The 288,358-nt window shown below is 51.8% G+C and overlaps 4 protein-coding genes across 11 annotated transcripts; 3 read left to right on the forward strand and 1 right to left on the reverse strand.

Moving 5' to 3' along the window:
* The first annotated feature begins 23,909 nt into the window (after positions 1–23,909).
* On the forward strand, positions 23,910–129,308 carry LOC119965424 (F-BAR and double SH3 domains protein 2-like). 4 transcript variants are annotated; one of them, XR_005460512.1, is made up of 20 exons: positions 23,910–24,261; positions 24,352–24,449; positions 40,877–40,922; positions 63,169–63,242; positions 72,332–72,476; positions 80,708–80,844; positions 82,687–82,750; positions 83,850–83,978; positions 91,349–91,471; positions 98,160–98,255; positions 100,686–100,805; positions 101,100–101,204; positions 103,527–103,688; positions 108,550–108,684; positions 112,451–112,534; positions 115,314–115,500; positions 121,898–121,990; positions 123,389–123,509; positions 125,598–125,671; positions 127,667–129,308. XR_005460512.1 is itself a non-coding variant. In XM_038796190.1 (20 exons), exons 1-20 carry the CDS (start codon positions 24,241–24,243, stop codon positions 127,733–127,735), a joined length of 2,208 nt encoding a protein of 735 aa, XP_038652118.1. In that variant the 5' UTR covers positions 23,910–24,240; the 3' UTR covers positions 127,736–129,308. The 4 variants fall into 4 exon arrangements, 2 of the variants coding, with proteins under 2 accessions (XP_038652118.1, XP_038652119.1); XM_038796190.1 differs by having other exon boundaries at positions 121,898–122,115; XR_005460513.1 differs by lacking the exon at positions 121,898–121,990.
* Positions 129,309–134,424: 5,116 nt separating this feature from the next.
* On the reverse strand, positions 134,425–201,060 carry LOC119965425 (RELT-like protein 2). Of its 4 annotated transcripts, XM_038796195.1 has the most exons (9): positions 200,543–201,059; positions 200,370–200,462; positions 177,015–177,223; positions 162,743–162,814; positions 159,700–159,763; positions 157,069–157,278; positions 138,478–138,643; positions 138,076–138,121; positions 134,425–135,954 (listed from the first exon to the last, which is right to left on the reverse strand). In XM_038796195.1, the coding sequence occupies exons 3-8, from the start codon at positions 177,208–177,210 to the stop codon at positions 138,098–138,100; spliced, it is 732 nt and encodes a 243-aa protein (XP_038652123.1). In that variant the 5' UTR covers positions 177,211–177,223; positions 200,370–200,462; positions 200,543–201,059; the 3' UTR covers positions 134,425–135,954; positions 138,076–138,097. The 4 variants fall into 4 exon arrangements, with proteins under 4 accessions (XP_038652123.1, XP_038652124.1, XP_038652121.1 ...); XM_038796196.1 differs by lacking the exon at positions 200,370–200,462 and having other exon boundaries at positions 200,543–201,060; XM_038796193.1 differs by lacking the exons at positions 200,370–200,462; positions 200,543–201,059 and adding an exon at positions 178,768–178,880 and having other exon boundaries at positions 138,490–138,643.
* Positions 201,061–205,838: 4,778 nt separating this feature from the next.
* Positions 205,839–241,124, forward strand: hdac3 (histone deacetylase 3). 2 transcript variants are annotated; one of them, XR_005460514.1, is made up of 15 exons: positions 205,839–205,951; positions 216,619–216,701; positions 217,913–218,055; positions 219,199–219,280; positions 219,889–219,945; positions 220,034–220,089; positions 221,915–222,048; positions 225,089–225,169; positions 228,068–228,141; positions 230,611–230,675; positions 233,337–233,426; positions 234,982–235,040; positions 236,104–236,183; positions 237,974–238,069; positions 239,422–241,124. XR_005460514.1 is itself a non-coding variant. In XM_038796197.1 (15 exons), exons 1-15 carry the CDS (start codon positions 205,897–205,899, stop codon positions 239,489–239,491), a joined length of 1,287 nt encoding a protein of 428 aa, XP_038652125.1. In that variant the 5' UTR covers positions 205,839–205,896; the 3' UTR covers positions 239,492–241,124. The 2 variants fall into 2 exon arrangements, 1 of the variants encoding a protein (XP_038652125.1); XM_038796197.1 differs by having other exon boundaries at positions 237,912–238,069.
* Positions 241,125–263,317: 22,193 nt separating this feature from the next.
* Positions 263,318–269,086, forward strand: znhit2 (zinc finger, HIT-type containing 2). Its single transcript, XM_038793557.1, has 2 exons — positions 263,318–263,805; positions 267,987–269,086. Exons 1-2 carry the CDS (start codon positions 263,352–263,354, stop codon positions 268,790–268,792), a joined length of 1,260 nt encoding a protein of 419 aa, XP_038649485.1. The 5' UTR covers positions 263,318–263,351; the 3' UTR covers positions 268,793–269,086.
* The last annotated feature ends 19,272 nt before the right edge of the window (positions 269,087–288,358 follow it).

Here is a 288,358-nt window from a genome sequence, read left to right on the forward strand (position 1 = left end):
GTGGGTCGTGCCCAAAAATCCCTGAAGGCAGCTGGAAATTTTGATAAGATGAAGATGAAGGCAGATGGGATACTTGCCTTTATTAGCCGAGACATATAATGAAAGAGCAGGGAGGTTATGATGGAGCTGTATAAAATCCTCATCAGGCCACAGCTGGAGTACTGTGTGCAGTTCAGGTCACCACAGGAATGAAGTGATTGCACCAGAAGGGGTGCAGAGGAGATTCACCAGGATGTTGCCTGAGTTGGAGCATTTCAGCTGTGAAGAGAAACTTGTTAGGCTGATGTTGTTTTCCTTAGACTATAAGACATAGGAGCAGAGTTAGGCCATTCAGCCCATCGAGTCTGCTCTGCTATTCAATCATGGCTGATATTTTCTCATCCCCATTCTCCTGCCTTCTCCCCATAACCCCCGATCCCCTTATTAATCAAGAACCTACCTATATTTGTCTTAAAGACATTCAGTGATTTTGGTCTCCACAGCCTTCTGCGGCAACGAGTTCCACAGATTCACCACCCTCTGGCTGAAGAAATTCCTCCTCATCTCTGTTTTAAAGGATCGTCACTTCACTCTAGGGCTGTGCCCTCGGGTTCTAGTTTCTCCTACCAGTGGAAACATCCTCTCCAGAGAAGGCCGACATGGGGCCTGATTGAGGTGTATCAAATCACGAGGGACATAGATGGGATAGGTAGGAAGAAACTTTTCCTCTTCGTCGAGGGGTCACTCAGCAGGGGGCATAGATTTAAGGTAAAAGGGCAGGAGATTTGGAGGGGATTTGAGGAAAACTTTATTTAAGCAGAGGGTGGTGGGAATCTGGAACTCACAGCTTGAAAGGACGGTAGAAGCGGGAACCCTCACAACATTTAAGAAGCATTTAAATAAGCACTTGGAACGCCGTAGCATACAAGGCCAAGTGCTGGTAAATGGGATTAGAATAGGTGCTTTATGGCCGGCACAGACATGATGGGCCGAAGGATCTCTTTCCATGCTGTAAAACTCAATGACTCTTATTTAATTCCCTGCGGCTGTCCATCAGCAGGGTGAAAGTGGAAGATAAAAGCTGGAAACTCCTTTTCCGGCTCACCTGACTGAATTTTCATTATCCGCTTTCTGTTGTACAAGTTTAACGAGCCACTCGGAGCCTCCAGCCGTTCCAGTTGAGTTTTAGGTAAGGTAAAGTCACCATTGATGGATGAGCGGAGGCAGCTTTCCCCTTTGAGGGGGAGAACTACTGGCTGGTGGTGATTTAACCCGAGGGGCAAGGTTGAGAAGGTTCACGAATAATATCCAGTGCAGGAATCAAACCCGCGGTGCTGGCATCACCCTGGCATTGTAAACCAGCTGGTCCAGCCAAGTGAGCTAAACCAGACCCCAACTGCCCACACTGGTCAGATACAGGCCCCCTGGCAATGGACACCAACCCCGGTTCAGAGTCAGTGCTCTGGTTACCATTGCAGTCTGGAGGAGGATCCCAAATCCAACCAACCTGACCCGGAGGCAGGAATTCTATCCCCGAGTCAAAGCAACTCCATCCAACTCCGGGTACTGCAAGAAGATATTACACTTGGCAAGATCCCTACAAAGGCCAGCAGACCTGTCAAATCCAACCCACAACGGCGGGTAGAATTTAAACAGCAATTAATAAATCTGGAGTTAAAAGTTAACCTCAGTAATAACAGCCATGAGAGTTCTGGCTGGTCGTTCTAAAAACCCACCTGTTTCGCTGATGTCCTTTAGGGAAGGAAATCTGCCGTCCTTACCCGGTCTGGCCTACATGTGACTCCCAGACCCACAGCAATGTGGTTGGCTCTTAAATGCCCTCTGAAATGGCCGAGCAAGCCACTCAATTCAAGGGCAATTCGGGATGGGCAACAAATGTGGGATTAATATGCACACATTCCATGAAAGTCCTTGAAATAAATAGGCAGAACCGCACTGGATTATACCTGGATTATCTCTGGTACAAGTCCTGTAACTGTACTGGTTCTAATTAGCTCAGAGACTGAGGGATAGAATGGCCTGAATCTATATAGCACCGTCAACACAGTAAAACATCCCAAGATGCTTTGCATGAGTATTTGACACAGTCACATTCGGAGATATGTTTGTTCCGATGACCTGGTCAAAGGTTTCAAGGAGCGGCTTGAAGGAGGGGAGAGATGTAGGGAATCGGATGAGGGGTTTAGGGAGGGGGGTTTCAGGCCTTAGGACCCAGGCAGCTGAAGGCATGGCCACAAAAGTGGAGCAGTTAAAAATCAGCGATGTTCGAAGTTCAAAACTGGAGGAGTGCAGAGATCTCGGAGGTTTGTGGGGCTGGAGGAGGTAGGGATGGGGCAATGGAGGGATTAAATTTATGTACAGATGGATTAGGAGCAGGGTCAGGCCACTCGGCCCCTCGAGCCTGCTCCACCATTCAATAGGCTGGTCCGATTGTAATCTCAACCCCACATTCCTGCCGACCCCCATTAACCTTTCACCCCCTTGTTAATCAAATTAGCTCTGCTGGAAAAATATTCCAGGAATCCGCTTCCACTGCCTTTTGAGGGAAGAGAGTTCCAGAGACTCACCCCCCTCTGAGAGAAAACATTTCTCCTCATCTCCGTCTCAAATGGGAGACACCAAGGGCGGAAGCTTAGCAAAAAATTTCGGAATACCCTTTATTGGTACAGTCTCAAATGGGGCTGTTCCTTCTGTGTTGCTGCTCCCTGTACAGCTATGGGCCCAGGCTCCCCCTCCTCTGCAAGGCGTCGGATCTGGCCACGCTCTATCACAAGTCGTATAAATGGCAATGCAACAGGCTGCGTGATTCTCCAGAACAATGCACTGAAAAGAGCAGGACATCAAAGAGAGGTGCGAGGATTCCTGAGGGGGCCTATCCTTCAGCCCTCGACTCCTCTTGGACCTCCACCCATGCACCTCCACCTCAGTGAGTGTCTCTCCATTAAGGCTCACACCCTCCCCACTCACACTGTCCCTCTCAACTCCACCAGGATTATGTGCCTGACCCTCACAGGGCCTCACGGGCACAGTTCTCCCCAACATTCCCCCTCCCTACCCTGCGCATCTTTGGCTTGTGTGGGTGAGACCCGCGCAGGCATGGGGAGAATGTGCAAGCTCCATATGCTTCGACCAACAGACCAAAAGGGCGTACTGAGAGTACTCGGCATGATTAGTTTTATTGGTAAATTTATTCCAAACCGCTCGGCAAGCACAGCATGTCTCAGAGAAGTTCCAGAAAAAGTGAATAACTCCACTTGGGCAGACAAGCACGAGCAAGCCTGGATCACACTAAAAACAGCTTGAACGACAACTCCAGTTCGAACATTCTTTGACCTGACCAAGATTTCGACAGGCGCATCGAAGGATGGTTAAGGTGCAGTTTTGCTGCTGAGGAAAATGGCAGTGAATGGAGACCAGTAGCATACACATCCAGATCAATGACAGATTCTGAATGTCGCAATGCTCAAATTGAAAAGGAATATCTAGGATTAGTCAATGGATTAGAGACATTCGACAGTTACATATATGGCCTACCTACTTTTAGTGTAGAGACAGATCACAGACCGTTGGCCATAGTCAAGAAAAACCTTAGTGAGATGTTAACTCACATCCAAAGGATGATGATGATGAAACTTCAGAGATATGACTTTGACTTGATCTATACACCGGGCAAGCACATTGTAGTACCCGATGCGCTATCCAGAGCTACAGCAGCACTGAATGACAATTCCATGGGAGAGGATGTGCAAGTTCATGTGGATATTATCACAGAGACACTACCAGTGTCAGACGCAAAGTCAAAACTGATTGTTGCAGAAACAGAGAAAGATGGAACATTGCAAATGGTGATACACAATCTCAACAATGGATGGCCGAAATGTTCATCTTCCAAGTATCATAATATACGATCAGAGCAAATGGTTTGTCACTAAGACAACAGAGCAATGAAATACTGCAAAAGATTCATGAGGGTCACCTTGGAATCGAGAAATGCAAAAGAAGTTACGCTATATTGGTCATGAATATAAAGATAAACAGTCAATGGTGGAAAGTGTAACACTTGTTAACAATACCAATATTGACAGGCAAAGGAACCGATGGAGATGGGCAGAATTGTGTCAGTTCCTCGGTAAGAGGTGGGGATTGACTGATTCTACCTTGAAGGTAAAGAATATTTGCTAATAGTCGACTACTATTCAAACTATCCTGAAGTAACACAGTTGTCAAGCTTGTCAGCCAATTGTGTTATTATGCACAAAAAAGCAATATTTGCACATCACGGCCTTCCTCAGGTCGTCATGAGTGGAAGGCACTTACACAGCATTATGACTTCAGACATGTCACATTGAGTCCATTTGTATTCTCAGTCTAATGGCAAAGCGGAAAAAGGTGTGCAGATAGTCAAACAGCCACTCAACAAAATCCATGGACAGTCAAGGTGATCCATATTTAGCATTGCTCAGCTATCGAGCATCACCTTTAAGTAGTGGTTTGTCGCCATCAGAACTGTTAATGAGTTGAAAGCTACGATTAACTCTGCCATGCCGTAACAAACAGCAAGTAAATCAAAAGATACGGAATTAGCTGCAATCTCACAAGAAGAATAAGAAGAGTTACTATGACAAAAAGATAAAATGCTGGAAAATATCAGCAGGTCTGGCAGCATCTATAGGGAGAGAAAAGAGCTAATGTTTCGACTCCAGATGACCCTTTGTCAAAGTTACTATGACAAGTCAACCAGGTCTCTGAAACCTTTAAATCCAAACGATGCAGTGAGGGTAGAGGATCCTGATGGTTGGTCAAAATGTGCAACAGTATTACAGAAAATAGGTCCGAGCTCTTACACTGTAATCACGAAGCAAGGACAGGTACGAAGGAGGAACAGACAGGCACTCCTGAAAGTTAAACAACCTGTTACTCAACTGCAAGCAGACGATGTCTATGAAAACTTGTATTCTTCAAAACTAACACAACCAGAGGAAGAATCAAATATCATTGTACAGTCTGAAGTTCCGAACAGTGATACGGTCATTCCAATTGCACCTACAGAAATCCAACACTGACAATCAAATTCTTCAGATCTACCAAAGCTAAGATCAACAAGGCATAGAAAGAAACTTGAAAAACTGAATCTGTAATTGGACAATATAGCTGTACATGATATAAATTATTGTGCTCTGCAAATCATATATAATATTTATTGAAATGGTGTACATATGTTTTTGTTCAAAATCTCAAGGAAAGGGGATGTAGTGATATGCATAAGCAGTTGTACATGGAAATATGTTTGACCTCCGACCACTAGGTGGTAGGCAAGTTAAAGCATGCGACACTGCAACCTAGGGGGAGTCTGTGAGAGAGGTCGTCGTGGTTACTTGTGTTTGTGATTGTTCCAGTTGTTAGTATTAGTTTCCAACCCACAGCTTGTTATGCAATAATACATTTGACTCGTCTGGAACAAGATGTTCTTTGATGTACTGAGTTAATCATTGTCCGTGCACTGGAACATAACAACTACGCGCCGGTTTCCCATACCTGCCTGACTCGCGGTCGCTGTACGAGTGACCAAATCTGAAGTTCTGCCGAATCTAAGGGGAACGTCTGCCTCCTGGGATAAAGTGTCTGTGTGACTCTCCCCCTCCCTGACGCCCCACCATGGTCTGCACAGCTCAGGCTCCAGGCTCAACAACACTTTCTGCAGCGGATATGGCGGTGCGGGATTGAAGTGTATTCCTCAGCTTCTCGCGCGCTGCACACCACCAGCCGTGCCATTTCTGTCCATCCTTCTTTATTTAATTAGTCAATTAGTTAATCAGTTTCGCAGATAAAGTAAGAGAAGGTTATGCTCCCCTTGCTTGGAGGCTGAGGAAAAACACAGGAAACCCCACGTCAGCAAGATCCTTGCGTTAAACCATCTCTCATCAGGCTGGGACGGGTCAGTTAAACCCACGTTGGGACAGAGAATTGTTGGCAGACCTGCGAGTGTGAATATGTTCCAGAATGAGAGGATTTTGCTGAAATGGGTGTGTTTTAACGGCTGGCTGTGTAACTGGGATGATTTACTTTCTCCTAAAAGGGTCTGACGAACTGCCTGTGATAGTTTCAGCGCTCTTAATAGGTTTAATATACACTAACGTGACCTGTGTGTGAGAAGAAGGGCACACAGTGTTTGACCGTGTGTGGCGAGAAGGAAAGCTCCTGCTGTCTTGTGGCATCAGTGATCATCCTCAATTGTGTTCCGTCTCGAAGGGGCAAGTTTGGGAGGCAGAGGGTTCAGCTCAACTCTGATCTACGACCGATCTTAGAATCGATCTTAGATCTTAGATGAGGACACTCGGTCAATATAGGTCAGTGAGCGTAAGGGCGATGGGTAAAGGGGGCTTGGTGTGAGTTAGGGCGTGGGCAGGAGAATTCACGGAGGGAGGATGGGCAGCAGGATGTGCGAATGGAGGATCAGACACTGGCTGCTCACTTAGTGCCCCCTGTAATTCAACAGAACCAGGGCAGACTAATTCAATAATAATAATAATCTTTATTATTGTCACAAGTAGGCCTACATTGACACTGCAATGAAGTTACTGTGGAAATCCCCTAGTCACCACACTGCTCGGGTACACAGAGGGAGAATTCAGAATGTCCAATTCACCAAACAAGCACATCTTTCGGGACTTGTGGGAGGAAACCGGAGCATCCGGAGGAAACCCACGCAGACACAGGGAGGACGTGCAAACTCCACGCAGACAGTGATCCAAGCTGGGAATCGAACCCGGGTCCTCGGCGCCGTGAGGCAGCAGTGCTAACCACCCTCTCAACACCCCCATCCCAACAACTACCCCCCAACAACCTCCTCCCACCCCCCCCCCCCCCCCCCGCATGCCCCACCGACCACCCCCCACTCCTCCCCCTCCCTTGTCTCACACCACCACCCCATCACCCCCACTGCCCCCCAGGTCGCCCCACTTGACCCAGGTGTCCTGACCAACACATATCCCTGAATCGTTCAGCTGGTCGGACACATCTCATTGCTGTTTGTGGGATCCTGTTGTGAATAAAATCGGGCTTCCGCACACCCCACACTATAACAGGCACTAGGTTTCATTGACTGGAAAGCACATTGGAACAGGCCTAGGTTTTTGTTATAACCTGCCTACTTACCACTGGCTGGGGACTAACGGCAATCCCACAATCCTGTGGGAGTACGAGCTTCCCCAATGAGTGGGGGGGGGGGGGGGGGAGGCGGATAAATCATTAGCAGAGTCCCTGGAACCAGCTAGACAGGAGTGTGCAGCAAGGGAGTTACTGCTGCTTATCTTATTGTAAATAAATGTTATTCCTTTCTATTCTACAACTCGTGTTGGATTCTTCGTGGCCCTCACTAAAGTTTTGAAAGGTGCTACTGAAATGCAGGTTCTCTGCTTTTCCAGAGAAATTTCAAATCAAGGACTGCAGTTTATCATTTAACAGGGAGAAGCTTCATTTCAGGGAGCCTGGATTGCACGGAATGAAACACTCCTTGGAAAGATAAATTACACAGGTTTCATTCCCAATGTGATCTGAGCTGTTGCTGCTCTCGAGCCAAACTGCCAGAATTGTTTGGTTTAAAACAATGTCCTCGTACATAATTGACTCTTTCTGAGATTCAGAAATAACCCCAGCCAACATTTAATGCAGCTCCTGGATCAGAACCAGCGGCATTTCCATCGTGGGAGAGAGAAACTCAGTCCCAATACATTGAAGTTCCTCACTATTAGATCATAAACTGCAGCACTCCCTCAGTACTGACCCTCTGACAGTGCGGCACTCCCTCAGTACAGCCCCTCTGACAGTGCAGCACTCCCTCAGTACTGACCCTCTGACAGTGCAGCACTCCCTCAGTACTGACCCTCTGACAGTGCAGCACTCCCTCAGTACTGACCCTCTGACAGTGCGGCACTCCCTCAGTACTGACCCTCTGACAGTGCAGCGCTCCCTCAGTACTGACCCTCTGACAGTGCAGCACTCCCTCAGTACTGACCCTCTGACAGTGCGGCACTCCCTCAGTACTGACCCTCTGACAGTGCAGCACTCCCTCAGTACTGACCCTCTGACAGTGCAGCACTCCCTCAGTACTGACCCTCTGACAGTGCAGCACTCCCTCAGTACTGACCCTCTGACAGTGCAGCGCTCCCTCAGTACTGACCCTCTGACAGTGCAGCGCTCCCTCAGTGCTGACCCTCTGACAATGCAGCACTCCCTCAGTACTGACCCTCTGACAGTGCAGCTCTCCCTCAGTACTGACCCTCTGACAATACAGCACTCCCTCAGTACTGACCCTCTGACAATGCAGCACTCCCTCAGTACTGACCCTCTGACAGTGCAGCACTCCCTCAGTACTGACCCTCTGACAGTGCAGCGCTCCCTCAGTACTGACCCTCTGACAGTGCAGCGCTCCCTCAGTGCTGACCCTATGACAATGCAGCACTCCCTCAGTACTGACCCTCTGACAGTGCAGCTCTCCCTCAGTATTGACCCTCTGACAATGCAGCACTCCCTCAGTACTGACCCTCTGACAGTGCAGCACTCCCTCAGTACTGACCCTCTGACAGTGCAGCGCTCCCTCAGTACTGACCCTCTGACAGTGCAGCGCTCCCTCCGTACTGACCCTCGGACAGTGCAGCACTCCCTCAGTACTGACCCTCTGACAGTGCAGCACTGCCTCAGTACTGACCCTCTGACAGTTCAGCACTCCCTCAGTACTGACCCTCTGACAGTGCAGCACTCCCTCAGTACTGACCCTCTGACAGTGCAGCACTCCCTCAGTACTGACCCTCTGACAGTGCAGCACTCCCTCAGTACTGTCCCTCTGACAGTGCAGCACTCCCTCAGTACTGTCCCTCTGACAGTTCAGCACTCCCTCAGTACTGACCCTCTGACAGTTCAGCACTCCCTCAGTACTGACCCTCTGACAGTGCAGCACTCCCTCAGTACTGACCCTCTGACAGTGCTGCACTCCCTCAGCACTGCCCCTCTGACAGTATGGCACTCCCTCAGTACTGACTCTCTGAGAGTGCAGCACTCCCTCAGTACTGACCCTCTGACAGTGCAGCACTCCCTCAACTGAGCTCTCTTGTAGGCTGCAGCTGACGGTAAAAGTCTGATAATGTGGGGGAAATTGTTCTATTTTTAATGACTTGGCACCGCACAGAGTTATTGAAAGAAAACCATCACTGCAATATTAATCCATGAAAGCAGACGTGACCCTGAACCATTAGAACTGTAATTTGTGGCAGTTTTACTTCCTCCTCTGGGTCAATATGTGGGAAGGTCATGGTGGGGGTGGGGGTGGTGGTTTCTGCAGCAACTGCAGTTCCCCACATAATGTGAATATTCTTTCTTTGTCAGCCATGACAGCAAACAACAGCAGGTTATTCGACTGCAGGGTGCATCACAGTGTGTTCTTAAATTGGTAGCTGGACAACTAACAGGAGGGGAGAACTGGGCCGGGATTTCCCCCTACCCGGCGGGGCAGGGGGTCCTGGCTTGTTGGAGTGGCGTGAACCACTCCGGCGTCGGGCCGCCCCAAAGGTGCTGACGTCTCCGCACCTTTAGGGGCCAAGCCCTCACATTGAATGGCCTTTGGCGCAACGCCAGCTGGGGCTGAAAGGACTTTGCCGGCCAGCGTAAGTCCCGTATGTGCCGGAGTGTCAGCGGCTGCTGACGTCATACCGGTGCATGAGCAGGGGAGGGGGGTCTCTTCCGCCTCCGACAAGGTGAAGACCATGACGAAGGCGGAAGAAAAAGTTTGCCCCCACGGCACAGGCCCACCCGCCGATCGGTGGGCCCTGAACGCGGGCCAAGCCACCGTGGGGGCACCCCCTGCGGTCAGATCGGCCCGCGCCCCCTCCCCCAGGACCCCGGAGGCCGCTCGCGCCGCCTGCTCCCGCTGGTAAGGTAGGCGGTTTAATCCACGCCGGTGGGAGTGGCTTGTCAGCGGTGGGACTTCAGCCCATCGCAGGCTGGAGAATCGCCGCGGGGGGGGGGGCCCGCCGACCGGCACGGCGAGATTCCCGCCCCGCCGAATCCCGGGTGGCGGAGAATTCGGGACACGGCGGGGGCGGGATTGACGCCGGTCCCGGACGATTCTCTTGACCTGGCGGGGGGAGTCGGAGAATCCCGCCCCTGGTCTGTGAGAAATGCGGAGAGTCCTCGGTGTGAAGTGGGAATGTTGGCAAAGAACGCAGAATGGAACTTTGTTGCTCTTCTCTCTGGACTACTGACACCACAGGGGCAAGGATCCCAATGGAGGAGATACTGGATTTAGCCATTACCATCCACATCTAACATCCATATCCTCCATGGTTCACTGGGTAGTGATCTGACGCAAAGCTTGGGTGGGAGGGTGAGCTGTGAGGAGGATGCAGAGATCCTTCAGTGTCATTTGGACAGGCTGAGTGAGTGGGCAAATGTATGGCAGATGCAGTTTAATGTGGATGAATGTGAGTTTATCCACTTTGGTAGCAAAAAGGGGAAGGCAGATTATTATCTGAATGGCCATAAATTAGGAGCGGGGAATGTGCAACGAGACATCATGCGCCAGTCGCTGAAGGTAAGCACGCAGGTGCAGCAGGCGGTGAAGAAGGCCTGTTGGCCTTCACAGCGAGAGGATTCGAGTGCAGGAGCACGGATGTCTTGCTACAATTGGTGAAACTGCACCTGGAATATTGTGTGCGGTTTTGCTCTCCTTAGCTGAGGACAAGTGTTGTTGCTCTCGAGGGAGTGCAGCGAAGGTTTACCAGACTGATTCCTGGATGGCGGGACTGACGTATGAGGAGAGATTGAATGGGTTAGGATTGTATTCACTGGAGTTTAGAAGAATGGAGGGGAATATCAAATATAAAATTCTAACAGGACTAGACAAGGTAGATGCAGGAAGATGTTCCAGAACCAGGGGTCACAGTCTCAGGGTATGGGTGAACTTTTTAGGACTGAGATGAGGAGAAATTTCTTCACCCAGAGAGCGGTGAGGCTGTGGAATTTGTTACCACAGGAGGTACTTGAGGCCAAAACATGTATTTTTTCAAGAGGCAGTTAGATATAGCACTTAGAGCTAAGGGGGCCAAAAGGATATGGGGGCAACGCAGGATCAGGCTATTGAGTTGGATGATCAGCCATGATCATAATGAATGGTGGAGCGGGCTTGAAGGGCTGAATGGCCTCCTCCTGCTCCTATTTTCTATGTTTCTACGTCTCTGTAACATTACATGTTGTAAGTTTTCTGCTTAGCCGAAGCACCGCTGATGCCAATTGCGTCCTTGGGTGCGTGTGTGAAATATTGGCATGGGAATATTTATCCCTCCTGCTAGTTGCCCAGAAGGCAGTGATGTAGGAGCGGTTTCAAGACCTGTGTATTGGGTCAGTTTCCACGTGGGGTTATTCCCTGTGGCTCAGCTCACTACAGTGAGGAACAACCATGACAACCTGGACAAGATGGCTATTTAATCAAGCTTGGTACGTGTACACAGGAGAACAGACTGGATATCTGCCAAGACCCGTTCTACCGAACAAAGACCAGAACACGGTACTTATACAACGTTCAAAAATCAATAGCCCACCCCAGTTGGACACGATCCAATCCCTGAAGCTGCTACTTTTAAACATATCCAATGAAATTGCAAGCATTGTTTAAACTTCAGCCAATAGAATCGCAAGCAGCGCATGATTGATCCTCATCCTGACAGCTGTGTACAATCCCAGCAGCCTGTGCTGACTGTTTTTGAGAAACAGAACAACAGAACCAGCACCCTGAATTGTTTCACAAAGACAAGGGGCGCGATTCTCCCGAGTTACGAAAAATCGGGAAGCTGGCGTCAAAAACGGGCGCGTTTGACGCCAGCCTCCGCCCCCCGACCGGGAACCGATTCTGCTCCCCGGTCGGGGCTAGCATCGCACGGCCGTGAACTCCGGCATCCGTGGGTTTAACGAATTTTGATAATCCCGCTAGCCAAAGTTAGCAACGGCTGACGCGTCAGATGACGTCAGCCGCGCATGCGCGGATTGGACGACTCCAACCCGCGTATGCGCGGATGACGTCATCACGCATATGCGTGAAAACCCGCGCATGCGCGGGCCGGTATGCCCCTCAGCCGCCCCGCGAATGGATCCAGCGGAGCGGCGGAGGGAGAAAGAGTGCGCGGGGTAAGTACCCGCTGCCCGCGATCGGTGCCAACCGACCGCGGGCCCATGGCACCCGTGGCACGGCCGTGCCAATCGGTGCCATGGTTCCCCAGATCGGGACTTTACGGCCGTTTTTACGAACGGTCGGACCAGGTGTGTTTTACGTTCATAAAAACGGCCGTCATGGCCTTGGAAATCGGCCCATCGGCCAGGGGAGAATCGCTGCTCGCCGTAAAAAAACGGCGAGCAGCGATCCGTGTCGGGCGGCGGGCGTGGGGGGGGAGAATAGCGAGAGGGCGTCGGACCAGCGTGTCCGTAAAAATATACGCCGCCCGCTATTCTCCGATTTTTCGTAAGTCCGGAGAATTGCGCCCAAGGGGCGCAATTCTCCGACCTCGCAGGGTCGGGAAATCGCCCGGGTCCGGCGTAAATCCCGCCTCTGCCACCCGGGAATCGGCGGGAGCGGGAATCACGCCCCATCGATCGGCGTGCCCCACGCGCCGATTGGCGTGCCCCCCCCGGCGATTTTCCGGCCCGCAATGGGCCGAAGTCCGCCGCTGACAGGCCTCTCCCGCCGACGTGGTTTAAACCACCTCTGTGCCGGCGGGATTGGCGGCGTGAGCGGGCCCCCAGAGTCCTGGGGGGGGCGTGGGGCGATCGGACCCCGGGTGGTGCCCCCACGGTGGCCTGGCCCGCGATCAGGGCCCACCGATCGGCGGGCGGGCCAGTGCCGTGGGGGCACTCTTTTTCTTCCGCCGCCGCCACGGCCTCCACCATGGTGGAGGCGGAAGAGACCCCCCCACCGCGCATGTGCCGGTGGTGACGTCAGCGGCTGCTGACGCTCCGGCGCATGCGCGGACCGTGAAGGCCTTTCGGCCAGCCCCGATGCCAGGCGGCATAGCGCCAAAGTCCGTTGGTGCCAGTTTTGCCGCCATCGGTGGAGTGGGAGCCACTCTGGCGAGGGCCTAGCCCCTAAAGGTGCGGAGAATTCCACACCTTTGGGGAGGCCTGATACCGGAGTGATTGGCGCCACTCCGTTACGCCGGGATCCCCCCCCCCCCCCCGGTAGGGGAGAATTTCGCCCAAGATGTCAGAAGTAACGTCTTTTTGGTCAAGTTCGCTATCCTAAATCCCATTTGATTACTTATTACTGCTATGTCCTAAAATACATGTTTAATGGTTAATAATGATTACTCAGTCCTATAATTCATATCAATCCTTAATAAAATAACTTATGTAAAACTACTCTAGTGGCATGCTAACTATTCAGTTTTAAGAGGTATCATCGCTGAACCCCCCCATTCAGGCAGTAAAACTGAACAATGTAGTGGAGTCATGGTTAATGTTGCCAACTGTGATTAAATGTGTTCCTGAAGGTATTATCTCAAATTGCCCCATGTGCCAGCCATAGAGTCAGAGAGTTTCACAACTCAGAAAGAGGCACTTCGGCCATTGTGGCTGCACCAGCCACCAAGCACCTATTTAGGCAGTGAGTTTCAGAGTCCTACCACCTTCTGGATGAAAAAACCTTTTCCTCAAACCTACTTTAAAACTCCTGCCCTGACCCTACCAGCCTCCCTGAACAGGCACCGGAATGTGGCGACGAGGGTTTTTTCACAGTAACTTCATTTGAAGCCTACTTGTGAGAATAAACGATTTTCAGTTCATTTTAAATCTATGACTGCTGGTCATTGACCCCCTTCTACTAAGGGGAAATGTTTCTTCCCATCTACCTTATTTTGCGACACGATAGTACAGTGGTTAGCACTGTGGCTTCACAGCTCCAGGGTCCCAGGTTCGATTACCGGCTTGGGTCACTGTCTGTGTGGAGTCTGCACGTTCTCCCCATGTCTGCGTGGGTTTCCTCCGGGTGCTCCAGTTTCCCCCACAAGTCCCGAAAGACGTGCTGTTAGGTGAATTGGACATTCTGAATTCTCCCTCTGTGTACCCGAACAGGTGCTGGAATGTGGCGACTAGGGGCTTTTCAGAGTAACTTCATTGCAGTGTTAATGTAAGCCTACTTGTGACAATAAAGATGATTATATTATCTTGTACACCTCAATCAGCCTTCTCTAAGGAAAATAACCTTAGCCTAACCAGTCTCTCTTCATAGCCATCTACTGGCCAACACATCCACCCATAGAATGGTGTTATTTATTGCAAGCGGAATGGAATATAAAAGTGGGGATATTTTGCTACAGTTGTGCAGGGCATTGGTGAGACCACGCCGAGAGTACTGTGTACGGTTTAGGTCACCTTATTTCAGAAAAGGGATATAAACGCATCAGAAGTAGTTCAGGAAAGGATCTCTATACTGAATCTGGGATGGGGGCGTTTACAAGGAAAGGTTGGACAGGCTGGGCCTGTATCGATTCGAGTTTAGAAGAATGAGAGGTGCTCTTATTGAAACATAATATCCTGAGGGGGGCTTGACAGGGTGGTTGCTGAATGGACATTTTCCCTTGTGGGAGAGACTGGAACTAGGGGTCACGGTTCAAAAATAGGAGGATTGCCATTTAAGACAGAGGTGAGAAGAATTCCTTTCCCTCAGAGGGATGTGAATCTTTGGAACTCGCTTGCCCAGTGATGGCGGAGGCAGGGCCATTGAATATAATTGAATTCTAGACTAGCAAGGGAAGCAAACGTTATCAGGAGCAGGCAGAATGTGGAGTTGAGGCTACAATCTGATCAGTTATGATCGTATTGACCCCGAGGGGCTGCCTTTCTACACCAATTGGAAAGCAGCAATACTCATTAGTGTCACGGGAGTGTCCCTTTAAGAAAGGCTTTTGTCTTATCACATGGCTTCAGTGATGTCATTGTGTAGGTGGAGCTGGGCTGTGGCTCAGTGAGCTAGTTTTGGTTTCGCTTTCACATTTGGCTGTTGTGGACTCAGACAGAGAACAGAAGTGTTTTGGCCTGTCTCTCTCTCTCTATTTTCATTTTAAATATCTGTTCCAGTAAAAAAAAACATTGATTATAGCTACCCTGCTGTTTTGGTAACTTAAAAGATATAGTTTGCTTTCCAGAAGGGTTTAAACCTGCTGGTGAGACGGGGTCAGAATCTCAGGAAAAGCCAGTCTTATTCAAGTGAGAATGCAGATTGCTGGGACACGCCCTTGAAAAGGGTTTTTTGATTTATGGGATTTTGTTTTTGAATTTGAACAGTTAAGAGGGAATTCATTAAGTGTTATACATAGATTAATGTAGCTGTGGGGTACCTTTATGTTTGTAATTGAAAGAAATTATTGCGTTTGTTCATAAATAAATGTTAACTAAGTTCTTAGAATGAAGCTTATTTTGATTAAAGTGTCTGGGAAGACTGTTGAATCACAGCTGAAGGGAAGGCTCTTGTGCACATCTTAGCCAAATTCAACAAAATGTTATATGTCAGGTGAACTCCATAATACACTTTGGAGTTTTTAAAACCTGGCCCGTAAAATTAGCAAATTGGATGATGCTCGACTTGTCAACCAAACAGCCTTTCTTCTGATTTTCTATTTTCTTATCTCTGGCAATGAGAAATGCTCAAAGAACATTCAAAGAAGAATAGATAGATGCTTGGTGGCCGGCACAGACAGAATGGGCCAAAGGGTCTCTTTCTGTGCTGTAAAACTCTGTGACTAACATGAAGGAAGAATCCTTTCTAATGCCCCGATGATTTGTCTCCAGGGTCGCCCACAGCAGAGTCCTGGAGAATGATCTTCAATTCCCGGAGACTCCAGGCCAATCCTGGAGGGTTGGCAACCCCTCAACATTCGAGTGTGTGTTTCGATGTCACAGTCGCCATCCTGATGTGGCTCGTTGGGAACACTTGGGAAAATTCCAGATGTGTTTAGTTCCATTCCTGATTTGTTTTGTTAGACACGTGATATCAATCCTTATATTCCCATGGCGTGTTTGTGTGATCTTTTCACCTATTTTGCCTTTGTTCATTTCAACGTCAAAATGAAAAGCAAAGTGTGCGAATGTTTTCTGATCGCTGCGAGATCTTTGCTTCGCTAGTAACTGAATGGGGAGAGATATTTGTTCAGCAAAGATACACATGGAAAGTAGATTTACCTGTATTGTGTGCAAGTGGTTTTCAACTAAAATTAATGCTTGTGGTTAAAACAGGATCACCATAGCAATGCTTGTGATGAGTCAACAATATCTGTTGGACAACACTGGTGTAGAGTAAGTGAAATGGAAGGTCATCTTTCTGGTCATTGGTGTGCACTGGTAGGGTTTCTTTGATGGTTCGGTCATCCTTCATAACATCATACAATGATGTGCCTGCCCTTTGAAAGAGCCAGCCAATTAGTCCCACTCCCATTATCATCTACCAGCCCGAATTCATTGAATTGGGGTTCACGACAACGGTTGTCGACTATAGTCAGACCATAAATAGATTTACGCTCCTGGACGCATATCCCCTCCCCAGGATTGCAGACATGGTAAATCAGATCGCCCAGTACCGGCTCTTTTCCACGGTGGATCTGAAGTCTGCATACCACCAGCTCCCAATCCGCCCGGAGGACCGCCACTACACGGCATTCGAGGCCGATGGCCGCTTCTTCCATTTCCTTCAGGTCCCCTTCGGCGTCACTAACGGAGTTTTGGTGTTCCAACGAGCAATGGACCGAATGGTGGACCAGTACGGGCTGCGGGCCACGTTCCGTACTTGGACAATGTCACCATCTGCGGCTATGACCAGCAGGACCACGACGCCAACCTCTACCGTTTTCTCCAGACGGCTCAGAAATTAAACGTCACTTATAATAAGGAGAAATGCGTTTTCCGCACAACCAGGCTAGCCATCCTCGTCTATGTCGTGGAAAACGGAGTCCTGGGCCCAGACCCGGACCGTATGCGCCCCCTCTTAGAACTCCCCCTCCCTCATTATCCCAAGGCCCTCAAACGGTGCTTGGGTTTCTTTTCCTACTACGCCCAGTGGGCCCCTCAATATGCGGACAAAGCCCGCCCACTCTTTAAGGCCACACTATTTCCCCTGTCAGCTGAGGCGCGCCAGGCCTTCAACTGCATCAAGGAGGACATCGCCAAGGCGGCCATGCGGGCGGTGGATGAATCCACTCCATTTCAGGTTGAGAGCGACGCCTCAGAGGTAGCTCTAGCAGCCACCTTAAATCAGGCAGGAAGGCCAATTGCATTTTTCTCCCGTACCCTCTCCGCTTCGGAACTCCGACACTCGGCAGTCGAAAAAGAAGCACAAGCCATTGTGTAGGCTATTCGTCACTGGAGGCACTACCTCGCAGGTAGGAGGTTCACCCTCATCACCGACCAAAGATCGGTTGCCTTTATGTTTGACAACTCGCAAAGGGGCAAAATTAAAAACGATAAAATCCTGCGGTGGAGGATTGAACTCTCCACCTATAGCTACGATATTAAATATCGACCGGGGAAGCTCAACGAGCCCCCAGATGCCCTATCCCGCGGGACATGCGCCAGCGCGCAGATCGACCGCCTGAAAGTCATCCACAACGACCTCTGCCACCTGGGGGTCACCCGGGTCGCCCACTACAACAGAGCCCAAAACCAGCCTTTCTCCAACGAGGAGGTAAAAGCAGTCACCAGGGACTGCCCGATCTGTGCGGAGTGCAAACCACACTTCTATAGACCAGACAGGGCCCACCTCATCAAGGCTTCTAGGCCCTTTGAACGCCTCACGATCGATTTCAAAGGGCCACTCCCCTCAACTAACAGGAACGTTTACTTCTTAAACGTCATAAATGAGTTCTCCCGCTTCCCATTTGCTATCCCGTGCCCCGATATGACCTCCCACACAGTCATTAGGGCCCTGCATAGTGTCTTCACCCTGTTCGGTTTTCCCAGCTACGTGCCCAGTGACCGGGGTTCGTCCTTTATGAGCGGCGAGCTGCATCAGTACCTGCTCGACAAGGGCATTGCCTCGAGCAGGACTACCAGCTACAACCCTGGGGGAACGGGCAGGTGGAGAGGGAGAATGCAACGGTCTGGAAGACCGTCCTACTGACCCTCCGGTCCAGGGATCTCCAAGTCTCCCATTGGCAGGAAGTCCTCCCAGACGCGCTCCACGCTATCTGGTCCCTCTTATGCACAGCGACCAATCAGACCCCTCACGAGAGGCTCTTCATTTTTTACAGGGGCACTACCACAGGGGTCTCACTTCCGGCATGGCTGAAGACACCGGGCCCTGTACTCCTGAGGAAGCACGTCAGGGGGCACAAAACCGACCCCCTTGTTGAGAAGGTGCGCCTGCTTCACTCCAACCCTCAGTACGCCTTCGTCGAGTTCCCTGACGGCCGTCAGGACACCGTATCCCTCCGGGACGTTGCACCCGCCGGGTCCAGCATCCCCTCTATCACTACAGATGCACCCCTCATCCTACACCCCATCCTGCCGCCCCCTCGGGCTCCCGAGCCCACTAGCTCGCTGCATCGGTTCCGCGCAACCCAGCCGCCCCCTCGCGCTCCCGAGCCCACTGAGCCCACTAGCTCGCTCCACCTGTTCCGCGCGCCCACACCGGCTAACCCCCAGCGCCCTCAGTCCCCAGTCGAACCAGACGGGTATGGAGCTCGGACCAGATCTTCCCTGGAGTCCGCCATCGTACCCCAACCCACAACACCCGCCCAGCCACCGCAAGAGGCTGCAACCCCGGTGCTCCGCAGATCGCAGCGGACAGTCCGACCACCGGACAGACTCAATTTATGAACCACCACCCCCGCCGGACTTGATTTTTTTTGTAGGGGGTGAATGTGGTGAACGTAACTCCATAATTCACACTGTATTGTATATACATGAGACCATGCATTTGTAAGCGCAGTTGCGTTGCCCGACCACTAGGGGGAGTAGTGCTGGGAATGCTTAGGCGTTTGTTGAGGGCTCCACCCTTGGCTCCGCCCATGACTCCTCCCCCTGGACTGCTGTATAAATACCAATGCTCAGAGCCAGTCGTTCAGTTCATCGAGAGTTCAACGCGGAACAGGCTGGCTCTGTTGTAAGTGGATTAAAACCACTGTTATTAATCTTGTAGTGTCTAGTGTCTAGTGAATTGATGGTCCCATCAAACGGTCTATTTGGCCAATGTAAACAGGCCACAGTCACAGTGCAGCACACACCACAGTGAGTGGTCAGACACATTGACAGGACCGTTCAGACAGGGTCAATGCTGTGCTTGGGGTCAGTAATTCCTCAAGTGATGTTCTCTGTTTTCATTCCCCCAGCCTGGGGACAATGATGGAGAAATTCAAGAGAAGAGAATAAATGAGAAAACAGGAGTAACAGAGAGACAAGTGGAGGCATTTTCTCCATCTCCCCCTCTCTCTCTTCATTCTTTCTGCCCTGTTTCTCAATCTCTCTTCCCTCCCTTCCTCTCACCCTCCGTCAGTATCTCCTTCCCTCTCTCTTTGACCCTCCATCCAACACCCTCTCCATCCACCTCACCCCCTCCCTCTCCCCACCCTCCCCTCCCTATCTCCCTCAACAACTCTCCCTCCCCACCCACTCGCCCCTCTGTCCACTTCCGTCTCCCCTTCCACCCGTCGCCCACCCACCCATTCCTCACCCCACCTCCCTCTATCACGACCCATCCTCGGCGTCCCTCTCCCCCACTCCCCTCTCCCTCCCTCTCCCCCATTCCCCTCCCCCCTCTCCCACACTCCCCTCCCCTCTCCCCACCACCCTCCCCTCCCTCAGCCCATCTCCCTCTCCCGATCACTCCCCCCTCTCTCCCCCAGTGTCTCTCCCCCCAGGTCTCTCCCACCCCACCCCAGTGTCTCTCCCCCCCAGTGTCTCTCCCCCAGAGTCTCTCTCCCCCCAGTGTCTCTCCCCCGGAGTCTCTCTCCCCCCCCCCCCCCCCCAGTGTCTCTCCCACCAGGTCTCTCCCTCCCCAGTGTCTCACTCACCCCCAGTGTCTCTCCCCCCAGGTCTCCCCTCTCCCCCAGGTCTCTCCCCCCAGTTTCTCTCTCCCCCCAGTGCCTCCCCCTGTGTCCCCCTGCACCCCAGTGTCTCCCCAGTTTCTCCCCCCAGTGTCTCTCCCCCAGTGTTCTCCCCCCTCCCCCAGTGTGCCCCGCGCCCCAGTGTGCCCCCTCCCCAGTGTGCCCCTCCCCAGTGTGACCCCTCCCCCAGTGTGCCCCTCCTCTCCAGTGCGCCACATCCCTCTCTCCCCCAGTGTGCCCCTCCCCCAGTGTGCCCCGCGCCCCAGTGTGCCCCCTCCCCAGTGTGCCCCCTCCCCAGTGCGACCCCTCCCCCAGTGTGCCCCTCCTCACCAGTGCGCCACATCCCTCGCTCCCCCAGTGTGCCCCTCCCCCAGTGCACCCCTCCGCAGTGCGCCCCCCCAGTGCGCCCCCCAGCGCGCCCCCTCTCCCCCAGTGTGCCCCCTCTCCCCCCGTGTGCCCCCCCTCCCCCAGTGTGCCCTCTCTCCCCCAGTGTGCCCCCTCTCCCCCAGTGTGCTCCCCTCCCCCAGTGTGCTCTCCTCCCCCAGTGTGCCCCCTCCCTCCCTCCGCCAGTGTGCTCCCCCTCAGTGTGCCCCCCTCTCCCCAGTGTGCCCCCCCCCCCAGTGTGCCCCCCTCTCCCCAATGTGCTCCCCCTCAGTGTGCCCCCCTCTCCCCCCAGTGTGCCCCCCTCTCCCCCCCCAGTGTGCCCCCCTCTCCTTCAGTGTGCCCCCCCCAGTGTGCCCCCCTCTCCCCCCCAGTGTGCCCCCCTCTCCTTCAGTGTGCCCCCACCCCCCCCAGTGTGCCCCCCTCTCCTTCAGTGTGCCCCCACCCCCCCCCCCAGTGTGCCCCCTCTCCCCAGTGTGCTCCCCCTCAGTGTGCTCCCCTCTCCTTCAGTGTGCCCCCCCCCCCCCCCCCCAGTGTGCTCCCCCTCAGTGTGCCCCCCTCCCCCCGTGTGCCCCTCCCCCCAGTGTGCCCCCTTCCCCCCCAGTGTGCTGACCCCCAGTGCCCCCCCAGTGTGCCCCCTCCCCCCAGTGTGCCCCCTCCCCCCGTGTGCCCCTCCCCCCAGTGTGCCCCCTTCCCCCCCAGTGTGCTGACCCCCAGTGTGCCCCCCTCAGTGTGCCCCCCCCGAGTGTGCCCCCCTCAGTGTGCCCCCCCAGTGTGCCCCCCTCCCAGTGTGCCCCCCCAGTGTGCCCCCCCAGTGTGCCCCCCTGTGTGCCCCCCCCAGTGTGCCCCCCTCTCCCCCAGTGTGTTCCCCCCCCAGTGTGCCCCCTCCCCCCCAGTGTGCCCCCCTCTACCCCAGTGTGCCCCCTCTACCCCAGTGTGCCCCCTCAGTGTGCTCCCCTCTCCCCCAGTGGCCCCCCTCTCCCTCAGTGTGCCCCCCTCCCCCAGTGTTCCCCCCTCCCCCAGTGTGCCCCCCTCCCATAGTGTGCTTCCCCTCAGTGTGCCCCCTTCCCCCCTGTGCCCCCTCCCCCCCGTGTACCCCCTTCTCCCCCTGTGTGAGCCCCTCCCCAGTGTGCCCCCCTCTCCCCCCCCAGTGTGCCCCCCTCTCCTTCAGTGTGCCCCCACCCCCCCCCCCCAGTGTGCCCCCCTCTCCTTCAGTGTGCCCCCACCCCCCCCCCCAGTGTGCCCCCTCTCCCCAGTGTGCCCCCCCCCAGTGTGCCCCCTCTCCCCAGTGTGCTCCCCCTCAGTGTGCCCCCTCCCCCCATGTGTCCCTCCCCCCAGTGTGCTGACCCCCAGTGTGCCCCCCTCAGTGTGCCCCCCTCAGTGTGCCCCCCTCTCCCCCAGTGTGTTCCCCCCAGTGTGCCCCCTCCCCCCCAGTGTGCCCCCTCTCCCCCAGTGTGTTCCCCCCCAGTGTGCCCCCTCTCCCTCAGTGTGCCCCCTCTACCCCAGTGAGCCCCCTCAGTGTGCTCCCCTCTCCCCCAGTGGCCCCCCTCTCCCTCAGTGTGCCCCCCTCCCCCAGTGTTCCCCCCTCCCCCAGTGTGCCCCCCTCCCCTAGTGTGCTCCCCCTCAGTGTGCCCCCTTCCCCCCCTGTGCCCCCTCCCCCCCGTGTACCCCCTTCTCCCCCTGTGTGAGCCCCCCTCCCCCAGTGTGGCCCCCCTCTCCCCCAGTGTGCCCCCCCTCTCCCCCAGTGTGGCCCCCCCTACCCCAGTGTGCCCCCCCTCTCCCCCAGTGTGTGCCCCCCCTCTCCCCCAGTGTGGGCCCCCCTCTCCCCCAGTGTGCCCCCCCTCTCCCCCAGTGTGCCCCCCCCCCCCCAGTGTGGCCCCCCTCTCCCCCAGTGTGTGCCCCCCTCTCCCCCAGTGTGGGCCCCGCCTCTCCTCCAGTGTGGCCCCCCTCTCCCCCAGTGTGCCCCCCCTCTCCCCCAGTGTGCCCCCCCAGTGTGCCCCCTCTCCCGCAGTGTGCCCCCCCTCTCCCCCAGTGTGGCCCCCCTCTCCCCCCAGTGGGCCCCCCTCTCCCCCCAGTGTGCCCTTTCCCCCTAGTGTGCCCCCCTCTCCCCCCAGTGTGCCCCCCTCTCCCCGCAGTGTGCCCCCTCACTCCCCAGTGTGCCCCCCTCTCCCCCCAGTGTGCCCCCTCCTCTCCCCCAGTGTGCCCCCCCTCTCCCCCCAGTGTGCCCCCCCTCTCCCCCCAGTGTGCCCCCCCTCCCCCCCAGTGTGCCCCCTCACTCCCCAGTGTGCCCCCCTCTCCCCCCAGTGTGCCCCTCCTCTCCCCCCAGTGTGCCCCCCTCACTCCCCAGTGTGCCCCCCTTTCCCCCCAGTGTGCCCCCCTCTCCCCCCAGTGTGCCGCCCTCTCCCCCAGTGTGCCCCCCTCACTCCCCAGTGGGCCCCCCTCTCCCCCCCAGTGTGCCTCCCTCTCCCCCCAGTGTGCCCGCCCTCTCACCCCAGTGTGCCCCCCTCTCCCCCCAGTGTGCCCCCCTCATCCCCCCAGTGTCCCCCCTCTCCCCCCAGTGAGCCCCCCTCTCCCCCAGTGTGCCCCTCTCCCCCCAGTGTGCCCCCCTCTCCCCCCAGTGTGCCCCCCTCTCCCCCCAGTGTGCCCCCCTCTCCCCCCAGTGTGCCCCCCTCCCCCCCAGTGTGCCCCCCCTCTCCCCCCAGTGTGCCCCCCTCCCCCCCAGTGTGCCCCCTCTCCCCCCCAGTGTGCCCCTCCCCCAGTGTGCCCCCCTCTCCCCCCAGTGTGCCCCCTCTCCCCCCAGTGTGCCCCCCTCCCCCCCAGTGTGCCTCCCTCCCCCCCCCAGTGTGCCCCCTCTCCCCCCAGTGTGCCCCCCTCCCCCCCAGTGTGCCTCCCTCCCCCCCCCCAGTGTGCCCCCCCCCCCCAGTGTGCCCCCCCCCCCCGTGTGCCCCCTCCCCCCCAGTGTGCTCCCCCCCCAGTGTGCCCCCCCTCGCCCCCCCCCAGTGTGCCCCCCTCTCCCCCCCCCCCAATGTGCCCCCCCTCCGGACTCTGTCTCTCTCCATAGCCAGTGAGCTGCTCCGTCTCTGGCTTGGCTGATGTTGTTCTCGGTCCCCGGTCCCTCCCTCCCTCCCGCTCCGGCGGCGGCGGCCCTTTAAAGGAATCGCTTCCGTGGTGGGAGGTTCCTGGTGAATGCGGAGCCCCAGGGACAGGGAAATACTCACAGAGAGAGATAGAGAGAGTGAGAAAGGGATAGAGAGAGTGAGAAAGGGATAGAGAGGGAGAAAACTGAGAGAGACAGAGTGAGAACGGGATAGAGAGAGAGGGGAGACAGTGAGAGACAGCGAGAAACAGAGAGTGAGAAAGAGGCAGACGGAGAGAGTCAGACAGACAGAGAGAAAACAGGGAGAGAGAGAGACAGAGTGAGAAAGAGACAGAGTGAGAAAGAGAGAGAGAGAGAGAGACAGATAGATAGAGAGTGAGAAAGGGATATAGAGGGACAAAACTGAGAGAGATCGAGTGAGAGAGAGACAGCGAGAAAGGGACAGAGAGAGAGAGTGAGAAAGAGGCAGACAGAGAGAGAGAGAAAACAGGGAGAGAGAGTCAGAGTGAGAAAGAGACAGAGAGTGAGAGAGACAGAGAGTGAGAGAGACAGAGAGAGATGGAATGAGCAAGGGACAGGGAGAGAGACAGGGGTAGAGAGAGCCCAGGTGACAGAGAGTCAGACACAGAGCGGAGTGCAGGGACAGACACACACTGACACACAGACCCACAGAGAGCGCAGAGGAGCCTCACCATGCAGCCTCCCCCCCGGAAGGTGAGCCAGGAGCAGAGCCCGGGGGTGTGGGGGGCAGGACAGTGGGAGCAGAGCTGGAATAATCGCCTCTCTTTCTCCCCCCACCCTCAGGGTCGAGTGAGCCAGGAGGTGAAGACCAGTTTCTCGGAGCAGTTGTGCAAAGTGCAGAATAAACAACAGCAGGAGGCTGAGCTGCTGGAGGACATCAGGTAATGTGACTGAGCGCTGAATCCCTCTATAGCGGCCATTCACTCCACAATGTGCTAGCCTCACACTCTACAATGATGCTGATACCTTTCCCCAGTACTCCCTTGTCACTCTATCCCTCCTCGTTCTTCCCCATCACTTTCTTTCTTTCTTTCTTTTCTCTTTCTTTCTCACTCTCTGTCTTACTCTCTGTCTCTTTTTCTTTCCCTCCTCCCCTTCCCTCACTCACTTTCACACCCTCCTTGCTCACATCACATGCCCCTTTCTATTCTTTATGATTTTCGTGTCAAACTTGGAGGGTGGGGGTGGTAATGACCTGTAAGAAGGTTTGAAGGCAAGGGGGCAAGTTATGGATGGGCCCAGAGTGATGGGGTGAGGTGGGAGAGACATAGTTACCACTGGTGGACTGGGCAGGGGTCCCTGCAGGAATTTGGGAAGGGGTTGGCAGGCATGATTGGGTGTGTCTGTGTGTGGAGAGCGAGAGAGTCCACTGGAGAGGTCTGAAGATCAGGGTTTTGAAATCAAAAGTGGTGAAGAATGAAGACCCGATGGAGAAGCATTGAAAGTAAATGTGAAGGCAGTTGAGGCCCTTTAAGGATTGCAGTAGTCAGTGAAATCCTTGCGGACAGGAATTGAATGAAAAGCAACATGTTGGTGAAGTATCGAGGGTATGCTAAATAAATATGGAGAACCCTTCTCTGAGCTCAGCTCTCTGAAGTTCAGGAGAATCGACACTGAGCGATTGTTTCCTGTGGCTGGAGAGTCCAGGATTCGAGGGCTGTCTCAGGGCTCAACTAGTCGATTGGCAGTATAGAACTTGAACGTTACTGAAAAGAGGACACATTTTTTTGTCAAAGTTTTTGGTCTGCAGGAAAATTTGCAGGAATAGAAAGCTTTGCCGAGTGCTGCCCAAGGATAAGGGGGTGAGCAGTTAGGACAGAGATAAGGAGAAATGTTTTCACTCAGGGTTGTGAATCTTAATGTTTCTACCCCAGGGGGCTGTGAATGCTAAATTGTCGAGTATGTTATAGACAGAAATGGATTGATTGCTGGACATTCAGGAAATCTAGGGAGATGGGATCAAACTGCAACGTGAAGATTTTTTTTAAAAACCTTGTTCATGGGATGTGGGCGTCGCTGGCTAGACCAGCATTTACTGCCAATCGCTAATTGCCCTTGAGAAGGTGATAGTGAGCTGCTTTCTTGAATGGCTGCAGTTCCTGTGGGGTAGGTACACCCACTGTGCTGTTAGGAAGAGCTGAGGGGAAAGATCAGGAACATAATATAATAATAATAATATAATAATCGCCTGTTGTCACAAGTAGGCTTCAGTGAAGTTACTGTGAAAAGCCCCTAGTTGCCACATTCCGGCACCTGTTCGGGGAGGCCGGTACAGGATTTGAACCCACGCTGCTGCCTTGTTCTGCATTACAAGCCAGCTGTTTAGCCCACTGTGCTAAACCAGCCCCTAAACATAGGAATTAGGAGCAGAAGCCGGCAATTCAGCCCCTCGAGCCTGCTCCGCCAGTCAGGTTATGGCAGATTTTTCTTGGCAAATCCACCTCCCCACCTGTTCCCCATGTCCCTTTCACCTGTTTTTTAAAATCAGAAATATATCTATCTCCTTCTTGAAACCAGTTAATGACTCAGATTCCATCGCACTATGGGGGCAGCGAGTTCCACAAATTCACCGCCCTCTGCGAGAAGTAGTTCCTCCTCATCTCAGTTCTAAATCTACCGCCTCTCAACCTCTATCTGTGACCTCTCGTTCTAGATTGCCCCACAAGGGGGAACATTTGGTCTACGTTTACTTAATCAATCCCTTTTAGTATCTTATCCACCTCGATCAGCTCCCCTCTCATCCTTCTAAACTCCAGCGAGTATAAACCCAAACTGTTTAATCTCTCCTCATACTTCAACCTTTTCATTTCCGGAATCAATCTGGTGAATCTGTTCTGAACAGCTTTCATTGCCACCACAGCCTTCCTCAAAATCAGGAGAGCAAAACTACACACACTACTCCAGATGTGGCCTCACCAACACCCTAGACAATTGCGACCAAACTTTAGCCATATTGATTGGCGGAGCAGGCTCGAGGCAGCCTACTTCTGCTGTCATTCCTTTTGCCGTTCAGAAACTCGGTGGTATCCTTCACATCGGGGAGGGAGTCCTGATCCTGTCTATGCCTCTGCTTATCTCTATTATCTCCTGTGGTGTTACTGTGAGTGGAACAACTTTCCTTGGATTTCCACCTTGCCATGGTGGAGAGGCTTGAAAGTTCCGTTGATCAATGCCACCAGGTGCCTTGAGCTCCTGGCATGATGGTACGGTCAGAGGGGACGTACCAGTCAAAGCGCAATCCAAAACAAGTCTTCAATGGCAGATCAGGCAGAAGATACCCATATGGTATCAACGGCTGCAATGACGGATGAAGGCTGTAGCAACTTCTAGGGGATCCCTAGTCTCCGAGATTGCCTTGCCACTGAAGCTGGATCGACCTACCCTCTATCAAGGACCATGTGTCTGCTGATGTGCAATGTCAAAGATATCCCGCACTAGGAGACTACCTGGATGAAACCAGCACACCCCCTGCATACAGACAAGCCCTGTGGCGATTGGCGGGAGGTGACAGGAACAGGACCGTGTGATCTAGAAGTCCCTTAGCTTCGGACCGGCATGTGGGCAGTAGAGTAAGATCCAGTCGTCTCGCTTTTGAAATAGGAAAAGGAGAACATTTCAGCCCCCCTTCGGATTACACCCCACATGGGGAAAGGGCTGGAAAAGGCCCCCTAAAAATAATCGGTTCCATCCCTAACCTGGCTGGGCAACTGCATCCAGCAGCTCACCCACCTGTGGTCAGAAAATCATGCGACCAGCAACACAGAGTTTCTTGGGTGGACAATCATACTCCTTAGCGAGGGATCGATGAAGAAGAAGGAAGAAGCGGAGCAGAATTTGGACATAATGCGGCAATGAAAGCTGAGAGATGGTGTCTGAACACACTGCCGCTTGACACTCAGCCACCCAGGAAGGGTCAAATCTCCTGGGTTGTTATGTGACCTGAGCTGTGAAAGTCACTAACTTCAGGAAAGTGGGAATAGGAGCTTGCGGTGCTGAACACCAACAAGTGTCAGCATTTTCAGGAGAAGCATCGGGGGGGGGGGGGGGGGGGGGGGGGGAGAGAAAGGAGAATGGAGGCACATATGGAAAAGCAACGGTTATCAGTAAAGTGATGGAAGGTGTTATCAACACCACTATAAAGCAACACTGACTCAGAAACACCCTGCTCGCTAATGCTCACTGACGTTTGAGTTCCAGAGCCACCCAGCTCCTGACCTCGCTACAGCCTTGGTCCAAATATGGATAAAAGAGTTGAACTCTGGTGGGGCGGTTGGGAGTGACTGCCCTTGACATTTAGGCAGCATTGGCCGAGTGTGACATCAAAGAGCCCGACCAAAATCAGGTCAATGGGACTCGGTGGGGGGGGGGGGGGGGGGGGGGGAGGGGGGACTTTCCACTCATTGGCACAAAGATTGTGGTTGTTGGAAGTCAATCATCTCCGTTCCTTATGGTAGTGTCCTAGGCACAACCCCCTTCAGCTGCTTCATTAATGAACGCCCCTCCTACATTCAAGGATGTTGATTTATGATTGCACAATGCGCAACTCTTCAGATATTGAAGCAGTCTGTGCCCAAATGCAACAAGGCCTGGACCACATTCAGTCTTGGGGTGATGAGTGGCAAGCAACATTCAACAACAAACAAGTGCTAGACAATCGCCTTCTCCAACTAGAGTGGATCTAACCATCGCCTCTTGATGTTCGATGGCATAACCATCACTGATTGTGTCCTCTGATTCTAGTTTTTCCTCCAAGTGGAAACATTCTCTCCACATCCACTCTATCCAGGCCTCGCAGTATCCTGTAAGTTTCAATAAGATCCCCCTTCATCCTTCAAAATTTCAATGAGTACAGACCCAGAGTCCTCAACCATTCCTCATACGACAAGCTCTTCATTCCAGGGATCATTCTTGTGAATCTCGTCTGGACCCTTGCCAAGGCCTTCCTTAGGTAAGGGGCCCAAAACTGCTCACAATACTCCAAACGGGGTCTGACCAGAGCCTTATACAGCCTCAGAAGTACATACCTGCTTTTGTATTCCAGCCCTCACGGCATGAATGCTAACATTGCATTTGCCTTCCTAACTGCCGACTGAACCTGCACGTTAACCTTTAAGAGAATCATGAACAAGGACTCCCAAGTCTCTTTGTGCTTCTGATTTCTTGAGCATTTCCCCTTTAGAAAATAGTCTATGCCTCCATTTCTCCTTCCAAAATACATAACCTCACACTTTTCCACATTGTATTCCATCTGTCACTTCATTGCCCACTCTCCTAGCCTGTCCAAGTCCTTCTGCAGCCCCCTAGCTTCCACAATACTACCTGTCCCTCTGTAGATCTTTGTATCATCTACAAATTTAGCAACCGTGCCTTCAGTTCCTTCTTCCAGGTCATTTATGTATATTGCGAAAAATTGTGGTCCCAGCACAGACCCCTGAGGCACACCACTCGTCACTGGCTGCTATCAACGCTTGCGTTGTTTTTGTAAAATTTAGATTACCCAATTATTTTTCCAATTAAGGGGCAATTTAGTGTGCACCTACTCTGCACATTTTTGGGTTGTGGGGGCGAAACCCACACAAACACGGGGAGAATGTGCAAACTCCACACGGACAATGACCCAGAGTTGGGATCGAACCTGGGACCTCAGCGCCGCGAGGCAGTAGTGCTAACCACTGCGCCACCGTGCTGCCGCTGTTTTTTTAAAGAGGAAGTCTGTCCTGTTCAAATTGAGACCTAATACCCTTTGTTAGTCTATTGCCTGAAAGCTACCACCTTGCCTCACTACCTTGGGCAACTCTTAAAGTGTTGTGGTTGGAAATAATAGTGGTTCAGCACGTCATAACCGGGGCAGGAAAGTCCCACTTGATAATCCTGAGAAAAAAGGTGTCAAAATTTGAAATGAATGTCTTGTCCTGTTTCTGAGTTGGAGCTTTCTGTTGTTCGCATGGGGACTAGTGAGGCTTCTCGCCCCAGATGTTTAGTTGTGCGAGCTGTGACAATGGAAGTTTCGGTTGTGATTGACTGTGAGATTCATTCGAAGCTGGAGGTTTCATTCAATTGAGCTGTAAGAAAGTGGGGGCAGGGAGGTGGAAACAGAACCCAGGGGCGGATCATTCTCGGAGTCAAGATGTGGATAGTTAAATGCAACATGGGGGGGGAAAAAAATTGCAGAAGACAAGTTTTAACGGGGGCAGCACGGTGGCGCAGTGGTTAGCCCTACTGCCTCACGGCGCCGAGGACCCGGGTTCGATCCTGGCCCTTGGGTCACTGTCCGTGTAGAGTTTGCACATTCTCCCCGTGTCTGCGTGGGACTCGCCCCCACAACACAAAAAGATGTGCAGGGTAGTTGGTTTGGCTTCGCTAAACTGCCCCAAATTGGAAAAAAGAATTGGGTACTCTAAATTTATTTTTCAAAAGACAGTTTTTAACACATTTAATGCATCATTAAGATCACCTTTTATTTTTGTATCGTCCAACGAGGATAGGCTCAATCTGCTTGACCCTTTCCCATAAGAGAAAGTACTTCACTGGTTGTTTTCAGACACCCTGAAACATGATATAAAATAAAATTATTTCTCTTTAAGCCAGCCCCCTGCCCATGGAAAGATTGCAAGTCAGCCTTTAACTTTGTCAGAACTCTCAGCTCAACTTTTGATCTGAGTCAGTTGTCTCTTTTTGACTCCAGTCAGAGGATCTCATCAAATCTCTGCTGGTGTTTCCTACTGGCGTCTCAATGTGGTGTTCACATCACTGAGGTAGGTGTAGGGAAGTCCCTGACCTCATAAAGGTTGATCAGGGAAGAATTAAGAGAGAGACAGGAATCTGCTGGCAGGATGAAATCCCGGAGCAGATCCATGGAGGAAGTAATGTACCTGACGTCAAGTGTGAGCATTAAGGAATGAAGGAGACGGACAGACTGCAGCTCAGCTGAACACATTGAATCTGTAGATCTCTTGACGACTCCGCACCAGATTTTAGCAACAGTTGATTTATTTTCAATCTTTTTGCGAAAAGTCAACACATGTAAAGAAGACAAGGGTTTGTGAACTCTTGGGGAGACTGTGCTGTGATGGTAATGTCATTGGACTAGTAATCCAGAGACCCACAGATAAATGTTCCGGGGACATGGGTTCAAATCCCACCACGGCTATTGGTGGGGTTTAAATTCAGTGAATAAAATCTGGAATTGAAAACTAGTCTCAGTGATGGTGACCGTGAAACTGTCAGCGATAGTCATTCAATGCCCACCTAGCCCCCAAATGGCCTGTCGGGAAGGAAATCCGCCATCTTTACCTGGTCTGGCCTACATGTGACTCCAGACCTGTAGTTGACTTGTAACTGCCCTCGAGGCAGTTAGGGATGTGCAATAAATTCTGACATTGCCGTTTTCCCTATCAATGAATGAAAAATAAGTTATCCCATATTTTGAGCTCTGGATTTCATTCCCAAAGAACAACCAAGGTTTCCTCTGTGTCTTAGGAATATGCGTCTAATGGAACCCATAGCCACCGCCGAGTGTCTCAAGTTGAATCTTTGAAGTTGGTCTCCCTCTCTCTGTTGCTGCTGCTGGGTGTTATGGGCAGCACGGTAGATCAGTGGTTAGCACTGTTGCTTCACAGCGCTAGGGTCCCAGGTTCGATTCCCGTGCTGGGTCACTGTCTGTGCGAAGTCTGCACATTCTCCCTGTGTTTGCGTGGGTTTCCTCCGGGTGCTCTGGTTTCCTCCCACAAGTCCCGAAAGACGTGCTTGTTAGGTGAATTGGACATTCTGAATTCTCCCTCAGTGTACCCAAACAGGCGCTGGAATGTGGCGACTAGGGGCTTTTCACAGTAACTTCGTTGCAGTGTTAATGTAAGCTGACTTGTGACAATAGAGATTATGAAATTAAACACTTTGATTCCTTCATCAATACAAACCTTCACTTTAGATGGAAGCACACTTCAATGAAGAGAGAGATCCCTGGAAGGGCATTCATGCAGTTAAATCAGATGATTACCAGTGGATTGGATTTGGATTTTGTTTATTGTCACATGTACCAGATACAGTGAAAAATATTTTTCTGCGATCAGCTCAACAGATCATTAAGCACATGAAAAGAAAATAGAAGAAAATACATAATAGGGCAACACAAGGTATACAGTGTAACTGCATAAACACCGGCATCGGGTGAAGCATACAGGGTGTAGTGTTAATGAGGTCAGTCCATAAGAGGGTCATTTAGGAGTCTGGTAACAGTGGTTTTTTGAGTCTTTTTGTGCGTGTTCTCAGAATTTTGCCTCTCCTGCCTGATGGAAGAAGTTGGAAGAGTGAGTAAGCCGGGTGGGAGGGGGCTTTGATTATGCTGCCCGCTTTCCCCAGGCAGCGGGAGGTGTAGATGGAGTCCATGGATGGGAGGCAGGTTCGTGTGATGGACTGGGCGGTATTCACAACTCTCTGAAGTTTCTTGCGGTCCTGGGCCGAGCAGTTGCCATACCAGGCTGTGATGCAGCCAGATAGGATGCTTTCTATGGTACATCTGTAAAGTTGGTAAGAGTTAATGTGGATATCCAGAATTTCCTTAGTTAGAGTTCCTTAGAGGAAGTATGGGTGCTGTTGTGCTTTCTTGGTGGTAGCGTCGACGTGGGTGGACCAGAACAGATTTTTGGAGATGTGCACCCCGAGGAATTTGAAACTGCTCACCATCTCTACCTCGGCTCCGTTGATGCTGACAGGGGTGTGTACAATACTTTGCTTCCTAATGTCAATGACCAGCTCTTTAGTTCTTCTGGCATTGAGGGAGAGATTATTGTCGCTGCACCACTCCACTAGGTTCTCTATCTCCCTCTTGTATTCTGACTCGTCGTTATTCGAGATCTGACCCACTATGGTCATGACATCAGCAAACTTGTAGATGGAATTGGAACCAAATTTTGCCACACAGTTGTGTGTGTACAGGGAGTAGAGTAGGGAGCTAAGTACGCAGCCTTGCAGGGCACCGGTATTGAGGACTATTGTGGAGGAGGTGTTGTTGTTTATTCTTATAGTGCACAAATACTTTATGAAATATTCAGATGCATTTAAACAGGAATGTTTATTTGTTCACTGGCTAGGCCAGCGTTTAATGCTTATCCCTAATTGCCCTTCAGAAGGTGGTGGTGAGCCGCCTTCCTGAACTGCTGCAGTCCATGTGGTGTAGGTACACCCACTGTGCTGTAAGGAAGGACGTTCCCGTGACAGTGAAGGAACGGCCAATATATTTTCACCTCAGGCTGTTGTAGGGCTTGGAGGGGAACCTGCAGGTGATGGGATGCTCCCTGCTGTCCTTGACCTTCTAGATGGTGGAGTGTGCAGGGCTGGAGCCTTGGTGCAGTGCATCTTGCAGGTGGTACACACTGGTGCCACCGTGTGTCGGTCGGTGGTGAATGGAGTGGATATTGAAGGTGGTGGATGGGCTGCCAATCAAGGGGCCACTTTGTGCTGGATGGTGTTGAGCTTCTTGAGAGTTGTCGGAGATGAACTCATCCAGGCAAGTGGAGACATATATTCCCAAGAGGTCTGCTCACCAATGCAGGAAGAGGATTTAAAAAATGGCCCCCCGATCCCTGACCCCCCCCCCCCCCCCCCCCCCCCCCCCCCCCCCCAACCGTGGCCTCTGGACGCCCCTCCCCCAAACTCACCAATAAGGGTGTCATCGAGCCATCCCCCACACCCCACCTCATATTGGCAGGGCACCCCCAGGCCCAATCCCTGAAACGGGCATGATGCCACCTTTGCACTGCCAGCTTGGCACACCAGCAGTGCCACCTGGCACTGCCAGGGTGGTACCTGAGTAGCACTGCCAGGTTGCCAGGTTGGGAGTGCCAGGGTACCTGGATGGCTTCAGGGTGCTGAGTACCACTCTTGAATCCCAGCTCAGTGAGAGACCAGCCCTGAATCCCAGCTCATAGAACATAGAACGATACAGCGCAGTACAGGCCCTTCGGCCCACGATGTTGCACCGACATGGGAAGTCAAAAGCTAAAGGCCATCTAACCTACACTATGCCATTATCATCCATATGCTTATCCAATAAACTTTTAAATGCCCTCAATGTTGGCGAGGTCACTACTGTTGCAGGTAGGGCATTCCACGGCCTCACCACTCTTTGCATAAAAAACCTACCTCTGACGTCTGTCCTATATCTATTACCCTTCAATTTAAGGCTATGTCCCCTCGTGCTAGCCACCTCCATCCGCGGGAGAAGGCTCTCACTGTCCACCCTATCTAACCCTCTGATCATTTTGTATGCCTCTATTAAGTCACCTCTTAACCTTCTTCTCTCTAACGAAAACAACCTCAAGTCCATCAGCCTTTCCTCATAAGATTTTCCCTCCATACCAGGCAACATCCTGGTAAATCTCCTCTGCACCCGTTCCAAAGCTTCCACATCCTTCCTATAATGAGGCGACCAGAACTGTACGCAATACTCCAAATGCGGCCGTACCAGAGTTTTGTACAGCTGCAACATGACCTCATGGCTCTGGAACTCAATCCCTCTACCAATAAAGGCCAACACACCATAGGCCTTCTTCACAACCCTATCAACCTGGGTGGCAACTTTCAGGGATCTATGCACATGGACACCAAGATCCCTCTGCTCATCCACACTGCCAAGCATTTTACCATTAGCCAAATATTCCGCATTCCTGTTATTCTTTCCAAAGTGAATCACCTCACACTTCTCCACATTAAACTCCATTTGCCACCCCTCAGCCCAGCTCTGCAGCTTATCTATGTCCATCTGTAACCTGCAACATCCTTCCACACTGTCTACAACTCCACCGACTTTAGTGTCGTCTGCAAATTTACTCACCCAACCTTCTGTGCCCTCCTTTAGGTCATTTATAAAAATGACAAACAGCAACGGCCCCAGAACAGATCCTTGTGGTATGCCACTCGTAACTGAACTCCATTCTGAACATTTGCCATCAACCACCACCCTCTATCTTCTTTCAACTAGCCAATTCCTGATCCACATCTCTAAATCACCCTCAATCCCCAGCCTCCGTATTTTCTGCAATAGCCGACCATGAGGGAACCTTATCAAACGTTTTACTGAAATCCATATACACCACATCAACTGCTCTACCCTCGTCTACCTATTCAGTCACCTTCTCAAAGAACTCGCTAAGGTTTGTGAGGCATGATCTACCCTTCACAAAGCCATGCTGACTATCCCTAATCATATTATTCCTATCCAGATGATTATAAATCGTATCTCTTATAATCCTCTCCAAGACTTTACCCACAATAGACGTGAGGCTCACCGGCCTATAGTTACCGGGGTTATCTCTACTCCCCTTCTTGAACAAAGGGACCACATTTGCTATCCTCTAGTCCTCTGGCACTATTCCTGTAGCCAATGATGACATAAAAATCAAAGCCAAAGGCTCAGCAATCTCTTCCCTGGCTTCCCAGAGAATCCTAGGATAAATCCCATCAGGCCCCGGGGACTTATCTATTTTCACCTTGTCCAGAATTGCCAACACTTCTTCCCTACGCACCTCAATGCCATCTATTCTAATAGCCTGGGTCTCAGCATTCTCCTCCACAATATTATCTTTTTCCTGAGTGAATACTGACGAAAAGTATTCATTTAGTATCTTGCTTATCTCCTCAGCCTCCACACACAACTTCCCACCACTGTCCTTGACTGGCCCTACTCTTACCCTAGTCATTCTTTTATTCCTGACATACCTATAGAAAGCTTTTGGGTTTTCCTTGATCCTACCTGCCAAAGACTTCTCATGTCCCCTCCTTGCTCGTCTTAGCTCTCTCTTTAGATCCTTCCTCGCTTCCTTGTAACTATCAAGCGCCCCAACTGAAACTTCACGCCTCATCTTCACATAGGCCTCCTTCTTCCTCTTAACAAGAGATTCCACTTCTTTGGTAAACCACGGTTCCCTCGCTCGACCCCTTCCTCCCTGCCTGACTGGTACGTACTTATCAAGAACACGCAATAGCTGTTCCTTGAACAAGCTCCACATATCCAATGTGCCCAACCCTTGCAGCCTACTTCTCCAACCTACACATCCTAAGTCATGTCTAATGGCATCATAATTGCCCTTCCCCCAGCTATAACTCTTGCCCTGCGGGGTATACTTATCCCTTTCCATCACTAACGTAAAGGTCACCGAATTGTGGTCACTGTCTCCAAAGTGCTCACCTACCTCCAGATCTAACACCTGGCCTGGTTCATTACCCAAAACCAAATCCAATGTGGCCACGCCTCTTGTTGGCCTGTTAACATATTGTGTCAGGAAACCCTCCTGCACACATTGTACAAAGAACGACCCATCTAATGTACTCGAACTATATCTTTTCCAGTCAATATTTGGAAAGTTAAAGTCTCCCATAACAACTACCCTGTTACTTTCGCTCTTTTCCAGAATCATCTTCGCCATCCTTTCCTCTACATCCCTAGAACTATTAGGTGGCCTATAGAAAACTCCCAACAGGGTGACCTCTCCTTTCCTGTTTCTAACCTCAGCCCATACTACCTCGGAAGAAGAGTCCCCATCTAGCATCCTTTCCGCCACCGTAATACTGTCCTTGACTAGCAGCGACACACCTCCCCCTCTTTTGCCCCCTTCTGTGAGCTTACTAAAACACCTAAACCCCGGAACCTGCAACAACCATTACTGTCCCTGCTCTATCCATGTCTCTGAAATGGCCACAACATCGAAGTCCCAGGTACCAACCCATGCTGCCAGTTCCCCTACCTTATTTCGTATACCCCTGGCATTGAAGTAGACACACTTCAAACCACCTACCTGAACACTGGCACCCTCCTGCGAAGTCAAATCTGTGCTCCTGACCTCTATACTCTCAATCTCCCGTACCCCAAAACTACAATCCAGGTTCCCATGCCCCTGCTGAATTAGTTTAAACCCCCCCCAAAGAGCACTAACAAACCCCCCCCCAGGATATTGGTGCCCCTCAGGTTCAGATGTAGACCATCCTGTCTATAGAGGTCCCACCTTCCCCAGAAAGAGCCCCAGTTATCCAGAAATCTGAATCCCTCCCGCCTGCACCATCCCTGTAGCCACGTGTTTAATTGCTCTCTCTCCCTATTCCTCGTCTCACTATCACGTGGCACGGGCAACAACCCAGAGATAACAACTCTACTTGTTCTCGCTCTGAGCTTCCATCCTAGCTCCCTAAAGGCCTGCCTGACATCCTTGTCCCCTTTCCTACCTATGCCGTTAGTGCCAATGTGGACAACGACTTGGGGCTGCTCCCCCTCCCCCTTAAGGACCCGGAAAACATGATCCGAGACATCATGTACCCTTGCACCTGGGAGGCAACAGTGAGTGACCAGCCCTGAATCCCAGCTCAGTGAGTGACCAGCCCTGAATCCCAGCTCAGTGAGTGAGGGACCAGCCCTGAATCCCAGCTCAGTGAGAGACCAGCCCTGAATCCCTGCTCAGTGAGAGACCAGCCCTGAATCACAGCTCAGTGAGTGACCAGCCCTGAATCCCAGCTCAGTGAGTGACCAGCCCTGAATCCCAGCTCAGTGAGTGACCAGCCCTGAATCCCAGCTCAGTGAGGGACCAGCCCTGAATCCCAGCTCAGTGAGTGAGTGAGCAGCCCTGAATCCCAGCTCAGTGAGGGAACAGCCCTGAATCCCAGCTCAGTGAGTGAGGGACCAGCCCTGAATCCCAGCTCAGTGAGGGACCAGCCCTGAATCGCAGCTCAGTGAGTGAGGGCGCAGCCCTGAATCCCAGCTCAGTGAGTGACCAGCCCTGAATCCCAGCTCAGTGAGGGACCAGCCCTGAATCCCAGCTCAGTGAGTGAGGGACCAGCCCTGAATCCCAGCTCAGTGAGTGACCAGCCCTGAATCCCAGCTCAGTGAGTGACCAGCCCTGAATCCCAGCTCAGTGAGTGACCAGCCCTGAATCCCAGCTCAGTGAGGGACCAGCCCTGAATCCCAGCTCAGTGAGAGACCAGCCCTGAATCCCAGCTCAGTGAGTGAGGGCCCAGCCCTGAATCCCAGCTCAGTGAGTGACCAGCCCTGAATCCCAGCTCAGTGAGGGACCAGCCCTGAATCCCAGCTCAGTGAGTGAGGGACCAGCCCTGAATCCCAGCTCAGTGAGAGACCAGCCCTGAATCCCAGCTCAGTGAGAGACCAGCCCTGAATCCCAGCTCAGTGAGTGACCAGCCCTGAATTCCAGCTCAGTGAGTGACCAGCCCTGAATCCCAGCTCAGTGAGGGACCAGCCCTGAATTCCAGCTCAGTGAGTGAGGGACCAGACCTGAATCCCAGCTCAGTGAGTGAGGGCCCAGCCCTGACTCCCAGCTCAGTGAGGGACCAGCCCTGAATCCCAGCTCAGTGAGTGAGGGCCCAGCCCTGACTCCCAGCTCAGTGAGTGAGGGACCAGCCCTGAATCCTAGCTCAGTGAGTGACCAGCCCTGAATCCCAGCTCAGTGAGGGACCAGCCCTGAATCCCAGCTGAATGTGGGACCAGCCCTGAATCCCAGCTCAGTGAGTGACCAGCCCAGAATCCCAGCTCAGTGAGAGACCAGCCCCGAATCCCAGCTCAGTGAGTGAGGGACCAGCCCTGAATCCCAGCTCAGTGAGTGACCAGCCCTGAATCCCAGCTCAGTGAGTGAGGGACCAGCCCTGAATCCCAGCTCAGTGAGGGACCAGCCCTGAATCCCAGCTCAGTGAGAGACCAGCCCTGAATCCCAGCTCAGTGAGGGACCAGCCCTGAATCCCAGCTCAGTGAGTGACCAGCCCTGAATCCCAGCTCAGTGAGTGACCAGCCCTGAATCCCAGCTCAGTGAGTGAGGGACCAGCCCTGAATCCCAGCTCAGTGAGGGACCAGCCCTGAATCCCAGCTCAGTGAGAGACCAGCCCTGAATCCCAGCTCAGTGAGGGACCAGCCCTGAATCTCAGCTCAGTGAGTGACCAGCCCTGAATCCCAGCTCAGTGAGAGACCAGCCCTGAATCCCAGCTCAGTGAGTGAGGGACCAGCCCTGAATCCCAGCTCAGTGAGTGACCAGCCCTGAATCCCAGCTCAGTGAGTGAGGGACCAGCCCTGAATCCCAGCTCAGTGAGTGACCAGCCCTGAATCCCAGCTCAGTGAGTGAGTGACCAGCCCTGAATCCCATGTGAGTTATTTATTCCTTGTTGAAGATTGTACCCTGCAGTAACTCTGCCAACACGAGGTTGAGGTGTGACAGGGTGTGCTGTCAACTGTTATTTCTCACTGCAGTTGAATAAAACCTCAGTTTTTTTTTGATGAGTGATGTTTGCTGACTGGCGTTCTCGAATCTAAAGATTGGAGAATTGGTGAAAAATCTGATTAGTTGATAAAATGATGGGCAGAATGCAAAGTGTGTCTTGGTATCTCACTGCCTTACATCCGTTCTGTGACCACGACACCTTAGCAGCTTTATGGAATAAACAAAAATTCTAGCTGTTCAATCTCAGAGAAAAAGAAACTTGCATTTAGAGTTCCCAATTCTTTTTTTCCCATATACGGGCCAATTTAGTGTGGCCAATCCCCCTAACCTGCACATTTGTGGGGGTGAGAACCACGCAGACACGGGGAGAATGTGCAAACTACACACGGACGGTGACCCGGGGCCGGAATCGTACCCGGGTCCTCAGCGCCGCGAGGCTATAGTGCTAACCACTATGCCACCCTGATGCCCTTGAGTAAAACAAACTTACATTTCTATAGTGCCCTTGGCAACCTGGATGTCCAAAAGCACATTGGAAGCAATGAAGTGTTGTCACTAATGTAAGAAACCTGGCAGCCAATTTCAGCACAGTAAGCTCCCATTTACAGCAATGTGATCAATCATCAGAACATCTCCTCTTGTCATAGAGGTTGAGGAGTAAATTTTGGGACCAGGACACAGGGGAGAACTCATCTCGTCTTCCTTGAATAGTGTCCTGGGATGTGTTTCATCCAAATGAGAGAACACATGGGGCCTTGGATCAATGCTTCATCTGAATGGAAGACCCTTGGACAGTGCAATGCTCTCTCAGTACTACCTCTCTGATAATACACCATTCCCTCAGTGCAGCACTCCCTCAGTACTGACCCTCTGACAGTGCAGCACTCCCTCAGTACTGACCCTCTGACAGTGCAGCACTCCCTCAGTACTGCCCCTCTGACAGTGCAGCACTCCCTCAGTACTGCCCCTCAGACAGTGCAGCACTCCCTCAGTACTGACCCTCTGACAGTGCAGCACTCCCTCAGTACTGACCCTCTGACAGTGCAGCACTCCCTCAGTACTGACCCACTGACAGTGAGGCACTCCCTCAGTACTGACCCTGTGACAGTGCAGCACTCACTCAGTACTGACCCTCTGACTGTGCAGCACTCCCTCAGTACTGACCCTCTGACAGTGCAGCTCTCCCTCAGTACTGACCCTCTGACAGTGCAGCACTCCCTCCGTACTGACCTTCTGACAGTACAGCACTCCCTCAGTACTGACCCTCTGACAGTACAGCACTCCCTCAGTACTGACCTTCTGACAGTACAGCACTCCCTCAGTACTGACCCTCTGACAGTACAGCACTCCCTCAGTACTGACCCTCTGACAGTGCAGCACTCCCTCAGTACTGACCCTCTGACAGTGCAGCACTCCCTCAGTACTGACCCTCTGACAGTGCAGCACTCCCTCAGTACTGAACCTCTGACAGTGCAGCACTCCCTCAGTACTGACCCTCTGACAGTACAGCACTCCCTCAGTACTGACCCTCTGACAGTGCAGCACTCCCTCAGTACTGACCCTCTGACAGTGCAGCACTCCCTCAGTACTGACCTTCTGACAGTACTGCACTCCCTCAGTACTGACCCTCTGACAGTACAGCACTCCCTCAGTACTGTCCCTCGGACAGTGCAGCACTCCCTCAGTACTGACCCTCTGACAGTGCAGCACTCCCTCAGTACTGACCCTCTGTCAGTGCAGCACTCCCTCAGTACTGACCCTCTGACAGTGCAGCACTCCCTCGATACTGCCCCTCCGACAGTGCAGCACTCCCTCAGTACTGACCCTCTGACAGTGCAGCACTCCCTCAGTACTGACCCTCTGACAGTGCAGCACTCCCTCAGCACTGACCCTCTGACAGTGCAGCACTCCCTCAGCACTGACCCTCTGACAGTGCAGCACTCCCCCAGTACTGTCCCTCTGGCCAGTTTTAGCCTTAATTCTGGGTAATAACTGCTGGATTTGAATGGATTGTTGCTCTTGTCTGAATTGTAATCGGGCTGTGAATATCCAGCGATTAACCTTCAGCTCTCTGACATCATTGCTTTTATATTTGGTTTCAGGTCGTTTAGTAAACAGAGAGCTGCAATTGAGAAGGAATATGGTCAGGTAAGTGCCATGTCACTGGACTGGAGGAACAATGCTCCTTCGGAAGAGTCTTTGGAAAATAAATGCATTTTTAGGAGCAGAGAAAAGCCTGTGCCTTTTATCTCGGTCGATAACCCCCACTCTGCACCTCCCCACCCTCAACCTACCCACCTTCTCTCCATTTCGCCCAATCCACACTCTTCAGGAAGCCTCTATTGTCTTTGCTGTCAGAACCTTTTGTCTTACCCACATCAGGAGAAATCCAAGAGTATCAAATTTCAAACCATGGCAGCAGGAGAAAGGGTTTGACAAGTCGTTGCCTCAGCAACATGCCTCTCTAATCGGCAAGATTCAAGTTCTGCACCATCACTGCAGCTAACTGTCTTTGCAATTACCCCATTTGCGCTTCAATGTGGTTCTTGCGTAGCAGAATATAATAGCAGGAGTGTTTTGCTACAGTTGATGGACCGAATGGCCTCCTTCTGCACTGTAGGGATTCTATGATTCTCTCACAGGGTTGTGAATCATTTTCAAGCTCTCTTCTCCAGAGAGCAGTGGAGGCAGGCTCAATAAATATGTATATGGCAGAGGTATATAGATTCTTGACTAACAAGGGAGTCAAAGGTTATCGGGAGTAAGCAGAATGTGCCTCAATGGAGCAGGCTCGAGGGGCAGAATGGCCCCACCTAGGGTGACATGTGGTGCAGTGGTTCGCACTGGGACTGCGGGGCTGAGGACCCAGGTTCGAATCCCAGCCCTCGGTCACTATCCGTGTGGAGTTTGAACATTCTCCACGTGTCTGCGTGGGTTTCACTCCCACAACCCAAAGATGTGCTGGTTGGGTGGATATGCCACACTAAATTGCCCCTTAATTGGAAAAAAAATAATTGGGTACTCTAAATTAAAAAAAAAAAAGAATGGCCCTTCGTACGTATGATTGTTTATCCTATTGTTCATTGTCACTCTCTCAATGTTGATTGATAACTCAAGTGAGTTTTTCACATGATGGAACACCCTTTCACACTAAAGCTCTCGGTGCTGGTACGTAGGTGGAATCTGCCTCAGCCTCTTGAACCAGAGCTATTTCCTTGACGGTATCTCTCAGTGGCAGTTTGTTATTGCCGTCCACTGTAGATTCTCGCTCAAGTAATACATTTGAATCTGAGATCAATGGATTTTTTGCTAACCAAGGTTATTCAGGAATACGGAGCCAGAGTACATGGCTGGAGTTAGAACATATGTCATCTTTGATCTCATTGTGTGGTGGAACATTAACCGAGATATAGTGACTTCCTCCTATTCCTTTTACTCAAGGTGACTATTCACACCATTGCACGGACATCAGCACGTGTCCCTTCTGGTCATTCTTCGGCCATTTGCGGGAGTTTTCACACAGTTTGGGATCCCGGCCTAGCCCATTTCCGTGCTCACATGGCCAGTTGTCTCCAGCAGAATGTTCCGGACAGAATTCCTGACTGATCATGTGTTCCCTGATGTGACGGGCAGCCTCTCTGCTGCCCCACTATCGCTGGGCTCTACTTAGGGATTGTCATCCTGCGTGTGGTTCAGTCCACGCTTGGGGAAAATGGAGAGTGACTGTAACTTCGCAGTCTGCATTCTGCTCCACATAACACCCTCTTAATGCTGTCTAATTGTCCGCCCACCCTCAGCCACTCCTGCTTGCTCCCTCGTTCACTCTCAATTTCTCTCTCGGTCCTTTAGTTTGCCAACTTGGTTCGAATGAGGTTTCAAAACCCAACCCTTCACCAGAACGTCAACAGCTTTAAATGAAATGAAAATCGCTTATTGTCACGAGTAGGCTTCAATGAAGTTACTGTGAAAAGCCCCTAGTCGCCACATTCCGGCGCCTGTTCGGGGAGGCTGGTACGGGAATTGAACCCGCACTGCTGGAGCACTTGGGGAGATTCCAGATGAATTCAAACAGAAACCAGCAATGGGAACAAATGACCTTTCTCCCCTTCTGAAGGACGTTGCAGAATTTGCTACCAAACGTCGCTGCTTTAATGAGAGTTTCTTTTAGCTGAAGAATGTGAGGGTTTGTCGGATCAGGCAATCTTGCTGGATCCTGCAGCTCCACATTTTGTATTGCAGAATATTCCAGCACAGGGGGGACCCTTCCGCCCATCGTGTACATGTCACCTTTTTGAAGAGCCATCCAATTAGTCCCAACCCCGCTTCCCTTTCCCCACAGACTTGCCTACTTTGCTTTTACGAATATTCATCCAATTCGCCTTTGAAAGTTATTGTTGACTCTGCTTCCAATGCCCTTTCACATAGAACATTCCAGATCATCATAACTCATTCCATATGGTTTCACTCTGTTTTTCATTACCAATTGTTTCCTCTGGTTTCCAGCCTTCCCGAGAGCAAATGCAGGATATTTCTTATTGATGCGATCAATGTTCTTCATGATTTTGAATACCTGGTATTAAATCTCCCCTTTACCTTTTCTGCTGTGAGGAACGTAACTCCAGTCTTTTTGCACAACTGAAGTCCCCTCAGGTCTGATACTATTTGACTGGATGCAGAGGATGTTGCCTGGTCTGGAGGGTGTTAGCTATGTGGAGAGGCTGAATAGACTCGGGCTGTTTTCATTAGAGCGACAGAGGTCGAGGGGTGACCTGATAGAGGTCTACAGGATTATGAGGGGCATGAATAGAGTGGATGGGCAGGCACTCTTTCCCAGGGTGGAGGGGTCAGTCACTAGGGGGCAAAAGTTTAATGTTGATGGAGCAAAGTTTAGAGGAGATGTGCGAAGCAGGTGTTTTTACACCGAGGGTGGTGAGTGCCTGGAACGCGCTGCCAGGGGAGGTTGTGGAAGCAGATACATTAACGGCGATCAAAAGGCATCTTGACAAACACATGGGTAGGATGGGTATAGAGGGATACGGCAATAGGAAGTGCTGAGGGTTTGGGCCAAGGGTGGTATCATGACCAGTACAGGCTTGGAGGGCTGCAGGGCCTGTGCCTGTTCTGTATTGTCCTTTTATTATTGGATGGTCCATAATATGACTCGGGACACAAGAACAGGAGTAGGCCAATAGACACACAGACAGGGATAGGTTTCGGAGAGGGGTAAGAGATGGGAGCAGGGTTCAGATTGGGGGAGAGATTTGTTGTGGGCCAGGGTTTAGAGAACCCCAAACTGTATCATGGAATTCACCTGACCCACAACTTTTACTAGATTGAGTTATGGGGAGCACACGGCCCACTCTACAGGTGTGGTACAGCAGAAATGGAAAAGCATTTTTTAAAGCAAAACAATGTTTATTCTATGAACTCAAGTTAACCTTTTTAAAACATACAGTGAACATCATACATGAATTCAAATACAACCCCCAAAGAATACAGCACTAAGTAATCCTTTAAGCTTTCCTTTTCACATCCATAAGACTTAAAACACATTTTACCAGAAGCACATCAGGTTAAAGTCACTACCGTTATTAGTTTTAAATCACCGATTTACAGTCTTTAGATTACAGAGAGAGCCTCTAATACACCTTCTGGCTGTGACTGCAGCTATCCAGCTCTGAAAACGAAACTAAAACACACCCTGCAGCAAACAGCCTAAAACAAAAGTAAAAATAACTGAGAGCCCAGCTCCACCCACCCTCTGACATCACTGCAGTAATAAACACCCATTTCTTAAAGGTACTCTCACTACAGATATTTATATACACACCCATTTATAAACACCCATTTCTTAAAGGTACTTGCAAACATGACAGAGTGGAAGATGGTTTGGAATGGGAGGAGGATGGAAACTGGGCTTGGGGTGAGGGAAGAGGTAGTGAGAAGGGTTTGGAATGGAGGAGGGGGACGGAAAGTGTGTTTAAGGTGGGGAGAGGACAAGAAGGGGATTGTAATTGGGGGAGGGGACATAGGAGGGTCTTCTCAAGCTGGGGGGGCCTGTTTTCCTTCTTGTGATCCCAACTCCATTTGTTTATTTTGACTTGAAGTGCGCAGAAGGAGTTTCACCCTCAGAATTCTTGTCTTGAGAGATCTGCAGAAGGAAATTGACTTCACTCGCAGTGTGAGGTTGGTTCATTTGACCCTCTGTATCTCCTCGATTTGCGGTAATGACACACTGATGTAGACTTGGAACTCTGCCACGATCTCCTCTTAAATTATGGGCGAGTTCAGAGTTGTACGGAATCTAAATGGCACTTTCTGACGGTGAGAAGGGGAAAAGTCAGCTTCTGATCATTATCCAGCGACTACAATGGAATATTTGTAGGTCCTTGTGTGGCATTTTGAACCTTCGCTCGCAGCTATCACCATATGAGCTGCACTTTATAAAGCATTGTGTAAAATCCGACAAGCTTTGTTGATACAGAGTAGGGGTGAGGTAACCTCTTCGATCACTCGCATTTGCCCAGTCTTAAGGAAGTTGTTGAGTAATCAGACAGTGACTGTCCCTTGGCAACGAGCCAGAAAGTGAGCAATCCATCAACGCCTCCTCCCCCAGACCCCACAACCCTCGAAATCCTACGTCAGTGGTTAATAATAATACCAAAAGCAGACTTTAAAATTATGAAAGGGTTGAGGGGTTGGACAAGGAGGAGACCGTTCTATCTGTGTAAGAGACCAGAACTATAGGGGCATCAACTTCAAGCAGTCAGTAGTAAACCCAATTGTGAACACAGGAGTAACGTCTTTCCCCAGAGAGCGGGCGAGAATGTGGAACTCGCTCCCACAAGGAGAGTGGAGGCAGTGAGCAAAGATGCACTTAAGGGGAAGCTGGGTAAACACACGACGGAGAAAGACATGTTTGAATATCCTGCTAAAGAGTGTGGTGGGGGCACATTCAATCGTGACTTTCAAACACAAATTGGATAGTTATTTGAAGAGAGAACATTTTCAAGACTTGGTGTAAAAGGTGCGGGAGCGCGACGAGCTGAGTGGCTCCTGCAGGGAGCCAACAGGGTCACGATGAGCTGAACGACCTCCTTCTGTGCTGTAACTATTCTCTGATTGGGATGGGACTGTTCAACCATCTGTGTTCACAAAGTATTTGTTCCTGTTCCTGCTTGCCCCTTGAGAAGGTAGTAGTGAGGCGCCTTCTTGAACCGCTGCATTCTGTGTGGTGATGGAACTTGCCCAGGGTGGTTAGCCAGGGTAGTTGTAAAACAGAGCGTCCTGCAGTGGGGGGGAGGCGGTGGGTGCTGGCTTCCTGTGCAAGCTTCTTGTGATGATACAAACCCTTGAGGATTAGCTGCCAGCTCCTAGCCATCCACCAGGAGCCATGGGGCTACGCTGGCAGTGGTCCCTGTGTTGTTCCTCGTATCTTAATAAAGCTCGCAGTCTCAAGTGTGGAGAAGATGCTTTATTGTGGGTTCGTTCAGTTTCCAGAGCTCGACCTAGAACTACCTTCCAGTGCTAACTACCAGCTATGCTTGCTGTGTGTGCTTACCAGCCCGCCTGCTGTGAAGAGTGTGTCCTCACTTCCTGTCCTGATGTATTTATATGGCTCTCCCGTGCTCCCTCTAGTGGTCGCTCAGTTGTGTTGCATCTGGTTAACTTGTGATCACCACATCCCCCTTTTTCTCTTAACATATTTTCTGAACATCGTTAAAGAAAATTGTATATCCTGTCCCAGTGTATTTATAGCTCTCCCGCTCGTGTTTGCTCTGTTGTTTTTGTATCTGGTCAATCTACGATCACCACATCCCCCTCTTTCTCATTACATAGTTTCTGTACATCATTAAGGAAAATTATACAAAACAGTAACTTATGATATGCGTATCTATACAAGTGATGATGCTATTGCCTTAGTTAACAAAGCCAATGTATTTATATGTCCAAACTTAATAAACACATTTATGAGTCCAAACTTGATGAATTTGTTCAGAGCTTTTTTTTTTTCTGTTTGTTGTTGATGACGTGGTGATATTGATATTGCAAGTCCGCTGTGAATGTTGTTGGTGTTCCTTGTTATCTTAAGTACCCAATGCGTCATCCCGAGGTGTTTGCATGGTCACATCACTGATGTTGACTGGCATGGACTTTTTTCTGTGCTTGTGGTGTTGATTTATTGTCTCATCCGCCTTGGATGCTGGTGTGCTTTGCCATTGTGTACAAGTCGTTGTTTCATTGCTGTTGTTTCTGTCGTTCCTGTTTTTGTTGTTTCCGTTGCCGTACTTGTCGCTGTTTTTGTCGTTTCCGTCTTTGTTGTTGTCGCTATCTTTGCTCCTGACTTTGTTGTGTTTGTTGCCATTCTTGTTGTTTCTGTCTCTGTCGTTGTTGCTATCTTTGTTCCTGACTTTGTTGTGTTTGTTGCCATTCTTGTTGTTTCTGCCTCTGTCGTTGTCGCTATCTTTGTGCCTGACGTTGTTGTTTGTCTTGTTGCGCTTCATGTTGCTTTTATTCTTGCTGTTGTCGTTCTCGTTTCTGCTGTGCTTCTTGCTATTGTTGTTTGTCTTGTCGCGCTTCATGTTGCTTTTCTTCTTGCTGTTGTCGTTCTCGTTTCTGCTGTGCTTCTTGCTATTGTTGTTGGTCTTGTCGCGCTTCATGTTGCTTTTCTTCTTGCTGTTGTCGTTCTCGTTTCTGCTGTGCTTCTTGCTATTGTTGTTGGTCTTGTCGCGCTTCATGTTGTTTTTGTTCTTGCTGTGTTTCTTTTGACTTTTGTTTTTCTTGTTATACTCTATGAGTGTCCCGAGTGGATAATTTGAGTCATTGAGCATTCCGTCTCGCGAGTGGTGCGAATGATCTGATGTGCAGGTGCAGGTGACATCAATCAGTTGTGGAGAATTGGATTCCGCATCTTTGCTTTCTTGGTGCTCGTCTTCCGGAGTCAAAGTCTTCTCGATTACATTTGACGCGGTGTCTGTGGACTCTCGGCGCTCCTCTTCTGGAGTCCAAATCTGCATGATTTCAGTTGACGTGGTTTCTCTAGACTCTTGGTGCTCCGCTTCTGGAGTTAAAATCTTCATGATTTCTGTTGATGTTATCTCACTGGACTCCAGGTGCTCCTCTTCTGGAGTCAAAATCTGCATGTTTTCTTTCTGTGTGATGTCTCTGGACTCCAGGTGCTCCTCTTCTGGAGTCAGAATCTGCATGGTTTCTTTCGGCATTGTCTCTGTGGACTCCAGGAGCTCCTCTTCTGGAGTCAAAATCTGCATGTTTTCTTTCGGCATCGTCTCTCTGGACTGTTGGGTGGCCCGACTCTGTGCTTCTGTACAGACAAGCTGAGAACTGTCAGTCTCACTGTGATCCTGTACGTCGAGTGCGAGCACCTTGTCACTGTTTTCGCTCTGTGCTTCGGTACAGACAAGCTGAGAACTGTCAGTCTCACTGTGATCCTGTACGTCGAGTGCGAGCACCTTGTCACTGTCTTCGCATGCAGTGGGCAGAGGTGCATTGTCTTCTTCTTGTTCCTGTGAGCGTGTTGGCCTTTCATAGTCCGCTCTTTCTTCTTGTTCCTGTGAGCGTGTTGGACTTTCATAGTCGGCTCTTTCTTCTTGTTCCTGTGAGCGTGTTGGACTTTCATAGTCCGCTCTTTCTTCTTGTTCCTGTGAGCTTGGTAGACTTTCATAGTCTGCTTGCGGTTGCTCAGGTACAGCGGGTTTACCTTCATGGTCTTGTTCATGCTTGGTGTCCGCCCGGGAGTGTTTGCTTGCATCCCTGTTGGCGTCTTTCATCACTCGCACTGTGGAGCCTGTCATCGCTCGCTCCGTGGAGTCTTCCTGTGCTCTCTGTGTGGCGTCGTCTTTGTCTTGGGTATTGCTGTCATCCAATGTATCGACGAGCTGCCATGGCACCATGGTGTTGGATTCATCCACCATGAGTAGAGTCGTGTTGAGCTTTGCAACGGTGTCGCTGATGCTGTGATCAGCATGTCCAAATAACTCCTCCATGTCTGAGTAGTATTCTTTGAAACCCATTTCACCTTCGTTGGCTTCTTCTACCACGAGTTGATTCGTGTTGAACTTTGCGACCGTGTCGCTGATGCTGTGATAAGCATATCTGACTGACTCAGCCATGTCTGAGTAGTATTCTCCGAAAACCAAATCATCCTGGTTGGATTCTTCTACCACGAGTTGATTCGTGTTGAACTTTGCGACCGTGTCGCTGATGCTGTGATAAGCATATCCGACTGACTCAGCCATGTCTGAGTAGTATTCTTCGAAAACCAAATCATCCTGGTTGGATTCTTCTACCACGAGTTGATTCGTGTTGAACTTTGCGACCGTGTCGCTGATGCTGTGATAAGCATATCCGACTGACTCAGCCATGTCTGAGTAGTATTCTTCGAAAACCAAAGCATTTTGGTTGGATTCATCTACCACGAGTTGGTTCGTGTTGAACTTTGCGACCGTGTCGCTGATGCTGTGATAAGCATATCCGACTGACTCAGTCAGGTCTGAGAGGTAATCGTCGAAAAACAAATCATCTTTTGTTGTTTCGGAATTCTTTTTGTTCGCTTCACTGTGTGTGGTGAAGGCAGCTTTTTCCAAGGTTTTGTGCAAGTTGTTTTTCACTGTTGGTTTAAGTTCAGGCGTTTTTTTGTGTTCTGAGGCAAGAAAATTTGGTTTTACCACTTTAAGTGTCTTGTTTTCAATTTTCGGGCATTTCCCTTTTAAGTGGGCGTGGTCAGGATTCTCAGACGTCATGACGTCACGCGTAGGAACGACTTGCACATGCGCAAATCGGCTTTCTTTCCTTGTGCGGTTCGGTGTCCATTGCGCATGCGCGGCTTGCGCATGCGCATGACGGTCCGCGACGAAGACTTTTTTTGACTGCGCATGCGCGGCTTGCGCATGCGCATAACGATCCGCGACGCGATCTTTTGTAAACTGCGCATGCGCGACTTCCGGTTCCGGCGCATGCGCGACTTCCGGTTCCGGCGCATGCGCAACTTCCGGTTCCGGCGCATGCGCAGACGCGATTTGTAGTTCTTTGCTTACCAGAGACTGCAAAATGTGCTCCGACGCCATTTTATCGCGGATTTCAGCGTTTTTTCTTTCTAAAAGTTGTAAGTTACCTTTTCTTTCCGATCTGGACTGGATTTCAGCGTTTTGGCTTTGTGAAAAATTCATGTTATTTCTTCTTTTTGATCTGTACTGTGCATTCGCGATTTCCTGATCTTTTTGTGATTTTTTAAGTCTTGCATCACTCAGTCTCTGTGCAGGTTGGACTGTGAGCATGCCTTGCTGTTCAAATTTCTCACAGTACTCTTCAAATTTGTTTAGTAACGTTTGTAAGCTGTTCCTGTCTTCACCTTTTGAGTGTTTAAATCCATTATACACTTTCTTATTGACAGGCCCTTCGATGAGAATTGCTATTTTAATTTTGTCTGAGGCGTCTGCTACATCATTAGCTATGAGATAAAAATCGAACATTTGTTTGAACCTTTTCCAGACATTTATTACATTACCAGTCGTGTCCAGCTGAGGTGGGTATCCATGCCACATCCTCGAATTAGCGATGTCTTCCCCAGTCAAATGTCCAGTAGGAGATTTCCATGCCATTTTGTGCTTTCTGTATCTGCAGCTGAGTTGTCCTGTCGTAAGCGTCTGAAATCACTCCTAGGTACCATGTGTTGTTCCTCGTATCTTAATAAAGCTCGCAGTCTCAAGTGTGGAGAAGATGCTTTATTGTGGGTTCGTTCAGTTTCCAGAGCTCGACCTAGAACTACCTTCCAGTGCTAACTACCAGCTATGCTTGCTGTGTGTGCTTACCAGCCCGCCTGCTGTGAAGAGTGTGTCCTCACTTCCTGTCCTGATGTATTTATATGGCTCTCCCGTGCTCCCTCTAGTGGTCGCTCAGTTGTGTTGCATCTGGTTAACTTGTGATCACCACAGTCCCAGTTGTTTCTTGTAGGGGGCTGAGTGCCTCTAATTAAACAGGTTAGAAACATACATAGACAATAGAAGCAGGAATAGGCTATGTGGCATTGGCGTCTGCTCCACCATTCATTCTGATCATGGCTGATCACCAAGTTCAATACCCTGATCCCACTTTACCCCCCATATCCCTTTAGCCCCAAGAGCTGTATCAAATTCCTTCTTGAAATTACACAGCATTTTGGCCTCAACTACTTTCTGTGGTAGTGAATTCTACAGATTCACCGCTCTCTGGGTGAAAAGATTTCTCCTCGTCTCAGTCCAAAAAGGTTTACCCCTTATTCTCAAACTATGACCCCTAGTTCTGGACTCGCCCACCATCGCGGATATTCTTAGGCTGCAGAAGGTCAGAGAAAGAGGTCACTGTTATTTGTCCCACGAGAACCACAGGGAAAGAATCATTGATCTCCCTGTGGGACCCGTGAAGTATGAGCCCCCCCCCCCAGGAAGGGGGCGGAGGTCAACTACCTGGGGCTCGTTAGGCTGGGGATAAAAGCAGGCTCAAATCGGGCCCTGGTGAGACCTACCCTCCCAGCCAGGTTTGCACTGGGAGTGAGATGCTGTAATAAGCCTGTCACTGTCAATGTGTAAGTAAATTCATCTTTGTTAATGGCAGCTTCGAGGACTTCCGGTTGCGGCTATGACCAGCTAAGTCGCACATTTGGCAGCTCCTGCGACAAAGGTGTTTAAGGGCCGATTGGAGGGCCCCGACGGTACTGTAAAGACGAATCCCGGTGGGGGAAGGCTCCCTGAGGAGAGTGAGACCAACTTTATGGTCGGTACTCGGAGAGGGGCGACAAAAAAAGCGGCAGCAGCTCCCCAAAAAAAGCGGGGGAAGAGGACCAAAATGGCGGCCGGTGGTGCACTAGAAGATTGGAGAAAATGGGCGGAGGAGCAGCAGGCCGCTCTCCTCCGGTGTTTTACGGAGCTGAAAGTGGAACTCTTAGAGTCCATGAACGCGACGACCACAAGGCTGATGGGGGCCCAGGCGACCCAAGAGGCGTCGATAAGAGAGCTGCAGCAGGAGATGGCGGTGAGGGAGGAGGAAGCCACGGTCCTCGTGGGAAAGGTGGAGGTGCACGAGGCACTCCACCTGAAATGGCAGAGCCGCTTTGAGGAGCTGGACACGCGAATGAGGCGGAAGAACTTGAGGATCCTGGGCCTAGCAGAAGGCCTGGAGGGGCCTGATCTCCCGAAATATGTAGCGGAGATGTTGAGCTCCCTGATGGGAGAGGGGGCCGGTCCATCGCCCCTGGAGCTGGAAGAAGCATATCGGGTCATGGCTAGGCGGCCTAGGGCAAGCGAGCCCCCGAGGGCGGTGCTGGTGCGGTTCCAGCGTCTCTGCGATCGGGAGAAAGTGCTGAGGTGGGCCAAGAGGGAGAAAAGCAGCAAATGGGAGAATTCGACGGTGCGGATATATCAGGACTGGAGTGCGGAGGTGGCAAAGCGGCGGGCCCGGTTTAACCGAACGAAGGCGGTGCTGCACGCAAAAAGGATCAAGTTTGGAATGCTGCAGCCAGCGCGCTTGTGGGTTACCTACAAGGACCAGCACCATTACTTTGAGACCCCAGAGGAGGCATGGACTTTTGTTCGGGAGGAAAAGCTGGACCTGAACTAGAACTTGGGAACGCCGGCGGTCGAGGCCGCCCGAGTACCCTTGACTGATCAAGTGGCCCATGTCTTTCTTAGGCCAGGTCGGAACTTGGTTAAAGTTGATGGATCGTTTGGTTTCTTTGAAACTTGTGTTATGGGGGGTTTCTTTGTTCCTTTTTGTGTGTCTCTTCCCGTTGCCAACTTCCCTTAATTATTGTTGTTGTAGGGGGGGCTTTTTTTACTGTTTTTTGATCTGTTCTTTAAGGGTTATGGTTACTGTTGGTTAAGTACGTTATTATTGGGTAGTTATTTAGTTATTTAGTTATGCAGGCATAGTTATGTATTTATGTATTTATTTGCGATTTGTTATTTATATTGTTATATTGTTAAGTTGGGGAGGCGGGACGGGGGGGGAGCAAGTGGGTTATGCGTGTTTTCTTTTTCTCTTTTTTCTTCCTCTCGTTTTAAGGGGGCTTTGTTATCGGTGTGGATGGGGACGGGGGTGGAATTGAAGATGGCGGGGTAGGGTGTGGCCGGGCGAAAGCGCGGGCTCTCCCCTGTTTCCCGCGCGCGGGACGGAGGAAGGGGGAGGAGAGAAGAGTGGGGTGTGGCCAGCAATGGCGGCTTTTCCCGCGCTGAAGCGGAGTCAGAGAGGGATGGCAAGGGGGGGGGAGGCCCCTCCCCCCCCACATCGGGAGGAGTCGGAGTGTGGCAGGGGCAGCCGGGTCAGCGAAAACCAGCTGACTCTCGGGAGTACGATGGTGGAGACACTGCGGCTAGGAGGGGTCCTAGCCAGGGGGGGGGGGGGGGGGGGGGAAGGGGGGTTAGGGGGGGGATACCGGGTTGCTGCTGGAAAGGCTGAGGACGGGAAGGGAAGAACGGGAGGAGAGAGGGGGGGGGCCATCGCCATGGGGAACGGGTCAGAAGGGGAGGGTCGACCCGGGGCGAACAGGGGACAGAACATGGCTAATAGACAGGGGAAAGGGACGGGTCGCTCCGCGACCCGGTTGATTACTTGGAATGTGAGGGGGCTGAACGGACCGGTCAAGAGATCAAGGGTTTTTTCACACCTAAAGGGACTGCAGGCGGATGTGGCAATGTTGCAGGAGACTCACTTGAGAGTAGTAGACCAGGTGCGCCTGAGAAGGGGGTGGGTGGGACAGGTGTTCCACTCAGGCTTGGACGCAAAGAACCGGGGGGTGGCGATTTTGGTGGGAAAGAGGGTGTCGTTCGTGGCGGCGCAGGTGGTAGCAGATAAGGAGGGTAGGTACGTGATGGTGAAGGGTAGGCTGCAGGGAGAGAATGTGGTGCTGGTAAATGTATATGCCCCGAATTGGGATGACGCGGGTTTTATGAGGCGCCTGTTGGGCCTCATTCCGGGTCTGGAGGCAGGAGGCCTGATCATGGCGGGGGACTTCAACACAGTGCTCGACCCTGGGCTGGACAGATCGAGTTCCAGGACGAATAGGAGGCCGGCAGCGGCGGAGGTGCTAAGGGGGTTCATGGAGCAGATGGGGGGGGGGTAGACCCTTGGAGATTTGGCAGGCCAAGGGCGAGGGAGTATTCTTTTTTCTCCCACGTCCACAGGGTGTACTCCAGAATAGACTTTTTTGTACTGAGCAGGGGGCTGATTTCGAGAGTGCAGGACACGGAGTACTCGGCCATTGCGATTTCGGACCATGCACCACACTGGGTAGAGGTAGAACTGGGGGTAGCACGGGACCAGCGCCCGCTGTGGCGCCTGGATGTGGGGCTGCTGGCGGACGATGAGGTGTGCGGAAGGGTCCGGAAGGGCATTGAGAGATATCTGGGCACGAACGACACGGGCGAGGTGAAGGTGGGGGTAGTATGGGAGGCCCTGAAAGCAGTGATCAGAGGAGAGCTGATCTCCATAAGGGCACACAGAGAAAGGCAGGAGAGGGAGAGACTGGTGGGGGAACTTATAGAAGTGGACAGGAGATATGCGGAGACACCAGAGGAGGGGCTGTTGAGGGAGCGGCGCAGTTTACAGGCCCAGTTTGACCTACTGACCACTAGGAAGGCGGAGACGCAATGGAGAAGGGCACAGGGTGCGGTCTATGAGTACGGGGAAAAGGCGAGCAGGATGCTAGCACACCAGCTGCGCAAGCGAGATGCAGCCAGAGAGATTGGGGGAGTGAGAGAGAAGGGAGGGAACGTAGTGCAGAAGGGGCAAGAGGTGAACGGGGTCTTCAGGGATTTCTACAGGGAATTGTACCGGTCTGAGCCGCCCAGGGGGAGGGGGGGAATGGAGAACTTCCTCGATAGATTGAGGTTCCCAAAGGTCCAGGAGGAACGGGTGGAGGGGCTGGGGGCGCCGATAGAGCTGCAGGAACTAGTTAAAGGGATAGGCCAGATGCAGGCGGGGAAGGCGCCGGGGCCGGATGGGTTCCCGGTGGAATTTTATAAGAAGTATGTGGACTTGGTGGGTCCAGTGCTGGTGCGAGCCTTCAATGAGGCGCGAGAGGGGGGGGCTCTGCCCCCGACAATGTCACAGGCCCTGATCTCCTTGATCCTGAAGCGGGACAAAGACCCTGTACAGTGCGGACCCTATAGGCCTATCTCCCTCTTGAATGTAGATGCCAAACTGTTGGCAAAGGTCCTGGCAACCAGAATAGAGGATTGTGTGCCAGGGGTAATCCATGAGGACCAGACGGGTTTCGTAAAGGGACGACAACTTAATACAAATGTCTGGAGGCTGTTGAATGTAATTATGATGCCAGCAGTGGAGGGGGAGGCTGAGATAGTGGTAGCACTGGATGCGGAGAAGGCATTCGATAGGGTGGAGTGGGAATACCTGTGGGAGACGCTGGAACGGTTTGGGTTTGGGGAGGGATTTATCAAGTGGGTGAAGCTGCTGTATTCGGCCCCGATGGCGAGTGTGGTTACAAACGGGAGGAGGTCGGAGTATTTTGGGCTCCATCGAGGTACCAGGCAGGGATGCCCCCTATCCCCCTTACTATTTGCATTAGCGATCGAACCGTTGGCGATGGCACTGAGGGGTTCACGGGGTTGGAGAGGACTGACAAGGGGAGGGGAGGAGCATCGGGTATCACTCTATGCGGATGATTTGTTGTTGTATGTGGCGGATCCGGAAGGGGGAATGCCGGAGGTAATGGAAATACTAGCGGAGTTTGGGGACTTTTCGGGATATAAATTAAATGTGGGTAAAAGTGAGGTCTTTGTGATACACCCGGGAGATCAGGGGGAGGGAATTGGGCGGCTCCCCTTTAGGAGAGCAGTAAAGAGCTTCAGGTACTTGGGGGTGCAGGTGGCAAGGAACTGGGGGACCCTCCACAAGCTGAACTTTTCAAGGCTGGTGGAGCAGATGGAGGAGGAGTTCAAGAGGTGGGACATGGTACCGCTGTCGCTAGCAGGGAGGGTGCAGTCAGTCAAAATGACGGTCCTCCCGAGGTTCTTGTTTCTGTTCCAGTGCTTGCCCATCTTCCTCCCCAGGGCCTTCTTCAAGAAGGTAACTAGCAGCATTATGGGCTATGTGTGGGCGCATGGCACCCCTAGAGTGAGAAGGATTTTCTTGGAACGGAGTAGGGACAGTGGAGGATTAGCGCTACCCAATCTTTCCGGATACTACTGGGCGGCGAACGCATCGATGGTGCGCAAGTGGGTGATGGAGGGGGAGGGGGCAGCTTGGAAACGTATGGAGAGGGCGTCCTGCGGCAATACAAGCCTGGGGGCGCTAGTAACGGCACCATGGCCGCTCCCCCCCACAAGGTATACCACGAGTCCGGTAGTGGCGGCCACCCTTAAAATCTGGGGGCAGTGGAGGCGACACAGGGGGGAAGTGGGGGGTCTGATGGCGGCGCCACTGAGAGGGAACCACAGATTTGTCCCGGGGAACACTGGCGGGGGATTCCAGAGCTGGCACAGGGCGGGCATCAGGCAACTGAGGGACATGTTCATAGAGGGGAGGTTTGCGAGCCTGGGAGAGCTGGAGGAGAAATTTGAGCTCCCCCCGGGGAACACGTTTAGATACCTGCAGGTGAAGGCATTTGCCAGACGACAGGTGGAAGGATTCCCCTTGCTTCCCGATGGAGGGGCGAGTGATAGGGTGCTGTCAGGGGCCTGGGTCGGAGAAGGGAAGGTCTCGGACATCTACAAAATAATGCAGGAGGTGGAGGAGGTACCGATAGAGGAGCTGAAAGACAAGTGGGAAGCGGAGCTGGGAGAGCAGATAGAAGATGGGACATGGGCGGATGCCCTAGAGAGGGTCAATTCGTCGTCGTCGTGCGCAAGGTTGGGCCTCATCCAATTTAAAGTGCTGCACAGAGCCCATATGACGGGGACTAGGATGAGTCGGTTCTTCGGGGGGGAGGACAGGTGTGTTAGGTGTTCGGGAAGCCCTGCGAACCATGTACATATGTTCTGGATGTGTCCGGCACTGGAAGAGTTCTGGGAGGGGGTGGCGGGGACGGTGTCGAGAGTGGTGGGAACCAGGGTCAAACCAGGGTGGGGGCTGGCGATTTTTGGGGTTGGGGTGGAGCCAGGAGTGCAGGAGGCAAGGGAGGCCGGAATATTGGCCTTTGCGTCCTTGGTAGCTCGGAGAAGGATCTTGATTCAGTGGAGGGACACAAGGCCACCAAGCGTTAACACCTGGTTAAACGACATGGCAAGCTTCATCCAATTGGAAAGAATCAAATTCGCCCTGAGAGGGTCGGTACAGGGGTTCTTCCGGCGGTGGCAGCCCTTCCTTGACTTTCTGGATCAGAGATAGGAACCGGAGGCCGAAACAGCAGCAACCCGGGGAGAAAAGGGGGGGGGGATAGCAACGAAGGGAGCACGTCAGCGGGGGGTCGCGGGCAAGGACTGCCCGAGGCCATCGGCAGAAAGGGAAAAACGGTTTGGTTGCTAGACTGATAGCGCGGAGGGGGGGGGGGGGGGAGGGAGGGTGGGGGGGTGCGCGCGGGGGAGGGCGTGGGGAGGTTTTTCCAGGGGGGACTTGTGGTGTTATAATTTAAAATGTAATAGGGGTAAATGTTTGTATCGAAAAATTTCAATAAAAATTATTTAAAAAAAAAGTTAATGACAGCTTCCTTATGAGTTATCATAGTCGCCAAGCCTGATTGGATGTATTGTTGGAGTTCTCATCATGTGACCTCCAACCACCTCATTTCCAAAATGTTTTACAATTAATATTGGAGGAGACAGTGACGTGGTAGGAATGTCACTGAACCGGAAATCCAGAGGCCCAGGCTGATGGTCTGGGGTCATGGGTTCAAATCCCACCACGGCAGCTGGTGGAATTGAATTTCAATGAATAAATCTGGAATATAAAACTAGTGTCAGTAATGGTGATCAAGAAACTATCATCGATCCAGGTAAAAATCCATCTGGTTCTCTAAAGTCCCTTGAGGGAAGGAAATCTGCCATCCTTGCCCGGTCTGGCCTACATGTGACTCCAGACCCCACAGCGATGTGGTTGACTCTTAACTGCCCCTCGGAAATGGCCGAGCGAGACACTCAGTTCAAGGGCAATTAGGGTTAGGGTGCAAATGCTGACCCAGCCAGCGATGTCCATATACCAAATTAGCTCAATGGACCAATGAAAATAACACTCTTTATTAAAGTCCCCACAATCTTTCTCCCGGGCCACAGTATTGTCCTTGGAGGCTAATCTTTAATTCCGGCAGGGAAGTTCTGGAAGGCTGGCTATCCTGTGCAGGACGCCACATAATCTCCGGTGATTCTATCGGCTTTGGAGTAGATCAAATTTTGAATGCAAGTCAGGTTTCATTCCCCTCTGGGGTCAAAACGAATTTGGATTTAAAAAAATGTATAATCTTTATTGTCACATGTAGGCTTACATTAACACTTTAACTAAGTTACTGTGAAAAGCCCCGGGTCGCCACACTCCGGCGCCTGTTCGGGTACACGGAGGGCGAATTCAGAATGTCCAAAAGATTTAGATTTATTGTCACGTGTACCGAGGTTCAGTGAAACGTATTGTTCTGCGTACAGCCCAGACAGGTCGTTCCATACATGAAAAACATAGGACATACGATAAATACACAATGTTAGTACATAGACATCGGGTGAAGCATACGGAATGTAGTACTACTCAGTGGAGCAGATGTGTTGCGCGGTCAGTTCAGCCCATAAGAGGTTCGTTTAGGAGTCTGGTAACAGCGGGGAAGAAGCTGTTTTTGAATCTGTTAGTGTTGTTCTCAGACTTCTGTATCTCCTGCCCGATAGGAGAGGTTGGAAGAGTGAGTAAGCCGGGTGGGAGGAGTCTTTGAGAACCCGGGTCCTCAACGACGTGAGTCAGCAGTGCTAAACACTGTGCCACCCCCCCCCCCTCCCCCTATCCAACTTTCCCCCGGCAGCGGGAGGTGTAGATGGAGTCAATGGATGAGAGGCAGGTTTGTGTGATGGACTGGGCTGTGATTGCGACTCTCTGAAGTTTCTTGCGGTCTTGGGCCGAGCAGTTGCCATACCAGGCTGTGATGCAGCCCGATAGGATGCTTTCGATGGTGCACCTGTAAAAATTGGTAAGAGTCAATGTGGACATGCCGAATTTCCTTAGTTTCCTGAGGAAGTATAGGCGCTGTTGTGCTTTCTTGGTCGTAGCATCGACGTGAGTGGACCAGGACAGATTGTTGGTGATGTGCACAATTAGGAATTTGAAGCTGCTAACCATCTCCACCTCGGCCCTGTTGATGCTGACAGGGGTGTGTACAGTACTTTGCTTCCTGAAGTCAATGACCAGCTCTTTAGTTTTGCTGGTATTGAGGGAGAGATTGTTGTCGCTGCACCACTCCACTCGATTCTCTATCTCCCTCCTGTACAGCGCTGTCAGAGGCCATTCGGCCCATCATGCTGGCTCTTTGATCATCCTTGCAAATCTTACCTTTTCAAACATTTATGCAATACCGTGTTTTAAACAAAATAAATTTAAACCACTCAATTATTTTTTTTTTCAATTAAAGGGCAATTTAACAAGGCCAATCCGCCTACCCTGCACATCTTTTGGGTTGTGGGGGTGAGACCCAAGTTGACACACGGAGAATGTGCAAACTCCACACAGACAGTGACCTGGGGCCGGGATCGAACCCGGGTCCTCAACGACGTGAGTCAGCAGTGCTAAACACTGTGCCACCCCCCCCCCCCCCCCACCCCCCCACCCCCTATCCAATTCCGTGTTGAAGGTTTAATTTTTTGTCAAGGGGTGTTGGCATTGCCAACAAGGCCAGCATTTGTTGTCCATCCCTAATTGCCCTTGAGCTGAGTAACTGGCAAGGCCATTTCAGAGGGCAGGTAAGAGTCAACCACATTGCCGTGGGCCTGGAGTCACAAGGCGGCCAAACTCCTGAAACGGTATTAGTAAACCAACTGGGTTTTTAAATGATGTGGAGATGCCGGCGTTGGACTGGAGTGAGCACAATAAGAAGTCTGACAACACCAGATTACAGCCCAACAGGTTTGTTTCGAATCACTAGCTTTCGGAGCACTGCTCCTTCCTCAGGTAAGGAACACCTCAGGTGTTCCTTACCTGAGGAAGGAGCAGTGCTTCGAAAGCTAGTGATTTGAAACAAACCTGTTGGGCTGTAATCTGGTGTTGTAAGACTTCTTACTGGGTTTTTAAATGCCAAATTATCATTTCATGGTCACCATTAGTGAGCCCAGCTTTCAATTCCCGATTGTAAAAAAACTAATTTAAGCTCAGTGGTAGAAATGGATCTGTTCCCCTGGGAGCATTTGCCTGGCTGGAATATTAGTCCAGTGACATTACGCCACTAGCACCACATCCCCTTAGTTACCGGTAAATCTATTTTAACTCATTCAGGCATCGCATTTCCGAACACAACTGACTGCCTTTGAAAAATAAATCTGTTCAACTTTCCCCCAATTTGTCTGCATATCTTAAACCCGAGGAAGAGTCGTACGGACTTGAAACATTGGGCGGGATTCTCCGCCCCTCCCGCCCCCCACTGGGTCGGGGAATCGCTGGGGGGGTTGGCGTGAATCCCGTCCCGACGCCGGCTGCCGAATTCTCCGGCGCCGGTTTTTTGGCGGGGGCAGGAATCGTGCCGCGCCGGTCGGCAGCCACTGGCGGCGCCCCCCCCCCCCCCCCCCCCACCCGGCGATTCTCCGGCCGGCGATGGGCTGAGTGGCAGCCCGTTTTCGGCCAGTCTCGCCGGCGTAAATCAAACCAAGTCCGTACCGGCGGGACCTGGCTCTATGGGCGGCCTGCAGAGTCCTCGGGGGAGATCTGGCCCCAGGCGGTACCCCCACGGAGGCCTGGCCCGTGATCGGGGCCCACCGATCCGCGGGCGGGCCTGTGCCGTGGGGGCACTCTTTCCCTCCGCACCAGCTGCTGCCAACCTCCGCCATGGCCGGCGCAGAGAACCCCCCCTGCGCGTGCGCTGAGATGACGTCAACACACACTGGCGCTCCCGCGCATGCGCCGGCTGGCAGAGGCCCATCGGCGCCGGCTAGCGTAGCACCAATCCCGCCAGCACCGGCCGAGCCCCTGATCGTGCGGAGGATTCCGCACCTTCCGGTCGGCCCGATGCCGGAGTGGTTCATGCCACACCTCAGCGCCAGTACTGCCCGCCCCGCCGGGTAGGGGAAAATCCCGCCCATTAACTCTGTTTCTCTCACCACAGATGCTGCCAGATCTGCAGCACTCTCTGGTTTTATTGCAGATTTCCTGTATCCGCAGCGTTTTGCCTTTATTTTCACCCACCCACACACACACACACACACAGATATCACAGTTAAGCGTTATTGAGTGACCAGACACATCGCATCCGGCAGGTTCCCAGTAAACTCCAGGGAATGGAGGGGGGGGGGGGGGGGGGGGGGTGTGGGGAGGTGCCTGAGCTGGTGTTTGAACACCTGTGCTGACTTTATCAGTGGTTTGTTGTTGAATTCAGTAAGGTCGTGCAACGTGGAAGTGAGGACTCACAGAAGAGGAGTCAAATTACACAGTATGAGGATCCATTCCTCTTAGTGTTCAGCAGCCCAGCTCAGCTCTGTGGGGAGGGGGGGCTGTAATAATAATAATATTTATTGTCACAAGTCGGCTTTCGATAACACTGCAATGAAGTTACTGTGAAAAGCCCCTAGTCGCCACATTCCGGCGCCTGTTCGGGTACACAGAGGGAGAATTCAGAATGTCCAATTCACCTAACAAGCACATCTTTCGGGACTTGTGGGAGGAAACCGGAGCACCCGGAGGAAACCCACGCAGACACGGAGAGAACGTGCAGACTCCGCACAGACAGTGACCTAAGCCGGGAATGGAACCCGGGACCCTGGCGCTGTGACACAACAGTGCTAACCATTGTGCTACCATGAAACACTGCACGTCAGCAGGGTGTGCTTTAAGGCAGCCAATGATACCTCCCAATAGCAACGACTTGCGTTTATGTAGTGTCTGATATAACACAGGAAAACATCCCAGCATGTTTCACGGGAACATTATCAATTAAAAATGTCCCTTCAGGATATATTGGGTCTGGTGACCAAAACTCTGGAAAAAGAAATTGGTTTTAAGGTGAACCTATGAGGAGGAGAGAGGGGAGATGGGAAGGTTTTAGCGAAGGAATCACCAGGTTTAGGGGCCAGACAGCTGAATTCACGGCCACCAGTGGGCGGAGCGATTGCAGTCGGGAGCCCAGAATTGGAGGAGTGCAGAGAACTCTGGGGGGTGGGGGGGGGGGGGGGGGGGTTGTAGGGCTGGAGGAGATTACCGTGTCGTGGAAGGGGTGAGGCGTCGGAGGAGTTGGAAAATGAGGACGAAATTTTAAGAGCAGAAGGGTTGCCTGACCCGAGACCAGTGTAGGTTAGTGGGCAGAGGGGTGACGGGGTGAACTGGACTTGGAGCGAGTTAGGGCATGCGGGGGCAGAGCGAGGTGGGGCATGCGGGGGCAGAGCAAGTTAGGGCATGCGGGGGCAGAGCGAGTTAGGGCATGCGGGGGCAGAGCGAGTTAGGGCATGCGGGGGCAGAGCGAGTTAGGGCATGCGGGGGCAGAGCGAGTTAGGGCATGCGGGGGCAGAGCGAGTTAGGGCATGCGGGGGCAGAGCGAATTTCGGGCATGCAGGGGCAGAGCGAGTTAGGGCATGCAGGGGCAGAGCGAGTTAGGGCATGCGGGGGCAGAGCGAGTTAGGGCATGCGGGGGCAGAGCGAGTTAGGGCATGCGGGGGCAGAGTGAGTTAGGGCATGCGGGGCAGAGCGAGTTAGGGCATGCGGAGGGAAGAGCGAGTTAGGGCATGCGGGGGCAGAGCGAGTTAGGGCATGCGGGGGCAGAGCGAGTTGGGGCATGCGGGGGCAGAACGAGTTAGGGCATGCGGGGGCAGAGCGAGTTAGGGCATGCGGGGCAGAGCGAGTTAGGGCATGCGGGGGCAGAGCGAGTTAGGGCATGCAGGGGCAGAGCGAGTTAGGGCATGCGGGGACAGAGCGAGTTAGGGCATGAGGGGCCAGAGTTTTGGGTGATATAAATGAAGTTGGTGCTGTGTTTTTTCTCAGAGAACTTTCCCTCGAGGTGAAATGGAGGTGCAGTCTGGGGTGGATGTGGTAGGAAATGTCCCACGCCATGGTGACCCAGTTACCATTGGGCATTCAGGTGGAGGCCTGTCCTGCTGGCCTAGGTCATGCTGAGATTTAGGGCTGTTCTCAAATTCTCAGGCGCTGAAAGAGAGAAGTTCTGGATTTTCTAGGCTGTTCTCCAGCTGTGCTTTGGGCCTGGTTGCTTGCCGCGGTGGAGCTCCCCACTTGGTTATCAGTCAGAGTACTCCCTCCTCTGCTAACCAGCCCTTTTCCTTTCCAGTCACTGCAGAGGTTGGCAGGACAGTACCTGAAGAAGGACTGGAGTCGTGGAAAACCGGATACAAATGACAACAGGTAACTCCCTCAGTCAGGATCTGTGAGAAAGCTGCTCCTTCCACCCCTTCGGCTATTCCAGACTTTGTGCCTTGGCGTGAGTCCGGGGGGGGGGGGGGGGGGGGGGGGGGTGAGTGAGTCAGTGGCCCGTTTTACATCACTCAAAATCCTGCAGCTCACTCCCTCACAGCACAGTGAGGGCATCGTCACCACAGGGAGTGCAATGGTTGAAGAATGTGACCCAAACCACGTTCTCTAGAGGCAAACAAGGATGGCCACAAAGGCCAGGATTCAGAGCAATACGTACAGTCTGACCATCCCAGAATGAATGGAAACACTGCTCTGACATTCCAGGTGAATTTATTCAGCACCGGAACCCAGAATGTCACAAAGCACTATATAGCCAACACAGTACTTCGTTTGAAGTGTCCCAAGATGTGCGCAGCAAGCTCCCACCAACAGCAACAATATAATGACCAGAATATCTGTTTTCGTCAGTTGAGCTGAGGGCTAAGTATTTGCGCTAGACACCAGGGAGAATGACATATCCAAAAGGTGGCCCCTTCCATCAGGACAGCACTTCCCCTTCAATGGTACTTCACTCCCTCAGTACTGTCCCTCTGACAGTGCGGCACTCCCTCGGTAGTGACCCTCTGACAGTGCAGCACTCCCTCAGTACTGACCCTCTGACAGTGCAGCACTCCCTCAGTACTGACCCTCTGACAGTGCGGCACTCCCTCAGTACTGACCCTCTGACAGTGCAGCACTCCCTCAGTACTGACCCTCTGACAGTGCAGCACTCCCTCAGTACTGACCCTCTGACAGTGCAGCACTCCCTCAGTACTGACCCTCTGACAGTGCGGCACTCCCTCAGTACTGACCCTCTGACAGTGCAGCACTCCCTCAGTACTGATCCTCTGACAGTGCAGCACTCCCTCAGCACTGACCCTCTGACAGTGCAGCACTCCCTCAGTACTGACCCTCTGACAGTGCGGCACTCTCTCAGTACTAACCCTCTGACAGTGCAGCACTCCCTCAGTACTGTCCCTCTGACAGTGCAGCACTCCCTCAGTACTGACCCTCTGACAGTGCAGCACTCCCTCAGTACCGACTCTGACAGTGCAGCACTCCCTCAGCACTGACCCTCTGATAGTGCAGCACTCCCTCAGTACTGACCCTCTGACAGTGCAGCACTCCCTCAGTACTGACCCTCTGACAGTGCGGCGCTCCCTCAGTACTGACCCTCTGACAGTGCAGCACTCCCTCAGTACTGACCCTCTGACAGTGCAGCACTCCCTCAGTACTGACCCTCTGACAGTGCAGCACTCCCTCAGCACTGTCCCTCTGACAGTGCAGCACTCCCTCAGTACCGACTCTGACAGTGCGGCACTCCCTCAGTACTGACCCTCTGACAGTGCGGCACTCCCTCAGTACTGACCCTCTGACAGTGCAGCACTCCCTCAGTACTGACCCTCTGACAGTGCGGCACTCTCTCAGTACTGACCCTCTGACAGTACAGCACTCCCTCAGTACTGTCCCTCTGACAGTGCAGCACTCCCTCAGTACTGACCCTCTGACAGTGCAGCACTCCCTCAGTACCGACTCTGACAGTGCAGCACTCCCTCAGTACTAACCCTCTGACAGTGCAGCTCTCCCTCAGTACTGACCACCTGACAGTGCAGCACTCCCTCAGTACTAACCCTCTGACAGTGCAGCATTCCCTCAGTACTGACCCTCTGACAGTGCAGCACTCCCTCAGCACTGACCCTCTGACAGTGCAGCACTCCCTCAGTACTGGCCCTCTGACAGTGCAGCACTCCCTCAGTACTGACCCTCTGACAGTGCAGCACTCCCTCAGTACTGACCCTCTGACAGTGCAGCACTCCCTCAGTACTGACCCTCTGACAGTGCAGCACTCCCTCAGTACTGACCCTCTGACAGTGCAGCAGTCCCTCAGTACTGACCCTCTGACAGTGCAGCACTCCCTCAGTACTGACCCTCTGACAGTGCAGCACTCCCTCAGTACTGACCCTCTGACAGTGCTGTACTGACCCTCTGACAGTGCAGCTCTCCCTCAGTACTGACCACCTGACAGTGCAGCACTCCCTCAGTACTAACCCTCTGACAGTGCAGCATTCCCTCAGTACTGACCCTCTGACAGTGCAGCACTCCCTCAGCACTGACCCTCTGACAGTGCAGCACTCCCTCAGTACTGACCCTCTGACAGTGCAGCACTCCCTCAGTACTGACCCTCTGACAGTGCAGCACTCCCTCAGTACTGACCCTCTGACAGTGCAGCCTCAGTACGTTCTCTCAGACAGTGCAGAAAATGCACATTCTGCTCTTTGGCTGCAGTGGAGAAAATGTCCTGAAAGCTCTGAATGTGTGGAGAATGTGTGAGCCAATGGGTCCTGCCCTGGTCCCTGAGCCAGAAACCCTGTGTTCTCGAACAATTAAATTTTGGCAACTGATGTTAGCCTAACCACTGACATCCCCATCCTGTGTCAGGAAAAAGAAAGTCTGACTGCAGGAGCTGTTTGAAGGAGTATCTGACGTACGCAGCCTGGAAATGTGTCCAATACATGTCCAAAAAGGAAATACGTACGTGCAGATACAAAACAAACAAAACCCCAGGCTGCGACACTCTCTCAGATCCTGTCTCAGCTCTCAGTTGTGGCTGACCATTGTGTGCAGTTGTTGAGCGTTGAAGCAGCAGAGATTGTGGGTGACTGGGTTGTGACTGCCCCACTCTGTACCTCTGGCTGGTATATTTCACAATATTCAATGTTGAATATTAATAGGCTCAAAGACAAAAGTCACAAATTTTCATAGAATTTACAGTGCAGAAGGAGGCCATTCAGCCCATCGAGTCTGCACCGGCTCTTGGAAAGAGCACCTTACCCAAGGTCAACAACTCCACCCTATCCCCATAACCCAGTAACCCCACCCAACACTAAGGGCAAGTTTGGACACTAAGGGCAATTTATCATGGCCAATCCACCTAACCTGCACATCTTTGGACTATGGGAGGAAACCGGAGCACCCAGAGCAATCCCACGCAGACACAGGGAGGATGTGTAGACTCCGCACAGACAGTGACCCAATCCGGAATCGAACCTGGGACCCTGGAGCTGTGAAGCGATTGTGCAATCCACAATGCTACCGTGCTGCCCGCATTGTCTCAATTATCTCGACACAGCACTACCACTAAAGTGTGTCTGCAACTTTCAGTGTAAGATCGCTGATATCTATTCACAGAATGGTAGAATACTTCCTTCCTGAATGTATATTCTGTGTGTGACCAATACTTCTGTACTTTAATAAATTCCCCTTCCGACTTTATTCTAATTCTGTGCTGAATATTGGCCTGTTGAGAAGACTGCTGTTTAGTCATTCCTGGGAGACCATCAGGATTTGAGAAGAACAGGGATAACCTTCCCTCACCTACCCACCTGATCCCATATTCCTCACCCTCATCTCTCCACCTTAACCCCATATCCCTCAACCTCATTTTATCCCTATTGCCCCCACTTCACCTCCTCATGTTATCCCCATATCCCTCCCCTCACTTTACCCCATATCCCCTGCTCTCACCTCTTCACCTTATCCACATATCCCTCACCCCATCTCCCCAATTTCTCCCCATAAATCTCATCCCCAAATCCCTCACTTATCCCCTTCACATTATCCGCAGAGACCCTACCCTCACTTACTCAGCTTATCCCCATATTCCTCATACCCGGCTGCACACCTCTTCCCATATCACTCACCCTTACCTCATCTCCATATCCCTCACCTATCCCCTTCTCCCCATATCCATCACCTCACCTACCCACCTTCTTCCCATAGCCCTCATCTCCACCTCACCCCCATATCGCCCACCCTCGCCTGCCTTTTTCCCCCAAATCCATCACTCCCACCTATCCTCCTCATCCACATTTTCCTCAACTCTACCTACCCAACTTTTCCCATATCCTCAGCCCATCTCCGACCTTCCCCCATCTACCCACCTTCCCCCCCATGTCCCTCACCTCTGCCTACCTATCTTATTCCCTATCCCTCACCCCCATCTCCCTCCTGCCCCCATATCCCTTACCCCCAACTCATCAACATATCCCTCACTCCATCTACCGACCTCCCCATTTTTCCCTCACCCCACCTACTCACTTTCTTCTCATATTCCTCACGTCTCCATATCCCAACCTTGTCCCCATATCACTCACCCCACCTACTCACCTCTCCCCCATATCCCTCACCCTCACCTTAGCACCATATCCCTCATCTTCATCTCCCCACATTATCTCCATATTCCTCACCCTCATCTACCCATCCTATCCCCATATTCCACACATCCCACCTACCTACCTTATCTCCATGTACCCCACCTCCCCCCCCCCATATCCTACACTACCACCTAGCCACCTTGTCCTCATATCCCTCACCCCATGTTATTCCCATATCCCTCCCCCTCACCTATCCACCTTATTTCCATATTCCCCCATCCCATCGACCAACCACCCCATATCCCTCACCTCCCCACATTCTCCTCATGTCCCTCACCTCTCTGCCTTATCCCCATATTCCTCACCTCCCCACCTTATAACCATATCCCTCACCCCACCTGTCCACCTTATCCCTCACCTTCATCACCCCACCTTCTCCCCATATCCCTCACCATCCTACTCACCTTATCCCCATATCCCTCACCCATCCTACTCACCTTATCCCCATATTCCTCACCCCCATCTTCTACCCATGTCCCTCATTCTCACATAGCCACTGTATCTCCGCATCCCTCACCCCCACCTCATCCCCATTTCCCTCACCTTGATCTCCCCACCTCACCCCCATATCCGTCACCCCCATCTTCTCATCTTCTCCCCATACCATTCACTTAGCCACCTGTTCCTTCTATCACTCAAACCCACTTGCCCATCTTCATCCGTATTCAATTTTAACTCAGTGAGTTAGGGGTTAACCGCAGTGGGATGAGGTTACTGTGCTTATTGCCTTTTCATGTCAGGTTTGTTTATAGAATGAATCCATTATCTCCCGTGTCACCCTCAGCAAAAATAAATAATCTCTGGGGTGGTTTTGCAACACCAGGGCCGGAACGTCCACCCATTGGGATTCTCTTACCCGCTGCCAGCGCACCCCTTCCCGTGGGTTTCCCGACAGTGTGGGATGGCTTCCATGGGAAATCCTCTTGACAGGCAACGGAAGTAGAGAATCCCGGGGCAAGCAAACATTGCGGCGCCGAGAGACATGAGGCTGGGGCATCGGCAAATCCAGCCCCGGATTCAGGGTCACCAAATGGTACCACTGGAACATTTTCATGAGCCATTGGCTGACTTGTAGCAATCAAATAAATGACCCTATTGACCTGGGCTGGTCCACAGGTGCATGGCCAGGTGAGGGAAAACTGTTCCTCGTGATCAATTCAAATTAATGCAGTGGAGACTGTGAGTTAGTGGCCCAGGTGTGGCTTTCTCTAAACTCTGATCCTTTGTGTGTGTCTCAGTTTGTTTCTTTTCTGAGAGAACGTGAGAATCCTGGGCTATTTGATTAACATTTGCTCCAGTCCTTCAACTCTCCCATCAAAGTCCATCCCTCTAACACAGTGGTGGGCAGCCTGTGGCCCATTAGATTTATTGTCACGTGTATCGAGGTACAGTGGAAAGTATTGTTCTGCATACAGTCCAGGCAGATCGCTCCCAGATTAACCCCCCCCCCCCCCCCCCGCCAGCCCCCATGAACACAATCCATTCTATGCTCGGTTCAAGCAGGAAACCATCAAACAGCTGTCAACTGCCCCAGCAGCCTCGGACACACCCATACCCACTGTCCCAGCTTCCGAAGGCCTTCTTGAAAGTGAAGCCTTGGAAAGTGACGGGTCTTGACGGGGTCACTGGTCGTGTTCTCAGAGCCTGCGCCGACCAACTGATGGGTATGTTCGTGGACGTTTTCAACTTCTCCCTACTCCATTCCGAGGTCCCCACCTGCTTCAAGAAGACCACCATCATACTGGTGCCAAAGAAGAACCAGGCAACGTGCCTCAATGACTACCGTCCGGTGGCCTTGACATCTATCATTATGAAGTGCTTCAAGGGGTTAGTCATGAGATACATAAACCATACTCCCAGAATGCCTTGATCCACTGCATTCCGCATACCGCCACAACCGGTCCACAACAGACGCCAGCTCCCTGGCCTTACACTCATCCCTGGAACATCTCGACAACAAGGACCCCTATATCAGACTCCTATTTATTGACTACAGCTCCGCCTTCAACACCATAATCCCAGCCAAGCTGATATCAAAGCTCCAAAACCTGGGACTTGGCTCCTCGCTCTGCAACTGGATCCTCGACTTTTTTGACCGATAGACCACAATCAGTAAGGACAAACAACAACACCTCCTCCACGCTAGTCCTCAATACCGGGGCACTGCAAGGCTGCATGCTTAGCCCCCTACTATACTCCCTATACACACACGACTGTGTGGCATAATTTGGCTCCAACTCCATCCACAAATTTGCTGATGACACGACCATGGTAGGTCAAATCTTGAACAACGATGAGTCAGAATGCAGGAGGGAGGCAGAGAACCTAGTGGGGTGCTGTCACGACATTAATCTCTCCCTCAATGTCAGCAAAACTAAAGAGCTGGTCATTGACTTCAGGAAACAAAGTAGCGCACACATCCCTGTCAGCATCAACGGGGCCGAGGTGGAGATGGTTGCCAGCTTCAAATTCCGAGGTGTGCACATCACCAGCGATCTGTCCTGGTGCACCCACATTGACGCAATGACCATGGAAGCACAACAGCACCCATATGTCCTCGGGAAACTAAGGAAAGTCGGCAAGTCCATATTGACTCTTAACAATTTTTACAGATGTACCATAGAAAGCATCCGATCTGGCTTCATCACAGCCTGGTATGGCAACTGCTCAGCCCAAGACCGTAAGAAACTACAGAGAGTCGTGAACACAGCCCAGTCCATCACGCAAACCTGCCTCCCATCCATTGACTCCATTTACACCTCCCGCTGCCTGGGGAGAGCGGGCAGAATAACCCGGGTTATTCACTCTTCCAACTTCTTCCATTGGGCAGGAGATACAGAAGTCTCAGAACACGCACGAACAGACTCGAAAACAGCTTCTTCCCCGCTGTTACCAGACTCCTGAATGACTCTCTTATGGACTGAACTGAACAGATTTCGGCCACATTTCGGCGCCTGTTTGGGTACACAGAGGGAGAATTCAGAATGTCCAACAGCACGTGTTTCGGGACTTCTGGGAGGAAACCGGAGCACCCGGACGAAACCCACGCAGACACAGGGAGAATGTGCAGACTCCGCACAGACAGTGACCCAAGCCGGGAATCGAACCTGGCACCCTGGAGCTGTGAAGCAACAGTACTAATCACTGTGCTACCGTGCCGTCCACCTATAGAATAGGTGCATCGCTGGAAATCGATAAGAGTTGTTGTGGACATGCCGAATTTCCTTAGTTTCCTGAGGAAGTATAGGCGCTGTTGTGCTTTCTTGGTCGTAGCATCGACGTGGGTGGACCAGGACAGATTGTTGGTGATGTGAATTTGAAGGTGTAAACCATCTCGGCCCCGTTGATGCTGACAGGGGTGTGTCCGATACTTTGCTTCCTGAAGTCAATGACCAGCTCCTTAGTTTTGCTGACGTTGAGGGAGGGATTGTTGTCATTGCACATGCGGCCCATTTGGGTTCCGAGTGTTCCCGTTGCCCACACGTAGGGTTTCCACATTCCGCTGATTTCCATCCGGGTAGATTTTTCCTCCCAGTAAGACTGAAGCGATTCACACCTAAAGCAAAGGCCAGGTGAAGTGAGGGACGGGCTGATTGCTGAATGTGAGATCCGTACGCTCCCTCTACATCCAAGTGTGAAAATGGCTGTTGCTTTTACCATTTGACGTTGATGGCAGTTCGATTAATATACAAATGATTATAAACATTTTCTATAACTCGTTGTGAAATATTCGGTGTGTATTAAATGCATTTAACCTTATTCATGGGGTCAAGGCTAGTGAACAAGCCCGATTTCAATCCTGCGGCCCACTGAGGTGAAAGAGGGCCACTCGCCCAGGTTGCCCACTGCTCTGGCACCTCAGCCCTCTCTTGGTAGCCCATTCCGCTGCTACCCAACTCTCTCACTGAAGCTTTCCCTCGATGGCCTCTCTAATCATCCCCAGGCTCTTGCAGATGACCCTGCCCGATACCTGTGCCAAAAATCTCAAAAACCTCCCCCAAAGTTAATGTTTGAAAATGTTTGCCTTCCTTTGATGTTTGCAGAATCTGTAGGTCATTGATGTAGAATATATCGGGCAGGAACTGGGCATTTGGTCAATTCCTGTGTTTATTCTCCACATGGGCCTCTTCCCACCCATCTTCATTTCAGACCTTTAGTGTGTCCTTCTGTTCCTTTCCCCGTCATCTAACCTCTCCTTACGTGCAAATATACTATCCGCCTCAGCCACTCCCTGTGGGAGCCAGTTCCACATTCTCACCACCCTCTGGCTGAAGCAGTTTCTCCTGAATCCCCGTTGAATTTATTATTGACCAGCTTATCTTTCCGGCCATGGTTTGATCTTCCCTAGTTGTGGGCGGAATATTCCAGGAGGTTTTGGGATTCCCAACGTCGGGGCCCCACGCCCACATTTGCCGGCGTAGTTGGCCGACTGGGCAATGTTGCTGGAATATCATAGAATCCCGCGAGGGCAGAAGGAGGCCATTTGGCCCATCGGGTCTGCACCGACCGTCAGAAAGAGCGCTCCACCCAAACCCACTTCCCCGCCCTATCCTAATAACCCCTTAACCTAACCTACACATTCCTGGATACTAAGGGGCAATTTAGCATGACCAATCCGCCGAACCTGCACGTCTTTGAATATAAGGAAGGTGGGTGGATTCCTGATGCTGCCAACCCAATCAGAGGGTGGGCAGCTCTGATCCATCACTGGGAGAGGTGGGCGTTGCTGAGGCAGGCAAACAGCAATGAAATACAAATCAGCCACGGTCTCATTGAATGCTAGATTGGGCTTGAGCGGCCACTTTCTGTGTTTGGTGTGTTTTGTAGGACTACCTCAGCGGTCTGGCGTTCCACCATCGAAGCGACGGTCCAGCTCGGGATGACGCGCATTGCGGCTGCGGAGAATTACCGGACAGTCAACGTGGAGGCAGCAAAGACTGTGCGCTCAGCCAAGGAGCTGAGATTGAAAAAGGTGAGATGTTTACTCCTGGGCGCCGATGAATTTTCCATCTCGTTCTGCTCCAGGCAACTGATGGACATGGTTGTGTCAGGAAGGTGTATCTTTCTGCTTTTAGAATGATACATTGTTGATGCAAGTCAGCCTCAGGCAGGTAGAGGAAAGGGAATTGTTGGCGTGGTGGCAACGTGATTGGACCGGCAATCCAGAGGCCCAAAGCTCTGGAGACATTGGTTCAAATCCCACCGCGGCAGCTGGTGAACTTCAAATGTAATTAACATCTGCAATTAAAAACTAGGTTATGTAATGGTTACCATGAGTCGATTGTTGTCAAACTCATCTGTTTCATTAGTGTCCTTTAGGGAAGGCAATCAGCCGTCCTCACCTGGTCTGGCCTACATGTGACTCCAGATCCACAGTATTGTGGTTGGCTCTTGACTACCCCCTGAAATGCTGCAGAAAATCACTCGGGTCAAGTGCAATTGAGATGGGCAGAAATGTTGGCTTTTCCAACAATGTCCACATTCCAATAAAATAAGTTTTAAAATGGTGATTCCTATTGAATCTTCACAGTCTTTCATGTGATTGGAAGACAGTCAAACCACCACGTCTATGCTGATTCTTTGCCAGAGCAATCCCTGAACTCATTCCACTCTCCCTATTGTGAATCTCAATCTAATCCCATTGCTTAACTCGCTCCCAGAGCATTGCGTCAATCCCAATCTAATCCAACGGCCCCACTCTCTCCCATAGCCCTGTATCAGTACCAGTTTATATCCACTGCCCCACACTCTTCCCATAACCCTGTAACAATCCCCAAACTAATCACACTGTCCCATACTCTCCCCATAGCCCTGTATCAGTCGCAGTCTAATCCCACAGCCTCAGTCTCTCCCATAGTCCTTATTCAATCCCGATCTAATCCCACTGCCCCACTCTCTCCCCATAACCCTGTATCAATCCAAATCTAATCCAATGGCCCCACTCTCACCCCACCATCCCTGTATCAGTACCAATCTACATCCACTGCCCCACTCTCTCCCCATAACCCTGTATCAATCCAAATCTAATCCAATGGCCCCACTCTCACCCCACCATCCCTGTATCAGTACCAATCTACATCCACTGCCCCACTCTCTCCCCATAACCCTATATCAATCCAAATCTAATCCAATGGCCCCACTCTCACCCCACCATCCCTGTATCAGTACCAATATACACCCACTGCCCCACTCTCTCCCCATAACCCTGTATCAATCCAAATCTAATCCAATGGCCCCACTCTCACCCCACAGCCCTGTATCAGTACCAATCTTGATCCACTGCCCCACGCTCTCCCCATAACCCTGTAACAATCCCCAAACTAATCACACTGCCCCAACTCTCCCCAAAACCCTGTATCAATCCCAGTCTAATCCCACTGCTTTACTTTCTCCTATAGCTCTTATTCAATACCAGTCTAATTCCACTGCCCCACTCTCACCCCATAACCCTGGATCAATCCCCAAACTAATCCCACTAGGGCAGCACGGTGGCGCAGTGGGTTAGCCCTGCTGCCTCACGGCGCCAAGGTCCCAGGTTCGATCCCGGCTCTGGGTCACTGTCCGTGTGGAGTTTGCACATTCTCCCCGTGTTTGCGTGGGTTTCGCCCCCACAACCCAAAGATGTGCAGGCTAGGTGGATTGGCCATGCTAAACTGCCCCTTAATTGGAAAAAATGAATTGGGTACTCTAAAATTTATTTTAAAAAGCTAATCCCACTACCCCACTCTCGCCCCATATCCCTGTATCAGTCCCAATATAATCCCATTGCCCTGCTCTCCCTCCATCCCAATCTACTCCCACTGTCTGTTCACAGCCATTCACCAACGGCAAACTAATCCCATTGTCTCGTGCTCTCCCAAGCCTGGTATGTTTCTCGACTGTCAATTTTTAAAATTCTTTGTTTATATACACACATTATGCCTTCAAACCAATGTCTGTGATTACCAACAAACAAGGGAATCCACACAAACAGTAAATACTGTGCCCATCCCCGTGGAAACCAATAACCAGTGATGAAAGTGATATTCAATCAACTCCAACAAAAGAAAATGACAATTTAAAACTTTTACTTTAACCGTCGAATCCAAAATCAACAAAACATCAAGCATGTATCACAGGCAAATGTTATTTCACCCCCAAAAATGAATTATACTTTAAATAGTCAACACCACAAAGATACCCCTCACAAAATTACGAGCACTCGCATCGTAAGGGACAGCACGGTAAACAGGGGGCTGATACCGAGAGTGCAGGACACGGAGTACTCGGCCATTGCGATATCGGACCATGCACCACATTGGGTGGACGTGGACATGGGGGAGGCGCGGGATCAACGCCCGTTGTGGCGCCTGGATGTAGGGCTGTTGGCGGACGAAGAGGTGTGCAGAAGGGTGAGAACGGGCATTGAGAACTATCTGGGTACGAATGACACAGGTGAGGTGCAGGTGGGGACGGTCTGGGAGGCCTTGAAAGCAGTGATTAGAGGAGAGCTGATCTCCATAAGGGCACACAGAGAGAGGAAGGAGAGGCAGGAAAGGGAGAGGCTGGTGGGGGAGCTCCTAGAAGTAGATAGGAAATATGCGGCGGCACCAGAGGAGGGGCTATTAAGGGAGCGGCGTAGCTTGCAGGCCAGGTTCGACCTACTGACCACTAGGAAGGCGGAAATGCAGTGGAGAAGGGCGCAGGGTGCGGCGTATGAGTACGGGGAAAAGGCGAGCAGGATGCTGGCACACCAGCTTCGTAAGCGAGATGCAGCCAGAGAAATTGGGGGAGTGAGAGAGAGGGGTGGGGACGTAGTGCAGAAGGGGCAAGAGGTGAATAGGGTCTTTAGGGACTTCTATAGGGAATTGTATAGGTCTGAACCGCCGAAGAGGAGAGGGGAATGAAGAACTTTCTCGACAAATTGGGGTTCCCAAAGGTACAGGAGGAGCTGGTAGAAGGGTTGGGGGCGCCGATAGAGCTGCAGGAGCTAATTAAAGGGATAGGCCAGATGCAGGCGGGGAAGGCGCCGGGGCCGGATGGGTTCCCGGTGGAGTTCTACAGGAAATTTGTGGACTTGGTGGGTCCAGTGCTGGTGCGAGCCTTTAATGAGGCGCGCGAGGGGGGGGGTTCTGCCCCCAACAATGTCGCAGGCCCTGATCTCCTTGATTTTGAAGCGGGACAAGGACCCGGTCCAGTGCGGGTCCTACAGGCCCATCTCCCTCCTGAATGTTGACGCCAAGCTGTTAGCAAAGGTCCTGGCAACCAGGATAGAGGACTGTGTGCCAGGGGTAGTCCATGAAGACCAGACGGGGTTCGTGAAGGGACGCCAACTTAACACAAATGTCCGGAGATTGTTAAATGTGATTATGATGCCAGCAGTGGAAGGGGAGGCGGAGATAGTGGTAGCGTTGGACGCGGAGAAGGCATTTGACAGGGTGGAGTGGGAATACTTGTGGGAGACGTTGGAAAGGTTTGGGTTTGGGGAGGGATTTATCAAGTGGGTAAAACTGCTCTATTCAGCTCCGATGGCGAGTGTGGTAACAAACGGGAGGAGGTCAGAATATTTTGGGCTCCATCGAGGTACTAGGCAGGGATGTCCCCTATCCCCCTTACTCTTTGCATTAGCGATTGAGCCGTTGGCGATGGCACTGAGGGGTTCAGGGGGGTGGAGAGGACTGACAAGGGGAGGGGAGGAACATCGGGTCTCGCTCTATGCGGATGATTTGTTGTTGTATGTGGCAGACCCGGAGGGGGGAATGCCGGAGGTAATGGGGATACTAGCGGAGTTCGGGGACTTTTCGGGGTATAAATTAAATCTGGGGAAAAGTGAGGTCTTTGTAATACACCCGGGAGACCAAGGGGAGGGAATTGGGGGGCTCCCCTTCAAAAGAGCAGTTAAAAGTTTTAGGTATTTGGGGGTGCAGGTGGCAAAGAACTGGGGGACCCTCCACAAGTTGAACTTTTCCAGACTGGTGGAACAGATGGAGGAGGAGTTTAAGAGGTGGGACATGGTGCCGCTGTCGCTGGCAGGGAGGGTGCAGTCAGTTAAAATGACGGTCCTCCCGAGGTTCTTGTTTTTGTTCCAGTGTCTGCCCATCTTCCTCCCCAGGGCCTTTTTCAAGAAGGTAACGAGTAGTATCATGGGGTATGTGTGGGCACATGGCACCCCGAGAGTTAGAAGGGTCTTTTTGGAGCGGAGTAGGGATAGTGGAGGGCTGGCGTTACCCAACCTTTCAGGATATTACTGGGCGGCAAATACATCGATGGTACGAAAGTGGATGATGGAAGGGGAGGGGGCAGCCTGGAAGCGCATGGAGAGGGCGTCCTGCGGCAACATAAGCTTAGGGGCACTGGTAACGGCACCATGGCCGCTCCCTCCCACGAGGTATACCACGAGCCCGGTGGTGGCGGCCACCCTCAAGATCTGGGGGCAGTGGAGGCGACACAGGGGGGAAGTGGGAGGTCTGATAGGGGCACCACTAAGAGGGAACCACAGATTTGCGCCGGGAAACACAGGAGGGGGATTCCAGAGCTGGCAGAGGGCGGGTATTAGACAACTGAGGGACTTGTTTATAGAGGGGAGGTTTGCGAGCCTGGGAGAGCTGGAGGAGAAATTTGGGCTCCCCCCGGGGAACACGTTCAGGTACCTCCAAGTGAAGGCATTTGCCAGACGACAGGTAGAGGGGTTCCCCGCGCTCCCCGACAGGGGGGTGAGTGATAGGGTGCTATCAGGGGTCTGGGTCGGGGAGGGGAAGATCTCGGACATCTATAAGATTATGCAGGAGGTGGAGGAGGTACCAGTAGTGGAGCTGAAAGATAAGTGGGAGTTAGAGCTGGGGGAACAGATAGAGGACGGGACATGGGCAGACGCCCTGGAGAGGGTCAACTCGTCATCGTCATGTGCGAGACTAAGTCTCATTCAATTTAAGGTACTGCATAGAGCTCACATGACGGGGACAAGGATGAGTCGGTTTTTCGGGGGGGAAGACAGGTGTATTAGATGTTCGGGAAGCCCTGCGAATCATGCACATATGTTTTGGGCATGTCCGGCACTGGAGGAGTTCTGGAAGGGGGTGGCAGGGACGGTGTCGAGAGTGGTGGGGTCCAGGGTCAAGCCAGGATGGGGACTTGCGATCTTCGGGGTTGGGGTGGAACCGGGGGTACAGGAGGCGAGGGAGGCTGGAATATTAGCCTTTGCGTCCTTGGTGGCTCGGAGGAGGATCTTGATTCAGTGGAGGGACGAAAGGCCTCCGAGTGTTAACACCTGGTTAAACGACATGGCAAACTTCATCCAATTGGAAAGGATCAAATTCGCCCTGAGAGGGTCGGTGCAGGGGTTTTTCAGGCAATGGCAACCCTTCCTGGACCTCTTGGATCAGAGATAGAAACTGAGGTCGTGACAGCAGCAACCCGGGAGGGGAGGGGAGGGCGGGAGGGAGGGGGGGGGGGAGGGGGGACAAAGACGAAGGAAGTACGGTAGCGGTGGTGGCACGGGCAAGGCCTGCCCGAGGACGCTGCTAGAAATGATAAGTTGGTCTGACTGTCGGTTCGCCGGCGGGGGGGGGGGGGGGGGGGGGGGGGGGGGGGGACGCGCGAGGTAGGGGGGGGGGGGGACTTTTTTCTTTTTTTTTGTTGTTAAGTAGGGGGGTTTGACTTTGTTTTGTTATAATTTAAATGTAAATGTAGGGGGGGTTAAAATGTTTGTATTTTGAAACATTTCTTCAATAAAAATTATTTAAAAAAAAAAGGGACAGCACGGTAGCATGGTGGTTAGCATAAATGCTTCACAGCTCCAGGGTCCCAGGTTCGATTCCCGGCTGGGTCACTGTCTGTGCGGAGTCTGCACGTTCTCCCCGTGTGTGCGTGGGATTCCTCCGGGTGCTTTGGTTTCCTCCCACAGTCCAAAGATGTGCGGGTTAGGTGGATTGGCTATGCTAAATTGCCCTTAGTGTCCTAAAAAATATAAGGTTAATGGGGTTGGGGTTGTTGGGTTACTGGTGTAGGGTGGATACGTTGACTTGAGATGGGTGATAATTGCTCGGCACAACATCGAGGGCCGAAGGGCCTGTTCTGTGCTGTACTGTTCTATGTTCTATGTTCTATCACTCCCTGTACAAATGTGGCACCCAGACGCAAACTCAGCCATCCCAACTGTGCCCCGGCAGAGGAGCTCTCACTTTCCCCACTCCATGTATTTGGCCCTTGAGTCGCTTTCACCAGCAACCATATTATATCCAAGGTCCCTGCTGATGGTTAACAGTAACAAGGCACAGGTCTACACACCCCTCTCTCACTCAGAGCATGCACACCCGAAAGACGTCGCTTCCCAGAGTTCCTTTTCAACCAACCCGCCAGCAGCACCCAGTTTACAGTCTGGTCCTCTGAAACAAACGCCTCAGCTATTCACACGTTTTTCGGATTCAGTCCCTTTCGCCCGCTCCCCAGGCTGCTTCAAGAGTTCTACTTTTCTTCTTGTTTAGCACCAGGGGCTGGTTTAGCACAGGGCTAAATCGCTGGCTTTGAAAGCAGACCAAGGCAGGCCAGCAGTACGGTTCAATTCCCGTGCCAGCCTCCCCGAACAGGCGCTGGAATGTGGCAACTAGGGGCTTTTCACAGTAACTTCATTTGAAGCCTACTTGTGGCAATAAGCAATTTTCATTTCATTTCATTTCATATCTTATTGCGAAACAGAAAACCTAACTTATTTTATAGAGAGCTTTGCTTGCTTCCCCTCACATAAATCTGTGTGTACAGCTGCTGAACATAAACATAACTCTCAAAACCCCGATTAGTTTCTGTGTGCCCTTCATTTTTAAATGTTTCATAGCAACCTAAAGGACATAGAACATACAGTGCAGAAGGAGGCCATTCGGCCCATCTAGACTGCACCGACCCACTTAAGCCCTCACTTCCCCCCTATTCCCGTAACCCAATAACCAATCCTAACCTTTTTGGAAAATAAGGGGCAATTTAGCATGGCCAATCTACCTAACCTGCATGTCTTTGGACTGTGGGAGGAAACCGGAGCACCCGGAGGAAACCCACGCAGGCGCGGGGAGAACGTGCAGACTCCGCACAGACAGTGACACAAGCCGGGAATCAAACCTGCGACCCTGGCGCTGTGAAACCACAGTGCTAACCACTGTGCTACCGTGCTGCCCAACCTCAGACTGAAGTTATGAGAAGTCTAATAACCTCGGCACCAGGAATTCCAAATACGCCACTTCCCAAACTTCTCTCTGTTTTCACTTTGGGTTAAGTTGAGATATCGCACAAATACAAGCTTTCTGTCGAGTGCAGACTTCATCACAACAATTATCCCAATTTTCTGGCCCGTGCTCCGTCTGACCTTAAGTTGGTGTGTCTCCAGATGTTGCTGCTGTCCGCAAGTGTGTGCAGCTGATTGTGAATTTCATCTGACTGGATTTGGTTGTTTCAGTGTGCAAAGTATTTCTCTGAGTTTGTGCAGTCTCCTGCCCTCCTCCCTCCCTGTTCTATCTGTGCTCGGGGCTCTTTCTAGCCACAGACCCTGGGAGGATTCGAGCCCACTGCCCCCTTACCCTCCCTGGCAGGATTCGAGCCCACTGCCCCCTTACCCTCCCTGGCAGGATTCGAGCCCACTGCCCCCTTACCCTCCCTGGCAGGATTCGAGCACACTGCCCCCTTACCCTCCCTGGCAGGATTCGAGCCCACTGCCCCCTTACCCTCCCTGGCAGGATTCGAGCCCACTGCCCCCTTACCCTCCCTGGCAGGATTCGAGCCCACTGCCCCCTTACCCTCCCTGGCAGGATTCGAGCACACTGCCCCCTTACCCTCCCTGGCAGGATTCGAGCCCACTGCCCCCTTCCCCTCCCTGGCAGGATTCGAGCCCACTGCCCCCTTACCCTCCCTGGCAGGATTCGAGCCCACTGCCCCCTTACCCTCCCTGGCAGGATTCGAGCCCACTGCCCCCTTACCCTCCCTGGCAGGATTCGAGCACACTGCCCCCTTACCCTCCCTGGCAGGATTCGAGCCCACTGCCCCCTTACCCTCCCTGGCAGGATTCGAGCACACTGCCCCCTTACCCTCCCTGGCAGGATTCGAGCCCACTGCCCCCCTTACCCTCCCTGGCAGGATTTGAGCCCACTGCCCCCTTATCCTATCAGTCCCAGACCCACCAGGCCAGTATGGTTCACTGGAATAGAGTGGCACTGACCCTGCCCTCTCTGGTTTATTTGACAGTGCTCAGAGCAGCTGGTTCACATTCAGTCTGAGCTGATCGAGGCTGTGAAGGAGGTGAATAAAGCAAAGAAGAAATATTGGCAGATGCAGCGGATTGCTGAGATTGCCCGGGAGAAAGCAGCTGAGGCCGACGCCAAGTAAGAAACACAGCGCGGACTCAGGCACAGGAAATCTAACAGGCCGAATATTCCCACGGGTAGTTGGGGTGGGGGGTATTTGGGGAGTATTTCTAGATCCCTGTTATGGTTAATTTTCTTTAAATTTCCTCCACTCCCTATTCCATCAAATATGCTGTTTCTCACTGGGGTACGGGTCCCACACACACTGACTCTCACTGGGGTACAGGCTCCACACACACTGACTCTCACTGGGGTCTGGGTCCCACACACACTGACTCTCACTGGGGTCTGGGTCCCACACACACTGACTCTCACTGGGGAACGGGTCCCACACACACTGACTCTCACTGGGGAACGGGTCCCACACACACTGACTCTCACTGGGGTACAGGTCCCACACACACTGACTCTCACTGGGGTACAGGCTCCACACACACTGACTCTCACTGGGGTCTGGGTCCCACACACACTGACTCTCACTGGGGTCTGGGTCCCACACACACTGACTCTCACTGGGGAACGGGTCCCACACACACTGACTCTCACTGGGGAACGGGTCCCACACACACTGACTCTCACTGGGGTACGGGTCCCACACACACTGACTCTCACTGGGGTACGGGTCCCACACACACTGACTCTCACTGGGGTACGGGTTCCACACACACTGACTCTCACTGGGGTACGGGTCCCACACACACAGACTCTAACTGGGGTACGGATTCCACACACACTGACTCTCACTGGGGTTTGGGTCCCACACACACTGACTCTCACTGGGGTACAGGCTCCACACACACTGACTCTCACTGGGGTACGGGTCCCACACACACTGGCTCTCACTGGGGTATGGGTTCCACACACACTGGCTCTCACTTGGGTACGGGTTCCACACACACTGACTCTCACTGGGGTACGGGTCCCACACACACTGGCTCTCACTGGGGTATGGGTTCCACACACACTGACTCTCACTTGGGTACGGGTTCCACACACACTGACTCTCACTGGGGTACGGGTTCCACACACACTGACTCTCACTGGGGTACGGGTCCCACACACACTGACTCTCAGTGGGGTACGGGTCCCACACACACTGACTCTCACTGGGGTACGGGCTCCAGACACACTGACTCTCACTGGGGTACAGGTTCCACACACACTGACTCTCACTGGGGTACGGGTCCCACACACACTGACTCTCACTGGGGTCTGGGTCCCACACACACTGACTCTCACTTGGATACAGGTTCCACACACACTGACTCTCACTGGGGTACAGGTCCCACACACACTGACTCTCACTGGGGTACAGGTTCCACACACACTGACTCTCACTGGGGTACAGGTTCCACACACACTGACTCTCACTGGGGTCTGGGTCCTACACACACTGACTCTCACTGGAGTACGGGTCCCACACACACTGGCTCTCACTGGATCGGGTACAGCTCGGGTTAGGTACAGAATAATGCTGTAATTATGCTGCATCTGCATCACCTCCCATGTGCATCATCCTATCTGTGATGTCTGTTTGGGGCTGCTTTACTCAGTGAATCAATTGGATTTGGACTGAGAGCTGGTGCAATCTCATCTCACGCTAATTTGTGATCAGTGGGGATTCCCACAGGCAGCGCTGATTTGAGGCGCCAATGTCTCACTTGTGTTCTGGAGTAAAACAGGTTGCGACAGGTCTGTCTGCAGTCCTAATTCTGACTGGTGTTTGGCAAGGTTGACCAGAAGCAAATCCTCTGCGTTGTGCAACAAACAAAGTGACTCATGTTTGTGCAACAGGATCTCGCGTCTATCTGGCCTGATAATAAATTGACAGTATGTTTTCACCTTGTCCTTTTTTTTCAGGTCAAAAAAGAGCGAGTTTGGAATATTTCATTCGAAAACCAGTCTGCAGAAGCTGAGTGCGAAGGTAGGAGCATGAAGAATCAAATCACACAGCGCAGGAGGAAGCTATTCTGCCGCTCGTGCCTGCCGGAAAGCGAAATCTAGTTGTACCCTATCCCTTTTTCTCTTTTCCCCCATTACCCTGAAAATGTTCTTCTCCCCTCCCCCCCCCTCAAGCATTTATCCAATTCACTTTTGAAGTTTGCTATTGAATCTACTTCCACTCCAGGCTGAGCATTCTGAAGCAGGATGACTCCGTGTTTTAGTTCCAAATGTTTCCTCGTGTTGCCTCTGGTTCTTTGGGCCATTTCTTTAATCTGCATCCCTGGTTACCAACGCTACTGCCGCTGGCAGCAATTTCACCTGATTTACTCCATCAAAAACATTTCCTGGTTTCGAACACCGAAAATCAAATCTTCTCTTAACGCTCATAATAATAATAATAATAATAATAATCTTATTAGTGTCACGAGTAGGCTCACATTAACACTGCAATGAGGTTACTGTGAAAATCCCCTAGTCCCCACACTCCGACGCCTGTTCAGGTACACGGAGGGAGAATTCAGAATGTCCAATTCACCTAACAGCACGTCTTTCGGGACTTGTGGGAGGAAAGCGGAGCACCCGGAGGAAACCCACGCAGACACGGGGAGAACGTGCAGACTCCGCATAGACAGTGACCCAGCCGGGAATCAAACCTGGGACCCTGGAGCTGAAAAATGAAAATCGCTTATTGTCACGAGTAGGCTTCAATGAAGTTACTGTGAAAAGCCCCTAATCGCCACCTTCCGGCACCTATCTGGGGAGGCTGGTACGGGAATTGAACCGTACTGCTGGCCTGCTTGGTCTGCTTTAAAAGCCAGCGATTTCGCCCAGTGTGCTAAACCAGCCCCAGACACCCCTGTGAAGCAACAGTGCTAACCACTGTGCTACCGTGCTGCCCTCTGCTCCAAGGCGAGAAATCGCAGCTTCTCCAGTCTCTCCATGTAACCCATGCCTTACCCTTGAAACCATTCCAGTAAATCTGCTCTGCACCGGACCCAGAAGCTTGCCCCCCCCCCTACCTACAGCATAAGGTCACATTACTGCAGCTGGTGACTGATCATGTGTGTTTTGCGTTCAAGCTCTCTGCCAGATTGTCTGAGTGTAACCTTCGGCTCACTGAATCCCGGAACGAGTACCTCCTCTCGCTGGCTGCCGTTACAGCGCACCAGGACCACTATCTCCAGACCGATCTGCCGATTGTCATGAAGGTGAGGGCTTGACCATCCGGTCAGACCAAAAGCGTTTTGTGTTCACAGGCGTCCTTGGATTATGTGGAGTTTACAGCACGGAAACTGGCCACTCGGCCCGAAAGATGTGTGCTGGTGCTCACTCTCTGCATCTGCCTCCTTCCATCCTAAAACAACAACTTGCATTCACATACCACCTTGAACGCAACTTTCACAGGAGCATGATCACACAAGAATTTGACACCAAGCTATATCGGGAGATATTTGGATGGGTTGCCAAAAGCTTGGTCAAGGGGGTCTTTAAAAGAGGATAGAGAGTTGGAGCAGGTTCGGGAGGAAATTTCAGATCTTAGGACACGGCCTCCAAAGGTGGAGAGATCAACGTTGACATCGCTCAAGAGGCCAGAATTGGAGGAGTGCATTGATCAAGGAGAATTGTCGGCCTGGAGGAGGTTAAATAATAATAATCTTTATTAGTGGCACAAGTAGGCTTACATTAACACTGCAGGGAGAGGGCAGCATGGTGGCACAGTGGCTAGCATTGCAGTCTCACGGCGCCGAGGTCCCAGGTTCGATCCCGGCTCTGGGTCACTGTCCGTGTGGAGTTTGCACATTCTCCCCGTGTTTGTGTGGGTTTTGCCCTCACAACCCAAAAATGGGCAGGGTAGGTGGATTGACCATGCTAAATTGCCCCTTTATTTAAAAACAAATTGAATTGGGTACTCTAAATATTTAAAAAAATAGATATTTTTAAAAGTAAAAGAAGAGCAAAGAACACTGCAAGGAGACCCATGGAGATATTTGAAAACCAGCACGAAATTATTAAAATTGAGGGGTTGTCGATCTGGGAGTCGATGTAGATCAGTGAGCACAGGAGGTGAGGGGTGAACAGGATTTAGTTTGATGTAACAGAGTGCCTCGGCCAATCCCATCTGAGAATGGGACACGTCCCCCAGAACCTCATCGGCCTGGTACTGGTGACATCCCCCAGCGAGACAAACATACTGACATACTGCCGAGACCCTCAGCCATGGCTGCCACCGACTGTGTGACGGGCACCTTCACTAATGGTGCCCATGCCGTGCATCAGGCTCTCCACTGCGGGCACCATCCCAGCAGTGTTGGCCTCAGTGCCACTCATTGCATCTCCTGTGTCCGTAGCCTCTGGGACTCCTCCAATCAGCTATGGATCTGCTGGAGTGTCGCTGGCATCTCCCTCTGAATGTCCCGGCCGCTCCCTATCATCTCCATCAGCCCCGGGTAACCCTGTTCCAGAGGCTCAGCATCAGGCTGGGACCCAGCTGGGTCCTGGGATCCAGCAGCCCTCCGACCGCTGTCTCACCTTGGGAGGTTCCTGCTTCCACCAGATGTGCATCAGCAGCTGTGTGGTGTTCACCAGATTGTGCCCCAGAGGCCTGTCCACTAACATTTCCCATTGAGGTGGGTGTATCTGCGCTGGTGGAGGGTGGGGGTGACAGCTCTGCCGTGACTATATAACGGTTGCATTATCGGAGCTCCCCCCCCCGAGGTGTTCTCTCTGGAGTCTGGGGAGGGGGCCGCCCGGGATGGGCTGGCGATGTCGGCTGCTGGATCTGCGGGAGAATGGACATGTGATCAGTGGGGGGGTGGGTCAGCAGTAAGGTAATCACTACTCATGTTTGACAGGACCTCCGGGTGGAGCCTGGTGCTTCCTCACGTCTACGGCGTCCGCCAGCCTCTGTGTGGGTGACTGCCATGTCCTCAGCCACACCGGTCACCTCCAGGGCCCGCTCCTCGAAGGAGGTGAGGATTCTTAGGTCCGGAGCCCCTCCGCCAGTCTGGTCCTCTCCTGAAGATTACGGGAGAGCTTTTCCTGAGGGGAGACAGAGTGGACACCGTTAGCCCCACACGTGGTTCACAGTTGTGCGGAGGGTCTGAAGAGAGGGTTCGGGTGGAGGGAGGGTTGAAGGGGGAGGGGGGTGGAAGGAGGGTTGAAGGGGGAGGGGGCGGAGGAAGAGTTGGGGTGGAGGAAGGGTTGAAGGGGAGGGGGATGGAGGGAGGGTTGAAGGGGAGGGGGGTAGAGAGGCTTGAAGGTGGAGGGGGTGGAGGGAGGGTTGAAGGGGAGGGGGTGGAGGGAGGGTTGAAGGGGGAGGGGGTGGAGAGAGGCTTGAAGGTGGAGGGGTTGAAGGGGAGGGGGGTGGAGGAAGGGTTGAAGGGGGAGGGAAGTGAAGGAAGGGTTGAAGGGGGAGGGGAGTGAAGGAAGGGTTGACGGGGGAGGGGAGTGAAGGGAGGGTTGAAGGGGGAGGGGGTGGAGGGAGGATTGGAGTGGGGGGATGGAGGGAGGATTGTGGTGGAGGGGGTTGAGGGAGGGTTGAAGGGGAGAGGGTGGAGGGAGGGTTGGGGTGGAGGGGGTGGTGTAGGGGGAGGTGATGGAGGGAGGGTTGGGTGTAGGGGAGGGGGTGGAGGGAGGGTGGGGGTGGAGGGAGGGTGGGGGTGGAGGGAGGGTGGGGGTGGAGGGAGGGTGGGAGATGGAGGGAGGGTTGGGTGGAGGGGGAGGGGGATGGAGGGAGGGTTGGGGTGGAGGGAGGGTTGGGTGTGGAGGGAGGGTTGGGGTGGAGGGAGGGTGGGGGATGGAGGGAGGGAGGGTTGGGTGGAGGGGGAGGGGGATGGAGGGAGGGTTGGGGTGGAGGGAGGGTTGGGTGTAGGGGGAGGGGGTGGAAGGAGGGTGGGGGATGGATGGAGAGTTGGGGTGGAGGGGGTGGTGTAGGGGGAGGTGATGGAGGGAGGGTTGGGGTGGAGGGGTGGTGTAGGGGGAGGTGATGGAGGGAGGGAGGGTTGGGTGTAGGGGAGGGGGTGGAGGGAGGGTTGGGGTGGAGGGAGGTTGGGGATGGAGGGAGCGTTGGGGTGGAGGGGGATGGCGAGAGGGTTGGGGTGGAGGGGGTGCTGTAGGGGGAGGGGGATGGAGGGAGGGTTGGGGGTGGCGGTATGCGCCCTTGGGGGGTTTGGGGGTGGGATGTTGGTGTGCACTCACTCATGCTGCCCGGTGCTGGTCATTGCCCTTCTTCCGACACTGGAGGCCAGTCCTCCTGGTCACTCTGCCCGAGCTGATTGCTGCCACCCCCTTGACCCAGGCAGCACAGGCTGCCTTGTGGCTGACCCTCCGGGACCCTCGCGGGAACAGGACATCCCTCCTGGTCTCCACCGCGTCCAGGAGCCTCCCCAGGTCAGCGTCTTGTGGCTGGTCTCCTCGGCACCATTATTGCCAGCTGGCTGGTGCTGGCTGTGCTGCTCGACCTTGTTAGCGGGGGGGGGGCGGGCGAGTGCGGTCCCAGCGAATCAGCTAGCGAGCCGGCGTTCCGGGCGGGAAGCCCATGAGTCCCCCGTTAAGTGGACCAATTAACGTTGAGTGGGATTGCCGGCCTCGCTGGGTCAAGCGCCGGGAAACACGCGACAATTCCAGCTCGCTACCACACTTAGAAACTTTTCCGGAGAATCGCACCTCATGACTGTGTTCCTAGTGTTTGCTTTGATGCTGTGACCTGCCTGCGGTTACTCAGAGTCAGTGGAGCAGGATTTGTACTTTGTGCTGGTTTTAGACGTGAGATCACAGGACTGCCACCCTGAGATTCATTCTTAAACATTGGCCAGTTTGACTAACTTTCCAGGATTTGTCAGTCACTGTTCCCACGGCTCTGGCCCATATTTCAGCTTTACTTTGTCCTTGCCCAGTTAAGTTTGTCAAGAAGCATTGTGTGACTGACTGCTGGAGGATTAAATATTCACAACTTCAGAAAATCTCCTTGGTTCAGTAAACCGAATTCTACAAAAACTGATCATTCTGCCCAATGGGCTTGCCCTCGTGTTAATGGTTCACATGAGCTTTCTCCCATCCGATAATAATAATAACCTTTATTAGTGTCACAAGTCGGCTTACATTAACACTGCAATGAAGTTACTGTGCAAAGCCCCTAGTCGCCACACTCCGGCGCCTGTTCGGGTACACAGAGGGTGAATTAAGAATGTCCAATTTATCTAACAGCACTTCTTTCGAGACTTGGGCAGCAGGGTAGCATGGTGGTTAGCATAAATGCTTCACAGCTCCAGGGTCCCAGGTTCGATTCCCGGCTGGGTCACTGTCTGTGTGGAGTCTGCACGTCCTCCCCCTGTGTGCGTGGGTTTCCTCCGGGTGCTCCGGTTTCCTCCCACAGTCCAAAGATGTGCGGGTTAGGTGGATTGGCCATGCTAAATTGCCCATAGTGTCCTAATAAAAAAAGTAAGGTTAAGGGGGGGGTTGTTGGGTTGCGGGTATAGGGTGGATACGTGGGTTTGAGTGGGGTGATCATGGCTCGGCACAACATTGAGGGCCGAAGGGCCTGTTCTGTGCTGTACTGTTCTATGTTCTATGTTCTATGTTCTACTTGTGGGAGGAAACCGGAGCACCCGGAGGAAACCCACGCAGACACGGGGAGAACGTGCAGACTCCGCACAGACAGTGTCCCAGCCGGGAATCGAACCTGGACCCTGGTGCTGTGGAGCAATAGTGCTAACAGTGGGATCTCTTCCCACCTCCTCCAGTATCCAACTGCCCCCTTCTCCCACATGTCCGCATTAAATGTGATTAAATTCAACACAAAGAGTCTCGCACTAAAATACACCCCCATCTCCCTCCCTCCCACACTCTCTGGTGCCCAATCTGCATTGCTGTACTCTCCAAAATCTGGGGCCGATCCAGATGCCCTCCAACCCAATCAGGAATCATTCAGGAGAAAAGAAACAACTTTTTGCGGAGAGAATTCTCCTCCCTTTTATAGGTAGCTTGCTCCTGTAAATCCAACATCGTCCATAATCACACTTCGAACTCCCCCTCTCCACTCTCCAGTTTCCCCTCTAATCTGTAGCTCCTCCTCTCTCCTCTGTAGCCCCTCCCCCTCCCATGTAACCCCTTCCCTCCATAGCCCCGCCCCTCCCTGTTGTAGCTCCTTTCCTCTGAAACTCCCAATCCCTCCCCTCTGTATTCCTGGCCCTCCTGCTGTTGCTCCTGCTCTCCATGCTGCACCTCCTCCCTGCTTTGTTGTAACCCCCTCCTCTGAAACTCCCAATTCCTCCTCGTCCCTCCCCTCTTTGGTTCTTCCCCTCTGCTGTTGCACCTCCGCTCCCTCTTTAGCTATTCCCGTTTCCTCTATAACTCCAAATTACTCCCCTCCTGTCCCCCACTCTGTAACGCCCTCCCTCCGTACTGTTGTTTATTGCACTGTGTAAGGCTAACACGCCATCAACATCCTGGGGGTTACCATTGATCTGAACTGGAATAGCCATATAACTACTGTGGCTGTTAGAACAGGTCAAAGGCTAAGAATCCTGCGGCGAGTAACTCACCTCCTGACTTCTCAAAGCTTGTCCACAATCTACAAGGCACAAGTCAGGAGTGTGATGGAATACTCTCCACTTGCCCTGGATGAATGCAACTCCAACAACCCTCAACACCATCCAGGACAAAGAAACGCGCTTAATTGCTCGTCCATCCACAAACATCCACTCCCTCCACCACCGACGAGCAGTGGCAGCCGTGTGTACCATTGACAAGGTGCCCTGCAGGAACTCACCACGGCTCCTTGGGCGGTGCCTTCCAAGCCCACGACCAGCACCATCTAGAAAGACATGAGCAGCATGTGCATGGGTACAACACCACCTTGGTTACCCCACCCCAAGCCACTCCCCATCCTGACTTGAAAACATATCGGCGTTCCTTCACTATCCGTGTGGAGTTTGCACATTCTCCCCGTGTCTGTGTGGGTCTCACCCCCACAACCCACAGATGTGCAGGGTAGGTGGATTGGCCACACTAAATTGCCCCTTAATTGGGAAAAAAAATAGTTGGGTACTCTAAATTTATTTTTTTTAAAAACAATTCCTGCAATTGAACAGGTTGCCTATTTTTATTGTAATGGCAACCAAAACATATAGAACCAAAATAACTAGCATAAATTATTTTTATCCTTAACACCAGTCAGTGGTTAAGAAAAATATCATTTGGCAAGAAAGAATGAAAAGAACCATTTTTATCTTCATCCTTCCTGTATATTTCCAATGAATCTATCTGGCTCCCTCCACTTTCTGTCTGGGGATCTCCTTCTATTTCCATCTCTCGACATCTCTGACTGCATCAAACTCTGACTTTGACGGCCAACTATACTCAATGTATTGTGACATCAATTGATTTGTCTCGATCAAAGACCCTGACTCACTTTGTTCTGCGTAACAAGGACATGGGTGTGCATGCACAGGCATGTGCACCTCAACAGGCATGTGCATCTCAACAGGGGTTGCTGTACCGTGACCAGAAGCAGGAATCCTGGCTGATTTAAAAATAAAAATTCCATACCCCTTAGTCCACGCTGAATTACTATTCGGCTAATGCTGACTGAGGTTCATACAAAGGGATCCTCGATTTTATGCTTCGAGCCTGGGCATTATTTTCTTTCATAGAATTTTTTAAATAGAATTTACAGTGCAGAAGGAGGCCATTCGGCCCAGCGAGTCTGCACCGGCTCTTGGAAAGAGCACCCTACCCAATGTCAGCACCTCCACCCTATTCCCATAACCCAGTAACCCCGCCCATCACTAAGGGCAATTTTGGACACTAAGGGCAATTTATCATGGCCAATCCACCTAACCTGCACATCTTTGGACTGTGAGATGAAACCGGAGGACCTGGAGGAAACGCACGCACACACGGGGAGGGTGTGCAGACTCCGCACAGACAGTGACCCAAGCCGGAATCGAACCTGGGACCCTGGAGCTGTAAAGCATTTGTGCTATCCACAATGCTACTGTGCTGCCCAATTTGGTGCGACTATCTTTCCTGGTGGGATTGGTCCACCGAGGGGTATTGGCCCAGGACACTGGGGAAATTGCCAGGCATTGCCAGGCGCGGTAGCATTGTGGATAGCACAATTGCTTCACAGTTCCAAGGTCCCAGGTTCGATTCCGGCTTGGGTCACTGTCTGTGCGGAGTCTGCACATCCTCCCCGTGTGTGCGTGGGTTTCCTCCGGGTCCTCCGGTTTCCTCCCACAGTCCAAAGATGTGCAGGTTAGGTGGATTGGCCATGATAAATTGCCCTTAGTGTCCAAAATTGCCCTTAGTGTTGGGTGGGGTTACTGGGGGATGGGGTGGAGGTGTTAACCTTGGGTAGGGTGCTCTTTCCAGGAGCCGGTGCAGACTTGATGGGCCGAATGGCCTCCTTCTGCACTGTAAATTCTATGATAATCTATGATTTCTGTCGTTTTCCCTTGAGTTTGGGATTGAACTCCATTCTATGGACGGAATTCCAGATTTGCATGACCCCTGGTGTGAGGAAATGTTTTTTGACATCGCCAGCTCTTGTGTCACCTTGTTCCTCGATTGCTCACAGAATTTGGACAGTGATGTGTACGAGAAGCTACAGGAATACTTCACCCTGATCAGCAAGACCGAGATCGAGGCTTGTCAGTCAGGACGGGAATGTTTCCAGAGTGTTCTAGAATCTTCCAGTAAGGTAGGGTGGGCTTTTGATTTTTCCAGCTGTGTTTGAAATGGTGCAGTTTTCTCGCTGCGAATCCCCTCATCTTGTTGGGGTTTGTGCTTGTTTGTAGAACCACATGGCACAGAAAGAGGCCCTTTAGCCCATTGTCCCTGTGCTAGCTCTTTGAAAGTGCTGTCTAATTAATTCCCACATCCTAGCATTTTCCCCCATAGCCCTGTAAACAAGTACACGTCCCATTGCCAATCCACTTCTTTGGGTTACAGAACTGTCTGTTCTTGCACCAATTATCCAGAGAATGCGAGTTTTAATCCACCATGGCCGTTTGAGAATATAAATTAATTGTGTAAATAGAGAAAAAGATTCAATCCAGAAATAAGAAACTAGTTTTTGTCATGATATGCAGACACACACATAATGATACACAGACAGGCATAGACAAGCAGCTAATGGACACAGAGAACAGGACACGACCAATAAGCAGGCAGGACACTCAGGGGTGGGATCTGACTATAAAAGACACGAGGCATTCACACTCCACCTCTTTCCACTGATGAACATCGAGCGAGTCAGTCAAGGGTGTTGTTACAATCTCACACCTCCACCACGTGGCTAAGAGCTAGTCTGGTTCAGTCAGACAGAGTAACCACACTTAAGTTAGTCACAGAGAACTGTGCTAATTGTGCTATTAGTTCAATAAACCTGATTGAACGAACTTCAAGGTCGGGAGTATCTTTCTGATCTAAGCTGCATCCAGTTGCAGCCAGTGTTAGACCAGTGTACCTAACACGACAGTTTTAACAAAGATGACCATGAAGATGTTGGATTGATGTAAAAATCCAAATGGTTCACTTATGTCCTTTTAGGGAAGGAAATCTGCTGTCCTTACCCGGTCTGGCCGACATTTGACTCCAGACACACAGCGATGTGGTCTATTTGTCATTGCCCTCTGAAATGGCCCAGCAAACCAGGCTCTCAAAGCTCTCCAGAAAGCTTCCAACCTGGGGCAGGATAGTCACTAAAACGTTCCTTCACCACAGACAATTTGGAGCTCACTTTGGGAGATGTGCATGGAGAAGACAGACCAACGGACTCGCACGGTGCTCAGTATTGGTCCCAATTCTGCTCAGCGTTGTACAAATGACCTGCCAATAAGCACATCCTGCAAGTTTATCAATATTGTTGTGCCACCCAGACCCCCTTCTGTCCTCGGGACCTGATCCTCAACAAAGACTTTACAACGTTGCCCGATTAGCACGTGTCACCTCGCATGGAGTCCGTCTAAAACCATATGTAGAGTTTTCCACCTCCACAAGAATGGCGTATCTCCATGGATGGCCAGAGACTACAGCATGATGCCAATCCAACATACATGGGAGTGACTCTCGACAGGACTCTGCCACTCTGGGATAAAAGCAGCAGCAATAGGTCAAAACCAGAACAACCTGCTAACCTAACTCGCTGGACCTACGTGGGGTTCTCCTGCCACAACACTCTGGACCTCAGCGTTTGCCATATTGTGCTCCGCTTGAGAGAACTGTCCACCTGTCTGGGAAATGTCATCACACAATTTGCTGAGTCTCCATTGAACGCAACAATGTGCATCATAACTGGACCTTTCCACTCAACACCCCTCCACTGGCTTCCTGTCCTCGCAGACATCACTCCCCCGACACATCACTGACTGACGGAAACTATCCGTACTCCACCTCACGTACCCACTCCAGTACAGCAGTTCAACCCACCTTCTAACTCAGTGCCCCACCTGGAGCAAACTTCCTGAGCAATATCTGCCAGCTGACACTCTTTGCATCAAGGATGGGAAACACTGGAAGTCACTAACCAGTTCCTTGTGACAAATCCTATCTGTACCACTGAGATTGGTCCTTGCTAAACAGGTTTGGGACAGGCCTAGACTCCTGTGCCGCCGTCCTCCACCACTGGGGCATCAGTAACAACCGCTTATGCACTTGTGGAAAGACACCAACAATGCTGCACGTTACCGAGGAATGTTCCCTCTACAGAATAACTGATGGACAAATCACCTTAAACTCAGCAAATGAGGAGGCTACCACTTGGCTTCGGGGATTTGCATGAAGTAAATAACTATTCCTCACCGTCTGTCAGTGCAGCACTCCCTCAGTACTGACCCTCTGACAGTGCAGCACTCCCTCAGTACTGACCCTCTGACAGTGCAGCACTCCCTCAGTACTGACCCTCTGACAGTGCAGCACTCCCTCAGTACTGACCCTCTCACAGAGCAGCACTCCCTCAGCACTGACCCTCTGACAGTGCAGCACTCCCTCAGTACTGACCCTCTGACAGTGCAGCACTCCCTCAGTACTGACCCTCTGACAGTGCAGCACTCCCTCAGTACTGACCCTCTCACAGAGCAGCACTCCCTCAGTACTGACCCTCTGACAGTGCGGCACTCCCTCAGTACTGACCCTCTGACAGTGCAGCACTCCCTCAGTACTGACCCTCTGACAGTGCAGTACTCCCTCAGTACTGACCCTCTGACAGTGCAGCACTCCCTCAGTACTGACCCTCTGTCAGTGCAGCACTCCCCTCAGTACTGACCCTCTGACAGTGCTGCACTCCCTCAGTACTGACCCTCTGACAGTGCAGCACTCCCTCAGTACTGACCCTCTCACAGAGCAGCACTCCCTCAGTACTGACCCTGTGACAATGCAGAACTCCCTCAGTACTGACCCTCTGACAGTGCAGCACTCCCTCAGTACTGACCCTCTGACAGTGCTGCAATCCCTCAGTACTGACCCTCTGACAGTGCAGCACTCCCTCAGTACTGACCCTGTGACAATGCAGAACTACCTCAGTACTGACCCTCTGACAGTGCAGCACTCCCTCAGGACTGACCCTCTGACAGTGCAGCACTCCCTCAGTACTGACCCTCTGACAGTGCAGCACTCCCTCAGTACTGACCCTCTGACAGTGCAGCACTCCCTCAGTACTGCCCCTCTGACAGTGCAGCACTCCCTCAGTACTGACCCTCTCACAGAGCAGCACTCCCTCAGTACTGACCCTGTGACAATGCAGAACTCCCTCAGTACTGACCCTCTCACAGAGCAGCACTCCCTCAGTTCTGACCCTCTGACAGTGCAGCACTCCCTCAGTACTGACCCTGTGACAATGCAGAACTCCCTCAGTACTGACCCTGTGACAGTGCAGAACTCTCTCAGTACTGACCCTCTGACAGTGCAGCACTCCCTCAGTGCTGCCCCTCTGACAGTGTAGCACTCCCTCAGTACTGACCCTCTGACAGTGCAGCACTCCCTCAGTACTGACCCTCTGACAGTGCAGCACTCCCTCAGTACTGACCCTCTGACAGTACAGCACTCCCTCAGTACTGACCCTCTGACAGTGTAGCACTCCCTCAGTACTGACCCTCTGACAGTGCAGCACTCCCTCAGTACTGACCCTCTGACAGTGCAGCACTCCCTCAGTACTGACCCTCTGACAGTGCAGCACAAAGTCCTTGTTTTGCATTGAGTGTACACTCCATTGTGTTTGTAACACTATGTGCTGCATGGAATAGATTAGGAACAGATCTAGCAACTCAAGACTGGGTAACCATGATGTGCTGTGGGCCAAGAACAGCAACAGAACTGCATTCAACCACAATCTGTAACCTCATGGCCCGGCACATCCCCACTCTACCATGGCCCGGCACATCCCCACTCTACCATGGCCCGGCACATCCCCACTCTACCATGGCCCGGCACATCCCCACTCTACCATTACCACCCAGCCAGAGGATCAACCCTGGTTCAATGAAGAGTGCAGGAGAGCATGTCAGGAGCACCATCCAGCATACCAAAAAATGAGGTGAAGCTATAACACAGAACTACTTGTGTGCCAAACAGCATAAGCAGCAAGTAATAGACAGAGCTAAGCGATCCCACAACCAACGGATCAGATCTAAGCTCTGCAGTCCTGTCACAACCAGTCGTGAATGGTGGTGGACAATTCAACAACACACTGGAGGAGGAGGCTCCACAAATATCCCCATCCTCAATGATGGAGGAGCCCAGCACATCTGTGCAAAAGACCAGGCTGAAGCATTCGCAACAATCTTCAGCCAGAAGTGCCAATGACACAGATTGCAGTTTTCAGCCAATATGATTCACTCCAGGTGGTATCAGGAAACTGCTGACGGCCGATGCTGCAAAGGCTATGGGCCCTGACAATAATCCGGTCAAAGTACTGAAGACTTGTGCTCCAGACTTTTCCGCACCTCTAGCCAAGCTGTTCCAGTACGGCTACAACACTGGCATCTACCCAGCAATGTGGAAAGCTACCCAGCTATGTCCTGTACACAAGAAACAGGACAATCCAACCCGGTCAATTACTGCCCAATCATCAGCAAAGTGATGGAAGGGGTCTTCAACAGTGCTATCAAGCGGCACTTACTCAGCAATAACCTGCTCACAGACGCTCAGTTTCAGTTCCGCCAGGGACATATAGCTCATGTCCTCATCACAGCCTCCATTCAAACATGGGCAAATGAGCTGAACTCCAGAGATAAGGTGAGAGTGAGTGTCCTGAACATCAAGGCAGCATTTGACCGAGTATGGCATCTAGGAGCCTTCGCAAAACTGGAGTCAGGGGGAATCAGGGGGAATCAAAGGAAGATGCCAGGTACAGGTCAAAGATAGGTACAGGTCAAAGATAGGTACAGGTCAAAGATAGGTACAGGTCAAAGATAGGTACAGGTCAAAGATAGGTACAGGTCAAAGATAGGTACAGGTCAAAGATAGGTACAGGTCAAAGATAGGTACAGGTCAAAGATAGGTACAGGTCAAAGGCTAGGAATCCTGCAGCTAGTAACTCACCTTCTGACTCCCCAAAGCCTGTCCACCACCTACAAAGTACAAGTCAGGAGTGTGATGGAATACTCCCCACTTGTCCGGATCAATGTAGCTCCAACAACACTCAAGAAGCTCCACATCATCCAAAACAAAGCAGTCCACCTGATTGGCACCTCAGCCACAAGCATTCAATTTGTCAACCACTGATGGACAGTGGCCACAGCATGTACCATGTATAAGATGCACTGCAGGAGCTCACAAAGAGCCTTTAAACAGCACCTTCCAAACCCACAAACATTACCAGCTAGGAGGATAAGGGAGCAGGTACATGGGAGCACCACCACCTGGAAGTTCCCTCCCCCAAACCACTCACCATCCTGACTTGGAAATATATCAGCGTTCGTTCATTGACGCTGGGTCGAAATCCTGGAACTCTAAGCGCTGTGGAGGTACACTGTGGGTGCACCTACACCTCAGGGACTGCAGTGGTTCAAGAAAGCAGCTCACCGCCACCTTCTGAAGGATAATTGGGGATGGGCAATAAATGCTGGTCTAGTCAGCGATGCTGTCATCCCAAAAATGACTTCAAAGAAAAAAATCCCTCAGCGCTGCCCCTCCAAGTGTGCAGCGCTCTCAAAGAATCTCACTGGATGTGTTAACTTGGATTTTGTGCTGACGTTTTAACTCATTGTTTGTGGGATCCCGCTATGTACAAAATGGCTGTCTTGTTTATCCACATCACTATGCCTGCTGCAACGTAATTGATCAAGAACAGTTTGTCTTTATGTCACTTCTCAAATTAGTAAAATGGTCCGAGGGATTTTATGAAACAAAATTTGACACCAAACCAGAGAGAGGATCGAGTCCGTGGGCTGGAACTGGTGGAGATGGCGGAGGGTGATCCTTTGAATGTGGAAGCTGGTGGGGTGAAAAGTGAGGACGAGAGGGACCCTGTCATGGGAGTGAAGGGGGTGAGGGCAGAGGTCTGGGGAGATGGGTCGGAGATGTTGAGGGCCCTGAAATGTAGTCATTATCATGTTCGCTTCACACGTGAGGTCCCTGGTTTGAAATCGGATGGAAACCATTATTGAAGTTTGTGCATATAAGTGTGAAGCGAAGTCCAACAATTCACTTGTGTCGTTAAGTATTAAAGGCAGTAGGAGCAGCACGGCACCACAGTGGTTAGCACTCTGCCTTACGGTGCCGAGGTCCCAGGTTCGATCCCGGCTCTGGATCACTGTCCGTGTGGAATTTGCACACGGCTCCCACAACCCAAAGATGTGCAGGGTAGATGGATTGGCCACGCTAAATTGCCTATAAATTGGAAAAAATGAATTGGGTACTCTTAAATTTATTTTGAAAAAGTATTAAAGACAGTATCTTACAGCCGCATGACAATTGATGTTCTCGAGACACTGAATAACACCCGTAAAATAAGAAGAGGGGCTGTTTCACCACATGTGAAACATTTTGTAGGTCAGGTGATGAAACGTTTGTTCAGAGGTAGATTTTCAGTGGCTTAATGGTGGAAAGAGAGGAGAGGTTTAGCGGTGGAATTCCAGAAATTAGGGTGACGTTGCTGTAGTGATTGAAACATGGGATACACATAAAAGTGGCCAAAATTTCAGGTCAGTGAGAACAAGGACATTGAGTAAACGGGACATGATGCGAGTTGGGATAGGGGCAACAGAGTTCTGGATAAGTTTGAGTTTCTGGGTGATCAAAGATGGGAGGCAGGCAGATGAAACATCCTGGGGCGTCTGCAAGATGTACTCTGGCATGGTGTAAATGCCAGTCCCATTTGAATTTTCCAAATCCCTTCAGCTCAAAGTGCAAGTACCCAAAGTGAGTGCCCTCTTGTGTTCCCACTGCAGATTTCCCGAGACTGCGACCTTGAGTTATTCCTCCAGGAGAACCCAGTGTTTACTGAGCCCTCCGTTTTCCCCTTCCAACCGGCTGGTTCAGACAAGGTAAGCAAGCCAGGATTGGACCAGTTCCCACTTGTTTACGCTGTTCTGTCTCCCACAACATTCGAAGCCCAGTCTGTAAATCCTTAAACTCAAGTGTTTGAGCTCCTTCTTTCTCAGCGAGCTGAGTGAATTTTTTTGGTCAATTCCTGGCACACGGGCATCGCTGGCAAGGATGGCATCTTTTGCCCACCCCTAGTTGCCCTGAGATGGTGCGGTGAACCACTGCCTTAAACCTCCTGGTGTTCTCCTCTGGACGGTGTTCTGGAGCCAAACAGGCGGATGGTGAATATCCCATCTGCTTTAATCCCTGTGGATAATTCAGAAGCTTTGAGTGGTCAGGTGAGGAGAGGAACCACTTGCATTTGAGCAACCATCCAGACTCTGGGAGCATAGGGTCAGGAGGAGGCCATTCAGTCCCTGAAGCCTGTCCACCATTCAGTTAGATCATTGAGGACCTGTATCTAAACTCCATGTATTCACTTGAGTTCCACATTCCTTCATGCCCTTTTACAACAAAAACCTGCCATTCAATCCTGGGGCAGCACGGTAGCACAAGTGGATAGCACTGTGGCTTCACAGCGCCAGGATCCCAGGTTCGATTCCGGCTTGGGTCACTGTCTGTGTGGAGTCTGCACATCCTCCCCGTGTCTGCGTGGGTTTCCTCCGGGTGCTCCGGTTTCCTCCCACAGTCCAAAGACGTGCAGGTTAGGTGGATTGGCCACGATAAATTGCCCGTCGTGACCAAAAAAGGGTTAGGAGGGGTTATTGGGTTACAGGGATAGGGTGGAAGTGAGGGCTTAAGTGGGTCGGTGCAGACTCGATGGGCCGAATGGCCTCCTTCTGCACTGTATGTTCTGTGTTGTTCAATTCACATTGACCCCTGACCTCACCATTTTTAGTGGGGAGCGAGTTTCAGATTTCCACGAACTTCTGTGTGGGGAAGTGTCTTCTGACATCATCCCTGAACAGCATTGCTGTAGTTTTTAGGTAATGTCTCCTTTTCCTGGTCTCCGCCCAAACCAGAAGAAATAATTTCGCTCTATCTCTCCAACCGCACCTCTATTAGATCACCCCTTAATCTTCCAAACGCGGGGGGAAAGAAGCCTAGTCCATGCAATCTTTCCTTTATAATTTGCTTCGATTAGCCCCTGGTATTATTCCAGTGAACCCACGGGTGGTGCAGTGGTTAGCACTGCTACCTCACGGCGCCGAGGCCCTGGGTTCGAACCCGGCCCCGGGTCACAGTCCGTGTGGAGTTTGCACATTCTCCCCCTGTTTGCGTGGGCCTCACCCCCACAACCCAAAAGACGTGCAGGTCAGGTGGATTGGCCGCGCTAAATTGCCCCTTCATTGGAAAATAATAATAATTGGGTACTCTAAATTTATTAAAATAGAAAGAAAATTCCAGTGAATCCAGTGAGGCTGCTTCCTCTGCAAGACAGTAACTAAGGCAAGGCAATGGCCTAGTGGTATTGTCACTGGACCAGAGATCCAGAGACCCAGAGTCCCAGGTTCAAATCCCGCCATGGCAGATGGTGAAATTTGAGTTCAATAAAAATCTGAAACCTTTGTCAATTATCACAAAAAAAAATCTGACTCATGAATGTCCTTCCCTGGTCTGGCCTATATGTGACTCCAGATCCACAGCAATGCAGCTGACTCTTAAATGCCCTCAGGTACAGGCCCAGCCAGCGATGCCCATAAAGGATAAAGAAAAGAAGATTTCTTCCTGTGACGCGACCTCCAGATCTGAGTGCGGCATCCTCCAGATGGGGCTTGAGCAAGGCCCTGTTCATATTTTTCTTATTCATTCATGGGATGTGAGCATCGTTGGCTGGGTCAGCATTTGTTGCCCATCCCTAAGTGCCCTCGAGAAGTTGGTGTTGGTACACCCACAGTGCTGTCAGGGTCGGAGTTCCAGGAGTTTTGACCCAGCGACAGTGAAGGAACGCCGATATATTCCCAAGTCAGGATGGTGAGTGACTTGGAGGGGAACCTCCAGGCAGTGACAATCCCATGTGTCTGCTGCCCTTGTCCTTCTAGACGGTAGAGGTCGTGGGTTTGGAAGGTGTTGTCGAAGGAAGGAAGATGCTGTCTCTGCACTGTCCTTGTAACAATTCTGGTTGTGCTTCAGGTGGAGTTGGTGGGCATTTTGTAAATCATTTAGGGCTCGCTGACTGCAGAGCTGGTCAAACCCTGAACTTGCAATGGAGGGAAGGTCATTGATGAATCAGCAGATTCAAAGATCGCTTTCATGATGGGGTTTAACCTCCTGACCCTGGGTTGTTGTAAATATGTGATCTGTGATGCTCTATCTGTTGATTATAAAATCTACTGGAGAAATGACAGCATGTGACTAATCCCAAGTGATCAGCTTTGTCTTTCTGATTGGCCGGTAATTGACTCTCTCTGTTCTTCACCACACGGTAGGTTTGCCAGTTGGAAATACAGCCGGGGAACAGGGACAGAGAGTCCAGTCTGGACAAGGAGGCACGCAAGTGGGCAACTAAACTGGCAAATAACCACAAGGTCATCGCCCATGGAGAGCGGGTCAGTCAGAGCAACTTCTCTCATCATTTCTGTGTCCAGATGTTGCTACATTGACTATCTGGAAGGAATTATCAAAGGCCTTAATTATCACAACTCTAACTGCTCTCTATGGTCCCCTCCATACCTTCGGATCCAATCTGTGAGCTCCATGTACTACACAGCCTTCCCTACGGTCGACACATGCTATACGATCTGCTCTCTGACCTTCACACTTCTGCTCAACGATCTGCACATGCCAGACGATCTTTCAACGATCACCACACTGCATCTGATGCACTCTCTGCTTCCTTTCAGGTTTTACGCAACTTAGACCAGCGAAGGAAACTGTTGTCTGAGGAAGAGGCATCCAGCATCGAGTCAAAGATGGAAGAGATTAAGGAGAATATCAGGAAAGCAGAGGTGAGGGGTCACTGGGAGGATTAGGCGCCTTAAACCTCCACTCCTAAATGGTTGTTTGAATGTAAATGGCTGGCACGCTAGCACGGTGGTTAGCACTGTTGCTTCACAGTGCCAGCGCCCAGGTTCAATTCCCGGCTTGGATCACTGTCTGTGCGGAGTCTGCATGTTCTCCCCGTGTCTGTGTGGGTTTTCTCCGGGTGCTCCGGTTTCCTCCCACAAGTCCCAAAAGACGTGCTGTTAGGTGAAATGGACATTCTGAATTCTCCCTCCATATACCCGAACAGGCGCCGGAATGTGGCGACTAGGGGATTTTCACAGTAACTTCATTGTGGTGTTAATGTAACCTATTTGTGACAATAATAAAGATTATTATTATTTCAAAAATGAGCCAAATTATGCTGAAGCGGAGAGTTGACCATGTAACCCAGCAGTCTGGGTGCTCCTCATTCACTTTGAAGGTTTCTGCTTTCAGGTTTTGTATAATTCACAAACATGTCCTGTACACCAAGGTCTAGGTCATTAATGTAAATCAAGAAGAGCATGGGTTGTAACACCAACATCTGGGGAACTCCACTATAAATCTTCCTCTAGTCTGAATAACAACTGTTGTCTCTGGCTCAGTTCCCTGTCACCCAGCTGGTTTCATATCCATTCTGTTACTGAACCCATGAGCTCCAACTTTGCTCACAAGCCTATTGTGTGGCACTTTATCAAATGTCTTTTGGAAGTCCATGGGTACCACGTCAACAGCATTATGATCATTAACTCTCTCTATTCCCCTATCACCAAACTGCAGAAAATTAGTTAAATGCTATCTGTCCGAAACAAACCTGAGCTGGTTTTCCTTAATTAACCCGCGTTCGCCCAAATGACTATTGATTTTGTCCCGAATTATCATTTCTAGAAGTTTCCCTACCACTGAGGTTAAACTCAATTGTCTGTAGTTTCCTACACAAAGCCCATCGAGTCTGCACCGGCTCTTGGAAAGAGCACCCTACCCAAGGTCAACACCACCACCCTATCCCCATAACCCAGTAACCGCACCCAACACTAAGGGCAATTTCGGACACTAAGGGCAATTTATTATGGCCAATCCACCTAACCTGCACATCTTTGGACTGTGGGAGGAAACGGGAGCACCCGGAGGAAACCCACGCACACACGGGGAGGATGTGCAGACTCCGTACAGACAGTGACCCAAGCCGGAATCGAACCTGGGACCCTGGAGCTGTGAAGCAACTGTGCTAACCACAGTGCTACCGTGCTGCCCCTGGCTTTGTAGGTTTTAACGGCCCCCAGCCTGTTGGAACCGGGCACACTTTGTCCTGATAGGCCGGATGTCATGTGACCTCCGAGATTTGATGAGGCCTCAGTCAGGGAGGTCACGTGGCCCCTGCTGTTCGCCACAACACCCTCCGAGTCTTCTACATTCAGCCGCATTCTCGGTTATACTTATCCACCTGACACTTGTCATAAGCAAACCTTTCTGCTTCATCTTAAACTCTATCTCTTTTGTCATCCAGAGAGTTCTGGATTTTTTTTGCCCTATCTTTCCCCTCCATGGGAATTTACCTTGATTGTACCCGACCTGTTTCTCCTTTAAACGGAGCCATTGTTCAGTCACCATTTTTTCTGCCAAACATTGTTTCCAATTTGTCAGGCCCACATCCATTTTCACCCCATTGAGGTTGGTTTTCCCCACAGTTAATTATTCTTACTCTGGATTGTTTCTTTGCCCTTTTCCAAAGCCAACCTACTCCTGATGATGCGATGATCACTGTTGCCTAAATGTTGCCCTATTGACACTTGATCCACTTGGCCCACTTTGTTCTCGTACTGCCTCCTCTCTTGTCGGGAACTTTTGTCCCTCTGCCCTTTCCACAACTACTATCCCAATGTAATGAAAAAATGAAAATTGCTTATTGTCACGAGTAGGCTTCAATGAAGTTACTGTGAAAAGCCCCTAGTCGCCACATTCCGGTGCCTGCCTGGGGAGGCTGGTACGGGAATCGAACCGTGCTGTTGGCCTACCTTGGTCGGCTTTAAAAGCCAGCGATTTAGCCCAGTGAGCTAAACCAGCCCCTGTATATTCAATGTATATTCAGATCATTAAAGACCCCCCCCCCCCCTCCAACAAAGGCCTTTCCTAGTCTCAGAGACTTGGTTAGATGCTACAATGGTGCAATAACCCCCAATGTGCCATTGAGTTAATAAGCGGGTGTGGGAGCCGAGTTGGAGCAGTGTTTGGGCCTTGCAGCTGGAATGAGTGGAGGAACACCTGTACTGCGCCTGAGGAATTGTATCTTTATGTTTCCCACTCAGATGAGCAAATTGAAGGCAGCTTCACGCTTGAATCTGCTGCGTGAGGCCGGGCTCGAGGTGGACACGTGGCTGGTCAGCACCATGAACCAAGCGAGTGAGGAACTGGAGAGAGAGAGGAGGCTGAGCGAGGCTAGAGTGTCAAACGGAGGCATGACACCAGAGGTGAGGATGTTTCTGACACGGAGCATTGCATCAGGAGTGAAACCTCTGCGAAAACGTGTAAAACAGAATTTGTCACTGTGATGATATGATCTGCATACTCGTCTGCCATTGGGCCAGAACGTCGGCTTACCATTGGCCCTGGTCGGTCATGTGCCTCTCGACCGATTGGCCGAGAGGCTGAGTTAACCACGCCTCTATTAACGAGGTATAAATGCTCAAACGCCTGACGATCGTCCCTTTCCACTGTAGACGATCGCAGAGCTGTGTTCTAGTTAATTAAAGCCAGACTTTGGTAAATCACTCGCCTCGCGTGCAATCGATGGTACATCAATCACATGGTCCGGGGTCTCTCCAACAACTATTGCAACATATTTGTCCAAGAGCTTTCTCTCTCTCTCTGTTTCCCTGACACACCTTTACATGCCCTCACTCTCTTTCTGTCTGTCTGTCTCTCTCTCTCTCTCTCTCTCTCTCTTTTTCTCTCTTTCTCTGTCTCTCTCTCAAACGCAAGTCCTTCTCTGCCTCGGTCCCCCTCTCACTTTCTCAATACACCTCTGTCTCTGCCCATCTTCCTCTCCCACTCTCCCTCTTTTTCTTTTCCCCCTCCTTTCTCTTCCAGCCTGTTACAGAGTTTTATTATTATTCACCTTATGCAAATACATTGCTGATGTCATCAGTAAGTGCTGTGACGTTATCAGTTGTTATTACCTGTCTATATTCGCATTTAACTGTCGTTAGTTCTAATTCTATTCTGTTACTGTTATTTCGATGAGCAGCTAGTTGCTCCTGTTTTTGAGTGTTTTAAACTTTGTTATTTTGATATATTGAAGAAGATTAACTTTATTTATTAACTTTATTAACAATTTTTTTCGACTACCTGTTTGCGGTCAAGTGGCCATATCTTTTTGCCGATGAGAATTTGAAAAAAATTGAGTTTCAGCACGTTCAACGCAAAAGTTTTGCTAAGTTTACCGACAGAAGACAAGTTAGCAGTGCCGTGGCTCAGTTTGGGCCTATCAGGAAATTCGTGAGAGAGAACGTGAACTGGGCAGAATACGTGGAAAGGTTGGAACACTTTTTCTTGGCAAATGGGATCGCTGACGTGGCTAGAAAGTTAGAAAGTGCTCAATTCTCCAGAGTGTGTGTGGAGAAAGCTACAAGCTAGTGAGAAATTTAGCAACATGACAGGGGACATTTTATTTGTCGATTTAGTTATACACATTCAGAATCACCACAACCCTAAGTAATTGTTTCAAATTCCATAGCCGTTTTCAGAAGACAAGACAGTCTGTCGCCAACCTTGTTGCTGAATTGCAGGAGATGCCTGAATATTGCGAGTTTGGGACAGTTTTGGGAAGACATGCTGTGGGACAGACTAGCTTGTGGCATTAACAAGGGCAGCATTCAGTGGCATTTGCTGAGGGATGCCACACTTACTTGTAAGAATGCTCCAGAAATTTCTCAGGGCATGGAAATGGTTGCCAATAATGCAAAAGATATTCAGAAGGCCAATGGCGGCTCTGGATCAAGTAAAGGAAGAAGCTGCAAGTAAAAGGTGAAGACAATGGAGTGTTTTAGGTGTGGATCATTACACTATGTGAATCGTCATAAGTTTGTGGATGCTGTTTGTCACTAGTGCAACAAGGAGTTTTTAGCGAAACAGTGGCGGAGTGCCAAGAGAAGGTTGAAGACTGAGCAGGGAACTTCAAATGCAAGGAGGCCTCAGTTGATGGCGCCTTGCTTGGAAACCTCACACCACGCAGAGGAGCACTATTACATCATGTTTAATATGGTGAGGGACCTGCAGAGCCTATTTATGCCACAGTGAAAGTTGATGGACAGGAAATGAAGATGGAGGTGGACACAGGAGCCTTAGGAATCACTGAGGACACCTTCAGGAAGATTTGGGGCTCTAAGCAGGCACGAGCCCCAAATCAGGCGGGAGTCAACTGTCGGACATACACCGGCAAGACTATATCATTATTTGGAGCATTGAGGTAGACATTGCATATAACAACCAAGAAGCAAGAGCACGGCTCCTGGTAGTAAAAGGGCACGTTCTAGTCTGCGTGGGCGTGACTGGCACAGGAATGTGCAGTTGAGCTGGGGTGAGATAAAGCACATAACACAGAACGTCATTTAGGGGGCAGCACGGTAGCATGGTGGTTAGCATAAATGCTTCACAGCTCCAGGGTCCCAGGTTCGATTCCCGGCTGGGTCACTGTCTGTGCGGAGTCTGCACGTCCTCCCCGTGTGTGCGTGGGTTTCCTCCGGGTGCTCCGGTTTCCTCCCACAGTCCAAAGATGTGCGGGTTAGGTGGATTGGCCATGCTAAATTGCCCGTAGTGTCCTAAAATGTAAGGTTAAGGGGGGGGTTGTTGGGTTACGGGTATAGGGTGGATACGTGGGTTTGAGTAGGGTGATCATTGCTCAGCACAACATCGAGGGCCGAAGGGCCTGTTCTGTGCTGTACTGTTCTGTGTTCTGTGTTCATTCAGAGCACTGTCACACAACAGTGACAGAGCACATCATTGATAAATATCTTGAGGTTTCCAAAGATGCATCTACGATGTCCAAAAACATGTGACCCATGAAAGGACCTGCAAAACCCACATGAAGTATCGACCAAGGATGATCATGCCACTCCCAAAGGATGTAATGGTGCTAAGTGACACCATCTTCTGGTTAGATTGAGACGCATTCAAATGAAGTTCACTGCGAAAAGCCCCTAGTTGCCACATTCCGGCGCCTGTTCAGGGAGGCTAGTACAGGAATTGAACCCACACTGCTGGCCCGCCATGGTCAGCTTTAAAAGCCAGCTGTTTAGCCCCCCCAGCGATTCCCCAGCCCGGCAGGGTTCGGAGAATCCCGCCCTGGATCTCTCTCCAGCTGAATTATTGATGGGTAGAAGACCAAAGTCTCACCTGGGTCTGCGACACCCAGATGTTGAAGCAAAAGTGGGAAGGAGACAAGAGAAGCAAGAGAGACCTGGGCTGGGATTCTCCCCTACCCGGCGGGGCGGGGGGTCCCGGCGGGATGGAGTGGCGTGAACCACTCCGACGTCGGGTCGCCCCAAAGGTGCGGAATTCTCCTCACCTTTAGGGGCCAAGCCCTCCCATTGAGGGGCTAGGCCCGCGCTGGAGTGGGTTGGCGCCCCGCCGACCGGCGGGAACGGCCTTTGGCGCCACGCCAGCCGGGGCCGAAGGGACTTCGCCGGCCGCCGGAAGTCCGAGCATGCGCCGGAGCGTCAGCGGCTGCTGACGTCATCCCCGCGCATGCGCAGGGGAGGGGGTCACTTCCACGTCCGCCATCGTGAAGCCTATGGTGAACGCGGAAGGAAAAGAGTGCCCCCCACGGCACAGGCCCGCCCGCTGATTGGTGGGTCCCGATCGCGGGCCGGGCCACCGTGGGGGCATCCCCGGGGCTAGATTGCCCCGCGCCCCCCCCCCCCCCCCAAGGACCCCAGAGCCCGTCCGTGCCGCCTGCTCCCGCCTGTAAGGTAGGTGGTTTGACAGCGGCGGGACTTCGGCCCATCGCGGGCCGGAGAATCGCCTGGGGGGGGGGGGGGGGGCTGGGAGGTGGGGGGGGGGGGGGGGCGCCCCGCCGACAGGTGCGGCGCGATTCACGCCCCCGCCGAATCTGGTGCCGGAGACTTCGGGAGACGGCGGGGGCGGGATTCACGCCGGCCTCCGGCGATTCTGCGACCCGGCCGGGGGGGGGGGGGGGGGGGGGGGGTCGGAGAATCCCGCCCCAGATCATCATGCTCAGGAGAGACATTTTAACCCGAATGATTGTTTATATGTTTATATATTTGGCAGTAACCAGCATTAACTACCTGGGGTTATTCTTAACCAAAGTTGTCCTGTATCCTTGATAGTGATATTGAACAAGGAAGAGTTGTTCACAGGTACCAAGATCATACTCGCCTACGCAATAACTCAGAGACAGCAAAACCTCCAGATAACCCAATGGAAAGAAATGCTGCTGTGGAAATTCAACAAGAAGTGGTTCCTGTTGCATCAGGATTTCCAGTGGACTCCACATCTGGAGAGGGACACTCGTACACAGATACGAACCTACTCCTGGGCCTAGAAGTTCAGTTCAGCTTAGTCGAGCATCACCAGAGTTGACGGAGTCACAAATGGTACTGCAAATATCACAGCAGAGGTGGAAAGCTCCTGAAAGACTGACATATAATTTAGGCATTAGTTGCATTGTATTTCTGTCTTCAAAGGGGACTAAAGTTTACGGGGGGAGAAGTGTTTATAGAGTATTGTTGTTATTATTATGCATCTTCATATTTAAATCCATTGCTGATGTCATCAGTAAGTGCTGTGACATCATTAATGGTTATTATCTGTATATTTGGATTTAATTGCTGCTCGTTCTGATTCTATTCAGTTACTGTTATTTCGATGTTGAACTACTTGTTCCTGTTTTTGAGTCCATACAGCATTTTAAACGTAGTTATTTTTATATATTAAAGAAGATGAACTTGCACTACTTTTTTTTTTAACTACCTTTTTGTGGTAAAGTTACCACACATCTCTTTCTCACCATTTTCCCTTCTCTCACCAATTTTCTCTCACCCTCCCCACTTTTTTCCCCTCCCTCACTTCCTATCCCTCTGCCCACTCTTTCTCTCTCTTGTCCTCCCTCTCTCTGGTCCTCCCTCTCTCTCTAGTTTTCTCCCTCCTTTTTCTGGTTCTCTCCCTCTTTTTGGTTTTGTCTCTCTCTTTCTGGTCCTCTCTCTCTCTTCCTCTGTGTCGATCTTTCTGTCAGTTCCCGCTCTCTCTCTCTCTCACTCTCTCCCCTGTTACAGTTGTCTGTCGCTATTTTCAATTTACTTGTTATTTTGACAGTTTGACGAGTTGGATTTCACTGATTTTGAGGAGTTTGATGACAACAATGAGATATTTGATGAGATCAGCGAGTCGAACATAGTCAGTTCCGCTCGTGTGTACCCAGTACTCTGTAAAGTACTCTACAGTTACCAGGTACGTGGGTCAGGGGTCAACTTGCCTCCAGAGCATTGTGGTCCCTATTTGGCCTGGGATTTGTTTTTTTACATCCAGCTGTGAGCATCGCAATTTAATAAATCATTAAAACCACGGCCCCTGGGGGGCGTACTGGCGCAGTGGTTAGCACTGCAGCCTCGCGGCGCTGAGGACCAGGGTTCGATTGCGGCCCAGGTCACTCGACATGGACTGGTTTAGCTCACCAGGCTAAATCGCTGGATTTTAAAGCAGACCAAACAGGCCAGCAGCACGGTTCGATTCCCGTACCAGCCTCCCCGGACAGGCGCCGGAATGTGGCGACTAGGGGCTTTTCACGGTAACTTCATTGAAGCCTACTTGTGACAATAAGCGATTTTCATTTTTCATTTCATTTCATGTGGAGTTTGCACATTCTCCCCATGTTTGTGTGGGTCTCACCCCCACAACACGAAGGTGTACAGGGTAGATGGAATGGCCACGCTAAATTGCCCCTTAATTGGAACAAAAAAATTTAACATTTTTTTAAAAACATGGCCCATCTGGTAGTGCAGCACTCCCTCAGTACTGCTCCTCTGATAGTGCAGCACCCCCTCAGTACTGACCTTCTGACAGTGCAGCACTCCCTCAGTACTGACCCTCTGACAGTGCAGCACTCCCTCAGTACTGACCCTCTGACAGTATAGCACTCCCTCAGTACTGACCCTCTGACAGTGCGGCACTCCCTCAGTACTGATCCTCTGACAGTGCAGCACTCCCTCAGTACTGACCCTCTGACAGTGCCGCACTCCCTCAGTACTGACCCTCTGACAGTGCAGCACTCCCTCAGACTGACCCTCTGACGGTGCAGCACTCCCTCAGTACTGACCCTCTGACAGTGCAGCACTCCCTCAGTACTGACCTTCTGACGGTGCAGCACTCCCTCAGTACTGTCCCTCTGACAGTGCAGCACTCCCTCAGTACTGACCCACTGACAGTGCAGCACTCCCTCAGTACTGACCCTCTGACAGTGCAGCACTCCCTCAGTACTGACCCTCTGACAGTGCAGCACTCCCTCAGTACTGACCCTCTGACAATGCAGCACTCCCTCAGTACTGACCCTCTGACAGTGCAGCACTCCCTCAGTACCGACCCTCTGACAGTGCAGCACTCCCTCAGAACCGACCCTCTGACAGTGCAGCATTCCCTCAGTACTGACCCTCTGACAGTGCAGCACTCCCTCAGTACTGACCCTCTGACATTGCAGCACTCCCTCAGTACTGACCCTCTGACAGTGCAGCACTCCCTCAGTACTGACCCTCTGACAGTGCAGCACTCCCTCAGTACTGTCCCTCTGACAGTGCAGCACTCCCTCACTACTGACCCTCTGACAGTGCAGCACTCCCTCAGTATTGACCCTCTGACAGTGCAGCACTCCCTCAGTACTGACCCTCTGACAGTGCAGCACTCCCTCAGTACTGACCCTCTAACAGTGCAGCACTCCCTCAGTATTGACCCTCTGACAGTGCAGCACTCCCTCAGTACTGACCCTCTGACAGTGCAGCACTCCCTCAGTACTGACCCTCCGACAGTGCAGCACTCCCTCAGTATTGACCCTCTGACAGTGCAGCACTCCCTCAGTACTGACCCTCTGACAGTGCGGCACTCCCTCAGTACTGACCCTCTGACAGTGCAGCGCTCCCTCAGTACTGACCCTCTGACAGTGCAGCGCGCCCTCAGTACTGACCCTCTGACAGTGCAGCACTCCCTCAGTACTGACCCTCTGACAGTGCAGCGCTCCCTCAGTACTGACCCTCTGACAGTGCAGCGCGCCCTCAGTACTGACCCTCTGACAGTGCAGCACTCCCTCAGTACTGACCCTCTGACAGTGCAGCACTCCCTCACTACTGACCCTCTGACAGTGCAGCGCTCCCTCAGTACTGACCCTCTGACAGTGCAGCACTCCCTCAGTACTGACCCTCTGACAGTGCAGCACTCCCTCAGTACTGACCCTCTGACAGTGCAGCACTCCCTCAGTACTGACCTTCTACACTGCAGCACTCCCTCAGTTCTTCCCCTCTGACAGTGCAGCACTCCCTCAGTACTGACCCTCTGACAGTGCAGCACTCCCTCAGTACTGACCCTCTGACAGTGCAGCGCTCCCTCAGTACTGACCCTCTGACAGTGCAGCACTCCCTCAGTACTGACCCTCTGACAGTGCAGCACTCCCTCAGTACTGTAATGATCGTGTCAGTCTGGATTATGGACTCAGGTTTCATAGAATCATAGAATTCCTTGAGTGCAGAAGGAGGCCATTCGGTCCATCAAGTCTGCAACGACATCCGAAAGAACACCCTGCTGAGGAAACTCCCCCGTCCTGTCCCCATATCCCCAGCTAACCTCTGGATAGTAAAGGGCAATTCAGCTTGGCTAATCCACCTAACCTGCATACCTTTGGGCTGTGGGAGGAAACCGGAGCACCCGGAGGAAAATCACGCAGACAGGGGGAGAACGTGCAAACTCCGCACAGTCACCCAAGGCTGGAATTGATCCCGGGTCCCTGCCACCGCGCAACCCTATAAAGCAAGAGTAAAATATTGCTCAAACTTCCCGATGGGCTAACCAAATGCAGCGCTGAAGCCCCGGACCAGGTCAGCTTGGCTGAATGTATCTATATTGGTATTAGGCCAACACCGCAGGACCCTGCATTGTTGGGGGGCTTGGGGCCTGATGGAAAATGGCCTGGTCACACTCCATTGAGTCCCTGCTGGGTAACTGTCTAGTACCTGTGGACTGGAACAGGAAGGGACTCAGTTGTGATACCCACCTTGCTTGTGAAAGCCACATAAACTCACCCTGCAGACTGTGTGGAAGGGCACCAGGAGATTAGATCTCCCAAGCAGTCAGGTTTGTTTTGCATGTACCATGTTCAAAGGGCAGCACGGTAGCATTGTGGATAGTGCAATTGCTTCACAGCTCCAGGGTCCCAGGTTCGATTCCCGGCTTGGGTCACTGTCTGTGCGGAGTCTGCACATACTCCCCGTGTGTGCGTGGGTTTCCTCCGGGTGCTCCGGTTTCCTCCCACAGTCCAAAGATGTGCAGGTTAGGTGGATTGGCCATGATAAATTGCCCTTAGTGTCCGAAATTGCCCTTGGTGTTGGGTGGGGTTATGGGGATAGGGTGGAAGTGTTGACCTTGGGTAGGGTGCTCTTTCCAAGAGCCGGTGCAGACTCGATGGGCCGAATGGCCTCCTTCTGCACTGTAAATTCTATGATAATCTATGATGTTCCGCGGCTTGCTGCCAGTATCTAATTGTTTAATTCTCATGTTAAAGTCATGCCTACAGCCGGCATTTGTACTTTGCTAATGAGGAACTTGTGCTCAATCTCCCGGCCTGTTGTTGGCCGGGGTACATTTCGCAGGCAGAGGTTGTGTGAGCTCACTGAAAAGAATCTTGTAGTTTCCTACATGGAAGAGCCCACTGTGCTCCTCGAAAAAGGTATCCAGTTAACCCCGACGCTCCCTCTAATCTAAGGAGAACAATCCCCGTGTCTCTGACTTCTCCACATCGCTGGAGTCTCTCATTCCTGGTCCCATTATCGTCAATCTCCTCTGCGACCTCTCCATGACCTTCACATCCATTGAAGTGCGGTGCCCAATATCGGGGACACAACACTCCACCCGAGTCTGAACCAGTGTGACATACGCTTTAGAATCATTTATTTGCTTTTGTACCTGTATTTATAAAACCAAGAGGTGATTTCCTCAGTCCCTCTCCTCCTGTTCCCAGGCCACACAGTCTGATGAACTGACCATCACTCTGGAAGAGCAGCTGGAGGTGATTGAAGATGGCGACATGGAGGATTGGGTGAAGGTGAGTTCTGTAGGCCGCTTGCATTGTGCATCTGTGAAATTCCTAACCGCAGAGGGCTGTGGAGGCCGGGTCCTTCAGTATGTTCACGGCTGAGATAAACAGAATTTTACTCCGTAAAGGAGCCGAGGCTTATGGGGTTGAGGTGGGAAAGTGGAGTTGAGGATGGGATTTACTGGCCTCGTCGTGCCCGAATTGGGGTCGCGACAAGGCCTTTGAATCTCACGAGAGCCTCTTGCGGGATTCGCAACGTTTGAGAAACCTCACGAGATTCAATCAAACCCCATGAGACATTGCAATCTGGATCCTGCCCTCGCTGGGCCACATTCCAATCAGCAAATTCAAATGTTCCATTAAGCTCATTTAAATATGTCTGCGGTGTATTCTCCCGGGACCCGGGAACTAATGGCTTCCCCAGCGAGGCCTTGCCTGGCCGCCATTTAGTACTGGTCCTCACAAACATGGACAAGTCGTAACAGCTCCGGCGGAGTTCTCAGAGGCCATGGGAGACCCCCGGGTGGTTGGGCTATGGACAGAGTGGTACCCTGGTATTCCCATTGGCACCCAAGCACCTTGAGACTGCCAACATGGCACCACTGCCAGGTGCCCGGGTGGCACTGCCTGGCTGATAGGGGCACTTCCAGAGTGCCAGGCTGGCAGTGCCAAGGCGCCTGGGTTCCAGGTTGCCCATGCCAGGCACAGAATGCCTTGCCCTTACGAGGTGGGGTGAGGGGGAGTTTGAGGAATCCGGAAGAAGTAAGTTGGTGTGGGCAGCACGGTGGCGCAGTGGGTTCGCACTGCTGCCTCACGGCGCCGAAGGCCCCAGGTTCGATCCCGGCCCTGGGTCACTGCCTGTATGGAGTTTGCCCGTTCTCCCCGTGTCTGCATGGGTTTCATCCCCACAACCCAAAGATGTGCCGGGTAGGTGGATTGGCCACGTTAAACTGCCCCTTAATTGGGAAAAATGAATTGGGTACTCAAAATTTTTTTAAAAATAAGTAAGTGGGTGCAGTGGGGTGGGGGGTGTGGGGGGTCCAGAGGCTGCGCTGGTGATGCAGAGGGGAGTCGAAAGATCGGGGCTGCCTTTAAAAACAGGTCCACGAATACTCTTCCTGCACTAGTGAGCTGAGCTTGTCAGTGCAGGGAACGATGTAAGTGCGGCCATGATGGGCCATTCCCCTCCAAGGCAGAGAAAAATGGCCAAGTGCCGTTGAATAGCGGGGGTGCTTCTCGGCGCTGCAGCCGATTGAGAGATACCCCGCTCAAACCGCTCAAACCCGCCTGAGGATTATCATTTCAGAACGATCATGATCTCATTGATTGGTGGTGCAGACTTGATGGGCCGAATGGTCTTATAAAGTCTCTTTAATAAGAGACAAGAAAGCAGTGGCAGAGTACCGTATACCATACAACCCAACCCAGTGTGGTAGATTCGGTGGGGGGGGGGGGGGGGGGGGGAGCGGTGCGTAGGTCAGAGGTCAGAAGATTTTGGATTAAAGGGTCTTGGTGCCGCTCCCAGGGTACTCGCTACCGGTCAGCTCACCAGAGATACTGAGTGATGGCCATTCACAACTCTGAGGGGCTGCAGTCCAGTTGGTTATTTTCTGTCTTTACTCTTTCTATGATTCTAGACCACTCGGCCCATTTTGTTCGACCTAGCTCCTTGAAAGAGCTAACCAATTAGTCCCACTTTCCCCTTTATCCTCTAGTTAATTTAGTTTTCCTTTATATTGTCCCCCAGAGCTGATATACCTTTTGCTGCCCATTATTTGCATATGGTTCCATTAGCTTGACAGGCTGTTTCTGCATCAACTGACCCCCCCCCCCCCATCTCTCTCTCTCTCTCTCTCTCCCCCCCCCCCCTCCCCCCCCCCCCCCCCAACCTTCCGACCCATACAGTCAGAGATGTTTACAACATGGAAACTGGCCCTTCGTCCCAGCTTGTCCATGCCGCCCAGTGTCTATCAGTAAGCTAGTCCCATTTGGCCCATATCCCTCTATACCCACCCTGCCTGTGTAACTGTCTAACCGCTTTTTAAAGGAACAAATTGTAGCCGCCTCACCCACTGCCTCTGGCAGCTCATTCCAGATGCTCACCACCCTCTGTGTTAAAAAATTTCCCCTCTGGTCTCTTTTGTATCTCTCCCCTCTCACCTTAAACCTATGCCCTCTAGTTCCAGACCCCTCTACCTTTGGGAAAAGATGTTGACTATCGACCTTATCTATGCCCCTCATTATTTGATAGAGCTCGATAAGATCACCCCTAAGCCTCCTCCGCTCAAGGGAAAAAAGTCCCAGCCTATCCAGCCTCTCCTTATAACTCAGACCATCAAATCCTGGTAACAGCCTCGTAAATCTCTTCTGCACTCTTTCTAGTTTAACAATATCCTTCCTATAATACGGTGACCAGAACTGAACATGGTATTCCATGTGTGGTCTCACTAATGTCTTGTGCAACTTCAACAAGACGTCCCAACTCCTGTTTTCAATGTTCTTACCAATAAAACCTGGCATGCTGAATGCCTTCTTCACCACCCTGTCCACCTTCAGGGAGCTACGAACCTGTACTCCTAGATCCCTTTGTTCTGTAACTCTCCCCAACTCCCTACCATTAACTGAGTAGGTCCTGCCCTGATTCAATCTACCAAAATGCATCGCCTCACATTTATCCAAATTAAACTCCATCTGCCATTCATCGGCCCACTGGCCCAATTGGTCAAACCCTTACTGAGTTCTTCAAATTGTTTTTATTTTCAGTCCCGTTTCTTTTCCCTTCCATTAGGCTCTGAATAAGTCTGGCCAAATAGGCTACGTTCCCGAGAAGTATCTCCAGTTCCCAAGTGGCCACGGTCTGTCCAGCAGGATCTCCGCAGTCACGGCCTCCGATATTGCTTCGTACTCCTCGTCCAGCAGCTCTGCTGAACAGGAACTGATGGGCAGCAGCGGCCTGGAGCAGGCTGCAGATGGAGGTAGGTCCAAGCTCGGTGTTTCACCCATTGTGGAGGCCTAGGTGTGGAGCCAGGGGGCAGGGTCAACCTTCGCTGGAACCCCCCTCCCCTAACGACGAGGTACGGAGGGAAGAGGTTAATCACAGAGTGTTGATTCATTGGCAGCAGGTTTTGCTTCTGAAAACCCACCATAGGCTGAGGAAATAAAAGGACACTCAATTCTGAGATTTTTAAAAAATTCATTCTTCCGGCTTTGTTGGTTAGGCCAGCATGTTGCCCACCCCCAATTGGCCGTAGGAATTGGTGGTGAGCTGCCGCCTTGAACGGACGCAGCCCATGTGACGAACGGTTCGCAAACTGTTCAGCAAGGTGGCGCATTTCAATGAGACAAACAATTCCACGGCATACCCACTTTTATCCAGCTGAATTTATTGCTCATCATAGAATTTACAGTGCAGAAGGAGGCCACTCGGCCCATCGAGTCTGCACCGGCTCCTGCAAAGAGCACCCTACCCAAGCCCACACCCCCACCCTATCCCCGTAACCCTACCCAACACTAAGGGCAATTTTGGACACTAAAGGCAATTTAGCATGGCCAATCCACCTAACCTGCACATCTTTGGACTGTGGGAGGAAACCGGAGCACCCGGAGGAAACCCACGCACACACGGGGAGGATGTGAAGACTCCGCACAGACAGTGACCCAAGCCAGGAATCGAACCTGGGACCCTGGAGCTGTGAAGCAACTGTGCTAACCACTATGCTACCGTGCTGCCCCAAATGGGTGTGGGGGGGGGGGGTGAAATCCCAGGAAAGAAGGGGACAGATCCATGATCCTGTCAGCCACCGGACTATTTGGTCAGTGAGAGGGAGCTGCCGGTGTTGAGAGGGGAGGGGAGGAGCTGTCTGGCGAAATGACATGTGAAGCAGTTTCACAATGCATTGTGGCCAGGGTTACAGAACCATCTGAAAGTAAATGCCAATAACCTGACTCCTGGTGGATAGATCCAATGGGCTATCAGATTGTGGGGTTTGACTGAAGGCCTCAGAGTCCAAATGTATTTTTGAAGGTGAAATTATTTAGATAAGGAGGACCTACAGTTAACGAAAGAACTCGGTGCCTTGCCCAAGGCAGCACACCCCCCCCCCCCCCCCCCCCCCCACCCCACCCGCACGGGAAGGTAATGTTCAGACTTCAGCAAGTGGTAGAAGAATTTCTTCAATTGCCTTTAGCACAATTATCTATCATTGTGTTCTTTTGTCTGTCAAGACATATATTGAATTGGAGATGCTGGCGTTGGACTGAGGTGAGCACAGTAATAAGTCTTACAACACCAGGTTAAAGTCCAACAGGTTTGTTTTGAATCACTAGCTTTCGGAGCACTGCTCCTTCCTCAGATAAGGAACACCTGAGACTCGGAGACTGCACCAGTGTAGGTACACCCACAGTGCTGTTAGGGAGGGGGTTTCAGGATTCTGACCCAGCGGCAATGAAGGAACGGCCGATATATTTCCAAGTCGGGATGGTGAGTGGCTTGGTTGGAACGTCCAGGTGGTGGGGTTTCCAGGTATCTGCTGCCCGTGTCCTTCCAGGTGGTAGAGGTCTTGGGTTTGGAAGGTGATGTTGAAGGAGCCTCGGTGAGTGGGTGGCACAGTGGCTAGCGCTGCTGCCTCACAGCGCTTGGGACCCGGGTTCAATTCCCGGGTCCCGAGTCTGTGTAGAGTTTGCACTTTCTCCCCATGTATGCGTAGGTTTCCTCCGGGTGCTCCGGTTTCCTCCCACAGTTCAAAGATGTGCAGGTTAGGTGGAGTGGCCATGCCAAATTGCCCCCTGATGTGCAAAAGGGTAGGTGGGGTTACGGGGATAGGGTAGGGGCGTGGGCCAATTCGAAGGGTTGGTGCAGACCTGATGGGCCAAATGGCCTCCTTGTGCACTGTAGTGATTCTGTGAGTTCCTGCAATGCATCTTGTAGATGGTACTCGCTATTGCCCCTGTATGTTGGTGATGGAGGGATTGAATGTTTGTGGAAGGGGTACCTGGATGGTGTTGAGCTTCTTGAGTGTTGTTGGAGCTGCCAGGAAAATGGAGAATATTCCATCACACACCTGACTTGTGCCTTGCAGATAGACAGGCTCTGGGGAGTCAGGAAGGGAGTTACTTGCCACAGGATTCCTAGCTGCTGACTTGCTCTTGCAGCCATGGTTTGTAGATGGCTAGTTCAGCATAGTTTCTGGTCAATGGTAACCCTCAGGATGTTGATGGTGGGGGATTCAGCAATGGTAATGTCAAGGGGTCATGATTGCATTCTCTCTTCAGAACTGGTTTAGCTCGTGGGCTAGACAGTTAGTTTGTGATGCAGAACAAAGCCAGCAGCGCGGGTTCCAGTCCTGTACCAGCTGAGAATTCTGAATTTTCCCTCCGTGTACCCGAACAGGCGCTGGAATGTGGCGACTTGGGACTTTTCACACTTCATTGCAGTGTTAATGTAAGTCTACTTGTGACAATAACGATTATTTACCTTTATTGGATATGGTCATTGCCTGGCACTTGTGCGGCATGAACGTAACTTGCCACTTGTCAGCCCAAGCCTGGATATTGTCCAGGTCTTGCTGCATTTGGACATGGACTGCTTCAGTATTTGAGAAGTCACGAATGGTGCTGAACACTGTGCAATCATCAGCGAACATTCCCACTTCTGGCCTTACGGTGCAGGGAGGGGGGGGGGGGGGGGGGGGGGGGGGGGGAGCGGAGCAGCTAAAGATGGTTAGGCCTAAGGCATAGTTAGTTGTCCTCTCTCTCGCCTCCAAATCAAGAGGTTCTGAGTTCAAGTCTTTCTCCAGAGACTTGAGCATAAAACCCAGCCTCAGTACTGCCCTGGTGGCTGTGCAGCTCTCCCTCAGTACTGCCCCTCTGACAGTGCTGCCCTCCCTCAGTACTGACCTTGTGTCTGTGCAGCTCTCCCTCAGTACTGCCCTTGTGGCTGTGCAGCTCTCCCTCAGTACTGACCCTCTAACAGTGCAGCACTCCCTCAGTACTGACCCTCTGACAGTGCAGCACTCCTGAAGTACTGCCCCTCTGACAGTGCTGCCCTCCCTCAGTACTGATCCTCTGACAGTGCGGCACTCCCTCAGTACTGCCCTTGTGGCTGTGCAGCTCTCCCTCAGTACTGACCCTCTGACAGTGCGGCACTCCCTCAGTACTGACCCTCTGATAGTGCAGCACTCCCTCAGTACTGACCCTCTGACAGTGCAGCACTCCCTCAGTACTGACCCTCTGAGAGTGCAGCACTCCCTCAGTACTGACCCTCTGACAGTGCAGCACTCCCTCAGTACTGACCCTCTGACAGTGCAGCACTCCCTCAGTACTGCCCCTCTGACAGTGCAGCACTCCCTCAGTACTGCCCCTGTGGCTGTGCAGCACTCCCTCAGTACTGACCCTCTGACAGTGCAGCACTCCCTCAGTACTGCCCCTCTGACAGTGCAGCACTCGCTCAGTACTGCCCCTGACAGTGCGGCACTCCCTCAGTACTGACCCTCTGACAGTGCAGCACTCTCTCAGTACTGACCCTCTGACAGTGCAGCACTCCCTCAGTACTGCCCCTGTGGCTGTGCAGCTCTCCCTCAGTACTGACCCTCTGACAGTGCGGCACTCCCTCAGTACTGCCCCTCTGACAGTGCAGCACTCCCTCAGTACTGACCCTCTGACAGTGCAGCACTCCCTCAGCACTGACCCTCTGACAGTGCAGCACTCTCTCAGTACTGACCCTCTGACAGTGCAGCACTCCCTCAGTACTGCCCCTGTGGCTGTGCAGCTCTCCCTCAGTACTGCCCCTATGACAGTGCAGCACTCCCTCAGTACTGACCCTCTGACAGTGCAGCACTCCCTCAGTACTGCCCCTATGACAGTGCAGCACTCCCTCAGTACTGACCCTCTGACAGTGCAGCACTCCCTCAGTACTGCCCCTGTGGCTGTGCAGCACTCCCTCAGTACTGACCCTCTGGCTGTGCAGCACTCCCTCAGTACTGACCCTCTGACAGTGCAGCACTCCCTCAGTACTGACCCTCTGACAGTGCAGCACTCCCTCAGTACTGCCCCTGACAGTGCAGCACTCCCTCAGTACTGCCCCTGACAGTACAGCACTCCCTCAGTACTGACCCTCTGACAGTGCAGCACTCCCTCAGCACTGACCCTCTGACAGTGCAGCACTCCCTCAGTACTGACCCTCTGACAGTGCAGCACTCCCTCAGCACTGACCCTCTGACAGTGCAGCACTCCCTCAGTACTGACCCTCTGACAGTGCAGCACTCCCTCAGTACTGCCCCTCTGACAGTGCAGCACTCCCTCAGTACTGCCCTTGTGGCTGTGCAGCCCTCCCTCAGTACTGCCCCTGACAGTACAGCACTCACTCAGTACTGCCCTTGACAGTGCAGCACTCCCTCAGTACTGCCCCTGACAGTGCAGCACTCCCTCAGTACTGCCCTTGTGGCTGTGCAGCACTCCCTCAGTACTGCCCCTCTGACAGTGCAGCACTCCCTCAGTACTGCCCTTGTGGCTGTGCAGCACTCCCTCAGTACTGCCCCTGACAGTGCAGCACTCCCTCAGTACTGACCCTGTTGCTGTGCAGCACTCCCTCAGTACTGCCCCTGTGGCTGTGCAGCACTCCCTCAGTACTGACCCTCTGACAGTGCGGCACTCCCTCAGTACCTCCCCTGACAGTGCAGCACTCCCTCAGTACTGACCCTCTGACAGTGCAGCACTCCCTCAGTACTGCCCCTGACAGTGCAGCTCTCCCTCAGTACTGCCCTTGACAGTACAGCACACTGTCGGTATTGCCCCGCTGACACTGCTGCACTCCCTCAGAACTGCCGATTTAACATTACTGCAATCCATCAGGATGCCGCCCTGACAGTGCTGCACATGCTCAGTATCGCCTTCTGACACTGCTGCCCCTTCAGACCTGCCCCTCTAAGTCCCTTATCAGAGGGGGCATCACTAAGGGAGCATCGAACAAGTGATGTCGTCCAAAATTGAGATAGTGTGATTTGAAGGGGAACGTTCTTTTTTAGAGTACCCAATTTTTATTTTCCAATTAAGGGGCAATTTAGTGAGGCCAATTTCCCCTAACCTGCACATCTTTAGGCTGCAGGGGTGAGGCCCACGCAGATACGGGGAGAATGTTCAAACTCCACACAGACAGTGACCCGGGGCTGGGATCGAACCCGGGTCCTTGGCGTGTGAGGCGGCAGTGCTAACCACTGCATCATCATGTCGCCCTTATTTGGAGGGAAACTTGTACGTGGTGGTATTCCCATGCACCTGCTGCTCTGAGCCGTGGGTTTGGATGGTGCTGCTAAGGGAGCCTTGACTTTCCAATAATTGATGTGGAGATGCCGGCGTTGGACTGGGGTGAGCACAGTAAGAAGTCTTACAACACGAGGTTAGAGTCCAACTGGTTTGTTTCAAACACGAGCTTTCAGAGCACCGCATTCACCTGAGGAAGGAGCAGTGCTCCGAAAGCTCGTGTTTGAAACAAACCTGTTGGGCTTTAACCTGGTGTTGTAAGACTTCTTACTGGGTTCCAATAATAGGGTGGAGTGTTGTAGCCATCTAAAATAGCCACCTGCAAAGGACCATGGGAATTGTGGTCAACTTGGACACAGACAAGTACACAGCCTCTGTGTATTGTGCAAAGAAGCAAAATCTGACCGAAACTTGCACCCATTAAAAGTCAATCACCATTTCCCCCAGGATAATAGAATTTGAATCAAGGAACCACAACAGTAGCAGACTAACCGGCGCCTCTTCCCCTTATTTGGAAAGGCCTATGTGCCTGGGACAGTGACAGCTAGGACCCGCCCAGCCATCGAGGCATCCGCCCCCTAATTGGCCAGGATCAATGAGGGTGATCGAAACCCTATTGATCCATTGGATCTGGAGTTAGGACCGCCCAAAAGGGTGCGAAAGAGAAGGAGGATAAGAAGCCCTGCGCACTAGGGATCGGCCTCTTTCGGGCCGGCCTGTGTGCGACTAATTGCAGCATATCAACCAGCCCAGTTCAAGGACCCGCGATCGCTACCTGAAGGACGAGCCCAGCCGAGACGAACCTGACGATTTCCATCCGACACAGATAAAGGCCTTATCTACCCACACAGAGCCGGTCACCCCAAAGTTAAGTAAAGGTAATCTTAGTTATTAGGTTTAGTTTAGTGCGTAGCCGCATGAATCATTGCATATAAAACAAGTGTGTTTGTTAATAAAATGTCTTTTGAACTAATATACTGGTTGTGTGGTCATTCGGTCAACATAAGAAATAGTGAACAGTGTGGTCTGTTGAAGGATGTCGTAACTTCACAACATCTTTGGTCTGCAGTGACAGCCACATTGAGAAACTGATGTTGGGGATGTTGTTTTCCACAGCATGCTTGGCCAGGGCATTGTACGATTATGAAGGACAGAGTGCGGAGGAGCTGTGTTTCCCTGAAGGTGGCCTGATCAAGATCCTTCACACCGGTGAGCGCGGAGTGGATGATGGATTCTGGGAAGGAGAGTTCAATGGTCGAGCCGGAGTGTTCCCTTCCTTGCTTGTTGAGCTGCTGGTTGGGGAAGAGACAGAACTGGAGCTGGAGTCAGTGCGGGTACTGTACACAGGAAGTTTGCGGCTTTTAATCAGTCAGTGCAGACTTGACGTAGCTCAGTTAACTCTTTTACTATCTTGCCTCTCTGCCGACATAGGGTGCTGACTTAACTTCCACATCTTTCCGTTCTGGCCCTTCCCGTTTCCTGATGTTTCAACCAACTTGGCCCCTCCTATTCCTTCTACATTCTATCAATCGTCACTGCTCTCTTCCTCTGTCTCTAATACCCTCCCTGGCTGTCCCAGAATACCACTAAGCACTCCAGCTATAATCCAAACGAGATCCTGTACTGATTCAACATCACCACCTAGCTTCTGTACTGAGTGCCCATTTGGATTCATTTTAGGATCTCAATTGCATTTTTAATAAACATCTTCACCTGTAAGAGGGCTTCACAGGGACAAAAAAATGATCAACCGTGACAATTTTAGATGGAGAAGTCTGTCATCGAGCCATCTCAAAGTTTGAGGTGAACTGGGTCAGGTCCCTAGAAGACAAGCGAGCATGTTGCAAAGCCAGTGTCTTCACCCACCCCTCCAACAGTGATTCAAGATGTGACATTTGCTATCAGAGCTGCGAATCAAAATTTGGTTCAGCATTGCACACGAGGCATCACCCAGCCACACAGTGAGAAACTGGTCTCCTTCCTGGAAACCCATCCATTGAAGTGATGGGAGAATCCATCAATCATTCATTCTTCGTAGCACCTTGCTACGAAGATCCATGCATCCCTCAATCGCTGTGCCTGTACTCTTTGTCACAGCCTCCATCCATCGATTGAATATATCTCTTATCTTCTTTCAACATTGAACTTCCTCCCCTCCCCCACACTCATTGTTTTGTGATTATTCTTCACAGTTTGCCATTAACCCTTCCACACCCAGGCCTCACACCCGGGCCTCACACCCGGGCCTCACACCCGGGCCTCACACCCGGGCCTCACACCCGGGCCTCACACCCGGGCCTCACACCCGGGCCTCACACCCAGGCCTCAGGCCTCACACCCGGGCCTCACGCCCGGGCCTCACGCCCGGGCCTCACGCCCGGGCCTCACGCCCGGGCCTCACACCCGGGCCTCACACCCAGGCCTCACACCCAGGCCTAACAGGACCTGGCCTCTGTCTCAGCATCGCACAGGGTGGAACTTTCACCTCTCGAGATCAGGAGGGGGTTGGGAGGGATTTAATTTTCTTCTGGTTGTGTTTCTTTGTGTTGTTTTGGTGCTTGGATGCAGCAGCTGAACGGTTGTTCATCAGCTTGTTTTATTTCCCAGGACCCCACTTCGCAGTCTCCTCCCCCATTCTCTCCTCCTGCTCCTGAATCTGGTTTGACGCTGTTTACTAGTGCGGGGTCCGCACAGCAAGAGAGACTCCAGGCATCACCTAACAACATTGGTAAGAACGTTTAGTGTGTCGTTGACCCATTGAGTCTTGCATTGAAGAGACCAGTCCGCCTCTCAAGCTCATTACACAGGAGAAAGATTCGCCCATTTAGACCCTCATCTGTTACTGAGGTATAGGAGGAAGTCATTAAACCCCTAGCTCCTATTCCACCACTAAACAAGATCATGGTTGACATGAATCTTAACACTATCCATTCACTTTTGCTTTGGAGTTCTGTGCTCACTTCTGAAAATTGCGCCTTGGAGCATATCCAGGGAAGATTCATCAGAACGTTACCAGGGCTCCCAGGGTATTATAATCCCAGACCAGCCCCCAACAGTGGTTAGGGTACGGGACTGAAACCCCAACATTTTAGTTTATTTTGACAGTCTGTGCGGAAGGAATGATTCGCTCCGGGAGTGACTGCATGAAAAAGTAGGAATTTGATATTTTAAAGCAAAACATTATTATGAATACAATATTAAACTCTTTAACATCAGACCTGAAAAGAACAGCTTACAATTACCCTTTAAACACTATGACTCAATTTCAATTTAAACAAGAAACATACAACTCTCAAACCAGCTTAAAAGCAGCATGGCAGAGAGCAATACTTGCTTTACAGACAGGTGTTTGGTTCCTGTTAAAACCCCATCAGACTCTGGCTGAATATCTTCAAATAACTGTTTCAACTGGGCTGTTTCAGCCTCATTCTTGTCTTCAGCCAAGACTGCTTTGCTTTAACTATTATTATTATTTTTAAAACTATCCTACTGGGAGAGAATTGTGCTTTTATTTGTGGTCAAAACAAGGGTTCCCAGATCAGACTTCAACTCTTCTCCAAAGCTTTTTCAAAATGTCTCTGAATCTCTTAGCTCTGCCCAGCAATGACATCATCACACCAACCGGAAAACAAACTAACTTTCCAGTGACTGACCCGAGTCAAACCAGAGAGCATTATTAGCCCAGACTGAAAAACACATTCTTCTGGTCAATTTCACCTTCTAGCTCCTAAATGTTCCCAGGCCCCTGCAAAACAGGATTTAAAAAAAAAAATGTGACCACTGCAGTCAAACACACTCTAACCCCAGGTGTTTAGCCCTTAAATTGCCCAATACTTGGAATCCAATAGTCCTAAAATCCTCCATTCGTCACAAGGGTCAGACTATGAGCAGAGAGAGATTGGGCGTGTGTTCCCAGGAATCTAGAAAGTTAAGGGGTAATTTTGAAAGAAATTGATAGGGCGGACAGAGTTTTTTTAAAATGCTGGTGTGGGGAGTCTTGGATGAGGGAACGCCACCTTAAAAACGGATTCAGGCCATTCAAGCGAAAAGCTTGGGAACATGTCACACAAAAGGTGATTCAGGTGTGGAACTTTCACCCACAAAAATCAGGAGATGCTAACTCAAACATTTTCAATCAGAGATCATTGGACATGTGCTAGCCAGGGGTGCTCAGTGATATGGAGCTGATACAAGTGGACGCAGTTAAGCTGTGGACTAACTATGAACTTGTTAAACGCCATAACAGTCTCGACGGGGCTGAATGGCCTTGTCCTGGTCCTTCGCCCCACCATTAGTATCCGTGCTTTGGGGAATCAACTCTGGATTGTCCTCCCCAAATATCTTTCACCTCTCTGTCTCCATTTTTCCACTTCATTGACCAAGGGTGTCCTCCCTAATATCTTTGGAATTCTCCACACTGGGTGGCTCTGTGTGCCTCATCGATGAATGTATTTAAAATTGAGAGCCTGAGATAGACACGTTCTTGGTCTTTCAGAGGATTAAGGGATTTGGGAAAGGGTCGGGAAAGTAGAGTTGAGGTTGAAGATCAGCGTTGACCGTATTAACAGTGGAGAGGTTCAAGGGGCCGAATGGCCCACTCTGCTACAATTTCTTACTTAACATTCTTAGCTCATTCGTTTGTCTGTGAAAAGGACTGGTCGGTAATTGCACGTTGCTGATTTGGAGAAAAGACTGCTTTCCCAAGTGGGGTTGTGTGATAAATCCTCCAGTGATATGTCCACTACTAACTGTTGAGTGTTTAAATTTCAGGGACTCTTGTGCAAGGACAGTCAATTCCACTTTATTCCCCTTACAGATTGTGGTGTCCAGAAGGAGGAAGCCCAGATCCTGGAGCCTGCTGCCGGAATGGCCGCTGGACGACTTAAACCAGTAAGAGAGGATAGGGGTTTGCAGAGTGCTGTCACTGAGCTCCGGGTCCCTCTGGGCGGATGCATCACCCTGTGGACCACATACCCCATGAAGTCCTAGTTTTCACTCCTGGACTCTTCTCTCTCCAAAGCCTCAGCTGTCTGCATCTTAACTCTCACCAAGTCCCATTCACTCATCGCCCCTAAACTCACTGACTTACATTGTCTCTCGGTCCAACATCACCTCAATCTTAAAATACTCATCCTTATTTTCAAATCCCTGCATTAACTCCCTCCTCCTTGTCTCTGTCACGTCCTCTGGCCGTGCAATCCTCTGAGATCTCTGTGCTCTTTCAATACAGGCCTCTTAATTGTGTGTCCCTGATTCTAATTGCTCCACCATTGGTGGGTGTGCTTTCAGCTGCCTGGGTCCGAGGTTTTGGTTTTCCACCTCTCTGTCCTTCATTTAAGAGGCTCCTGAAAAGTTTTCTTTGACCAAACTTTAGGCTACCTGTTTTACTTTCTCCTTCGATGGCTCACTGGGTGGGATTCTCCAATAATGGGGCTATGTCCTTTCACCGGCGTGAAAACCGGTGCCAACCACTCCGGCATCAACAACCCCCAAAAGTGAGGAATTCTCACCTTTCTAGGGGGCTAGGTTGCCGGCGGAGTGGTCCCTGCAGCTCCAGCCGGCGTGGAACAGCCGGCATATTTCCGCGCATGCGCGGGGGGTTCCCTTCTCCGCGCCGGCCCCTGGACAATATGGCGGAGCCCTACAGGGGTCCGGCGGAGAGTAAAGCTGGCCCCCACGGAACCAGTCCGCCCGCCGATCAGTAGGCCCCGATCGCGGGCCAGGCCACCCCCCCCCCCCCCCCCCCCCACCCACCCCAGGACGGCCCCCGCACACACACCTTGGCGCCACCAGGGCCCGCTGTGTGGGAGGTGAGTAATCCACGCCAGTGGGACTCTGCCAAACTCGTCGGCCACTCGGCCCATCGGGGCCCGGAGAATCGCCGGGGGGGGGGGGGGGGGGGGGGCTGTCAACGGCCCCCGATCAGCGCGGCGGGAATCCCGCCGGCACCCGAAAAATGGCACTGGGGAAGCCGGCATCGGGGCAGCGTGGCGCGATTCTCACCCCCCCCCCCCCCCCCCGGGATTCTCCTACCTGCCGCGGCCACTGTGTTCGCTAATCGCTCTAATAAGCATCTTGGGGCCTTATATCATATTAAAGGTGCTGGATAAATATCAGTTGTTATTGGGAGCTTCAGGAGGGAGTCTGAAGTTTGCTTGTTTGTTTCAATAACCCTGGGCTGGGCAGGGGAAAGCCAGTCAAGGTTCTTATTCAATTGACCCTTAGTGGGTTGATGTTTGACCGAGATATGTGCTGTATTACCATGTCCCCTGCAGTCTCCCGGTGACGCTCACTATTTTGGCTTGTGGATGTAGAAGGGGAGTTGGGCAAATGATTGATCCCTGAGAGGTGCCTGAGGGGAGAGAAATTAATTATTTTATTATTCGTTCTCAAGCTATGGGTGCCACTTGCAACGCTTGCATTTTTTGCCCATCTCTAGTTGCCCTTGAGAGGCTGGTAATGAGCTCCCTTCTTGAACCGCTGCAGTCTATGCGGCGTAGGTACACCCACCGTGCTGTCGGGGAGGGAGTTCCAGGATTTTGGCAGTGACATTGGTGAGCGTGGAGTAGGTGATGGGTTCCGCGAAGGAGAGTTTAGCAGTTGACTCAGAATGACTCTGGGGTGCTGCTTTCCAGTGCGTCTGTTGCCCTTTGCTATGGTGGAAAGCAGAGGCTTATTTGTAATCTCAGATCTGTGTTTGAGGTGATGTCCCAAAGCTCCCTTTTGGTTCGGAGCTCCTGCAGTTTGAGCATAGCCCGGCGGGGGAGGGAGGGGGGGCAGGTCAGACTCAGACTTATTCTGGAGAAAACACTTCTGGTCGAAATGGCCTGAATTTCTGTTTAACAGATGGCTGACAAGATCCTTCTTTGCTCTTTGATTTTTCAGATTCGAAACGCGCCTCCTCCACCATCAGTGAGCCCCGTCTCCCAGCAGGATGAGGAACTCCTCGTCTGAAATATTAGCAAATCAATTCTGTCCCGACAGATAGGACCTCCTCCAATTGGAGGGATGGGTGACAGGTCTTTGCTTCCCGAGTTGGTGCTGCACACAGAAGACACGAGGGTGGCCAGGCCGTGATCCTGGTTAGAATTCACCACCACCACCATCCGCAGATGGAGCCCTGAGCAGCCAATGCATCGTCATTCTGATACATGAGTGTATCAGGTTCCAGCTACATGACAACTTTCCTGACGAGAGCTTTCTTCCAGAGCACCAATCTTCACTCTGAACAATTTAAATATGTAGAGCCTCTCGTGTAATGAGACATTCCTCAAACGCTGGGAAGCTTGTGAACGTGTATGATGCAGCCAATGGATACACATCCAGCAGTGGTGTTTGGAATTCACTTGTAATTAGGCCCCAACCAATGATCTTTCTCATTTTTTGAAGCCAAGCTGACTGACCAGCCCTCCGAGTTCTCGCAGAAACAGCAAAGGGGGTTTAACAAATTGGGGGGAGGGGGGGGGCGTTGGCGATGACTTATTTCTTTGATTTAATTGGCAGCCGATGTTTTGTTGATCAGTTTAGGAGCCAAATCACTGAGCTGCCGTCGCGAGTCCTGGATTCATGACCACATCCCTCCGTCATGTAATGACACATCTCGGGAGTATTAGAGGCGAATTTAAGGTCAAGGGCACAGGTTTCATTTGATTTCATTGAATCAGGGGCTGGTTTAGCACAGTGGGCTAAATAGCTGGCTTGTAATGCAGAACAAGGCAGCAGCGCGGGTTCAATTCCCGTACCAGCCTCCCCGAACAGGCGCCGGTATGTGGCGACTAGGGGCTTTTCACAGTAACTTCATTTGAAGCCTACTTGTGACAATAAGCGATTATTGTTATTATTATTAAATTCATTACTTGGGGCTGAGCATCGCTGGAAAGGCTGGTATATATTGGCCATCCGTTTTTGTCCTGGATAGGTAGTGGTGGGGCCACCTTCGTGAACCACTGGGTTTGACACAGACTGTTACACCAGTGTCTTATTGGACCATTTCAGAGGATGGTTAAGTGTCAACCACGTTGGTGAACGATTGGAGTCACATATCAGACCCAGATCGGGAAAGGACGTCAAGGACATTAGTGAACCAAAATATGTTTTTTTAACGGCTGCGCGCTGAATTTTACCGAGACCAACTTTTTATTTCCCGTGTTTTAACAACTCGATTAAAATTCTCAAAGTGCCAGGCTGGGTGAGAAACCCTTGTTTAAGCTAACGTCTCCCGGTACCAGAAACTAAATGTTTTTTTTATGGGCCTCTTTTGCGGATCAATTTTTAAAGGCATAAAATTGAAACGCTAAATTGTACCTTTTGCCTTTGACATAAAAACAATGCTGTACTTTAAATTCATTTTTATTAGTTTGGATGGAACATGAAAGAAAAAGAAAATATATTACAGAAAGATGTACAATATATTACACCAAAACACAAAGGTTAGTGTTGTCCATGTTGACGGACAACCTTCTTGACCGTCCAATGTACAGACATTCTTAAGCCAGTCATAGAATAAATGCAGATTTATTGCACTCAATTGAATGTAACATCCCACCAAATGGTTCAAGAAGAAGGCCTGCTACCGCACTTTCAAGGGATGGGGCAATAAAATACCGCCTTGCCGTGTTCTGAGAATTAATTGAACGAACGGCATGACAAGGCACGAGATCCTGGCCCAGAGTGGACTAAAGTTGTGGAACAAGTGAACATTCACATTGTGATACAGGTGTAAACTCGATTGATACCAGAAGCTGGAGTACTGAGTCTTAGAGTCTGACTCAACAATGAATCAGACTGTGTCTGGGAGAGGTGAGGTGATCCACTTTTTAACAGCTCAATGTGCACTGCGGGCCGAATTCTGGGCAGGATGCCAAGGCCTAGAAGAGGATGCGGAACAGGTTTAGCAGACCTGTACCGGGGATGGAGAACTTTTCTCCACACGGGAAGACTGGAGGATCTGGAGTTGGTCCATTTAGAGCAGAGGGGATCGAGGGGAGGTTCGATAGAAAAGTGTTCAAAATCATGAAGGGCTTTGACAATGTAAATAGGGAGAAACTGTTTACCAAGGCAGAGGGATCAATAGTCTGAAGATGTTTGGCAAAAAAAAACAGAGAGCAGATGATGAATATTTGTGTGCAGTGAGCTATGCACTGGGATGCACAGCCTGGAATAGGGGAGGCACTGAATTCAGTAGTAACTTCCAAAAAGGAGTTGGCGAAATACCGGAAACAAAGAAAGAGCAGGGGAGTGGAGTTAATGGGGTCGCTCTTTCAAGGAATTGGTACATATGATGGACCAAATGGCTCCTTCTGTGCTGTGAGATTCTGTGATGTGGCTGATGTTTTGCTTCAACGTCAACCCTGACGGTGGCTTCTGACAGTAATAGGAGTGACTGTATTTGCTTGATGGAGGGGGCAAATGAGACTTTCTGGGAAAGATCTCGTTCCAGGTAGATCCGCTCCTGCCATAGGAACTCTGAGCACAGTCGTACTCTGTGCCTATACACAGCCACAGGCGATATGCTGGACAGGCGACTTCTTTCCTATGTTCTGGGCAACATTTGTCCTTCAGCCAACCCCTAAAACTATATATTTATTTGATTGCATTTTGTGGGATCCTGCTGTGTATTAATTAACTATCATGTTTTTTAAAGGATAACAGGACTTCAAAAAGTACTTCATTGGCTGTGAAGCACTATGGGACATCCTGAGATTGTGAAGAACGTTAAAAAGGATGCAAGTAAATGGAAACATAGGAGCAGGAGGAGGCCATTCGGCCCTTTGAGCCCGCTCCATCATTCATTATGATGATGGCTGATCATCCAACCGTAGCCTGTTCCCACTTTCCCCCTGTATCCTTTGTCCCCTTTAGCCCCAAGAGCTATATCTAACTCCTTCTTGTTGTTTTGGCCTCAGCTGCTTTCTGTGGTAACGAAATCTACAGGCTCACCCCTCTCTGGGTGAAGAAATTTCTCCACATCTCGGTCCTAAATGATATACCCCGTATCCTCAGACTGTGACCCCTGGTTCTGGACACACCCACCATTGGGAACATCCTTCCTGCATCTACCCAGTCCCAATCTAGACCAGTTAGGTGTCTATGAGGTGCCCCTCATTCTCCCAAACTCCAGCCAATGTAATCCTAACCAACTCCATCTCTCCTCATACCTCAGTGCTGCCATCCCAACAATCAGTCTGGAAAATCTTTGCTGCGCTCCCTGGGATCTCGAATCGGGATTCTCGACTGCCCGTTAGGTCTTGCGCGATCCAATCAGGTCTCGCGATCTGTGTCCCGCCCACAATGGGAGGAACCCGGTCTCGTAAGGCTGAGTGAGCTTAGACACCCACTTAGCCACGCTGCCACCTGATCAAATGGCCGCCTGGCATCTACCGGCTTCGCTGAGGGGACCCAGCTGGGTGCCATTCCGCACTGGTCCCCACAAATGGTGACCCGGTGGGACGGCACGTGGGGAGCGACCAGGGGCGGGATTCTCCGGTCGTGTTCGGCGATCGGCTGGTGAATACCCAATTCTGACCAAATCGGGGGCGGTGCCGCTTTCAAAATGCTCCGCCCCCTCCAAAGTGGCATACTCACGCCGTGCCACGTATTGATGGGCTCCTTCTGCCCACTCCCTTGAACAAAACCAGCTTGTGTTGGGCAGAAACAGCATTGGAACAGGGCCAATAGGCTTGATTCTGTACGTGTCTCCCTAAAGCTGACCCAAACCGGCCAGGCCTGGGACAGGTGTCAGCTTAGACTGTGTGGCCACAACCCAGCTCAAACTAAAAGCACCGCAAAAGCACTGAGGTGCGTGTGGGCAACACCCAAGGCAGGAGGGGAAAGGATTCAGAGCCAATCAAAACTGGGAACGCAGGAATACAAATCGGCCTCTGAGCCCCTTTACCACTCAAGGCGATTGTGCCTGAGCACCAACAAGGAACGGGCAACATCGGAGGCAGGAGGAGCGATACCCAAGCCAGGAGTGATGTGTGATGGTGAATTCGCATCTCCCGAGTGGGGGAGTGGGCGGCACAGTGGTTAGCACTGCTGCCTCACAGCGCCAAGGACCGGGGTTCAAACCTGGCCCCGGGTCACTGTCCGTGTGGAGTTTGCATGTCTGCATGGGTATCATCCCTACAAACCCAAAGGTGCGCAGGGTATGGGGATTGGCCTCGCTAAATTCCCCCTTAATTGGAAAAAAAAATGAATTGGGTACTGTAAATTTATTTAATTTTTTAACTGTCTCCCGAGGGGTGAAACGTGGCTTTATCAGGCAGGTGAACCGGGTTCAGAGTGAATCCTGAGATGAAAGGGCAGCAGAAGGAGATTCAATAATAAACCTCAAAAGGAAACATTGACATGGCTGGGGGAAAGAGTGGAAAAGTGGGATCGCTCTTACAAAGAGTTGGACCGGGCATTATGGGCTGAATGGCCTCACTCTGCACTGAGTCGTTCTATGAACAGGCAGCTCGTTTTGCTTTGTGCTTGCCAACAACAACTTATATTTATATAGCACCGATAATAGAACATAGAACAGTACAGCACAGAACAGGGCCCTCGATGCCGTGCCGAGCAATGATCACCCCACTCAAACCCACGCAACCCATATACCCGTAACCCAACAATCCCCCCATTAACCTTACACTACGGGCAATTTAGCATGGCCAATCCACCTAACCCGCACATCTTTGGACTGTGGGAGGAAACCGGAGCACCCGGAGGAAACCCACGCACACACAGGGAGGACGTGCAGACTCCACACAGACAGTGACCCAGCCGGGAATTGAACCTGGGACCCTGGAGCTGTGAAGCATTGATGCTAACCACCATACTACCGTGAGGCCATTTTTTTTTCCAATTAAGGGGGATAATATAATGAAACACCTCAAGGTGCTTCACAGCAGCATTGTGGAACAATGTATGGCACCCGGTCACATCAGGTGACCAAAAGGGTTGGTGAGGGGGGGTAGGTTTTAAGGAAGGTCTGAATGAAGTGATGTTGAGCGGTGCAGAGAGGGAATTCCGGAGCTCAGGCAGCTGGAGGCACGGCAGGGCGGAACGCTGAAAATTGGGAATGTGCAGAAGGCCAGGATTGGAGGAGCACCGATATCTCAGAGGGGTGTGGGACCGGAGGAGGTTACAGAGATGGGGAGGGGCGAGTCCATGGAGGGATTTAAAAACAATGAGGGGAATTTTAAAGCCAAGACATTGTTTGACCAGACTCCAATGTAAATCAGGAAACACTGGTGATAGGTGAGTGGCACTTGGTACAAGGTAAGACATAGCCAGCAGAGGTTTGACTAGTTGAAGACCAATTTCACTCCCCCTGGCTCTCTGAAGACTAACTGGCAGACACATACCCAGGCTGCCTTAAAACTGTGAATCTCTGCAACTCAGCACCAAGTTTCACTGAACGGTTTCACCAGTTGATGGTTCCAGGTTGCTGTGGTGATACTCTGAATTCCCAAAGCCTTTTCCACCATTTACAAGTCAGGAGTGTGATGGGATACTGTCCACTTGCCTTTACGAGCGCAGCTCCAAAGACACTCGAGCGATTCGGCACCATCCAGGTCAAAGCAGCCCCGCTTGATCTGCGCCTTAAACATTCCTGCCCTCCACCACCGATGCACAGTGACAGCGTGCGTACCATCTGTAAGATGCACTGCAGCAACTCACTAAGGCTCCTCCGACAACACCTTCCAAACCTGTGGCACCTACCACCTCAGACAAGGTGCATTGACTGGTGCTGAGTCAATCCCAACAGCACCAGGGTTGTACCTGTACCATACGGACTGCAGCTGGTCAAGAAAGCGCTTCATCACCATCTTCCCAGGGCAACTACGGATGGACAATAAATGCTGACCCTCCAAGTGACGGCCACTCCTGCAAAATACTTTTTAAAGTGGTTTCCATCCGTTTGGGAAAAATTCCACAACTGACATTTCAATTTGCACGGAAGAGCAGCGGACACATCCTGCCCAGCTCTGACACCATCTGCTCAAACCCAACCCCAGAGGTGGACGGGATTCACCGCAATCGGCAAATTGGCCCAACGCCAACAAGAACGGCGCGAGCCACTCCGGCGTCGGGCCAACCGGAATTCACTGCACTTCCGGGGGCTAGGCCGGCGCCAGAGGGGTTAGCGCCGCGCCAGCCAGCGGCGAAGGGAATGCGCGAGTTAGCGCATGCGCAGAACTGCCGGCGTGGTTTAGCGCATGTGCAGACCGGCTGGCGTATTCTGGCGCATGCACAGGGCGGTGTCTTCTCCACGCCGGCAAATGGCGGAGCCTTACTGGGGCCGGCACGGAAGGAAAGAGTGCTCCCATGGCACAGGCCCACCCACAGAAAGGTGGGCCCGATCGCGGGCCAGACCATCGTGGGGTCCCCCCCCCGCGGCCGGTCTCCCCCCCCCCCCCCCCCCCGAGGACCACCAGCCGGCCTATCAGCCAGGACCCGCTGCGTTGGACCACGTCCATTCCACGCCAGCCGGACTGGCTGGAAACTAACGGTCTCTCAGCCCATCGAGGCCCGGAGAATTGCCGGGGGGGGGGGGGGGGGGGGGGGGGGGGGGACGCTGCCAACGGCCCCCGACTGGTGTGGCGTGATCCCCGCCACCGCCCAAAAACTGGCGGCGGAGAATACGGCAGCCGGCGTCGGAGCGGCGGGGCGGGATTCGCGCCGCCCCCCCGGGATTCTACGACCTGGTGGGGGGGGGGGGGTCGGAGAATACCGTCTAGGAGCACATAACTGAGGCTGATACCGGTCGTACACCACTAGAGGGAGCACTGCACTATGGACATGCTGTTTGTTATTAGATGAGACATTAAGCTGAGTGCTTGTCTGCCCTCCCAGGTTGATGTAAAATAATCTTGCAATTGTGAAGACGTGCAGGGAGATTCTCCCCAGTCCCTGGCGAATATTTATCCCTCAACCGTGCGACATAACTGAAAAACAGGTTATCTGGGTATTATATTGCTGTCTGTGGGAGCTTGCTGTGCACAATTTTGACTGCTGCGTTTCCTACGTTACAACAATCACTATTGTTATAACCTCTGCGAGACCCACGGGGTGAACCCGATTAATCTCCCCGTGAGCCTTGTGGAGCACTGGACTCCCGCCCCCCTGCTGAGGGGCAGACGCCCCCAGTGGGCTGGTTTAGCACAGTGGGCTAAATCGCTGGCTTGTAATGCCGACACAGCCAGCAGCACGGGTTCAATTCCCGTACCAGCCTCCCCGAACAGGCGCCGGAATGTGGCGACTAGGGGCTTTTCACAGTAACTTCATTGAAGCCTACTCGTGACAATAAGTGATTATTATTATTAATTCCTGGCCTAGGTAGGTGCCGAGCCGCAGAGTACTCCGGGACTGGCACTGGGACTGTTACGTGTAAATACTTTCCTTTTTGGAAATAAACCATTTCTTGACTCTCCTTTCCGGACCCGTCCATGACGACTAAAACTACGTTTCAAAAAGACTTCATTGGCTGTAAAATGCTTTAGGGCAACTTGAGGCGGTGAAAGATATTCCAGAAATGCAAGTCCTTGTACAGAGGCTCCTCTCCCACTCTATTCCACCCGTCAGGACTCAGGGTTCCCAATCCTCCAGGATTGACCGGATTAATCTCCAGGAGAAAAATCAGAAGGACATATTTCACTTTCTTCCCCGAGAGAATCAGGTGTGATGAAGCCCTGCAGTTCAGGCTAACTCCACCAGAGTGTGCAAGAGGCCTTGTGCACGTCAGGTCTGCACAACCTCATGACCGCGTGGCCACATTTGGAGCTGATTCGGATTGAACCGTTCCATCGCGGTCTGTGCAGGCGGTGGCTAAACCCCGAGACCTCCCTCCCCCTTCCCCTCTCATCACCCCCAGACCCAGCACAGATTCAGGGTTTGGTACCTCAGGCAGAAATGTGATTCCCCAGCTGACCATTTTAGTGCCTCATTGACGGTTTGTCCGCTGGCACATCCCCACCTGTGGCAATCGGAGCAGAGATTCGAGCTCCCAGGTAGGATACGCAGACCGACGCAAGCGAGAGGGAGTCTCAGTCATGAGCTCTCCCTGTCTGGGTTGAGGGTTGGTGATTTGTGCTGAGATTGCGTTTGACATCAGTCCAGGCCTTTGGGGTTATTTATGTTCATCTCTGTCCAACATTGTTTCCTGTCCAGAACGGGAGACTCAAGACCTGAAAAGCCACAGAGAGCAGAATTAACTCAATGTAATATCACAGCCATAGTCTCACCATCACACGCATGTTCACAGCCATAGTCTCACCACCACACGCATGTTCACAGCCATAGTCTCACCATCACACGCATGTTCACATCCATAGTCTCACCATCACACGCACGTTCACAGCTATAGTCACACCTTCACACGCATGTTCACAGCTGTAGTCACACCGTCACACATATGTTCACAGCCATAGTCTCACCATCACACGCATGTTCACAGCCATAGTCTCACCATGACACGCATGTTCACGGCTATAGTCACACCTTCACACGCATGTTCACAGCTGTAGTCACACCGTCACACACATGTTCACAGCCATAGTCACACGGTCACACGCATGGTTTAGCTCACCAATCTAAATCGCTGGCTTTTAAAGCAGACCAAGCAGGCCAGCAGCACGGTTTGATTCCCGTACCAGCCTTCCCGGACAGGCGCCGGAATGTGACGACTAGAGGCTTTTCACAGTAACTTCATTGAAGCCTACTCGTGACAATTAGCGATTTTCATTTCATTTTCATGTTCACAGCTATAGTCTCACCATCACACACATGTTCACAGCCATAGTCTCACCATCACACACATGTTCACAGCCATAGTCACACCATCACACACATGTTCACAGCTATAGTCTCACCATCACATGCATGTTCACAGCCATAGTCACACCATCACATGCATGTTCACAGCCGTAGTCACACCATCACACACATGTTCACAGCCATAGTCACACCATCACACGCATGTTCACAGCTATAGTCACACCATTACATGCATGTTCACAGCCATAGTCACACCATCACACGCATGTTCACAGCCATAGTCACACCATCACACGCATGTTCACAGCCATAGTCACACCGTCACACGCATGTTCACAGCCATAGTCACACCATCACACGCATGTTCACAGCCATAGTCACACCATCACACGCATTTTCACAGCCATAGTCACACCATCACACGCATGTTCACAGCAGTAGTCACACCATCACACACATGTTCACAGCCATAGTCACACCATCACACACATGTTCATAGCTATAGTCACACCATCACACGCATGTTCACAGCCATAGTCACACCATCACACGTATGTTCACAGCCATAGTCACACCGTCACACGCATGTTCACAGCCATAGTCATACCGTCACATGCATGTTCACAGCCATAGTCACACCATCACACGCATGTTCACAGCCATAGTCATACCGTCACATGCATGTTCACAGCTATAGTCACACCATCACACGCATGTTCACAGCCATAGTCACACCGTCACACGCATGTTCACAGCCATAGTCACACCATCACACGCATGTTCACAGCCATAGTCACACCATCACACGCATGTTCACAGCCATAGTCACACCGTCACACGCATGTTCACAGCCATAAGGGCTGGTTTAGCACAGTGGGCTAAACAGCTGGCTTGCAATGCAGAACAATGCCAGCAGCGCGGGTTCAATTCCCGTACCGGCCTCCCCAGACAGGCGCCGGAATGTGGCGACTAGGAGCTTTTCACAGTAACATCATTGAAGCCTACTCGTGACAATAAGCGATTATTATTATTAGTCACACCTTCGCACACAGGTTCACAGCCATAGTCACACCGTCACACACAATGGGAAGTGACATTGGCGCACACTCCAGTTCCTAGACTAGAACATCCTTACAGAGTGAACAATGGACTCTCCGCGTGTCCAGTAAAGTTCAGCTACCACATCACACACGTCGACACGCCGAACATTTACTCAATTTTACATTCAGGGCAAAGATTCTGCAACCGCTCAGCTCAGAGCAGAAGAAGGGGAGATTGGCAGAGACAGACAGAGTCAGGGTCTGAGCAACAAAGACAGAGCAAGGAAGTGAGAGTGAAAGTCAGAGAGAAGAGGTGCAGGGAGAGATAAAGAAGACGAGCGAGGCAAAGTGAGAATGGGGGAGGTTGACAGATTCAGCAAGGTTGGCCGACTAAGTGACAAGCTATGTGCAAGCGATTATTAGATTTCAGCCACACAAGTTATTACGAATTATTTTGTATTTCGTTCCAAAATGATGTTTTTATGAACCTACCTAGGAAATGCTGGCTCCAGAGTCATTTCTGGGCAAGATCCAACTCCTAGAATAACATAAAATGAAATAACATGAATTTCAATTCTCCCCATACCCCCAGGTCCTGTGACAGACAAAAGCTGCCCTCTGCCTTTCACTGATGTTACTCAGCAAGTTGCCATGAGGAGGTGCCCCGGTCAGCCAGAAGAGCTTTAAGCATGGGGAGGGAGGGCAGTAGAGGTAGGGAGAGAGGAGGGGTGGAGTAGGGGGAGAGTGATGAGTGAGAATTGATGGAGGGAGGCAAGGGAGGTAACTGAGGAATGTGGGATTCAGGGAGGGGAGTGAGGAAGGGGAGAGAGGGGTGGAGTTTAGGGAGGGAGTGCAAGACGAGGTCAGACCTCAGCTCATGACAGCAGAACGCACCTGTTTCATTGCCTCAGTCTGTGTGGTTTCACTGAGTGCTGAGAGTTCCTCAGCTTCTATCTCCACCTCTGTCGCGGCTGACTGATTTTGGGGACGCATTTCGATCGCGGGAATGCTGCCCACCTCGTGTGCCCATCGACCCTTCTCAACACGGATAACTCGAAACCTAGAATCAGATATAATGCAGTGGATGTAAACATCGGGAGTTGGGTGTGAGAGCAGCCCTGAATCCCAGCTCAGTGAGAGACCAGCCCTGAATCCCAGCTCAGTGAGGGACCAGCCCTGAATCCGAGCTCAGTGAGTGACCAGCCCTGAATCCCAGCTCAGTGAGTGACCAGCCCTGAATCCCAGCTCAGTGAGGGACCAGCCCTGAATCCCAGCTCAGTGAGTGATCAGCCCTGAATCCCAGCTCAGTGAGTGAGGGCCCAGCCCTGAATCCCAGCTCAGTGAGGGACCAGCCCTGAATCCCAGCTCAGTGAGGGACCAGCCCTGAATCCCAGCTCAGTGAGGGACCAACCCTGAATCCCAGCTCAGTGAGGGACCAACCCTGAATCCCAGCTCAGTGAGGGACCAACCCTGAATCCCAGCTCAGTGAGGGACCAGCCCTGAATCCCAGCTCAGTGAGGGACCAACCCTGAATCCCAGCTCAGTGAGGGACCAGCCCTGAATCCCAGCTCAGTGAGTGAGGGACCAGCCCTGAATCCCAGATCAGTGAGTGACCAGCCCTGAATCCCAGCTCAGTGAGTGAGAGACCAACCCTGAATCCCAGTTCAGTGAGGGACCAGTCCTGAATCCCAGCTCAGTGAGAGACCAGCCCTGAATCCCAGCTCAGTGAGAGACCAGCCCTGAATCCCAGTTCAGTGAGGGACCAGCCCTGAATCCCAGCTCAGTGAGAAACCAGCCCTGAATCCCAGCTCAGTGAGAGACCAGCCCTGAATCCCAGCTCAGTGAGAGACCAACCCTGAATCCCAGTTCAGTGAGGGACCAGCCCTGAATCCCAGCTCAGTGAGAGACCAGCCCTGAATCCCAGCTCAGTGAGAGACCAGCCCTGAATCCCAGCTCAGTGAGGGACCAGCCCTGAATCCCAGCTCAGTGAGGGACCAGCCCTGAATCCCAGCTCAGTGAGAGACCAGCCCTGAATCCCAGCTCAGTGAGAGACCAGCCCTGAATCCCAGCTCGGTGAGTGACCAGCCCTGAATCCCAGCTCAGTGAGTGAGTGACCAGCCCTGAATCCCAGCTCAGTGAGTGAGTGATCAGCTCTGAATCCCAGCTCAGTGAGTGACCAGCCCTGAATCCCAGCTCAGTGAGACCAGCCCTGAATCCCAGCTCAGTGAGGGACCAGCCCTGAATCCCAGCTCAGTGAGTGACCAGCCCTGAATCCCAGCTCAGTGAGTGACCAGCCCTGAATCCCAGCTCAGTGAGTGACTAGCCCTGAATCCCAGCTCAGTGAGGGACCAGCCCTGAATCCCAGCTGACTGAGATACCAGCCCTGAATCCCAGCTCAGTGAGTGACTAGCCCTGAATCCCAGCTCAGTGAGTGACCAGCCCTGAATCCCAGCTCAGTGATTGAGGGACCAGCCCTGAATCCCAGCTCAGTGAGTGAGTGACAGCCCTGAATCCCAGCTCAGTGAGTGAGTGACCATTCCTGAATCCCAGCTCAGTGAGTGAGTGACCAGCCCTGAATCCCAGCTCAGTGAGAGACCAGCCCTGAATCCCAGCTCAGTGAGGGACCAGCCCTGAAACCAAGCTCAGTGAGTGACCAGCCCTGAATCCCAGCTCAGTGAGTGAGAGACCAGCCCTGAATCCCAGCTCAGTGAGAGACCAGCCCTGAATCCCAGCTGAGTGAGAGACCAGCCCTGAATCCCAGCTCAGTGAGAGACCAGCCCTGAATCCCAGCTCAGTGAGAGACCAGCCCTGAATCCCAGCTCAGTGAGAGACCAGCCCTGAATCCCAGCTCAGTGCGGGACCAGCCCTGAATCCCAGCTCAGTGAGTGAGGGACCAGCCCTGAATCCCAGCTCAGTGAGTGAGTGACCAGCCCTGAATCCCAGCTCAGTGAGTGACCAGCCCTGAATCCCAGCTCAGTGAGTGAGTGACCAGCCCTGAATCCCAGCTCAGTGAGTGACCAGCCCTGAATCCCAGCTCAGTGAGGGACCAGCCCTGAATCCCAGCTGAGTGAGAGACCAGCCCTGAATCCCAGCTCAGTGAGAGACCAGCCCTGAATCCCAGCTCAGTGAGTGACCAGCCCTGAATCCCAGCTCAGTGAGAGACCAGCCCTGAATCCCAGCTGAGTGAGAGACCAGCCCTGAATCCCAGCTCAGTGAGAGACCAGCCCTGAATCCCAGCTCAGTGAGTGACCAGCCCTGAATCCCAGCTCAGTGAGTGAGGGACCAGCCCTGAATCCCAGCTCAGTGCGGGACCAGCCCTGAATCCCAGCTCAGTGAGTGAGGGACCAGCCCTGAATCCCAGCTCAGTGCGGGACCAGCCCTGAATCCCAGCTCAGTGAGTGACCAGCCCTGAATCCCAGCTCAGTGAGTGACCAGCCCTGAATCCCAGCTCAGTGAGTGAGGGACCAGCCCTGAATCCCAGCTCAGTGAGATACCAGCCTGTCATAATATGCACCAGTACATCATGGTGCAGACACACACTGGTGGACACAGGCAGGGACCAATTAACATGTACAAACACCGCAGCCAATCACCAGTTAGAATACACACACTATAAAGGCAGAGGGCACCACGGTTCCCGCTCATTCTGGGTGCTGCCTCTCAGTGTAACAAGAACTCATCCAGCCCAGCACAGACTTACAACACGTGCTGAGAGAATCAACTGGTTCGGACAAGGCTTAGGTCTCTAGTTTAATTTAGCATCATTTAGACCCACAGTCATTGTGTGTTAGTTAGTTAGAAATAGTTAATAAAATTGAGTTGAACCTTTATCAGTGTTGGAAGTGTCTGTTCATCTCTCAAGTCTACACAAGCCAACACATCATGATACCAGGAGTTGAGGAATGCTCGCACTTCTGAGACCTACCTTTCAGTGATCTGCCTTCCACCAGTCTCGCGCCATCCTACAGAATGGATTCCGTTCGCCCGCCGCTGCCTCTCCGCATCGCTAGGAATCTGGGCTTGAACTGGAAACTTTTCAAACAGCGCTTCCAGCTGTACCTCGAAGCCAGGGACCTGGAAGCTGCCTCGGACGCATGGAAGATTGCTCGCTTCCTCTTCACAGCCGGTGACCACGCTCTGCACATTTACAACTCACTCACCTTCGATGAGGGGGAGGACAAATCGAAGTTCAAGACCATAATTCTGAAGTTCGACAGCCACTGCGCGGTCGAGGCCAACGAGAGCTTCGAGAGATACATGTTTCAGCAGCGAATGCAGGGTAAGGACGAGCCTTTCCAGTCCTTTATTACCCACCTCCGCGTCCTTGCGCAGTCCTGCAACTACGGGTCCACCTCCGACTCCATGCTCCGTGACCAGATTGTTTTTGGTGTTCAATCTGAGCCCCTGCTCCAGCAGCTACTAAAAGTAAAGCAGCTCACTCTCTCCACGGCCATTGTGACCTGTGTACTTCATGAACATGCCTCCACGCGCTACTCCTGCATCCAGGCTGCTGAAACGGCGCGGCAAGCCCTCTACGAGGCAGAACGGGTCCAGATGATTAAATCTCTTCAGGCTCTGGATCGGAACGATGGCGGCCATTTCGCGCGCTTTTCGCGGAGTCCCGCACTTACATGCAGCGAGCGTGCTGACATCATGGACCGCTTCGCACAGGTGCGCGCTACGCTGGATCGCCCCGCGCATGCGCGGTGGCGCGATGAACGTCCCGACGCTCCGGCGTGCGGCAACTGCGGCTCCTCCCACTTAAAACGGCAACATCCCGCAAAGTCCCGACGCTGCCTGCAGTGTGGCAAACTAGGCCACTACGCTGCAATGTGCAGATCCTCCATGCCTGCTGTTTCTAGGAGGTTCACCCAGCCCCACAGAGACGTCAGGGCTACCCAGCCTGCCATCAATGAACCTACTCCAGACCTTGATTCCGACTGTGCCTGCAATGACCCACAGGTCCCGTTCCAAATCGGCATCATTACTACGAACAGAATGTCCCCCAAGCATGGCACTGACCCCGTCCACATCCACAGCGTCAGCCAGGATGATGAGTGGTGTGCCACCCTTAAGGTCAACCAGAGTTCGTCGCCCACCTCAGAGACTGAACTTATGAACTCTGTACACATGTGGACTCTCTGAAATGTTCTTTTTCCCATATCCCTTATTGTTGCATTCATTATCCAGTGATTTGTAAATAGATTCGTTGGTTGTTCCAGTTCATGGTAGTCATCTGCAGCAGGCACCTTCCCCTGTAAATAGTCTTGTTCCCTGTATATAGCTTTGTACATATGTCTTCACACCTCACACGTAGCTAGGTACATTCTCCACACACCCACACTATTTATTAGCACATGCCTATATCAACATTTTTTTATAAAAGGGGGGATGTCATAATATACACCAGTATATCATGGGGAAGACACACACTGATGGACATGCACAGGGACCAATCAACATGTACAAACACCGCAGCTAATCACCAGTTAGAATACACACACTATAAAGGCAGAGGGCACCACGGTTCCCGCTCATTCTGGGTGCTGCCTCTCAGTGTAACAAGAACTCATCCAGCCCAGCACAGACTCACAACACGTGCTGAGAGAATCAACTGGTTCGGACAAGGCTTAGGTCTCTAGTTTAATTTAGCATCATTTAGACCCACAGTCATCGTGTGTTAGTTAGTTAGAAATAGTTAATAAAATTGAATTGAACCTTCATCAGTGTTGGAAGTGTCTGTTCATCTCTCAAGTCTATACTAGCCAACACTTCACAGCCCTGAATCCCAGCTCAGTGAGTGACAGGCCAGCGTTGAATCCCAGCTGAGTCAACACCCCACAGTGAGGCAGCGCATACAGATTGGAGCAACATGTAAGAGCAGCCCAGCTGAGGGAAGCTGGTGAAAGGGCTGTGGCTGGGGATTCGAGCTGGGGTTGTATGACCAGCGGGATTGCTGGGATAGAATTCTTCATCCAGACCCCACTTTCTCTCTGGGAAAGTGATTTTATTCATTTCTGAAGGTAATGTGACATGTTGAGAAGGTTGTGAAAGAAATGGTGGGTGGGATTCTCCGACCTCCCACCAGGTCGGAGAATCGCCGCAGCGCCGCTCTGCGCCGGGACACCATTCTCTGATGCGTGCCAAAACGGGCGCCCGCGCATTGCCCCCGGCCGCACGGAGAATCGGCGAAAACGGCCGTAGCGGCGATTCTCCGATGGAGCAGGGATTCACCGGGCCGAATGGGCCGAAGTCCCGCCGGCCGTGACCAGATGTCACGCCGGCGCCGTTCTAACATGGTATGAAACAGCGTCAACTAGTCAAGAGGGGGGAGGTGGGTGATGGTGTGGAGCGGCCCCCGGGGGCTGGTTGATGGCGTTGGGGGTGGGCAGCCCGGGAGGGGGAGCGGCACGGCCGAGTCTGCGGGTGATGTGGGGGAGGCAGCCGGGGCTGAGCGGAGGTGGTCCCACACATCCGCTGCCGGGGGTGGGGGTGGGGGAGGGGGGGGGCCGGGAGGGGGGAGGGGCACACATCCGGGGATGGGGGTGGGGAACGATCGGTGGGGGCAACAACGGCTGCGGGCGGCCCAGGCCCGCCATTGCAGAGCGGATCCAACGGCCCGACGCCATGACGGCTGACACGTGGCTGTCTACCCAACCCTTACCCGTCCTGACGTTTGCCAGACCCCCCACTAAACTGCCGGCACCCACCAGCGGGTAAGTCCAGGGCAGCACACACGGCAGCCCCCCCCCCGGTGAGGGCAATGCCACCAGGCGGTGGCCCTGGCAGAGGGCACGGCCGACGGGTGTCAGGATACCGAGGGGGCAGGGGTGGGTCGCGTGCCGGCAACTGGGCTGAGCATGCAGCCCATGGCACCTGGTCGTGGAGGGGTGTATACCAACGCTGAAACCCTGTCTACACCCACCCCCTACAGATAGTATAATGTTTAGCCATCTCCCAGCGTTGCTGGCTGCCGTGGTGGGGGCCGCTGCCCTGCATGAGGCCCAGTGGGAGCTGGAGCAGGAGTGTGACAGGGAGGAGGCGGAGCCTGCTGTAGAGCAGCAGGCTGCAGTGGGGCACATGCAAGCCGCCCAGGCTGCAGGGCCACACGCCCGAGAGGCGCAGGAGGAGCACCACGCCGAGCTACAGCAGGAGGATGACGAGGAGGAGGAGGCGGTGCCACGGCCACGGAGGCGTCCGATGAGACAACGTGTGTACCGGCCCCGCATGTCCTTCAAGGACCTCCCGGACAGGGTGTGCAGGAGGAGACTCCGGATGAGCCGGGTGACTATCGCCCACATCTGCCACCTGATGGCAGACCTGGCACCACGTGGGACCAGGGGTGGACATGCCCTCCAGTGGCCATCAAGGTGATGGTCGCCCTCAACTTCTTTGCTACGGGGCCGTTCCAGTTGCCGAGTGGAGATCCGTCCAGCATCTCCCAGCCATCGGTGCACAGGTGCATCCGGGCCGTCACCGACGCTCTGTACGGCATCGCGGACCGGTACATTCAGTTCTCTGTGGACCGCGCCCACCAGGATGCCCGCGCAGTGGGTTTCGCCGCTGTTGCCCGGATACCCATGGTGCAGGGGGCGATCGATGGAGAGCACTCCGCCATGCGGCCCACCTCTGAGGAAAGGACCATGTGCCTGAACAGGAAGGGAACATATTCAATGAACGTGCAGGTGGTCTGTGACCACAGGATGATGATCCGGCACCTCTACACCAGGTACCCTGGCAGTGGGCATGACTCCTTTATCCCGGCCCAATCATTCATCCCGGCCATGTTTGAGGGACACCCCCGGCTGTGGGGCTGGTTGCTGGGCGACAGGGGTTATCAGGTGCAGTCGTGGCTGACGACGCCTATCCGGAGGCCACAGACCGACGCTGAGCGCCGCTACAACGATGCCCATGCAGTGGTCGAGTGGTTCCTCCCCCACCACCGACCACCCTCACCTCCCCCACCACCGACCCCCCTCACCTCCCCCACCACCGACCACCCTCACCTCCCCACCACCGACCACCCTCACCTCCCCCACCACCGACCACCCTCACCTCCCCCACCACCGACCACCCTCACCTCCCCACCACCGACCACCCTCACCTCCCCCACCACCGACCACCCTCACCTCCCCCACCACCGACCCCCCCTCACCTCCCCCACCACCGACCACCCTCACCTCCCCCACCACCGACCCCCCCTCACCTCCCCCACCACCGACCCCCCCTCACCTCCCCCACCACCGACCACCCTCACCTCCCCCACCACCGACCAGCCTCACCTCCCCCACCACCGACCAGCCTCACCTCCCCCACCACTGACCACCCTCACCTCCCCACCACCGACCACCCTCACCTCCCCACCACCGACCACCCTCACCTCCCCCACCACCGACCCCCCCTCACCTCCCCCACCACTGACCAGCCTCACCTCCCCCACCACTGACCAGCCTCACCTCCCCCACCACTGACCACCCTCACCTCCCCACCACCGACCACCCTCACCTCCCCCACCACCGACCACCCTCACCTCCCCCACCACCGACCCCCCCCTCACCTCCCCCACCACCGACCACCCTCACCTCCCCCACCACCGACCACCCTCACCTCCCCCACCACCGACCACCCTCACCTCCCCCACCACCGACCCCCCTCACCTCCCACACCACCGACCACCCTCACCTCCCCCACCACCGACCCCCCTCACCTCCCACACCACCGACCACCCTCACCTCCCACACCACCGACCACCCTCACCTCCCCCACCACCGACCACCCTCACCTCCCTCACCACCCCCACCCTCGATCACCCTCACCTCCCCCACCACCGACCACCCTCACCTCCCCCACCCTCGACCACCCTCACCACCCCCACCCTCGACCACCCTCACCTCCCCCACCACCGACCCCCCCTCACCTCCCCCACCCTCGATCACCCTCACCTCCCCCACCACCGACCACCCTCACCTCCCCCACCACCGACCACCCTCACCTCCCCACCACCGACCACCCTCACCTCCCCACCACCGACCCCCCCTCACCTCCCCCACCACCGACCCCCCCTCACCTCCCACAGCACCGACCACCCTCACCTCCCCCACCACCGACCACCCTCACCTCCCCCACCACCGACCCCCCCTCACCTCCCCCACCACCGACCCCCCCTCACCTCCCACAGCACCGACCACCCTCACCTCCCCCACCACCGACCACCCTCACCTCCCCACCACCGACCACCCTCACCTCCCCCACCACCGACCCCCCCTCACCTCCCCCACCACCGACCCCCCCTCACCTCCCACAGCACCGACCACCCTCACCTCCCCCACCACCGACCCCCCTCACCTCCCACACCACCGACCCCCCCCTCACCTCCCCCAACACCGACCCCCCCTCACCTCCCCCACAACCCCCACCCTCGACCACCCTCACCACCCCCACCCTCGACCACACTCACCACCCCCACCACCGACCACCCTCCCCTCCCCCACCACCGACCACCCCCTCGCCTCCCCCACCACTGACCCCCCCTCACCTCCCCCACCACCGACCACCCTCACCTCCCCCACCACCGACCACCCTCACCACCCCCACCCTCGACCACCCTCACCTCCCCCACCACCGACCCCCCCTCACCACCCCCACCCTCGACCACCCTCACCTCCCCCACCACCGACCACCCTCACCTCCCCCACCACCGACCACCCTCCCCACCACCGACCACCCTCACCTCCCCGACAACCCTCCCCTCCCCCACCACCGACCACCCTCACCTCCCCCACCACCAACCACCCCCACCTCCCCCACCACTGACCACCCTCACCTCCCCCACCACCGACCACCCTCACCTCCCCACCACCGACCCCCCCTCACCTCCCCCACCACCGACTCCCCCCTCACCTCCCCCACCACTGACCCCCCCTCACCTCCCCCACCACCGACCAGCCTCACCTCCCCCACCACTGACCACCCTCATCTCCCCACCACCGACCACCCTCACCTCCCCCACCACCGACCCCCCCTCACCTCCCACACCACCGACCACCCTCACCTCCCCCACCACCGACCCCCCCTCACCTCCCCCACCACTGACCCCCCTCACCACCCCCACCACCGACCACCCTCACCTACCCCACCACCGACCCCCCCCTCACCTCCCCCACCACTGACCACCCTCACCTCCCCCACCACCGACCACCCTCACCTCCCCCACCACCCTCACCTCCCCCACCCCCACCACCCTCACCTCCCCCACCAGCCTCACCTCCCCCACCACTGACCACCCTCACCTCCCCCACCACTGACCACCCTCACCTCCCCACCACCGACCCCCCTCACCTCCCCCACCACCGACCACCCTCCCCTCCCCCACCACTGACCACCCTCACCTCCCCCACCACCGACCACCCTCACCTCCCCCACCACCGACCACCCTCACCTACCCCACCACCGACCACCCTCACCTACCCCACCACCGACCCCCCCTCACCTCCCCCACCACTGACCATCCTCACCTCCCCCACCACCGACCCCCCCCTCACCTCCCCCACCACCGATCCCCCCCTCACCTCCCTCACCACTGACCATCCTCACCTCCCCACCACCGACCCCCCCCTCACCTCCCCCACCACCGACCCCCCCTCACCTCCCCCACCACTGACCAGCCTCACCTCCCCCACCACCCTCACCTCCCCCACCGCTGACCATCCTCACCTCCCCACCACCGACCCCCCCCTCACCTCCCCCACCACCGACCCCCCCCTCACCTCCCCCACCACCGACCACCCCTCACCTCCCCCACCACTGACCCCCCCTCACCTCCCCCACCACCGACCTCCCTCACCTCCCCCACCACCGACCAGCCTCACCTCCCCCACCACCGACCACCCTCACCTCCCTCACCACCGACCCCCCTCACCTCCCCCACCACCGACCTCCCTCACCTCCCCCACCACCGACCAGCCTCACCTCCCCCACCACCGACTCCCCCCTCACCTCTCCCACCACCGACCACCCTCACCTCCCCCACCACCGACCACCCCCACCTCCCCCACCACCGACTCCCCCCTCACCTCTCCCACCACCGACCACCCTCACCTCCCCACCACCGACTACCATCACCTCCCCCACCACCAACCCCCCTCACCTCCCCCACCACCGACCCCCCCTCACCTCCCCCACCACCGACCCCCCCTCACCTCCCCCACCACTGACCATCCTCACCTCCCCCACCACCGACCCCCCCTCACCTCCCCCACCACCGACCCCCCCTCACCTCCCCCACCACCGACCCCCCCCCCTCACCTCCCCCACCACCGACCCCCCCTCACCTCCCCCACCACCGTCCCCCCTCACCTCCCCCACCACCGTCCCCCCTCACCTCCCCCACCACTGCCCACCCCCCTCACCTCCCCCACCTCCCCCACCTCCCCACCACCAACCACCCTCATCTCCCCACCACCGACCCCCCTCACCTCCCCCACCACCCTCACCTCCCCCCTCACCTCCCCCACCACCCTCACATCCCCGACCACCCTCCCCTCCCCCACCACCGACCACCCTCACCTCCCCCACCACCCTCACCTCCCTCCTCACCTCCCCCACCACCCTCACATCCCCGACCACCCTCCCCTCCCCCACCACCGACGGTTGATGGTGTAAGCTGGTCTGGTACAAGGCATGGAGGATGATAACAGCCTGCCGTGCGATGGGCTCCGAGCCATACATCGTCTGACAATGTCTGACTCATGGCCACATCAAGACTCTCCACCTGGGTGGACCTTGCACACGGCCCAGACACTGCATCTCATGGCCCTGGCGTACGGCTTGGGGCGGGTTGATGCGGGAGAACCGTGAGGGGGGGCTAAGGGGGCACGTCACACGCATCGGAGCTCAACTTCTATCGCAGTGCCCCTCACACACACTGGCACACAGTCCCCACCCGCATCGGAAAGGCAGCTCACAAAGGTGTGTAATGTGTTGAATAACAGACGTCCTGTACATATGCCCGAGCCCGTTTACCTATCCTGTGCCCTGCACCCGTGCCAACATACTCATCCGTGTCTACCTTTCTGGCCTTACGGGCCCTATGACTACGTCTCGGTGTTCCCCCAGACGGTACAGCAGTGTTGGAACCAACAATTCTACGGACACGTGCTTGTAGGATTAGAATAGCGGTTTTAATATACTTACAACAGAGCCAGCCTGTTAGCCGTTGAACTTTCGGTGAACTGGCCGGCTGACCCTGTGGCACTGATCTTTATACAGCAGCTCCCGAGAAAGGAGTCCTGGGCGGAGCCAAGGGAGCCCAGTACAACTCTCGAGTATTCCCAGAGCTACTCCCCCTGGTGGTCAGGTAATGCAACTGCACTTACAATATAGACACATATATATACAGATTATAATCCCGTGTGAATCACATTCACCACATTCACCCCCTGTGAAAGAAATCGAGTCCAGCCTGGGTGGTCTGTCCGGTGGACGAATTGTTCTTTTTGATCTGTGGAGCACCGGGGTGGCAGCCTCTTGCGGTGGCTGGGTGGGTGTTGAGAGCTGGGGTACGATGGCAGACTCCGGGGCGGGTCGCGTCCGAACTTTATACACCTCTGGTTCGCCCGGAGACTGGGGGCGCTGGGGGCGGGCTGGTTCTGGCGCATGGAACCGGTGGGGCGAGCTTGCGGAATCGGGGGCATGAGGGTGCGGCAGCATAGGGAACGGAGTAAGGGGTTCCTCAGTGGGGGTGGGGGGGGGGCTGGATCCAGCGGGTGCCAGGTCCCAAAGGGATACTGTTGTTGGGTTATGGGTATAGGGTGGATACGTGGGTTTGAGTAGGGTGATCATTGCTCGGCACAACATCGAGGGCCGAAGGGCCTGTTCTGTGCTGTACTGTTCTATTGGGAGACTTGGAGTTTTCTAGACCGGAGGGTCAGTAGGACGGTCTTCCAGACCGTCGCGTTCTCCCTCTCCACCTGCCCGTTCCCCCTGGGGTTGTAGCTGGTAGTCCTGCTCGAGGCGATGCCCTTGTCGAGCAGGTACTGACGCAGCTCGTCGCTCATAAAGGACAAACCTCGCTGTGCACGTAGCTGGGGAAATCGAACAGGGTGAAGACACTATGCAGGGCCCTAATGACTGTGTGGGAGGTCATATCAGGGCATGGGATGGCAAAAGGGAATCGGGAGAACTCGTCGATGATGTTGAGGAAATAAATGTTCTTGTTAGTGATGGGGAGTGGCCCTTTGAAATCGATCGCAAGGCGTTCAAAGGGCCTAGAAGGGCCTAGAAGCCTTGACCAGGTGGGCCCTGTCTGGTCTATAGAAGTGCGGTTTGCACTCTGCACAGATCGGGCAGTCCCTGGTGACCGCTTTTACCTCCTCGTTGGAGAAAGGCAGGTTTCGGGCTCTGATGTAGTGGGCGAGCCGGGTGACCCCTGGATGGCAGAGGTCCACATCGATGGCTTTCAGACGGCTGATCTGCGCGCTGGTGCATGTCCCGCGGGATAGGGCATCCGAGGGCTCGTTGAGCTTCCCCGGTCGATATTTAATATCGTAACTATAGGTGGAGAGTTCGATCCTCCACCGAAGGATTTTATCATTTTTTATTTTGCTCCTTTGCGAGTTGTCAAACATAAAGGCAACTGATCGTTGGTCGGTGATGAGGATGAACCTCCTACCTGCGAGGTAGTGCCTCCAGTGACGAACAGCCTCCACAATGGCTTGTGCTTCCTTCTCGACTGAGGAGTGTCGGAGTTCTGAAGCTGATAGGGTACGGGAGAAAAATGCAACGGGCCGCCCTGCCTGATTTAAAGTGGCTGCTAGAGCTACCTCTGAGGCGTCGCTCTCAACCTGAAAGGGAGTGGATTCATCTACCGCCCGCATGGCTGCTTTGGCGATGTCCTTCTTGATGCAGCTGAAGGCCAGGCGCGCCTCAGCCGACAGGGGAAATCGTGTGGCCTTAAAGAGTGGGCGGGCTTTGTCCGCATATTGAGGGGCCCACTGGGCGTAGTATGAAAAGAACCCCAAGGACCGTTTGAGGGCCTTGGGACAATGAGGGAGGGGGAGTTCTAAGAGGTTTTCTAGCATGCGGTCCGGGTCTGGGCCCAGGACTCCGTTCTCCACGACGTAGCCGAGGATGGCCAGTCTGTTTGTGCGGAAAACGCATTTCTCCTTGTTATAAGTGAGATTTAATTTCTGTGTCGTTTGGAGAAAACGGTAGAGGTTGGCGTCGTGGTCCTGCTGATCATGGCCGCAGATGGTGACATTGTCCAGATACGAAACGTGGCCCGCAGCCCGTACTGGTCTACCATTCGGTCCATTGCTCGTTGGAACACCGAAACCCCGTTAGTGACGCCGAAGGGAACCCGGAGGAAATGGAAGAGGCGGCCATCGGCCTCGAATGCCGTGTAGTGGCGGTCCTCCGGGCGGATTGGGAGCTGGTGGTATGCAGACTTCAGATCCAACGTGGAAAATAGCCGATATTGGGCGATCTGATTAACCATGTCTGCAATTCTAGGAGCGTAAAGCGATTTACGGTCTGGCTATAGTCGACGACCATGCAAAATTCTTCCCCGGTCTTGACGATCACCACCTGAGCTCTCCAGGGGCTATTACTGGCCTCTATGATCCCCTCACTGAGCAGCCGTCGGACCTCCGATCGGATAAAGACCCTATCCTGTAGGCTGTACCGCCTGCTGCGAGTAGCTATTGGCTTGCAATCTGGAGTGAGATTGGCGAAGAGAGGAGGGGGGGAGATGCGCAGCGTGGCTAGGCTGCAGATAGTGAGTGGGGGCAGGGGCCCGCCGAAGCTGAGGGTGAGGCTCTTGAGGTTGCACTGGAAATCCAGGCCTAATAAGAGTGGCGCGCAGAGGTCAGGCAGGACATAAAGTTTAAATTTCGAATAACTAGCGCCTTGAATTGTGAGCGTAACGACTTGGATTTGGACTGAGTGGGAGCCCGAAGCGAGGGCGATAGTTTGGCTCACAGGAAAAATAGGAAGCGAACAGCGTCTTACCAGCTCTGGGTATATGAAGCTCCCGGTGCTCCCGGAGTCAAAGAGGCATGGCGTGCTGTACCCGTTGATCTGGACCTCCGCCATCGAACTTCGTAGGTGCTTGGGGCAGGATTGATCTAGGGTGACTGCATTGAGTTGCGGGCCGCGTGGTGAGTGCCCGGGGATGTCGTATTCTTCAGATGAGCTTTCTGAGCATGGAGATGCAGATGGGGCCCGTGGATCGCACGTGGTGAGCAGCGAGGAAGGTGGCGGCCCCCATGAGTCGCACGTGGCCAGCCGCATGGTGGGGGTTTGCCAAGATGGCGGCCCCTATGGATCGCAAATGGTGGGAGGGGGCGGAGTCGGGGCGTAGGCCGCAGCGTTTTGGACCCTGCGGGCCTGCTGGTGTTGGGAGCGATTTGTTCTCTCTGCAGGGGAGTTAACAACTGGGGCTCTTTTTGCGAGGCACACTCTGGCATAGTGGCATTTCTTCCCGCAGCTGCTGCAGGTCGTGGATCGGGCTGGGCAGTGCTGCCGCGGGTGCTGGCTTTGGCCACAGAAATAGCAGGCTGGGGCAGCTGAGTAGCTGGCTGGGGCAGCTGAGTAGCTGGCTGGAGCCGCTGAGTAGCTGGCTGGAGCAGCAGAGTAACTGGCTGGGGCAGCAGAGTAACTGGCTGGGGCAGCTGAGTAGCTGGCTGGAGCAGCTGAGTAGCTGGCTGGAGCAGCAGAGTAGCTGGCTGGGGCAGCTGAGTAGCTGGCTGGAGCAGCTGAGTAGCTGGCTGGGGCAGCAGAGTAGCCGGCTGGGGCAGCTGAGTAGCCGGCTGGGGCAGCAGAGTAGCTGGCTGGGGCAGCTGAGTAGCTGGCTGGGGCAGCAGAGTAACTGGCTGGGGCAGCTGAGTAGCTGGCTGGAGCCGCTGAGTAACTGGCTGGAGCAGCTGAGTAGCTGGCTGGGGCAGCAGAGTAACTGGCTGGGGCAGCAGAGTAACTGGCTGGGGCAGCAGAGTAACTGGCTGGGGCAGCAGAGTAACTGGCTGGGGCAGCAGAGTAACTGGCTGGGGCAGCTGAGTAACTGGCTGGGGCAGCAGAGTAACTGGCTGGGGCAGCAGAGTAACTGGCTGGGGCAGCAGAGTAACTGGCTGGGGCAGCAGAGTAGCTGGCTGGGGCAGCCGAGTAACTGGCTGGAGCAGCTGAGTAGCTGGCTGGGGAAGCAGAGTAACTGGCTGGGGCAGCTGAGTAGCTGGCTGGGGCAGCTGAGTAGCTGGCTGGAGCAGCTGAGTAGCTGGCTGGGGCAGCAGAGTAACTGGCTGGGGCAGCTGAGTAGCTGGCTGGGGCAGCAGAGTAACTGGCTGGGGCAGCAGAGTAACTGGCTGGGGCAGCAGAGTAACTGGCTGGAGCAGCAGAGTAACTGGCTGGAGCAGCAGAGTAGCTGGCTGGGGCAGCAGAGTAACTGGCTGGGGCAGCAGAGTAACTGGCTGGGGCAGCTGAGTAGCTGGCTGGGGCAGCTGAGTAGCTGGCTGGGGCAGCAGAGTAACTGGCTGGGGCAGCTGAGTAGCTGGCTGGGGCAGCAGAGTAACTGGCTGGGGCAGCTGAGTAGCTGGCTGGGGCAGCAGAGTAACTGGCTGGGGCAGCAGAGTAACTGGCTGGGGCAGCAGAGTAACTGGCTGGGGCAGCAGAGTAACTGGCTGGGGCAGCAGAGTAACTGGCTGGGGCAGCAGAGTAACTGGCTGGGGCAGCTGAGTAACTGGCTGGGGCAGCTGAGTAACTGGCTGGGGCAGCAGAGTAACTGGCTGGGGCAGCAGAGTAGCTGGCTGGAGCAGCTGAGTAGCTGGCTGGAGTAGCCGAGTAACTGGCTGGAGCAGCTGAGTAACTGGCTGGGGCAGCAGAGTAGCTGGCTGGGGCAGCAGAGTAGCTGGCTGGGGCAGCAGAGTAACTGGCTGGAGCAGCTGAGTAACTGGCTGGGGCAGCAGAGTAGCTGGCTGGGGCAGCAGAGTAGCTGGCTGGAGCAGCTGAGTAACTGGCTGGGGCAGCAGAGTAACTGGCTGGGGCAGCAGAGTAGCTGGCTGGAGCAGCTGAGTAGCTGGCTGGAGTAGCCGAGTAACTGGCTGGAGCAGCTGAGTAACTGGCTGGGGCAGCAGAGTAGCTGGCTGGAGCAGCTGAGTAACTGGCTGGGGCAGCTGAGTAACTGGCTGGAGCAGCTGAGTAGCTGGCTGGAGCAGCTGAGTAACTGGCTGGGGCAGCTGAGTAACTGGCTGGGGCAGCAGAGTAACTGGCTGGGGCAGCTGAGTAACTGGCTGGAGCAGCTGAGTAGCTGGCTGGGGCAGCAGAGTAGCTGGCGGGGGCAGCAGAGTAACTGGCTGGGGCAGCAGAGTAACTGGCTGGAGCAGCTGAGTAACTGGCTGGGGCAGCAGAGTAACTGGCTGGGGCAGCTGAGTAACTGGCTGGAGCAGCTGAGTAGCTGGCTGGGGCAGCAGAGTAACTGGCTTTGGCAGCGCGGTAGCGGGGGGGGCCGTGCGGCACAGGCCTGGGGGGATTGTTGGTCGGGGTTCCACGATGAGGTCGCAGGGTCCGCGGGAAACAAGGTGAGGCTGCGGAAGGAGACTTCCATAGTGGTAGCAGCCTCCACAGTAGTATCTAAGTCCTGGGCCCCCTTTTCTAGCAGTCTTTGGCGCACATAGTTCGATCTTTGGCCCGCTACGAAAACGTCCCGCACAGCAAGCTCCCTATGTTCAGCCGCGGTAACGGCCTGATAATTGCAGTCATTGGAAAGATTGTTCAATTCCCTTACAAATTCGACTAGCGTTTCTGTAGGCCGCTGACGGCGAGTCGTAAACACGTGTCGTGCATAAACCTCGTTAATGGGCCTAACGTACATTTTGTCCAATATTGCCAGAGCTGCGGTGTAAGAACCGGCCGGATTTAGCTGTGTGGAGATTCTGTGGCTTACCCTCGCGTGCAGTAGGCTGAGTTTTTGTTCCTCCGTTGTTCCGGCGGTGCTGGCTTCTGCCAGGTAGGCTTTAAAATATCTCAGCCAGTGGGAAAAAAATTCCTTAGCCTCTGCATCCTGTGGGTCGAGTTCTAGGCGTCTGGGCTTGAGGGCTGCTTCCATGGTTTTCTTCGACTGTTTCCTAAGTATATTAAATTGTTGGAACCAACAATTCTACGGACACGTGCTTGTAGGATTAGAATAGCAGTTTTAATATACTTACAACAGAGCCAGCCTGTTAGCAGTTGAACTTTCGGTGAACTGGCTGGCTGACCCTGTGGCACTGATCTTTCTACAGCAGCTCCCGGGGGAGGAGTCCTGGGCGGAGCCAAGGGAGAAGTCCCGTATAACTCTCGAGCATTCCCAGAGCTACTCCCCCTGGTGGTCAGGTAGTGCAACTGCACTTACAATATAGGCACATGTATATACAGGTTATAATCCGGTGTGAATCACATTCACCACAGGGCACATTGCTGTATACTCACCCTGGCTGCCCTCAGTAGATCATTGAGCTTTTTGCGGCACTGCTTGCCAGTCCTGGGTGTCAACGCGATGGCACTGACGGCCGTGCCCACCTCCCTCCACAAACGCCGGGCCACATTGGGTGGGACCCGCCGGGTGCAGGGTTCAGACGCCCGACACTCTGCCGTCGGAGCAGAGAATCGCGCCCAAAGGCTTTAAAATAGAGGCATGAATTCAAAAGCAAGAAAGCGATGTCAAACCTTTATAAATCATTGGCCTGAGCTGGAGTGTTCTGTTGAATTCTGAATAACCAGAATTGAGGAGGGTGGACTGAGGATTTACCAGACTGATACCAGGGAGGGGGGATATTAATAACATGGAAAGTAGATAAGGGGAGAATTGACTGAGGTGTTTACAATCTTGAAGGGGTTTAATGGAGTAAATAAGGAGGAATTGTTTCCACTTCTAGAGGCACAGATTGAAAATCATTGGCAAACTAACAAAACGGACGGTCGAGGGGAATTTTCTTGCCACATTTATCAATGCCTGGACCCAGAAAAGGAGATGTTACATTTCCTTAACTTGATGAGCACAGATGTTATCAGCAACTTAATGACCAACAGCACCAAATTAGCTTTGGTTAGAACACCTCTATGGTACCATATCCAGAGTGAGGCGTCTGGGACAGTAATCTGAGGAAGTATTTTGAAGGGGAATTAGTCAGAAAATCCAGAGGGGGCTCTTTTTATTTTAAATGCAGCAAGTTGTTAGGACCTGCAATGCTCTGCCCAAAGGGTGATATGGGCAGATTCAATGATTTGGATAAATACTAGATGCGGGAAAAACATGTTGGGAAACGAGTATGGGAATGGGACGAATTGGATAGCTCTTCCACACAGCCAGCACAGACGTGATGTTCCGAGAGGCCTCCTTCTGCACTGTATCATTGCATGGGGTCAGTTCACCAACATCAGTCGATATTCAGGCTCCCGCAACATCAACTCGAACACCAACATTTGTTGTCTAACTGGCACAGGCTAGCGTTACTATTGTACCTGCCCACAGAGAGGACGGTGACCTCTACCCCTTGATCCCTGACCTTGGTCTCTTTGGCTCGTCTGCATATCTGCAATGCAGTTCTCTTCCTTCCATGTTGGCAGTTTAGACACGCTGACCTGGCACTTCCGGCAACCATAGAGTGCACAGTGTGGTGGTGAGGGTGCTCGGGAGGAACTTTTGTCAAAGACAGTTCAGGGAATAAAGGCCTGGAATTGAAGAACAAGAACAGCATAGGGTTAGATACAGAGTAAAGCTCCCTCTACACTGTCCCCATCAAACACTCCCAGGACAGGTACAGCACGGGGTTAGATACAGAGTAAAGCTCCCTCTACACTGTCCCCATCAAACACTACCAGGACAGGTACAGCACGGGGTTAGATACAGAGTAAAGCTCCCTCCAGAGCCGGCTCAAGGCACCGGCAACTCGGGCAGTCGCCCGGGGCGCCATGTGCTGGGGGGCGCCAGAGACTCGGGTCCCGCGCATGCGCAGTTGGGCCGGTGCCAACCAGCGCATGCGCGGTGGCCGCCCTCCCCCAAGGCGCCCCCGCTCGGTCCGCCCCCCCCCCCCGGTCCGCCCCGCTCGGTCCGCCCCGCTCGGTCCGCCCCCCCGCTCAGTCCGCTCCCCCCCCCGCCCCCCCCTCGGGTCCGCCCCCCCCCTCGGGTCCGCCCTCCCCCGCCCCCCCCTCGGGTCTGACCTCCCCCGCCCCCCCCTCGGGTCCGCCCTCCCCCGCCCCCCCCTCGGGTCCGCCCCCCCCTCGGGTCCGCCCCCCCCCCCCCCCCCTCGGGTCCGCCCCCCCCTCGGGTCCGCCCCCCCCCCTCGGGTCCGCCCCCGCCCCTCGGCCCCGCCCCCCCACCCCTCAGCCCCGCCCCCCCGCCCCTCCGCCCCCCCCCCCCCGGCCCCCCCCCCCCCCCGCCCCTCGGCCCCGCCCCCCCCGCCCCTCGCCCCCCCCCCCCCCCCAAGGGCACCGAAGTTCAGCTTGCCCGGGGCGCCAGCAACCCTAGGGCCGGCGCTGGCTCCCTCTACACAGTCCCCATCAAACACTCCCAGGACAGGTACAGCACGGGGTTAGATACAGAGTAAAGCTCCCTCTACACTGTCCCCATCAAACACTCCCAGGACAGGTACAGCACGGGGTTAGATACAGAGTAAAGCTCCCTCTACACTGTCTCCATCAAACACTCCCAGGACAGGTACAGCACAGGATTAGATACCAGGTGGCAGTGCCAACCTGTGCCAAGACGCAGTGCCAGGGGCTGCGCCTCGTCGGAGCCTCATGGGGGTGGGGGGGGGGGGGGAGTGGAATTCATTGATATGGGGCGGGGGGTGGGGTGTGGACACTTGTGGGGGGAGGGTGGGGGGGGGGATGGCGTGCCAGCGATGAATGTAGGGTGGGGAAGAGGAATGCCGGCGATGAGATGATTGTTGGGGGTGGGGGGGGTGGGGTGGGGTGGGGGGGTGGGGTGGGGTGGGGGGGGGGGGCAGTCCCCGATAATTCCATGGTGTGGGCTGGGGGCCGTTAGCGTGCAGTACTGATCTGGGCACCAGTTGGTGCTTGGTGCCCACATCTCTGTGGTGCCAGTTGCCGACTCAATCAGGCCAGTGTGACGCCAAAACTACATCCTCTCATTTTCCTTTCTTCAAAGAGGCTCAATATTTGGAGAGAAAACTGGTCTGTGCACCTGGAGAGTTTCAGACCACTTTTCAGTCTGGGCCTGACACTGACAATTCCTGGTCAGATTACGCCCATAATTTGGGAAGAGGCATTTTCTTAAAACACGAGACAATGTGCGTAACTAGTTCAAATCCAGTGGCCTAATTCTTATTTTATTATTGACAAGTTATAGACCAATTGGCTATTTTCCAACAATTGGCTACGGTGGGCTTTCAATTTGTAAGGTGTAGGAATGGGGTCTCGAGAAGCCATTTTGGGGAAGGACAGGCAGAGACACAGAGAAAGGCAGAGAGAGACGTGAAGAGAGGTGCAAAGAGAAAGATGTGGGTGGCGAGGGGGATAGAGAGATGTTTAGGGGAGGCAGATAAGAAGAGAGGTGGAGAGAGAGCTGTTATCGATGTTTTTACAGAGTGATGAGTTCACAACCTGGTTGAAGAAGGATGGTGAGAAGTCTGTCCAATTGTTAAAGTTAAGCTTTCTCTTCTCACTGTTAATTACTGCTAATTGCTGTTAATTGACACTACTTTTTTTATCTTTCTGACTTATCAATTAATGACAAATTCAACATTTAAAGTGTACCTTCTTGCCATATGACTAAGTCTCAATAACCTGATGTGATTTACGATTGGAGGGGTTATTACGAAGAAATGAATCCCATAAATCTTTGTAGATAAATAAAAAAACACTTCCACCACGCTCTAGAATTCATTCCCTTCCCCTCTCTGCCTCTTTTTCTTTTGCTTTAACATGTTCAATAAAACATACCTCCTTGGCCAAGCTTTCACTCACCAATGCAAATATCTCCTTATTTTTGTTGAATAATTGTTCCTCGAGATGGAACTGTTTAAAGTGTATTTGCATACTGCGTACACTGAACATTTTCAGAGGCAGATGATAACTATCAATAAAAGGCTTGTTGAGATAACTCACGTTGGGATCCTTCTTCTTTCTCACCTGGGTAATGGAGATTTCACCTGTTCATGCTCCTTCAGCAGATCTTTGAGCGCCTCTACGTTAGCTGAACAGCACAAAGACAGAAGGTAACATCAAGATAAATTACAAACATACAAGCAAAGATACAGGTAAAGACGATCTGGATCACTCATCATTTCCCTCACAATCTTGTGACGTCTTGTGTAACACAATCTAAGCACTGCCCACCCTCCCCAAAACCACCTCCTCTCCTGGGAGAAGGGGAGGAAAAAAGCAGTTAAAACCCCAACCCAATTTTGGGAGAAAAAATCTGGGAATTCCTTCTCTAACCCATTTGGGCAAGTGAAATTAATCCAGAAGTAAACTCTTGCTCCAAATTCCTGGAAGTATGTACCCTCTTGTAAGGGGTGAAGTCCTGCCAAGCCATAAACAGGTTGATCCCACACTTGGAGGAATTCAGCTAATAAGCTACGGAAGTTCAAAAGAGACTTTGCTCTGTAATGTGGGAGGATTCCTGTTTCACAATCTCCACTAGAAACCCAATCACCTTGGTTTATGCTGAGGCCGCTGATAGCAGCTTCGGGTATTGTAGAATGCAAGAGTTGTCGGCGTCTGTGGATTGGTGAAGACAGATTTTCCAAATATGCGCCTCCAACGTCCAGAGGGACAAGGGCAGTGGGCACTTGGGAATCCAATCACCCCATTCATGTCACACGGACGGACTTCGCCATATGTCAACCATCACTCAGTCAGAATTCTGGAACTCCCAACCCAACATCACTGTGGGAGCATCGTTACTATGTGGACTGTGGCAGGTCAAGAAGGCGGCTCATTACACCTCCTCAGAGGACAACTAGGGATGAGAACAGATGCTGAAGTTGCCACTGACACCCACATCCCTACATTAAATTTTAAAACATTCAACCAGAAATCCTTTTTGTGATCACTTTTCCAAGTTAGATACCAGTCAGGAAGAACACTTGTTTGACCCAAGGCAGATCCATGCATCCCCTTCACAGAATCCAACTTTCAGACGTTAATGCTGGGTTTTTGCAACGGATTTGTAAAATACTAAATGCCAAAGTTATTGACCCTGCTCGAGTTTGATAGCACTGAGGGTCTTTCTTGGCCATTTCACAGGAAAGTTAAGAGTCAATGACGTTGGTGTGGGTTTGGAGTCACATAAAAGCCCAGAACAGTTAATGGCGGTAGGTTTCCTTCACTAAAGGACGTTAGAACCTGGGCTTTTGCCACAATTTGGCAGCTCAATCGTCACTCTTTCTGCGATAAGCTTTTTATTTCCCAATTGTAAAAAACTAATTCAAATTCTCAAACTGACCTGGTGTGAATTTATCTCACATTCAATGGATTATTAGTCTGAGATCATAACCAATATGTAGAAATGGAAAATGCCACATTGACACGTCAAATTGTGTTCCTTTGTTGCTCAGCAATACAGAAAGAGTTTCTCCCTCTATCTAATCCATGTTATATCTGACATCAGAATATTTAATGGGAAAGTGTAGAGGGAGCTGCTCTCTCTATCTAACCCCGTGCTGCACCTGTCCTGGGAGTGTTTGATGGGGACAGTGTAGAGGGAGCTTTACTCTGTATCTTACCCTGTGATGCACCTGTCCTGGGGGTGTTTGATGGGGACAGTGTAGAGGGAGCTTTACTCTGTATCTAACCCCATGCTGTACCCGTCCTGGGAGCGTTTGATGGGAACAGTGTAGAGGGAGCTTTACTGTGTATCTAACCCCATGCTGTAACCTGCCCTGGGAGTGTTTGATGGGGACAGTGTAAAGGGAACTTTACTCTGTATCTGACCCCGTGCTGTATGTGGGCTGGGAGTGTTTGATGGGGACAGTGTAAAGGGAACTTTACTCTGTATCTTACCCTGTGATGCACCTGTCCTGGGGGTGTTTGATGGATACAGTGTAGAGGGAGCTTTACTCTGTATCTAACCCCGTGCTGTACCTGTCCTGGGAGTGTTTGATGGGGGCAGTGTAAAGGGAGCTTTACTCTATATCTAACCCCGTGCTGTACCTGTCCTGGGAGTGTTTGATGGGGGCAGTGTAAAGGGAACTTTACTCTGTATCTTACCCTGTGATGCACCTGTCCTGGGGGTGTTTGATGGATACAGTGTAGAGGGACATTTACTCTGTATCTAACCCCGAGCTGTACCTGTCCTGGGAGTGTTTGATGGGGGCAGTGTAAAGGGAGCTTTACTCTGTATCTAACCCCGTGCTGTACCTGTCCTGGGAGTGTTTGATGGGGCAGTGTAGAGGGAGCTTTACTCTGTATCTAACCCCGTGCTGTAGCTGTCCTGGGAGTGTTTGATGGGAACAGTGCAGAGGGAGCTTTACTCTGTATCTAATCCCGTGCTGTACCTGTCCTGGGAGTGTTTGATGGGGGCAGTGTAGAGGGAGCTTTACTCTGTATCTAACCCCATGCTGTACCTGTCCTGGGAGTGTTTGATGGGGGCAGTGTAGAGGGAGCTTTACTCTGTATCTAACCCCGTGCTGTACCTGTCCTGGGAGTGTTTGATGGGGGCAGTGTAGAGGGAGCTTTACTCTGTATCTAACCCCGTGCTGTACCTGTCCTGGGAGTGTTTGATGGGGACAGTGTAGAGGGAGCTTTACTCTGTATCTAACCCCGTGCTGTAGCTGTCCTGGGAGTGTTTGATGGGAACAGTGCAGAGGGAGCTTTACTCTGTATCTAATCCCGTGCTGTACCTGTCCTGGGAGTGTTTGATGGGGGCAGTGTAGAGGGAGCTTTACTCTGTATCTAACCCCATGCTGTACCTGTCCTGGGAGTGTTTGATGGGGGCAGTGTAGAGGGAGCTTTACTCTGTATCTAACCCCGTGCTGTACCTGTCCTGGGAGTGTTTGATGGGGACAGTGTAAAGGGAGTTCTATTCCTCTAAAATAGTCCTGCAGATGGTCTCCGAGCTGGAGCAATGGTTCAATAAGTGCAGGGGAGATTTGCGTTCTATCTTTTCCAATGGAGTGTGAGGATAGAAATTAGGTCAGAGGATGGACTCCTCTCTCTCGTAGGAGCTCACCTTCATTCTGAATGATGCATTGCACAATCTGCCCAACCGTGTCCTGGTTCGATTTACAACTTTCTTGAACATCTGCGAACAAAGGTGACCGCAGAATTAAGAATTTGAGAGAAGAACAATTTGGATTTTTAAAAAATAATCTTTATTGTCACAAGTAGGCTTACATTAACACTGAAATGACGTTACTGTGACAATCCCCACATTCCGATGCCTGTTCGGGTACACTGAGGGAGAATTCAGAATGTCCAAATTACCTAACAGCACGTCTTTCGGGATTTGTGGGAGGAAATCGCGGGAATCGATGTGGTCGTTGGGCCGTTGGCAGTGGCCCCCCCGGCGATTCTCCAGCCCGCGATGGGCCGAGTGGCCGCCCGTTTTCGGCCGGTCCCACCGGCGTATGTTACGACAGATACTTACCGGTGGACCAGGCGGCGGGGGGGGGGCTCTGCAGGTCCTCGGGGTGGGCGCTGGGGGGTGGGGATCTGGCCCTGGGGGGTACCCCCATGGTGGCCTGGCCCGCGATTGGAGCCCACCGATCCTCAGGCACTCTATTCCTCCGTGCAGGCTGGTGTCCCTGTCCGCCGTGGCCGGTGCAGAAATGAACTGACGCACCTGCGCATGCACTGGGATGACGCCACCACACGCTGGTGCTCGAGCGCATGCGCCAACTCGCGCCGGCCGGCGGAGGCCCTTCGCCGCCAGGTGGAGTGGCGCCAAGCCCCTTCCATGCTGGCCGGCGCGGTGCAAACCACTCTGGGGCTGGCCTCGCCCATGAAGGTGCAGAGGATTCCGCTCCTTCGGGGCGGCCCAACGCCAGAGTGGTTCACGCCACTCCTTCGCGCCGGAGTTGCCCATCCTGCCGGTTTCCGTAGAATCCCACCTCTGCTCTTCTTTAAATAATGGATATGAGACATTTTACCTCTGAGAAGGTTTACTGGGCCTCAATTTAACATCTCATTATATCGACATTACCTCTCACAGTGGAGCGCTCTTTCAGTTCTGCCTTTCCAATAGCTCAGCACATCCTCAGTACTGACCCTCTGACAGTGCAGCGTTCCCTCAGTACTGACCCTCTGACAGTGCAGCACTCCCTCAGTACTGACCCTCTGACAGTGCAGCACTCCCTCAGTACTGACCCTCTGACAGTGCAGCACTCCCTCAGTACTGACCCTCTGACAATGCAGCAATCCCTCAGTACTGACCCTCTGACAGTGCAGCACTCCCTCAGTACTGACCCTCTGACAATGCAGCACTCCCTCAGTACTGACCCTCTGACAGTGCAGCACTCCCTCAGTACTGACCCTCTAACAGTGCAGCACTCCCTCAGTACTGACCCTCTGACAGTGCAGCACTCCCTCAGTACTGACCCTCTGACAGTGCAGCAATCCCTCAGTACTGACCCTCTGACAGTGCAGCACTCTCTCAGTACTGACCCTCTGACAGTGCAGCACTCCCTCAGTAATGACCCTCTGACAGTGCAGCACTCCCTCAGTACTGACCCTCTGACAGTGCAGCACTCCCTCAGTACTGACCCTCTGACAGTGCAGCACTCCCTCAGTACTGACCCTCTGACAGTGCAGCACTCCCTCAGTACTGACCCTCTGACAGTGCAGCACTCCCTCAGTACTGACCCTCTGACAGTGCAGCACTCCCTCAGTACTGACCCTCTGACAGTGCGGCACTCCCTCAGTACTGACCCTCTGACAGTGCAGCACTCTCTCAGTACTGACCCTCTGACAGTGCAGCACTCAGTACTGACCCTCTGACAGTGCAGCACTCCCTCAGTAATGACCCTCTGACAGTGCGGCACTCCCTCAGTACTGACCCTCTGACAGTGCAGCACTCCCTCAGTACTGACCCTCTGACAGTGCAGCACTCCCTCAGTACTGACCCTCCGACAGTGCAGCACTCCCTCAGTACTGACCCTCTGACAGTGCAGCACTCCCTCAGTACTGACCCACTGACAGTGCGGCACTCCCTCAGTACTGACCCTCTGACAGTGCAGCACTCCCTCAGTATTGACCCTCTGACAGTGCAGCACTCCCTCAGTACTGACCCTCTGACAGTGCAGCACTCCCTCAGTACTGACCCTCTGACAGTGCAGCACTCCCTCAGTACTGACCCTCTGACAGTGCAGCACTCCCTCAGTACTGACCCTCTGACAGTGCAGCACTCCCTCAGTACTGACCCTCTGACAGTGCAGGACTCCCTCAGTACTGACCCTCTGACAGTGCAGTACTCCCTCAGTACTGACCCTCTGACAGTGCAGCACTCCCTCAGTACTGACACTCTGACAGTGCAGCACTCCCTCAGTACTGACCCTCTGACAGTGCAGCACTCCCTCAGTACTGACCCTCTGACAGTGCAGTACTCCCTCAGTACTGACCCTCTGACAGTGCAGTACTCCCTCAGTACTGACCCTCTGACAGTGCAACTCTCCCTCAGTACTGACCCTCTGACAGTGCAGCACTCCCTCAGTACTGACCCGTTGACAGTGCAGCACTCCCTCAGTACTGACCCTCTGACAGTGCAGCATTCCCTCAGTACTGACCCTCTGACAATGCAGTGCTCCCTCAGTACTGACCCTCTGACAGTGCAGCACTCCCTCAGTAGTGACCCTCTGACAGCGCAGCACTCCCTCAGTACTGACCCTCTGACAGTGCAGCACTCCCTCAGTACTGACCCTCTGACAGTGCTACACTCCCTCAGTACTAACCCCTGACAGTGCAGCACTCCCTCAGTACTGACCCTCTGACAATGCAGCACTCCCTCAGTACTGACCCTCTGACAGTGCAGCACTCCCTCAGTACTGACCCTCTGACAGTGTGGCACTCCCTCAGTACTGACCCTCTGACAGTGCAGCAATCCCTCAGTACTGACCCTCTGACAGTGCAGCACTCTCTCAGTACTGACCCTCTGACAGTGCAGCACTCCCTCAGTAATGACCCTCTGACAGTGCAGCACTCCCTCAGTACTGACCCTCTGACAGTGCAGCACTCCCTCAGTACTGACCCTCTGACAGTGCAGCACTCCCTCAGTACTGACCCTCTGACAGTGCAGCACTCCCTCAGTACTGACCCTCTGACAGTGCAGCACTCCCTCAGTACTGACCCTCTGACAGTGCAGCACTCCCTCAGTACTGACCCTCTGACAGTGCGGCACTCCCTCAGTACTGACCCTCTGACAGTGCAGCACTCTCTCAGTACTGACCCTCTGACAGTGCAGCACTCAGTACTGACCCTCTGACAGTGCAGCACTCCCTCAGTAATGACCCTCTGACAGTGCGGCACTCCCTCAGTACTGACCCTCTGACAGTGGAGCACTCCCTCAGTACTGACCCTCTGACAGTGCAGCACTCCCTCAGTACTGACCCTCCGACAGTGCAGCACTCCCTCAGTACTGACCCTCTGACAGTGCAGCACTCCCTCAGTACTGACCCACTGACAGTGCGGCACTCCCTCAGTACTGACCCTCTGACAGTGCAGCACTCCCTCAGTATTGACCCTCTGACAGTGCAGCACTCCCTCAGTACTGACCCTCTGACAGTGCAGCACTCCCTCAGTACTGACCCTCTGACAGTGCAGCACTCCCTCAGTACTGACCCTCTGACAGTGCAGCACTCCCTCAGTACTGACCCTCTGACAGTGCAGCACTCCCTCAGTACTGACCCTCTGACAGTGCAGTACTCCCTCAGTACTGACCCTCTGACAGTGCAGTACTCCCTCAGTACTGACCCTCTGACAGTGCAGCACTCCCTCAGTACTGACACTCTGACAGTGCAGCACTCCCTCAGTACTGACCCTCTGACAGTGCAGCACTCCCTCAGTACTGACCCTCTGACAGTGCAGTACTCCCTCAGTACTGACCCTCTGACAGTGCAGTACTCCCTCAGTACTGACCCTCTGACAGTGCAACTCTCCCTCAGTACTGACCCTCTGACAGTGCAGCACTCCCTCAGTACTGACCCGTTGACAGTGCAGCACTCCCTCAGTACTGACCCTCTGACAGTGCAGCATTCCCTCAGTACTGACCCTCTGACAATGCAGTGCTCCCTCAGTACTGACCCTCTGACAGTGCAGCACTCCCTCAGTACTGACCCTCTGACAGTGCAGCACTCCCTCAGTACTGACCCTCTGACAGTGCAGCACTCCCTCAGTACTGACCCTCTGACAGTGCTACACTCCCTCAGTACTAACCCCTGAAAGTGCAGCACTCCCTCAGTACTGACCCTCTGACAATGCAGCACTCCCTCAGTACTGACCCTCTGACAGTGTGGCACTCCCTCAGTACTGACCCTCTGACAGTGCAGCAATCCCTCAGTACTGACCCTCTGACAGTGCAGCACTCTCTCAGTACTGACCCTCTGACAGTGCAGCACTCCCTCAGTAATGACCCTCTGACAGTGCAGCACTCCCTCAGTACTGACCCTCTGACAGTGCAGCACTCCCTCAGTACTGACCCTCTGACAGTGCAGCACTCCCTCAGTACTGACCCTCTGACAGTGCAGCACTCCCTCAGTACTGACCCTCTGACAGTGCGGCACTCCCTCAGTACTGACCCTCTGACAGTGCAGCACTCTCTCAGTACTGACCCTCTGACAGTGCAGCACTCAGTACTGACCCTCTGACAGTGCAGCACTCCCTCAGTAATGACCCTCTGACAGTGCGGCACTCCCTCAGTACTGACCCTCTGACAGTGCAGCACTCCCTCAGTACTGTCCCTCTGACAGTGCAGCACTCCCTCAGTACTGACCCTCCGACAGTGCAGCACTCACTCAGTACTGACCCTCTGACAGTGCAGCACTCCCTCAGTACTGACCCACTGACAGTGCGGCACTCCCTCAGTACTGACCCTCTGACAGTGCAGCACTCCCTCAGTATTGACCCTCTGACAGTGCAGCACTCCCTCAGTACTGACCCTCTGACAGTGCAGCACTCCCTCAGTACTGACCCTCTGACAGTGCAGCACTCCCTCAGTACTGACCCTCTGACAGTGCAGCACTCCCTCAGTACTGACCCTCTGACAGTGCAGCACTCCCTCAGTACTGACCCTCTGACAGTGCAGTACTCCCTCAGTACTGACCCTCTGACAGTGCAGTACTCCCTCAGTACTGACCCTCTGACAGTGCAGCACTCCCTCAGTACTGACACTCTGACAGTGCAGCACTCCCTCAGTACTGACCCTCTGACAGTGCAGCACTCACTCAGTACTGACCCTCTGACAGTGCAGTACTCCCTCAGTACTGACCCTCTGACAGTGCAGTACTCCCTCAGTACTGACCCTCTGACAGTGCAACTCTCCCTCAGTACTGACCCTCTGACAGTGCAGCACTCCCTCAGTACTGACCCGTTGACAGTGCAGCACTCCCTCAGTACTGACCCTCTGACAGTGCAGCATTCCCTCAGTACTGACCCTCTGACAATGCAGTGCTCCCTCAGTACTGACCCTCTGACAGTGCAGCACTCCCTCAGTAGTGACCCTCTGACAGTGCAGCACTCCCTCAGTACTGACCCTCTGACAGTGCAGCACTCCCTCAGTACTGACCCTCTGACAGTGCTACACTCCCTCAGTACTAACCCCTGACAGTGCAGCACTCCCTCAGTACTGACCCTCTGACAATGCAGCACTCCCTCAGTACTGACCCTCTGACAGTGCAGCACTCCCTCAGTACTGACCCTCTGACAGTGTGGCACTCCCTCAGTACTGACCCAGTGACAGTGCAGCGCTCCCTCAGTACTGACCCTCTGACAGTGCTGCACTCCCTCAGTACTGACCCTCTGACAGTGCAGCACTCCCTCAGTACTGACCCTCTGACAATGCAGCACTCCCTCAGTACTGACCCTCTGACAGTGCAGCACTCCCTCAGTAATGACCCTCTGACAGTGTGGCACTCCCTCAGTACTAACCCAGTGACAGTGCAGCGCTCCCTCAGTATTGACCCTCTGACAGTGCTGCACTCCCTCAGTACTGACCCTCTGACAGTGCAGCACTCCCTCAGTACAGACCCTCTGACAGTGCAGTACTCCCTCAGTACTGACCCTCTGACAGTGCAGTACTCCCTCAGTACTGACCCTCTGACAGTGAAACTCTCCCTCAGTACTGACCCTCTGACAGTGCAGCACTCCCTCAGTACTGACCCTCTGACAGTGCAGCACTCCCTCAGTACTGACCCTCTGACAGTGCAGCACTCCCTCAGTACTGACCCTCTGACAGTGCAGTACTCCCTCAGTACTGACCCTCTGACAGTGCAGTACTCCCTCAGTACTGACCCTCTGACAGTGCAGCACTCCCTCAGTACTGACCCTCTGACAGTGTGGCACTCCCTCAGTACTGACCCTCTGACAGTGCAGCAATCCCTCAGTACTGACCCTCTGACAGTGCAGCACTCTCTCAGTACTGACCCTCTGACAGTGCAGCACTCCCTCAGTAATGACCCTCTGACAGTGCAGCACTCCCTCAGTACTGACCCTCTGACAGTGCAGCACTCCCTCAGTACTGACCCTCTGACAGTGCAGCACTCCCTCAGTACTGACCCTCTGACAGTGCAGCACTCCCTCAGTACTGACCCTCTGACAGTGCAGCACTCCCTCAGTACTGACCCTCTGACAGTGCAGCACTCCCTCAGTACTGACCCTCTGACAGTGCAGCACTCTCTCAGTACTGACCCTCTGACAGTGCAGCACTCCCTCAGTAGTGACCCTCTGACAGTGCAGCACTCCCTCAGTACTGACCCTCTGACAGTGCAGCACTCCCTCAGTACTGACCCTCTGACAGTGCTACACTCCCTCAGTACTAACCCCTGACAGTGCAGCACTCCCTCAGTACTGACCCTCTGACAATGCAACACTCCCTCAGTACTGACCCTCTGACAGTGCAGCACTCCCTCAGTACTGACCCTCTGACAGTGTGGCACTCCCTCAGTACTGACCCTCTGACAGTGCAGCAATCCCTCAGTACTGACCCTCTGACAGTGCAGCACTCTCTCAGTACTGACCCTCTGACAGTGCAGCACTCCCTCAGTAATGACCCTCTGACAGTGCAGCACTCCCTCAGTACTGACCCTCTGACAGTGCAGCACTCCCTCAGTACTGACCCTCTGACAGTGCAGCACTCCCTCAGTACTGACCCTCTGACAGTGCAGCACTCCCTCAGTACTGACCCTCTGACAGTGCAGCACTCCCTCAGTACTGACCCTCTGACAGTGCAGCACTCCCTCAGTACTGACCCTCTGACAGTGCGGCACTCCCTCAGTACTGACCCTCTGACAGTGCAGCACTCTCTCAGTACTGACCCTCTGACAGTGCAGCACTCAGTACTGACCCTCTGACAGTGCAGCACTCCCTCAGTAATGACCCTCTGACAGTGCGGCACTCCCTCAGTACTGACCCTCTGACAGTGCAGCACTCCCTCAGTACTGACCCTCTGACAGTGCAGCACTCCCTCAGTACTGACCCTCCGACAGTGCAGCACTCCCTCAGTACTGACCCTCTGACAGTGCAGCACTCCCTCAGTACTGACCCACTGACAGTGCGGCACTCCCTCAGTACTGACCCTCTGACAGTGCAGCACTCCCTCAGTATTGACCCTCTGACAGTGCAGCACTCCCTCAGTACTGACCCTCTGACAGTGCAGCACTCCCTCAGTACTGACCCTCTGACAGTGCAGCACTCCCTCAGTACTGACCCTCTGACAGTGCAGCACTCCCTCAGTACTGACCCTCTGACAGTGCAGCACTCCCTCAGTACTGACCCTCTGACAGTGCAGTACTCCCTCAGTACTGACCCTCTGACAGTGCAGTACTCCCTCAGTACTGACCCTCTGACAGTGCAGTACTCCCTCAGTACTGACCCTCTGACAGTGAAACTCTCCCTCAGTACTGACCCTCTGACAGTGCAGCACTCCCTCAGTACTGACCCTCTGACAGTGCAGCACTCCCTCAGTACTGACCCTCTGACAGTGCAGCACTCCCTCAGTACTGACCCTCTGACAGTGCAGTACTCCCTCAGTACTGACCCTCTGACAGTGCAGTACTCCCTCAGTACTGACCCTCTGACAGTGCAGCACTCCCTCAGTACTGACCCTCTGACAGTGTGGCACTCCCTCAGTACTGACCCTCTGACAGTGCAGCACTCCCTCAGTACTGACCCTCTGACAGTGCAGCACTCGCTCAATACTGACCCTCTGACAGTGCAGCACTCCCTCAGTAATGACCCTCTGACAGTGCAGCACTCCCTCAGTACTGACCCTCTGACAGTGCAGCACTCCCTCAGTACTGACCCTCTGACAGTGCAGCACTCCCTCAGTACTGACCCTCTGACAGTGCAGCACTCCCTCAGTACTGACCCTCTGACAGTGCAGCACTCCCTCAGTACTGACCCTCTGACAGTGCAGCACTCCCTCAGTACTGACCCTCTGACAGTGCGGCACTCCCTCAGTACTGACCCTCTGACAGTGCAGCACTCTCTCAGTACTGACCCTCTGACAGTGCAGCACTCCCTCAGTAGTGACCCTCTGACAGTGCAGCACTCCCTCAGTACTGACCCTCTGACAGTGCAGCACTCCCTCAGTACTGACCCTCTGACAGTGCTACACTCCCTCAGTACTAACCCCTGACAGTGCAGCACTCCCTCAGTACTGACCCTCTGACAATGCAACACTCCCTCAGTACTGACCCTCTGACAGTGCAGCACTCCCTCAGTACTGACCCTCTGACAGTGTGGCACTCCCTCAGTACTGACCCTCTGACAGTGCAGCAATCCCTCAGTACTGACCCTCTGACAGTGCAGCACTCTCTCAGTACTGACCCTCTGACAGTGCAGCACTCCCTCAGTAATGACCCTCTGACAGTGCAGCACTCCCTCAGTACTGACCCTCTGACAGTGCAGCACTCCCTCAGTACTGACCCTCTGACAGTGCAGCACTCCCTCAGTACTGACCCTCTGACAGTGCAGCACTCCCTCAGTACTGACCCTCTGACAGTGCAGCACTCCCTCAGTACTGACCCTCTGACAGTGCAGCACTCCCTCAGTACTGACCCTCTGACAGTGCGGCACTCCCTCAGTACTGACCCTCTGACAGTGCAGCACTCTCTCAGTACTGACCCTCTGACAGTGCAGCACTCAGTACTGACCCTCTGACAGTGCAGCACTCCCTCAGTAATGACCCTCTGACAGTGCGGCACTCCCTCAGTACTGACCCTCTGACAGTGCAGCACTCCCTCAGTACTGACCCTCTGACAGTGCAGCACTCCCTCAGTACTGACCCTCCGACAGTGCAGCACTCCCTCAGTACTGACCCTCTGACAGTGCAGCACTCCCTCAGTACTGACCCACTGACAGTGCGGCACTCCCTCAGTACTGACCCTCTGACAGTGCAGCACTCCCTCAGTATTGACCCTCTGACAGTGCAGCACTCCCTCAGTACTGACCCTCTGACAGTGCAGCACTCCCTCAGTACTGACCCTCTGACAGTGCAGCACTCCCTCAGTACTGACCCTCTGACAGTGCAGCACTCCCTCAGTACTGACCCTCTGACAGTGCAGCACTCCCTCAGTACTGACCCTCTGACAGTGCAGTACTCCCTCAGTACTGATCCTCTGACAGTGCAGTACTCCCTCAGTACTGACCCTCTGACAGTGCAGCACTCCCTCAGTACTGACACTCTGACAGTGCAGCACTCCCTCAGTACTGACCCTCTGACAGTGCAGCACTCCCTCAGTACTGACCCTCTGACAGTGCAGTACTCCCTCAGTACTGACCCTCTGACAGTGCAGTACTCCCTCAGTACTGACCCTCTGACAGTGCAACTCTCCCTCAGTACTGACCCTCTGACAGTGCAGCACTCCCTCAGTACTGACCCGTTGACAGTGCAGCACTCCCTCAGTACTGACCCTCTGACAGTGCAGCATTCCCTCAGTACTGACCCTCTGACAATGCAGTGCTCCCTCAGTACTGACCCTCTGACAGTGCAGCACTCCCTCAGTACTGACCCTCTGACAGTGCAGCACTCCCTCAGTACTGACCCTCTGACAGTGCAGCACTCCCTCAGTACTGACCCTCTGACAGTGCTACACTCCCTCAGTACTAACCCCTGACAGTGCAGCACTCCCTCAGTACTGACCCTCTGACAATGCAGCACTCCCTCAGTACTGACCCTCTGACAGTGCAGCACTCCCTCAGTACTGACCCTCTGACAGTGTGGCACTCCCTCAGTACTGACCCAGTGACAGTGCAGCGCTCCCTCAGTACTGACCCTCTGACAGTGCTGCACTCCCTCAGTACTGACCCTCTGACAGTGCAGCACTCCCTCAGTACTGACCCTCTGACAATGCAGCACTCCCTCAGTACTGACCCTCTGACAGTGCAGCACTCCCTCAGTAATGACCCTCTGACAGTGTGGCACTCCCTCAGTACTGACCCAGTGACAGTGCAGCGCTCCCTCAGTATTGACCCTCTGACAGTGCTGCACTCCCTCAGTACTGACCCTCTGACAGTGCAGCACTCCCTCAGTACAGACCCTCTGACAGTGCAGTACTCCCTCAGTACTGACCCTCTGACAGTGCAGTACTCCCTCAGTACTGACCCTCTGACAGTGAAACTCTCCCTCAGTACTGACCCTCTGACAGTGCAGCACTCCCTCAGTACTGACCCTCTGACAGTGCAGCACTCCCTCAGTACTGACCCTCTGACAGTGCAGCATTCCCTCAGTACTGACCCTCTGACAATGCAGTGCTCCCTCAGTACTGACCCTCTGACAGTGCAGCACTCCCTCAGTAGTGACCCTCTGACAGTGCAGCACTCCCTCAGTACTGACCCTCTGACAGTGCAGCACTCCCTCAGTACTGACCCTCTGACAGTGCTACACTCCCTCAGTACTGACCCTCTGACAGTGCAGCACTCCCTCAGTACTGACCCTCTGACAGTGTAGCACTCCCTCAGTACTGACCCTCTGACAGTGCAGCACTCCCTCAGTACTGACCCTCTGACAGTGTGGCACTCCCTCAGTACTGACCCAGTGACAGTGCAGCGCTCCCTCAGTACTGACCCTCTGACAGTGCAGCACTCCCTCAGCACTGACCCTCTGACAGTGCAGCACTCCCTCAGTACTGACCCTCTGACAGTGCTGCACTCCCTCAGTACTGACCCTCTGACAGTGCAGCACTCCCTCAGTACTGACCCTCTGACAGTGCAGCGCTCCCTCAGTACTGACCCTCGGACAGTGCTGCACTCCCTCAGTACTGACCCTCTGACAGTGCAGCACTCCCTCAGTACTGACCCTCTGACAGTGCAGCACTCCCTCAGTACTGACCCTCGGACAGTACAGCATTCCCTCAGTACTGACCCTCTGACAGTGCAGCACTCCCTCAGTACTGACCCTCTGACAGTGCAGCACTCCCTCAGTACTGACCCTCTGACAGTGCAGCACTCCCTCAGTACTGACCCTCTGACAGTGCAGCACTCCCTCAGTACTGACCCTCTGACAGTGCAGCACTCCCTCAGTACTGACCCTCTGACAGTGCAGCACTGCCTGAGTACTGACCCTCGGACAGTGCGGGACTCCCTCAGTACTGACCCTCTGACAGTGCAGCAATCCCTCAGTACTGACCCTCTGACAGTGCAGCACTCCCTCAGTACTGACCCTCGGACAGTGCAGCATTCCCTCAGTATTGACCCTCTGACAGTGCAGCACTCCCTCAAACCTGTGACCATGGGTTCCAGTCTAGATCATGAGCTTATGTTTGTGGATTGAACCTTGGGACAATACCTTCCTGACCAGAAGCTAGTGTGTTACCCACTGAACTATGCTCAATGCGTAAAAATATCACCGAGGTTTGGCCACCAATTGGCAGTTGCATCATTCTGTGTAATACCTGGCACATTAAGAGTTAATGTAATACTATATTCTACCACTGGATGGAGCTGGGGTGCAGGCATATAAAAGGGCATTGCGAGCTGGGTAGATCCCGGAGGCGGGGTCTCCCGCTTTCAACGCCCACGCCGCGCAGCGGCAAGCTGCTTTTCCAGCACAGCCTGGCCGGAAGATCGCGCCCGAAGGGTCAGCATGGATTGGATGGGCTGAATGCCCTCCTCTGTGTTGTATCCTTTCAATGCTTCTAGTACAGTTACACAGGTAAAATTAGTCTTCCAAAACATTTCCCACAGAAGGGTTTCTACTTGATTAAACACACCAATAAACACCCCTTTAGGCAACAGTCCCTATAGATATTTAATCAATAAACATTCCAATAGTATTACCACAGTGCACCCACTATTTCTACAGGGAAGATATGTCACAGGGCTTTTCCCACTTTCTCTCTCTCACTCTCCTGTAGAGAATTCCAACAAGCTTGAGAACAAAACCCTGCTTTTGGTAAAAAAAAACAGATCCTCTTCTGGGCGGTCTAACAGTAGCTCACTGTACTTTGTCACAGATCTGTTCCAGCTCACTCCAGGATCCTACATGGCCGCCCCTCCTCCCCCCTGCCCTACACAACTCCCAGCCTTTCATCAAATGCATCTTTTCTCTAACATCATTAAAACCATTGTTCGCAGCATCTCTCTGAACGTAACTGCCTCCAAAATATAAAACTCTTCCATGTTCGCTGTTGCCCCCTCACTTGGGTCAAATAAAACTTTACCTTTCCCACGTTTACTTATGACCTTTCCCAACTTGTAAAATATTTTAGTTCCCTTTTGAAATTAACCACTGAAATCCAAGCCCTTACATATCGTTACGACACCTTGGGCTAGGGCACGGTCAATTCTAGATCCCCGTGACCCGGAATCGCAACACAATTGAGTTAATCAATAACCAAAGTCTTTAAGCAGACCTTCCATCAAAGTAAGCTTTCCGATCCAGGTCTCTGTTTGCAGCCTGCGATGGTTTCACTGTAGATTCATGCATTCAGGTTCTCTGCAGTTTCAGAAATACGTCAACTCACAGCCTTTTTGGAGAGAGACAAAGAAACGGAGAGAGAGGGTCCTTGTCCCCAGGTGTCCAGGTTTCAACTCTGCTTTCCCCACTCAGGCAGGATCCAATCAACATCTGTTACCGGGCAGAATACAGCCTCTTGGCCCATTCATTGGTCATCAGCCAGCCAATCGAACTGAGCCCCACTCCATCTTATGGGGCAGCATGGTGGCACATTGGCGCAGTGATTAGTACTGCTGCTTCACAGCGCCAGGGACCATGGTTCAATTCCCGCCTCGGGTGACTGTCTATGTGGAGTTTGTACGTTCTCCCCATGCCTGTGCATGTCCAAGATGTGCAGGTTAGGTTATGTGATTATGGGATAGAGCACGATGGACACCCGCAAATAGGCAGGGGGCTCATTCAAAGGGTCAATGCAGACTTGATGGGCCGAATGGCCTCCTTCTGCACGGTTGGGACTCTATGATTCTATCTCTGTGGAGCCACAAAGTTTGGGTTCTGCTGCCCAAAGCTGGTAGCATTGTATTCTATTTGCAACTTCTTGAATTCCTCGTTCTCTTCTCCGCTGCTTGACTTAAAGATATATGTCCATTAAGCATCCATGGATCAAAAATGATACCGGTAAAAATAAAAAAGGGGGAAATAAGGCAATGAACAGGAAGGATCCTTACACTATCACCTAATGCAAATTTCGAACCATGCCTTATTTACCTTTAGAATGTCCAACTCAGCCCGATTCACTTCAAGCGCCTGCTTTTCATGTCTTGTGCCTTTGATGTTTAATTAAATTTCTCACACACACGCACAAAAGGCTGCTTCCCTAAATATCACAGTAGACACCATGAATGAAATGAAAATCGCTTATTGTCACAAGTAGGCTTCAAATGAAGTTACTGTGAAAAGCCCCTAGTCGCCACATTCCGGCACCTGTTCGGGGAGGCTGGTACGGGAATTGAACCCATGCTGCTGGCCTGCCTTGGCCTGCTTTAATGAAATGAAATGGAATGAATGAAAATTGCTTATTGTCACAAGTAGGCTTCAATGAAGTTACTGTGAAAAGCCCCTAGTCACCACATTCTGGCGCCTGTTCGGGGAGGCCGGTGCGGGAATTGAACCTGCGCTGCTGGCCTGTCTTGGTCTGCTTTAAAAGCCAGCGATTTAGCCCTGTGCTAAACCAGCGCCTCTTGGCGAATAACATTTTCTTCACACGGTAGGAACTAACCAAGCACCCCTTCAACATCTACCTCTGACCTCGGTACCACCTTGGGCCCTGCACAGAATCTTCAGGAAAGGGAGGGGGGGGGGGAAAGCCAAAACGACAGCCCTATTAAATTGAACTGACCGTCTGGTGTCGTAGTGGCCTCTGGTTCTGTGTCCACGTCCCGCGATGTCCGGCAATGATAGCCCTTCTCCTTCAGGATGTGGCAGAGCAGAACACCCATTAACCCCATGACAATGAAGACCAGAAGCACCAGGACGACGGTGTAGAGGTTCTGAGGACGAGGTGTCACCTCCTGAACTCCTCCGTGATTCTCCATTTTCTGCACTTGCCTAGAGAAACAAAGATACCTTTTAATCACAATTTCCCGATTTTCTTTCCAGTGCAATGAGTAAGTTCAGTGTCCTGGTTGGAATAGTAGCTCACCGCACGTTTATATCACAATGGATAGCAGCTAATCCTGACAAGATAATGGGCACAATTCTCCCCCAAATTTTTAATATATGTTGTTCCCGGCAGGAAAAGTGCTGTAATTCATGTCGGATGGGTTATCGCGATCCAGATCGCAGTCCGCTCACACATAGCCAATTTTCTGGAGTTTGAGGAGATTCCTGCCGGGAAAAAGATGTGCAGCACCCAAAGGCGTCGCCCAGGCCAACTCCTCAGAGATGGGGGCCCCCTCGAACACCAGCCAACCCTACAGCCTCTTACTGGCCCCCATCACCCCCACCACTGTCAGGTATCAGCACCCCCCCCCCCCCCACCCCCACCATCGCTGGTATCAGCACCCACGCCACTCCCCTCCAAGTGACTGACACCCTACGATGGGGTCCACGGGGGTTCCCCCCCACCCCCTTTTCAGGCCACAACCTCCATGCCCTGTCTCAATCTCCTCCTTTAATAGAACCACTCCTCTTTCAGGCTCCATCCCTTAGTATCCTGGCAGTGCCAGGCTGGAAGTGCCAGGTTGGCGCTGCCAGAGAGCCGGGACCAGTGGCAGGGCACATCCCAAATTCGTCCCCCATCCACCCGAGGGTTCTAATGGCCTCCGAGCCCCCTCGTGTGGTCATCATGTCTGGTCTCCGTTGATGGAGTCCAGTAGGGATTCCTGCCGGCCTCACACTGCGCTTGCAGAGGCGGAGAATCCCGTGAGCCAGGACGCTCCGGTTAAAACCCGGAAACTGCTCATTTAAAGATGCGAATCTGGTTCTCAGCACGGACGCCATTTAGGGGCTCCCGAACTACCCTCCAGGAATAGCAGGATGTGCGCCGGGAGCAATGCAGGTGGAGAATCGCTCCCAGTGTTGATCGCGGTACCAAGCGCATCGATTGAACACGACCTACCACTGAACGGGGTGATCAAGGGGCCAAGAGAGGCTGAATGACACATCTCAGCTGCTTCTGCTCCCTCCGAGGGCTGGGGAGGGGGGGGGGGGGGGATGTTCTTCCCCACCTACTGACCAGGTGGGCAGACTCTCACACATTTTCTTCCCTTGACATCCTCACACCGAGGGAATGCTGGCAGACAGGCGAGGACTGAGCGTTGCTGTGGGGGGGGAGGGGGGGTGCGGGATATAGATGGGGGTTTGGGGGAGAGGCTGGGGGGGGGGGTGCCAAGAGCGGCGCAGGTCCCCAGAGGGACCTGGACCTTTAGGGTCCCTGACTACTTTTGGGATGCGTGGGTGTTGTAGTGCTGGGCTGGAGGTGTGTCACTCACAGGGTGGGGGAGGGGGTGTGTGGGTGGGCAGTGGGGGCTGGACACCCCCCAGGGTGACATGTGTCAGGGCCCCATGAGATGGCTGGGGGAGAGTTCACCGTGACGGGTGTGATGGGTTTGTGAAGGGGTGCAGCAGGAGACATGAGGGGGTAGACTTACCCTGGCTGCACGAAGATCATTCACCTTTGGCATTGTAGCCCTGTCCTCTAATAGCGCGAGCAGGCGGTCACTGTCGTGGCCACAGCCTCCCAGGCGCGGTTGGTGACGTTGCTTGCTGGACGTCTGACCAATCACGGGTACAGGACATGACGCCTCTGCTCAGCACCATCCAGGAGTGTGGTGAGGGTTCCCTCTGTGACGCGTGGTGCCATTTACCAGCCCTCCCCCCCCCCCCCTGACTAGACGTGGGAAATGTGCTGGGGAGGCGCTTAAAAGGAGCTGATACAGAGATTATGTTTCCCCGGGACGAGCGAATCAGAGGCAAGAGGCCACAAGCCCTGCCTGAATCTCCTGGGCAAAACTTTTTATTAAAGAGGTTGAATATTCAGGTTTCCCAGCAGCACCGACAGAGGGATTCTCCCCGGTTTTCAGACCAGAAACAACACTTTGAAAAAATATAGGAAAATTCATCCACATATTGTCTCAAATACACAGATACACACACCTAAACGTGTCACACTCTCTCTCAGATACACACACCTAAACATGTCACACTCTCTCAGATACACACACCTAAACACGTCACACTCTCTCTCTCAAATACACACACCTAAACGTGTCACACTCTCTCTCAGATACACACACCTAAACATGTCACACTCTCTCAGATACACACACCTAAACACGTCACACTCTCTCTCAAATACACACACCTAAACATGTCACACTCTCTCAGATACACACACCTAAACACGTCACACTCTCTCTCAAATACACACACCTAAACATGTCACACTCTCTCAGATACACACACCTAAACACGTCACACTCTCTCTCAGATACACACACCTAAACACGTCACACTCTCTCAGATACACACACCTAAACATGTCACACTCTCTCAGATACACACACCTAAACACGTCACACTCTCTCTCTCAGATACACACACCTAAACACGTCACACTCTCTCAGATACACACACCTAAACATGTCACACTCTCAGATACACACACCTAAACATGTCACACTCTCTCAGATACACACACCTAAACACGTCACACTCTCTCAGATACACACACCTAAACACGTCACACTCTCTCTCTCAAATACACACACCTAAACATGTCACACTCTCTCAGATACACACACCTAAACATGTCACACTCTCTCTCACAAATACACACACCTAAACATGTCACACTCTCTCAGATACACACACCTAAACATGTCACACTCTCTCTCTCAAATACACACACCTAAACACGTCACACTCTCTTTCTCAAATACACACACCTAAACACGTCACACTCTCTCTCAGATACACACACCTAAACACGTCGCACTCTCTCAGATACACACACCTAAACATGTCACACTCTCTCTCTCAAATACACACACCTAAACACGTCACACTCTCTTTCTCAAATACACACACCTAAACACGTCACACTCTCTCTCAGATACACACACCTAAACACGTCGCACTCTCTCAGATACACACACCTAAACACGTCACACTCTCTCTCTCAGATACACACACCTAAACACGTCACACTCTCTCTCTCAGATACACACACCTAAACATGTCACACTCTCTCTCTCAGACACACACACCTAAACACGTCGCACTCTCTCAGATACACACACCTAAACACGATGCACTCTCTCTCAAATACACACACCTAAACACGTCGCACTCTCTCAGATACACACACCTAAACACGTCACACTCTCTCTCTCAAATACACACACCTAAGCACGTCACACTCTCTCTCTCAGATACACACACCTAAACACGTTGCACTCTCTCTCAAATACACACACCTAAACACGTCGCACTCTCTCTCTCAAATACACACACCTAAACATGTCACACTCTCTCAGATACACACACCTAAACACGTCACACTCTCTCAGATACACACACCTAAACACGTCACACTCTCTCTCTCAGATACACACACCTAAACATGTCACACTCTCTCTCTCAGATACACACACCTAAACACGTCACACTCTCTCTCTCAGATACACACACCTAAACACGTCACACTCTCTCTCTCAGATACACACACCTAAACAAGTCGCACTCTCTCTCAAATACACACACCTAAAAGCGTTGCACTCTCTCTCTCAAACACACACACCTAAACACGTCACACTCTCTCTCTCAGGTACACACACCTAAACATGTCATACTCTCTCAGATACACACACCTAAACACATTGCACTCTCTCTCTCAAATACACACACCTAAACACGTCACACTCCCTCTCTCTCTCAAATACACACACCAAAACATGGCAGTCTCTATCTCTCAGATACACACACCTAAATATGTCACACACTCTCTCTCAAATACACACACCTAAAGACGTTGCACTCTCTCAAACACACACACCTAAACACATCGCACTGTCTCTCAAATACACACACCTAAACACATCGCACTGTCTCTCAAATACACACACCTAAACACGTCACACTCTCTCTCAAATACACACACCTAAACACGTCGCACTCTCTCTCAAATACACACACCTAAACATGTCACACTCTCTCAGATACACACACCTAAACACGTCACCCTCTCTCTCTCAAATACACACACCTAAACACGTCACACTCTCTCTCTCAGATACACACACCTAAACACGTCACACTCTCTCTCAAATACACACATCTAAACATGTCACACTCTCTCTCTCAGATACACACACCTAAACAAGTCGCACTCTCTCTCAAATACACACACCTAAAAGCGTCGCACTCTCTCTCAGATACACACACCTAAACACGTCGCACTCTCTCTCAAACACACACACCTAAACACATCGCACTGTCTCTCAAATACACACACCTAAACACATCGCACTGTCTCTCAAATACACACACCTAAACACGTCACACTGTCTCTCATGTACACACACCTAAACACGTCGCACTCTCTCTCAAATACACACACCTAAATATGTCACACTCTCTCTCTCAAACACACACCTAAACACGTCACGCTCTCTCTCAAATACACACACCTAAACACGTCACACACTTTCTCGCAAATACACACACCTAAACACGTCGCACTCTCTCTCAAATACACACACTTAAATACGTCGCACTCTCTCTCAGATACACACACCTAAACATGTCACACTATCTCTCAAATCCACACACCTAAACACGTTGCACTCTCTTTCAAATACACACACCTAAACACGTCGCACTCTCTCTCAAATTCACACACCTAAACACGTTGCACTCTCTCAGATGCACAGACCTAAAGACGTCGCACTCTCTCAAATACACGCACCTAAACACGTCGCACTTTCTCGCAAATACACACACCTAAACACGTCGCACTCTCTCTCAAATACACACACCTAAACACGTCACACTCTCTCTCTCAGATACACACACCTAAACACGTCACACTCTCTCAGATACACACACCTAAACACGTCGCACTCTCTCTTTCAAATACACACACCTAAACACATCGCACTCTCTCAAATACACACACCTAAACACGTCGCACTCTCTCTCAAATACATGCACCTAAACACGTCGCACTCTCTCTTTCAAATACACACACCTAAACACGTCGCCCTCTCTCTCAAATACACACACCTAAACACGTCACACTGTCTCTCAAATACACGCACCTAAACACGTCGAACTCTCTCTTTCAAATACACACACCTAAAAGCGTCGCACTCTCTCTCTCAAATACACACACCTAAAGACGTCGCACTCTCTCTCTCAAATACACACACCTAAACACGTCGCACTCTCTCTCAAATACACACACCTAAACACGTCGCACTCTCTCTCTCAAATACACACACCTAAACACGTTGCCCTCTCTCTCAAATACACACACCTAAACACATCACACTGTCTCTCAAATACACGCACCTAAACACGTCGAACTCTCTCTTTCAAATACACACACCTAAAAGCATCGCACTCTCTCTCTCATATACACACACCTAAAGACGTCGCACTCTCTCTCTCAAATACATACACCTAAACACGTCGCACTCTCTCTCAAATACACACACCTAAACACGTCGCACTCTCTCTCAAATAGACACCTATACACGTCGCACTCTCTCTCAAATACACACACCTAAACACGTCACAGTGTCTCTCAAATACACGCACCTAAACACGTTGCACTCTCTCTTTCAAATACACACACCTAAAAGCGTCGCACTCTCTCTCTCAAATACACACACCTAAACACGTCGCACTCTCTCAAATACACACACCTAAACACGTCACACTCTCTCTCAAATACACACACCTAAACACGTCGCGCTCTCTCTCAAATACACACACCTAAACATGTTGCACTCTCTCTCAGATACACACACCTAAACACGTCACACTCTCTCAAATACACATACCTAAACACGTCACTCTCTCTCAAATACAGACACCTAAACACGTCACACTCTCTCAAATACACACACCTAAACACGTCACACTCTCTCAAATACACACACCTAGGGCGAAATTCTCGGCGGACCGACGTGACGCCCATTTCCGGCGGGAAAAAGCGGTGTGCATGACTCCGGCATCCGGGCCTTCTTTTAAGCTGGCAATCTCCGTTCCCGGAGGGGCCAGCAGCTGACTGACGCGATACGCGTCAGTTTCACCAGCTGCGGAAGTGGTGAGACCCGGCGTTTTTTGGAGGAGGAGGAGGAGAGAGACAGACCCGGCATTTGGGGGCGGAGACCTGGCATTTGGGGGGGGGGTTGCGGCATCGGGGGGGGTTTGCGGCATCGGGGGGGGGGTTGCGGCATCGGGGGGGGGGTTGCGGCATCGGGGGGGGGTTGCGGCATCGGGGGGGGTTGCGGCATCGGGGGGGGTTGCGGCATCGGGGGGGGTTGCGGCATCGGGGGGGGTTGCGGCATCGGGGGGGGGTTGCGGCATCGGGGGGGGGTTGCGGCATCGGGGGGGGTTGCGGCATCGGGGGGGGTTGCGGCATCGGGGGGGGGGTTGCGGCATCGGGGGGGGTTGCGGGCAGCGGCGTGCAGAGAGGGGGGCAACGGATGCCCGGGGCCAACGCACCGTCGCCCCCCCCTCTGTACGCCGCTGCCCCTACCCCAACCCCCCCCCTCACCACCCCTACCTCCCTCCCCACCACTCCTACCCCCCTCCCCACCACCCCTACCTCCCTCCCCACCACACCTACCCCCCTCCAATGCCGCCCCCCATCTCTCGCAACGCCGCAACCCCCCCCTCATCGCCGGGTCCCCCCCCTCAACGCCGGGTCCCCCCCCTCAACGCCGGGTTCCCCCCCCCCTCAACGCCGGGTCCCCCCCCCTCAACGCCGGGTCCCCCCCCCCCCCTCAACGCCGGTACCCACACCCCGTCCCCCTCCCTCTGAAGGCCGGTACCCACACCCCCCCTCTCTCCCCCTCCCCCCCTTCCTTCCTCCTCCCCCCTTCTTCCTCCTCCCCCCTTCTTCCTCCTCCCCCCCTTCCTTCCTCCCCCCCTTCCTTCCTCCCCCCCCTTCCTTCCTCCCCCCCTTCCTTCCTCCCCCCCTTCCTTCCTCCGTTAGTGGGGGGGGGTGCGGCGTTGGAGGGGGGTAGGGGTGGTGAAGGGGGTAGGGGTGGTGAAGGGGGTAGGGGTGGTGAAGGGGGTAGGGGTGGTGAGGGGGGGGTTGGGGTAGGGGCAGCTGCGTGCAGAGGGGGGGGCGACTGATGCCCGGGGCCAACGCACCGTTGCCCCCCCCCATCTGCACGCAGCTGCCCCTACCCAAACCCCCCCCCTCACCACCCCACCCCCTTCACCACCCCTACCCCCCTCCAACGCCGCACCCCCCCACCCCCCCACCCCCCACTAACGGAGGAAGGAAGGGGGGAGGAGGAAGGAAGGGGGAGGAGGAAGGAAGGGGGGGAGGAGAAAGGAAGGGGGGAGGAGGAAGGAAGGGGGGAGGGGGAAGGAAGGGGGGAGGAGGAAGGAAGGGGGAGGAGGAGGGGGGGGAGGAGAAAGGAAGGGGGGAGGAGGAAGGAAGGGGGAGGAGGAAGGAGGGGGGAGGAGGAAGGAGGGGGGGAGGAGGAAGGAAGGGGGGGAGGAGGAGAGAGGGGGGGGTTGTGTGGGTACCGGCCTTCAGAGGGAGGGGGACGGGGTGTGGGTACCGGCGTTGAGGAGGGGGACCCGGCGTTGAGGGTGGGGGGTTACGGCGTTGCGATAGATGGGGGGCGGCGTTGGAGGGGGGTAGGGGTGGTGGGGAGGGGGGTAGGGGTGGTGGGGAGGGGGGTAGGGGCGTTGGAGGGAGGTGGGGTGGTGGGGAGGGGGGTAGGGGTGGTGGGGAGGGGGGTAGGGGCGTTGGAGGGAGGTAGGGGTGGTGATGGGGGGGTGGTTGGGGTAGGGGGCAGCGGCATACAGAGGGGGGGGGCGACGGTGCGTTGGCCCAGGGCATCCATAGCCCCCCCTCTCTGCACGCCGCTGCCCCAAACCCCCCCCCCCCCGATGCCGCAACCCCCCCCGGATGCCGCAACCCCCCAGATGCCGCAACCCACCCCCCGATGCCGCAACCCACCCCCCGATACCGCAACACCCCCCCCCCCGATGCCGCAACCCACCCCCGATGCCGCAACCCACCCCCCGATGCCGCAACCCACCCCCCGACACTGAACGGCGTCAACCATCATCAATGGTTGACGCCGTTTTAAAGCAACTGTGATTTTCGCCGACGTGACCAGTGGCCACGTCGGCGGGACTTCGGCCCATCCGGGCCGGAGATTTGTGGACACTAAAAAAAAAATGAAATCCCGCCGGCGCCAGCTGTTTTCAGAGGCTGCCGGCGGGATTTGCACAGCGCCGGTTTTTGGCCGGTGGGGGATTTAAAAACCCTGCGGGAGCGGAAATAACGCCGCCGCCCGCCGATTCTCCGACCCTGCGTGGGGTCAGAGAATCCCGCCCCCGAACACGTTGCACTCTCTCTTTGAAATACACACACCTAAACACATAAACAGGGTGTGAAATTACAGTAATGAGTGTGTAGGGACCACCTTTGGCTGAAGCAGCTAAATAAAATGGCTGAAGTAGGAATTCAGCTAATTATATTGAATAGAACAGTAAATATAAGACAGAAATAATTAGCTGCTCTAAAGACTTAGAACTGGGATAATGGGCGCAATTCACTGATTGCAATTCACTGATTGCGGGACTAAGTGTCCGTGCAGACGTGAACACCGTCGTTTCACGGTCACGGTCACGGTGATTCTCCGGCCCGGCACGGGACGCGGTCACGGCGATTCTCCGGCCCGGCGCGGGGCTCGGTCGCCGCGACTTTCCGGCCCGGCGCGGGACGCGGTCACGGTGATTCTCCGGCCCGGCGCGGGGCGTGGTCACGGCAATTCTCTGGCCCGGCGCGGGGCTCAGTCGCGGCGATTCTCCGGCCCGGCACGGGGCTCAGTCGCGGCGATTCTCCGGCCCGGCGCGTGGCGCGGTCACGGTGATTCTCCGGCTGGCGCGGGGCTCGGTCACGGCGATTCTCCGGCCGGCGCGGGGCTCGGTCACGGCGATTCTCCGGCACAGCGCGGGGCTCGGTCGCGCCGATTCTCCGGCCGGCGCGGGGCTCGGTCACGGCGATTCTCCGGCCTGGCGCGGGGCACGGTCGCGGCGATTCTCCGGCCGGCGCGGGGCTCGGTCGCGGCGATTCTCCGGCCTGGCGCGGGGCACGATCGCGGCGATTCTCCGGCCTGGCGCGGGGCTCGGTCGCGCCGATTCTCCGGCCTGGCGCGGGGCTCGGTCGCGCCGATTCTCCGGCCCGGCGCGGGGCACGGTCACAGTGATTCTCCGGCCCGGCGCGGGGCGCCGTCACGGTGATTCTCCGGCCCGGCGCGGGGCTCGGTCGCGCCGATTCTCCGGCCCGGCGCGGGGCTCGGTCGCGGGTGATTCTCCGGCCCGGCGCGGGGCGCGGTCACGGTGATTTCCGGTCTGGTGCGGGGCAACGGCCACGGTGATTCTCCGGCCTGGCGCGGGGCTCTGTCGCGGCGATTCTCCGGCCCGGCGCGGGGGCACGGTCACGGTGATTCTCTGGCCCGGCGCGGGGCACGGTCGCGGCGATTCTCCGGCCCGGCGCGGGGCACGGTCACAGCGATTCTCCGGCCCGGCGCAGGGCACGGTCACGGTGATTCTCTGGCCCGGCGCGGGGCTCAGTCGCGGCGATTCTCCGGCCCGGCGCGGGGCTCGGTCACGGCGATTCTCCGGCCTGGCGCGGGGCACGGTTGCGGCGATTCTCCGGCCGGCGCGGGGCTCGGTCGCGGCGATTCTCCGGCCCGGCGCGGGGCTCGGTCGCTGCGATTCTCCGGCCCGGCGCGGGGCGCGGTCACGGTGATTCTCCGGCCTGGCGCGGGGCTCGGTCACGGTGATTCTCCGGCCTGGCGCGGGGCTCTGTCGCGGCGATTCTCCGGCCCAGCGCGGGGCGCGGTCACGGCGATTCTCCGGCCCAGCGCGGGGCACGGTCACGGTGATTCTCCGGCCCAGCGCGGGGCGCGGTCACGGCGATTCTCCGGCCCGGCGCGGGGCTCGGTCACGGTGATTCTCCGGCCCAGCGCGGGGCACGGTCACAGTGATTCTCCGGCCCGGCGTGGGGCACGGTCGCGGCGATTCTCCGGCCTGGCGCGGGGCTCGGTCACGGCGATTCTCCGGCCCGGCGCAGGGCACGGTCACGGCGATTCTCCGGCCTGGCGCGGGGCTCGGTCACGGCGATTCTCCGGCCTGGCGCGGGGCACGGTCGCGGCGATTCTCCGGCCCGGCGCGGGGCTCGGTCACGGCGATTCTCCGGCCCGGCGCGGGCGATTCACTGGCCCGGCGCGGGGCTCAGTCGCGGCGATTCTCCGGCCCGGCGCGGGGCACGGTCGCGGTGATTCTCCGGCCCGGCGCGGGGCTCAGTCGCGGCGATTCTCCGGCCTGGCGCGGGGCACGGTCACGGTGATTCTCCGGCCTGGCGCGGGGCTCTGTCGCGGCGATTCTCCGGCCCGGCGCGGTCACGGTGATTCTCCGGCCTGGCGCGGGGCACGGTCACGGTGATTCTCCGGCCCGGCGTGGGGCACGGTCGCGGCAATTCTCCGGCCCGGCGTGGGGCACGGTCACGGTGATTCTCCGGCCCGGCACGGGGCACGGTCACGTTGATTCTCCGGCCTGGCGCGGGGCACGGTCACGGCGATTCTCCGGCCCAGGGCTCGGTCGCGGCAATTCTCCGGCCCGGCGCGGGGCTCAGTCGCGGCGATTCTCCGGCCCAGCACGTGGCGCGGTCACGGCGATTTTCCGGCCGGCGCGGGGCTCGGTCACGGCGATTCTCCGGCCTGGCGCGGGGCACGGTCACGGCGATTCTCCGGCCGGCGCGGGGCTCGGTCGCGGCGATTCTCCGGCCGGCGTGGGGCACAGTCGCGGCGATTCTCCGGCCTGGCGCGGGGCTCGGTCACGGTGATTCTCCGGCCCGGCGCGGGGCGCCGTCACGGTGATTCTCCGGCCCGGCGCGGGGCTCGGTCGTGGCGATTCTCCGGCCCGGCGCGGGGCTCAGTCGCGGCGATTCTCCGGCCCGGCGCGGGGCGCGGTCACGGCGATTCTCCGGCCCGGCGCGGGGCGCGGTCACGGTGATTCTCCGGCCCGGCGCGGGGCACGGTCACGGTGATTCTCCGGCCTGGCGTGGGGCACGGTCGCGGCGATTCTCCGGCCCGGCGCGGGGCGCGGTCACGGCGATTCTCCGGCCCGGCGCGGGGCGCGGTCACGGTGATTCTCCGGCCCGGCGCGGGGCACGGTCACGGTGATTCTCCGGCCTGGCGTGGGGCACGGTCGCGGCGATTCTCCGGCCTGGCGCGGGGCTCGGTCGCGCCGATTTTCCGGCCTGGCGCGGGGCTCAGTCGCGGCGATTCTCCGGCCTGGCGCGGGGCACGGTCACGGTGATTCTCCGGCCTGGCGCGGGGCTCTGTCGCGGCGATTCTCCGGCCCGGCGCGGTCACGGTGATTCTCCGGCCTGGCGCGGGGCACGGTCACGGTGATTCTCCGGCCCGGCGTGGGGCACGGTCGCGGCAATTCTCCGGCCCGGCGTGGGGCACGGTCACGGTGATTCTCCGGCCCGGCACGGGGCACGGTCACGTTGATTCTCCGGCCTGGCGCGGGGCACGGTCACGGCGATTCTCCGGCCCAGGGCTCGGTCGCGGCAATTCTCCGGCCCGGCGCGGGGCTCAGTCGCGGCGATTCTCCGGCCCAGCACGTGGCGCGGTCACGGCGATTTTCCGGCCTGCGCGGGGCTCGGTCACGGCGATTCTCCGGCCTGGCGCGGGGCACGGTCACGGCGATTCTCCGGCCGGCGCGGGGGCTCGGTCGCGGCGATTCTCCGGCCGGCGTGGGGCACAGTCGCGGCGATTCTCCGGCCTGGCGCGGGGCTCGGTCACGGTGATTCTCCGGCCCGGCGCGGGGCGCCGTCACGGTGATTCTCCGGCCCGGCGCGGGGCTCGGTCGCGGCGATTCTCCGCCCGGCGCGGGGCTCAGTCGCGGCGATTCTCCGGCCCGGCGCGGGGCGCGGTCACGGCGATTCTCCGGCCCGGCGCGGGGCGCGGTCACGGTGATTCTCCGGCCCGGCGCGGGGCACGGTCACGGTGATTCTCCGGCCTGGCGTGGGGCACGGTCGCGGCGATTCTCCGGCCTGGCGCGGGGCTCGGTCGCGCCGATTTTCCGGCCTGGCGCGGGGCTCGGTCGCGGTGATTCTCCGGCCCGGCGCGGGGCGCGGTCACGGTGATTTTCCGGTCTGGTGCGGGGCACGGCCACGGTGATTCTCCGGCCTGGCGCGGGGCTCTGTCGCGGCGATTCTCCGGCCCAGCGCGGGACGCGGTCACGGTGATTCTCCGGCCTGGCGCGGGGCACGGTCACGGTGATTCTCCGGCCCGGCGCGGGGCACGGTCACGGTGATTCTCTGGCCCGGCGCGGGGCACGGTCGCGGCGATTCTCCGGCCCGGCGCGGGGCACGGTCACAGCGATTCTCCGGCCCGGCGCAGGGCACGGTCACGGTGATTCTCTGGCCCGGCGCGGGGCTCAGTCGCGGCGATTCTCCGGCCCGGCGCGGGGCTCGGTCACGGCGATTCTCCGGCCTGGCGCGGGGCACGGTCGCGGCGATTCTCCGGCCGGCGCGGGGCTCGGTCGCGGCGATTCTCCGGCCTGGCGCGGGGCTCGGTCGCTGCGATTCTCCGGCCCGGCGCGGGGCGCGGTCACGGTGATTCTCCGGCCCGGCGCGGGGCTCTGTCGCGGCGATTCTCCGGCCCAGCGCGGGGCGCGGTCACGGCGATTCTCCGGCCCAGCGCGGGGCACGGTCACGGTGATTCTCCGGCCCAGCGCGGGGCGCGGTCACGGCGATTCTCCGGCCCGGCGCGGGGCTCGGTCACGGTGATTCTCCGGCCTGGCGCGGGGCACGGTCACGGTGATTCTCCGGCCCGGCGTGGGGCACGGTCGCGGCGATTCTCCGGCCCGGCGCGGGGCACGGTCACGGCGATTCTCCGGCCTGGCGCGGGGCTCGGTCACGGCGATTCTCCGGCCTGGCGCGGGGCACGGTCGCGGCGATTCTCCGGCCCGGCGCGGGCGATTCACTGGCCCGGCGCGGGGCTCAGTCGCGGCGATTCTCCGCCCGGCGCGGGGCACGGTCGCGGTGATTCTCCGGCCCGGCGCGGGGCTCAGTCGCGGCGATTCTCCGGCCTGGCGCGGGGCACGGTCACGGTGATTCTCCGGCCTGGCGCGGGGCTCTGTCGCGGCGATTCTCCGGCCCGGCGCGGTCACGGTGATTCTCCGGCCTGGCGCGGGGCACGGTCACGGTGATTCTCCGGCCTGGCGCGGGGCTCTGTCGCGGCGATTCTCCGGCCCGGCGCGGTCACGGTGATTCTCCGGCCCGGCGTGGGGCACGGTCACGGTGATTCTCCGGCCCGGCACGGGGCACGGTCACGTTGATTCTCCGGCCTGGCGCGGGGCACGGTCAGGGCGATTCTCCGGCCCAGGGCTCGGTCGCGGCAATTCTCCGGCCCGGCGCGGGGCTCAGTCGCGGCGTTTCCCCGGCCCAGCACGTGGCGCGGTCACGGCGATTTTCCGGCCGGCGCGGGGCTCGGTCACGGCGATTCTCCGGCCTGGCGCGGGGCACGGTCACGGCGATTCTCCGGCCAGCGCGGGGCTCGGTCGCGGCGATTCTCCGGCCGACGTGGGGCACAGTCGCGGCGATTCTCCGGCCTGGCGCGGGGCTCGGTCACGGTGATTCTCCGGCCCGGCGCGGGGCGCCGTCACGGTGATTCTCCGGCCCGGCGCGGGGCTCGGTCGCGGCGATTCTCCGGCCCGGCGCGGGGCTCAGTCGCGGCGATCCTCCGGCCCGGCGCGGGGCTCGGTCACGGCGATTCTCCGGCCCGGCGCGGGGCGCGGTCACGGTGATTCTCCGGCCTGGCGCGGGGCACGGTCACGGTGATTCTCCGGCCTGGCGTGGGGCACGGTCGCGGCGATTCTCCGGCCCGGCGTGGGACACGGTCACGGTGATTCTCCGGCCCGGCGCGGGGCACGGTCACGGTGATTCTCCGGCCTGGTGCGGGGCACGGTCACGGCGATTCTCCGGCCCAGGGCTCGGTCGCGGCAATTCTCCGGCCCGGCGCGGGGCTCAGTCGCGGCGATTCTCCGGCCCGGCGCGGGGCACGGTCACGGCGATTTTCCGGCCGGCGCGGGGCTCGGTCGCGGCGATTCTCCGGCCTGGCGCGGGGCTCGGTCGCGGCGATTCTCCGGCCGGCGTGGGGCACAGTCGCGGCGATTCTCCGGCCTGGCGCGGGGCTCGGTCACGGTGATTCTCCGGCCCGGCGCAGGGCGCCGTCACTGTGATTCTCCGGCCCGGCGCGGGGCTCGGTCGCGGCGATTCTCCGGCCCGGCGCGGGGCTCAGTCGCGGCGATTCTCCGGCCGGCGCGGGGCTCGGTCACGGCGATTCTCCGGCCCGGCGCGGGCCGCGGTCACGGTGATTCTCCGGCCTGGCGCGGGGCTCTGTCGCGGCGATTCTCCGGCCCGGCGCGGGGCACGGTCACGGTGATTCTCCGGCCTGGCGCGGGGCTCTGTCGCGGCGATTCTCCGGCCCAGCGCGGGGCGCGGTCATGGTGATTCTCCGGCCTGGCGCGGGGCTCTGTCGCGGCGATTCTCCGGCCCGGCGCGGGGCACGGTCACGGTGATTCTCTGGCCCGGCGCGGGGCTCAGTCGCGGCGATTCTCCGGCCCGGCGTGGGGCACGGTCGCGGCGATTCTCCGGCGCGGGGCGTGGTCACGCCGATTCTCCGGCCCGGCGCGGGGCGCGGTCGCGGCGATTCTCCGGCCCGGCGCGGTCGCGGCGATTCTCCGGCCCGGCGCGGGGCACGGTCACGGTGATTCTCCGGCCCGGCGCGGGGCTCAGTCGCGGCGATTCTCCGGCCCGGCGCGGGGCTCGGTCACGGTGATTCTCCGGCCTGGCGCGGGGCACGGTCACGGTGATTCTCCGGCCCGGCACGGGGCACGGTCACGGTGATTCTCCGGCCTGGCGCGGGGCACGGTGATTCTCCGGCCCGGTGCGGGGCACGGTCGCGCCGATTCTCCGGCCCGGCGCAGGGCTCGGTCACGGCGATTCTCCGGCCTGGCGCGGGGCACGGTCGCGGCGATTCTCCGGCCCGGCGCGGGGCTCGGTCGCGCCGATTCTCCGGCCTGGCGCGGGGCACGGTGATTCTCCGGCCCGGTGCGGGGCACGGTCGCGCCGATTCTCCGGCCCGGCGCGGGGCTCGGTCGCGCCGATTCTCCGGCCTGGCTCGGGCTCGGAGAATCGCGCCCAATGTATACAATGGGCCTTGTGAAGCAGCAGATACCGTTACTCACAGACTGATTGGGAAGATAGCTAGAATGAGGCCTTGAAACATGCAGAAACAGAGGGCACGGTCTAACGGGTGAACCACTAAGTTTGGCGCGACCTGCTGGGTGCTTCCTGATGGTCAATCCAGCGAGACCGCGACCTGTAAAGATCCCCCATGGGCTTTGCCATGCCACCACGCAGACCAGCTCCGCGTTTCAGGGATGCCAACTTGGCCTGACTGTTGGACACAGTGGTGTTGAGACGGGGCACTCTATTCCCCTCAGGATGTAGTAAAGTCAGCCACAGGTCAGCCAGAGGACGTCACCTTGCGGAGCTTTACAAGGAGGACCACTGTCCAGTGCTGTAAGAAACTCAACGACCCTCACTGGGCCGCACCAGTGACTTGGCATCTACCCTTTGGCAACAGTCCCTCATGCCACCACCAAACCCCCCCCCCAACTAGGATGGCGGCTGGCACTACACACCACTCCCTCCCCCCCAGCACTCTGACACCCATCAGCACAACCCACCCATGCCCAACAACCGTTCCCATGCCCATCTCCTGGCATAGACCCCCCCCCCCCCAATATATAATGCATGAAGCATGCAGCTCACAATGCCCTCTCTCTGTCCCTGCAGGAGGCATTGACCCAGGCGGGGTGCCAGACATCAGGGTCCTCACCCCCTATGAGGAATGGACCCTGGAAGTTGTGTGGGTAAGCGAGGATAACGCAGTCACTGACAGCGAGGTTGGCCTACGTCACAGAGGTGAGGATCCACCCCCCCCCCCCCCCACCCATGTGATCCGTTGCAAGTGAGTTGTTCGGTCTGACATAATGATCCTCCCAAAAGAGAAAATGCTGGAAAATCTCAGCAGGTCTGGCAGCATCTGTAAGGGGAGAAAAGAGCTAAGGTTTCGAGTCCGATGACCCATTGTCACAGCTAAAAGACATAGAAAGTGGGAAATATTTATACTGTGAGGTGAGGGAATGAAAGATGAGTCACAGCCACAGAAACCAAGGGAACAGAGTGCTAATAGCAGTCCCCAGAGAGAATAAAAGGTGTGACAGGCCAAACAGCAGAGAATCTAACAACAGAGGGTACACTGTGACAGACGTAGATGTGGGGGGTGGGGGTAGGAGAGAGGTAAAATGATAAAAAGGGGGGAGGGGAAGCAAAGGGGAGAAAAGGAAAGGAAGGGGGATAAGATAGGGTGAAAGAGTGGGGGGGGGGAATATATATGGGATGAAAACAAATGGGTCGAGGTGGGGTAGAGCTAATCATCTGAAATTATTGAATTTGATGTTGAGACCGGAAGGCTGTAACGTGCCTCACCGGAAGATGAGATGTTGTTCCTCCAGTTTCCGTTGAGCTTCACTGGAACATTGCAGTAGGCCAGGGACAGACATGTGGGCATGGGAACAGGGTCTTTTGTTAAAATGGCAAGCAACGGGAAGGTCAGGGGCCTGAATGCGCACAGACCGAAGGTGCTCAGCATAGCGATCACCCGGTCTGCGTTTAGTCTCTCCGATATAGAGAAGACCACATTGGGAGCAGCGAATGCAATAGACCAGATTGGAAGAGATGCAAGTGAAATGATTTCCTCTCCTCTCACTGACCATATGTCCATTCTCCCGCAGGATCTCCATCGGATGGTGCCGGTCCATTCGGGACAGCCCCCCCACCCCCCCCGCCTTCCAAGAGAACACCTCGGAGGGAGCTCCGGTGATGTCACCATCGAGGCGTCACTCACACCTTCCACCTCGGAGGACATCATCCCCCTCTGGGTCCCTCCCTGGCCCAATGGGTGGCTGGGTCTTCAGGGTGGGGGGGACGGGGGTGGTGGAGCCCTGTACATGGGCTGCCGTCTCGAGCCTGTGTCACTATTGCTGCTGCAGCCTTCTGTGGTGGTATGAATGGGAGCACTGCCATTGGTGCAGAGCATTGGTTTCCCATTGGCTCTGGCTGGTCATGTGCCTCTCGTCTGATTGGCTGGGACTAGTCATGTGACTGCTCACCAATTGGTCGAGAGGCAAGTAGACCCCGCCTCCAAGGCAGGGTATAAGTACCCAGAGTTCCCGGCGGTCGGCCTTTCTCTGTAGTCGACCACCGGGCTAACAACTAGCTGATTAAAGCCACAGTTTGGATCTTCATCGTGTCTCGCATCCAATTGATGGTACATCAATTTCTCCTGCATCTGGCCGCCTGGCCTGCCAGCAGCACCATGTGGGCAGCCACCGCAGGGCCCACAATACCATCCATAATGTGATAGCTGCAAGGAATTAGAGAGGGTGAGAGGCCGATAATCAGTGATGGCATCAACCTCGGGACCCTCGTGTCCCCCAAACCTCCACCACCCTTACGTTCCCTGCCTTCTCGAAGGGTGCCATCCAACGAGCCAGTAGCGCTGGGGGAACTCCGCCCTGCACACATACCCCCGGCCACAGCAGAGGCCCTGGATCCCAGACACCAGACTCTGGGTCCCTGACACCTGCCAGGAACATTACTTGGACCGGGCGGAGGTTCCCTGTGCTGTTGACACACCAAGAGTTCAGGTTAAAGTGTCCAGGCCTCAGAGTTTGACTGGGCTGTTAGGCAGTAACACTCGCCTGAGACATGGCGCGTGTACCCAAGGTATTCCACTTGAGAGCCAATTCCCCATCAGCAATAGCCTTCAGCTGTGCAGTCCGTGGCTGCTGACAGTTAGGGGGAGTTGAAGTGACCTACACCATATTACCGTTGTCATGGCTCTGGGGGTGTTTGGTGAGACGGACAGGTGGCGGCTAAAGTTGCCCCTGTTATGGGTATACACAATCCCGGGGGGGGCATGGGCGCTAAGCCTCTCACATCTCCCTGCCCAGGTGTAACCCCTTACCGGTGGCGCCCGGCCCTTCTGATCAGGCCCACCCAAACGGAGGGGCTCCCCTCCTCCCCCCCCCCCCCCCCCCCCCACCCCCACCCACCCAGCACTGGGGCAGCAGTTCCAGAGCCCCCGGGCTTCATGCCCAATTTCGAAGATGGCTACTCAGCTCTTCCAATCCCCCCCAGCAGCCATTTTGCCAGCTTCCCATTTTTAAACAGGTGAGCTAAAGGCCGCCCACGTGGTCTCCCGCTGGGTTAGATCTCGGGAGGCCGTTAGATAGGGCGTCCGTCCCGTTAACGACATTGCCCTCAATTGGTGTTATTTGGAACCTCGCCACGTCAAGGTGGGACCTGGAACCCGCCTACAAGATGTGCTGCACTGTCAGAGGATCAGTACTGAGGGAGTGCTGCACTGTCAGAGGGACAGTACTGAGGGAGTGCTGCACTGTCAGAGGGTCAGTACTGAGGGAGCGCTGCACTGTCAGAGGGTCAGTACTGAGGGAGCGCTGCACTGTCAGAGGGTCAGTACTGAGGGAGTGCTGCACTGTCAGAGGGTCAGTACTGAGGGAGTGCGGCACTGTCAGAGGGTCAGTACTGAGGGAGTGCTGCACTGTCAGAGGGTCAGTACTGAGGGAGTGCTGCACTGTCAGAGGGTCAGTACTGAGGGAATGCTGCATTGTCAGAGGGTCAGTACTGAGGGACTGCTGCACTGTCAGAGGGACAGTACTGAGGGAGTGCTGCACTTTTTTATAAATGTTTTTTTATTGAGTTTTCATATTTTATACATGACAAATTACAAGTTATTAGAGAGAGAGAAAAAAAAAAGGAAAAAAAGGAAAACACAAAAATTTAACATGAATATTTACAGGTAAGCATCTTCATAACAATAATTGTGGCCGCCCCCTTTAGCCAGCATACATATTTTACATTCCCCAATATGGCCGAGGCACATGTTTATAGGCATTTATTTATAGTTTGGTTTTGGGCCTTAGCTTGCCATCAAACCCCCATACCGAGCCCGTATCCCCCCCACCCCCCCTCCCCCCGGCTACCTTCCCCCGATTCCCGTCCATTTTCCCCTGGTTCTTGGCCACCCGACTATTCTTCCTCATGTACATTGGCCACAAACAGGTCCCGGAATAATTGCATGAATGGCTCCCACGTTCTGTGGAAGCCGTCGTCCGACCCTCAGATGGCGAATTTGATTTTCTCCATTTGGAGAGATTCCGAGAGGTCGGACAGCCAGTCTGCAGCTCTGGGTGGTGCTGCTGACCGCCAGCCAAACAGGATTCTACGGCGGGCAATCAGGGAGGCAAAGGCAAGGGCGTCCGCCCTCCTCCCCAGGAATAGATCTGGCTGGTCTGAAACCCCGAAGACCGCCACTATCGGGCATGGCTCCACCCTCACCCCCACCACTTTGGACATAGCCTCGAAGAAGGCTGTCCAGTACTCCACAAGTCTGGGGCAAGACCAGAACATGTGGGCGTGGTTGGCCGGGCCTCTCTGGCACCGCTCACATTTGTCCTCCACCTCCGGGAAGAACCTACTCATACGGTTTCTCGTTAAGTGGGCTCTATGTACCACTTTTAGTTGCGTCAGGCTGAGCCTTGCGCACGTGGAGGTGGAGTTGACCCTATGCAGTGCTTCGCTCCAGAGTCCCCACCCTATCTCCATCCCCAGGTCGTCCTCCCATTTCCTTCTTGTTGCGTCCAGTACGGTGTCGTCCCTATCTACCAGTCGGTCATACATGTCACTACAGTTCCCTTTCTCTAGGATACTTGCGTCCAGTAGGTCTTCCAATAGTGTCTGTCGTGGCGGTTGTGGGTACGTCCTTGTCTCCTTTCGTAGGAAGTTTTTGAGCTGCAGGTACCGTAGCTCGTTCCCCCCAGCTAGCTGAAATTTCTCTGTCAGTTCGTCCAGTGTTGCGATCCTGTCGTCCGTGTATAGGTCCCTGACTGTCAGTGTCCCCCCGTCCTGCCTCCACCTTTTGAAGGTGGCGTCGGTCAGTGCTGGTTTGAACCTATGGTTGTTGCAGATGGGAGCCTTGTCCGACATTTTGTACAGGCCAAATTGCTGCCGCAGTTGGTTCCAGGATTGGAGGGTGGCTGTCACCACTGGGCTGGTGGAGTGTTTTTTGGGTGGGGATGGGAGTGCTGCCGTGGCGAGGGCCCGGAGGGAGGTTCCCATGCAGGAGGCCTCCTCCGCACGCACCCACTCGGCTTCTGGCTCCTGGATCCATCCCCTTACTCACTCTGCTGTTGCCGCCCAGTGGTAGAATTGTAGATTCGGGAGGGCTAGCCCCCCCCCTGGATTTTGTTTTTTGTATGACCTTCTTTGGGATCCTAGCATTTTTACCCCCCCATACGAACGCCATGATATGTTTGTCCAGCACTTTGAAAAAGGCCTTGGGGATGTAGATCGGAATGGATCTAAACAGGAAAAGGAACCTGGGCAGTACGTTCATTTTGATCGTCTGGACTCTCCCCGCAAGGGAGAGCGGGAGTGTGTTCCATCTTTGCAGGTCCTTTTTAACTTCCTCCGTCAGGCTGGTGAGGTTCCATTTGTGGATTCCTTTCCAGTCATGGGCTATTTGGATCCCCAGGTAGCGGAATTTATTTCGGGCTTGTTTGAACGGCAGCCCCTTTAGTGCTGCCCCCCCCCCCTTGCGGGTGTACTGGGAAGATCTCACTTTTGCTCATGTTGAATTTGTAGCCCGAGAAGGCTCCAAACTCTTTCAGGAGCGCTATGATTCCGTCCATGCTGCTTTGTGGGTCCGAGATATAGAGGAGCAGATCATCCGCATAGAGTGAGACTCTGTGCTCTCTACCTCCCCTTCGGATCCCCCTCCAATTTTTTGCTGCCCTGAGCGCGATTGCTAACGGTTCGATTGCTAGTGCGAACAGCAGCGGGGACAGTGGGCATCCTTGTCTGGTGCCCCTGTGCAGCTGGAAGTATTGGGAGTTGGTATTGTTGGTCCGTACACTCGCCATGGGAGCGTTGTATAGGAGCTTTACCCAAGCGGTGAACCCTGTTCCAAGCCCGAACCGCTCCAGTACCTCTATGAGGTATTTCCATTCGACTCTGTCGAAGGCCTTTTCTGCGTCCAGGGAGACGATCACCTCTTGTGTTCTCTCCCCGGAGGGGGTCATTATCACGTTCAGCAGGCGCCTGATGTTCGCGGTAAGCTGTCTACCTTTGACGAAGCCCGTCTGGTCCTCTGTGACCACCTCAGGTACACAGTCTTCTAGCCTTTTGGCTAGGATTTTGGCCAGTATTTTGGCGTCTGCGTTCAGCAGAGATATGGGTCTGTATGACCCACATTCCGTTGGGTCTTTGTCTTTCTTAGGTATCAGCGAGATTGAGGCCTGTGCTAACGTGGGTGGCAGTGTGCCCCTAGCTAGCGAGGAGGGAGTGCTGCACTGTCAGAGGGACAGTACTGAGGGAGTGCTGCACTGTCAGAGGGTCAGTACTGAGGGAGTGCTGCACTGTCAGAGGGTCAGTACTGAGGGAGTGCTGCACTGTCAGAGGGTCTGTACTGAGGGAGTGCCGCACTGTCAGAGGATCAGTACTGTGGGAGTGCTGCACTGTCAGAGGATCAGTACTGAGGGAGTGCTGCACTGTCAGAGGGTCAGTACTGAGGGAGTGCTGCACTGTCAGAGGGTCAGTACTGAGGGAGTGCTGCACTGTCAGAGGGTCTGTACTGAGGGAGTGCCGCACTGTCAGAGGATCAGTACTGTGGGAGTGCTGCACTGTCAGAGGATCAGTACTGAGGGAGTGCTGCACTGTCAGAGGGTCAGTACTGAGGGAGTGCTGCACTGTCAGAGGGACAGTACTGAGGGAGTGCTGCACTGTCAGAGGGTCAGTACTGAAGGAGTGCTGCACTGTCAGAGGGTCAGCACTGAGGGAGTGCTGCACTGTCAGAGGGTCAGTACTGAGGGAGTGTTGCACTGTCAGAGGGTCAGTACTGAGGGAGAGCTGCACTGTCAGAGGGTCAGTACTGAGGGAGTGCTGCACTGTCAGAGGGTCAGTACTGAGGGAACACTGCATTGTCAGAGTGTCAGTACTGAGGGAGTGCTGCACTGTCAGAGGGTCAGTACTGAGGGAGTGCAGCACTGTCAGAGGGTCAGTACTGAGCGAGAGCTGCACTGTCAGAGGGTCAGTTCTGAAGGCTGTCTCCCTCAAATGGACGTAAAAGATCCTACAAACCTGATTAGAAAGCAGAACAGGGAAGGTCTCTCCAACACGCGGAGCCATTTCTATCCTAAACTAATACCACTCAACAAATTATCTTGCATTGTCACATTGTGGGAGGTTCTGTATACAAACTGGCGACTGTGTTTCCCACATTACTGCATTTCAAAGAGTATTTCATTGGCTGCAAAGCACCTTGAGATGTCCTGGAGTGGCGAAAGGGGCTATAGAAATTCAGGTTTGACACAGAGGTCAGTGTTCGAGACCATGAAGGCTTTTCACGAAACTGATCCGGGCAATATTCCCTTTGTGGGGATGGTTTCCACTCGTTGCTGCTTCTGCCCCGGGAGAGCTCGCTATTAACATTCATGAATCCGGACTATGAGACTGTTATCCCCCCCCCCCCCCCTGACAGTCACATCATCCAGCTCCCCGAGCACATTCAAAAATGACAGCCGTGTGGCCTTTGTTTAAAAGGACATCAGTAAGGACAGTGATTCCACCTCATGCAAGTACAGCCAAATCCTGCAGGGAAAAGACTGACGTGAGACCTTGGTGACTCATTTCAAAGTAAGAAAACAGCAGCAGGAAAATACCTTTTAAATAATACAAACTGCTCGCTGCAGAATAAATGACAGTTAAATTCAGCACCCGTTCCAGAACCTCAGATAATAAAATATCTCTTTACGTAACACCAACCTTGACTGGATGTAGAGGGCTGAGTCCTTTTGTGTTCAGTCTGCTTCCTCACGTTGACGTCAAGTCTCCTTGCATGTCATTCATCCTGGAATCCTAAAAATGGAAATCTGCTTACCCTGTCAATTCCTCCGACAAACACCACGTATTAAAATTTCAAACTGGGTGTCACTTACCCACTGCATCTTCATTAACCTTGTCCCCTCTCCGACTTGTTTGTCACTGGAATGGGTTAAACTGCAGGAAGTAGCCTTGTTCACACTGTGACTGCATCATCCCAGCAATAGTGAATCCGAGTTGCTCATTCTGAAGGGCATTGACTGTCCTTTGCAATAATCAGTCAGCAAAAGGTACATAAGAAGAGACCCATAGGACGATGCAAGTATCTGCTTACCTCTCTTGCGAACTCTCCTCTCCCACTCTGACTCTTCCTCTCTCTTTCCATCAGCATTCTGCTCCACCGCAACTCCAGCCCTTAGCTTTTATCTTTCAACCATTTGTTCGCTGGGTCTGCCCTATCTGGGACTGGCTACACAATCACCTCCTGCAGTATAGCTTGGACTCACCAGTTACACACTCGCCTGCTGCAGTGTAGCTGTGACCTTCAACTCACTCATTCACCTGCTGCATGGGAGGCAACGGCAGAGTGGTATTGTCACCGAACTAGTGAGCCAGAGATCCGGGGTAATGCTCTGGGGACCCAAATTCAAATCCCACCACGGCGGCTGACAAAATTTGAATTCAATAAAAATGTGGAATTAAAAGCTGCCGACCGTGAAACCATTGTCGATTGCTGTACAAACGGCTCTCTAATGCCTTGAGGGAAGGCAATATGCCATCCTTCCGTGGTCTGGCTTACACATGACTCCAGACCCACAGCAATGTAGTTGACTCTGAAATGCCTTCATTAAGGCTTGGCAATAAATGCTGGTTCCAGCAGTGCCCACATCCTATGAATGAATTTTACAAAGTATAGTGGGCCCTAACTGCTGCACCAGCAGCTGGATTCAATTGCACTTGAGCATGTAGACCATAGAGTGGGCCCAGGGTATACATGTACATTAGGTGCCTGCGTGTTTTTGGCCAGAAATGTGCACGTCAGTCTGCTGCATCCTGAAAGACAAGGATTGAAGATCATGTGCAACACAGAGGCCCCGATGTTGGACTTAAGCCTGACTCAGAAGCAAAGGCGGCTCCACCATCGAAAATCTGCTCAAAGCTCTGCATCAGGCCAGAGTCTAATCTGGGCTCCTGGAATCCTGCACAATGCTCCCAGATCTCTGCACTCCTTCATTTCTGGCCTCTTGCATATTCCAGATTTGAATCGCTCTACCATTGTGGGTCCAGCTTCCAGCTGCCTCAATCCGAACCTCTGGAATTCCCTCTGTAAACTCCCCTGTCCCGCTACCTCTCTGTCCTCCTTTACGATGCTCCTTAAAATTGACTTGTGTGGCCAAACCTTTGTTCATCAGTCCTCCTATCTCCTTACCTGGCTTTGGGTTCAATTTTGTCAGGTTTATGCTCCTTTGAAACTCATTGGGCCATTGTATTGTATGAATACCAATTGTTGTGGACTGGTGTGATTCGAAGATATATCATCAGACCAGGATATTGCCATTTAGCCCCTCGAACCTGATGCATCATTCAATTAGATCATGAGAGATCAGCATATTAACTCTATCAGTTGCGGTTCCTTAACCTTTGTTTTCCTTCCCTAACAAAAATCAATCAATTTCAGTTTTGAAATCTTCAATTTTTCTCAACCTCAGCAGTTTATGAGACAGGAGAATTCCAGATTTTTGCTCTCCTTTGTGTGAAGCAGCATTTCATCCCTGAATGGCCTATCTCTGATTTTAAGGTTATATACACCCTTCTTCAGAACTTCCCACGACAAGAGCCACAAGTTTCTCTCTATCCATCTTGTGGCCTGATTGTTTTGCCATAGTGAGCTATCTTCATTCATTTAAGGCATTCCAATTGGATTTGGTGCCCTTGGCATTCTCGAGGAGGACAATTTGTTTCTGAGCCCTATCCACAACATTTTACTGGGCATCCCATGGAAGGACAAAATCACAAATGTAGCAGTCCTCTCAAAGAGCAGAGGCAATTTTTGTTCGCGGAGAGAAGGCAGTTGCGTCCCTCCCGATTTTCTGTATGGCTGTGTAGGCTGAGCCAGACGGACAGTAGGATGACCAAAGCTCTCTGCTTCAAGATTGCGACAAGTGTAACAGACATGAAAGCCCTAAATGTTGATTCTTGCACCTTGCATACACTAGTCGATGACAGAGGAAAATTGTAATCAGCTATGATCTAGCACAAGCCGCCATGATGGTCAGTGGCTACAGTGACTTGGCAACAGGCCCGAACACCAAATGCAAACCCAAAGCATCATATAACCACGGGTGATACTAAGATTGCAGGAGTTGAGGATAGCGATCATTCCCGTACCAGCCTCCCCGAGCAGGCGGTGGAGTGTGGCGACTGGGGGATTTTCACAGTAACTTCATTTGAAGCCGAATTGTGACAATAAGCGATTTTCATTTCATTTCAAAATTGGGCTGAGAAATGGTAGATGGAATTTAACCCGGACAAATCCGAGGTGATGCATTTTGGAAGATCCAATTCAGATGGGATCTATAATGTAAACGGCAGAACCTTCAGGAGCAGAGAGGCACAGAGAGATCTGGGCGTGCAGGTCCACAGATCCACAGGTGAAAATGGTGGTAAAGAAAGCTCGTGGCATGCTTGTCTTCATAGGACGGGGTATCAAGTATAAAAGCTTGAAAATTATGTTTCGTTTTTAGAAAATATTTTTTTGAGGCATTTATAATTTTAACAATTTTAAACATCAAATGTCAACAAAAATAAAAACACAACAAAATAACCAACAATCCCGCCCCAAGCAGAGACCCCAGCCAACATGGCTGACACAAACAATGCCACCTTCCCCAACACCACCTCCCCCCTCGTTGGTTCTTCTGTCTTTACTCATCTCTCCCATGCCTCACCTTTCTCCCCCTTCCCCCCACTTCCCTCTGCTGACCAGCTTAATTTGCCTTGAAGAAGTCGATGAATGGCTGCTACCTCCGAGCAAACCCTTACAACAAATCCCTCAAGGCGAACTTAAGTTTTTGAGTCTGAGAAACCCAGCCATGTCGCTAACCACCCTCCCCCCCCCCCCCCCCCCCCACGCCCCACCCCGACTTCGGGGGCTCCGAGTCCCTCCAACCTAGTAAGATCTGTCTCCGGGCCACCAGGGAGGTAAAGGCCAGGATTTCGGCCTCTCTCATCCCCTGGGCTCCCGGGTTTTTCGATACACCAAAGATCGCCACCTCTGGACTCAGCGCCACCCTCACTTTTAAGAGCTCTAACATGACGTCAGCAAATCCCTGTCAGAAACCCTCAGCCTCAGGCATGTCCAAAACATATGGACATGATTCGCAGGACCCCTCGCACAGCGCCCGCACCTATCCTCCACCCCCTCAAAGAACCTGCTCATCCGGGCCACAGTCATGTGCGCCCTGTGGACCACCTTAAACTGTACCGGGCTGAGCCTGGCACACGATGAGAATGCATTAACTCTCCTCAGGGCCTCCTCCTATGACCCGACCTCCAACTCCCCACCCAGCTCTTCTTACCACTTTCTCTTCACCTCCCCTATCGGAGCTCCCTCCCACTCCATCAGCTCCTTATAGATCTCTGAGACCTTCCCCTCTCCTACTGCTGTTCTCGACATCATCGTATCCTGGCCTCCGGTGCGGCAGGTGCGGGAAGCTCGAAACCTGCCTCCGCACAAAATCCCTCACCCGAAGAAACCCGAACCCATGCCACCCTGGCAACTCCAACTCCACCTCCTCCAGGCTTGGGAAATATTCATCAATAAAGAAATCACCTCCGAAACCCGCCAACCCACCTCCCCACCCACCACCGTTCAGCCCCCCCCCCACCCCTCCCCCCCCCCCCCCCCCCCCCCCGGAGCTAACCGATGATTATCACATATCGGTGCTCACACCAATGCCCCCTCATGCTGCCTCCACTGTCCCCACACCCTCAGGGCTGCCACTACCACCGGGCTTGTAGAGTATCACGCCAGCGAGAATGGCAGAGGCCCCCAGACTCGTGCCCTTACATGATGCCGCCTCCACCCGCTCCCATACCGACCCCACCCCACTATCCACTTCCTGACCGTCGCAATATTCCCCGCCCAGTAGTAATTAATAAAATTCGGAAGAACCAGACCCCCCACCCCCCTACCCCCACGCCTCTGCTCCAGCACCAACTTTTTCACCCGCGGGGTTTTACCCGTCCAAATAAATCCTGAGATCTCAGCTTTCACTTATTTGAAGAACGCCTTGGCAATAAAAATTGGGAGGCTCTGAAAAACAAACGGAAACCTCGAGAGGACTGTCATTTTAACCGTCTGAACCTGTCCCGCCAATGACAACGGGAGCGCATCCCACCTCCGAAAGTCCCCCCTCATCTGTTCTACCAAGTGTCCCAAATTCAGTTTATGTAACTGCTCCCACTCTCGCGCCACCTGGATACCCAAATATCGAAAGCTCCCTCCCACCACTTTGAACGGCATCTCACCCAACGCCTTCTCCTGTCCCCTCGCCCGAAAACCAGCCGAATTCCTCTAATATCCCCATAATGCCTCCATCCCCCCCAGCGTGTCCGAAATGTACAGAAGTAGATCGTCTGCGTAGAGCGAGACCCTGTGCTCCCCCACCCCCCCCCCCCCCCGCATATTATCTCCTGCCAGATCCTCGACGGTCTCAATGCCAATGCCCACGGCTCTATAGCCAAGGCAAACAACAGTGGGGAAAGTGGACACCCCTACCTCGTCCCCCAGTGAAACCTGAAGTAATCTGATCTCACCCGATTCATTTGCACACCCGCCACCAATGTCTGTTATAGCAACCGGAACTAATCCACAAATCTCTGCCCAAACCGCCCCAGGACCTCCCGTATGTATTGCCACTCCACCCGATCAAAGGCCTTCTCTGCCACCAACACCTCAAACTCGCGCCCCTTTGGAGGCATCATATTTACATTCAGCAACCTCCTAATGTTGGTCGCCAAATGCCGCCCCTTAATGATCCCCCGTCTGGTCCTCCCCAACTACCCTCCCCTATTACCCTCTCCTATTACCCTCCCCTATTACCCTCCCCTATTACCCTCTCCTATTACGCTCCCCTATTACTCTCTCCTTTTGCCCTGGGCTCTCTTGGGGACCTTATTTTGACCCCTAACCCCAACATGGCCCTGGTTATGACCTTGAGCCTGATCCCAACCCTTGACCCCTCTGGCCCCTGGTTGAGTGACAGCCGCCCCTCGGTTGCCAGGGGGGGACGCCGCGCTGTCACCAGGGTTACCAAACGTCACCTATCGCCCCGGCCCGCCCCTTCCGGGAGGTGGGACAGCGGTACCCGTGACGACAGCGCGCTGCGGGGTGTGCGTCAGACGCAGGGACGCGGTGACGCAGGACGCAAGTGCGTGGGCGGGAGTCGGTGCTGCGGGCCGGCGCGCCATGTCCAGGAAGGTCTCCTACTTTTATGACCCAGATGTGGGCAACTTTCACTATGGTGAGTGAGGCGGGAGGGGGCCATGGAGAGAGAGAGAGAGGCCGGGCCTGGAGGAACCGAGCAAGGCGCACGCACACAGCTTGGGGAAGGGGGGTAGCTGGGGGATTCACTGGGGGGGGGGGGAGGGGGTGTTTAGGTGGGGGGGGGCACTGGTGTGGGGGGTCGGTGTGGGGGGCACTGGGGGGGTGTTTAGGTGTGGGGGGCACTAGGGGTGTTTAGGTGTGGGGGGCACGGGGGGGTGTGAGGGGGCACGAGGGGTGTTTTGGTGTGAGGGGCACTGGGGGTGTTTAGGTGTGGGGTCACTGGAGGGTATTTAGGTTTGGAGGGCACTGGGGGGTGTTTAGGTGTGGGGGGCACTGGGGGGTGTTTAAGTGTGGGGGGCACTGGGGGGTATTTAGGTGTGGGGGCACTGGAGGGTGTTGAGGTGTGGGGGGGCCACTGGGGGTGTTTAGGTGTGGGGTCACTGGAGGGTATTTAGGTATGGGGGCCACTGGGGCACGGGGGGGGGGTTATGTGTGGGGGGGGGGGCGGTTAGGTGGGTGGATGCTGGGGGAGGGATAGGTGTTGGGCACGGGGGGGGGGGTTAGGTGTGTGTTGGGACACGGGTATATGGGGTGATACAGAGGGTGGAGATACTGGGATGACTGATATTCGGGTGCAGTGGTAGGGTGGGAAAATTGGGTTATATGGGGTGGGAGATAGAGTTTGGACAGAGGAGGGGACATTAGGAGTACCATGGGGTACATAGATGCTGGGGGAGGAGTGGAATAAGGATGTGGGGTATATTGAAACTGGTGAGAAATAAATAGAGAAGGAGGGAGACATGGATGTACTTTGGGGCATCTAGAGGCTGGGGGAGCGATGGAATTGAGGAGGGGGGTCATTGGAAAATATGGAGGCTGGGAGCGGGGTGGATTTGAGCAGGGTAGGGTCATTTGCACATATAGACGCTGGAGATCAGTGGAATTGAGCAGAGGGCCAGTGGAACATATGGGGACAGGGAGAGGAAGGTACGCCACTACAGTAACTGACTTCATTAGTAAAAGACTGTGTGCCAAAGAAGCAAATCTGCGTGTTTCCCAACCGGAAACCCTGGATGAACAGGGATATCCACTGCTTGCTGAAGTCTAGGTCTGAGGTGTACAAGTCAGGCGACCCTGACCTATACAAGAAAGCCAGATATGATCTAAGGAGGTCCATCAAAGATGCCAAAAGACAGTACCCGACCAAGCTCGAGTCCCAGGCTAGCCACACACCTATGTCAGACTCTTATTTATTTATTTATTTATTTTAAAAAAACATTTTTTTAAAAAAAATTTAGATTACCCAATTATTTTTTCCAATTAAGGGGCAATTTAGCGTGACCAATCCACCTACTCTGCACATTTTTGGGTTGTGGGGGCGGAACCCACGCAGACATGGGGAGAATGTGCAAACTCCACACGGACAGTGACCCAGAGCCGGGATCGAACCTGGGACCTCAGCGCCTTGAGGCGGTTGTGCTAACCACTAGGCCACCGTGCTGCCCGTCAGACCTATTTATTGACTACAGCTCAGCCTTCAACACCATTATTCCTACGAAACTCATCTCCAAACTCAGTGGCCTGGGCCTCGGCTCCTCCCTCTGTGACTGGATCCTGAATTTCCGGACCCACCGACCACAATCAGTAAGGATAGGCAACAACACTTCCTCCACTGTCATCCTCAACACCAGTGCATCACAAGGCTGTGTCCTCAGCCCCCTACTATACTCCTTATACACCTATGACTGTGTGGCTAAATTCCCCTCCAACTCGATTTTCAAATTTGCTGATGACATCACCATAGTGGGTCGGATCTCAAACAATGACGAGACAGAGTACAGGAATGAGATAGAGAATCTGGTGAACTGGTGCAACAACAATAATCTCTCCCTCAATGTCAACAAAACAAAGGCGATTGTCATTGACTTCAGGAAGCGTAGTGGAGAACATGCCCTTGTCTACATCAGTGGGAACGAAGTAGATAGGGTCGAGAGCTTCAAGATTTTAGGTGTCCAGATCACCAACAACCTGTCCTGGTCCACCCATGCCGACACTATAATGACTACTTTCTCAGAAGACTAAGGAAATTTGGCATGTCAGCTCCGACTCTCACCAACCTTTACAGATGCACCATAGAAAGCATTCTTTCTGGTTGTATCACAGCTTGGTTTGGTTCTTGCTCGGCCGAAGACCGCAGGAAACTCCAAAATGTTATGAATGTAGCCCAGTCCATCACGCAAACCAGCCTCCCATCCATCGACTCTATCTACAATTCCTGATGCATTGGAAAGGCAGTCAGCATAATTAAGGGTCCCAGGCACACTGGATATACTCTCTTCCACCTTCTTCCGTCACGAAAAATATACCAAAGTTTGAGGTCACGTACCAACTGACTCAAGAACATCTTCTTCCCCACTGTCATCAGACTTTTGAATAGACCTACCTCGTATTACGTTGATCTTTTCTCCACACCCTAGCTATGACTAACATTATATTCTGCAGTCTCTCCTTCCTTCCCTATGTACGGTATGTGTTGTCTGCATAGCATGCAAGAAACAATACTTTTTGCTGTACACTAGTACATGTGACATTAATAAATCAACAAGAGATGAGTGTAGTGGCCATCACTAAAGAGGTGGTGCTGGGGAAGCTGAAAGTTCTGAAGGTGGATAAATCACCCAACCTGGATGGACTACACCACTGGGTTCTGAAGGAGATGGCTGTGGGGGTGGGTCCCCAGATGAATGAAAAATGGCTAAGAAATGGAGTTTATTAATTCTTGATTAATAAGGTTATCGGGGGGAAGGCAGGAGAATGGGGATGAGAAAAATCAGCTATGATCGAATGATAAAGCAGACAAAGACACATTCCACAAGGAGATGGACAATAGTCTCTTCCCCACCACAGCCACCTCGAGGGCAATGTGTGGATGGTGTGAGACTCCAGCTAAGCTATGTCTTGGTGCTTGTTTGAAAGTTCTCGTGCTGAGGCTTTCTGCCAAATAATTTTGATGGTCTTCTCAGGAAGCCATCCAAAAGGACTCACCGTCTTCTTTACCTGCAGGTTCTCTAGGATGTCATGCGCAGACCACTGCCTGATGGACTTATGGTCAAAGGTGCTGCCACGAGGGACAAGTGGTACAGCACAGTCCAACTACTTGGAGCTTTCTGCAGTGGTCAGACCCACCCTTTGCAACACTGAGGACAGGCAGAACCTCAGTAGTGAACCTTGGTGTTTGCATAACAAAGATTTATGCACGGCTTGATGCAGCCACACAAATGTAGCCATCAGGTTTAGGGTGATGTTGGGCATGTTCTTTTCCCCTAGTGGTTTGTATTTTGTGTCCATGTGAACACAGCCCATTTTGAACCTCCAGATAAAGTGGAAGGTAGCTCAGATGATAGCCACAGCGCAGAAGTGAGGAATGTGCCAAACCTGCATCATCTACAGCAACAATGAGTATTCCTCACACCTCATGGCCAGGTTCTTACCCGCAATGAAGCTCAACACCATTCAGGACAAAGCAACCTGCTTGATTGCTCCCCCTTCCACAAACATTCAAACCCTCCACCACCGACGAACAGTGGCAGCCGTGTGTACCATCTACAAGATGCACTGCAGTAACACTCCAAGGTTCGTTCGACAACACCTTCCAAACCTACACCCACGACCACTACCATCTAGAAGGACAAGAGCACCAGATAGCTGGGAACCCCATCATCTGGAGGTTCTTCTCCAAGTCACTCACCACCCTGACTTGGAAATATTCTGCCGATCCTTCACTGTCGCTGGGGCAACATCCTGGAACACTCTCCCTAACAGCACAGTGGGTGTATCTACACCTCAAGGACTGCAGCGGTTCAAGAAGGCAACTAACCACTTCCTGAAGTGGAGTTGAACCGTACAGCCCTCCATCGTGGATGAAGGGAGATTAAGGATCTGCAAATACATTCAGGAAGAAGAGGGAGTTCATGGGCTGAGGGTACAGGTGCCAGTATTATGTGGGAATTAGCTTGTACTCTCCCTGTGCTAATGCCTGCGCTGCCAGTTTCACTGATTCACCTACTTGAAACCCTGAATCTCTCTGCTGACCTATGGTAGCTCTGTTCCCTTTGAGTTAGTGTTGTGGGTTCAAGTCCCACTCCGGAGACTTGAACGTAAAGCTGAAGTTAACACTTCAGGGCAGTACTGAGTGAGTACCATACTATCGGGTTAAACCAAGTCTGTCCCCTCGGGTGGATGTAAGAAATATTTCTGTTGCACCAGTCGAAGAAGAGCTCGAGAGTTCCCTCGGTGTTCTGGCTCATGTTTTCCCCTCAACTGAGGCCGGTCACTTTCGCTGTTTGTGGGAGCTTCCTGTGCACAAAATGGCTGCCACATTTTGTACATTGCAACAGTGACTACACTTTGAAGATGACTGTAAAGCTCTTTGGGATGTGCTGAGCTCCAAATCTTGACCGTGCATTTCCAACTGTTCTGTTTTTAGTCCATGTACGATTGACTCTTGCCAAGTGTTTTCTTTTATGGACCATGAAACGATCAATCAGTCTGTGTAGTGATTTAAAATTTATTGGAGGAGGGGTAAGATTTTCCTCACTCCCTCTTCCTTGAACCCCAGCTCAAACATACATCACTTGAGTGCTCTTAGATACTTTGCGACGAGGCTACGGGTATGTGTGGAAGCTGTCTCCATAACCCACTCTGGTAACCCACAAGAAAGGTAGTCAAACGCAATGTAAAATTTAAATCTTTAATTCAGAAAACATTGAGGCTTCAAATATACAGTGTGGCTTCAGGCAGCATCTGCAACTACACACAACTATACACAAGCTTTGTGGCTGAACTGAAACCCTGCGCTCCCAATGACGTCACACGCACATGTTTGTTAAAGACATCCATATACCTAATCAAACAGGAAGATGCTTATTAAAACTATTAAAGTCTCTACAACACTTCTCCCACCCTTAAATTGCAATACCCTTTGAGGAGAGACACCAGCAAACATAACATGCATGTTGCAATTAAACATAATCTTTCAGGAACTCTGTGACTACGTTGTGATCTGAGTAGAACCACTGGTGATTCTGTAGACGCTGGTGAGTTTTGGTTCAGTTGAGCTTGACTTGAGGGCACAGTCGTAGGTTGGTTGTTAGTGAGAGGAAATTCTTCAGCCTCTCTAAGTAGCATTCACTAGGTCCCCCTGAGCAACAGGAACCACTTCCTGTTGAATTTTTACAGCAGCATTTGGCTCTGTCGTTTGATCTGGAATCGTAGCTGTCTCAGAGTGGTGGCGTAGACGAATGTGATTTTAGTATCTGCGAATCAACATTATGATACTGGACCACTTTGGTCCAGAATAACTCCAGACAGTCGTCATTAGTTACTGCCAACATTCCTGATGTAGGCACAGTCATCCGGATTGAAATGCCTCTCCTGCTTTTCCTGTCTCCTTGTCACAGTCACTGACATCCGGATGTAGCAGATCCAGATTTTGACTTCCGACCCATTTCAGGCGGTGAAATTCCTGTTGTCGTTTGTGACATGATATGGTACTGGAACAAGAGCCGTGAGAGCTTAGTTCCCAAAGTACCGTCTGCCATTCTCTTCAGTTCTTCTTTCAGTGGCTGGACAGCTCGCTCTGCTGAACCATTCAACGTTGGATGAAAAGGAGCAGGGCGCAAATGGCCTAGTCCATTTATATTTTTTTCCATAAACTCTTGGAACAAATCAAACGGCCGGTTATCAGAAACCAGAGAGTCCAGCAAGCCATGAGTTGTAAACAAACCTGGCGTAGCTCCTCTATTGTAATGGGAGCTGTAATGTTGCTAATGATGTGCACTTCTAACCATTGAGAATGCGCAACCACAATGACTAGAAACATATAACTCATTAAAGTTCTTGCAAAGTCCACATGAAATCTAGACCAGAACCTGGGTTCTCCCCATGTCTGTGTGGGTTTCCTCTGGGTGCTCCGCTTTCCTCCCACAGTACAAAAATGTTCAGGTTAGGTGGCCTGGCCATGCTAAATTGTCCCCTAGCGTCCAACGGTTAGGTGAGGTTGTGGGGGAGTGGGCCCAGGTAGGGTGCTCTTTTGGAAAGTCGGTGCAGTCTCGATGGGCCGATTGGCTCTCTCTTTCTCTGTCGGGATTCTATGGCGATCAGGCCACTGCCACGGATGGGATGGTGCTGGGGGCGCCATCTTTTGGTTTATTTGACACGCAGAACAGGATTTCACATTGCTCTTCAAGTTCTGATCCATTTTTGCCCACCAAACGTATGACCTTGCTAAACCTTTCATTCGTGAGGCACCCAGAGGAGCATCAGGGATTTAATCTACGACTTGTAAACGACCACCTTAGACCCCCCGAAGAATGCAACTCTCCTGCACACTTGGCTCATCTTTGTGTTTCGCAGATGGTTTCAGTTCCTCATCATCTGTAACAGGAGGCCAAACCTGCCCAAGGAATCTTCTCACCTGTGACAAAATGGGAGCCCTGTCCATCTACTCTTTGATTTGTTTGGTATTCACAGGAGAATTTGAAAATTGTCTCCGGGGGAAACACTGTCTCGGTTGGCATGTCCGCGAAGGGAAGGACTGCTCTGCTTGTCTGAGTTTGCATTGTCCTTTCCTACCCTGTACACAATGTACTGATAAGCTGACAATGTGAGAGCCCAGCGCTGTAACCTTGCCGAGAAATGCACTAAAAAGGCTCATCAATGGCTTGTGATCTGTACATATGGTGAATGAACGCCAATCAAGGTACTGATGAAATTTGGATTTATTACGTGTACCGAGGTACAGTGAAAAGTATTGTTCTGCGTACAGTCCAGACATTGTTCTATACATGGAGAACATAGGACATACGATAAATACATAGACATCATCGGGTGAAGCAGATGGAGTGTAATGCTACTCAGTAGAGAAGATGCGTGGAGAGATTAGTTCAGTCCATAAGAAGATTATTCAGGCGTCTGGTAACAGCAAGGAAGAAGCTGTTCTTGAATCTGTTAGTGCCTGTTCTCGGACTTTTGTATCTCCTGCCCGATGGAAGAGAGAATAACCCGGGTGTGAGGCGTCTTTGATTATGCTGCCCACTTTCCCCAGGCAGCGGGAGGTGTTGATGGAGTCAGTGGATGGGAGGCAGGTTTGTGTAATGGACTGGGCTGTGTTCACGACTCTAGTTTCTTACGGTCTTGGGCCGAGCGGTTGCCATACCAGGCTGTGATGCAACCAGATAGGATGCTTTCTATGGTGCATCTGTAAAAATTGGTAAGACTCAATTGGTAAGACATGCTAAAGTTCCTTAGTTTCCTGAGGAAATAAAGGCGCTATTGTGCTTTCTTGGTCGTAGCATCGACATGGGTGGACCAGGACAGATTGTTGATGATATGTACACCTAGGAATTTGAAGCTGTCACCCATCTCCACCTTGGCTCCATTGATGCAGGCAGGCTGTTTCGCAGGGAAAATGATGGCCAGACCTTCCTTGTCTGGCTGCCAATATCCCTTCTCAGCTGTTGTCTGTCCATGATGCAAATCCAATGGGTTTTTCTGACCCGCCCTCCATCAGATGAGAGAGCACTGCCCCAATGCCATAAGGTGAGGCCTCACATCACAGAATGAGCTCTCTGTCCAGATGCAGCATACTGATCGTAGCAGAGTTTTCACATCCTTGAAAGCTTTCTGTAATGCTGGCCCCCACTTCCATTTGGTCTTTTTGTGGATCAACAGATGCAGTGGCACCAACATTGTTGAAAGGCGTGGCAGAAACCTCCCTTCGTCGTAGTCCACTACACCCCAAAATTATCTGAGCTCAGACACATTGTTGGGACTTGGAGCGTGTCTGAGTTTGCATTGACCTTCCCTACCCTGTACACAATGTACTGATAAGCTGACAATGTGAGAGCCCAGCGCTGTAACCTTGCCGAGGGATGCACTGAAAAGGCTCATCAATGGCTTGTGATCTGTACATATGGTGAATGAGCGGCAAATTTGGAAACCTTACATTCTGTTCCTTCCTCCACTAGTGAACAATTACGGGCCAAGAACTGATTCCTGCAGTACTCTACTAATTACATCTTTCCACTTTGAAAGGCACCCATTTATTCCAAATCTGTTTCTATGTGACAGCCAGTTTTCAATCCATGCTAACACAGTTCCTCCAATTCCATGGGTTTTTACTTTATGCACCGGCCTCTTACGTGGCACCTTGTCAAATGCCTTTTGGAAATCTAAATACACTCCATCTACAGGTTCCCCTCTACCTACTCTCCCTGTTACATCCTCAAAGAATTCGAGAAAATTTGTCAAACATGATTTACCTTTCATAAAACCATGTTGACTAGGTTTGATTATATTCAGCTTTCCTATGTGATTAGCTATTTCCAATTTGATTATTGACTCCAATGTCTTGCCAGTAATAGATGTTAAACTAACTGGCCTTTAGTTCCCTACCTTATACCTTTCTCCCTTTTTGAGCAAGAGAGTCACATTGACTGTTTTCCAATCTTCTGGCACCCTCCTGGAATTTAGAAACATTTCAATTAAAGTGTCCTCTATCTCTGCATCCACTTTCATTAAAATCCGAGTGTGCAGTTCATCGGGTCCTGGCGACTTGTCCGCCTTTAGCCCCTTGAGTTTCTCTAATATTCTATCCTTTGGCATTGGGATTTTTGTAAGTTCTACGTCAAGTTAGGAAAACGTCTTGCCTCCTGCAAGGGTTGAAAACTGATATTCTACTCTCGGCAATGGGTTAGCATCCAGCTTGGAAGCTTGATTCATGGTAAGTTTGTAATCCCCACAAATACGCACAGTATCGTCACTTTTAAGAGTGGAACGGTTAAAGCCGGCCAGCGTGAGAACTGAATTGGATCAATAGTTCCCAGCCTTTGCAGCCGCTCCTCCTTCACTTTGCCTTTCATGGCATAGGACACACTCCTGAGCTTGAAAAGGCGAGGGATAGTCTGAGGATCCACAAACAACTCCAGTGCCACCAATGTGCCCAGTTTGTCTCTGAAAACCTCAGGATAATTCGGAATGAGGTCCTCTGTCGCTGTTTGCTTTATCTCACCCCAGTTCAACAGGAGTTTCCTGAACCAGTCACGCCCGAGTAGATTCGGCCCGTGCCCCGTTTACTACCAGGAGCCGTGCTCTTGCTTCTTGACTGTCCACCTCAAATGCTGCAAGTAATGGTATGGACTCGTCAGTGTACGTTCGAAGGTTGATCCCTGCCTGAGTAAGGACTGGCGCCTGCTGAGAGCTTCAATCCTCCTGAATGTTTCCTGACTGATGGCAAATGCAGAGACCCCTATGTCCACCTCCATCTTAAGTTTCTGTCCGTTGATCTCCACTGTTGTCTAGATAGGATCTGTGTGCACCTCACTCACATTGAACATGAAGGAACACCCCTTCTTGCTTTGTACTTTCCAGGTGATGTACAGCAGACTATGGCTTCTTTGAATTTGAAATTCCCTTTCCAGCTTTTGACTTGCACTCCACATTTTAGCCAAATGCCCCTTTATGTTGCAATTGCGGCACATAGCATCCCTAAATTTGCATGATTGGAATTTGCATGATTGACATAGTGTGTGCCTCCACAGCTGAAACATTCCACTGCATTCGCCTTTTTGTTTGCTGGCTCTTTTCTTACTTGATGCACTGCACTCATCTGTGCCCCACTATGTACCTTTTGAATATCCTTTTCAATCTGGGCAGCTAGCTCAATGCCCTGAGAAGCTTCGAGAGCCTTCTTGAAAATTAATGTGGCTTCCCCAACAAACAAAGCTGTATTCTGTCTTTATAAATGCCACAGACCAATCTGTCCCAAAGCATATCCTCTAACACTGCCCCACACTCTGAGTTCAGGAAAAAGAGCAGCTACAGACTGTCTAGCCTTTGAAAATGACAATGGGCACTTAAGACGTTGGACGATCACCGAAGTTTAGGATGGTGGTGATTCTGAACAAGTGCTACTAACTCCGCAAAGTAAGTGTTCCCCGGTTTCCATGGTGTTAACTAAATTCCTCGTTAGCTTGTAAGTCTTTGCCCCACACACACTCTGGGGTTTGAGCACCTTTTGGCCTTGTCTGCAATTCCATTTGCCATGGAAAATGTGTCCCAACCTTTCCACATGCTCAGTCCAGTCCTCGTGCCCTTCCATAAATTCAGTTCTGAACATAGCCTTTCCGCCGGCCACGTTGCAAACGAGCTACTCACTCTACTCGCTGTACAGAAGGTGTCGCCACACTGCACTTCCAAAATCTTTTCCTTGCCCTTTTTAATCCTCATTGCCAGAAATAAATGGTAACTTGACGACAAGAAATGTAGGTGAACATGTTGTAAAAGTTAAACCTCCTTTACTTCAGAAAACATTGAGGTAATGTTGCAGTTTGGCTTCAAACACCAGCAGCATCAAAACACAAGTTCTTTGCGACGAAACTGAAAACCTACGCAAGCCCGAGCTCCCGCTGATGTCGCATACGCATGCGCACTTTTGTTAAAGATATCCATACACAATCAAATCAGAAGATGCCTACTAAAACGCTCTGTAACACCCATGCATATACACTGTCTTTTTTTAATGGTGTCTGTAGTCCATTTGGCAACGTACCATTGAACCTCACTCTGCTATTTATCTTCATTTAGGTGCTGGACATCCTATGAAACCACATCGCCTGTCTCTCACACACAGTTTGGTTCTGCATTATGGACTGTACAAGAAAATGATGGTATGTGTAGTGGTTTCATACAATTATATCAAATCTCCAGCTTATAAATAGGCCATTCAGCTCAGCGGGTCTATATTTGTGGTTTATATTCCCCACTAGCCTCTCTCATGTGCTCCTCAATACTCGGGCTTAGGCAGTACTTCCCAAACTGTGGTTACAAATTCCTCCTTGGGCTGCAGAAACAAGGGGTGGGGTCACAAGCTCCCCCTCCTCCATGACTGACTAGGGAACATTCCTGCCTGGCGATTGTCGCACGATGCCCGTTAATCCATTGTCGCAGCGTCTGCATGGCGCCCCCCCCCCCCCCCCCCCCCCCCCACCCACCCACTGGCACCTTGGCACAGGCATGCCCTTGCCATGCCTATCTCTCAGTCTCTATTTTCTGGAACCCCCCCCCCATCAAACCTGTGTAAAACTACCTCTTTGATAAAACTTTAGCACCACGGTTAGCACAGTTGCTTCACAGCGCCGCTGACCTGGGTTCGATTCCCGGCTTGGGTCACTGTCTGTGCGGAATCTGCACGTTCTCCCCGTGTCTGCGTGGGTTTCCTCCGGGTGCTCCGGTTTCCTCCCGCAAGTCCCCGAAAGACGTGCAGGTGAGGTGCTGTTAGGTGAATTGGACATCCTGAATTCTCCCTCTGTGTACCCGAACAGGCGCTGGAGTGTGGTGACTGGGGGCTTTTCACAGTAACCTCATTGCAGTGTTATTGTAAGCCTACTTGTGACACTAATAAAGATTATTATAATGCGTCCTTCTCAGACTTGGTGTCTGATTTTCACTCTTGTGAAATGTTTGGACAATTTACTATGTTAACGGTGTAGTACATAAATACAAGTTGTTAAAACTGGTTGATTAAGGGGCAGCATGGTGGCACAGTGGTTAGCACTGCTGCCTACAGCGCTGAGGACCCGGGTTCGATCACAGTCCCGGGTCACTGTCCGTGTGGAGTTTGCACATTCTCCCCGTGTCTGCGTGGGTTTCATCCCCACAACCCAAAGATGTGCAGGTTAGGTGGATTGGCCACACTAAATTCCCCGTTAATTGTAAAAAAAAAATAATTGGGTACACTAAAAAATTTTTTTTTTTAAATAGCTGGTTGATTATATTGGACTGATGAGTACTATTACTCCATTTGATCTTCTCTCCCCTCATGGGGACTAGTGACAACAAAGCTGAGTGAAATCTTGGGTGGTTGTTTTGTCTCCAATAGGTATTCAAACCATACCAGGCCTCCCAGCACGACATGTGCCGGTTCCACTCTGAGGACTACATTGATTTCCTGCAGAGAGTGAGCCCGAACAACATGCAAGGTTTCACCAAGAGCCTGAATACCTTCAATGTGGGAGATGATTGGTAAGAGAAAACCAATTCGGAGTGGTTAAATGTTGCAAATAGTGACTCTCTCAGGCTGCAGTCTTGTCCTTTGACTCAGGTTGTCTTTGTCTTTTTAATATTTAGTTCCCGCTACTTGCACCGTCCCTGGTTGAATGTCCTTCAATCATTATTAAATGTTGACTTTTGCAAAAATTTGCAAACAGGTGGCACAGTGGTTAGCACTGCTGCCTCACAGCACCAGGGAGCTGAGTTTGATTTTGGCCTCTGGTGACTGTCTGTGTGGAGTTTGCACATCCTCCCCGTGTCTGTGTGGGTTTCCTCCAGGTGCTCTGGTTTCCTCCCACAGTCCCAGGTTGTGCAGGTTAGGTGGGGTTGCAGGCTGGGACTGGGGAGTGGACATAGGGTGCTCTTTCAGAGGTTCGGTGCAGACTCGATGAGCCAAATAGCCTCTGTCTGCACAGTAGGGATTCTATGATAGGATATGTGCAAGTAGTTGGGAAGGCAAATGGGACGTTGGCCTTTATTGCAAACAGGATGGAGTACAAAAGTCTTGCCATAACTGCACAGGGAAGTGGTGAAACCATACCAGAAGTATGGTGTACAGTTCTGGCCTCTTCACTGAAGGGTGGAAACAGCTCAGGCAAGGTTCACTGGGATGATTCCTGCCTTTATGAGGAAAGGCAGCACAGGTTGTGTCTATACTCATTGGAGTTTTGATGAATGAGAGGTGATCTTATTGAAACTTTAAAGATTCTGAGGGGGTTTGATAGAGTAGATGCTGAGAGGATGGGGGGGGGGGGGGGGGGGGGGGGGGTCCAGAACTGCGGGGCATAGTTTCAAAATAAGGGCTCTCCCATTTAAGACGGAGTGCGGAGACTTCTCTTGGTGGGTCTTTGGTCACTGGCCACTAAATGCTGGCCCAGCCAGTGATACACACACCATGTCAGAATCAATGAAAGAAAAATCTACTGAGTGGAGTTACTGGCACAGGGTGGTGAGGAATCACCAGCTTTAACTTCCACTTTCTGGAAGCTGCAATACACACAAGCAGCTCAGCGTCCCGATGATAATATAATCACAATCGTTATCAGTGCTCAAGAGCTTTCAGTAAAATGCAAATTAGTTGCTCGAATCTGAATGAAAATCGTTTTGTGTTTACAGTCCTGTGTTTCCGGGATTGTTCGAGTTCTGCTCACGATACACAGGCGCCTCTCTGCAAGGAGCAACACAACTAAACAACAAGGTTGGTCCACTACCTCATTCTGGGCATTGCAGTCCACCTGCCTTTGCTTTGGTTACATAATCCTACTGATTTTGAATTGCTCACCATCACTCTCCTGCCCATCTCGTCGTCTCCCTGAGTCTCTTCCTCTGTCCTACCCTTCTCCCTTGCTGTCTTTCCTGGCCCTCCTCTTCCACCTCCCCCTCTCTCTCTCTCTTGCCAGACTTTCTCTCTGTCTCTCTCTCCCTCCCTCCCTCCCTCTCTCTCTCTCCCTCTCTCCCTCCCTCTCTCCCTCCCTCCCTCCTCCCTCCCTCCCTCCCTCCCTCTCTCCCTCTCTCCCTCCCTCCCTCCCTCCCTCCCTCCCTCCCTCCCTCCCTCCCTCCCTCCCTCCCTCCCTCCCTCCCTCCCTCCCTCCCTCCCTCCCTCCCTCCCTCCCTCCCCCCCTCCCCCCCTCCCTCCCCCCCTCCCTCCCTCTCTCCCTCTCTCCCCCCCTCCCTCCCTCTCTCCCTCTCTCCTGCCTGACTTTCTCTCTCTCCCTCCCACTCCCTCTCTTCTGCCTGACCACTCTCTTTGTTATTGTTAAAGTAGTGTTGAGTACATCCTGTTGACAAATTACCCTCTGTTTTAAGGTTTGTGATATCGCCATTAATTGGGCCGGAGGACTTCATCACGCCAAGAAATTTGAGGTATAACATTATATAATAAAACATGTGGTCAAGTCCAGCACTCCTGAACGTAATCTAAAATCTTCCCTCTTCATTTTTCTTCCTGCAGGCTTCAGGATTCTGTTATGTGAATGATATTGTCATTGGAATCCTGGAACTTCTGAAGTAAGACATTTACACAATTATATTTCAGACAAAGCAGGGGGTAGAATGTCACTATTTCTCACCCTCTTTGGAGTTTTGCAAGTAGAGAACAATCCTGATTATTAGTGATCGGATTTTCTGCATTTCCTACGTTGCTCCAGTGACTACACTCGCTTTGGTGAAGTGCTTTGGGACACTCTGAGAGAATGAAATGAACTGTGCAAGTGCAAGGTTTTCTGGATATCTTCTGTATGAGTGTAGAGTGTGAGAGAACCTGTGCAAATCGGGGCAACCGATACTTGTTATATTTTATACTTCACTTGCCTCCATTCCGTACCGGTTGGGTAGCCTGGTGCAGCTATTGCCAGACTGAGTGAGCAAAGACCTTTTTGATGTCAGTGGCAGAGGGCAGGCCCAAGGGGTGGGCAACGTGGGTGACCACCCAGGGTACTGTGGTCAGGAGCAAGCAAGTGAGGGTCAGCTGGAAGCATGATCTTCTCCCCCTGGGCTCTTACTCTCCCCAAGGGTAGGCTGTTTAGGGGTGATGTCAGACAGCATTTCTTCGCACAGAGGGTAGTGGAAATCTGGATCAATCTCCCCCTCCCAAAGAGCTGTTGAGGTTCAGGAGAATACATCAAAGAGTTTGGCTCATCGTGCCTGAGCCGGCCATCAAGTGCTTATCTCTTCCAGTACAACTATATGTAGGTTAGTGTGTGTTGGCCATGCAAATATTTCCCAAAGGTTATGTGGGGATTATGGGGTTGGGGTGTGGGATTGGGCCGAGGTAGGGTTCTCTGTCGGTGCAGGGGCTGGTGCAGACTCGATGGGCCGAAGGCCGCCTTCTGCATTATAGGGATTTTATTATTTATTCTAATCCCATTTGTAGCACTTGGCCCGTAGCCTTGTATGCTATGGCATTTCAAGTGCTCATCTAAATGCTTCTTAAATGCTTTGAGGGTTTCCCCACCGCCACCCTTTCAGGCAGTGAGTTTCTAATTCCCACCACATTTTCTGCATGAAAATGTTTTTCATCGAATCCCCTCTAATCTCCTGCCCCTTACCTTAAATCTATGCCCCCCTGGTCATTGATCCCTCAACTAAGGTGGGAAGTTCCTACCTATCTACCTTATTTATGTCCTTCATAATTTTGTACACCTCGATGAGGTGCCTCCTCCACCTTCTCTGTTCTAAAACAACCCGAGCCTATCCAGCCTCTCTTCATAGCTGAAATCCTCCATCCCTGGAAACATCCTGGTGAATCTTTCTGCATCCTTTCAAGTGCAATCACATCCTATAGTGTAGCGACCAGAACTGCTCACAGTACTTTAACTGTGGCGTAACAAGTGTTTTATATAGCTCCATCATAACCCCTGGCTCTTATATACTGGGCCATATACCTTTTTAACCACCTTATCGACCTGCCTGCTGCCTTCAGGTACCTATGGGCATGCACACCAAAGTCCCTCTGGTCCTCTATACTTCCTACCGTTTATTGTGTATCCCCTTGCCTTTTTAGTCCTCCCGGGAGCCGGTTTAGCTCACAGTTGGACAGCTGGTTTGTGATGCAGAGCAAGGCCAGCATCACGGTTCAATTCCCTGAATTAGGATTATTCATGGCTGAGGTTATTCATGAAGGCCCCGCCTTCTCAACCTTGCCCCTCGCCTGTGGTGTGATGACCCTCCGGTTAAATCACCACCAGTCAGTTCTCCCCTTCAAAGGTAAGCCTCTCGCCAGCTACTTTGAAGGATTATTTTAGTGACTGGAAATCTGTCAAATCCTTGTGTCGCTTTGTTTTTTTAGACGAGAAGCGATTTCTGAACCCTATTAACCATTTATTCCCTGCAGATACCATCCGCGTGTCCTGTACGTTGACATTGATATTCATCATGGTGATGGGGTGCAGGAAGCCTTTTACCTCACTGACCGAGTTATGACAGTATCCTTCCATAAATATGGGAATTACTTTTTCCCAGGAACAGGTGAGATGTTGGAGACAGTGATCATGACATGGATCAAAAACCGAATTCAGTAAAACGGACTTTTCTTTTCCACAAAAGCCCAAGTTCTTCATGGTAGCAATTTCCTCAGGAAAATAGGCTGAAGCCATCCCGAGAAACCAGTGGCCAGTGTAGAAACCAGTGGCCAGTGTAGAAACCAGTGGCCAGTGTAGAAACCAGTGGCCAGTGTAGAAACCAGTGGCCAGTGTAGAAACCAGTGGCCAGTGTAGAAACCAGTGGCCAGTGTAGAAACCAGTGGCCAGTGTAGAAACCAGTGGCCAGTGTAGAAACCAGTGGCCAGTGTAGGAACCAGTGGCCAGTGTAGGAACCAGTGGCCAGTGTAGGAACCAGTGGCCAGTGTAGGAACCAGTGGCTAGTGTAGGAACCAGTGGCCAGTGTAGGAACCAGTGGCCAGTGTAGGAACCAGTGGCCAGTGTAGGAACCAGTGGCCAGTGTAGGAACCAGTGGCCAGTGTAGGAACCAGTGGCCAGTGTAGAACTTGAATGTAAATAGACAGGAAAACTACACTCTGTTCAAATTCATTAAATCTCTGGTAAATTGTGCAGTTGCACTATTGACAGCTTGATTCAGTAGAACACACCCCTCCAAACTCATGTCCTGATGAAGGATGTGAGTGCACAGACTGACCCTCCCAGTGCTGCCCTGTCGGGAGTGCTGCATTCTCTCAGTACTACCACTCCGACAGCGCAGCACTCCCTCAGTACTACCACTCCGACAGCGCAGCACTCCCTCAGCACTGACCCTCTGACAGTGCAGCACTCCCTCAGTACTACCACTCTGACAGTGCAGCACATCCTCAGTACTATACTCCAACAGTGCAGTACTCCCTCAGTACTACCACTCTGACAGCGCAGCCCTCCCTCTACTACCACTCCGATAGCGCAGTACTCCCTCAGTACTACCACTCCAACAGCGCAGCACTCCCTCAGTACTACCCCTCCAACAGCGCAGCACTCCCTCAGTACTACCACTTCGACACCGCAGCACTCTCTCAGTACTACCACTCCAACAGCGCAGCACTCTCTCAGTACTACCCCTCCAACAGCGCAGCACTCTCTCAGTACTACCACTCCGACAGTGCAGCACATCCTCAGTACTATACTCCAACAGTGCAGTACTCCCTCAGTACTACCACTCCGACAGCGCAGCACTCCCTCAGTACTACCACTCCGATAGCGCAGCACTCCCTCAGTACTACCACTCCGACAGCGCAGCATTCCCTCAGTACTACCACTCCGACAGTGCAGCACATCCTCAGTACAGTAGTCCCCCTTTATAACGCGGGTGTTGGGGTCCAAGACAGCCACCCGCGTTGCATCCGAGCCGCGGATATCCATGATGGGGGTTTTAAATTTATTTAGAAATCTATGCTAGCGCTTCCCATTGTGAGTCTACGGGGGGCGGGGGGAGAGGTCAGACCCCCGTAGACACACAATGGGAAGCGCTAGCATAGATTTTTAAATAAATTTAAAACCCCCATCTTTTAAGTTTTAATGTTTCTGATTGGAGGGAGAGAGCAGCCGGCAGTGTCAATTTCAGCGGCCGGCTCACTTTGATCCGGAGAGGGAAGCTGCTCTCTCACTGAAACAATCAGCCGGCCGCTGAAATTGACACTGCCGGCTGCTCTCTCCCTCCAATCAGAAATATTAAAACTTAAAAGTTGGATTGGAGGGAGAGAGCAGCGGGCAGTGTCAATTTCAGCGGCCGGCTGATTGCTTCAGTGAGAGCAGCTTCCCTCTCCGGATCAAAGTGAGCCGGCCGCTGAAATTGACACAACTGACAGTTGGGGTCCATAAGCCCCCCCGCGGTATATCGCGAACTGCGGTATTGCGGAGCGCGGTATAACGGGGGACTACTGTACTATACTCCAACAGTGCAGTACTCCCTCAGTACTACCACTCTGACAGCGCAGCACTCCCTCTACTACCACTCCGATAGCGCAGTACTCCCTCAGTACTACCACTCCGACAGTGCAGCACTCCTTCAGTACTACCCCTCCAACAGCGCAGCACTCACTCAGTACTACCACTCCGACAGCGCAGCACTCGCTCAGTACTACCACTCCGACGGCGCAGCACTCCCTCAGTACTACCACTCCAACAGTGTAGCACTCCCTCAACACTACCCCTCCAACAGTGCAGCACTCGCTCAGTATTACCACTCTGACAGCACAGCACTCCCTAAGTACTAACATAGAACATAAAAAAATACAGCACAGAACAGGCCCTTTGGCCCACGATGTTGTGCCGAACCTTTGTCCTAGATTAATCATAGATTATCATAGAATTTACAGTGCAGAAGGAGGCCATTCGGCCCATCAAGTCTGCACTACTGCTATGACAGCGCAGCATTCCCTCCACACTGCCACTCCAACAGTGCAGCACTCCCTCAGTGCTGCCACTATTGGCAGGGTAGTGCTGAGGGAGCACTGCACTGTCAGTGAGGCATTGCTGAAGGAGTGCTGCAGTGTTGGGATGTTCCAAGGTCCCATCAGCCTATCCTGGTGGCTGTTAGAAAGTGCATCCTAGTTGCTCAAGAGAAGAGCAACCATCTCCTGGTGTCCAGGCCAACATTTCTCAGTTGCCCAACCAAACTACTCCACTGAAATCATAATCACTCACCTCATTTCTAGAAACTTTGTGTAAAAATGCAGATTATTCAGTCTTTATGGAGAGAGAGAGAGACTGGTTAAGGCAGTCCTTATGAAGATGACCTGCATCTCCTGGAGTTGTAGACTGGGATGTGATCTCATTGAGGTGATAGAAGTGATTAAAGGAGTTGATGAGGTCAATGGAGGGAATCCTCTGATGGAGAGATATCAGAACAGGCTCCAGAGGCTGACTTGCCGCCTCCTGGTCCAATGCTTTGCTACTTCTGAAGTTAATTTCTTTTCAGATGATTATTGTTTTAAAATATTGAAAAAATTTTCATAAAAGAAAGGCTGTTCTTTGTATTTTGGTGTAGATTGTGATGAGTGAGGTGTTTGAAATTCATTTTGTAGGTGACATGTATGAAGTTGGCGCCGAAAGCGGACGGTACTATTGCCTGAATGTTCCACTCCGGGACGGAATCGATGACCAAAGTAAGGGAAGAGCTTTCAATCCCTCTAACTTGTTCCCGCAATTATCTGTCTAACCTTTTCCACTATGCGATACCCTGAGCTCGTCTATCCAATACAGTTTCTCAGGATGTGGGCATTGCTCGCCAGCATTTATCGCCCATTCCTATTCTTCCTGAGAATGTGGCAGAGGCCCTCCTGTAACCCCTGGCACAATAAAGGGGGTTTCTAAACTACTTTGGAGGGCAATTGGGAGTCCGAGACTTCACTGTGGCACTTATGGGCCCACACACAGCTTAAGAACATTGGGGCATTTTTCTGACCATCTGACAGTTTCACGGTCACTTACCGTGATCAGAATTTTTATTCGCAGATCTTTTTTCAAGCTGAATTCATATTCTCAAATGGTTGCAGTGAAGATTTGAACTAGTGCTACGAAAGAGAAAATGCTGGAAAATCTCAGCAAGTCTGGCAGCATCTGTAGGGAGAGAAAAGAGCTAACGTTTCAAGTCCGATGGCTCTTTGTCACAGCCTTGACAAAGAGTCATCGGACTCGAAACGTTAGCTCTTTTCTCTCCCTACAGATGCTGCCAGACTTGCTGAGATTTTCCAGCATTTTCCCTTTCGTTTCAGATTCCAGCATCCGCAGTAATTTGTTTTTATCCGGTGTTTGAACTAGTGCTGTCTGGATTATTAACTCCGGTCTCGGGATCATAGTCCCAGTATAATATCCACAGCACTGCCTTTATTGGATCAGTTGTACTGTGAAGGTGGGCTAAACAGCTGACTTTTAATGCAGAAAAAGGCCAGCAGCGCGGGTTCAATTCCCGTACCGGCCTCCCAGAACAGGCGCCGGAATGTGGCGACTAGGGGCTTTTCACAGTAACTTAATTAAAGCCTACTTTGACAAGCGATTATTGTTATTAAGTTAGTACAGTCTCTTGTGATCGGTTCAGGCAGTGGTTTAAATTTTTGACTCAATAAAGAGGGAAGGTAAAGCTGGACAATACTTTCAGATAGAACTGGGCCACAGAACAGAAGGACACAGATTCAAGGATGTGAGGGGCAAGTCAGGAGCCCGCTTTGAAAAATATGGGACATGTTGACAGGGTATGGGACTCATTTTAAAATAGGGGAAAACGGATGGCGATTTAGGATAAAAACAGAAAATGGTGGAAACAGTAACCAAGTCAGGACGAATCAGTTAATGTTTCTGGTCGATGACCTTGCGTCAGAACAGACAGAAAATGTCCTAAAGAAAGGTCAGGGATCTGAAGCGTTAACTCTGTTTCTTTATACGGATGCTGCCTCGTATCTTCCAGCATTTTCAGTTTCCATTTCACATTCCCAGCATCTGCAGTATTTTTGCTTTTGCGGAGATTAAAATAATTCGCAAAGAAACCAGAGGGCTGGTGATAATTATTTTAACGCATTTGTTGTGAACTGGAACGTGCAGCCCGAAAGGGTGGTGGAAGCAGATTCAGTAGCACCTTTCAACAGGAATTGGGTGAATACTCAAAAGGAAAATTTGGAGGGCTGTGGAGAAAGAGCACAGGAGTGGGACTAATAGAATAATTATTTCATAGAGTGGGCCCATGCTGGATGGGCTAAATGTTCTGTATCATTATAGTAAAGTCAACATAGTCCCAGATGACCATAGGCTGCTTTTCCCTTTGAGGGGGAGAACTGACTGTTGGTGATTTAACCTTAGGTCACCTCAGGCAAGGGGCAAGGTTGAGAAGGCGGAGTCTTCGCGAATAACCTCAGCCGGTACGGGAATTGAAAACGTGCTTTTGGCCTTGCTCGGCGTCACAAATTAGCTGTCCAGCCTACTGAGCTAAACTGGTCCCCAGTATCATGATAGTTGGATATTATAATGAGTAGGTGCTGGGTTTGGTGTCCCAGAAGAGTGAGATCAAATAGAACAAAAGGCAGGTTTCACCCCACTCAATCTCTCGGGGAGTACTCTGAAAGGATATCCTGCACAACAAGATAGTCGGTTGGAATTCGATAACTTCTGGGTTTGTGTTTGTGCATGTACATACAAGTTTTCTTTCCATTCCCCAACTTTGTGATCTTATCAATAGTTTGTTATTATTAAGGGGTATATGGTGGGTGGTAATGTCACTGGGCTGGTACGGTACAGATCACATTCTCTGGGGACATAGGCTCGAATCCCACAGCTGCCAGCTGCTGGAATTGAAATTTAAAAACCTGGTCTCTGTAATGGTGACCTTGAAATTAGCATCAATTGTTGTTAAAAACCCAGCTGGTTCACTGATGTCATTTACCCAGTCTGGCTTACATGGGACTCCAGACCCACAGTAAAATGGATGACGGCTATCTTCTCAAATGGTCCATAAAGTGACTCCATTTCAAGGGCAATTAAGGATGGACAACAAATGCTGGCCGTGTCGACAATGTTCACAACCTGTGAACGGATAAAGAAAAAAGTGAAACTTCCACTAACTCTTCAGTAAATGTGGATTATTCCCATCTGCAAAATTTATCAACCGATTAAAGGTGCCTCCTCAGTGTGTGCATCAGTTACATACTGTGGAATATATTTCAATTAGGTATCAAATTCACCATTCGTTCAGTGGTCACTGCATAACCTCAGATTTAGGAAAGGTAGGCAGTCGACCAGGACCTCCTTTGGAATAGTCACGTCCAGAGGTTTACTGAAGTGGTCACTGCATCTACATTGGCTCAGTTCCTCACCCTACAGGCAAAGGCTCGAGGTTATGCTCGCTGCAGTGGAACAAAAAGAATCCATGCTGATCTCACATGAGCAGACTTCAGGACGTTCTGATGAACCCTTTCCGTACAGCGTCTGTTTGAATGTGCCTGTTTCAGTCGCCGGGCAATGGGGCCGATTTAGTTTTTGGACTTTGTCAATACCTTCCTTCTTTTGGGTTTCAGGTTATAGACTCCTGTTCCAGCCGGTTATCAAACAGGTGGTGGATTTCTACCAGCCCACGTGTATAGTGCTGCAGGTAAGTTTACTTTTTAATTCTTACCATTTGCTGCTTCACCATCTTCCCCGACCGGCTTGATCTGAGGCGGGAAAAGATAGGGCTAGCCTCGCAGCGTTGGTAGTTGAGCTGCTCTTTTCACCCTGTGATCACTCGTTCACAGGTTGAATGCTGTATGTAGTCAGCTGTGCAGTGCCGTTGCGTGACAGTGATAGAGAGACATGGTTAAGATTGTAAAATTATTACAGGAACAGAGAGACCTCGATTGACAAATCTGTGAAGGTGGAAGGTCAAATTGAAACGGTTGTTTCCTTTAAAAAAGCAATCAATAACCTGGGCTTTATTAAATAGAGGCGGAGTGTACAAAAACAAGAAAGTTATTCTGAATCTTTTATGAAGCACTAGCCAGGCATCGGGCTGGAGTATTGTGTCTAATGTTCCTATTGTGTAAACAACTCTGCAACAGAATGTTAAGGTCTTGGGGAGGCTGTAGAGGGGATTTGCTGCAGACAGTATCAGCGAGGAGTGACTTTGGGGCTGTTCTTGAAACATGGAAGTTTAAAGCGAGATTTAATTACGGTTGCGAGGGTTTTGATGGAGTACTTGAGAAAATGTTTCATTTGGCAGAAAAGCCAGTAAGCGGTGAATACAGATTTACGGTTCTTGTGTTAACAAGTGGAATCACGTGCACAGTTCAGGCTAGGTGTTGCCTTTGGCCAATTAGTTGAGGACTCCCAGCAATTTTGAATTGTTGATTGTTCAAACTGCCTATTTCGTGCAACCTTGCTCCTGACTCAGCTCGTGCTGCTGAATTTCCCACATTTCTGTAACCTCTGGACGTGACTATTTCAAAGGAGGTCCAGGTCCACTCACTTATCTTCCTAAATCTGAGGTTATCCAAAACACACTTTGACATTCCCTAACTCATACCAAGTTCCATTTACCCATTACCCTGTACTGCCTGACCTACACTGCCTCCTGAATACGCAACTCCTCGATATTAAAATTCTTGCCCCTGTTTCCAAATCCTTGCCTATCTCGGTCATCTCCTTCACCTCTCAGAGCTATCTATCCTGCTCCAATTCTGGCCTCTTGAGCATTCCCGATTTTAATCATTCTACTATTGGAGTCCATACATTCAGCTACTTGGGTCCGGAGCTCTGGAATTCCTTCTCTCAACTTCACTGCTTTTTGCTCCTTTAAATAGTTCCTTTGAACTTTTCTGATTTGCCCTAATATCTCCTTTAATGAGACTCGGTGCCATAATTTGTTTGATAACGTCTCTGTGAAGTTCCCACTGTTTACTGCGTTAAGTAAAGGTAAAGTCAGTCTCAGATGATCACAGGCTGCTTTCCCCTTTGAGGAGAGAGCTGACTGGTGGTGATTTTTTTCAATTTTTAAAAAAGATTTTCTAATTGAGGGGCAATATTTTCTGGTCAGCACGGTAGCATAGTGGTACCATAGTGGCTTCACAGTGCCAGGGTTCCAGGTTCAATTCCCGGCTTGGGTCGCTGTCTGTGCGGAGTCTGCACGTTCTCCCCATGTTTGTGTGGGTTTTCTCCGGGTGCTCAGGTTTCCTCCCACAAGTCCCGAAAGACGTGCTGTTAGGTGAATTGGACATTCTGAATTCTCCCTCCGTGTACCTGAACAGGCTCCGGAGTGTGGGGTCTAGGGAATTTTCACAGTAACTTCATTGCAGTGTTCATGTAAGCTTACTTGTGACAATAAAGATTATTATATTTAGCGTGGCCAGTCCACCTACCCTGCACATGTTTGGGTTGGGGGGAGGTGGAGAGAGACCCACACGGGCACAGGGAGAATGTGCAAACGCCACATGGACAGTGATCCGGGCTGGGATCGAATCCAGGTCCTCGGCGCCATGAGACAGCAGTGCTAACCACTGTGCCACGCTTGGTGCTGATTTAACGTGAGGATTACCACACCTCAGGCAAGGTTGAAAAGGCGGGGCCTGTGAGCAGCACGGTGGTGCAGTGGTTAGCACTGCTGCCTCACAGTGCCGAGGACCTGGGTTCGATCCTGTCCCCGGGTAACTGTCCGTGTGGAGTTTGCACATTCTCCCCGTGTCTGCGTAGGTTTCACCCCCACAACCCAAAGATGTGCAGGATGGGTGGATTGGCCACGCTAAATTGCCCCTTAATTGGGAATGCTAAGTTTCTATTAAAAAAAGAAGGCGGGACCTTCATGAATAACCTCAGCCGGTATGGGAATTGAACCCGCGCTGCTGGCCACACTCGGCTGTCCAGCCAACTGAGCTCATCCGGTTCAGTTCCCCTACTGACTGAGGTTATTCATGAAGGCCCTGCTTTCTCAACACTGCCCATCGCTTGAGGTGTGGTGACCTTCAGGTTAAATCACCAGCAGTCAGCTCTCTCTTTCAAAGGGGAACTACGTTAAAACTTCCATATAAAAGCAAATTGTCCTTGCTGCTGTATGTGACTTGTGTCTAACGCTGTTTGTTTATTTTTCCAGTGTGGCGCGGATTCTCTCGGCTGTGATCGCCTCGGTTGCTTCAACCTCAGTATAAAAGGACATGGGTAACAAAACTTTGTTGCATTGTGCCTGGCCTGAGATGACAGTGCTGATACTGATAATTAGTGACTTTGGATCTGTCTTTACTATTGGAGGTTTTCCTTTGGTCATATCCCAGTCCGCTGTAGACTCTTTGTTGGAAAATTAATTATTATCATTAGATAACAGCTCCTTTAGCATGAACTGACAGCATGGTAGATGGCAAACTAGATAAACCACTGGTTAGCTGTGGTTAGAAAAAGATGCATTGCCACTGAGCTACTCTCGGTCAATTTTGGCTAGAACCTGCCTTATCCTACTGAAATTGGTCTTCCCCCAATTCAGAACCTATATTTCTGGTTCATCTTTGTCCCTCCTCATAACTACCTTAAATCCTACTGAGTTATGGTCACCGTCACTAAATTGCTCCCCCAATGAAACTTTTACCACTTGCCCGGCTTCATTCCCTAAAACTAGGTCTCTTGTCGATTTTCTACATACTGGAATAGAAAGCTCTCCTAGATGCGTTTAAGAATTCCACGTCCTCTAAGCCTTTCACACTTTGACTTTCCCAGTTAATATTGGGAAAGTTGAAATCCCCTGCTATTATTACTATGATTATTATCATTGCTGATGCAGCTGAAGATGGTTGGGCCTAGGACAGAACTTGAGGATCTCCTGCAGCGATGTGCTGAGACAGAGATGACTGACCTTCAACCACAGCCATATTCCTTTGTGCCAGGTATCACCCCAACCAGTGGAGAGGTTTCCCCTTGATTCTCATTGACTCCAGTGTTGCTAGGGCGCCTTGATGCCGTACTCTGTCAAAAGGTGCCTTGGTGCCAAGGGCAATCACTCTGCATCTTGAGTTAGCTCTTCTGTCCATCTTCCAACTAATCTATCATGAGTGACCCTGGCGGAACCCAAACTAAGCGTCAATAAGCAGCTTATGACTGGTTTAGCACAGTGGGCTAAGTAGCTGGCTTGTAAAGCAGACCAAGGCCAGCAGCATGGGTTCAATTCCCGTACCGGCCTCCCCGGACAGGTGCTGGAATGTGGCGATTAGGGGCTTTTCACAGTAACTTCATTTGAAGTCTACTTGGACAATAAGCGATTTTCATTTTGTTTCATGTTGAAGACCCCTTCCACCACTTAGCTGATGATCGAGAGTAGACTCATAGAATGGTCACCGGCTAGGTTGTATTTGCGTACAGGGCATAACCGGACAATTTTCCACATTGCCAGGTAGATGGCATTGTTGTATCTGTACTGGAACAGATTGGCTCGGGGCAAGTTCTGAAGCACATGCCTACAGCGCTATTTTTTTGCAATATCTGATGCCATCAGCCATTTCTTGATATCACGTGGAGCGAATAGGATTGACTGAAGACTGACATCTGTGATGTTGGGGGGCTTTGGGAGGAGGCCGAGATGGATCATCCACTCTGCATTTCTGGCTGAAGATTGTTAGAAATGCTTCAGCTTTATCTTGTGTAGCGATGGGCTGGGCTCCCCCACCACTGAGGCTGGGGATATGTGTGAAGCCTCCTTCTCCAGTTAGTTATTTCATTGACCACCAACATTCATGACGGATGTGGCAGAATTGAAGAGTTTAGATCTGATTTGTCTGCTGTGGGATCGCTTGGCGCTGTCTATTGCATGTTGGTTTTGCTGTTTGGCATGCAAGTAGCCCTGTGTTGTAACTTCACCGGGTTGGCACCTCATTTTTTGGTGTACCTGGTACTGTTCCTGGCATGTCCTCCTCTCTTCATTGAACCAAGATTGATTTCCCACCTTGCTGTTATTGGTAGAGTGGGGGATTTGCTGGGCCATGAAGTTACAGATTGTGGCTCAGTACATTGCTGCTGCTGCTGATGGCCGAAAGTGCCTCATGGCTGTCCAGTTTTGAGTCGCTAGGCCCGTTCGAAATCAATTTAACATGGTGGTGGTACCACACCACACACGGTGGATATCGTCAATGTGAAGAAGAGATTTGATCTCCACAAGGACTGGGAGTTTGTCACTCCTACTGATACTGTCATGGACAGATGCATTGTGGGAAGCAGCTTGGTGAGTGTGGTAGCGTGGCCCCTTTAAGGAGGCAGGCTTAGTGGCCCATGTGACTGACTTGGAGCCATTCACGCGGAAGTGTGCAAACCCCAGCCAGTAGTGTGACAGCACGGGGCTGAAGAGTTGGGGGGGGCGGGCAGAGTGAAATCGGGAGCTGGGGACCAAACACGTGCTCTGTGAAATGAAATGAAAATCGCTTATTGTCCCAAGTAGGTTTCAAATGAAGTTACTGTGGAAAAACCCCTAGTCGCCACATTCCGGCACCTGTTCGGGGAGGCTGGTACGGGAATTGAACCCGTACTGCTGGCCTGCACTGGTCTGCTTCAAAAGGCAGCTATTTAGCCCTGTGCCTGTAGCTTGACTGCCTTTTGTCTTTAATAAACCCCTTTTGATTTATACCAGAAGCCTCAAAGGTCAGTCGCATTGCTGTGGGTCTGGAGTCACATGTCGGGCAGGGACGGCAGATTTCCTTCCCCACCGGACATTGGTGAACCAGATGGGCTTTTACAACAATCGGCATTGAGCTGCTGAAAGGCCTCCCCATATTCAAATGAGCATAAACATCGATGACTGGCCTTGTGTTTGCGTCGTCTTAAAAAGTGGTTTTGTTTTTGCAGAGATTGTGTCGAGTTTGTGAAAAGCTTCAACATTCCTCTGCTGGTGATGGGAGGAGGGGGTTACACTGTCCGAAACGTTGCTCGATGCTGGTGAGTGTGTGGTGATGTGAAATCTCACAGAAACATAGAGAGCAGGAGGTAGGCCATTCGAGCCTGCTCCGTCGGAAGCAGCAAGTGACCATTGGTGGGATGTGACTGACGGTGTTCCCCAGTGATCTGCGGTGGCGGGGGGGTCTTAGCTTTTCATTATGTGAATGGCTTGGCTGATGGAACAGAGAGCCTAATGTCTTAATTTGTTGATGACAGTCAGTTCGGGGGCTCGATAACTGGTGTAGTTGAGAGCAGAAAGTTGCAACGGCACACTTAAGAACTGTTAAGAACTGGAATTCAATGTGGGGAAGTGTGAGGGCATTAAAAAAAAGAGATCAGAGTGTTTTCGAAGGCGTGAGTTGCTGGGAGTTGGAAGAGCAGGTAGATTTTGGCATCCAACTATAGAAATTTACTAAAAGCTAGTGGACAGGTACAAATTTAAGGTTATAAGGCCACTGGAATCTTGGTTATTCTCTTGACTGCTGGAATACAAAGGGTCAGAAGTTCTGTTCCTGTTTATATAAAGCTCCGATCAGACTGTCCGGAGTAACTCAATCCAGTTCTGGACACCATACCTCAGGAAGCCTTAGAAGATTCACCAGAAAAATACTGGGGTTTAAAGGATTAATAATCCATAGAATCCCTACAGTGCTGAATGAGGCCATTTGGCCCATCGGGTCTGCACTGACCCTCCCCCGCCCTATCCCTGTAACCCCACCTAACCTTTCAACACCAAGGGGCAATTTGACGTGGCCAATCCACCTAACCTGCACATCTTTTTGGACTGTGGGAGGAAACCGGAGCACCCGGAGGAAACCCACACAGACGCGGGAGAGGGGAGAGTGAAAACTCCACACAGTCACCCGAAGCTGGAATCAAACCCGGTCCCGTCGCTGTGGGGTAGCAGTGTTAACCACTGTGAGGACAGGTTGGATACTCCGGGCTGATGTCCGAAGCAGGGCTAATGAAAATCTGGTACCCCCTCCCCTCGAGTGCAGTTGAGGGCAGGAGGTCAGTTGTAAATTTCAAAACTAAAGTTGGTAGAATTTTACAAATAGTAAAATACAGCAGATGCCGGAAATCTGAAATAACGATGGAAAATGCTGGCCTTGTGAACAGCTCTGGGAATGTTTGTGGAGAGAGAGAAAAACAGTTAATGTTTCAGCTCGTTGACCTTTCATTACCGGGCATCCACTTTTGACTTGACATCTATTCTCCGGTCATCAGGATTCACTGTTCCCACCGGCAGTGCATCCTCGCCGGTGGGTTTCCTGGTGGTGTGGGCCGGCTTCATTGGGAAACCCCGTTGACCAGCGGTGAGAAGAGAGAATCCTGCTGCCGGCGAATAGCGTGCCGCTGTGAAACACGTGGCTGGGGGGACCAGAGAATCCAGCCCCTGGTGCCTGTGTCACCGTGTAGCAGCATGTAGTTGATGCCCAGCGTACGAGTTATTGAGTTGTAAAATAAACTTGAGTTTTATTGAAATGTGCATTTGGACCAATGGGTATAGGTGAGCTGATGGGAACCTGATTTACTATTGCAACATCTCTCTTAGGACTTTCGAAACCTCGTTGCTTGTTGACGAAGAGATAAGTGATGAGCTACCTTATAATGGTGAGTTAACTCCAAACTGTATCTGTGGGCCATGGCGCATTTAAAGGTACAGCGTTGCTTCCTGTGTGCAATTAAGTTTAGTGTGTTCAGTAGCTTGTGAAGAGAAACCCCACTGTGGCAAATAATTGATTTGTATTTAGCAACAAAATATGATCTATATATGACTAAATTATAGTCTAAATAACCCCCGGCAAAGACAACGAGTGCCGACCCCTCACCTGAACTGAGTCCACTGGGAGTGCCCTTTCTGGACTGTGTTCTCTTGAGTTTAAGAGTGAGAGGTGATCTCAGCGGGTTTTGGATGTTGCATCTTTGAATATATTTAAGGCTGGGATCGAGAGATCGAGGTACAGGGGAGGGAAAGTGGAGTTGAAACCAAAGACCGGACGTAATAGTATTGAATGCCAGTGCCTGCTCGACAGGCCCTGTAGGCCACTCCGATTTATTGTGACCAACACAGGACTCTCGTCCCATCCTATGTTGTCGGCTCTTCAGTGTCCTCTGAAGCAAGCCATTTGTTGCAGCAGCAATCCACAGGTCAAATCAGCATATTCTCGGAGCAAGGAATGGAGAGTAATGGTGAGGCTCATTTCCCCAGAAACTAATTTTAAACATTGTGCACTCCTGCCTAACCATAAAGCTGCGACTTATGTCAAATGTTTAGTGAATCTTGTCAGAGAGAGAGAGAGATTGATTCTATTCAGTTTTAACCTGTTGTGGTTTTATTCCCCCAATATGGCTCAGTAGTTTTTGTCACTTTGAGAATGATGATGTCCTCAAATTCCCATGTGGAACCCACTTTGATGGCTCTGTTAAACCAGGGCTGTGGTTCAGCAGTGCAGCACTCAGTACAATGTCTGAAAACACTTTGACTCGGTGCCAACCCAGTCCTCCGTGAGGGAGCCTGAATCTATTCACTGCTCCCATTATTTGCAACTTGGTTCGTTGTGCAAAGCTGACATGGTATTAGTTTTCAGCATTAAGCCAGATGAGAGAATATCATTGCACTCTGCTCGCTCGATGCTCACCATCAGTAATTGGAGAAACTCCTTGTTTCCCTCAGAATACTTTGAATACTTTGCTCCGGACTTCACACTTCACCCAGATGTCAGCACGAGGATTGAAAACCAGAACACGAGGCAGGTTAGTCATGGGCTCTGGAAACATAAACACCAGTTTGTATTTTTATTCTTTTCATCCCGAATAATTGGGATTCGGGACAATTAATTTTACATTGGGTGAGCTGTAAGGTGACTGTCATCATCAAATGCGTGTACAGCACAAGGATAAATACAGAGTAAAGCTCTCTCCCAGGACAGGAACAGCACGTGGTTAGATACAGAGTAAAGCTCCCTCTGCACTGTTCCTATCAACACTACCAGGACAGGTACAGCACGGGGTTAGATACAGAGTAAAGCTCCCTCTACACTGTCTCCATCAAACACTACCAGGACAGGTACAGCACGGGGTTAGATACAGAGTAAAGCTCCCTCTACACTGTCCCCATCAAACACTACCAGGACAGGTACAGCACGGGGTTAGATACAGAGTAAAGCTCCCTCTACACTGTCCCCATCAAACACTACCAGGACAGGTACAGCACGGGGTTAGATACAGAGTAAAGCTCCCTCTACACTGTCCCCATCAAACACTCCCAGGGCAGGTACAGCACGGGGTTAGATGCAGAGTAAAGCTCCCTCTACACTGTCCCCATCAAACACTCCCAGGACAGGTACAGCATGGGGTTAGATACAGAGTAAAGCTCCCTCTACACTGTCCCCATCAAACACTCCCAGGGCAGGTACAGCACGGGGTTAGATGCAGAGTAAAGCTCCCTCTACACTGTCCCCATCAAACACTCCCAGGACAGGTACAGCATGGGGTTAGATACAGATTAAAGCTCCCTTTACACTGTCCCCATCAAACACTCCCAGGACAGGTACAGCACGGGGTTAGATACAGAGTAAAGCTCCCTCTACACTGTCCCCATCAAACACTCCCAGGACAGGTACAAAAATACCGCACCAACAAGTTGATCATCTTAACTTGGGTGGCCCAGAAAGCCCCTCGGTTTATATCAAACCTGCTGTCAACAATTCAGGACGATAACCCACCATCACCTCTCAGGACGATGAAGGATGGGAAATAAGTGCTGACCTTGTCAGTGTCATCAACACTCTGATAATGAAACAAAACAGCTTTGCGACATTTCATTAACTGTGGACCATGAACACCCAGAATGACATGGCAGGGGCGGAACGGTGGCGCAGTGGTTAGCACTGCTGCCTCACGGCGCCGAGGACCCGGGCTCGATCCCAGCCTCGGGTCACTGTCCGTGTGGAGTTTGCACATTCTCCCCGTGTCTGCGAGGGTCTCACCCCCACAACCCAAAAGATTGGGCAGGGTAGATAGATTGGCCACGCTAAATTGCCCTTAATTGGAAAACAAATGAATTGGGTACTTTAAATTTATTTCAAAAAAGAATGCCAAGGCAGAACGAGTGTTGGAAGCAGAATCCAGAGTCAAATTTGAGGAAGAGAAATCATTCAGGAAAAATGTGGTAAAAAAATGGAGAAGAGGCAGAGGAATGGGACAAATGGAAACATTTTGCACAAGAGAAAGGGGAGATAATAATGGTGAACAGATATGGATACTGTACTGCCACAAGGAAGCAGGCACCAGGTCAGAATCGAGGGATGGATGCTGTACTGCGGTGGAGGAGGGGGAGCACCATACTGCAGTGGTGGGGGGGGGGGGGGGGGGGATTGGGCACCGTGCCACGGTGGGAGGGAGGCATATGGGGGGATGGGGCGACTGCCAGGCTTCGGGATTCAATGATCTAATGTAAGATTTCCCCGGCTCCTGTTTTAGTACCTGGATCAGATCAGGCAAACGATTTTTGAGAACCTGAAAATGTTGAACCATGCTCCCAGTGTCCAGATCCACGATGTCCCTTCGGATTTGCTGAGCTATGAGCGGACAGATGAGCCTGACCCTGAGGAGCGCGTGTCAGAGGACAACTATAGTCGGTACGTCATGCAGCGACAAGAGTTCAGCACTTTTAGCAAACCCGGGGTGTTTTGTGTGTATTGTTCAATGTGGAGAATGGTTCGGGTCCCAGGGTCCTCTGTTAAAAAGATCGGGAAATGGAGTACTTGGGGCGAGCTGTCTTGTTTTCCCTGAAATAAATTAAGGTGTAAGCCCAGGAAACAAGTTTAACGTATAGAATAGAATTCTCAGCGCAGGAGGAGAGGATTGGACCCGCCAATGCTGTTTGGTAGAACTACCCTGATTGGACCCACTGCCCCTTGTTGGACAAATTTTCTCTTTCAAGTATTTATCTAGTTGTCTTTTTGAGAGTTATTGATTTGATCTGATTTGATTTATTGTCACATGTACCAAAGTACATGTGAAAAGTATTTTTCTGCGGCCAAGGGAACGTACACAGTACGTACACGGCAGACAAAGAATAATCAACAGAGAACATTGATAAATGGTACATTGACAAACAGTGATTGGTTTACAATGCGGAACAAGGGGCCAAACAAAGCAAATACATGAGCAAGAGCAGCATACGGTGTCATGAATAGTGTTCTTACAGGGAACAGATCAGCCCGAGGGGGAGTCATTGAGGAGTCTTGTAGCTGTGGGGAAGAAGCTGTTCCTATGTCTGAATGAAAAATGAAATGAAATGAAAATCGCTTATTGTCACGAGTAGGCATCAATGAAGTTACTGTGAAAAGCCCCTAGTCGCCACATTCCGGCACCTGTCCGGGGAGGCTGGTACGGGAATCGAACCGTGCTGCTGGCCTGCTTGGTCTGCTTTAAAAGCCAGCGATTTAGCCTGGTGAGCTAAACCAGCCCCAATGTGCGGGTCTTCAGACTTCTGTACCTTCTGCCTGATGGAAGGGTCTGGAAGAAGGCGATGCTTGGGTGGGAGGGTCTCAGATAATGCTGTCTGCCTTCCTGAGGCAGCGCGAGGTGTAGACAGGATCAATGTGGGGGTGGCAAGTTTGTGTGATGCGTTGGGCTGAGTTCACCAAACTCTGGCCTTGCGATCTTGGACCGAGCAGTTGCCATACCAGCCTGTGATGCAGCCGGATAGGATGCTCTCTATGGCACATCTGTAGAAGTTTGTGAGAGTCGATGCAGCCATGCCAAATTTCTTTAGCTTCCATAGGAAGTAGAGATGTTGTTGAATCTACGTCACCTCCCTTTTTGGGCAGCATTTTCCGAGACCATAAACCTTTCTATACCGTATTTATTTATGCCAAAACCATTTGTATAAATGGTGTTTTTTCTTGAACAGTAATTGCAAGAACGCTGTCTGTTAAGAGTGAAGGAAAAAGTAATGGTCTCTGTGCTTCACCGAATCCTGCAGGCCTGAAGCTGGGAATGAATTTTATGACGGTGACCACGACAATGACAAGGAGAGTGATGTGGAAATATGAGGAGGTGACTAGCCATCGTACATAGGAGCAGGCAGTCAGGACTGATGAACACAGCACCGCACTGGTGAACAGAGCAAACCGCAAGCCACACCGACTGGCGTTGGGTCTCCAGAGCTGCGTAGGGGGCTGGAAGATGAGGAGCGGCCGCCGCCATGCTCCTCCCCCGCCAGGCCAAGCAGAGTGTGGCTCTGTGGGCCAGGGTCAGAATCTGTCTGTAACGCCCAGGAAGCAATTCCTCCGCTCTGGTATCGATTCCTTTCTGATTTTTTGGGGGTCGGAGACAAAATTAAGACTTGATTATCTGAACGAGTTTCCTTTGCTTTACCTGGGGACGAGAGCTTTGTTGTTGGTCAGTGAGCAGCCGTGGCATGCGGGCAGCAAGTTGTTCTCCGTGGCATCCAGCTGCATCTTTATAGTGCCTTGTAAGGTAATGAAACAGCAATTCGGAGGCCGTACTGGACACCAGAAACCTTGGAGAGATGAGCAAGGGCACAGTAAGTACAGAAATTCAGAGGATGTTTAGCCGCCGATGACTATGCTGACCTTCTGACTACCGATAACTTGTGGGGAATTCCAGTAGCATGTGACTGGGTGGGTGTGTCCTCGAGCTGCAGTGTCAATGTGATTGGACCTCACAGTACAATATAGAAACCAATAGTTTTTAATTCATTGCTGGTTCTGTCACTCCCAGTCCCCTCGTGTGGGCCAGGGGTAAGTTCTGGTATGTTACATCCTTGCAATATGTCAAACTGTTAATGCTGTTACTTTTTTGTGTAGTTTACCAGACCTTGTGTCTTTTTTTATTGTTTCCATTGTTCTTGTGCGTTAGGATAGCGGGAATATCATTAATCGCACAATCATATAACTCCTTCCTGCTCCCTTCTCTCCTCTCCTGAAGGTATTTATTCTTGTTACAGTTCCGCACATACTTGCTGCCCTCTCGTACGTCGCCCAAATTGCCACACCGAAGTTTGTGTGTTTTTTATATTTCACTCTTTGCGATGTCTGTGTAACAATTCACTCACCTGTGCAAGTTGTGGGGAGGGGAGCAGATGCTTGGGAGATCATTGGGGGATAACAATAAACAGAAACATTGGTTTAAAACGTCCCCAAACAGATCAAATTTTGAGAAAAACAGTTTGGGTTTCGTGGTGATGCTATCAATGGAGATAAAAGAAAAGAAAACAATGTTCATAGTAAAACATACTAAAATATACACCATTGCTAAAGAATTTGGCACCGACAAATCTTGTGATTAAAATTTGACAAGACTATACCTGAAACGAAGCAGCTCGTCGTGGCTGTCAATCATCCCAACACTATTTACAAGCATTGGCATGTGTTGAAGACCATTAGTTGCCATGATCAGAACTGTGATTCCTCGTCCCAAGAAAGACACCGGCTGTTGTCGGTGTTGCATCTGTGAGGGAAATTTATGTGAGTGGGTGGATTGTGTACACTGCCTCGATCTGGTACGCTGCAAACTCTGATCAACGTCAAATCTTTCCGCAATGAAAACATTGCCAGCCCACGCCAGTGTATTTACACCAATGTCCAGCCCTTGTACATAAAGTTGCTTTTATCTTTTCAGGAAAAAAAAATGTAGATTTTTCATATTAAAGTGGTTTGTATATGTTTGTGTTTGTTTGCTTTGTTTGCCTGTAATGTTTTTAGAATTTGGATATGAAAATTAACTGGAGCAGAAAAGATCGGTTGGTACATCAGTAATAACTTTAAAGTCCCTTTCGTTTGTCCAACGGCTTGAAGCTGATTTGTCACAGTTAGGACGTCTGTTAAAGCATAAGTGAGAATTAATACACACGGTAAGTTGAGTAGCAGTTGACGAGGGACAATAGAACACTGCGTAACTTCAATTTTCATGCTGCCCATCGTAGGCTTTCTGGATCTTAGTCCAGAATTATTTTTAAAAAAAATAAATGTTGAGTACCCAATTCATTTTTTTCAATTAAGGGGCAAATTAGCATTGCCAATCCACCGAGCCTGCACATGTGGGGCAAGACCCACGCAGACACGGGGAGAATGTGCAAACTCCACACGGACAGTGACCCAGAGCCGGGATCGAACCTGGGACCTCGGTGCCGTGAGGCAGCAGGGCTAACCCACTGCGCCACCGTGCTGCCCCTTAGTCCAGAAATGGAAATCACTGACCCACCACGTCCAGTCGGTAAAGGCACAATGGGTGTGTCCAAATGGCACTGACTAGAATGGTCACAGATTAGGTCAGAACTGACTGCTGCTTGAGTGCACAAAGTGTGAAGCTGGGAGTTTGGGGAGTGAGGGGATCTTAAGGGTTAATTTCTTTCTAAAGTCTAGTTTTTGTTTACATTTAGTAATTAACTATTTAATTTACGAGGTAAGTTTAGTTTCTTCCCATCTTAAATAGGAATATACAAGCTGTCCCAAGAGCAGCTGTTAATTAGATGGTTAGCTTAAACTGGTTTTTAGAACTTTAGCACAGCTGACTCATTGTTTTTCAGAGTATAAAATACAAGGGTCTCTGAGTGCTGCTTTTTGAGTGCACAGTAAGAAGCCAGGAGTTTGGAGTGAGGGAGTTCAGTGAAGAGGGAACCCAGAAATTAAAATAAATGTAATCAGCATGGTAAAGATGGCAGGACAGGTGATGTGTCACAGCTGAAGCATGTGGGAGCTCCTGGATGTCATTGCAGTCCATGGCAGACGCACCTGTACGGACTGCCTGTAGCTTGAGGAGTTTCAGCTCCGAGTTAATGAACTGGAAGCCAAGTTGCAGACATCGCGAACCACCCTGGACATTTTGTTCCAGAGGGCAGTCACAACCCTGAGGTTACTGTCGTCTGATTTGATCAGGGGCGGGAAGGTGTGACTGAGCCAGGCAAGGAAGGGGATCAAGAAGGTGGGAGCGGAGGAGCTTCAGCCCGTGCAATTGAGCAACAGGTTCAAGGTTCTTGCAGATTGTACGGACAAGTGCGAGGGCTGTAGTAGTTGAGCAGACTGACTGTGACACCATGGTACAGGAAACCATTCAGATGGGGGAGGGAGGGAGAGTTAAAAGCAATGTACTGGTAGGGGACAGTCTTGTCAGAGTTTAGACATTGTTCTTTGCAGTTGAGAGCCCGAATCCAGACGGTGTGTTGTCTGCCAGGGTTCGGAATAAGTGCTCAGGGCTGGAGCAGAACTTGCAGTAGGAGATGGGGTATCCAAATGTCGTGGTCCAGGAAAGTACCAACAACATGGGTAAGACTAGGAAATAGGCTTTGCATAGGGAGTATGGGGAGCACTAAATTAGAAAGCAGAACTTCAAAGACAATAATCCAGAGCCATGTGCAAATTGACAGAATAAATAAGATTATCGTGGTGAATGATGCAATGGGGATTTGGAGAGTCTTAAGTTGGGCACAAATTTGGCAGATGGACTATGTGGAGAAATGAGAGATTATCCACTTTGGTAGAAAAATAGGGAGAGACTGGGTAGTATTGAACTTCAAGGGGACTTGGGTTTCCGTGTTCATGGGTCACTGAAAGTTTACGTGCAGATACAGGAAACAATTAGGCAGACAAATGGAATGTTTGCCTTTATTAGGAGAGGATTTGAGTACAGGAGTAAAGACATTTTACTGCAATTATAGAGAGACTTGGTGAGGCCACGTCTGAAGCAGTGTGCAACAGCCGCTACCAACATTTAAATTGAGAATGCTGACTGCCACCGGCTTTTAAATGAAAATGAGATGGGCTGTGTGCAGTCTTCCGACCATTAGCGGCAGCAGTGAGCAGGTTACATGCCCTGCACATAAACTTCACACGCGTGCTTTTGCTGCCAAATCACGGAGGAGAGCTTCTTCCATCTTCTAGCTGCTAGCAAGCAAGGCAAGATGGATTATTATGTTACAAGGAAGAGACAGCCGAGATACAAACGGGCAGTGTACCTACTGGCCAGGATCTCACATCAGAATCTGCTGGAGAGAGCTGTGCAGGAGAATCCAGGCAGGACAGAGCAGTGCTAGTGTAGCCCTGTGCAGAGCTCCAGGGGCTCCGGTGAACAGCCTTCAAAGAAAAAACTTAACTTGGGAACAAAGCAGTATAAAGCCGATTTCATGAGGTATTCAATTGTGCGAATGCAAATAAGGATGCTAATCCCCATGTGTGTTACATGCTGGGATGTTCTGGCAAATGAGGAGTTTCAGATTTTGAAAGCGAAGTGGTGAGTGAAAAATTCCTTTTGCGGTTGAGACCCCAGAGTCAGTTATTAACTTACAGCTGTCTTGAAATGAAAAGACTAAACTGCTGGACCTGACCTATGATGGCACATTAAAAACACACCAAAAGTCCATGAGGCTGTCACTACTTTGGAGTAGCATCTCCCTGGAGTACCCAGTGCTGAGAAAAACGAGCATTTTGTTGCTATTTTCCTTCATGACAACCTGCATGTGCGAGGCTGGATTTTCCGTTCTCGCAACGATGAAGATGGCACAAAGGAACCAGCTGAACTCTGCACCTGATAGGTGCATTGCTCCCTCCTGTGAACCTGATTGGAGTGAGATCGTGAGGACCAAACAGGCTCCCGTTTTGCATTAAAGGTAAACAAACATGTTGCGAAGATTGGCTGACGTGGGTCGCGAGGATCGGCCGGCGTGGGTCGCGAGGGTCGGCCATTTGGAAAAAGTGGATCCCAAGAAAAAAGGTTTGCCCTAAGTTACTCTTTCCACTGAGGTCATCACAGGAGAAAATTACTGGTCCATATTGTATGTTTCAGGGAAAGTTATATAGCTTATTAAAGTCACAATGTATTGGAGAATCTAATATAAAGTATTAGTAAAACCACAGTTGGAAACTGCATGTAGTTTGAATTCCTTTTGGGGGCGGATGATGAGGTTTTTGAGAGGGTACAGTTCTGACTCTGCAGGATGCTGCCTGATAGGAAATGCAAATACGAAGAAAAAGTAGAAAACGTGGGCTCGTAGTAAAAGTGGAAATAAAGCAGCAATTTGTTAAGGAAGCTTTAAATTTAGGAAAATATGGTACAGAAAGATGTAAACAGGCTATTTTCGATGATTGAGAAACCCAGAAAAAGGGGACATTGGATAAAATTTAGAGATTCAGGATAGAGAGTAGGAGATACCTTTACACAGACTGGTGAGGCTGGAAAGTTTACACAAAGAAAATAAAAACTTAGAAAATAGGAGCGGGAAGAGACCTTTCAGCCTGCGCCGCCATTCATTATGATCATGGCTGATCATCCAACTCAAACTGTTACCGCTTAGTTAGTGATGTTCCTTCAGGAGTGCGGATGGGATGCAGCAATTGCTCCCATTACTTTCATGCGAGTACATCTTGTACTCTATTCCGAGCTCAAAAAATTGCTCGTGCCTCCTTACAACAAGCTTACTGAATCTCACGAGTAATTCCCATTTTCTAGGTCTCTTAGAGGAAATCACCTGTTATACCCCTTATAATGGAATTTATTTTAGCTGTAATAACAAGGCCTACCCCTGACTTCCAAGACTTTGGTCAGGAACCTGTTATTTAGCGTACATCATGTCATCTTTCTATCCTTCCAGGAACACCAGTTCAAAGAGAGAAACGTGCGCTCACCATTAAAGATAGTTTGCTTGCTTACCTTATTCCTTTTCATTGGCACAGACGAGTGGCCAGTGAATTGAACAAACTAATTGACATAATAGAACAAGTAGCTAATGATACCTCCAAAGCCCTAATTGGAATTTCTGATGAAATGGTTGCCAACAGAACTGGTACCTTACAGAATCGAACGGCACTTGACTATTTGTTAGCCAAACAAAGTGGCACCTGTGCCCTGATTGGTGCAGTGTTGCACCTATATTCTAAATAACTCAGACCACGTCAAAGACTTGGCAATACACATCCAAAACGAATTTACGATACTTGAACACCCCTCTGATTCCACTACTTGGCGTTGGTTCTTTGGATGGTTACGTAGCACTGGAAGGTCCGTTATCCAGGGAATTTTCTTCTTTTGCGTTATTGGATTTATCCTTTACGTAATCATCATGCTCATCAGATGTGCATGCCAATGCATGGCAGCCCAAAGGATTCAAGTGGCTCAGTCCACACCCAGTGCACCACCACCCAATAACTTTGACATGGAAACTTTCTGTTGAACTATTATTTACTGCATTATTACTGCGTATTAATCATTTATTAATAATTTTATTACTGAATTACATAATCAATTTTGAATCATATACCAATTATTACTAAATCATATACTCAACTTCAGTTATTTTACTGTATAATCATTTTATTTGTCAACATGAAATAATAATTATTAACCTTTTATTACTGAATTATGTAATCAATTTTTAATCATGTAATCAATTTTTAAAGCAATTTTTCAAGTTTTACTAAGACCTTTAATCAATGTTTTATTAAGTTCAATTATGAATGTATTAATATTTTATGATATTAGCATTTGTTTTATTGAATTATTAAGATGTTTGTAACGCTTGCAAGGCTTTTCCCACTATTGTTGAAGGCTGTTCTCAAATAAGTGAACCATTAAAGGCAATGTGAATGAGTCTCTCTCTCTATGCCTATCACTGCCCTGTTGCATTTATTCCCTTTCTTTGATTCTATTTCATTTTTGATTCATCTTATTCACCTTTCGACTAATCAAAAAGGGGGGACTGATAGAATCCACCTTTTTTAGTAAAGAATCTACCTTTTAGTATATAACTAATTAAATGAATAAATGGCCCAAGATTTTTAAATGGCTTCTTGAAATATATTGAGAAAACACACCAGGCAGTGAGAATATGCTTTTTCCCTTGAGAATAATCAAGATAAGAACCTCTTAGACAGACCAAGGACACATTTGGCCAAGTCAAAGATTTTGGGCAACATTCCCAGAAACTGTCTTCATAGCGACCGATAAGATCCATAAGAAAGACATATTGCAAATCACCTCATGTTAAAATTTGATGGACAAATACATATCGAATTGAATTAACTATGAAAGAACTTTAACCCAATCACAGTCAGAAAGGGGAGAGACAGTATTGACAGCAATAATCTTTAAAAAATACGTACCGGTTTGAACAAGCCATTCTGGAATCACTGACTTTAATCTCTAAAGCTACTTTTCTGCTCTGTCGCTTTGAACAGCTATTTTATTTTTATTTTCAACTTTCTGTATTGTGTATTCAACAAGAAGAAATATCAAGAGCTCTTATTTGTATTGAATTCAACTCAGTACTCTGCATTTGCTTGGACAAAACGAACTTTAAAGAGACTCTGTGTTGCAAGTAAAAAATACTGATCAAGAGATATCTAATTCAAACTGAATAAAAGCAATTTACTTCATACATGAAGCTCTGTTTCATAATATGACGAGTAGTATATATCGTGCAGCGACATGTAAGATACACTAACCAAAGTTCAGATCTAAAAACAATACCGGCTCCGTTCCAGCTGGAGTATTGTGTCCAGTTGTACGCATCTTACTTTAAGAAAGCTGTAAAGACCTCTGATATAGTCTAGAGGAGATTAACTAGAATGGTATAAGGGGCCTCAGTGATATGGAGGAGCTGGGAATGTATCTCCTTCGGCCAGAGAAGGCTAAATATAGGTTTGATTGCAGTGTTAATAGAAACATATACAATAGGAGCAGGACCATTTGGCCCTTCAAACCTGTCCCAATATTCAAGATGATCATGGCTGATCCTCTATCTCAACACCATACTCCAGCGCTCTCCCCATACCCTTGACTTTAGAGTCTGGAAATCTATTTTGTTCTCAAATATATCAGTGATTTGGCCTCCAAAGCCGTCTGTGGTAGAGAATTCCACAGGTTCACCACCCTCTGAGTGAAGACATTCTCCTGATCTCAGTCCTGAATAGCCTATCCCGTGTCCTGAGACTGACCCGTTGTCCTCGACCCTCCATCCAGAGGGAACCACCTCCCTGTATCCAGTCTGTCCAGCCCTATCAGAGATTTATATGTTTTAATTAGATCTCTTCTCATCCTTCTAAATTCCTGTGAATATAGGCCCAGTCGATCCAATCTCTCCACTTACGACAGTTCTGCCAACCCAGGAACCTATGACAAGTATATCCTTTCTTAGATAAGGAGACCAAAACTGCACACAATACTCTAGGTGTAGAACATAGAACAGTACAGCACAGTACAGGCCCTTCAGCCCACAATGTTGTGCCGACCATTTATGCTAATCTAAGATCAACCTAACCTACACCCCTTCAATTTGCTGCTGTCCATGTGCCTATCAAAGAGTCGCTTAAATGTCCCTAATGACTCAGACTCCACCACCTCTGCTGGCAGTGCATTCCACACACCCACCACTCTGTGTAAAGAACCTACCTCTGACATCTCCTCTATACCTTCCTCCAATCACCTTAAAATTATGTCCCCCTCGTGACAGCCATTTCCACCCTAGGGGAAAGTCTCTGGCAATCCACTCTATCCATGCTTCTCATCACCTTGTACACCTCTATCAAGTCACCTCTCTGCCTTCTTCGCTCCAGTGAGAAAAGCCCTAGCTCCCTCAACCTTTCTTCATAACACATGCCCTCCAGTCCAGGCAGCATCTTGGTAAATCTCCTCTGTACCCTCTCCAAAGCATCTACATCCTTCCTATAATGATGCCACCAGAACTGGACCCAATATTCCAAGTGTGGTCTAACTAGGGTTTTATAAAGCTGCAGCAAAACCTTGTGGCTCTCAAACTCAATCTCACTGTTAATGAAAGCCAACACACCATACACCACCTTAACCCTATCATCCTGGGTGGCAACTTTGAAGGATCTATGTACCTGGACCCCAAGATCCCTCTGTTCCTGCACACTTCCAAGAATCCTGCCTTTAACTCAGAATTCAGCATTCAAATTCGACCTTCCAAAATGAATCACTTCACATTTATCAAGGTTGAACTCCATCTGCCACTTCTCAGCCCAACTCTGCATCCTGTCAATGTCCTGTTGTAACCTGCAACAACCCTCAACACTATCTACAACTCCCCCAACCTTCGTGTCATCGACAAACTTACTAACCCACCCTTCCACTTCCTCATCCAAGTCATTTATAAAAACTGCAAAGAGCAGGGGTGCCAGAACAGATCCTTGCGGGACACCACTAGTCACCGATCTCCAGGAAAAATACTTTCCATCCACTACCACTCGCTGTCTTCTTTTCGCCAGCCAATTCTGTATCCAGAGTGCCAAATTTCCCTGCATCCAATGCTCCCTAACTTTCTGAATGAGCCTACCATGGGGAACCTTACCAAATGCCTTACCTGCTGCTTCATACTAGGACACCCAGGTCCCTTTGTACGTCAACATTTCGCAATCTATCACCATTTAAATAATACTCTGCCATTCTGTTACGCTGTTCATAAGAACATAAGAACTAGGAGCAGGAGTAGGCCATCTGGCCCCTCGAGCCTGCTCCGCCATTCAATGAGATCATGGCTGATCTTTTGTGGACTCAGCTCCACTTTCCGGCCCGAACACCATATCCCTTAATCCCTTTATTCTTCAAAAAACTATCTATCTTTACCTTAAAAACATGTAATGAAGGAGCCTCAACTGCTTCACTGGGCAAGGAATTCCATAGATTCACAACCCTTTGGGTGAAGAAGTTCCTCCTAAACTCAGTTCTAAATCTACTTCCCCTTATTTTGAGGCTATGCCCCCTAGTTCTGCTGTCACCCGCCAGTGGAAACAACCTGCCCGCATCTATCCTATCTATTCCCTTCATAATTTTAAATGTTTCTATAAGATCCCCCCTCATCCTTCTAAATTCCAACGAGTACAGTCCCAGTCTACTCAACCTCTCCTCATAATCCAACCCCTTCAGCTCTGGGATTAACCTAGTGAATCTCCTCTGCACACCCTCCAGCGCCAGTACGTCCTTTCTCAAGTAAGGAGACCAAAACTGAACACAATACTCCAGGTGTGGCCGCACTAACACCTTATACAATTGCAACATAACCTCCCTAGTCTTAAACTCCATCCCTCTAGCAATGAAGGACAAAATTCCATTTGCCTTCTTAATCACCTGTTGCACTTGTAGACCAACCTTCTGTGACTCATGCACTAGCACACCCAAGTCTCTCTGAACAGCGGCATGCTTTAATATTTTATCGTTTAAATAATAATCCCGTTTTCTGTTATTCCTACCAAAATGGATAACCTCACATTTGTCAACATTGTATTCCATCTGCCAGACCCGAGCCCATTCACTTAACCTATCCAAATCCCTCTGCAGACTTCCAGTATCCTCTGCACTTTTCGCTTTACCACTCATCTTAGTGTCATCTGCAAACTTGGACACATTGCCCTTGGTCCCCAACTCCACGCATGTAGGGTGACATTGGGGCCCAACACGGATTCCTGAGGGACACCACTAGCTACTGATTGCCAACCAGAGAAACACCCATTTATCCCAACTCTTTGCTTTCTATTAATTAACCAATCCTCTATCCATGCTACTACTTTACCCTTAATGCCATGCATCTTTATCTTATGCAGCAACCTTTTGTGTGGCACCTTGTCAAAGGCTTTCTGGAAATCCAGATATACCACATCCATCGGCTCCCCGTTATCTACTGCACTGGTAATGTCCTCAAAAAATTCCACTAAATTAGTTAGGCACGACCTGCCTTTTACGAACCCATGCTGCGTCTGCCCAATCGGACAATTTCTATCCAGATGCCTCGCAATTTCTTCCTTGATGATAGATTCCAGCATCTTCCCTATTACCGAAGTTAAACTCACTGGCCTATAATTTCCTGCTTTCTGCCTACCTCCTTTTTTAAACAGTGGCGTCACGTTTGCTAATTTCCAATCCACCGGGACCACCCCAGAGTCTAGTGAATTTCGGTAAATTATCACTAGTGCACCTGCAATTTCCCTAGCCATCTCTTTTAGCACTCTGGGATGCATTCCATCAGGGCCAGGAGACTTGTCTACCTTTAGCCCCATTAGCTTGCCCATCACTCCCTCCTTAGTGATAACAATCGTCTCAAGGTCCTCACCTGTCATAGCCTCATTTCTATCAGTCACTGGCATGTTATTTGTGTCTTCCACTGTGAAGACCGACCCAAAAAACCTGTTCAGTTCCTCAGCCATTTCCTCATTTCCCATTATTAAAACTCCCTTCTCATCCTCTAAAGGACCAATATTTACCTTAGCCACTCTTTTTTGTCTTATATATTTGTAAAAACTTTTACTGTCTGTTTTTATATTCTGAGCAAGTTTACTCTCATACTCTATCTTACTCTTCTTTATAGCTTTTTTAGTAGCTTTCTGTTGCCCCCTAAAGATTTCCCAGTCCTCTAATCTCCCAGCAATCTTTGCCACTTTATATGCTTTTTCCTTCATTTTCCTTGATACTCTCCCTTATTTCCTTAGATATCCACGGTCGATTTTCCCTCTTTCTTCCGTCCTTCCTTTTTGTTGGTATAAACCTTTGCTGAGCACTGTGAAAAATCGCTTGGAAGGTTCTCCACTGTTCCTCAACCGTTCCACCATAAAGTCTTAGCTCCCAGTCTACCTTAGCTAGTTCTTCTCTCATCCCCTTGTAATCTCCTTTGTTTAAACACAAAACACTAGTATTTGATTTTACTTTCTCACCCTCCATCTGTATTTTAAATTCCACCATATTGTGATCGCTCCTTCCGAGAGGATCCCTAACTATGAGATCATGAATCAATCCTGTCTCATTACACAGGACAAGATCTAGGACCGCTTGTTCCCTCGTAGGTTCCATTACATACTGTTCTAGGAAACTATCGCGGATACATTCTATAAACTCCTCCTCACGGTTGCCTTGACCGACCTGGTTAAACCAATCGACATGTAGATTAAAATCCCCCATGATAACTGCTGTACCATTTCTACATGCATCAGTTATTTCTTTGTTTATTGCCTGCCCCACCATCTCGTTACTATTTGGTTCAAAATGCATACCTTCACATTTATCCATGTTATACTGCATCTGACACTCACTCAACGTGTCTAAAACACCTCAAAGCCTCTTAACATCCTCCTCATCACTCACATTCCCACCAAGTTTTGTGTCATCAGGGCGGGGCAGTGGTTAGCACTGCTGCCTCACAGTGCTGAGGACCCGAATTGATCCCAGCCCTGGGTCACTGTCTGTGGAGTTTGCACATTCTCCCCGTGTCTGCGTGGGTCTCACCACCACAACCCGAAAAGATGTGCAGGGTAAGTGAATTGGCCATGCTAAAATGCCCCTTTATTGGCAAAAAAAAATAATTGGGTACTCTAAATAAATAAGTTTTATGTCATCATCAAACTTGAAAATATTACTTTTCGTTCCCTCATCCAAATCATTGACTTACATTGTGAATAGCTGGGGCCCAAGTGTTGATCCCTGCGGGACCTCATTAGTCACTGCTTGCCACTTTGAAAAAGACCCATTTATTCCTACTCTCTGTTTCCTGTCTGCTAACCAATTCTTAATACATGCCAATAGCATTGCCCCCAAACCCATGTGCTTTAATTTGGCACACTAGGCTCCTATGTGGGAAATTATCAAAAGCTTTCTGAAAATCCAAATACACCACATCCACTAGATCACCCTTATCTATTCTGCTAGTTACATTCTTAAAAAACTCCAATAGGTTTGTTAAATGTGATTTCCCATTCATAAACGCATGTTAACTTTGTCTAATGCTTTGATATTTTTAAAGTGTCCTGTTATCACATCCTTTAGAATAGACTCTACTGATGTTAGGCGAACCGGTCTGTAATTCCCTGTTTTTTCCCTCCTTTTTTAAATAGCGGGGTTACATTTGCCCCCCTCCAATCTGCTGGGACTGTTCCAGAATCTCCAGACTTTTGAAAGATGACAGCCACTATTTCCATGGCCACCTCCTTTAGTACCCGGGGATGTCGGTTGTCAGGCCCTGGGGATTTATCAGCTTTCAATCCCATTAATTATCTTTCTAGTAATAATAATTTCCTTCAATTCCTCCTTCTCACCAGATCCTTGATTCTTTAGCATTTCTGGGAAGTTATTTGTATCTTGATCTGTGAAGCCAAAACTAAAGTAGTTGTTTAATTGTTCTGTTATTTCCTTGTTCTTTATTATAAATTCTCCTGTTTTGGACGGTAAGGGACCTACATTCGTCTTCATTAATCTTTTTCATTTTATCTACTAATAGAAGCATTTACAGTCTACTTTTATGTTACTTGCAAGTTTACTCTAATACTCTATTTTTCACCTCTTAATCAATCTCTTTGTCCTCCTTTGCTGGATACTGAACTGCTCCCAATCCCTGGCTTGCTACTTTTTCGAGCAACTTTATAAGACTCCTCTGGATCCAATACTATCCTTAATTTATTTTGTACGCCATGGCTGGGCTGCTTTTCTTGTATTTTTGCACCAGTAGGGACTGTATAACTGCTGCAAATATCTTAAATATCAGCCATTGCCTATCCACCATCAAGTTCCCCAATCTACCTGAGTCAACTCACACCTTTGGAGTTTCCTTTGTTTAGAATTAGGACCCGAGTTTCATATCGAACATCTTCACTTTCCATCCTAATGAAGAATTCTAATATGTTTTGATCATTGATCCTGTACAAGATTATTAATTAACTCCTTCTCATTGCAAAATACCAAATCTAGGATAGCATGTCCCCTAGTCGGTTCCTCAACATACTGGTCTATAAAACCATCTCCTATAGATTTCAGGAACTCATCCGCCACAGTATTATTGCTAATTTGGATTTGCCCAATCTATATGTAGGTTAAAGTGACCCATGACTAGTGTAGCACAACTTGTTACATGCACCTCAAATTTCCTGTTTAATGCTATCCCCTAACTTACTGCTACTGTTTGCAGGCCTGTAGAGAACTCCCACTAATGTTTCTGCCCTTTGTTGCTTCTGAGTTGCACCAGACTGATTCTACGTCTAGATTTACTGAACCAATATCCTCTCTCACTATTGTACTGATTTCATCCTTAGCTAACAACACCACCCCACCTCCTTTCCCTATTTGTTTGTTCTTCCTGAATAGCGAATAAGCTTGGATATTCAGTTTGCAGCCTTGGTCACCTTGCAGCCATGTGTCCGCAATCGCAATATCGTACCCGTGTATACCAATTTGCGCTTTTAATTCATCTATCTTATTGTGAACGGTCCGTGCATTCCAATACAGTGCCTTTAGACTTGGCTTTTTAGCATTTTTTTTCAAAAATATGATGGGTTATTTGCTTCTAGTCCTTGTTTCCTTTGCCTTCTACTTTTCTGTCTTTATTTCTATCTTTGGTTCCCTCTTTTGTGCCCCCCTCCCCCCGGCCAGGTCCCCATCCCCCTGTGAGGATATTGTTCACAGTCCTGCTGGAGTGCTACCCGTCCAACTTGTACAGGTCCCATCTTTCCCAGAATCTGTCCCAATGCCTCAGGAATCCAATTCAAAATCATGAATAGGTTTGATCAGATTAGGAGAAACTTTCCAGTGGCAGAAGGGTCAGTAACCAAAGGATACAGATTGAAGGCAATTGGCAACAAAGAAAAACAGGTGACAGAAGGAACTTTTTTTTTAGAAAGCAGTGATTCTGATGACGTGGAGCGCACAGCTAGAAAAGATGGCGGAAGCAGGTTCAATAATTAACTTTCATAATTGCTTGGCTGTGGGGAAGGAGTTTAGGGAAGTGAGACAATTGGATAGCTCTGCCCAAGGTCTGGAACAGGCAAGATGGGGCGAATGGACTCCCAGGCAGTATAATTGGCTTTGGATTGAACCTTGAGATCGGGGAAAAATTGACAAGTTGTTCACGGAAAAAATTTGGGATTTGTGGGACAGGTCAGATGCAGCCCAAGCCTCTCTCTCTCTCTCTCTGTATCCGGAGAGATTTTGTTCAACACTGTGCCAGCTCTATCTAAAAAATAATCTAGTCTCCGTCAGACTGGCCTTGAGTGGGTGCCCAGAAATGTAATTCAATTACAAATGCATGATTCTGAAAATAGATTTTTTTTCTCACTTCTGTGTTTTACAATGTACTGTAAAACAGAATATCTTGTTATCGCACTCCCTTAAATCTATTCTCACATAGTTAAGGGAGTAAATTACATATTGGATTGGATTTGTTTATTGTCACGTCTACCGAGGTACAGTGAAAAGTATTTTTCTGCAAGCAGCTCAACAGATCATTCAGTACATGGAAGAAAAGGGAATTAAACAAAATTCAAAAAAATACATGAAAATATTTGTTACAAGCAACAACAACTTGCATTTATATTGTCTTTAATGTTATAATGCGTTGCCAGACTTCACAACATGGTTGACCCTTAACTGCCCCTTTGGTGCAATTAGGGGTGGGCAATTAATGCTGGCCCAGCCAGCGAAGCCCATGCCCCATGAACGAATAAAAGAAAAAAGTATTATCAAACAATATTTGAGACTGAGCCTGTCAGGAGATATATAGGACAAGTGATCAAAAGCATAATCAGAGAGGTTGCAGAGCTTTGGGTTTAAGTGGCTGCTGGCCACTGTTGAAACAAAGAATATTGATGACTTGCAAGAGGCAGATTGGAGGGTTGTGGGGCTGGAGATTACAGGGACATGAAGGGGCAAAGCTAAAAAGGGATTTGCAATTTTAAAATCAAGGCGTTGCCGGATTGGAAGCCAATTTAACTCATCCCCGGGGTCATAAGACCATTAGACATAGGAGCAGAATTAGACTACTCAGCCCATCGAGTCTGCTCAGCCATTCAATCATGGCTGATAATTTTCTCATCCCCATTTTCTCATCCCTATTCTCCTGCCTTCTCCCCATACCCCTGATCCCCTTATTAATCAAGAACCTATCTATCTCTGCCTTAAAGGTACTCAGTGATTTGGCCTACACAGCCTTCTGCAACAAAGTGTTCCACAGATTCACCAACCTCTGGATGAAGAAATTCGTCCTCATCTCTGGTTTAAAGGATCGTCCTTTTAGTCTGAGATTGTGCCCTTGGGTTCTAGCTTTTCCTACAAGTGGAAACATTCTCTCCACATCCACTCTATCCAGGCCTCTCAGTACCCTGTAAGTTTCAATAGCATCCCCCCTCATCCTTCTAAACTCCAACGAATACAGACACAGAGTCCTCAACCGTGAGTGAATGGGACTTGGTGCAAGTTGGGATGAGGGTAGAAGAGTTTAGATGAGTTCAAGTTTATGGAGGGAAGAAGGACAGTCAGAAAGGAGAGCATTGGAATAGGCAGGCCCAGAGGGAACCAGGATGTGGATGAGGGTTTCAGCACCTTAGATGGGCCAGAGGCTGCAATGTTATGCATTTGGAAGTCGGTAACCTAGGTGATGAAATTGAAATGGGGTAGAAAGCTCAACTCAAGGTTGACTTGGATGTCAAGGTTGCGAAGTCTAGTTCAGCTGAGGCAAAGGTGGTGTGGTGAGGACATAAAGACATTGGCTTTAGCCTTTTGAACATTTAGTTGGAGGAAATTCCTGCTCATCTGGTACCATCGGAGAGGGGTTGAGAGGCTTGGTGGGAAGGAAAGTCTCACCTGGCTGGACACTTGAAGAGCATGGTGTGGTCCAGCATAACAAAGGCTGCAGGCAGGTCAAGAATGATGAAGTGGGGATAATTTACCACGGTCACAGTTACATAGAATGCTGTTTGTGACTTTGGTAAGAGTTGTTTCGGTCATGTGGCTGAACTTTGGGAAATTATAACACGTTCCAAGGTTTTGGAAAGGGAGATTGAAGATGGATAACTTTGCAAAGACGGTGGAGCGAAGGATTTGTTTTCTTTAGGAGAGGGGTGATGGCAAATTTGAAAGGCTGCAGGCAACACTTGAGGGGGTATCAGCTTGTATGGAGGCCTGGAAGTTGCGTGGTCGGGAATTTAATGTGAATGGGGTTGGGGGAAGCAGAAGATTAGCCTTACAGGCAAGAGAGCTCGGAGAGGACGTGAGGGAAGATAGAGAAACCAGATGGAGTGCAGTGGTTCAAGCAGCTCATCACCACCTTCTTAAGGACAATTGGGGGTGGACATCAAATAATGGCCTCATCCCACAAAATAATGTTTTTAAAAACACAAGCGTTTTGGATTCTTGGCTTTATAACAGACATATGTACAATGGCAGGAAGGTTATGCTGAACCTTTTTATTTGCAGTTAGGCCCCAGCTGGAGGGTTGTCTTCAGCTCTGGGGCCCCCAAATTTAGGGAGAATGTCTAGATCTTGGAGAGGATGCAGTGGAGATTTACAATAGTCCAGGGATGAGGCCAGATGCTGAGATTGCTCTCCTTGGGGCAGAGAGGCTAAGGGACATTTAATAGAGTTCGAAATTATGAAGAGTTTTGATAGAACAATTAAGGGCAAACTGTTTCTAACAGCTGGCGAATCAGTACTCAAACAACACAGATGGGCGAGTGACGAAATAACTAAATGTAGAATTTCTTTTTCACACAGCAGCTTGTTACAATATCGAATGCCCTGCCTGAAAGAATCATGGAAGCAAGTTCAACAGTAATTTTCAAAAGGAAACTGGATAAATGTTTGACCAGGAAAATGTTCATTATTAATTCCCTCACTGACAATAAGCTGAAAGGTTTTGTTTCCAGGATTTGTTCTTTTTGTATATAGCATGAGCTGTCTGCCAGTCCTCAAGCACAGTTCCTAACTTTATATATAAACAAGTTATTTTGTTATCTCCTTCCTAGTTTCTTTGCGTGTACAAGGCTGCATGCCATCTACACCTGGGGTTTGATCCTTTTAGTTCTTTTTATTCCCATTTTGTCCTCTATTACTTCTGATATATTTTCTCTTCAGTTCATTATTGATGTCCCTTAACCAGCTTGCTTGTTATGGGTTTTTAGTAGGATATATTCTCTTGAACTAGGTTGATTACCCGTTAATAGATTTCTCACTACTTGTCTGTCTGTTCAAGCTTTTGTCCCAGTTTACCTTCCACACTCATTCCCTTGTATGTTCTTTTCCAGTCTCTCATCTCAGTCTATGACCTAATTATGTCACTCTCAATCCTAATCTTGAACTTTGCTATGTTGTGATCACTGCTACTATGGCGCTCTCCTACTCTTCCTTCTCCTGTCTATTCCAGTTTATTACCTATTACAATATCCAATGGTGATTAGTTTCTAGTTGCGTGAGAAAGGGGTTCTGGCTACTCTAAAAACATGATTCCCTTTCACCCTTTGACTGCTTTTTCCTGCCTATTTGGGTAGCTGAAATCTCCCATGATTATTCCTCTAAGCCTGCTACTCTTCTCATAGATATGTCTTGATTTTTAAAATAAAAAAATATATGTACTTTAGAGTGCCCAAGTTTTTTTTCCAATTAAAGGGCAATTTAGTGTGGCCAATCCACTTACCCTGCACATCTTTGGGTTGTGGGGGTGAGACTTGTGCAGACTCAGGGAGAATGTGCAAATTCCTCACGGACAGTTACCCGGGGCCGGGATCGAACCATATTTCTTCCAATTCCCTCTATTTGACTATCTACTCCATAGTAAACTCTGATTAGGATGATAACTCATTCAAGTTTTTTAATTTAATCCATATGGATTTGATTCTACTTTTTATCTATTATTTCTACTGCCGCTGTTACCCTGAATCTGATACTAGCTCCACCTCCCCATATCCTCCTTTACTTCATAAATGAGTTGTACATGGCAACATGGAAATATATCCGTGATTGTCGTAAAATCATCCAGTTCACTAATGTCCTTCACGAAACAAAATCTCCCATCCTTACCTGCTCTGGCCTACTTGTGACTGCAGACCCAGAGCAATGTGATTTATCCTTAACTACCCCTCTGAAATGGGCCAGCAATTCCAGAATCAGAGGTCACAGATATAGGTTGAGAGGTGGTAGATTTAGAACTGAGATGTGGAGGAACTACTCGCCGAGGGTGGTGAATTTGTGGAACTCGCTGCCCCATAGTGCTTGGAGTCAGAGTTATTAAATGGTTTCAAGGAGATAGATATATTTCTGATGAACAAAAATGAGTCTTCCCTCCTTGGTCTTTTACCAATTATCTTCAATCAGTGCCCTGTGGTTACTGAATTACCATCAATCTGTGACACATGGTTACTGAATCACCATCAATCTGTGCTACATGGTTTCTGAATTACCATCAATCTGTGCCACATGGTTACTAAATTACCTTCACTTTGTGCCTTGTGGTTACTGAATTACCATCAATCAGTGCCCTGCAAGGGCAGCACGGTGGCCTAGTGGTTAGCACAACCGCCTCACTGCGCTGAGGTCCCAGGTTCGATCCCGGCTCTGGGTCACTGTCCGTGTGGAGTTTGCACATTCTCCCCGTGTCTGCGTGGGTTTCGCCCCCACAACCCAAAAATGTGCAGAATAGGTGGATTGGCCACGCTAAATTGCCCCTTAATTGGAAAAAATAATTGGCTAATCTAAATTTTAAAAAAAAATCAGTGCCCTGCGGTTTCTGAATTACCTTCAATCTGTGCCCTGCGGTTACTGAATTACCTTCAATCTGTGCCCTGCGGTTACTGAATTACCTTCAATCTGTGCCACATGGTTACTGAATTACCTTCAATCTGTGCCACATGGTTACTGAATTACCATCAATCAGTGCCCTGCGGTTTCTGAATTACCTTCAATCTGTGCCCTGCGGTTACTGAATTACCTTCAATCTGTGCCCTGCGGTTACTGAATTACCTTCAATCTGTGCCACATGGTTACTGAATTACCATCAATCAGTGCCCTGCGGTTTCTGAATTACCTTCAATCTGTGCCCTGCGGTTTCTGAATTACCATCAATCAGTGCCCTGCGGTTTCTGAATTACCTTCAATCTGTGCCCTGCGGTTACTGAATTACCATCAATCTGTGCCCTGCGGTTACTGAATTACCTTCAATCTGTGCCACATGGTTACTGAATTACCATCAATCAGTGCCCTGCGGTTTCTGAATTACCTTCAATCTGTGCCACATGGTTACTGAATTACCATCAATCAGTGCCCTGCGGTTTCTGAATTACCTTCAATCTGTGCCCTGCGGTTTCTGAATTACCATCAATCAGTGCCCTGCGGTTTCTGAATTACCTTCAATCTGTGCCCTGCGGTTACTGAATTACCATCAATCTGTGCCCTGCGGTTACTGAATTACCTTCAATCTGTGCCACATGGTTACTGAATTACCATCAATCAGTGCCCTGCGGTTTCTGAATTACCTTCAATCTGTGCCACATGGTTACTGAATTACCATCAATCAGTGCCCCTGCGGTTTCTGAATTACCTTCAATCTGTGCCCTGCGGTTTCTGAATTACCATCAATCAGTGCCCTGCGGTTTCTGAATTACCTTCAATCTGTGCCCTGCGGTTACTGAATTACCATCAATCTGTGCCCTGCGGTTACTGAATTACCTTCAATCTGTGCCACATGGTTACTGAATTACCATCAATCAGTGCCCTGCGGTTTCTGAATTACCTTCAATCTGTGCCACATGGTTACTGAATTACCATCAATCAGTGCCCTGCGGTTTCTGAATTACCTTCAATCTGTGCCCTGCGGTTACTGAATTACCTTCAATCTGTGCCACATGGTTACTGAATTACCTTCAATCTGTGCCACATGGTTACTGAATTACCATCAATCTGCTCTATGGTTACTGAATTACCATCAATCTGTGCCCTGCGGTTACTGAATTACCTTCAATCTGTGCCACATGGTTACTGAATTACCATCAATCAGTGCCCTGCGGTTTCTGAATTACCTTCAATCTGTGCCCTGCGGTTACTGAATTACCTTCAATCTGTGCCACATGGTTACTGAATTACCATCAATCTGCTCTATGGTTACTGAATTACCATCAATCTGCTCTATGGTTACTGAATTACCATCAATCTGCTCTATGGTTACTGAATTACCATCAATCTGCTCTATGGTTACTGAATTACCTTCAATCTGTGCCACATGGTTACTGAATTACCTTCAATCTGTGCCACATGGTTACTGAATTACCATCAATCTGTGCCCTGCGGTTTCTGAATTACCATCATCTGTGCCACATGGTTACTGAATTACCATCAATCTGTGCCACATGGTTACTGAATTACCATCAATCAGTGCCCTGCGGTTTCTGAATTACCATCAATCAGTGCCCTGCGGTTTCTGAATTACCATCAATCAGTGCCCTGCGGTTACTGAATTACCTTCAATCCGTGCCACATGGTTACTGAATTACCATCAATCTGTGCCCTGTGGTTACTGAATTACCATCAATTTGTGACACATGGTTACTGAATTACCATCAATCTGTGCCCTGTGGTTACTGAATTACCATCAATCTGTGCCCTGTGGTTACTGAATTACCATCAATCTGTGCCACATGGTTACTGAATTACCATCAATCTGTGCCCTGTGGTTACTGAATTACCTTCAATCCGTGCCACATGGTTACTGAATTACCATCAATCTGTGCTACATGGTTTCTGAATTACCATCAATCTGTGCCACATGGTTACTGAATTACCATAAATCTGCTCTGTGGTTACCGAATTACCATCAACCTGTGCTCTATGGTTACTGAATTACCATCAATCTGTGCCACATGGTTACTGAATTGCCTTCAATCTGTGCCTTACAGTTACTGATTTACCTTCAATATGTGCCCGATGGTTACTGCACAGTAAGAAGTCTTACAACACCAGGTCAAAGTCCAACAGGTTTGTTTCGAATCACGAGCTTTCTGAGCACTGCTCCTTCCTTCATGTGAGGAAGGAGCTGCACTCCAAAAGCTAGTGATTTGAAACAAGCCTGTTGGACTTTAACCTGGTGTTGTAAGACCTCTTACTGTGCCCACCCCAGTCCAACGCCACCATCTCCACACTATGGTTACTGAACTACCTTCAATCTCTGCCTTAGAGTGACTGAATTACCATCAATCTGTGCCCTGTAGTTACTGAATTACAATCTATGCCCAATGATTACTGGCTCTCACGTGAAACAGTTCCTCCTAATTTGCTCTTCAGGATTTGAAACTCTTGTATCATATTTCTGCTCTAAGAGGAGTGACCCCAACTTCTTCATTTGTGTCTGGTGAGTGTTGGATTGGATTTGATTTATTGTCACGTGCACGGAGGGACAGTGAAAAGTATTGTTCTGCCTTTTGTCCAGGCAGATCGTTCCATACGTGAAAAAGCACCGGACATACGATTGATAAGGTGTTAGTGAGGCCACACCTGGAGTATTGTGTTCAGTTTTGGTCTCCTTACTTGAGAAAGGACGTACTGGCACTGGATAGTGTGCAGAGGAGACTCACTAGGTTAATCCCAGATCTGAAGGGGTTGGATTATGAGGAGAGGTTGAGTAGACTGGGACTGTACTCGTTAGAATTTAGAAGGATGAGGAGGGATCTTATAGAAACATATAAAATTATGAAGGGAATAGATCGGATAGATGTGGGCAGGTTGTTTCCACTGGTGGGTGAAAGCAGAACGAGGTGGCATAGCCTCAAAATAAGGGGAAGTAGATTTAGGACAGAGTTTAGGAGGAACTTCTTCACACAAAGGGTTGTGAATCTATGGAATTCCTTGCCCAGTGAAGCAGTTGAGGCTCCTTCATTAAATGTTTTTAAGGTAAAGATAGTTTTTTGAAGAATAAAGGGATTAAGGGTTATGGTGTTCGGGCTGGAAAGTGGAGCTGAGTCCACAAAAGATCAGCCATGATCTCACTAAATGGTGGAGCAGGCTCGAGGGGCCAGATGGCCTACTCCTGCTCCTAGTTCTTATGATACACAATGTAAATACATAGAGACCTAATGTAGCACTACTCTGTAAAGATGTACAGCAAAATCAGTTCAGTCCATAAAGGGGAGTCTGGTAACAGTGGGGAAGAAGCTGGTTTTGAATCTGTTGGTGTTCTCAGACTTTATGGAGTTTAATGCGGAAAAGTATGAGGTGGTTCACTTTGGAAGGAGTAACAGGAATGCAGAGTACTGGGCTAATGGCAAGATTCTTGGTAGTGTAGATGAACAGAGAGATCTCGGCATCCAGCTACATCAATCCCTGAAAGTTGCCACCCAGGTTAATAGGGCTGTTAAGAAGGCATATGGTGGGTGTGCTAGCCTTTATCAGTAGGGGGATTGAGTTTCGGAGCCACGAGGTCATGCTGCAGCTGTACAAAACTCTGGTGTGGCCGCACCTGAAGTACTGCGTGCAGTTCTGGTCACCATATTATAGGAAGGATGTGGAAGCTTTGGAAAGGGTTCAGAGGAGATTTACTAGGATGTTGCCTGGTATGGAGGGAAGGTCTTACGAGGAAAGGCTCAGGGACTTGAGGTTGTTTTCGTTAGAGAGGCCAAGGCGGAGAGGTGACTTAATAGACATATAAGATAGTCAGAGGGTTAGAATGGGTGGACAGTGAGAGTCTTTTCCTCGGATGGTGATGACCAACACGAGGGGACATAGCTTTAAATTGAGGGGGTGGTAGATATAGGACAGATGTCAGAGGCAGTTTCTTTACTCAGAGAGTAGTAGGGGTGTGGAACGCCCTGCCTGCAACAGTAGTAGACTCGCCAACTTTAAGGGCATTTAAGTGGTCACTGGATAGACATATGGATGAAAATGGAATAGTGTAGGTCAGATAGGCTTCAGATGGTTTCACAGGTCAGCGCAACATCGAGGGCCGAAGGGCCCGTACTGGGCTGTAATGTTCTATGTTATACCTGCTGCATGAGCCCAGCCACACCCTTATTGCCCCAGAGAGCTGTAATCCCTGAGCTTCGGCCCCGCCCCTTGGCCGCACTTTACGATAGTGTCGTGAGTGTGAATCCTCCCTATTCCCGGAGCCGGCCCCAGCTGTCGCAAAGCTGCTTTACGACGGTGCGCGGACCGGTTGAGATGTCGCTGCCCCCGCCGGCCCCGGAACGCGAGGCCGAGGCTTGCGGCCTGTGCCCGGGAAGCGGGCCCGGGGCCGCCGCCCGCTACACCTGCCCCCGCTGTAACGTGCCCTTCTGCTCGCTGCCCTGCTACCGCGGCCAGGGGCACCGGGCCTGCAGCGAGGCTTTCTACCGGGGCGCGGTGCTGGGCGAGCTGCGGGCCGAGGCCCGGGCGGCCGAGGGGCGGCGGGGCCTGCGGGAAAGCCTCGAGCGGCTGCGGGACGCCGAGCTGCCGGAGCTGGGCCTACATCCCCGGGACGCCCCGGCCCGCCCGCTCTGGGAGGCCCTGTCCGAGCAGCAGCGCCGTGACTTCCAGCGGCTGCTGGAGAGCGGCGAGGCCGCGGCCTGGATCCAGGAGTGGCGGCCCTGGTGGGAGCGCCGTCCCCCCGGCCCCGTGCAGGGAGCTGGAGCCCAGGGTTGAGAGCGGGCGCCGCCGCTGGCCGGGAGGGTAAACTGCAACTCCAGAGGTGGGGGAGGGGCTGAGGGGGTGGGCAGGGAGATGAGATAGGCTGAGGGGGTGGATAGGGAGTTGGGGTGGGCTGAGGGGGTGGATAGGGAGTTGGGGTGGGCAGGGAGATGAGATAGGCTGAGGGGGTGGATAGGGAGTTGGGGTGGGCTGAGGGGGTGGATAGGGAGTTGGGGTGGGCTGAGGGGGTGAATAGTGGGGTGGGCTGAGGGGGTGAATAGTGGGGTGGGCTGAGGGGGTGAATAGTGGGGTGGGGTAAGGGGGTGGGGTAAGGGGGTGGGGTAAGGGGGTGGGGTAGGGTGGGGGAAGGGGGTGGGGTAGGGTGGGGGTAAGGGGGTGGGTAGGGTGGGGTAAGGGGGTGGGGTGGGGTAAGGGGGTGGGGTAGGGGTGGGTAAGGGGGTGGGGTAGGGGTGGGTAAGGGGGTGGGGTAGGGGTGGGTAAGGGGGGTGGGGTAGGGGTGGGTAAGGGGTGGGGTGGGGTGGGGTAAGGGGGTGGGGTAAGGGGGTAGGGTGGGGTAAGGGGGGGGTAGGGTGGGGTAAGGGGGTGGGGTAGGGTGGGGTAAGGGGGTAGGGTGGGGTAAGGGGGTGGGGTAGGGTGGGGTAAGGGGTGGGGTGGGGTAGGGTGGGGTAAGGGGGTGGGGTAGGGTGGGGTAAGGGGGTGGGGTAGGGTGGGGTAAGGGGGTGGATAGGGAGGTGAGGTGGGCTGGGCTGAGGGGGTGGGGTGGGCTGAGGGGGTTGGATAGGGGGGTGGGGTGGGCTGAGGGGTGGATAGGGAGGTGGAGTGAAATGAAAAATGAAATGAAAATCGCTTATTGTCACGAGTAGGCTTCAAAGAAGTTACTGTGAAAAGCCCCTAGTCGCCACATTCCGGCGCCTGTCCGGGGAGGCTGGTACGGGGCTGGTACGTGGGCTGAGGGGGTTGGATAGTGGGGTGGGCTGAGGGGGTGAATGGGGAGTTGGGGTGGGCTGAGAGGGTGGATAGGGAGTTGGGTTGGGCTGAGGGGGTGGTGAGGGAGGTGGGGTGGGCTGAGGGGGTGGATAGGGAGTTGGGGTAGGCTGAGAGGGTGGATAGGGAGTTGGGGTGGGCTGAGGGGGTGGATAGGGAGTTGGGGTGGGCTGAGGGGGTGAATGGGGAGTTGGGGTGGGCTGAGGGGGTGGATAGGGCGTTGGGGTGGGCTGAGGGGGTAGATAGGGAGGTGGGGTGGGGCAGAGGGGGTGGATAGGGAGTTGGGGTGGGCTGAGGGGGTGGATAGGGAGTTGGGGTGGGCTGAGAGGGTGGATAGGGAGTTGGGGTGGGCTGAGGGGTGGATAGGGAGTTGGGTGGGCTGAGGGGGTGGATAGGGAGTTGGGGTGGGCTGAGGGGGTGGATAAGGAGTTGGGATGGCTGAGAGGGTGGATAGGGAGTTGGGGTGGGCTGAGGGGGTGGGGAGGGAGGTGGGGTGGGCTGAGGGGGTGGATAGGGAGTTGGGGTGGGCTGAGGGGGTGGATAGGGAGTTGGGGTGGGCTGAGGGGGTGGTGAGGGAGGTGGGGTGGGCTGAGGGGGTGGATGGGGAGATGGGGTGGGCTGACGGATGGATAGGGAGGTGGGGTGGGCTGAGGGATGGATAGAGAGGTGGGGTGGGCTGGGAGTTGGGGTGGGCTGAGGCAGTGGATGGGGTGGGATGAGGGGGTGAATGGGGAGGTGGGGTGGGCTGAGGGGGTGGATAGGGAGTTGGGGTGGGCTGAGGGGGTGGATAGGGAGATGGGGTGGGCTGAGGGGGGTGGATAGGGAGTTAGGTAGGCTGGGAATTGGGGTGGCCTGAGGGGGTGGATAGTGGGGGGAGGTTGGGATGGGCTCGGGGTGGAGTGAGGGGATTGGGATGGGCAGAGGGGGGCTGGGATGAGGGGGTTAGGATGGGGAGATACGGGGGATGGGCTGGATAGGTTGGGTTGAGATATGGAGGTTGTGGAGTGTGCGAACGGGGTGCTAGGGTAGGAGGCCGCGTCTTTCCCAAGAAGAAGGGGTTCAGTTGCTCGAACCCTCGGAGACCCTTTGGGATGGAGTCCAGCTTCCAGGGGAGAGTCACCTCGATGATTTTAGGGAGCTTCATGATGAGGATAAACCATGGCTGTTTTAGAGCTTGGAACTGGATTGAGCACACTTCATAGAATCATAGAATTTACAGTGCAGAAGGAGGCTATTCGGCCTATCGAGTCTGCACCGGCCCTTCGAAAGAGCACCCTACTTAGGCCCCATGCCTCCATCCCATCCCCTTTATCCCCGCAACCCAGTAACCCCACCCAACCTTTTTTTTTGGACACTCAGGGCAATTTAGAATGGCCAATCCACCTAATCTGCACATCTTTGGACTTGTGGGAGGAAACCGGAGCACCCGGAGGAAACCCATGCAGACATGGGGAGAACGTGCAGACTCCACGCAGACAGTGACCCAAGCCGGGAATCAAACCTGGGACCCTGGAGCTGTGAAGCAACTGTGCTAACCTCTGTGCTACTGTGCTGCCACGGTAGAAGACGGAAGACAGTGGAGATGGGCCAATTGGTACTGACCCTCTGACAGTGCAGCACTTCCTCAGTTCTGCCCCTCTGGCAGTGCAACACTCCCCCAACACTGCCCCTCTGACAGTGCAGCACTCCCTCAGTACTGTCCCTCACAGTGCTCAGCACTTCCTCAGTTCTGCCCCTCTGGCAGTGCAACACTCCCCCAACACTGCCCCTCTGACAGTGCAGCACTCCCTCAGTACTGCCCCTCACAGTGCTCAGCACTCCCTCAGGACTGACCCTCTGACAGTGCAGCACTCCCTCAGTACTGACCCTCTGACAGTGCAGCACTCCCTCAGTACTGACCCTCTGACAGTGCAGCATTCCCTCAGTACTGACCCTCTGACAGTGCGGCACTCCCTCAGTACTGACCCTCTGACAGTGCAGCACTCCCTCAGTACTGACCCTCTGACAGTGCAGCACTCCCTCAGTACTTCCCCTCTGACAGTGCAGCACTCCCTGTACTGACCCTCTGACAGTACAGCACTCCCTCAGTACTGACCCTCTGACAGTGCAGCACTCCCTCAGTACTGCCCCTCTGACAGTGCAGCACTCCCTCAGTAGTGATCCTCTGACAGTGCAGCACTCCCTCAGTACTGCCCCTCACAGTGCTCAGCACTCCCTCAGGACTGACCCTCTGACAGTGCAACACTCACTCAGTACTGACCCTCTGACAGTGCGGCACTCCCTCAGTACTGACCCTCTGACAGTGCAGCACTCCCTCAGTACTGACCCTCTGACAGTGCAGCACACCCTCAGTACTGACCCTCTGACAGTGCAGCACTCCCTCAGTACTGACCCTCTGACAGTGCAGCACTCCCTCAGTACTGCCCCTCACAGTGCTCAGCACTCCCTCAGGACTGACCCTCTGACAGTGCAACACTCCCTCAGTACTGACCCTCTGACAGTGCGGCACTCCCTCAGTACTGCCCCTCTGACAGTGCAACACTCCCTCAGTACTGCCCCTCTGACAGGGCAGCACTCCCTCAGTACTGACCCTCTGACAGTACAGCACTCCCTCAGTACTGACCCTCTGACAGTGCAGCTCTCCCTCAGTACTGCCCCTCTGACAGTACAGCACTCCCTCAGTACTGACCCTCTGACAGTGCGGCACTCCCTCAGTACTGCCCTCTGACAGTGCAGCACTCCCTCAGTACTGACCCTCTGACAGTGCGGCACTCCCTCAGTACTGCCCCTCTGACAGGGCAGCACTCCCTCAGTACTGACCCTCTGACAGTACAGCACTCCCTCGGTACTGACCCTCTGACAGTGCAGCACTCCCTCAGTACTGACCCTCTGATAGTGCAGCACTCCCTCAGTACACTGCAATACCAGCCTAGATTTTGTTCTCGAGCCCAATTCTCCCACTTAGCTACACCATGTTGCAGAAGTTCCTGTACAACTGCCCCATCCATTTATAGGGCTCATTAATTGAAATGAATAGATTTCACATGGCAAACAGGGAATGTTGCTCAACTCTCTGGAGTGAGACTTGAATCCACCACCTTAATATTCAGAGGTGGGATTGCTATTCCTGAGCCACACCAGTAGGATTCATTGATGCTCAGTACTCTATTAATATATACTAATTAGTTGTATTTTCTTCAAAGGGGCTGGAGGAAGATCAAAGGTGTGAGAGGATAACTGAAGAACAGCCTGTGGTTGATGTTGAAGGGACGGAGAGCCAGAATGATTCGGAATCGGACAGACTGAGTGGAGAGACAGATCGAGTGACAATCTGGGAACATGATGATTCTATTCCTGTGATCTGCAGGAATATTGTCCCTTTACTGAGTTTGTGCTCAAAGCCCTCCTCCCTGATCCAGTACAATGTGGTGAACGTTCTCTATGCATACGCATTCTCCATGAAGCTCATTAATGGGGACTTATCAGGGGAAATGAGGGATGAGTTTATTGAAGCCATAATGACAATCTCCGAGGCCTTGAAAGGCAATCGTGTTTTCACGTCCACTGCAGAAGCTGTGCAGGCTGGCGTCGGGGCTGTGCGACGCAGTCCCTACTCCTCCAACCCCCTTGAGGCAGTGAATACAATCAAGGACACGTGTGTCCTCCTGTCTGGGGGGTGCAGGCCACCGAGCAGTCATTACACCCTGGCTGCAATCTCCCAGCTTGGCCGCACCCTGGGAAAAGCCAAATGTACCCGACGCAAGGAGGATCCCAGTCGTTACCAGGCTCGGAAGAAATGCACTTTCCTCCTGTCCTGGGTGAATGAACATGAGGATTCTCTAATGTATCTGTCCCTGGAGGTGCAGGCGGAGTACGAGAACACCTTCCATACCTTAGTGCAAATGGAGGAAGCCAAGTCAAACCTGGAAAAAGCCTGGGGGGGGAAACGACCCCCGGGGAAGAAGGTGTTAATCGAAGAACTAACTCCCTGAGCTATTAATCACTCCCGTTCCCCATTGATCATTTAATAAAGATTCATGATCAAATTACCTACTGGAATTCTTCCCAAGAGATTTGGGGCCCAGTTTGAGCAAACAGTTGGGCAGTGCAGGCAGTCACTTTGTGTGCGGCACACGGTAGCACAGTGGTTATCACTGTTGCTTCACAGCGCCAGTGTCCCGGGTTTGATCACCGGCTTCGGTCACTGTGTGGAGTCTGCACGTTCTCCCTGTGTCTTCCGGGCACTCCGGTTTCCTCCCACAAGTCCCAAAAGATGTGCTGTTCGGTGAATTGAACATTCTGAATTCTCCCTTGGTGTATCCGAACAGGCACCGGAAGGTGGCGACTAGGGGCTTTTCACAGTAACTTCATTGCAGTGTTAACGTAAGCCTACTTGTGACAATAATAAAGATTATTATTAATGAAATTGCATTTGTAAGGCACCGTTCGCAACTCTTTCATTCTCACCTTAATAGTGATGTCGTTTGTAATTATAATAATTCTGACCATTTTTAGGATTAAATAAAGTCATCAAGCAAATGGTGATCTCTATTGATGCCAGATTTATCAATGAACTTTTCTGGTGTGCATGGTAGGTTTCATGGCCCATTATCGTTACCCGTCTGTCAATTTTGGCGGTTCATAAACAGTAGATTTATTGTTACACATACTCATAGCAATTTTTTTTCTATTCATAGGAGCTTAGACATGTTATGGTACAGCCATCTGGCCCATGGTAAATGTGCTGGTTGACAGAGGAATACAGCCCCTAATGTCACTTTCCAGTTCTTTGTATTCCTGCAAAGTTTGAAAGGGCACTGGGTAAATGGAGGAAATCACACCTGTCCAGCAATGCCCCCCCCCCCCCCCAACGCCTGTCAAACCACCCCGACTTGGCTTTGTCATATTTTGGTGTGACGACACATTGCTTATTGGTTGAGGGGCTGATTTAGCACAGGGCTAAAACGCTGGCTTTGAAAGCAGACCAAGGCAGGCCAGCAATGCGGGTTCGATTCCCGTGCCAGCCTCCCCGAACAGGCGCCGGAATGTGGCGACTACATAGACATAGAACATTACAGCGCAGTACAGGCCCTTCGGCCCACAATGTTGCACCGTCCTGTGAAACCCCTCTAAAGTCCCTCTACACTATTCCCTTATCATCCATACGCCTATCCAATGACCATTTGAATGCGTTTAGTGTTGGCGACTCCACTACTGTTGCAGGCAGGGCATTCCACGCCCGTACTACTCTGAGTAAAGAACCTACCTCTGACATCTGTCCTATATCTATCTCCCCTCAATTTAAAGCTATGTCCCCTCGTGCTGGACATCACCATCCGAGGAAAAAGCCTCTCGATGTCCACCCTATCTAATCCTCTGATCATCTTGTATGCCTCAATTAAGTCCCCTCTTAACCTCTCTAACGAAAACAGCCTCAAGTCCTTCAGCCTTTCCTCATATGATCTTCCCTCCATACCAGGCAACATTCTTGTAAATCTCCTCTGTACCCTTTCCAATGCTTCCACATCCTTCCTATAATGTGGCGACCAGAACTGCACACAATTCTCCAAATGCGGCCGCACCAGAGTTTTGTACAACTGCAACATGACCTCGTGACTATAAGCGATTTTTCATTATTGGATCCAGTAATACAGGAACAGGAGGAGGCCATTCAGCCTCTTGAGCCTGCTTCATCATTCTATTCAGCGACCAATGTATACTTCAACTCCATTTAACCTATTTTGCTGTATTTCCTCACCCAACAAAGATCTGTTGATCTCAGTCTTCCAAATTTGAATTGACTCCCAGTGCCGCCTCCCCGCCCCCCCCCCCCCCCCCCCCCCCCCCCCCCCCCGGTAGAGGAGAAGGTCTGTTTACTACCAGCCGAATTCACAGGCTGCAAGGGAGGCAGTGCTGAAGTGGTATTGTCGTTGGACTAGTCACCCAAGGAAATGCTCTGGGGTCCCGGGTTCGAATCCCACCCGGGCAGATGGTGGGATTTGAATTCAATAACATTCTTGAATTAAAAGTCAATGATAATCATGAAACCATTGTTGATTGTTGTAAAAACTCATCTGGCTCACTAATGTCCTTTTGGCAAGGAAATCTGCCGTCCTTACCTGGTCTGGCCTACATGTGACCTACAGCAATATGGTTGACTCCCACAGGCCCTCGGGATGGACAATAAAACATCCCATGAACGAATAAAGAAAAAAAACATATTACTGTCATCAAATGAAAAGTGTTATTGTGCAGATGCTAATTGGCCCTGTTACATTATTTATTTATCGATGTAATGTACTCTGCATTGTTGGAAAGCAGTTGTGAAATCAGAAGGTTTACATTTTCTGCAATATAATATGAGAAGAAGCAGCAAAATCAGCATCTGAATGGCAACAAATGCTTTCAGTGTGGACTGAACTCCCCCCAACCCCATCTCAGAAAATGCTCTTGAGGCGAGGTGAAGTGAAAGTTTCAAAAGTGCGCTGGATGGAATTTTGTTGGGTCAGGGTGTAAAGGCTTATGGAACCAAGTTAGGTAGGTTGACGTCAACAGGACATGGTGGAATTACTGGACATGTGGCAGACAAAATAAGCAATTGTCGTTTGGTCGTACAGAGCTTGAGTATCGCTGAAAATGCTGACATGTTGAAGCTTATGGGCGGCACAGTAGCACAGTGGTTAGCACTGTTGCTTCACAGGGCCAGGGACCCAGGTTCGATTCCCGCTTGGGTCACTGTCTGTGTGGAGTCTGCGCGTTCTCCCCGTGTCTGGGTTTCCTCCGGGTGCTCCGGTTTCCTCCCACAAGTCCCCAAAGACGTGCTGTTAGGTGAATTAGACATTCTGAATTCTCCCTCAGTGTACCCGAACAGGCGTTGGAGTGTGGGGACTAGGGGATTTTCACAATAACTTCATTACAAGCCTACTTGTGACAATAAAGATTATAATTATATTAATTTTTGTCTTGCACTCATTGGGGCACTTTGCAAGAATACCAATAGACGCTTCTTTTATTAAATAAATCAGTAAAATGATCAAATTAAGGAGGGGGACAGTCCTTGCTAGAGCACAGTTACTAAACCAAAATGTCAAAGGAAACTTAACTAGCTAAACCAAAATATAATTTCCAGGGGTGACTCCAGCCCTCGCTGGGCCCACTGGTCAAGGAAGGCCTGAAGTGTGCCAGTGAATATCGCATGCTCCCTCTATAAGGTCACCTGGCCATGAACATAGCCACGGTAGAGGGGCAGAATGTCGGGTCAGTCGACCACCCGCTGCCTGGACTTAGTGATGGTCAACTTGGTCAGGCCCAGGAGCGGGCTTATGAGGAGGCTCCCAGTACCCCTCGGCATCGGATGACCGAAGATTGGGAGCGTGGGGCTGAAGTGCAACCAAAAGCTGAGGAGCAGCCCCTTCAAATAAAAATACTTTGTGAGGGCCACGAAGAATCCAGCACGAGTCTTCAGGATACAAAGAAATAACATTTATTTACAATAACATATATACAACAGCAGCAATTTCCCTTGTAGCTCACTCCTCTCTCTCTCTCTGCTGGTTCCAAACTGGCCAGCTTTATTTATTCAGGGTGTCTGCTAATGATTTCTCCCCCCCCCCCCCCCCCCCCCCCCCCCCATTGGGGAAGCCCATACTCCCACAGGATTGTGGGATTGTCATTAGTCCCCAGCCAATGGTAAGCAGGCAGGTTATAACATCCCTCCCCCCCCAAAGTTCAAGGAATCCACCGAAGACCCTGGCGAAGGAGGGCGTCGGACTCGTTTTGCCGCAGGCCGGACCCCATTTGCACGAGGCGCTGGATCGGGCGGCGTGTAACGAGATGGAGACCGGCGCTTCCATGATGAACGACGTAACGGTTGTACGTCCACGGCCCGTCGGCCCGAGGATTCCCCCTCTGAGGTGGCTTGTGTCTCGATCTCGGAGTCGGAGTCCGCTGCCTCCGTCATCTTGGCGTCTCTATCTCCACGCGGTTCTGTCACGACCTGCGCAGGCTTTGAGAGAGGCACCAGAGGAAGATTGTGAGGAATACTTTCCACTGTGTCTGCTCTCTGGCTGCAGAAATGAGTTCCTGGGGCGAGGAATCTTTGGAAGGGATAGTCTTCTGGACTGAACTTGGTCTACATGTTTGCGCTGGAGACAACCCTGGGCTTGCACCTGGTAAAGGTAGGGCCCGTTTGGCGAAAGATTACGCCAGGGACCTACTGGGCACCACCAGCAAAATTCCGAACAAACACTGGGTCACCGGGCGTAAACTGCCGAATCGGCCGATGCCGAGAAAAACCATGTCCCTGCCGTTCTTGTGTGCGGCGTACATTTGTGCCAATGTCCGGAAAAACCATGCTAAGGCGGGTGCGAAGTCTCCGGCCCATTAGGAGTTCTGCAGGAGCTACCCCAGTCACCGATGGGGGGGTAGTCCTATATGATAACAAAAAACGAGCCAGTCTCGTGTCCATCGACCCGGAAGACTGTTTCTTTAGGTCTCGTTTGAATGTCTGCACTGCCAACCCAATCCGCCAACCCATTTGAAGCCGGGTGGTAAGGGGCAGTGCGGATGTGGCGTATGCCGTTCATCTTCATGAACCTCGCAAACTCCTCACTTGTGAACGGAGTGCCGTTGTCCGTGACCAGCACCTCGGGGAGGCCATGTGTACTGAAAGACAAACGCATCTTCTCGATTGCTGTGCAGGACATTGTGCCTCCCATCTTATGCACCTCTAGCCATTTAGACTGGGCGTCGATTAATAGCAGGAACATGGATCCTTGAAAAGGGCCGGCGAAATCCGCATGCAAGCGCGCCCAAGGCTGCCCTGGCCATTCCCAGTGCTGTAGGGGCGCGGCCGGCAGAAGCTTCTGATGCTCCTGGCAAATGGAGCAGTTTTGGGCCACCTTCTCAATGTCGGTGTCGAGGCCTGGCCACCAGACATAACTCCGGGCCAACATTTCCATTTTGGTCACACCTGGATGCCCATTGTGCAAGTCTCTCAGTATCAGCTCCTGTCCTTTTTCCGGGACAATCACACGCATCCCCCACAAAAGGATACCGCCTTCCAAGCTGAATTCGGACAGTTTGGAGGAAAATGCCCGCAACTCGCCAGGGAGCTGTCTATGCTGCCCACCATACAGGACTATGTGCCGAACCTTTGACAGGACTGGCTCCGTCTGGGTCCACTCACGGATCTGTGATGCCGTGACAGGCAAGGTGTCCATGAAATTTAGGGTTGCAACCACCTCACCGGTCGTGGGAGTCGACATGGGGCCGGCTGATAAAGGCAATCGGCTCAGTGTGTCGGCATTCCCTATCTGGGTTCCTGGTTTGTGCTCCAGAGAATACTCGTATGCAGCGAGCAACAAAGCCCAGCGCTGGATCCGTGTGGAAGCAATGGGCAGTGTTGGCTTATCCTCTCTGAAAAGTCCCAGCAGAGGCTTATGATCAGTCACGATAGTGAAGTGGCGGCCATATACATACTGGTGGAAACGTTTCATTGCAAAGACCACTGCCAGGCCCCCCTTCTCGATCTACGTGTACTTTTTTACCGCTGCAGTCAATGTGCGGGAGGCGAAAGCTATCGGCCGCTCAGCCCCGTTCTCCATCTTGTGGGACAGGATGGCCCCAATACCATACGGGGATGCATCACATGTGACGAGCAAAGCCTTTCCAGGATTATAGTGTGTTAGTAACCCCGACGACGACAATTGCTGTATACCCGCTGGAAAGCGGTTTCTTGCGGCTGACCCCAAACCCAGATGTGATTCTTCTTTAGCAGAAGGTGCCAGATTGGGGTGGAACTTTCCGTAATAATTTAAGAGACTGAGAAACGAACGAAGATGCGAAGTGTAAGTCGGGGCGGTGGCCTGTTGAATCGCGCGCACCTTCTCTGCGACGGGGTGCAAACCTTCGCGGTCCACCCGATAACCCAGGTAGACTACTTCCTTCGCCTGAAAAGCGCACTTTGTGCGACGTAAACGAACTCCAGCCTCCGAAAAGCGTCGAAGGACAGCCTCCAAATTTTCCAGATGTTCCTGCTCCGACGTCCCTGTGATCAAAACGTCATCCAAGTAGACAGCAACACGCGGTAAACCTCTTAAAATGCCCTCCATAACACATTGAAAAATAGCGCAACCAGAGGATACTCCAAAGGGCAAACGTGTGTATTCATACAGGCCCTGGTGTGTATTAATCGTTACATCTGGCCGGGAGGCAGGGTCCAGCTTCAACTGCAGGTAGGCATTACTCATATCTAATTTTGTGAATGAGAGTCCGCCTGCAAGGTTCGCGTAGAGATCCTCTATGCGAGGCATTGGGTATCGGACGAGTCGGGAAGACATATTCACTATAAGTTTATAGTCGCCGCACAAGCGAACTGTGGCATCTGGCTTCATTACAGGTACAATTGGTGCTGCCCAGTCAGCGAAACGGACGGGCCTGATGATACCCAAAGTCTCCAAACGAGTGAGCTCCCCTTCTACCTTCTCGAGCAAGGCGTAGGGCACCGGGCGCGCCCGGGAATAGCGCGGTGTGGCTCCTGGTTCGACTTGGATACGGGCTACGGCCCCTTTTATTTTCCCCAAACCGGGCTGGAATACATCTGGGTATCGTCCTAGCACCTCAGTCAACCCTCCAGAAACTGTTTGGAGGATGTGCTGCCACTGCAGCCGCAAATGGCACAACCAGTCCCGACCCAACAGGCTGGGCCCATGGCCGCGCACCACGATAAGTGGGAAACGCCCCTCCTGGCGTCCATAAACAACAGGGGTCATCGTAGTTCCTGCAATGTCCAATGGTTCCCCCGTATAGGTGGCCAACTTGGCCTGTGTGTCGGTTAATGAAAGGATCTGTATACCCTGCTTGATGCAGTCGAATGTCCTCTGGGCGATCACGGAGACCGCTGCGCCAGTGTCCAACTCCATCTCAAGTGGGTGACATTGACCCGTACTGTCACTTTAATGGGGGCCACACGGGAAGCTGCCACACAATGCAGCTGCAGGCAGTCGTCCTCCGTTTACACGTCCTCGGGAGTATTGCCGCAGGTTCATCCAAATGAAAGGTACGGCCCTGGGCTGGCCCCAGTTTTGGTCGGAACGCCGGCGCCTCTGGCGCCCCCAGGGTCGGCATCTGCAACGGGGTCGGCGCCTACAAGTCTGACAAGGACATGGCTCCTCATCTATTGGTTCTGGAGAAGGCCCCTTCGGGGAGGAATGTACGACGGCCACTGGCGTCGATCTGGACGTCGCCTCACCCAAGCGTCCCCCCCCCCCCAAGGTGCGGGGGGACGCTTTCGGACGGAAGGGGCTGCGCCCCAAGGCCCCAAAGCATCTCCATTCCCTGTAGCTCCTTCACTCCTCGTTCTGCGCTCTCTCGGGACAATACTATTTGAATGGCCTGCTGAAAAGTTAATGTTGGCTCGGCTAACAACTTTCTCTGGGTGGCCGCTTTGTTAATACCGCAAACCAAACAGTCGCGTAACATTTCTGATAAGGTCTCACCATAGTCACAGTGCTCCGCAATCCTGCGTAGCCTGGATAGAAAGTCAGCAAGGGATTCCCCTGGGGTCCTCTCAGCGGTATTAAACCGGTAACGTTGGACTATCGTTGATGGGGTTGGGTTAAAATGTTGCTCCACTAAGTTCACAAGTTCACCAAACATTTTGGTGTCCGGCGCAGCTGGGTACGTAAGGCTCCTAATCACCCCAAACGTATGCGGGCCGCAGGCGGTGAGCAATATGACCACCTGGCGCTCGTTTTCGGTGATATTGTTTGCCCGGAAATAGTAACGCATCCGTTGTGCGTACTGGTTCCAGCTTTCCAGCGCAGCATCAAAAACATCCAAACATCCATACAGAGGCATGGTGTAATAGAAAACAACTTCCAACCTGTATCCAACAAAAATCCAGGGAGGTGGCTTCAGCAGTGTAGACAGCTATTCAACTTTAGCCTTCATCGCCAGTTTTGTGAGGGTCACGAAGAATCGAGCACGAGTCTTCCGGATACAAAGAAATAACATTTATTTACAATAACATATATATACACAACAGCAGCAACTTCCCTTGCAGCTAACTCCTCTCTCTCTCTCTCTGAGGCAGGTTATAACAAATACTAATATAAAAGGGAAAATAACAATTAATGCTGTATGAGAAGATAGTGCTGATTGGCAAGTGAATCTGACTGGCAGAAGTGTTGCCATGGAGAATGCACCAGTTGATGCAGACCGACAGTTAAGTGCCAAGCGTTGTTAGAAATTTAAACCAGGCAGCTTGACCCTGATTGATAAAGGCATTGCCTGAAGGAATGAGTCAGAGAATGTCTGTAATTCATTTTGTTTAGCTGAAACAGGCGATGTATGTACATGTTCTTCCTGTCTGCAAATAACAAGGCCTGTAAATAAATATATGTAGCTTACAGTACACGCAAATGCGCACACTACATGCGCAACTGATTGGTTGTCTGTGTTATTTTAAGCACACAGGATTATTTAGCAAACGTCCAATCGCGGAATCAGATGTAATGTGGACACTGCATTGTGTTTTGCAAGCACGGCTGTTTGGGTGCAGTCTATATGTTTTCCATTGTGAACAGTGGTTGGGACATGCTGCTTGATACGATGCATCTGTCTTTGGGCATTACACCGTCACTGAAATTCATATACCACTTACTCATTTGTACCACACAGGCGAGGGTGCACCCTTGGCGGGATTGGAGTTCCCACTGATGCAAACCGCTGGAAAATTCCAGCCAGAAATTATTTTTGGCAAGATGGCAGCATCATGTTTATGGCGAATACCACTCATGTTGCTACTGCATGGTAGCAGTGTGAAATAGCTAGCTTCACCTTGCTGTTTCACATTACTACTATGCAGTCGTTACATTCGTGCCACACAAGTGCCAGGCAATGACCATCTCCAACAAGAGAGAATCAGACCATCTCCCCTTGATATTTAATGGTATTACCTTCGTTGAATCCCCCACTATCAATATCTGGGAGATACCATTGACGGAAAACTGAACTGGAGGGGCCATCACAGTAATTTCATTACAGTGTTAATGTAAGACTACTTGTGACAATAATAAAGATTATTATTTTATAAATACTGTGGTTACAACAGCAAGTCAGAGGCTAGGAATCCTGCAGCAAGTAACTCTCCTCTTGACTCCTCAAAGCCTGCCCACCATCTAACAGTACAAGTCCAACAGTTTGATGGAACATTCTCCCAATTGCTGCTCCATCAGCACTCAAGAAGCTTAACATCTCCTAGGACAAAGCAGCCCACTTGATTGGCACCCCTTCATCAAACATTCCCTCCACCACCAATGAACAGTAGCAGCAGTGTGTACCATCTACAAGATGCACTTCAGGAACTCACCAAGGCTTCTTATGCAGCACCTTCCAAACCTGTGACCTCTGCCATCTAGAAGGACAAGGGCAGAAGATATCTGGGAAGACCAGCACCTGGAAGCTCCCCTCCAAGCCATTCATCATCCTGACTTCGAAATATGTCGCTGTTCCTTCACTTTCGCAGGGCCAAAAGCCTGGAACTCCCAAACAGCACTGTAGATGTACCTACACCACATCAGTTTTTTGAAGGCAGCTCACCATTTTAAGGCCAATTATGGATGGACAATAAATGGTACCCTAGCCAATGGTACCATATCCAATAAATGAATTTATAAAAAAGGGTAAAGCTGCATGATTTACATTTTTAACCGTGCTTGGCAGTTAACTGTCAGACACCATCAACTGGTGTATTCTCCCTGGTAACAACCCTACAATTCAGACTCCACTTGCCATTCTGCACTCTCTTCTTATACAGTATGAATTGTTGTTTTCACCTTACATATTGGTATTCTTGCAAAGTGTGCTGATAAGCGCGTCACAGAAAGCTTTGACATGTCTGTTTTTTCAGAAATAAGTAATTATAAATAAAGGCATACAGCGCAAAAGCAAGGAAGTTATGATGAACGTTTAGAAAACAGTTGCAAGGATGTGAAGGAATTGGACTGGGTGCAGAAAAGATTCACATTAGTGGTTTTGGGGATGTGAGACTTCAGTTACATGGCTAGCTAGGAGAAGCTGGGGCTGTTGTCTTTAGCGAAGAGAAGGCTGTGACGATATTTGATAGAGGTGTTCAAAGTCACAAGGGTTATGGAGGTAATAAATAGGGTCGAGGTCACCAATTTGTAGATTGGTGACAAAACTGGTGGCAATGTCAATCATAGAATCAGAATTTACAGTGCAGAAGGAGGCCATTCAGCCCATCAAGTCTGCACTGGCTCTTGGAAAGAGCACTCTACTTAAGCCCCCATTTCCATCCTATACCCGTAACCCAGTAACCCCACCTAACCTTTTTTGGACACTGAGGGGCAATTTATCACGGCCAATCCACCTAACCTGCACATCTTCGGACTGTGGGAGGAAACCGGAGCACCCGGAGGAAACCCACGCACACACGGGGAGGACGTGCAGACTCCGCACAGTCAGTGACCCAAGCCGGGAATCGAACCTGGGACCCTGGAGCGGTGAAGCAACTGTGCTAACCTCTGTGCTACCATGCTACCCTTTGCAGCGATTGGTTAGTATGTGAAAGGCACTGCCTGAGAGTGTGGCGGGAGCAGGTTCAATTGTAGCTTCCAACAGGGAATTGGATAATTATTTGAAATTGCAAGGTCAATGCGAAAAGTCAGGGCAGTAGGACTAGCTGACAGAGAGCCAGCACAGAATCGATGAACTGAATGACGTTCTCTGGGCTTCAACCATTCTATCATTTTGTTGGTGAAGCTAAAATATTGACCAGCCATGATCTCATTTAATAGTGGAAGTGGCTTGAGGGGCTGAATAGACTCATGCTCCTATAATCTGGAAGATAAGCCACTTTGAATGGTGGTACTTTGTTTGGGGAGGGAGGGTGGAGGATAAGAGATAGTTTTGGCTTTGGTAGTCTCACAGTCAAAATACTGGACTAATAATCCAGAGACATGAGTTCAGTGCTCACCAAAGCACCTGGAGAATTTAAAGCAAAGTTAAATAAATCTGGCATAAAAATCTGGGATCAGTGCTGAAATGGTATCAATTAGATCATGAAACTAGGAGATTGTCCTAAAGGTCCATCTGGTTCACTAATGTCCTTCAGGGAAGGAAATCTGCCACCCTTACCGGGTCTGGCCTACATGTGACTCCAGACCCACAGCAATGTGGTTGACTCTTCACTGCCCTCTGAAATGGCCGGGCGAGACACCCAGTTGCCAAGGAGAGAGCTCACGACCACCTTCTCACAAAGACAGAATTTACATGCTGGCCTTACCAATGATGCCCACATCGCGTGAATGAATATAAAAGTGTTCCCGATTGCAACGACCCTTCGCGTGAAGAAGTGTCTCCTGACAGTATTTGTGAGCCATTGTTTTGGGGATGAGGGTGGGGTTTGAAGCAATAATGGATGTGAAGAGCAGAACCCAGGAACCTTCACCAAGTAATGTTCAGCAAATCCTTTCCTGTTGACTGCAGATTTTAACGGCTCGTTTCGGTTCTTTGGATTTTGAGGTCGCTGTACAATTTGTACTAGAAGCGTTGCATTAACTGCAGCAGGGGATTGATTTTCATGATCAGCCATCATTATAATTAATGATGGAGCAGGTTCAAAGGGCTGAATGGCCTCTTCTGCTTCTATTTTCATTTAATGTTTCTATGTGTGTTTCCTAAATGGGCAGCATGGTAGCATTGTGGATAGCACAATTGCTTCACAGCTCCAGGGTCCCAGGTTCGATTCCGGCTTGGGTCACTGTCTGTGCGGAGTCTGCACATCCTCCCCGTGTGTGCGTGGGTTTCCTCCAGGTGCTCCGGTTTCCTCCCACAGTCTAAAGATGTGCAGGTTAGGTGGATTGGCCATGATAAATTGCCCTTCGGGTCCAAAATTGCCCTTGGTGTTGGGTGGGGTTACTGGGTTATGGGGATAGGGTGGAGGTGTTGACCTTGGTAGGGTGCTCTTTCAAAGAGCCGGTGCAGACTCGATGGGCAGAATGGCCTCCTTCTGCACTGTAAATTCTATCATAATTCTAAATGTTGTGAGGGTTCCCACCTCTACCACCCTTTCAGGCAATGAATTCCAGATTCTCACCATCCTCTAGGTGAAAAAGTATTTCCTCAAATCTCCTGCCCTTACTTTAAATCTATGGCCCTTGGTTATTGACCTCTCTAATAAGAGGAAAAGTCCCTAACTACCCCATGTCCCTCAGATTTGTACACGTTTATGATGTCCCCCCTCAGCCTTCTCTGCTCAAGGAAACAACCCCAGCCTAACCAGCCTCTCTTCGTATCTGAAACGCTCCAGCTCAGGCAATATCCTGGTGAATCCCCTCTGCACCCTTTCTAGTGCAATCACATCCTTCCGATAGTGTGGCCACCAGGATTGCACACAGTACTCTAACTGTGACCTAACCAGTGCTTTATACAGTTCCATCATAACCTCCCTGCTCTTATAGCCTGTGCATTGGCTAATAAAGGAAAGTATCCCATATGCCTCCTGAACCACCTTATCTACCTGTCCTGCTGCCTTCAAGGATCTTTGCACATGCTCACCAAGGTCACTCTGATCCTCTGTACTTCATGTTACCCGGAGAGGTTCAGAAGAAGCTGGACGTGAAGAGACTACAGAGAAAAAAACCAAAATAAAAAATGGAATGGTCCCAAAACCAGGGAGAAGGACAGAAGGCAGTCCCAGGCGACCTCCTAGTTTTTTAGAGTTAAGAGTGAGGAGCAGCGGAAGACTCCAAGTTAAAAGGCAGGGCTGCAAGGTGCAGACTTGGGACAATGGCAGCTTGTTGAGAAGCCACAGATCCGAGGTGACCAGAAGGTTGGTGATTCCTTATTCCGGGCCTGTGAAGCAGTGGAGTTCTGTTGGCACAACTGGGCATCTGAGAGTGTGTGTGGAAGGTGAAGCTTGAATGCATGTGGCATCCAAGTGAGGAACACAGGAAGGAGAGGTTGAAACCCTGCAGGTAGATCCTTGGTGAAGATATCCAGCAGAAAGCATCATTTGGGGGAAGATTCCAAGGCACGTTCTTCATGAGCAGATGATTAGAACCCTTCATGTGAAAGACAGAGTTCCCGTGAGATCAGCTGGCTCACAGTGTGACAAGCATCTGCGGGGAATTGAGGAGAAATCTGTAGAAGTTGTTTTGGGTGGCATCAGTCACTTAATTTCAGAGAGTGGTGTGTCTGACCACAGGTCGCCTGTTGCTTTGCACGGACTGCATACTTACTGTGAATATTAGAGTATAAGATAGATTTTTAAACTTGGATTATCCGTACAAATCTGTGCATATCTGTAAAGGTATAGTTGGGGTGAAGGGGTATTGTAATATAGTTAATCTTTTATTGTTTAATAAATTGTTATGGGCCAGGGTTTAGAGAACCCCAAAGTGTATCATGGAGTTCACCTGACCCACAACTTTGAATAGATTGTGGTATGGGGAGCACACGGCCGACTCTACAGGTGTGGTACAACAAAAATGGAAAAGTATTTTTTAAAGCAAAACAATGTTTATTCTATGAACTCAAGTTAACCTTTTTAAAACATACAGTGAACATCTTAGCAACCATCAATTCAAATACAACCCCCAAAGACTACAACACTAAGTAATCCTTAAGATGTCCTTTTAACATCCATAAGACTTAAAAAAGAACTTTTAACAGAACCACATCAGGTTAAAGTGACTTCTGAGAGCAGTTATTAGTTTTAAATTACTAAAGGATCGATTTATATTCTTTAGATTACAGAGAGAGAGACTAATACACCTTCTGGTTGTGACTGCAGCTATCCAGCTCTGAAAACGAATCTAAAACATACCCTGCAGTAAACAGCCTAAAACGAAAGTAAAAAGTTGACAGACAGCCCAGCTCCACCCACTCTCTGACATCACTGCAGTAAGAAACACCCGTTTCTTAAACGTATTCTCACTACAGATATTTATATGCATACCCATTTATAAACACCAATTTCTTAAAGGTACTCACACATGACAAAATATTTGACTCTTGTGTTAAACCTTCATCAGCTGACTCCTGCGACTCTGTTCAGCAGCTGCCTTCTACGTATCTAACTAAAAATTATAAATTAGGATCTGTTAAGTCGGGTTCTGCCCTGGGATGCGAACTGGCTGGTCGTAACATCAACTGGGATTGTACCAACGTGAGGGGTTACAATCACCCGGTCATGAAGAACTGTAAATACAGTTCCTCAACACTAATGAACTGGTGTCTTAGCTCTGCATAAATCCAAGATATAAAACACAAAACAGCAAGCTGCAATCAGTCGGTACTGCAAGCAGCTCCTCTTCATTCCAGCAGTGGGCAGTGCAGATTCCCAGAGGCAGAATCATGTCTAGATAAATAATTGGTCATCTCCAAGGCTGCAGGTAAGAAGCTTGATGGGGGAAAGGCAGTGGCTTATGCACTTGGATTTCAGAAGGGATTTGATACAGTTCTTCCGATGAGGCTGGTACTGAAAAAAATGTGAATTAGTGAAAATATAACTCCCAGATCAACTTGCATTTCTATAGTGCCTATAAGGTAGTAAAACCACACAATTTAATGAATAGTCCCCCACAGGGATCAGGGCTGGACCGTGACTGTTTACAATTTATATAAATGATTTGGAATGAAGGGTTTGAGGAGGTACAACATTTTCTGAGGACACAAAGCTAATAGGAAAGTAAATAGTGACGAGAACATAAGGAGACAGCAAAAGGATAGATAGGTTAAGTGTGTGGTCAAAGGCCTGGCAAATGAGTATAATGTCCATTTAGACATAAATGTAGAAGTGACTGCCGCACAGTCCTTGTGGAGACTAAAGCCCATCTACACATCGAGGATCCCCTCCATTACGTTGTGTGGCACTACCACCGGGCTGAATGGGATAGACTTTGAACAGAACTAGCAACTGTAAACTGGGCATCCATGAGGCGCTGTGGGCCACCAACAGCAGAACTGTACACAACCACAATCTGCAACTTCATGGTCTAGCATATCCCTCACTCTACCATTAACACAAAGCCAGGGCATCGACATTAGTTCAATGAAGTGTGCGGGAGGGCATGCCAGGAGCAACATCAGGCTCGCCTAATAATGAGGTGTCAACCAGGTGAAGCGACAACACAATATCCTTGTGTGCCAATCAGCATTAGCAGCAAGTAATAGACAGAGATAAGCGATTCCATGACGAAAGAATCAGACCTAAGCTCTGCAGTCCTGCCACATCCAACCGTGAATGGTGGTGGACAATTAAACACCTCACTGGAGAAGGAGGCTTCACAAATATCCCCATCCTCAATGATAGGGGAACCCAGTGCATCAGTGCATAAGATAAGACTGAAGCATTCGCAACAATCTTCAGCCAGAAATGCAGAGTGGATGATCCATCACCCAACATTATAGATGCTAGTCTTTAGCCAATTCAATTCACTATCAAGAAGCATATCAAGATACGTTGGAGGCACTGGATACTGCAAAGACTATAGCCCTGACAATATTTCGGCAATAGTGCAGAAGATGGTGTTCCAGAATAAGCCCTGGCCCTAGCCAAGCTGTTCCAGTACAGCTACAACACTGGCATCTACCTGACAATGTGGAAAATTGCCCAGGTGTGTCCTGTGAGAAACAGAACAAATCCAACCCGGCCCCCCGATCAGTCTGCTTTCAATCATCAGCAAAGTGATGGAAGGAGTCATCAACAGTGCTATCAAGCAGCACTTACTCAGCAATAACCTGCTCACGAACGCTCGGTTTGGGTTCCGCCCAGGGTCACTCAGCTCCTGATCTCATTACAGCCTTGGTTCAAACATGGACAAAAGAGCTGAATGCCAGAGGTGAGGTGAGAGTGACTGCCCTCGACATCAAGGCAGCATTTGATCAAGTATGGCATCAAGAAGCCCGACTAAATTGGAGCCAATGAGAATCAAGGAGGAAAACTCTCTACTGGCTGGAGTTATATACCTTCTTCATCTGCTTCATCAATGACCTTTCCTCCAACATAAGGCCAGAAGAGGTGATGTTCACAGATGGCTGCACAATATTCAGTCTCCTCAGATATTGAAGCAGTCCATGTCCATATGCAGCAAGACAACATTCAGGCTTAAGTTGATAAGTGGCAAATTACATTCACGCTGCACACATGCCAGGCATTGACCACCTCCAACAAGAGAGAATCTAACCATATCCCCTTGACATTCAATGGCATTACCATAACTGAATCCTTCACTACCAACATCCTGGGGGTTACCAATGATCAACAACTGACCTGGACTAGTCGCAAATGTAATGTGCCTACAGGAGCAGGTCAGAGACTGAGAATTCTGTAGGCAGTAATTCACTTCCTGTCCACCATCTATAAGGCACAAGTCAGGAGTGTAATGGGTTACTCTCCACTTGCCTGGATGAGTGCAGCTCCAACAAGACTCAAGAATCTCAACACCATCTAGGATAAAGCAGCCCCATTCACCACCTTAAACATCAAATCCCTTCACCACCCACTCACAATGGCAACAGTGTGAACTGCAGGAATTCACCAAGGCTCCTTTGACAGCACGTTCCAAACCTGTGACCTCTACCACCTAGAAGGACAAGGGCAGCAGATATCTGGGAACACCACCACCTGTAAACTCCCCTCAAAGCCACCCAACATCCTAACTTCGAAATGTATCGCTGTTCCTTCATTGTCACTTTGTCAAAATCCTGGAACTCTCGTCCCAATAGCACGATGAATGTGCCTACACCTCATGGACTGCAGCTTCATGAAGGTGGCTCACCACCACCTTCTCAAGGGAAATTAATGATAGCCAGCAATGCCCACATCCCACGAAAGAATAAAATAAAAAGTACCTCCAAATATCAGAACAAAGAAGTGACCTCACGGAACCAATCTCTGGGGAATTCCACATTCTTCCAGCCAAAAAAAACATCCCATAACCTCCACTCTCTGTTTCCTGTTATTCAGCTAAGTCCGTATCCACATTGCTCCTATCCATTTTATTCCATGAGCTCAAACTTTGCTGACACATCTATTGTGTGGCACTGTATCAGATGCCTTTTGGAAATCCATGTACCTTTCATCAACAGCATCGCCCTCATCAACCCTCTCTGTCTCCTCTTCAAGACCCTCTTATGGACGGATCTGACCTCTTCCCACATCTCCTCTACTGAGTAGTACTAGACTGCTGTATGTTTCACCCGATGCCTATGTCTATGTATTTACATTATGTATTTTATGTTTGCCCTATTATGTATTCTCTTTTCATGTCCAGAACTGCCACACTCGGGGGAGCCATTCCACTGGCGGGGGGGGGGGGGGGGGGGGACTTCGACGGGGGCTGGAGGGGACTGGTGGGGGTTAGTCCAGGATGGCGTGGCTGGTTACAGGGGGCAGTTTTTGGCAGGCTGGGTCCATAAGACCAGGCGGATCCTGCAGACATAGCCGCAGGATCGGATATTCCAGCACTTTATTTAAGGATTTGAGGAAAGTGAAATCCCCAGACTGTTGGTCTCTGAATTCCTAATTGAACAAAGGTGAATATCTGTGCTTATGTTTGGACAGAGATAAGAGCAAATTACCATAATCAATGGCTACTGTATCCTCGGGTCTGGACCGAAGAGGTTTAACCCTCCAATTATGTGGCTGAAACTAACTTTAAGGGACTGCAGTATAATATAACCCTGAACAAAGCAAATATGTATGTGTGGAAACATCTGAACAACCAGGAAATATTTGTAACAGCTGAACCATTATATAGGAACATAGGAACAGGCGTAGGCTGTCATAATATACATCCAGATATATGATGGAGTGCAGACAGGCAGTGATTGACACTCAGGATGACTAGTGAGCACACAGAACACAGCAGCCAATCACCAGACAGGACACGACCACTATATAGCCAGAGGGCACCAGTTTTCCCGCTCTCTCGGGATCCAGCCTCTGAGACAGTCAGAGCTCGTGAGCAGCAGCCAGTACAAACACCATGTGGTAGTCAGTTAGTCTGGTCAGGCTAGCCTCAGGTCTCCAGTCAAGTCAGCATAGTGTCGACCCACAGTTAAGCATGTAATATAGTTTAGATGTTAAATAAAATCGTGTTGCATCTCATCAAGTATTGGAAGCCTGTCTCTCTCTCTACACTGCATCAAACGCAGCCCACATAGACCCAGGTTGCCCAACACATCATAGGCCAGTCAGTAATGCTGAAGTTTGACCTTGAGATAATCTGCCTTTGACCAGCAATCAGCCATCCGGTAACATTGACAGCGTCCGCCCCCCTCCCGCAGCTCCGCATCGCCGGCAACCTCGGTGCAAACTGGAAGATTTTCAAACAGAAGTTCCAACTCTATCTTGAAGCCACCGACCTCGAGGCCGCATCAGATGCCAGGAAGATCGCACTATTCCTTTCCACAGCCGGGGACCATTCGCTGAAGGTGAAGACAAGACAAAGTTTAAAACAGTCCTGCTGAAGTTCGACAGCCACTGCGACACTGAGGTCAATGAGAGCTTTGAACGGTACGTTTTCCAGCAGAGGCTTCAGGGTAAGGATGAAGCTTTTCATTCCTTTTTGACCCAACCCCGCATCCTCGCGCAGTCATGTAACTACGCTCCACTTCCGATTCCATGATCCGGGATCAGGTCGTTTTCGGGGTCCACTCCGATTCCCTTTGCCAGCAGCTCCTGAAAGATAAGCAGCTCACCCTCACCATCGCCATCGAAACGTGCGTCCTCCCCGAGCACGCTAACAACCGGTACTCCCACATCAGGGCGGCAGAAATGGCAAAGCTAAACCCCCACGAGGCAGAACGGGTGCAGGCCATCAAACAAATGCAGGGCGTGAGTCTTGATGAGAGTGGCCATTTTGCGCGCTTTTCCCGGGCTCCAGCGCATGTGCATCACGACCGAGGGGACGGCGAGACCGACGACCAGCCCGCGCAAGTGCGCATGTCGTTCGACCGCACTGTGCATGCGCGGTGGCGCATGGAATATCCTGACGTCGGCATCATGACGTGTACCAATTGTGGCTCCGCCCATTTAAAGCGTCAATGTCTGGCAAAATCACAACGCTGTCTCCAGTGTGGCAAGCTTGGCCACTACGCAGCCCTTTGCAGATCTGCTCCGCTGCCCAACACACAGCGATCCCAGCCACAGCGCAGGAGCATCCAATCAGTACCGCAGCCCGTCACAGACTCCGACCCCGACAGTCTACCAGATCCCGACGCTGAGGGCCTCAAATCCCCATTCTGGGTGGGCATCATCACTAAGCACGCGCTGCCTCTCTAAACGATGGTGAAACAACTCCCAATCCTGAGCATTGATCCAGACGACGAGTGGTGTGCCACCCTTACGGTCACCAAGGCTCGCATACGTTTCAAGCTGGACACCAGCGCTTCAGCAAACCTCATTTCAAAGTCTGACCTCAAAACCATCCGCTTCAGACCAAGCATTCTTCCACCGGCCTGCCAGCTTGGTCTTATGACCCGCCTGGTCTTATGACCAGAATGTCTGGGTCTGTGGCAGCGCATGT

This window comes from Scyliorhinus canicula, chromosome 4, assembly GCF_902713615.1.
Source record: "Scyliorhinus canicula chromosome 4, sScyCan1.1, whole genome shotgun sequence".
Lineage (NCBI taxonomy): Eukaryota > Metazoa > Chordata > Chondrichthyes > Carcharhiniformes > Scyliorhinidae > Scyliorhinus > Scyliorhinus canicula.

What these genes read in the sequence shown, in the direction of transcription:
- hdac3 (XM_038796197.1), top strand. Translation starts at nt 205,897, where the DNA reads ATGTCCAGGAAGGTCTCCTACTTTTATGACCCAGATGTGGGCAACTTT. An exon ending in TGTGGGCAACTTTCACTATG is followed by an intron (nt 205,952 to 216,618) that starts GTGAGTGAGGCG and finishes ATCTTCATTTAG; the next exon opens with GTGCTGGACATCCTATGAAA. An exon ending in GGACGGAATCGATGACCAAA is followed by an intron (nt 225,170 to 228,067) that starts GTAAGGGAAGAG and finishes TTTGGGTTTCAG; the next exon opens with GTTATAGACTCCTGTTCCAG.
- LOC119965424 (XM_038796190.1), top strand. Translation starts at nt 24,241, where the DNA reads ATGCAGCCTCCCCCCCGGAAG. An exon ending in GAGCTGCTGGAGGACATCAG is followed by an intron (nt 24,450 to 40,876) that starts GTAATGTGACTG and finishes ATTTGGTTTCAG; the next exon opens with GTCGTTTAGTAAACAGAGAG. An exon ending in AGAATATCAGGAAAGCAGAG is followed by an intron (nt 101,205 to 103,526) that starts GTGAGGGGTCAC and finishes TTTCCCACTCAG; the next exon opens with ATGAGCAAATTGAAGGCAGC.
- znhit2 (XM_038793557.1), top strand. Translation starts at nt 263,352, where the DNA reads ATGTCGCTGCCCCCGCCGGCCCCGGAACGCGAGGCCGAGGCTTGCGGC. An exon ending in GCAGGGAGCTGGAGCCCAGG is followed by an intron (nt 263,806 to 267,986) that starts GTTGAGAGCGGG and finishes TATACTAATTAG; the next exon opens with TTGTATTTTCTTCAAAGGGG.
- LOC119965425 (XM_038796192.1), bottom strand. Translation starts at nt 178,787, where the DNA reads ATGATCTTCGTGCAGCCAGG. An exon ending in ATGCATCATTCAGAATGAAG is followed by an intron (nt 159,764 to 162,742) that starts GTGAGCTCCTAC and finishes TGTGCTGTTCAG; the next exon opens with CTAACGTAGAGGCGCTCAAA. An exon ending in AGACTGAGGCAATGAAACAG is followed by an intron (nt 138,122 to 138,477) that starts GTGCGTTCTGCT and finishes ATGTTATTCTAG; the next exon opens with GAGTTGGATCTTGCCCAGAA.